This window comes from Lissotriton helveticus, chromosome 1_1 (genome assembly GCF_964261635.1).
Source record: "Lissotriton helveticus chromosome 1_1, aLisHel1.1, whole genome shotgun sequence".
In the NCBI taxonomy this organism is placed as follows: domain Eukaryota; kingdom Metazoa; phylum Chordata; class Amphibia; order Caudata; family Salamandridae; genus Lissotriton; species Lissotriton helveticus.
This window is the reverse complement of record NC_136057.1, coordinates 976,042,078-976,330,435: the sequence shown is the minus strand read 5'-3', so window position 1 is coordinate 976,330,435 and position 288,358 is coordinate 976,042,078.

Below are 288,358 nucleotides of genomic sequence, written 5' to 3'. Positions count from 1 at the left end.
TTAGAAGGTTCCCTAATGGTTCCAGATAAAGATTGAACAGAGTGGGAGCAAGGAAAGAACCTTGAGGGACGCCTTGACCAACCACCAGTGGAGACGAGAGACTATTTGCAATCTTGATCATTTGAGATCTGTCTGAGAGGAAAGAGGCAAACCATTTGAGTACTGTGCCTTCCACGCCCATTCTCTGTTGAAGAATGTTAAGGAGGTGTTGTGATTAACAGTGTCAAAAGCTGCAGAGAGGTCAAGAAGAATCAGAAGGCACGATTCCGCCGAATCGAGAATATGTAGCGCATCATCGATCACTTGCAGCAGGGCTGTTTCAGTGCTGCAGTTTTGAATAAAGCCCGACTGGAACATGTCTAGGAGATTATTGTCCATAATGTGTTGGGAGATCATCCTCCTCCACATCAGCCTCTGCACTGGTGGAAGGCTCAAGGCGCTGCTTTTTGGGGGAAGGGGGGCTTTCACGCTCCTTAAATGCTGCAGCCACAGCACCCTGAATAATCTGGATTGCTTGCAAGGAGGATGCCTCCGTGAAGCCTGCACACAAGGGCCGACCTCCAAGTGGGCTCTCCCACTAGGCGCCATCCTGCCACATGCTGAGAAGAAAGATAACTCCCCTCAGCGACCGGACAGGAATAAGAAGCGCATCATGTCATAAAAACAAAACACCACCGAAAAACCGGCCGGTTGCCAAGCAACCCCACACCAACAGTAGCATGCTTACTGACACCGTGGAGCCATGTCCACTTTCCCAGGACTAAACGCCGGTAAGGCTGGAGCGCCTGACACGTCATGTCAGCAGTAGAGCCGGGTTGTCGCAAATAGGCCAACCGCCCTACTGCAGCCCAGCAAACAAAAGCAGCAGGGGCCGGCGGGGACCGGCCCGCAGTATAGCCGGACCAGCAGCGCTCTCCCAGAAGTGACCCCGCGAAAGGGAGGCGGGCATAGGGGCAAAGTCACACTGGACCAGCGGCTGCAACGAACGCCCCGCCACCCTTCTCAGAATGAGCCAGCTGAAGCAGGGCCTCCTCCACCACAAAGAGCCTACTCCGGCGAGCCTCGCATATAAGCCCCACCAGAAAAAGGTGAAGGCGCCAATAAGAGCCGGCTTCGCAGGGCCTCCACCCTGGCATCAGGGCCAACTATGACACGACCTCGCCCCACTTTTTTTTTTTAGGTCTCGCCTGCCAATGCGCTTGTTTTTTTAATGTTTTATATAGTGCGAACAAGACCCAAAGGTATCCAGTATCAGAGCGCTTTACATGAGCACCAGTGGCGTTACATGAGGACAGATTAATTGTTGTTAGGCACAGGGAGATTAAGTGATTTGCCCAGAATCACAGGATGTTAAGCTTGTTGTCGAGACTCGAACCCGGTTCCTCAGGTAGACCTCTATGGCCGTAAGGCTACAACCTCTCCCCAAACTTCACAAACTAGCATCTTCTCTATTCCTACTATTATTCAGCAGAGGTCATGGTTCCAAATGATGGCTCAATACAGAAAAAACTAACATCTCAAACAGCTTGTCTTAGACCCATGAATGGATATGAGAAAACGGCCTCTTTGTTAAGAGCTACAATTGAAATATTCCTACTAGACCGTTAAACAATAAAAGCATACATCATCTGTTTGTCCCTCTTTCTTTGCTGGACCACTAGCGCAAGTCAATAAGGTCTTAAACACAAGGATGATATTCAAATCAAAAATTCCGTTCCAAACCGAAATCAACATAGTTCTCAAATGGGTATGCTTGAAACGTATTCCTTTAGAAGAAATGCCGTTGAACTTTGCAAACCTATCTTCTATTTAATGTCTCAACAGAGCCTTAATCCAACTAGACATCAGGAAAAAGAAGATACTATAACCTGTAGTACTAATACTAAAGGTTTGCATAATGAGTTGATTTTTCTGGTTGTCCCTAAACAAAAAAAGAAATACATATAAATAATTATCGTGCCTACTCTTGTATTGGGTCAAGAGTGAAGGAGGTCGGCCATGTTGGGGAGAGATGGGAGGACTAGAGCTTTAAATTGCTTGGAGGGTCCTGTTAGGGAGCTGAAGCTCACTGTGGAAGACTTACCAGGAGGTAATGTACTTTACGAAATGTGTGATGAATGTACGTCCACATAGGTAGGTAATGTATATGGACACCCAAAACAAGAGTTAATTATGGATTATCTAAGTAGGTTTTACCAGCGTATTCTAAGGTTAGCAAATGAATATTACCATCAGGAGGACATCTATAATCCATTTGAATTCTTGTTGCGAATCCTGTTGTTAAAATGATGCTCACTGAAGAGGTGTGAAACACAAGTGCGCAATTGTGAGAAGCTCATCGAAGTGTGAAAAACTTCTATAAATAGCTCGTACCATCTACGTCGATGCTTTATCAAACAGGCAAACAGTTTGAGTTTTTGATAGTCGGATCACAGACAGTTCTCAATCTACCGGGATGTCTGCCATGTAGAGTATTAACTGTAAATACAAGTATCTCTAAGAGGATTACGAACACATATCGTGCGAAATAAGCATTTTGCTTCCAGTTCCAGCTCTTCTACGTGTTCAAAGTTTATTTACTTTATTATTAAGTTATATTTTATTTTTAACACACTTTTCAAAACATTTCTCTGTTGACGTGAAATGCATTTGCAGAAATTTTTAATAAGCGAGTCATTTAAACATGTAATTTGGTCTGTGTACGTTCACATGTGGTCATTTTTACTGGTTATTCTGTTGCTCTGTAAAATTGTATATAATGTCTAGTGAACTGATGGATGGTCAGCAACCCTTGTTGAAAGCTGACACTTACGTTTTGTGTTTTTTGGCAGGCAGCGGAAATCCACTTCCTTTTGAAGTCTTGTTGAGATGCACTTAAAAATGTTACCACAAGGAGGACCCTCAGACCACACATGCAAAACAGAGCTATTATTACCTACTTCGGGGGATTTTTGCTGCTTTGAAACCCCTAGCAATACAAAACGAAACCAGAATGTTAACATAGAGCAGTTCTGAAAACTGTGACATGGGCATGTAAGTACCATATTGGGACATTTTTATAAATTGATTAACTATTCTCGGTAGTGCATTTCAAAGTTTAATTATATGCAGACCTTGAGGTGTTTGGCGCGTAGTTTACTATTTGGAATCAATGGCAGTAAGGCACCATATAAGAATGACACAGTTAAGTGCTTGTATGTTTCAGTCTGTTTTATTTCTTAGCTTTCTGTGTAATGTATCTCTTAATATTAATAATGTATATGCGTCGGTGGTAACATCTGGAGGTGGGATTATCTATTATGTTCATAGGCAGGATAAAACGTTATATTTGTATTCTGTATATATCTGTGGTACGTAGGTAATGTTTTAACCAGGATATTTCCTTCAATAAAAGCTGTTGAAAATGGAATAGTAATGGTTCAAAACGAAAGGGAAAGGCTTAAAAGGGTCTATTTATCGAAGCTCGGAAGCGTGAGATGTGGTGCTGATGGTGGGTGGTTTGGGTTTGAGTTGCCGCCAATTCCCCCGCTCGCAATTGAGGGCTCGTCAGGATGAATTCATCAAACGGGTATGCCATTATTAACACATTCTTTGTGACCGCAAAGATTATGGTTGCTTTTTATCGGAAAAGCTTTTTTGTTGCCATTGCTTGAGAGAACATCTCATACATTTTGCTTCATATGCGAGTTCAGTCGTATGCTAGGAATACGCATTTTAATCTGATCTGGGCCTCTTCAGTTTCATATGATGGCGAATGTACTCTTTCTTGAAGGCCGTTTGTTTGAAGGTTTTTGGAGTGAGTTTGACGCCCCAGTCCTTTGCCAAAAGCACCGTGCAGCCTTCAAGCGTCAAACTATTAGTACGTTTATGAGCTTGGATATAACCAGTGGTCGAAGTGGGGCAAAAAAAGTAGGGGAACTGTGGGTGGAGACTCAGGGGCGGGAATAACCAAAGATTGGATCAGTGGGCGGAGTCAGGGGTGTGGCTAGAAATAGCAAAACATACCATTTTTGGTACGTTTACATTTCACTGACAAGTTACAGCTTATAACGTTATTTCATTGAAACAATGGATAAACATGTTTATTTGAGGTTTAATTCAGGAAAAAGCAAACAGTCATAGGGAATACAGGTTTATGTAAAGTGTGTGAAATATAAGCACGAACAACATGTTCCCTTAATGCTTTTACTCTCATTGTTCAGAAATCCATGAGTATTTTTTCTCTCAAACGTTGAGGACATGAATACGGGGCTCCTCCTTTACACATGTGTTAAGCAGGGCTCAGAAGAGAAAGGGACTGTCAGGAGAATCTAGACTCACGGAAACCCACAAAGGCTCCTTCATATTCATGTCAGCCAGCTAGCTGCTCAATCATAATATAGCAGAAAGAACAACTGGTGGACAGAATGCAGAACAATATCATACGTTCACCCCAGTACAGAGATCTGGGCCTAAATCTATCTTTTTTTTGCTCACCATGCCATCCAGTTTGGCCCCAGCCATATGCAAATCAGTCTTGATCCTACGCCCAATGGGACCAGTCCAGCCCGAACTGCCAGGCCATATGTATTCAAGTGTCCTTTCATTCGGGAAGTGAACACAAAGCAGTACCCACTGAACTATGCACATAAAATATTGCTCTTTGATATGCATGGTACACGTTCTTTCCAGCAGGCCTCTTACCCCTCTGTGCTACCTTAGGTGAGTAAAACAGCTACTAGACAAAACATGCTCCCATCTCTCTCCAGCAGGTACATTGATCACCAAAGTTATCTTGGCACTTGTATTGTTGACCGAAAGCTGCTGAATATACAAAGAACTTTGCAGTGTTTTTAAAACTCCTGCACTTGTACAAAACCGGCCCCCCCAAACTAAACTGGCCCCCTACCCTGCCAGTCGCCCAGGGAAACGCCTGATGCCTGGAATGGCCAGTCCGGCATTGTTACCTTTTTCAATGCAGTACTGCAGATATGTATGCTTATTAGATATAAATGTCATGGATCACTATGTTTCAAGTTTAGGGTGCACAGTTTGTTAAACTAGTTTGTGTGCCTCCCTGCACCACAGCATCCTCTACACAGATGATTTTACGCTTCTTGTTCTGGAATCCACTGCTAATCAAGAGCCGATATTGCATTGTCAACAATCTGCTCTGCTCTGTTGTGTCACCAGTTAATTCACAGTGGTCTGATGGCCCTTTCAGTGTTGCTTTGCAGGCCCCTAGATAGAAGGGAAGGGGGAGGAGGTCGTGGGCACTGCAGAGTAGGGTGGCCAACTGGCATGGGTGCAAATTTAGAATGGGGAATGTAAAAGTTCAGGACAAGGGGTCAAAATTCACAACAAAAATTAAGGACAGGAGGTCAAATTTCAGGACACAAATTAAAGGGCAACAGGTATGCTTTGCAGACACATCAGTGGATGTTATGCAATAGTATATAAATAAATAGGCAAGGAACATAAGTACTAGTCACTTCTCCTGCCCTGTCACTTTCTCCTGCCCCGTCACTGCTCCTTCCCGTTCACTGCTCCTGTCCAGTCATTGCTCCTGCCCATTCACTACTCCTGCCCGTTCACTGTTCCGGCCCATTATCTGCTCCTACCCGTTATCTGCTCCTGCTCATGCCTAATCACTTCTCCTGCCCGTCACCTCTCCTGCCCCGTCACTTCTCCTGCCCCGTCACTTCTCCTGCCCCGTCACCGCTCCTGCCCCGTCACCGCTCCTGCCCCCTCACCGCTCCTGCCCTGTTCACCGCTCCTGCCCTGTTCACCGCTCCTGCCCTGTTCACCGCTCCTGCCCTGTTCACCGCTCATGCCCTGATCACCGCTCATGCCCTGATCACCGCTCATGCCCTATGACTGCTCCTGCTCATGCCTAATCACTGTTTCAGCCCAGTCACCTCTCCTGCCCGGTTACCTCTCCTGCCCGGTCACCTCTCCTGCCGGTCACTTCTCCTGCCCGGTCACCACTCCCGCCCACTCACATCTCCTTTCCTCTTGCCTCTCCTGCCCCGTTACGTCACCTGTCCGTCACTTCTACTGCCCAGTCGCTTTTCCGGCCCTGTCACCTCTCCTGCCCTGTCGCCTCTCCTGCCGCCTCTCCTGCCCTGTCGCCTCTCCTGCCCCGTCACTGCTCCTGCCCAGTCACTGCTCCTGCCCCCTCGCTTCTCCTGCCCTGTTCACCGTTCCTGCCCCGTTCACTGCTCCTGCCCCATTCACCGCTCCTGCCCGGTCACCACTCCTGCCCGGTCACCACTCCTGCCCTGTCACCACTCCTGCCCTGTCACCACTCCTGCCCTGTCACCACTCCCGCCCTGTCACCACTCCCGCCCTGTCACCACTCCCGCCCGGTCACCACTCGTGCCCAGTCACCACTCATGCCCACTCACCTCTCCTTTCCTGTTGCCTCTCCTGCCCAGTCACTGCTCCTGCCCCGTCACTGCTCCTGCCCCGTCACTGCCCCCGCCCGTCACTGCTCCTGCCCTTTCACTGCTTCTGTCCAGTCAGAACTCCTGCTCATGCACGATCAACGCTCCTGCCTCGTCAATTTCCCTACCCCCTCCTGCCCCGTCACTTCTCCTGCCCTGTTCAACGCTCCTGCCCTGTTCACCGCTCATGCCCTGTTCACTGCTCATGCCCTGATCACCACTCATGCCCTATGACGGCTCCTGCTCATGCCTAATCACTGCTTCTGCCCAGTAACCTCTCCTGCCCGGTCACCACTCCCGCCCGGTCACCACTCCCGCCCGGTCACCACTCCTGCCCGGTCACCACTCCTGCCCGGTCACCACTCGCGCCCGGTCACCACTCGCGCCCGGTCACCTCTCGCGCTGGTGACCACTTGCGCCCGGTCACCACTCCTTCCCACTCACCTCTCCTTTCCTGTTGCCTCTCCTGCCCAGTCACTGCTCCTGCCCCGTCACTGCTCCTGCCCTGTCACTTCTTCTACGCTGTCACTTCTCCTGCCCGTTACTTCTTCTGCCCGGTCACCTTTCCTGCCCCATTACTCTTCTTTCCCGTCGCCTCTTCTGTCCCATCACTGTTCCTGCCCTGTTCACTCTGTGTACAACATGGAGAAATTACACAAGGGGGCAAGTTCCCCAGAGTACTCTTTTTGGGGAAAGCTCCTCTGTCATTACTAACTCTGACCTCATTGCAAACAGGAAAGAAAACGCGTTGTACCACAAATTCCCTGTGTGTGCGTCTTCCACCGGACTGCGTTAACACCTGGCGTGCATCGTGTTAGAGGTTTTTTTGTAAGCTTGAACAATAAGGGCACTTTGTAAACTGGGGTATATTTGGAGGATCTGGACGTGAGGTTTTTACAGAAGACATATTATATCCTGAAAAATGATCTATTTAATTCACTGATGACGCAGTATCCTAAAAGTGAAAAGGTCTTCACACCAGGACACTCAAAGGAAGGGGATTTGTCTCTCAGAACACTGTCCCTCAATCTCCAGATCCACAAAAGATCGGCACACCATCGTCAAAGGCAGACGGCGGGCTCATTGTCATTCGAAAGAGGCTAATCAGCCTCAATCAGAATGACAATGGGCTGCCCACGGTCTGTGGAGCTGAGGGAGGGGCTGCTGCAGCCCTCTGGAGTTCACCAGAGAAGTGCGAGCAGCCCCTGGAAGCTGAATGAAAAAGTTATCGTTAAGTAGGACTATTCTTGCCGTCCCGGGACGATTTTTTAAAAGAAAGAAGTAGGGGAACGGACTGAAATAGTTTGTAAAAGTAGGGGCACGCCGTGCCCTTCCGTCCCCGCCCACTTCTACCGCTGGATATAACCCTCTCGCTTTCCGTAGGTACGTGGGAGTTCTCAAATATGACACGAGGCCACTGCTCAGTTGCTGAGTTTGTCTCTATTGACCCATGAGAAATGCCCCGCGTCATGGGTGATCAATTGGTTGTCGGTGAAACAACCGCACTGCTTGGTTACGAATAAACACATAACATGCAAGCCTTTATGCTTCACAGGGTAACAAATGGGGGGCACACTTAATTTGCTTTTCTTTATAATGTCTAAATCATGTTGCACAGTCCCCTCTTCCTCAGAGTGATGATGTTGGGGCTAAATTACAAAAATGGTGAATCCTGGCTCAAGGTCAGCCAAAGGAGCGAATTACAACGCATTGCCGGCCTATCTGTGGTTCCTCCCCACGAGTCATTCCACAGGCAGTGGGGCCTTGGAGGCTGGCAGTGAAAAGTGATATGAGCCTGTTTAGATTCCTTCCTGGCAGATTCAGGGCCAGTGGCCTTTCCCTGCCCTCACCCCTAGGGGGTGGACTGTAATCCCTTTCAGTGCACTAATCTAACGCGTGGTAGACGGGGTCAACCAGGTTCAGAGGGTTCTCTTTCTCCCCAGTAGAATATGTTATATTGTGAACATTGGTTTTATTGGGTCAGAGGCACATTGCCTAAACACAATGAAAGGAGTTAAATTAAAGGCCTATTGGAACGGAGTATGCTTTGCATTAGATGCGACCAAGCCTTAATAGGGGAGAATGCTTATTTATATATGTTTGCACAGATCACTTGTTTAGTACACCCGAGCATATCCTGGTCTTCTCTGTCTGTGTAGCCTTCTGTTGTTTTCTAGATTAATTTAGTGCAAAGAGATGAAATTATGCAGGCCGGCCATAACACAGGAGGAAGAAAATGCATTCCATTTTAAACATTGACTATACTTATTTAACATTTTAACACAGCTCTCTTTCCACAAGATTAGCTTATGGTGCCTTATGGAGCATATTGAGAAATACATATATAAGTATATTGCTGAAACAACCCATATATTATTGCTTTACCAGACGCTATGAAGATCAAATAATGGCAGTTTAGGGATGCAACTGGAGTCCGGGGAGAGAAAGGTGGCAGGGAAGAGGAGAAATCGGGGTTGGGGGGGGGGGGGGGTAAGAGGGCTTGAGGAAGAGGGTATAGGAAGAGGTGAAACATATTGTTAAACACCATAAACACATGGAGAGCTTGTAAAAAGTCCTACAGTTAGTCACCTATAGAAAATTTCCTCGACCAAACTAGGAATTTATAAACAATTCGTATAATGGAAGAGTGAACCAAGCCAGAGGTATTTGGGGGGATCATTGGGCTTAGAGTTTCAAGGTCAAATCTAAATAGGTGAGTGTTTAGTCTTTTAACAAAAGTCAGGATGTTCCGTGATTTTGTCAGTTTCTGAGGCAGAGAGGTGCAGGACCTAGCAACAGAGCCCAAGAAGATTAATTTCAGAGCAAGAGAGGATTTGAATTTCCGCTTTTCCAGGATGAGCAAACTCTTATTCGATTGTCTTGAGCCTCATAAATTGGTCTGGGGGTCCACTAGGTAACTGGATATTCCATGGTGTAGACAATACATTTTGAGCTTGACGTTTGCTTCTCGCAGGAGCCAGGGATGTTCTTTCAGTATCGGACAAACATTATACTCTGTGATGAAATGCGCTGTTGAGTGAAAAACCACTTTCAACAGGACCAATGTTGAAGCCATTAGGCCTGCTAGTGTGGCGTTTCCAGATTCTATTGTGAATATTACAAGAGTGTACACAGCAGTTCTCAGCTGGTTATAGGAGCGTAGGTGTTGTATTTTCTTTAGCAGGTGTAGATGGAAGTTAGCAGAATGCTCTAATTTCTTTACGTGATGAGACATAGTAAGTCAGGAGTCGAGAGTATTTCCTAGGGATTTGCCGCCTGCAGTCTGTGCTAGGACAAATCTAAATTCAGCTAGTTTGAGGGAAGCGTCATTTTTTTGTTTTATGGTTTGTGAGAAATAAGCATTTTTTTGGGGTACAGTTCATTATCCAGAATGTGATAAATGCTCTCCATTACATATAGTGTTGCTGTTTTGGTGCTATGGCCGTTTTTGAAGCCTGATTGGGAAGTAGATAGTAGACCACCGGAAATAACATAATTGTTTAATTGCATGCCTATGCGTTTCTTGATGGTGTCTCCGAGCCAAGGGAGGTTGGTGATAAGTCGAGAATGCTCAATTACTCCAGTGTTAGCATTATGTTTTCTTTTTAGAATGGGAGACATTTGGTCCACTTTTAGCTTGTCATGCGAGGGACCTATGTGCCAGTTAGGCATTTATTTAGACAAGCCAGTTTGGAGAGAAATGTTGAAAGTTTTCTTTGATTATTTTTGTAGAGACGATGTATCTGAAATAGGGAGGGGGTTTCATTTGACTGATTAGTATTTTGGGGTCATTGGGCTTACTTTCGTGGAAAGTGACCAGATTCTTTGACTTTTTTGTGTGGGGGCTAGATAATGTGCTAGTTCATTGTTAAAGTCAGTTTTTATCTTAAGTATTTTGTTGTAGAAAAATGATAAGAATTTGTAGCATTTTTCCATTGATAGGTGGATGATTAAATAATGGGTGATCTGGTATTTTCTTTTATGCCATTGACTAGAGCTCTGGGTGGAGTCTGAGACTGGATTATTTGTTGCTTGGAGCGACCCTTTACCTTGCCAGGTAGGTCGCTCCCCCACTACACAGCTCCGCCTGTGTTTCCTGCCCGCTGCTGCTGGTAAACTTGCACTCTGCCCCTTTGTCTCTGTGCCCCGCTTTTGCTTCTGTACCCCTTGTCTTTTGTGCCCCATTTTCTGCTTCTGTACCCCTTGTCTTTTGTGCCCTGTTTTTTCTCTTCTGTACCTCGCTGTCTTCTGTGCCCCGTTTTTTCTTCTCTGCCCCTTGTCTTGTGCTTCGTTTCTCTCCTCTATGCCTCATTGTCTTTTCTGCCCCGTTTTTGCTCTTCTGCCCCTTGTATTTTGTGCCCTGTGTTTTTTCTTTTTTTTCCCTCTGTGCCCTGTCGTCAAGATTCCTGCCGCTGCCGTCCGCCTCCCTCCCGCCTTCCAGCGGCTCCTCCCTCCCACCTCCCCATATATGGCGGTAGTGGACGCGCACAGTGGGTGTGCCTAAGGCAAGCCCGTCTGCGCCCGTCCGTGCCTGGACCGCGCCCAAGGCCAGAACCCATGGTCCTTGCGCTCCCGCGCCAACCCCGACCGCCACCGCTACGAGACCAGCACGCTCCATGCACTCAACCCCGAACGGACCCACACCTGCTTCAAGGCCACCCCGAAACGCACACATGGTCCCTTCACCTACCGGAGCAGCAGCTACACCAGCCTCAGAGCCGCCGTAGCACCCGCCAAGAAGGACCTCAACCACCTCTGATGCATCCTACTGAACACTCGCTCCGCACGCAAACGGGCCATTGAGCTCTGGGACCTGCTCGACACATCATCACCGGACATCGCCTTCCTAACAGAGACCTTGATGAACGACTCCTCCGCACCCGAAATTGCCATAGCTATCCCAGACAGCTATAAGATCACCCGCAGAGACCGCACCAAGGGAGGAGGAGGAGGAATCGCCATCGTTCACAAGAACACCATCAGGGTCTGGACCAGCACCGACGACACTCTCTGCTCTGCCCAACACATGCCTTTCCAGATCCATACGGACTCCAACACCACCCTCAGAGGCACCCTCGTCTACAGACCCCCCGGATCCCCACCCCACTCAAGCTCCACATCTCCTTCAGCCACACCACCGAACTCCTCTGGACCGACCACCGCTAGGTCCACTTCACCTTTCAGAAATGCACCGCACACCACCGCAGCCAACAAATCCCACGCCGCTGCTGGAATAAAGTCACTGAAGACCAACTACAGACAAACCTCGCTCTCATCCCATCCACCGACCCCAACAACACCAATGCTGACCCCAACCTCAGACGATGGATAGGCGACTGCGCCAATACCCTAGCCCCCTTGAAAAAACCCACCTACAGAGACACCAGCAAGAGAGCCAGCTGGTTCACCTTGGAACTCCCAGCATCCAAGCGTACCTGCCGGAAACTAGAGAAGAGTGGCACAGCAAAAAGACCGTACAGCTACGCAGCACACAAAGACACCACCCGCAACCCCCATCACCTCATCAGGTCCGCCAAGAGGATCTCCTTTAAAGACCACCTCGACAACAACGCACACAACAGCAAGGAGCTCTTCAACATTGTGAAGGAACTCTCCAACCCCAGCTCCAACACCAACGACATCCCGCCGCCGCAAGCCCTGTGCGACTCCCTCGCCACCTTCTTTCACCGCAAGATCTCCGACATCCACGATAGCTTCGACACCCCAAACAGACACCGACACTCCAGACTCGCTGCACAACGTCGACCACGACCCCCTGACAGCGTGGACCAACGTGAACATCGATGACACCATCAAGACCATGAGCACAATCCACTCCGACTCTTTCAGACCCTTTCCCGCACCACATCTTCAACAAAGCCAGCAGCTCCATCGCACCCCAACTGCGCAACGTCATCAATCTCTCCTTCGAGACCGCAACCTTCCCTGAGAGCTGGAAGCATGCAGAGATCAACGCCCTACTCAAAAAACCCAAAGCGGACCCGAGGGACCTCAAGAACTTCCGGCCCATCTCCCTGCTTCCGATCTGAAGCCTCCAAGATCATCTGCAGCGTACCCCAGGGTTCATCCCTCAGACCGACACTGTTCAACATTTACATGGCCCCACTCGCACGCATCGCCTGACAGCACAACCTCAACATAATCTCCTACGCCGACGACACTCAACTGATCCTCTCCCTCACCAGGGACCCCCTCACCGCCAAACCCAACCTCCACGAAGGCATGAAGGCCATAGCCGATTGGATGAAGAGCAGCCATCTAAAGCTTAACATGGACAAGACAGAGGTCCTCATCTTCGGCTCCCACCCATCAGCCTGGGACGACTCTTGGTGGCCGACAGCACAGGGGGCGGCCCGACACCCACGACCACGCACGCAACCTGGGAGCCATCCTCGACTCAACGCTCTCCATGACCAAGCAAGTCAACGCCGTCTCCTCCTCCTGCTTCAACACCCTCCGCATGCTCCGCAGTATCTTCAGGTGGATCCCGACAGATACAAGAAGAACAGTCACCCAGACCCTCGTCAGCAGTAGACTCGACTACGGAAACGCCCTCTACGCAGGAGCCTCGGCCAAGCTCATCAAACGACTGCAACGCATTCAAAATGCCTCTGCACGCCTCATCCTCGACGTACCACGCCACAGCCACATCACTCCCCACCTGAGAAGCCTGCACTAGCTCCCAGTCGACAGGAGAATCTCCTTCAAACTCCTCATCCTCACACACAAGGCACTCCACAAGACCAGCCCAGCCTACCTCAACAGACGACTCCTCTTCTACATCCCCAACCGCCAGCTCCGCTCCGCCGACCTCTCCCTTGCCACTGTCCCGTACATCCGAAGAATAACCACCGGCGGCAGATCCTTCTCCCACCTCGCCTCCAAGACCTGGAACACCCACTCAGCCTACGACAGACCCAAGACCTAATGACCTTCAGGAGGCTAATCATGACCTGGCTGTTCGACCAGTAGCGGCACCCCCCTCCCCTTTTTCTCCCCCAATCGCCTTGAGACCCTCGCGGGTAAGTAGTGCGCTCTACAAATTCTGTGATTGATTGATTGATTGAACTATTGTTTACCATTTTGATTTCTTGTCTGTTAAGATTTCGTGTTTTCTTTCCCTTCTGCCATTGTCTTTCAAAGGCACTGGTTTCCATTTTAATTCTGTGAAGCTCGTTGGGGACCCATTATTAGTTGGGGCAGGGTTGGGAATTGTAATTTTTTGTGTGCTACTTGCAGTTTCTCAAGTCTTTGCTGAATTTAGAGTATTGTGTCTACATGGTCTCCATTTTAGAGATCAGGTTTGGAACTACAGGGTTATTTTAAGGTATGATTCTGTAAATTGGGTCTAAGCACAGCTTCATTTCAGAAGAAGTATTCTGGTTGTGGTTAGTTCATTCTTGTCTGGGATGTGGAATAAAAACAGGAAGTAGTCCAAGCAGTCTACTTCTGATGGCAGGAGACACTTGATTCCATTTATTGAGTTGAAGATTGGGTCTAATGTTTTTCTTTTGATGTGGGTAGATAAGGAGATAAGTTGCTTTAAATGATGAAGTTCTAGGATGTTATCTTCTCTGAGCATTTTTGAATTCACGGTGCCACAGTCTATGTTAAAGGCTCCCATGTAGCTGTTCTTGGGGAACAGCATCGGATTGATCGAGATATATTCTGCAATATGCTCAGGAAGGTTTTGTGTGGATTTAGGGGGCCTAGATTATATGGCTGTAAATGGTTAGAATGGGTAAGACAATGTTCATTTTTTCAATGTACAAGTATGCCTTAGAGTTCAGTCAGGAACAGCCTAATGGTTCCTTAAAGATTATTGCTACCTCACCTCTGGTTTTCCCTTGCCAGTCTTATAATTTTGTAGCCAGGTAGGACAAGTGAGTCCAGAATATGTGTGAATTCGTTTAGCCAGGCTTCATTAATGCAAATAGATCTGCTTCTTGTTGTAACATAAGGGCATCTATTTGGGAATGGTGCACATTTGCAGACCTGAAAGTGTGTAAGGCAGTAGCGGTCGGTGGTGGGAGTAGCTGCCGGGCGGTGACGTGAGGAGGGGGAGGGGTGGGGGGTAGTAATCTATGGATTACGGAGGATTACACGTAAATAAACATATAAATAAATAAAACAAATTTTGTTGCGTGCACTGCATCGCATTTGGGGATGCAGTGCGCGCAACGAAATTCGTTTTATTTATTTATATGTTTATTTACCTGTAATACTTCGTAATCCATAGATTACTATCCCCCCTAGCCCGCCCCTCCCCACGTCACTGCCCGGCAGCTACTCCCACCTCCGACCGCTACTGGCGTATGGTGTATGTTATGTGAGATCTGTGGGCAGTTTCTTGGTGGGTTGTTGTGGTATCTACATCAGCTGTCACAAGGGATTGGTCTACGACTTAAGAGTCCTGACTCCTCCAGGTTCTACAATGATCGGTTGGGTGGAGCTGTGCCAGAGCTGGTTACAGTTGAACAGGGCTGTGGCTGAGGTGTTAACAATAAATTTCCTCTTCAGCTTTACTTGAGTTGATATTCCTTTTTTGGGCTGCGGGCCATTTGACAGTTGTCTTAGCGTTCGGAGGGGGCCCCTCCACGTACCTGGCAGGGGGGCCCCCTCAATTATCGTTACGCCACTGGTCTTAGCAAGGTTGATTTTTACTGGATTGCATATTTTAGGAGGAAGGTCTTGGGTTGAAGGCCCTTTCCTAAGGATTGGTATCCATTGGGACTTAGCTTGTAGGCACATACACCCAGGATACCGGGATGCAGGCTGAGAGTTTTGCAAATGATTCAGTTAGTCACTGTTGGAAGCTACATTTCCACATAATATTCACGTATTATGGTAATGTACAATTGATGATCAAATCAAAGAATCCAGATAGACTCGCCAGGGTAGTGGATTTCCAACAGGTGCCACTGGTACAATTGTCTATAAGTATTTGTTTCTCAGTACCTAGCTTATGCTCTCCTGCAATGGCAGTTTTTTCACACCCCCATTCTCTTGTTTACAAGGCCATTTTTTCTTGTCCATAAGTCAACCTAGGAGCTCAAGACCCTAACTCGTAATGTGGCTATGCATACTATCTCTTTTGAAGACCAGGAGGATGTCTTCTGTCTGATCACTTGGCTCTGTGGCTTGCACTAATGCCTTTTGTGTTTACTGGCACCTGGATTCCTTTAGTTCTTTGGCTCAATTTTGTGTTGGGAATCCTGAGCCCCCTGCCCCCATTACTTTGGTCACAAGGATGTTTCATTACAAAGTGTTCCAGCTTTTTTTGTCATCTGGTTTCAGTTATTCAGAAAGTGGATTTGCAGTAAATGTGACCATGGCTTCAGGATATAATTACCAGCTACAAAAGTTTCCCTATTGTTCATGAGTACGTGATTGAGGTCCACAACCAGCAATCTTCTTCAGTAGTGTGGTGGGCGGCGGTTACCCATTTGTGGGCCCATTAACATCTGTACATCTCTAAGGGTTTTAGGTTCTTCTCTCTATCTTTTTTAGACGAGGGGCCCTAGGAGATATTCTGCTCTTTTTCTAGGGGGGTTTCAGGCTTCCCTTGTAGTTTGGAGAGCATATGAGACTTCAATTTCTCCTACCTGTGCTTTGGGGTCAAGGCCCTGTTTTCCCCTGCTTTCGGACCTTGTGGGCTCCACTTTCGACAGCTAAGGACTTCTCCCAGGGACTGCATCTTTACATCTTGACCTTCATTTGACCTTTTTTTTGTTTCCATCTAAGAGGTTCTTAAAGACTTCTCTGCTGCTAGAAGGACTTATTATGATACCCTCTTTGAACCTACTTCAGACATGTCAGCTAACTAAATTGCCATATGACTCTGATTGCAGGTGCAGCCTTTCTGTAAGTTGATGGCCTGCTTTCATTGGCAGAAGATGGCACTGCATGTCTCAATGCTGCTTGACTTCACGGTTTCTTAGGACACAGTCATCTATGGGAATCAGTGTTGGAGCCGTCCTTTACCAGTTTTCTTTATTTGTGCAACAACACTTGAAATTAGTTATATTTAAGTACTCCAAAAACCTCAACCCCCCCCCCCCACTCCTGTCCCGATTCAAAACCACATGCTCCAGGGGTCACTCTTCTGCTATTTCCAGTTTCACCTTTACATGAAACCCATGGAAATCCAATAAATTGACAGAGAGGCTGTAACCTGGTCAGGCTGCTCAGGACTGCCCTGCCTAGGGTTTTGTGGATGTGGATCAGGACCAACTGAAGCAACAGGTTGCAAACCAGGAAGGAGAGTGACACCAGGTCTTGCAGGTAAAGCGGGTTTTATTGGGATAACACGTTTGGTGTTTAGCACCAAAGTTCTCCGTGTCCTAAACGTGAGTCTCTCCCTGGCGAATTGGCTGGGATCCGTCTTTGCAGCGCGAGAGTCCTCTCCAGGGTCTTCGGGTCTTCCTCGCTTGTCCTTAAGGGATGATCACGGAGGCAGCTCACCGCTCCGGAGCCCATGCAAAGGAAGCCAACAGAAGGGCACCGTTAGTTCAATGGCCTCTAGGGGGGGGTTGTGCACCTTGGGGCCGGGTGAGGTGAGGCTGGGGGGAGTCCACCCGTGTATATCGTGCAATATGAATCTGTCAGTGACGTGTTGGAAGGGCAGACACAAGGTGAGGGTTAAACGCGGGGTAAAGAGCACAGAAGGAAGGGGGGAGACGCGGGAGACAAACGTGGGTCTATGTACAGTAATTACACACTCTTCCTTCCCGCCCACACTGCCATACGCTGCCGTACCTGGGTCAGCCACGCTCCTCCCCTGGGAGAGTGGCACGGCGGCTCGTGGGGTCGTTGGCCTCCAGGCACTCCGTATCTCTCTCCTTCTCCTCCGGGATGTTCTTCGGGGTTTCCTCGCTGTTCTGGGTATTCTCCTTCTCCTCCGCTCCGTTCTAACCGCTCTCCGACGCCGCTCCTCGCCTGCTCTTCCTCCGGGGTGATGTCACACCCCCGGTATCTTACTTCCGTGGGTTTATCCAATCCAGGCGTCGTGACGTATGTAGGGGGAGTGGTCTCCTCCTCCTCCGAGAACGCCCACTTAAAGGCGCCGGGACCCTCGTCCAGTTCGTCGAGTCCGGTCTCCCATGGGTCCGTCTGCAAGGAAGGAGGCACAACAGAGTCATTGTTGGGAGTCCACCACTCTTCATTAGCGCTCCGCCTCGCCTTGTTACATTCCACCCCCCCTGGTTTCTCACGATCGGGGAGAACCGGCATGCGGGAGAGGAAATCGGCGTTCCCGTTGTCCTTCCCTTTCCTGTGGATCACTGTGAATGCAAAGGGCTGTAGGAAGAGAAACCATCGAAGCACCCGGGCATTCTGAGACCTGTTCCTCTGCATCCACTGCAGAGGGGCATGGTCAGAGTACAACGTGAATGCCCTGCCTTCCAGGTAATAGCGTAGCTTACCAACAGCCCACCGAATGGCCAAACACTCTTTCACGACGGTGGGATATTTCCGTTCCCGGGGGTGGAGTTTACGGCTGATGTACAGTACAGGATGTTCAGCATTGTCCACCCCGATCTGAGATAGAACAGCCCCGATGCCTGTCTCTGAGGCGTCCGTAGCGAGGGAAAAGGGCCGTCCGAAATCAGGGGGCATAAGCACCGGACTGGTGGTGATGGCATTCTTTAGGCTAAGGAAGGCGTCCATGGCTTCCTTCGTAGGGGGTAGTGGCAGCGCGTTACGGACGTTCTTTTGTAGTAGGTTCGTCAGGGGGCCGGCTATTTCTGCAAAATTCTGGATGAACCGTCTATAATACCCCACCAGGCCCAGGAAGGCTCTTGGCTCTCTTTTTGTGGAGGGGAACGCTGTTTCGGTGATAGCCTTTATCTTCTCCTCTTGGGGTGCTATGACCCCGTCTCCCAGCATGAACCCCAGGTACTTCACCTTCGGGAAGGCGGCTCGGGATTTCTTGGCGTTGACGTGTAGACGTGCCTCTCCCAGGAAGGACAGCACAGCGGCCAGGTGTTCTAGGTGCTCCCCCCATGACTGACTAAAGATGACGATGTCATCCAGATACACAGAACTGTACTTGGCATGAGGGGCCAACACTCGGTTCATTAGCCTCTGGAATGTGGCGGGTGCCCCGTGGAGTCCGAAAGGGAGGACGTTGAATTCATACAACCCTTCCTCAGTGGCAAAGGCGGTTTTGTGTCGGTCCCCCTCCCTTAGGGGCACCTGCCAGTACCCTTTTGTCAGGTCCAGGGTTGTTATGTATCTTGCGTCCCCTATTCGCTCGATGAGTTCGTCGACCCTGGGTATGGGGAACGCATCAAATGTGGACACTGCATTCAAAGCCCTAAAGTCCATGCAAAAACGGGTAGACCCGTCGGGTTTCGGCACCATGACTATGGGGGATGACCAACTGCTCTTAGAGGGTCTGATGACCCCCAGACCCAACATGCTTGCGACTTCCTTTCGTACGTCTGCTCTTTTCGCAGCAGGGATGCGGTAAGCTCTTTGTTTGACTATACTCCCTGGAGTTGTGTGTATCTCGTGTTCAGCTAGGTGAGTGCACCCAGGAGTGTCTGAGAACAAGTGTGAAAAAGGCTGGAGACCATCCCATAAGGCCTGTTTCTCCCCTTCAGTAAGGTCAGGATTGATGGGTAGGCTTCCTAGGGTGGACTCTGATCTCTCTTCGGGTAATACGAGATGGGACGGCTGGGGGCTCGGTCCTAACCACTTCTTCAGGAGGTTTATGTGGAAGGATTGCGTGCGGCTGGGCGACATACGCAATTTATAAGTCGTACCACCGTATTTCTCCAGAACCCTGAACGGGCCCTTCCATTCACTCCGGAACTTCTGTGTGGACGTAGGCAGTAACACCAGAGTCCAGTCTCCTACGTTCAGTTCCCTCCTCCTTTTCCCCTTGTCATAGTATCGCTTTTGGCGGCTCTGGGCCGACTGTAGGTTTGAGTATGCCAGATCTCTTAATTTACCCAATCTGGACCGCAACTGCTGGGTGTAGTCAAGCAGGGAGAGCTGCTCCTGTGCCTCTTCCCTTTCCCAGGCTTCTCTGGTTATTTCTAGGAGTGATCTCGGTTGTCGGCCATACAAAAGCTCGAACGGGGAACATCCTAAGCTGCTCTGGACTTGGGACCGTACTACATACAGTGCTAAGGGGAGCATTTTGTCCCAGTCTTTGCTCTCTGAGCCCAACAGCTTTTTCAACGTGGATTTTAGGGTCCTGTTATAGCGTTCCACTAAACCATCCGTTTGGGGATGGTAAGCGGAAGTGCGGATGTGGGTCAGGTTCAGGGTCTTGCACACCTCTCCCATCATTCGGGACACAAAGGGAGTCCCCTGGTCAGTTAATATTTCGCGGGGGAACCCTACTCTGGAAAACAGTTCCACCAGTTTCTCCGCTACGTTCTTGGTGGTCGGGGCGGTTAGGGGGAAGGCCTCAGGGAACCTGGTGGAATAGTCCACTATCACCAAGGCGTAGGTGTGGCCCCTAGTGGTGCGTGGCAGTGGCCCTATGATGTCCATCCCTACGCGTTCCCAGGGATTACCTATGATGGGCAGGGGTTGTAAGGGGACTGCCGGGGGTTTGGACAGGTTTTTTCTCTGGCACACCTCGCACCGCTGACAGTAGGCCTCTGTCTCTTTATAAATGCCGGGCCAATAGAAAAGACGCAGGATATTCCTAGTGGTCTTTTCGGCCCCGCTGTGACCTGCGGTTAGATGTGTATGCGCAAAGAACAAGATCTGTTTGCGGAAGTCTTTCGGCACCACTAGTTGTCCCTGGTCTCCTTCCTCCCCTTCTCGATATAGCAGATCGTCTCTGATACTGAAGCGGGGGTATCGTTGCTCCGTAGCCGTGGTTTGTGCCACGTGAGCCGCTTCCCACGCGTTTAAGAGGGCGGGGTCGTTGGCTTGGGCGAACTTGAACCCCTTGTCTATGACCCAGGGCTCGGTAGACAGGAAGGCACCCACTGGATGAATGTCTAACTCCCTTTTAAACAGGGCCAGGAAATGAGGATTGTCCACCCCTAGAATCAATTCTTCGGGCAGAGAAGCCACCACCCCCACCCTCACCGTGCATGGCTCCCCCTCAGCTGGTTTGATGGAGATGCGTGCGATGGGATAAGTCTTAACGTCCCCGTGGACGCACCGAATGTGTACCTTACCCCCCCCCTTTATCTGGGAAGGGACCAGTAGGGACTCCCGTATAACCGATTGCCTGCACCCGGAATCCAAGAGCGCCTTAACTGGGGCTTGGTTCACCAGTACTCTTACGTAATATGATGGTCCCATTTCGGCGGTGTACAGTACTGCCTTGGGGATGTACCCGACTTCCATGGGTTCCTCGACGGGCTTCTTTCGGGGGCACATCCGGGCTATGTGACCCCATTCCCCACATTCAAAGCACTGGGGTCCCCTCATCGGTGCGACCTCCGGTCTGAAGGGTCGTGGCTTTGGGGGTTCGTAGACTGATTTCTTCTTCTCTGTCTTAGGGGGGGGCACAGGCGTCTTAGTGGTTTTCTCACTCTCCCAGGGAAATGTTCTGGGTGCCGCTCTTGTATAGTTGGCTGCCATCTCTATGGCCTGGGCCGCGGTTAGTCCTGGATGTTGTCTTAGCCATCTTTGGGTCCCGTAGGGGAGGGCCTCCATGAATTGCTCAAGGACTATGCTGGTCATGACTTCCTCTTTGCTCCGGTCGTCGGGGCGCAACCATTTCTCTGCGGCCATCTTCAGGCGTAAGTACAACGTTTTGGGGTTTTCCCCTGTAACCCCCTTTTCCTTCCGGAACCTGATGCGGTATGCTTCAGCGTCCATTCCAAGGTGATCCAGTATCACCTCCTTGATGGCGGTATAGGAGGAAGTACCGGCATGGTTTGCAACCTGGTAGGCCGTCTGCGCTTCACCCGTCAACAAGGGGGCGAGAAAGAAAGGCCACTTTTCTTCCGGCCACCCACACGCACGGGCGGCTCTCTCGAAATTAACCAGGAAGGCATCCGGGTCTTCCCCCGTGACGTATTTTTGTAAGGCTACCCCGGCTGGGTGAGGACCCGCCGGTCTACGGTCCCCCAAGACAGCGGGCCCTGGAGTCTGTACCGCTTTCTGTAAGCTGTCCATCTGCTGAGTCATGGTGCTGCGGAACAAAGCCCTATCCGCGTCTGCTGTGCTAATCTGTTGGCTGATGGCCCACTCCAACTTCTGTTGTCCGTCGATGAGGGTCTGGATGACCTGATCCACCATTATCTCACTGTCCGAGGGGGTAGATCCCACTTCTGACACCAGTGTAACCTGGTCAGGCTGCTCAGGACTGCCCTGACTAGGGTTTTGTGGATGTGGATCAGGACCAACTGAAGCAACAGGTTGCAAACCAGGAAGGAGAGTGACACCAGGTCTTGCAGGTAAAGCGGGTTTTATTGGGATAACACGTTTGGTGTTTAGCACCAAAGTTCTCCGTGTCCTAAACGTGAGTCTCTCCCTGGCGAATTGGCTGGGATCCGTCTTTGCAGCGCGAGAGTCCTCTCCAGGGTCTTCGGGTCTTCCTCGCTTGTCCTTAAGGGATGAGCACGGAGGCAGCTCACCGCTCCGGAGCCCATGCAAAGGAAGCCAACAGAAGGGCACCGTTAGTTCAATGGCCTCTAGGGGGGGGTTGTGCACCTTGGGGCCGGGTGAGGTGAGGCTGGGGGGAGTCCACCCGTGTATATCGTGCAATATGAATCTGTCAGTGACGTGTTGGAAGGGCAGACACAAGGTGAGGGTTAAACGCGGGGTAAAGAACACAGAAGGAAGGGGGGAGACGCGGGAGACAAACGCGGGTCTATGTACAGTAATTACACACTCTTCCTTCCCGCCCACACTGCCATACGCTGCCGTACCTGGGTCAGCCACGCTCCTCCCCTGGGAGAGTGGCACGGCGGCTCGTGGGGTCGTTGGCCTCCAGGCACTCCGTATCTCTCTCCTTCTCCTCCGGGATGTTCTTCGGGGTTTCCTCGCTGTTCTGGGTATTCTCCTTCTCCTCCGCTCCGTTCTAACCGCTCTCCGACGCCCCTCCTCGCCTGCTCTTCCTCCGGGGTGATGTCACACCCCCGGTATCTTACTTCCGTGGGTTTATCCAATCCAGGCGTCGTGACGTATGTAGGGGGAGTGGTCTCCTCCTCCTCCGAGAACGCCCACTTAAAGGCGCCGGGACCCTCGTCCAGTTCGTCGAGTCCGGTCTCCCATGGGTCCGTCTGCAAGGAAGGAGGCACAACAGAGTCATTGTTGGGAGTCCACCACTCTTCGTTAGCGCTCCGCCTCGCCTTGTTACAGAGGCACAGGCACACACAAAATATCTAATCTGTGCCCCGTACACCTACATTAAATGTGAAAATGAAAACCAGGGCTCCCACATACGCTTTCCAACAGCCATGCTTGAAGATCTGGTCCTTTCAGAAACACTGTCAAGCCAATTCACTAAATACTCTGACACAAACACTGGAATGGACTTCTCGAGAGGGACCAAATGGGAAGCACTCAATGTAGTAGTTCGAAGGTACTGTATTCAAAGAGTAGTTGAGGCCTACAAGACTCTGGAGTGATACTTGGCCTGAGTTGAACGAGTTTACATCAACACTGAGGTCCTAATTACAATGTCATCGGAGTTGCCTCTGACCAACACTGTTTCGTGGAAGGAACCCAGCGACTATAGGTCGGTGGTTCCGACCGTGCATGTGGTGCAGTCGCAAGCCTCCATTATTCAATGGAACGGATGTATGACGTTACAACGCATGCTTTTACATCGCATGCCTTTACAACGCGTTTTTTACATCGCATACCATTACAATGCATTGCGCTTTTGGGTGTTGGATAGTGAATAGTTTAGTTTACTATTCCAACTCCAGTCCCCGTGGACACTAGGGAAGGTTATTGGATAGTAAATTAACCTATTCCCTATCCTAGAGCGCCCCAGCGCAATGCGTTGTAATGGTTTGCGTTGTAATGACCACGTTGTAATGGTAGTGCGTTGTAAAATTTTCGTTGTAAGTGATGTTTCCCAATGGAACCCCCCCTTTTTCTCGACCCCGGCTTCACTCTCAAACTTTCCAGGAAAGTTTTTCCCCCCACTAAAAACCAAACCTTAAAGTGACATTATAGTCGGATATCTTAGATTACGTTAAAAAAATCACTAGCATTTCACTGCAAAATACAAAGGTTAAAGTGACGTTACAGTGAGGTACTGAAATAAGAAAAAAAAACAGTGATAGGGCCAGATGTATGGCACTGGCAATTTGCGAGTCACAAATTTAGTTGTTTTGCGACTCGCAAATTGTAATTTACAATAGTGTCTCAGACATTGGTTGCGATTCCTAATGGGGTTGCAAATTGTACGCCTCATTAATATTTATGAGGCAGGGGCAATTTGCTACCCCATTGGGAAAGGCTAGCACTCCTTTTTAAATGCAGTCCATTTTCCCTAACCTTTTCGATGCATCATGGTGGGCCCGTCCGATCTGCGCACGTGTAAGATTCAGGCCGCCCCGGTGTAATGTCCGCCGCGGCGAAGAGGTTAAAGGAAAACAGGATGCATTTAAACAAGAAAAATGAAACATTTCTATTTCATTTTTTCAGAGTAAGCAGTTATCCGTGGGAAATATTTTCGCATCCATTCACAAAGGGGATGGGGTCCCCTGGGGACCCCTTTCCGTTTGCGAGTGGCTTACCACCTACTTGAAATAGGTGATAAACTGCGAGTGTTTTGCAACTGCAATTGCGGTTGCAAAACAATTGTACTTTGAAGTGTGAGTCGCTATTAGGAAGGAACGCCCTTGGCACGCCCCTTCCTAATAGCGAGTCGAAAACCCTATTTTGCGAGTCGGTAATAGGGTACTGATTCTTAAAATAGGGTTTGTACATGGGTCAGACCAATTTTGCAGTCGCAAACAGGAAAACGGCCCGTTTGCGACCACAAAATTGGCCTGCTCCATGTACAAACCCTAAAACGGTCATACATCTGGCCCATAGTTTACAGAGCTAACCATAACGTATGCCACCTCTGTACGCTGTTCATGACCGCGCAAATTACTTCACTCATGACATGTTACATGACCTGCAGATTACTCACCAATCCAGATGGTTATACAGATAACGTTTAATAAGGTCTCAATTAGCTTTACACCCTGCACTGCACCTGGTTGATGTCACTCCATCTTTTCGCCTTGAAGGCATGGAAAAAAGTAGATGGAAACTTACATTGTTGCACTGAGGTGGCCGCTGTATGACTTCAGTTACGTAACTTGTATCACTTTCGGTGCACACACAGAGCCAGTGCATCCTATAGGCATCAAAAAGCTGTGAAGGTTCTGGATCCATTTTGGTTTCTGGGATCATTCAAAAAATGAAGAATCTACAGGTAGATAGAATATCCTCCAGGAAGATTGTTACCGAAAGTAAGTAACTTTTTCATCTTGATTTTTACTTTTAAGTCTAGCCTGCATGCTAATGGACATGTATTTAGACTAAAGCATACAGTAATTGCCTTTGTCATTAATACATTTTACATGTTTTGTCACGAAAATCGACTCGCAAAATATTTGAATGATCGAGATGAGATTATAAAAGTAATTAATCGCCCTTTCAAAGGCAGTGCCTAGAATAGCAGACATATTTCTGACACCATAAAGGTATAGTCCTCCGCAAATGCTGAGCCGAAACCAGTAGGAAAAAGAAAGAAATGTAACCGACAAATACGTACAATGTTTTGCTGAATCTCTTAATTATAGTTCATCATTTGGATGCCCAAATATATTTTTCCTAACCTTGAGATTTATTTGCATGTTTTATAGAAAAATAACTTTAGGTGCCATTTTTGAGTAAATGCTCAGTTTGTACCAGCTGCTATTCGCCAGCTTTCCACTTGAAAATTGGCGTTCTTTCATCGCATTGTCCATCTGCTGCTGGTAATCTATTACGAGAGAAAGGAACAAGAAACAAATGAAACCGTGAAATGTGCCAACGTAACTCGAATAGTTCACAGGCCTCTTCCCATTATTCACCCACTCTCTTGTCATTGGATCAGAATTGTGTATATGTATCCATTTCCAGCAACGGAACAATGCGAGAAATATGCCAATAAGCCCACAACTGCAGAAGAGGTTAGTATAGTATCACAGTGTTGAGATGCAGATGCTTACAAAGCCGGCTTGGTATGCCTTTTTTGTTTTTATCACCTTTTTTGAAGACACTTTAGTACCAATATTTTGGAGTGTATTCAAATATTACTCCTAGCATCGTAAAATATATATGATTCCTTTAAGTACAAAACTAGCAGAAATAGATCCAACCCAGTTTGCTAGACCATTATTGTTATCTCTGTTAAGTACTGAATTTGAAAAATGTTTTAAGAAAAGACGACGATGTTACAACTCATTCTATGCAGCCCGAACTGCCATAATGACAACCCAGCAAAATTGCCTTCATATTATGCGTAATGCAACTGAATTAATACACCAGCTAGCACTGGAAACTAAGCAAGTGTTCTACTTAGTGGACTGACAATTATTATGAACCAGGATAAAGTATTGAAATTTAGTGGAGAGTGCGACATTTAATCCTAGAGCTAATACTTTTGTTAAAGGAAATCCACAGCTTTTATGTTGGGCTCCCCTTTCCCCATATTTACCTCCCATGAATACTCGTTTGGCCTTTGGGTGGGGCAATGTAATTGCTTTACAAGCTGAGCTGATGATTACCGGGATTCAAATTGAGAAACTACCCACCCTTGGGCAAAGAATAAAAAAAGGCCCTGGAGATTGAGGGACTAGCAGGGTTTCAGAAGGAACGTCCCTGGATGGTCCGGTTGGGTATGTCCTTTGTTTGTTTGTCAAGCAGTTTTCAGTATGTTAGCAAGTGGAATTAAAAACACATATACATTTGTGTTATTATCTTCACATCTCTAAAATAAATTGATAAATATTTTGAACTTTCCAATCATATCCCAATAAAAAATAATCATCAGTCCCAAACAAGGATTTGGGTAAGGAAAAACTATGAAACAACAACCATTTACCTGCTGATTAACATTGACAGTATAAGTTAAGTTATTAATCAACTATGAAAAGGCCTGGTAAGGCCATGCTCCATAGTACACTAGCCATCCTTGACTGACAGTAGACTGTCTGCTGTAGTTAGAGATGCCTGCAGTGCTCAATTTCAACCAGTAGCTAAAGGTGGGACCCACTGGCACTTAGATTTGGGGACTGGCACTTATTTCTTCTCATTAGGCTTTGAACCAAAATGAGAGAGATAGATAACCTTGAAAGGCGGAAAAGAATGAGGAGGAGAAAGATCGAAAAACAGTGTCAAAGAAAGAATGTAGAGATGAAAAAGAACCTGCTTGAGTGAAATAAAGGGCCAAGGGGTGTCTCGTGGTGAATAAAAGAGGCAGGCTTGATATTCCGCACCCTGAACATTCGATAGCACCATTCTCTGTAGTCTGAGCAAACGTTTGAGCCCCATCACTTATTCATTTACAAATTAAGCACTGGATGCCTACCTTCCTGCCAGTTTTGCAGAGCAGGCGCAATGTTTAAGTGCCCATTCAGCATTCCGTTTAGAGAAAATAAACCCCCAAAGCAAGAGTGTGCTTTCTCTAAACAAAAACAAATGGCCCAAATGTGATGTGAGTTCTTCCTGTGCGGATGGTCCATTTTACATTTTCCCTGTCCTTGTGACCTTTGGTGGGTATGAAAAAAGAGTGCTGGATGTCTCGCCCTCAGTACGGCGCAATGACAGTCACTGGCGTGGCAGCTCTTGGTGGATAGGTTGCCAGTTCAGAAGTTTGAACTGGCAGAACTTCTGTTGGCTCTGTCAGTGCAAACACAGCTCTTCACCCGAATCGAAGTAGAGCGGGGGAACCACAAGCTTGGCGTGACAGGATCAACACCGATTTACACCACTGCTCTTGTTCAACTAAACTCTAAGTGAAGCCCTATCTGTGTTGATTTTTGGTTGCAAATTGACCAGATGATTTCTGGATCCGAGGAGAGACAAGAGAGGGAGAGAGAGGTCACTTGTTAGTATGACACAAAACGCAAGGACCTTTGAATTTAACCTACTATGTATGAATAGAATCTTGGCAAAGCGAAAAAGGTGAATTGCACTTGGAGCTATGCCATGTCTTTGGGAAATACATTTACATACAATAAATCTTCATGGTAATCCTTTACCAAGTCAGTGGTTGTCCATACTTTAGAAATACTCCAGTCTTAAGAGCTGAAGAACACTCCTAGCATATGCCTTTACTAAATTAGTTTTGTTATCTGTTCCCAGCTGTAAATATAAGGGCTGTGAATGGTGGAATAAGACAGTTACTAGCAATTGCAATGCTCTGTAACTTCATCTCTTTTACCAATGCCCAAACTCATTCTCAAGCTCTGCATCTTATCCCCTCTTGTCAAATAATTGTTTAGGTTTAAATCTTTTTATTGGGTTTTATCACGTTAAGAAATAGAATGCTGTTTAAGAATACAGTAGCAACAGGGTCTGTAAAATGTACAAAAAGGAAGGCCTTGGGATCCACCGGGTGAGTAGTGCGCTTACAATTCCCCTGATTGATTGTTAATTAAGGTGCACCATACAGAGCCTAACATAGTTCTACCGCCCTTCTGTAGACATATTAAAGGTAACTAGGATCTCAAACTGAAACCTTGTTTGTATAGGTGCCATATCTGATACATTCAAAAAGTACATGAACCATAGTCCTTCTTATGGTTAGTTGATAGCTCCCTTTAAGTAGTCATGTTAGATGGAGTCAGTGAACATAGAAACCCCAAATCTACTCGCATATTTGCAGCTGGTCATTCATTTTATAAATCCTACGTTTGTGCGATGCCATTGTTCATGCAGTGTTATTATCATGGCCACTGTCCATTCATCAGTCTTCAGTGGTGGGTGGGGAAGGAGGATTTACTTTTATTTTCTCAGAATGCAGATCGCTTTTACTGCTAGAGCAATGTCCAACCACTTTTTTCTACGATAGTCCAGTCTATCATTGTCCTGTATGTCATGAAATAATGCTGGTTACAATGACGGGATTATAAATAACATACTTGACTCTGACAATTAGCCCTTAATCGACATCCAATAGACCTGCTGGGCTGGACAGGACAACAGAATGCGCACCATATCTCCTCCCATATTATTACATCTCCAACTTTTCAAATGCTGTAGTTGTTTTGTTCTGTGGAGCTTGCATGGCTAGTGCCAATCATGCACAAGGAGATGATGGATGGAGCGCTGAAACTTTTCAGACACTCACCCCCAGTCACAGATCTGGGTTGAATAGATCATCATTCTTTACCTCACTTCACCAGTTCCGACCCAGCTGTATGCAAATCAGTCTTGACCCTGTACCTCATGGGAACAGTCCAGCCCGAACTGTTAAGCCAGGTCTTTCTTGAACCTGAAACAAGCATCCTGGGACCTGTTTCTGGGTAACACCCTTCATCAGCCAGGCTAGTATGAATCCAGTGGCAAAGTGAGCAAGAGATCCAATGTCTGGGCATACCCTGCCAACTTAGGGTGAACAAAGCAAACACAAGGAGATGATGGACGGAGCGCTGAAAGTTTTTAGAGACTCACCCCCAGTCACAGATCTGGGTTGAATCCATCATCATTCTTTAGCTCACTTCACCACCTCAGTTCAGACCCAGCTATATGCAAATCAATCTTGACCCTGTGCCTCATGGGAACAGTCCAGCCCGAACTGCCAAGCCAGGTCTTTCCTGAACCGGAAACAACATAGTGGGACTGGTTCCCGGGTAACACCCTTCATCAGCCAGGCGAGATTGAATCCAGTGGCAAAGTGAGCAAGGGACCCTCATCTGGGCATACCCGTGCTCTCCATGCCACTGGAGTCAAGCTATCCTGGCTGATGAGGAGTGAAACCCCGAAACCGGTCCTAGGATGCTTGTTTCCATTCCAGGGAGGACCTGGCGTGGTAGTTCGGGCTGGACTGCTACAATTGGGCGCAGGGTCAAGACTGATTTGCATATGGCTGGGTCCAAACTTGAATGGCACGGCGAGCAAAAAAATTATGGATTTAGGCCCAGATCTCTTTACTGGTGTGAATGTGTGACATTGTTCTACATTCTGTCCATCAGTTGTTCTTTTTGCATAGTGCCAATCATGGATAATTTTTAAAATAACTAACTTTCATTTGTGCTTCACCAAGAACTTTTGTCGTGAGCCAGACTTCTTTTTCATGGATTTAAAGGTGAAGGCAGCAAGTGGGGCATACAGTGAGACCATAATCACAAAGGAGAATGCATGTGATCAGATATTATTGATCCACACATTACACATACTTTTACTTGAGATAAACTAACCACCATAGTGAACTGGACTTCCAAATCTGCAGGCTATTTGCTGAAACTGGCTTATGACATGAGATTAATACATTAGGATGCTTAGTTTGAGGCAGATTTTATATCATCTGCAAAAACCACAAAACATAATGTTTGTAGCATGTGTAGATGTTGATCACATGCTTTGCACACTCCTGCCTTTTAGTGTTGGCTGTTGGTGTTGCAAGTTGTTTTTGTTTAGCGTATACATTTCATTTCAAGGTGACTCATATACCATCTCTGAAAACCATAGTCCATGGGCTAAAGGCACCATCTCAAACTGTTTTCTGTCATAAGTATGACTCATGTGTTGGTGTGTTATGGAGAACAAGTCTTTTCAGTTTTGCCCCAAGTGCAGCACTAACTTTCTGTGGTCAGATCCTCATAGGATTTGTAACATCTGCTTACGCCGATACCATGAGGAATCGAGCTGCTCTGCCTGCTACACAATCTATACTACTATTATAAAGGAAGAACTTTGAACCTTTGAGGCGGGTAAACTCGGGAACCACAGCGCCAATCCACACACCCGATACATCGTTGTAATCGTCAGGGTGTGCAGATGGACATAGGCTATATAAACTTAATAAATATACGTTATTTAAGAAATTTACCGGAAAAAAAGTAGTCCCTTGGAAGAAGCGCCGGCCGCGACGTGCGTGCTGACGCGAGGAGCGCCAGGAGGTGCGGCGTCCAGGAGCGCCAGGAGGACCGGCGGACATGGCACAGTGAGGAGCGGCGGTCAGGCGGTGAGGAGCGGCGGACAGGCGGTGAGCGGCGGATGAGGTAGGTTATTTATTTAAAAATGAAGCAAAAATGACAATCGTGAGCAAGAGGAAGCAAACGGAGCATTGCAAAAGTGAGCCAAACGGTGCGTTACAGGAGGAAAAAGTTACGTGTGCAGGTTACAAAAGCGTACATCGTGAGCAAGAGGAAGCAAACAGAGCATTACAAAAGTGAGCCAAACGGTGCATTACATGAGGAAAAAGTTACGTGTGCAGGTTACAAAAGCGTACAAAGGAAACATAGAGGTATAATACTGCATTACAGGAGGAAAAAGTGACGTGTGCAGGTTACAAAAGCGTACAAAGTAAACATAGAGGTATAATACTGCAATATATGGAGGAAGGCTCCGGGGGACCCACGGACAACGTTGGGGCGGGCGGGGACCCTGAAGCCTAATTGCTCCCGGACAACGTCGGGACGGGCTGCTAGTTAAAAATAAAAAGACTATTAGGTATTGAAGGAAGCTTTAGTGAGCGCATTATAGAATGCAGGGCCAGGGTCCAATTGAACCTGCAGTTCCAAAGATATCAAAGGAACCTACAATGTTGAGGAAGGTCCATCTGGTATTTTGGTAGGTTAAAGTTATAGGAGAACAGAAACCTTGTCCTCCATGGTTTTCGATTATGAAGAAGAGCAGTCTTCAGGGGCCTAGGTGGAAGCTGCTCTAAAAGACACTGGAGATTTTTAAACCTTTGACACCATCTGAGAATCATCTCTCTGTGACTTGACCTCAGCACGAACCTCGTGTCTGGCTAAGCACTGGTTTGAGAGGGCGAGGCTTCAAGCCCAAAGTCTCTGCAGAGACTGCTTGACAGCTGGCATCAACCACTGTCGCAGAGCCCACTCGCCAGCTACACCCTATATTGGCTCTGCAAAACCTAGTCAGAGGGCACCTAACTTCGAAGCCAGACTACTCCTTCTTGCCCCCAAAGTGCTAAAGTCAGCTCTGAAGTATTTGCGTCACCTGCAGAGCAAACCAACCCCAAACATTGAGTTGGCTGAGCAGCCCCATGGAGGTCAAGTAACGATTTACATTGGCCCTCTATCAGAAAAATTACTTGTTTGTATACCATAGGAAGACACAGATCCAGCACCTCTTAATGGGAAGTTAATTTTTGAAAAGGCAATCTACCGGAGTTGAGCAGGTTTTCCATTTCTCTGTCTCCCAGAAGACCCAAATGCAACAAAGACCAACTTCCGCAACTGCATGAAGAACATTGCCATCTGGTTGAAGACAAATTATCTAAATCTCAACTCTGACAAGATAGAAGTACTGATCTTTGGCAACAACACTTCCACTTGGAACGACATCAGGTGGCCCGCCAAATTTGGGCCCACTCCCACATTGACAGACCATTCATGTACTCTCTGCATCATCATGGACAGCAAGCTCCCCATGAAGCAGCAGATCAACACCGTCTCCTCTGCCTGCTTTCACACTCTCTGCATACTCTGAAAAATATTCAAATGGCCCCCGTCAGCACAAGTAAAACTGTCACTCAAGCCCTTGTCACCAGCCAGCTGGACCACAGCAATGCACTGTACGCAGGAACCACCACCTAACTCATGAAGAGACTATAGACAAAACAGAACTCATCGGCAAGACTCTTCTTCAACCTGCCCAAATGGATCTACATCTCCCGACACCTCAGGAACCTCCAAAGGCTCCCCGTCCAGAATAGATGTCAGTTCAAGATATTGACTTACGGCTTCAAAGCCCTAGGTGACCTAGGACCAGCATTCATGAACCACCGACTCAATTTCCAACAACCATACAGAAACCTTCAATCTGCCTCCCTCGCACATACATCGCACATCCGCCAAAGCCACAGAGGAGGCCGTTCCTTCTCCTACCTCGCCACCCAGCCCTGGAAAGGCCTCCCACTCCACCTCCATACATCACCCTCTTTGGCGGACTTCAGGAAGAGACTCAAGACCTAGCTTTTCGACTGAGCCTTCCCAGCACCTTCATACCCTCATGGGTGATTAGACGTGCTTTACAAGGACTGATTGATTGATGATCCCTGGCTTGGTTATAGTGTGAACCCTCAGGAAGATTCCCCGTTTGAACCCTCACATGCAGTAATCCAAAAGACAACAGATCACCACAAAGTGGAACTGCAGGTAATTTAGGACAATTATTTTGTGGGGGAGACCTTTTGAAAGACAGAACAGTCAGTTCTGTTTCTGCTTATGTTAACAAGCATGACCAAGTGTGTGGAGAAAAACTTCAAAGACTAGGGTTGTAATTCCAAGGGATGGAGAAGAGGTATAAGCGGGCACCTTATGGACCCGCTCTACATCAGAAGCCATGTACCCCCTGACACCCAAATAGTACACATGGCTAGGAAGAGGGCCTTTGTTCAGGCAACCAGAGAGGCTCTGCCAACAGACAAAGAGAGCCGCAAGATAGACGTGCCAGGGAAAACAATAGCAATAGGACCTGCAACACAGTGGCACATCACAACTCAGTGGGCCTCCTCTCCAGACACAACACTTATCACTGGAAGGTGATGGAGCAGTTTATGACATTTCTGCTAGAAGCCTATCACATGCAAGGTAAATTGTCGGTTAAAGAAGATAAAATGGTATCACACGCTAATATACATTGCTACTTAGATGCATCAAGCACACCGTTATAGGAAATGAATACCAGAATCATCTTGAGGAGACACACATGGCAAAGGTATCAGGATTTTGCCCGGAGGTACAGAAACTTCTTAATGATGCCCCTTTGAATGGGGAACACTTGTTTGGCCCACAAGCGAACACCATGCTTGAGAAAAGGAATAAAAGAACACAATCAAGGCTATTTATGCACTCCAGATGCAAATTAGCAGGCTTGTGTTTTGGGCCAGTATGCAAGAGGGAGTGCAGAAGTTGCAGTAACCCCAGAGCACCCTGGATTTCAGCAGCAGTCACCCTTTTAGGAGGGAGTGGCTCTGGAAACCTACTCCAGACGAAGCTTCAGAGGTAATAGCAGACAAAATGAAGGTGACCAGGGAAAGGGTGCCTGGGCCTTCAAGCAGTGACTTGCTTACCATTCCGTCTGATCACATAACACTTGTTGGGGAGAGGGTATGGTTACTCCTTCCAGAATGGAAGGACATGGCCTCACAGAAGCAGGTCCTGTCAGTTGTCTAATAAGGTTACTGCTTGGAACTGCACACACGACCACCAAATATTCCACATGGTTGTCATGTAACTAGTGACGGGCACCAAAACTTCTGCAAGAAGAGGTGTAAGCACTTCTCGTCGAGTGTGCTAATGAATTAATCTGTGCCTCTGCATTAAATGGATTAAGGCGTTTACTCCCTGGACTTCCTCAGATGAGACATTATGCCTATATTAGACCGCAGGCCACTAAACTGTTACAAAGTGTGTCAGTGCGTTTCAACATGGCCACCTTGTAGAATGTCATGTTGCTCTGCACATGACCACCCACAGCCTTGAAAACACATACTTCCACATGTCCCTTTTTTCTGGCCTATCATCACTACCTCAGATTTGTGGCAAGTGGCAACACAACCAATTCAAAGCACTACAATTCGGGGTCACAACTGCCCTGACAAATTCTTGGTGGCTGCAACTCATCGATGCTGCAGCTCCATTCATGTATTTACAAACCTGGATAGTTGGCTGATAAAGAGCAGCGCCCATGAGCACACACTAAGCAAGTTTTTTCACTTGTCACGTTGGGCTTCACTGAATATCAACAAACCACAAGTCTGCACTCATCAGCTGCAACTCTTTTGGGGTCTGTACTGAACAAGGTAATAAGCAAAGCCTCTCCCAATCTACAGAGAGATGCCATTTCATAGGCTGCTTCCTTTTAACCTGATGTGTCGCCCTCTGACTGTAAAAATGATCATGACATTTTTGGGGATCATGGCATTGTGCATTTGTAGTAGTTCCAAGTTCTCAAATTCACATGTGGTAATGACCATAATGTTTGTTAAGGCAATGGTCATTAGCAGTGGGTCAGTTGTAATATCTATTACTGGTAGAGCTCAGAGTTCAGCACAGTCTCAAATGGTGTCACAACAAAAACGTGTTGCTCGCTAGGTCATTAATCGACCCTCAAACCAAGGGCACCACTGCCACAGACAAATCTTTGGAAGAGTGAAGGCACAACTAGACAACATGACAGTTTAGCAAACCTGAACACAACAGCAACAATAGCTGCACTTCAGTTTCTGGGAATCGCATCAGTCCATTTGGCACGCGGAGAGTTTCACAAGCTTGTGTGTAACAAGGTAGTTGTTGTGGGAACTGGAGATATTTGTATCCAGAGGTAGGGGGGGCATGCACTCCCCCAGCTGTCAGCATTGGCACACTCAACATGGCACTGGGCCATTCATTACCAAGCTTTGCTTCTAGCAGAGTATCTACTGGGAGAGGACAAACACTCTGTGGACTTGTTTAGCAGAATGCATCAACAAATACACAAGTGGGAAATAAATCTCCAAGTACTTCAGTAACTTCAGAAACAGAGAACGACCATGCCAAATCTGTTTGCCACTGCGAACATGCATATTGCCTAAGCTGTGCCTCCAGGTATCGACATCCGCAGTCCATGGACAGTGCTCTATGGAAGATATGGTAATGGATATTTGCCTATTGTGAGAGCAAAACAAGAACATCACTTACATGTCCCAGGCAGTATGTGGTGGGCCAGTCTCTCCATACACACCATCAGCAGCAGTCCTAGAAAGAGCACACGAACATCAGGATGGGAAAAGGAGAAAGAATATAGAAGACACTGTTGAGAGAGCTAGACCATGGAGGCAAAGGAGGAGGGCTAAAAAACAATGAGCCGAGGTAAGGAGATAAGGATGCAGAGGAGAAGGAAGAGGAGGCTGTATGGCATAAGGATTGGTAGTCCACTTGGGTGGAGGCTATTTAGTGCACCACAGTTTAGGAGGGCTGTGGTTGGCCAGGTGAGCACCTGCACCTGTTAAATGGAGTATTGGAAGGAAGGTGGGTGAGGTGAAGGATTTTCTTCCCTCTGCAACACACTTTGGGTGACACATCACAGTACAAACAAGCATTTGCAATGCAATAGGTCTCACATTTACGCGGGTTTAAGCTATTGGCATTGTAAATGACAATACATTTTATTTATGTTTTAAAAACAAAAATAAAAGGCATTGTTATTTGCAATGTCAATAGCTCAAACTCGCGCAAATGCGAGACCTATTGCACACCTCGCTGTCGAATAGTTAATGAGCCGCCCTGCCACCTGGGAGGTCAGCCAACCCCGGCACATTCTAAAGTTTCCAGGCATTTGTGTTACCTGAGATCTGGCATTGGTGCCAAAGAAGTATCTACAACCCAACAACTATTAATACTAGTGACCTAACGAAGCCAGCACGTCGGTGTCGTCCATGTGGGGGCCCGCTGCAAACCCGAAATACTAAGTGTCTCTGCCACCTGCACATATTATAAGGCTCAAGGTCTGTAATCTGTTTAACTCGCAGGCAGTAACTCCCTTAGCCTCGCGAGACAGCACCTAAAAGCCCGACACACTTTGGTCCCATGGAGTAAAAGCTGCTGAAGCAGTTGCTTCTTGCTCTCGCTCTGCAGGGCGCCACTGTAATTAATACCAATACAAAATTTAAACACGTCTCAAGCGGCCCACGTTTGCACATTGTAAATAGGGGGACATGGATCCCCTAAACCAAGCACACACACAGGAACCCCTGCCCCCAAAAACACTCCAGATCAACAAATGGTAAAAATAAATACTACATGTGCAAAACCTCACCGGATTTCAACCTGCTATGCTCTCTGTCTGGGTCGGGCCTTCCTTTTTTCGTCCCTGTAGAGTCCCCGGGAAACACGGACAACTTCCTCCTCCTCCTGCCCCTCAAACAACAAACACAGCCCACGTCCGGTCCGGCGCGGCTGCTTCCGCACGTTTAAAATAGATATTGCAACAAAAGTGTGCACATTTAAAATACATAATTCAACAAAGCAGAGCATCTAAAAGAAAAACGCAGTTGCTCTACTACATAGCAGTGTGTATTTTAAACATGCACACTTTTAATGCGGTATGTATTTCAAACACAAGCACACTTTTTATTTTATATGAATGCATGAGTGCCGATGCGGCTCTGCATGGTGTCGTCCTGCCGCTGGCGCTTGGGTTCTGCCGGTGCTCTGAGAGCAGCTAAGCATGTGGAAGCAAGAGGGTGAGTGCCAGATACCCCTCATTAAGAAAAAAGCGACGCGCTGCAAATAAAAAAGGTGCTCATCGATTAATTGAAGGAAACAGTGTAACGCCGCAAGTAAAAGATCCAGTCCTGATGGGCGGTCCTAAAAGTAGACAGGGCGGTAACAAGGAGGGACTAAGAAGCCTCATTATCAATCGAAAGCCAGCGTTTACCATAGGCGATGATGCCAGCCACTGAAAAATAGGGGCGAGGCTTTCTCCCCACTTCTAAAATATACTCTAATACAGCATGCCTCACAAAGCGAAGCAGCGCGTTGCGCTGCAACACTACGCAAGACCTAAAAAGGATTCAGTCCAGGATTAGCTATACTAAAGGCACTTAACAGCACTGTTGTTTTTGTTAGTTTCCAATATTTTGTGGCAATCCAGCACATGGTGGCAGGTGTAATTAAAGAGCCCTTAAGTCACTCTCCTCTCCCAGCTCTGTTTGTGATGGTATAGAATTTGAAGAGAAATTATGTCCCTTGGTCGAGGACCTGACCTTGAACTTTGAATGGAAAAAGTAAATCCCACTATAAGCCCCTATATTTTTAAACTTCCTGCTGGTTACTTACCTGGATGTAACCTCTTTCTCCAAGGTACACCAAAGGGGATCCCTGAAAGAGACACCTGTAAAGAGAAAGAAGATAATTGCAATTAAAACCAGAAGAAGCACATGCATTGCTGGAATTGGTTTTGTTCATTTCTTTGAAACCCCAAAGAGAATCACAAGGACGCTGTAATTTAGTTTTCTTTCTTTACCCCATCCAAATATTGGCTTATTTAATAAACAACCATTGCTAAACAACTGCTTATATTCCAACCTACCCTCCCACACCAGTGCTTTTCCTCCACTAGCTCCGATGTCAAAAGTAGTGATAAAGATGAGACAAATGTCCATGACACTTATTTAAACACATTACAGCTGATAGGAAGAATTATTGCAGTTTCTCTAACCACTGGCAACTGCTTGGGGTAGCATTCCAAACCATCTTTCTTTTGCCCACAATGCCATTTTAGATTAAACCCAGTCATACGCAATTCCGCTTTGGTCCCACACAAGTCACCCAAAACCTCTTTCATCCTTGTTAGGCCTCTTCAGTCAGGTGCAGCATGCAAAATCAAAGGTTTGGAATGATACCCAGAGTGATTGCTGGTAGTTAGACAAATTGCAAGCATTTCTCCATCACCTTTTGTATTTGATGTATTGACCTAAGCGGCCGAGGGTATGCCCAGGCGTGGGTCCCATGCTTACGCTGCCACTGGAACCAGGCTACAACCTACTGAAGAGGCCCAAATACCTATATAGCCTGATATAGTTCTTGGATTGATAGTGTTCCAATTCAGCGACCTTGCTTGGTAATTTGTGCTTGACTGTCACTGTTGGAGCAGGACCAAGGCTGATTTGCATATGGCGTGTCTAACCGGAGGTGGCATGGTAAGCTGAAAAAGGATTGGCTGGAATACTATCCTGGGCTGTTGCCAGTGGTTAGACAAATGTCAAGCATTCCTTCCATCACTTTCTGTGTGTTTGACTTATTCTAACAACCACTGCCCCATGGGCAAGACAACCATGGTACTCATACTGCTGGAAATGTTAATCCACCAACATGAGAAGTTATCCAAGAGCGTACATCAGAACTACGCATCGGAAGCAACTTAGAAATCAATATCTCAAGGACCTGAGCCTTGCAGTTTGTCAAATGAGGACTTATTTGGTTACCTGCAGCTTCTTGGAGAATTTACTCTCATTTCACGGGAAATTTGTAGACCTACCACACAAGCTTATTATGCCACAAAATGGAAACAGTTGTTTAATTACTGTAGCAGTAGACATACTTAACCTCGCCAGGCCTCAGTTCAAGACATCATCCGCTCTCTTTTACGCTTACAGAAATCAGGACTGGCATATACACCTACTGAGTTTCATTTACCAGGGGCAACTGTTAGATGCACAGCAGATAACATCCATCTTTATTTAAGATACCAGTTGTTAAAGCATTTATGGAGAGTCTTGAAAGTGTTATCTCTCCAAAGACACCACCTTTCCCTGCTTGGGACCTTAATGTAGATCTCCTGCGAATCATGGAGCCTCCATTTAAGTCCTTACATTCGTGTCAGATGCAATATCTTTCATGGAGCTTGTCCTGTCTAGTGGCAATTTACGTCCTTAACGTAAAAAAGATAACCGTAAGCCTTAATGTGCAGGAATCCTTTGTTCATGTTCCTAACTATCGGGTTGACCTTTAGACTAACCTGCTTTTGGTTAGGTATGTTCTGTTAAAGCAAAATGTACACTTCACAGTGCGCCAAGAGCACATTCCACTTGCAAGAAAGGAGCAACTGTGACCTTCTTTGGAAATGTACTGGTTGCAGACATCTGCACGGCAGCGATATGGTCCACATCTTACACTTTAACCTCTTCGGTGCGTCGGACGGCCCCCGCCGTCTGACGTCACGGTGGGCATGTGCGGAGGGCGGCCGGGGGTGGTCTGAATTCCTCAGCACCGCGGGAGAATTCCAGCCGCAGCGAAGCGGTTAACAAAGCATTGTTGTGTAAACATTCATGCCCAGCAAGAGGCACAAGTTGGGCAAACAATACTTAAAACATTGTTCCAAACATCTGATTACAAACCACTGCTCTAGAGAGAAAGCACTGATTTTCCGTCTACGTAAAGCATGTGATTAAATGTTAATTACCTATCAGGGTGCGCTGTTTGTAGCTTTTAGCGCTAGTGTATTGAGTCATGCCTCTTCGCATATAGATCTCCTATTTAGATCTGTGGGAATCCCATGAGTTCATACCACAATGAATATCGCCTCAGCGGTGTGCAGTATTCCTTCCTCACTCCTAGTTGTTGGACCTACCCCTTTCTGCAGGGTTATTCCCAAGCTTTTTGCACGAACCCTCTTTTTGTTGGCTTTAGGATTCTGGGCACTTTACCAGTGCTAACCAGTGCTAAAAGTGCATATGCTCTGTACTCAAAACATGGTAACATTTTATCCACAATTGGCATATTCAATTTATTTATAAGTCCCTGGTAAAGTGCACTATATGTGCCCAGCGCCTGTAAATTAAAAGCTACTAGTGGGCCTGCAGCGCAGATTGTGCCATCACTCAGTAGCTCTTTAAACATAGTTCACGCCTGCCGTTGCAGAGCCTGTGTGCGCAGTTTTAAACTGCCATTTTGACCTGGCAAGTTAACCTACTTGTCTGGCCCAAACCTTCCCTTTTATTACTCATACGTCACACCTAAGGTAGGCCCCAGGTAGCTCCAGTGGCAGGGTGCAGTGTATTTAAAAAGTAGGATCCTGCTAGTGAAAAACTGCTAAATTTGTTTTTCACTACTGCAAGGCCTATCTCATCCATAGGTTAACATGGGGATTGCCTTACAACATCTTTTAAGTGTAACTTCCCATTGGGAGCAGATTGAAACTTGGAGTTTGGTGTCTCTGGACTCACAATTTAAGAACATATATTTTAGTAATGTTGGTTTTTAAGTTGCAGGTCTGAAAATGCCACTTTTCTTACTTTAACAATTCTGTGCCTCTGTCTGTCTGTAAATACACGTCTGGGTTGGGGTGACAGCTGGTCTTTGTGCATTCCCCCTTGACAGTCACACAAAGGGAGCTGGGGTGTGACATTTTCCTCCTGATGGCCCATCACCAGGCTGATGTGCCTTACTGCAGTATATTAGGAGGGAGGGACTGACACCTGCAGCTGAACAGGGCTCTGCCTGTCCCCACACAAAGAGCTGCATACTCCCCTGTAATGCATCTGGGGCAAGGGAAGGAAGGACAGGTACCTGTCCTTCCTTCCCTGAGGATAAAAGGCTTCTTTTGTTGTCTTCCCCACTTAAAAGACACATTTTGGTATAAGTACTGGACCTCTGACACCGTCAAAACTAGTTCACTTTGGGTCCTGATGAGACTCTGCAACTACAAGGAGCTGTGCTGCCAGGAGGGGCTGCCTCTTTGCACCATGCTCTGCTGTGTTGTCCTGCTACCTCTGCAACGAGGGAGGGCTGAACGGGGCCTCTACATCCAGTTTACCCAGGAACTTCAAGGGCCTGTCGGCTTGCTCATCGTTGTGGAAGACTGAGGGCCATCAAAGTCTTCTGTGTGCTCAGACCGATCACTGCCTGCAAACTGACATCTACTGTGGGGCCTTCATAAAAACTCTATTGGGCCACCAGATGCGCTTCCTGCCGTCCAGCGCCTGCTGTGTTGACCCCGATCAACTATTGTACCTCGGCGAGCCCCGCCGCTCAAGATCACACACTGGTGTGCCCTAAAGCATTGCTGCATCGAGAGAAGCCGGAGGTTGTTGCCCAGGTGATCCTGCCGTGTAGCGGTCAGCTCGCGCCACATGACCCTGTCGCTGACAACTAGGAATACCTCTGCACTGTGAGTTCCTTGGGTACTCCCACCACAGCCTACAAGACGCAGACGCAGCAGGATCTCCCCAGCTCAGGGAGACTGTGCGCTACGGAGCGTGTCCCTGGGCCACATCAGCTGCACCCAGATGACCTGCCACAACTCCAGTGAGGAGATCACACCCGACAGCCTGTCTCTAACACGCTAAATCCAGATACTGTGGCCGATAGGACCCAAGCCTTTAACTATAACTGTGCTTGCAAGCAGCAAAACGTACGAGTGCCGGTCTGGGTAAAAATGCTCACACCGGCTCCCTTGGGGCACAGAGACTATGCTCTTTCTTCATTTTGCCCCCAAAACGTTTTGGAGCATTCCTCTTACACTCCTGCTTGTAAATTGCTCCATTGTTGATCCCTGGCAATGATCAGAGTGGGCACGAACAGACTACTGTAAAACCCTGCATAGAAGTGCACAGGTGCTCCGGACAATGCATTAATTGGTGAACCGACTGTTGACACATATCTTAGAGAAATAGTATTAGATATTTGTTGTTTTGTTCATAATGTACTAATATAAAAAGATTCTTTAGTTTTCCAAACTGTTGTGGGGTACTGTCTGTGGTGTTTTTACTGTATTACTGTATTTAATGTATGGCACCAATACTTTACACATTGTCTTCTGCTCTGCGACAAGCTACAATAGGGCCAGCACAGGTTATCTTATATGTGTATCTGACTTACCCTGACTAGAGTGATGTGTTCTGCCTGGCTTAAGTGTACACCCTAGCCAGCCAGAAACCCCATTTCTAACACTCGTCCTGAACCTCTTAGTTGGCGATAGCATAGCAATGCCTTCACCCATCCCCTTTCTGGGTGGAGAGCTCAGAATATTTGTGATCTGCTGGTGAACATAGCGGCAGGCTGGCGGCGATCGCAGGAGCTCTCAAACTGCGGAAGGGTTCTGGCAGTTCAGGCCACATTAATGTGAGGAGTTCGCTCCCCTCATGAGGTGCACAACATAGGATCGAGTGAGTCCTTATGGCTCTGTGGTGGTTTCGGGGGTGGTCTTCTCAGCAGGGTTCCCTAGGCTCGGCTAATGGGGTCCACCACCAGGCGACCTCGAGACTCCTGGTGGGGCTGGGTGTTGGCTCTTATGAGATGCTCTCGTGCTGCTGTGACCCAAGCTGGTTTCTGGGTTCCCTCCTGCAGAGTCAGCACAGTTGCGTGCGAAGCAGGCTGTTGTCTGCTCCAGGGAGCAGTGGAGCCAAGGAGGAGTTGCGTGGAGGAGCGTGAGCACTGTTTGGTCCCAGGGGGGATCGACAGGAAGATGGATGAGAAGAGCGCAGGCAGTAGAAAAGAGCAACAAATGTCGATGGAAAAGGATGCTTCCTCGAAGGTACTGTTAGTTTCTCTTGGGCGCTCATTGGGGGCTGGAGGGGAAAGCAGGAATAGTGGTGGAGGTGTCTTTCAACAAAGCCCTGAAAGTACAGCAGAAAAGGTCTCCCCTACAGATGCACGTTCCCCCAACACCAATAAAAAACAGGTCTCATTAAGGTCTGCACCTGAGAGTCCAAGGCTTAAAGAGCTGCTTGCGAAGGAAGCGTTAACAGTGGTGTGTATAAGAAAAAGGCATTAAAAAGCTCCGAAAGACCAAAATACTGCGGGCTAAGGGAAGGTTCTGCTTTTCTTAAACCCCCACCCTCGCTTAATTCCTATTTTTAAATCATGGAGCAGAACAAAACGGTTGCATGGAAGCAGAGAGGCAATGAGGCAGGGAGCCAAGACCAGGATATTTTGATCGGGACTAAGGTGTCCTCCATTGCCATCAGTAATCGCTTTGCCCCACTGGTGAATTTAGATGAAGGGGGACAGGAGGTAGGAGGCCAAAGGGAGGGGCCTTGTACCTCGGAGACGAGCCCACGAGCCGCGGAGGCCAGCTCTTACACTGGAGAAGGAGCGCAAGTCCCTTTAGAAAAAAGAATTCAGAATTTAAGGTCAGATATCCTTAAGAAATTTTAGATTTCAGAAGTAAACCAGAAAAGCATACTGGATAAATGTGTAGTGTTAGAGGAAAAACTTGATAGTCTGGTCGAAAGTACCGCAACCCTAGAGAAGCATGTGAAAGAACTGTCACCGATGGTGAGTGATAAGTCTTGTGACATCGAAGCCTTGAAAACGGAGAATAAGCCCTTGCAATCTAAAGATTGGAAAACCACTCAAGGCGAAACAACTTGAGATTACTAAATATCCCGGAGGGACAGAGAAAGGGGATATAAAGGATTTCGTCTGTAAATTATTAAGAGAGGGGCTCCAGCTGGACAGACCGGATGTGAACCTCGATAAAGAGATCCAAATTGTGCACAGAGATCCGTTTAAATTAACGGCCAACAGGAAGTTCCACCAGGAAAATTCTTATTAACTTTCTTACTTATGCGGTTAAACAACGAATTTTAGGCCGTAGGCCGTGCACTGAAAGAGAAAACCCTGAAGTATGAGGATTTCACCTATCAAGTGAGGTCTGACATTGATAAGTTGATGACGCAATGGGAGCTAGGCACTAGGATAAACGACCTACAGAGAAAGGGAGCTAAGGTGCAGATAAAATTCCCTCAATGCTAAAGATTATGTGGAGGAATAAGAAGTACAACATGCGAGATGTGGAAGAGGTGGATGCTCTTTTAGCTCAGATTGAGGGGATCACAGCCGCCGCCCAATGTATTTAGGTGTCCCTTTTGGAAATAGATGAGAAGTAAAATTGATCTGAAGTGTTATATATAGGGCTAGTTTGGTTTAAGCATATGGGATGGAGTTCTGCACATCCTTCCGGTTAGGGGAGTTCATGAATGGCAGACTATATAGCGCCTAAGGATAGGAGAGAGGGTTCCCCAAAGGGAAGGCAGGAGCACGGGGTGTTGGGAGCATAGGAGGGGGATTGAAAAATGTATCCTCAGCTTGCGAGTCAGTAGCAACAGCATCAATGTTTTCGGGAAGTCCCCACTATCTAAGGTTAAGCAAGGTAGCTCACAGAGAGGTGTTATGTGGATACAAGGCAATGAATAAGGATAGAATGGTGAAAATAATAACCTGGAATGTTAATGGGTTGAGATCTAAGAGAAAGCAGGCAATGATTGTAGAGTATCTCATCGATAGTGGAGCACACATTATAATGCTTCAGGAGACCCACCTGGAGAGGAAAAAGAGTAGATCCTTTTGTAGTAAGTTACGGTGGGTGCAGGAAGTAGTGTGTTCGGATCAAAGGGGCAGCACTGGATGGGTGACCTTAGTCATCAGGAACAACTCAGGAATAAAACTATTGAAGTATGACTCGGATTGTTCATGTAGATTGCTGGTGGCAAGCCCGGGGATTCGAGACAGCCATATTGCGTGTGCAACTTATTTGGTCCAAATAGTGGTATTCGAGAGGTGTTGGAGAAGTTGCAATCCGATTCTCTTAGAGGCAACGATCCCCATCAACCTTGGAGGCGATTTTAAACAAGGGCCTGGATAGAACGTCAAGGGCTAAATATATAAGCTCCCCTAAGACATCGGGTAAGCTAAAAGATATGGTGGAGTTGAATTTATAGGACCTTTGGTGCAGGAAGATGGGTGCAGCCAGAGACTTCACTTTTTATAGTAAAAAGTAGGGCCATCATTCACGTTTAGATTATGTTTTGGTTGACCAGTCTCTATGCAATGAAGTTGGGCCAGTAGCTCATGTCCCAACGTTACTTTCAGATCATTCACCCGTGGCCCTATCTTTAAGGGATCCCAAACAGCAGGGACAGAGAATGTGGACAGGTGATAAAACTATATTGTTGGATGAGGGGGTGGCTGTAGGCCTGGCAGATAAGAGAAGAAAAAAAAAGAACATTTGTGAATTTCCTCTGCACAAACTTATCTAGTTGAATTTGTCCAGAAAAAAAGTACTGAGCGTGGTGGTCTCGCACACGCTCGAATTCAGGCACAAACTCCTGTTAGGACCCGAATCGTTGGTTTCATAATGACTCATAATGAGCCCCAGAGAGCCATGAATCCCTGATGTCCATCACACTGACAGTAAATCTTAATGATGACACATCTATTTTGGTTTATGACTCCATAGTGTCTGCTATTGTTGTGGTCCATCTAAAAGTAGAAGTGGTAAAAAAGAAGTTATGAATTCCAAACTATAAGAAGAATTATCATTATTTATATTTTGCACTGTATCATCAAAATATGTTTTTTGGGTCTTTGTGTTGTATATTGCAACACTGTTGTGAATGAGTTACATTGATAGGATTATTTATTTATTTTATTTTATTTTACTGGCTTGTATAGCGCTGGTCTCGACTCCCTAGGGAGCATCTCCGCGCTTTTGACATCCGCCACATTTGGAAAGGGAGCACGTATGCTGTCTATTGGCTGAAAAGAAAGGTCTTTAGCATTTTCCTGAATGGAAGATATTCTGTACACAGCCTTAGGGTGATGGGCAGGCTATTCCAAAGAGACGGTCCAGCTATAGAGAGAGCTTTGCTGCCCTGCCTTGCCTTTCTTGCTCTGGGCACTACTAGAAGGCCTTGTTCGCTAGAACGAAGTGGGCGTGGGGGTTTGTAAGGAACAAATTTGGTGGCCAGGTATGCCGGACCCATACCGTTGAGACTCTTGTGTATGGTACAGCCTACCTTGAATTTAGCCCTTTGTCTGATAGGCAGCCAATGAAGCTTTTCTAGAAGGGGTTTGGAAGGTGAACGGGGGGGTGCGTTTAAGACCAGACGGGCAGCCGTGTTCTGGACCACCTGTAGTCTTGCCATGACTCCCTCATTGGCAGCCAGAAACAGGGCGTTGCAGTAGTCTAAACGACTCATGACTAATGCCTGTACCAAAGTTCTTCTGCTGTCATCTGGCAGGAGGGGGAAGATCTTCCGTAGCATACTGATTATGTGGAAGCAGGATCCCACCACCTGGTTGGCATGTTGCTTGAGGGAGAGTTCCTGGTCCAGCCGGACCCCCAGATTTTTTACAGATGGTTTAGGCTCCGGTACTGGGCCAAGGTCTTGTGGCCACCAGTCCGGAGACCAAAGTTGTCTTGCCCCCCCAAACAACATGACTTCCGTCTTTCCAACATTGCATTGCAAGTAGTTGGAAGACATCCAGTGTGCTACCGCTTTCATTCCGAGGGAGAAGGAGTTCCTAACTTCGGGTGTCAAGGTTTTGAAGGGAAAGAGGAGTTGAGTGTCATCCGCATAGGATATTGGAACAAATCCATATGCTCTCAAGATGTTTGCCAGGGGTGCCACATATATGTTGAAGAGAGTTGGGCTCAAACATGAGCCCTGTGGCACCCCTTTAGTGATCTCAACTTCCTCTGACCGAAAATTGCCCATGGTTACTTGTTGGGTCCGATTAGTCAGGAAACTTCGACTTAGATAAAGGCCCTACATTTTATCAGGCTTCCTTTTTAGAGCTGCTTTAAAACTGCTATGAAAATTTGGCAATCTGAATATTCAAACTTAACAGTTGCAAAATTAATGTATTTTCGCTATTAAATATTACTGAAATTAATCGGAGCCTACCATTGTATAATTTATAGTAACGACACAGGATGTACGAGGTTGAAGATAATAGATAGTGTAGCTACCAAAGCTGGAAAACAATATGCCTGCAGCGTGACAATTGTGACTGGTAATGAGTCGTCATGAAATTCTGATCTGAAATGTTCAGTCCAGTGATGGGTGAATGCTTTCATTTACTGAATCATTCGTGTCCCTTTAAATTTCTAGGACCTTATTCTTACTTGCGGTGACTCATCCCATGAACTATAAGCAATATGATGGCTGCATAGTGGAGGAGGAAGAGGAGAATGAGCTTATCCTCATGTGCCATCCACCACACAACAGTTACCAAGGAAACTATGTGTGGATTAATAAAGTGAAAAGCTTGCGTGCTAAGCTTCAGAGAGGAAAATGGTCACAGCCGTGGAAAGGGAAGAGTGAGCTGAATTTGCCCATAAAATAAAAGGTATTACTTTGAAATTGATTTACATGTGTTGCTTGCATCCTGAATATTTCAGCAGTTGTGATGTATATAAATATCAAGATATGATTTTGTTCTTATAATTTTCAGATCCCAAAGTACTATAATTGCTTGTCTTGTTGCATTATTCATTAGAATTGACTGCCGTTTTAATTTGGGGGATTAAATAGTCAAGTTTCGTTTTGATGTTTCATTACCTCATTATATGCCATTTTTTGTTATTTTTATGTGAGTTATGTTTATCACTACAAGTCCCTTAGACCACTTTAAAGCACAGAGAGTACCATTGCTTCTTTCGCATGGTTTATGTGAACAGTTAAATAGGAAATGCTTCAGTGATGCATCCACTCTCAATGTTTTGCTCTGATCTACTGCCTAAATGGGCTGGTACTGCCTGGTATGGAGTACCCGCACTTTTTTATTTTGAGAGGGAGAATACCTGCACTTTTCAAGAGAGACGTAATACTTTTTATTGGAGAGTACCCGCACCTCTCAGAAACAAGCAGGTACTTTTATTTTTCCATTTCAAGCACTGGTTTAGAGCAATGAAGATATCTGAGCAGCCATGGAAAAAAGAGCCTTTTTAATAGCTTCTTGTGTCATGTTATTTTCCTCAAAGAGGGTGATAAAAATAACCAGTATTTAATTTTCATCTGCAGCATCTTGCCGTCATGCTTGATCCTCTTCAGATTTCAATCTGCCTACCTTATGAATCTCAAGCATGCCCCCCTGTATTCAATTACCTGCAGTTCTTTTCTCCTTTTGCTTGTGCTCCACTGGTATCCCCTTTCGTTCTGTTCAGATATTTTTCCACCTTTTCTCACCATTCCAGTTTTTTGTTCTTCTCCATTTTTTATTTCACGTTCTTAGATATCTCTTAATGCTTCTCCTTCTCTTTCACTGTTCTATTTCAAGCAAACATAGTCTGACATAAATATTGTATCCTAAATATCATGTACAAAAATATTGTCCCATTGAGTTAACAACTTAGTTGGAGCAGAATTTTTGAGGGCGATGTTAGAACACAATACCTATGTCAGTCGACATTTTGACAATATTCTGTTGCCCTACCATTACTTCTCTTGCTTCTCGATTGATTCATACGTCCCTACCCCTTTTTCCCTCTTTGCATACAAATTCCAACTTGAACTCTCCCCAACACAAAGTCTGATGTATCTTGAAGCTCAAGTAAAGAATTAATTGGGTTCGCCCAAGTTTTCATTTGTGTTTTTGAAATATATAGTTTATTTCTAAATTCCTCCCAAAAAGTTCATTCTGGAGTATTAATCTATTTATCTTTCTCGTGTTCACAGTATTTTCCTTAAGAATGTAATCCCTTGCGTTGTTTCTAGTCAACCATTCCTGAAACTCCTTATTTCAACTTGTAATTTTTTTATGCTAGCTATCACCATACTGCACATGCACATTATGCATTTTCAGATACTTTGCCTAACTATTTCAAATACTAACTCTTTAGCAAAGTTTTATTGCAACAAATGGCAGATTTCAGAAGGATATTTTCAACCATAGATACTTCATTTTTAGAATGTTTCCAGGCTTCAAACTGGATCCGCAGATTTATTTCACACTACTACCCACCCACTGGTATGTGGCCATGTATGGATTTGCCATGACGTGATACCACCCTGGAAGTGACGGAGCAGAGGTACCTATATTTGCCCCCTTTGCACGCTGACATCATCATCTTTCTTCTGTGCCCTGTGATGCAGATCTGGAGCTCCACTCCCAACATTGTTGGTTTTCCGAAGACTCTGTATATTTATCTCGGTACCGTGTGTCGGGAAAGATGTCTCCACTTGAACCAACAAGCCATACCATGACTTCCAAAAACAGATTTCGGGCATATGATGTTTGGACTCCTGTCTTGACTCAAACCATGCAGTAAGAGCACCCTCATGGCACCTGAAGGAAATCGGGGAGTGAGAGGCACATTTTCTCTTTGGAGAACGAAAGTTTCAGCTCCAAGTCACAGGGCCATTCCCATTTGCAGTCACAGGGTTGGTATCATGCAAGGGCACGCCCAAAGTCTTCCAGTAGGTTGAAATAAAAAATGCACCAAAAGCACAAGAAAGTTAAGCGGGACTTGCCCCCATCCAACCACTGAAAGTCTGAGAAGTGGCAAGCCCCCAACAGTTTGTGGTACTGCATTTGGTCCCAGTGCGTCCTAAATAAATGTTGACCCTGCAGTAAATAGCAGCCTTCAAGGAGGCATCCTGTAAGTTTCCAGACGTTACTGGCTCCCTTTAGCGCACCTTTGAACCCCACTGATTGCCATTTGGACTTCTGCCAGCAGGCCCACCCCTGGCAGTTCCCTCTAGGTGTGTGCACTGTGAGATAACTAAGGCACAACTAGGGGTTGTACAGCCAGTCTTTTGGCTTTGGCCTTTCTGTCAGCACATTTCAGAGTTTAGAGTTCCTCTTTTACTCTCACGGTGATGTGCTCCAGGGCATAACTAATGTCCCTTGCAACACTGACGAGGATGTAGACAACTTGCACCTCCATACTACACCTGTGGAGGGCTGTACTTAGACTTGTAAAATACTAATGGGATAGATATCTCACCAGAGACCGAGATGGACACCCCACCTGTTACAACAACAGGTGCCTTTTTATTGCTGCAGTAATGCAAAGAGCAGCTTACTGCTAGACTTGCGGTTAACTACTTTGGAACTAGGCTGTCCAGTATTCAGTGTTTATAAGTTGTGAATTTTAGTGGTGTTTTCTCAGTGTTTTCCAAACATTTTGAAATCAGTACATAACAGTGAGTTTGCGACGTGTGTGCTGTAGATACACATGCTTTCCATACTCCTGCCATCTAGTGTTGGATCCATATGCTTGCAAGTTGTTTTTCTTCGAAGAAGTCTTTTCTAGTCACGAGGCAGGGTGACTCCTCCTTTCGGTGATAGTGCACATGAGCATTGACTCCATTGTTAGATTATTTTCTTTCTGCCATAGGGTTCGGACATGGTTTGCGGCGCTACGGTTTGAAACCGTTCTTCGGGATACCCTAGGTGCGCAATCCACTGTACCCTCGTCTGTATTGTTTTCGTATGTGCTTCATTATTCTCTGCTTGTCCAAATATGGAAAAACTAGCCAAGAATCGAATTTGGAACAGGAAATCGAGTTAGAATCCAAAGATGTTCCTGCGGGACAGGGTACCATGAGTAACAAAGCCCCTTTGCCCCTCAAACTTAATTCCACCAAACACAAGGCTGCTGGGCCACCACTGCCTCCTGGCCATGGTCGGCACTGAGACACTGCTTCTAAAGCCCCATTCTTGGTCTCAGCACCGAAACAGACAGGCAAGCCTTTCAGCTTGGGACCGAGTTGGGAAAAACTACCTTCGGCACCTAAACCTACGGCTCCAAAGGATAAAAAGCACAGGTCCAGTTCAGCACTGAACATTTTGGCACTGAAAACAAAGGATGTTCTCTGGAACCGATTTGGGAGATTATGCAGGAAAAACTGGATCCTAAGCATAAGAAAATCTACATTAATCCAGATACTGGACTCATACTAGCTAAACATGTCACACCTTCCAAAAGGACTACTCCTTCTGAGGATATAAGTTACAAAATTCCCCTAAAGAAGAAAAAAGACAAGGCTACAAGCCGTAACCACCCTGTTCCTCAAACCCCACCACCATCTTCACCGCCACCAGGCCCAAACACTTTAGACACTATACCACAGAGTTCGCCACACACACAGCATGATAACGATTATATGGGTGATGATAGTCATCACCAATAGATTCATGGTTTACAACATTGACCCTCCAATGGATAATGGTCTTGACCTATACCTTACAAAACCTTCACCTCCTGATGACAACACAGCTTACCAGGAGGTAATTTCCAGAGCAGCTTCATTCCACAGGGTCACACTACATAAGGAATCCTTAGAAGAGGATTTTTTATTTGAAACTTTAGGAACATCACATAGGACGGCACAATCTTTACCTATGTTAAAAAGCAGGATGCGACATGCTGGCGATATTTTTAGAGACCCTGTACGGGCTTGTGTTCTAACACCCAGGTTTGACAAGAAATACAAACCTCCTCCAACTTATCCAATTTTTATTAGAGGACAGTTGCCTTTAAATTCCTTAGTTGTATCTAATGCTCGGAAAAGGGAAAATTCCCAAACGTCAGCAAATGCACTGCCTCCAGACAACAAAATGTAAGTTCATATATCAGGTAAATGGGTGGCTGCACAATTCGCTAACCACTAGCGTATAGCTAACACACAAGGCCTATTACCAGCAGAACTAGAATAGCTATGTCTTCGAGTAAAGCAGCAGATCTTGCCTCCTCATACGACACCCCATCTACCGCCACCCCTCTATCCAAAATCCAGGGGCTCACCGGATTCATAAGGAATCAATCCCCTCCTAAACCCCCTAGACCCCCAGCCTCCCTTACCAACATCCTCAGGGCCCCCTTAAGAAGAATCCCAATAAAGAGGCACACACCACCAACTGCATGCTCATAAACTGCAGACCAGCCACTAAACATGCAACAGAGCTAGCAGAATCCATTCTCACCCAAGACATAGACATAGCCTTCATCCCTGAGACGTGGCTAAACGAATGCTCGACACCACTCATGGACACTCTTGTGCCACACGGCTTTGTAATCATCAACAAAGATTGAATAGACCAAAAAGGCGGAGGTTTAGCAATCATTCATAACAACAATGTATCTGTGACAGAAATCGACACCTTTAACTATATAACACCTGTTAATGCCTTTCCGCCAACATCAACACGAGCTTCAACAAGACTTTCCAGTGCCATCTCCTATACCATCCCCCAGGAAACACCACCGCATTCACCGAACATCTGTCCGACCTGATTGCTCATTGCTCACTCCGAGACGCCAACATCCTAATTCTGGGAGACCTGAACCTACACTGGAACGAAAAAACAACTCGGTAATCCAGAACCTATATGAGCTGCTACACAGCAACAACCTTACCCAGCACTGTTCAGAAGTTACCCATAACAAAGGAGCGATCCTTGATGCCTTCATCACCCAACGTGACACTATCACAATCGATCATATCCTACCCGTTGACTGGTCTGACCACCACCTTATCCTATTCCACATCACTCAACCAATCACATATCAACCCCCCACCCAAGACCCCTCACCAAATGGATGAGAAATCTTACACAGATCTCCATGGCCGACTTTGAAGAAAGGGTATGCTCACTCCTGCCTGCCTCCACTGATGATTTCTCCATAACGGAATTCACCACTCACTATAACTCTACTATGACTTCCATCCTAGATCAATTAGCCCCCCTGAAACTAAAAAAAAACAGGAACATTCCATCCAGATCTTGTTCAACTTCGACATCAACGCTGAAAGAAGACAACTAAGAGCCGCAAAACAACTATGGAGGAACAACCCTTCTACAAGCCTCCACGAGCAGCTCAAAGCAACCCGAAGGAAATACAAAAAACACATTAACAATGAAAAAACCTCCTTCTTCTACACCGCCCTGGACAACGCGAAAAACAGACCCAAAGAACTATTCAGCATCATCAGACAACAAACATCCAAGCCCTCCGCTACCCCAGGTCAGGCCTCCAAAGACCTGTGCTACAACTTCGCCAACTTCTTTAAAGACAAAATCACCAAGATTGAGCTCTCACTGGACATCAACCACAACCCCTAATGCACAAACCTACCCCCAGAAACTAAAGCCAACACACGCAAGCACACCATGAAATCCTGGAAATCCTTCAAACCCATACCCGAAACCGAGATTCTCAAACTGATCGCCACCTTCAAACCCGCATCTCACACACTAGATCCTATACCCACCCAATTGACAAAAAAGCTGAAAGTCTCCATTGCTCCATTCTGGTGCAAGATCATCAACAGCTCCTTGAGAACCGGCGTCATACCTGACTGCCTCAAAGTCGGCCAAGTCACACCACTCCTGAAAAAACTAGGCTTTGACAGAAACGATCTGAACAACTTCAGACCCGTTTCCAATCTCCCTCTCCTTACCAAAATCCTTGAAAAGTGCGTTCTTCTACAACTGACTCAGCACATGGACAGCATCAACCTTCTAGATCCCCACCAATCGGGATTCAGAAAAGGCTGTAGCACTGAGACCACGATCCTTAACATCGTGGATGACATTCACAAGTCTCTAGATACTGACAAATGCTGCCTACTCATCCTCCTGGATTTATCGCAGCCTTTGACATGGTGGGTCACAATCTACTCATCAAGGCTTTTCAAGACAGGGTAGGTGCTGACGAAGTGGTCATATAATAGTTCTCCTCCTTCTTACACAACCATTCTCAAAGGATAAAAATCAAAACCTTCACGTCCGACTCACACCCCGTCAACAGAGGCGTCCCCCAAGGATCATTGCTCTCTCCCCAACTGTTCAACATATATATGGAACCCTTCCCCTCCCTACTCTAAAAAGCCAACATCACTGTTCACCTCTATGCAGACGACACCCAGATCTATCTGGAAACCTCCTCCATTGAAGCTATTCAGAGATTAAATAACACTCTCAAAGAAGTCCAACATTGGCTATCCATAAACCACCTCAAACTCAACCAAGACAAAACCGAAATCATCCTCATCTCCAACAAAGAAGAAAACCCCCAAATCATGGAATGGCTTAAAGCAAGCAATGCTCTCAATGGTAATCTCACTCTGGCCAACTCCATAAAATCATTAGGAATCACCCTATACCCCAAACTTGACATGGTCAAACACATCAAGAACTCCGCAAAGAGGGCTTTCCTCAATCTGAAGCTTTGTAACAAAATAAAACCCTTCATCCTGCCCAAAGACCTTAAACAAGCCACCCAATCCCTGGTGATATCTAGACTCGACTTTGGAAAAGCTATCCTCACCGGTACAGTGAAATCCCACCTAGCCCCCCCTCAAAACAACTCTAAATGCAGCAGCCAGAATGGTCACCGAAGTCAGGAAATTTGAGCACATTGCATCCGCGCTCAAAGAACTAAAATGGCTCCCAGTAGAGAAGCGTGCCAGCTTCAGAACTGCCTGCCTCACGCACAAAGCCCTCCACACAGGAAAACCTGAATACCTGGCATCCAAACTCAAAAAGGCAAGGAACCTCAGGAGCTCCAACTCCTTACTGCTCATCCCTATGAAAACATGCAAACAAAAAAAACACAATCCTTCGCTGGAAACGCACCCAAAATCTAGAGTTCCATCCCAGCAGACATTAGGACTATCCCGTTCCTTTGTAAAATTAAAAAAACTCCTACAAGACCTCTTTCTCAACCGCGCCGTCCCAAACAGTTAACCATCGCTGAAGGGCACATGCCTGCATTCCACAGCACCATGACACTTTGTCACCAAATTCTACCTCCTCCAAGCGTCCCAACGCCCCTCCCCTGTCCCCTCAAGCCCCCCTGAAAATTGTTCCACCCAAGACAAGGTGCCTTCTGCGAGGTTCTCAGGACTTTCATACAAATAAACAACAGAGGGTCCCTGAAATTTCTATAGGGAGGAAGAGAGCAGGGTAGAGGCACAAACTAAGTAACAACATCTTCCTCCTATGGCAATAACATTATGGGCGATTCATCCACACTATGTAAATAGTTGTCCCGCAGATTTAGAACCTCAAAACATTTTATTTATTCATATTTTATTGATATAAAAAAAGTGAAATAATCACATATATACACATTTAAAAATAGTCTTCTTATCGCAAACATGTGCTGTCAGTTAATAGGCAGAGGCCCATGGTTAAAAAATAAGGTTTGATTAGGAACACTACATACAAAACAACAACAATTTAAAGGTAGCAATAATTCAAACACAAGAACAACACGTACTACAATGGTACAATTACATGACAATACAAATAAGACTAAACAGTAAAAACGCCGATGCGTGTTTCGGAACACAAAAGCACATACACGGTTTTTCCTTCAGGGCGAAAGCATATGTTTGAGGTATATGAGCTGCAGATTGCACACTATTCATAGATGGCCACCTAGTGTTGCGCCCATATGTTTGCAGTTTATTTTTATTGTAGAAAGTCTTTGGAAGTCACGGGATAGGTGACTCCTCCTTTGGGTGATACTGCGCATGGGCATCAGCTCCATCCCCAGATTGTTTTTTTCCGCCACCTGGCTCGGATGTGGTTCCAGCGCTCCGTGTTGGAACCGATTACTGTCTGCACGCAATCCTCATCGGCTTCAAGAAACTACTCTAGAAAGCGTTTACCTGTCGACACTACTCTTCGAGACCAAGAACGTCCATTCCGGTCGTCGACTACGGCCTTCGGGCCCAACTAGGCCTCGACTCCAGCTAATGGAAAGCACCCCATTTAAAAGTTGTCCTCAATGTGGGTAGAAGTTCCCCACACTGACCTCCACGAGGTCTGTAACCTCTGCCTCTCTCTGGAGCACGAGGCCAAGTTGAGCCTGTGCCTCCTTCCGCTCCAAAAAATACTATCCGGGACCGGAGAGCCAGACGAACAATGGCTCAAAGATCTTCAGCTTCGATTCCGGACGACATTTTCCAGGAAGGCGTCGACGTCCCAGAAGAACACGACGTCGACAGCAATTAGGAGGAAGAAGTTTCGGATGTCGAGGATGTAACTCCAGCGCAGCGGGTCGTAAGTAAGACCGTCGACCCCAGCCCTCCCTCGACACACACAAAAAAGGCTACGGTCACACGCTCGGGTGCACACCGAGACTCTACTTCCACGACCCCACCTTCGGGCTCGGCCAAGAAGTCAATAAGGCCTTTGGGCGACTCGGGCTCGAGTCGACCCCCACTCGGTGCCGACACACACTCTCCGGCACCGAAAAAAACGCCTGGTACCCCTCCGAAGCCATCGGCGCCGAAGCACTCTGTCCCCTCGGCACCCAAACCAATTTCGGAGCCGACAAAACCTTCCGGCACCAAAAAAGCACCGGAGCCGAGAAAAGTTTCGGACCCGAAAAAAACACCCGGAACCGAAAAAGACTTGGGAACCGAAAAAAACCCCGGCTTCCCCCGTTAAAGATAAAAAGTCGAAAGAAGCCGCTGCGGCGCCGAAACAAACTTCCACGCCGAAAGGTCATACTCCTGAAAGAGACTTGTTTGCTCCAGACCCAAAGCAAAAGACTCTCATAAAGGATCCCAAAACTGGTCGATTGACATTATCAAAGAAGCGACCAGCAGAGGCACCAGCACCAGTACCAGCCCCAAAGAAGAAAAAGGACATTGCTACCTCACCTATGCATGTACCTTCCCCGCCTCCTGTACCCAATCCCCCCCACATATTTCACCACCTCTCTCCCCTACACCATCTAGCACACATGATGATAATGGGGACGACATATCAGATACAGGGGCTGATCCACAGGACCCATATTATCCTCCAGCCTCACCAGACCCAAGGGAAGACTATACCACACCAGATGTCCCAAATGTACCACAGGATGATATATACCCCTCTATGCCTTCACCACCAGAAGACACAATGGGGTTCAACCAATTACTACTAGAGCAGCACAATAGTATGGGGTAGACATGCACTCTGATGCAATAGAGGAGGACTTCCTGCTAGACACATTTGACACAGCACAAAGGTCTTCAGCAATTTTGCCCATACTCAAAGGTGTGGTTAAACATGCCTCTCAAGTCTTTAAAGACCCAGTCAGGACACGGGTTATAAACCCAAGGGTGGAGAAAAAGTATAAAGCTGCGCCATCTGACTCAGCATATATAAAGGGACCAGTTCCCCTGGACTCTCTAGTCGTATCTAACACACGTAAGAGAGCTAACTCTCAAGCATCAGGAGAAGCTCCCCCACCAGACAAGGAATCTAAACTCCTTGATGCGTCGGGGGGAAAAGAACGGCCCTACAAGCAGCAAACATGTGGCACATTGCTAACACGCAAGCCTTACTAGCACGCTATGATAGGGCACATTAGGATGAGCTCGAGGAAATAATGCAACATCTTCCTGACAAATTTAAAGATAGAGCTAGTGAGCTAATTCAAGAGGGTAAAGTTATTACTAACACATATATCCGCTGCGCGCTAGATGCAGCAGACACAGCCTCCAGAGCCGTCAACACTAACGTCCTGCTACGCAGGCATGCTTGGCTACGTATATCTGGATTCAAGCCAGAGGTCCAAAGTGCTATACTCAATCACCCATTCAATGAGCAACACTTATTTGGACCAGAGGTTGATGTCTCCCTCGAAAGAATGAAGAAAGACACAGACACGGCAAAATCTATGGGAGCCCTGCAGTCGCAGGCTCCCAGACGTTCATTTCGTCGCTCCACATATAGAGGTGCAAACAGAGATATTCATCCGATACACTTTCCACAACATACAAAAGCCCCACTCAGTCTACCTACAGTAAGGGCTACCAAAGGGTAGGTTACCGCGGTAACAATAACAAGGGCAGAGGCAAAAACAACAACACACGATCTGCCTCCACCCCTACCCAATGACTTCCCTCCCCTCCCCCCGCCCCATTCCACTCCTGTCGGGGGAAGGATACAGCAATACCTGTCAGCTTGGAAAAACATCACATCAGACAGGTGGGTGCTTCAAATAATTCAGTCAGGTTACTGTCTAGAACTAACATCTACACCCCAAACATATCACCCAAACAGCGCCCAATGTCACAAGATCATTTAACGCTGCTCAAACAAGAAGTACTTTCTCTCCTGCAGAAAAATGCAATAGAGATAGTTCCAAAGCATTTCTATTTCTATTTAGGGGGTTTTGTAGAGCGCTTGGTGACGCACAGCGGCGTGTCCCCGCGCTAATGAGCTAATGTCTACCAGACTGATAAATGCAGAAAATTATTGTGAAAATAGAGCAGTCTTCAGCTTGGCTCTGAAGAGTGTTTCTGAGGGTTCTAGTCGCAGTGCCATTGGTAGCTTATTCCATCTGGATGCTGCAAGGAGCCTAAAAGATCTTCCACCCATCCGGGCTCTGGACACCTTGGGAATTGACAGGAGTCCTGAACCGGAAGATCTCAGAGAGCGAGATGGCTCATAGGGTGTCAGCAATCCTTTCAAAGGGAGCGGAGCTCTCCCGTTGATGATCCGGTGGCACGTGCACAGGGCTTTGAATTCCACCCTGCTGCGAATCGGGAGCCGCGAATCAAAGGAACATCAAAGGAACCGCGCATCAAAGGAACAAAGGAGTATATTCCCTGTACTTCTTAATTCCAAAGAAGGACAGATCTCTGAGACCTATTCTAGACCTCAGACCTCTAAACTCTTACATACAATCAGATCATTTCCATATGGTCACACTTCAGCAGGTCGTTCCACTCCTGTTACAGAACGACTTTCTTGTCACACTAGACCTCAAAGACGCCTACTTCCACATTCCAATTCACCAGGCGCACAGTAAGTATCTAAGATTTGTGCTAGAAGGACAGCACTACCAATTCAAAGTACTCCCATTCGGAGTAACAACTGCGCCAAGAGTGTTCACCAAATGCGTAGCAGTGGTAGCAGCACACTTAAGAAGACAACACATCCACGTCTTCCCATATCTAGACGACTGGCTCATAAAAGCACAATCGTACAACCACTGTGTACAACACACTCACAACACAATGCTGTTACTCCACGACTTAGGCTTCACAGTATATTACACCAAGTCACATCTGCTACCATCGCACACACAACAGTATCTAGGACCCACAATCAATACTCAACTAGCACAAGCTTATCCCTCTCCAGCAAGTGTGCAAACACTCCTAACAAAATTCAAATCACAATACTCGCTTCCAGCTCGGGTGTTTATGCAACTCATAGGGATGATGGCATCTTGCATATTCATAGTGCCTCACGCAAGACTGCAAATGCGTCCACTTCAGGAATGTCTAGCACGCGAATGGAACCAGGCTCAAGGTCAGTTAACAGACCTAGTGTTGGTAGACAGTCGGACTCATCGCTCTCTGCAATGGTGGACCACAAAAAACATGTCAAAAGGCCGACTATTCCTAGAGCCAGTTCCACAAATCATACAAACAGCAGACGCATCGCTCTCCGGCTGGGGAGCCCACCTACTGCACTACACCACGCAAGGAAGGTGGACACCAATGCAAAAACTACTCCACATCAACCATCTGGAGCTGTTAGCTGTGTTCCTAGCTCTGAAAGCATTCCAAACACAAGTGGCAAACAAGACTGTCTTAATCCGCACAGACAATATGACAGCCATGTATTACGTAAACAAACAGGGAGGGACACACTCTCTGCAGCTCTCTCAACTAGCTCAGCAGATATGGAGGTGGGCTATACCCCAGAACATCTTCTTAATAGCCCAGCACGTCCCAGGAGTTCAAAACACCATGGCAGATCTGCTAAGTCGGCAGACTCAGCAGATGCACGAGTGGGAACCTCACCCACAAGTTCTTCACCCGTTCTTTCAAATGTGGGGTCAACCTTAGATACACCTCTTCGCCACCCACAAAAAAGCAAAATGCCCACACTTCGCCACCAGATATCCACACCCATTGGCCAAAGGCAATGCGATATGGATGAACTGGTCAGGAATATTTGCGTACGCTTTTCCTCCTCTACCAATGATTCCTTTACTAGTACGCAAAAAGCAATAACACTCGCTGACGCTTATACTAGTAGCTCCAACGTGCGCCAGTCAAGTGTGGTACACCACACTGCTACAGCTATCTGTGGTACCACGTCAAAAACTAAACATATCTCCACATCTTTTGACTCAGAACCATGGAGAGATCAGACACCCGGACCCAGCTCAGCTCAACCTTGCGATCTGGTTCCTGAAGTCATAGAGTTTGGTTATCTTTAAACTCCCTCAAGAATGCATGAATGTTATCAAGTAAGCAAGGCGTCCCACCACTAGAGCATGCTACGCTGCTAAGTGGAAAGGTTTTGTAATATACTGTCAAAACAACAATATAAATCCCTTAGATGTATCCATCCAACACATTATAGGCTACTTACTGCACCTTCAAAAGTGTAATTTAGCCTACACATCTATCAGGCTGCACCTAGCTGCCATTGCAGCTTTCTTACAAAACAGGCAGCATCTGTCTCTTTTTAGAGTGCCAGCCATTAAAGCTTTTATGGAGTGTCTCAAAAGAATAATACCTCAATGGCTACCACCTTCACCTGTGTGGAATTTAAACGTAGTGCTCACACGTCTCATGGGACCTCCATTTAAACCTTTACATAATGAGAATTGCGATTTCTCACATGGAAAGTGGCTTTCCTAATAGCCATTACTTCATTAAGAAGAGTTAGTGAAATGCAAGCATTTACCATTCAAGAACCTTTTCTGCAAATGCACCACAATAAAGTTTTTCTTCGTACAAACCCTAAATTCCGGCCAAAGGTAGTCTCTCCTTTCCATCTAAACCAGTCTGTGGAACTGCCAGTTTTCTTCTTGCAGCCACAAACAGTAGCAGAAAGAGCTCTGCACACCCTAGATGTCAAAAGAGCATTACTATATTCCATAGAGAGAACGCAAAGCTTTAGGAAAACAAAACAGCTTTTTGTATCCTTTTCACCACCGCATAAAGGCAACCCAATATCAAAATCTGGTATTGCCAGGTGGATTGTTAAGTGTATCCAGATATGTTACCAGAAAGCTAAGCGTACACTAACAATTCCTCCAAAAGCCCATTCTACAAGGAAAATAGGGGCTTCCATGGCATTCTTAGGGAACATTCCCTTGGAAGACATCTGCAAAGCAGCTACATGGTCTACACCACACACATTCACAAAACACTATTGGGTAGATGTGCAAACAAAGCAACAAGCCACAGTAGGCCAGGCTGTACTTAAAACACTATTTCAAACAACTACAACAGATACGGGTGGTCGCCGCTAGTGTGGGTACTGCTATATAATCTATGCATAGTGTGCAATCTGCAGCTCATATGCCTCGAACGGAAAATGCTACTTACCAGTACGCATCTGTTCTTGGCATGTAGAGCTGCAGAGTTGCACACGCCCACCCGCCTCCCCGGCTACCTTTATCTGTTCCAGTATTATTCTCGTTAGATACAAACACACATGGTCATCACTATATCTTAGCTCCATCACTTCCCTAATGGCGAAAAACAATCTGGGGATGGAGCCGATGCCCATGCGCAGTATCACCCAAAGGAGGAGTCACATATCCCGTGACTTCCAAAGACTTTCTACAACAAAAACAAACTGCAAACATCCGTGCCCAACACTAGGTGGCCATCTATGCATAGTGTGCAACTCTGTAGCTATACATGCCAAGAACAGATGCGTACTGGTAAGTAGCATTTTCCTTTCAGATATTTGGGGAGCCATCTGTATACAACAGAGCGGCCACCTGATATGTGGTGTAACAGCTCACAAAAAGTAAAACTGCGGGGAACAACAAGGACAGATATGAGCACTATATAACATTTAAAAACAACAACCCAGTAAGAGATTGAAGGCTAATGCATGCTACTATACTAATACACAGCAATATTAAAACCAGTTTGTCAAAAGAGACTTAATAGTACAGTTACCACCACCAAGGGAAAGACAAACAAGTGTAACCAGATTTCTAATGACCAACAGTGCACAAAAGCATAACAGGAAGATCAAAGTTAAGAGAATATATATATATATATATTGAATTGAAAACCTACTTGGTAGGTTAGAAGGAAAGAAAAATATTCCTGTTCTTAATAACAGCAATGTTGCTCAAATGGAGGCTTCAAAGTAATCTGGAGAGGACATACATGATAAAATAATATTGATACAATGGCTCCATAAAGAAGTTGCAAAGGCAGACAACCTCCGTTAGTGAAGAAGGGACAACAATTACCATAGTTTGTAGCGGTCCCAAGGCTGTAAAGTAGATCCTGATAGTCCACTTACGGCCATAAATAGTAGGATACCTTCCAAGGTCCGCACTTAAAAGAAGGGTGCTAAAGGACAGATAACATATAGCCCATGAGTATTAGGGACTGCAATTTGTGTGAAAGCAATAAAGCAAACTGAACAATAATATAGCCTTCCATACTTACAAGAACTATAGATATCGCGCACTCCAATCTGAAAAATTATGCGGTAGCCGCCGTCGAGGGGAAATGACAGGATCGTAATATAAGGTAAGGTAGGCTCCTCGCAGAGTAGCTCTGAAAAAATTAGAGGCCGATGAAACCGACATAGGCTAAAGTGCCCAGTTGGAGCGACATAAGCGAGGCAAAGAAACTGGTACACTGACAGTATATATCTAATAACACTGTGGGTACAAAAATCGCCTCCTTAACAAAGCGCGAACTAGTAAAAAAAAACGCAATATTAGCAGGAGGACTTAAAGAGCTACAGATTCACACTAGTTGCACTGGGAAAGAAATGCACGTTCTATACGTCTGCTTACCTTAGTCAAAAGACGCTTAAGACCTCAGGCATGTATCGGGCAGAGTGGCTCCCCAGCCGCTACTGGTGGCGAGTTTAAAATTTAGAAGCTATTATATGGTGGCTCGCAGGAAGAAGGGCGGAACAGCCGGGCGCGCTCGTCAACGCCAACGTCTAGACTGTTGAAGCGGTTTCCGGTGTCCGATTACGTGAGCAAAATCGGGCGCTATATTGGATGCTTACTGGTAGCGCCGATCAGGATAAAAAGTGAGTTGAAAAAAGCTCCCGATTTAAAGGATAAACACTAGGAAGGATATGAACGGGAATTATACATTCAGGCAGCCTGCTGATAGAACGTTGCTACTACCAGTAGATACCACACGCTGGGACTTCTGAACCAGCATGTATACCTAAGCCTTATTTTGGGATTCCTGCATTAAAACTGTTGCAAAGTGCTCTGATAGCCTCGGGTCTGGCCAGCGCTATAAAAAAGTACTTAATAATAATAATACTACTACTAATAATAATAATTAGCAAGATCTGACAGGGCCGACTTGGACACAATGGAGCAGTTACTCCAATATATCACAGAAGAACACAAGAAAAAAAGACAAGAATTAGTACAGGAAGTGACATTAATATCTAATTCCTCTATCAGATGTGTTCTATATGCTGCTGATACTGAAGCAAAGGGGTATTAACACCATCGTTCTTTTTAGAAGGCAGACATGGCTGAGAATCTCCGGGTATAAACCGTAGGTTCATCAAACTATTCTTAATGCCTCCTTTGACAAACAAAATCTTTTTGGACCTCAAGAGATGAGTCACTTGATAAAATGAAAAAAGACACAGAAGTAGCAAAATCAATGGAACCCCTTCAGTAACCATCCAATAGAGGCTGCTTTCGCTCCTCGTTTTATAGAGGAGGATCCAAAGGTAATTCCTCAGATCCCAATGTGTCCTCATACAGGTCAAATACACAACCTTCACCATCAAGATGTTTCTATAAAGGTGGGAACAATTTCAAAGGGAGGGGTAAAGGCACACCAATAAGTACCTTTCCATCTCCCAACAAACAGTGACTTGCCTATAATTCTCCTGCCATTTTACACCTGTCGGGGAAAGACTGCAACAATTCTTTCCCATTTAACAATCAGTAATATCAGACAAGTAAGTATTAAACATTATCCAACATGGTTATTGCCTGCAGCTTACCAGCAATACTCCCAATATTCCGCCTCGCACTCACAAACTCTCGCCTGCAACACCAACAGCTCCTCAAACAAGAAGTACAAGCTCTTTTAGCAAAAGGAGCTATAGAACCCAGTTCCATTACAACACCAAGGATTAGGAGTATACTCATTTTACTTCCTAATCCCCAAGAAGGACTGGTCTCTACGACTATTCTTAGATCTCAGACCGTTAAACCTATATATACTGTCAGAACACTTCCATATGGTTACCCTTCAACCTGTACTTCCAATTCTACAACAAGGCAACTTTTTGTCCACACTAGACTTAAAGGATGCAAACTTCCATATTCCTGTCCACCCAGCACATCACAAATATCTCTTGATTTGTAAGTGCAGGAAATACCTATCAATTCAAAGTACTCCCATTCGAAGTGACTACTGCACCCAGAGTAGTATCAAAATGTCTAGCATTAGCAGCAGCTCATCTAAGAAGATACCAAATTCATGTCTTCCCATATCTGGACGATTGGCTCGTCAAAGCCAACACTCAGCAAAAGTGTTTACAACACACTCAAGCTGCCATAAACCTTCTCCATCAATTGGGATTTACAGTCAATGCACAAAAGTCTCATCTTCAACCCTCACAACTACAACTATATCTGGGAGCAACGCTAAACACTCACACAGCTCTAGCCTCTCCCAATGCTGCCAGAATTCAAAACTTTCAAACTTTAATACTACAGTTTTAAAACGATCAATACCCAAAAGTCTAAACTTTCATGCAACTATTAGGAATTATGGCATCATGCATTGTAATAGTGCCTCACGCAAGATTACACACACATCCTCTACAGGAATGCTTAGCACATCAGTGGAATCAATCACAGGGTCAATCAGCAGATCTAGTATTGGTAGACAGCTGCACTCATCGCTCTCTGCAGTGGTGGAACACATAAAACCTATCAAAAGGTTGACTCTTCATCGACCCAATTCCACAATTCGTACTAACAGCAGATGCATCTCTCACAGTTTAGGGTGCCCATTTCTAGCACCAAACCCAAGAGTCTCCACATCAATTACTGGGACTTCTAGCTGTTTATCTAGCACTAAAAGCTTTTCAGCCTCACCTCATAGGGAAAGTTGTCCTAGTCCAGAAGGTCAATATGACAGCTATGCACTAAGTACAAAAACAGGGGAGGTGGAGACACACTCTCTACAGTTGTCATGCCTCTATCAGACCATTTGGCATTGGGCAATACATCATAAAATTCATCTTCTGACAGAACACCTTCCAGGCATGCACAACCAATTTGCCAACCTCCTCAGCAGGATGTAGCAACAAGTACAAGAATGGGAACTTCACCGCCAGGTTCTCCTTCCATACTTCCAAAAATGGGGATTTCCATAGATAGACCTCTTTGCCACAGCAGAGAACTGTAAATGCCCAAACTTCGCATCTAGATTTCACACCCTCTATCCAAAGGCAATGCCCTACGATAGAGGGCTTTTCTGCCTTTCCCTCTCCTTCCATTTCTGGTTCGGAAACTCAAGCAGACATCACTCACACTGATTCTAGTGGCTCTCACTAGGGCTCATCAACCATGGTTCACCACACTAGTAGAACTATCAGTGGTTCCTCACCAAAAGCTGTACCTCACTTCCAACCTCCTTACACAGAGCCATGCAGAAATCAGACATCCAAACCCCAAGGAGCTCAACCTAGCGATCTGGCTCCTGAAGTCATAGAGTTTGGATACCTAAATCTAGCAACAGATAGTATGACAATTCTTAAACCTTAAAGAAGCAAGAAAGCCTACTACTAGAACATGTTATGCAGCAAAGTGGAAAAGGGTTGTTATATATTGTAATAATGCAATTGATCCGCTAGATGCATCTATACAAAATATTTGCATCTATAGTGAATCGGCCTAGCCTACACATTTATTCAATTACATCTTGAAGCAGTAGCTGCATATCTGCAAAACAGACGTTTATCCTTATTCAAAGTTCCATTAATTAAAGCCTTTATGGAAGGCCTTAAAAGAATAATATCATCCAGGGTACCACCTGCCCCTGTCGGGAACCTTAACATTGTTCTCACAAGGCTTATGGGTCCAGCTTTTGAGCCATTACACAATTGTTCATTACAATTTCTTTCATGGAAGGTTGCCTTTCTAATTGCTATCACTTCATTAAGACATGTTGGTGAGCTGCAGGCATTAACCTTAGAAGAACCTTTCTTTCAGCTTCATAAGGACAGAGTGGTTCTTTGTACAATCCCAAAAGTAGTTTCTTCTTTTCTTATTAACCAATCAGTTGAGTTACCTGTGTTTTTCCCTCCACCTTATTCAGTAGCAGAAACGGCTCTACACACACTTGATGTAAAAAGAGCACTATTATACTATATTGATAGAATAAAAAAGATTTTCGCAAAACAAAACAAGTTTTTGTTGCATTTGCTCCATGTTGGAAACCGGTTATTTCTGGTAGGCTAAGGCTTATGCCAAAGCCAGGCAGAAACCACCATTCCCGTCAGGGCAAGGAAGTCACACGCCAAGATAACCCCTGCTCACCCTCTAGGTAGCATGGCGCGAGCAGTCTAGGCTAAACTCGGAGGCGATGTGTAAAGCATTTGCGTCAGCGCACGACAGCAACAACATATTAGGTACACCACAAAAGAGACTCCACACAAGGTTATATTAAAATAACTTTTGTATTGCAAAAACATATCAGATAGAAATTACACATGTACATTGTGCCAACTGGCACGGCAATATTCACAAGGGATTATGTACACAGGACAGGGCCACATAGGCCACTGTCATAATCAGCACTTCTAAAATAGAAATAGTACTTATAGAACTTAGAATAAAAGTGTATAAAATCACTGTACCACAAAGGAACAGTTATAGATCACCCCCAGTAACTACTGGGGACAGGTAAGTACCACCTACGCAACCCTACACTCCTTGGGAGACTGTCACGCAGGGGACCAGGACCTCACTAGGACCACCTGTCTAAGAAAGAACAACCACCTAAGGATGAAATCCACTTAGGGGTATAGCTCAAAACGCACTACCCATGATGCATGAATATACATTCAGAGGAGTAGTAAAGAAAGAAAACACATGATGTATAGACCTACACATTCAGCGGTGTTCAGGACAGAGCACATGATGCAATTAAAATACAGTCAGGGGTGCAGCGCCAGAAGACACATGATGACTAAACATTCAGAGGTGTAGCGCAAGAAGAGAAAGACACATAATGCATGAAACATTCAGAGGTGTCAAGAGTAAAGCAATAGCGCAAGAACCACATGATGTCTAAAAACATTCAGAGGTGTAAGATCAAGGTGCGTAATCATACTAAAAGCATTACATTTCCTAGCACCACATCACAATGCGCGAAACTCACATTAGGCAGATACTATCACATGAGCCACTACCTGTGGCAGTCCCTAGGCCAACGGCCTTGTTGGGGCTCAGACGCCCTGAGTCTCAGTGTCAGGGTGCGCTGCCATGCAGCGCCAGTCTCAAAGTACCAAAAAGCCTAAACGTAGCAGGTGCCCACAAAGTGCTGGGCACCTGGAGAACAACAGAACTGAGCCAGGGCCCTCACTGGCCCTTAGGCGCCAACTGCGCCACTGCTGGAGCCACACAGGCTCTGGGCATAGCACATGCCCCAGACGTTGGAGCCACAGAGGCCCTAAAGCAATGATGCCAACCGTTGGAGCCACACAGGCTCTTAAAACACCGATGCCCCCATGAGCCTCACCGGACTCTAGCCCTCACACTCAGGGGCAGGAGGGGTCGAGCACCGACAATATGCCCCGAAGCCCCCCCCCTCTCGGATATGGCCCTCTCGGGAGCCAAACGGGCTCGTACACATAATGTGGCCCCTCTGAGCCTCTCTAGGCTCATGCGCGTTGGGGCGACCCACTGCCAACTGGGGCCGCCCTTGAAGGCTTTACAATGCGTTGGGGCGACCCACTGCCAACGGGGCCGCCCAGGAAGCCTTCACGGCTTCCTACTGGCACTAGGCGCGAAGCAATGCGGGCCCTCAAGAGCCCCTCGCGGGCTCTGTGCTCACGGTGGGGCGACCCACTGCCATTCGGGGCCGCCCTTCCTTGGTGCCTCGACCGGCACCACGAGAACCCATCTGCTCCCTCACGGAGCAGCAGCATCACGGAGCCCCCCCAGCCCTCTTGACTCACCGGGCTGTTTTCGGCGGGGGCTCCTCTTCGCCCGGTCTCCCTCCCTGGGACCGGGTCTCTTCACCGGCAGCGGGCGGGGCTCTCCTTCGTTCGCGGTGGGGCAGGCACCGCCAATGTGCCTCGCGCCCCCGCCGCAAGTCTCCGCCTGCCGCTCCTCCTTCACTCGGGGCTCCCTCTGCACACGGGAGCCCCAGAAGCCGACCACACGCCTCTTCAGAGGCCGCCGGGTTCCCTCAGATCACGGGAGCCCGGCCGACCCGCCGCCATGCTTCTCCTCCGCCTCATTCCTCGTGCACCGGCCTCACGGCGGCCCAGCCAATCCCGTCGCGGCTCCTGCGACGAGCCCCTCATGACGCGAGGCCGCCAACCAATGGCAGCGCGGCCTCGCCGATGACACGACGCTCCACGGGCCAATCCCGTCGCGGCCCCTTCGTGGGGGTTTTTCTCCGCGGCAAATCGAGGTGGGCACTCGTAGATAATTTAATCAATGCAGGCAGGAATCCTCAGCGCATCCAGCGCTATAAACAAGCAGAAAAAGCGCTCCTAAGCGCTAGAAAGTCCAGAAAAGGCGCTCTCAAGCGCGTGGGGGAGATTAAGCGCCCCAGAGCTCTAGACAGCAGGCAGAGCGCTCCCAGGCGCTCAGGGGGGAAGCCCAGCGCCTCCAGGCGCTAGAAATCAACTCCAGCGCTCTCCCCAGGAAAAGGCAGCTTCTCCATGCTGCCAGGGTCCCAGAACGTCCCCAGGGGCAAAGCCAAGTCCCCCCCTTCAGCCCAGGCAGGCAGAAGGGTCCCCCAGGAGTCCAGGAATCCAGGTATCCAGGGGCTGGGCAGCGCCCACCCCTGGTAGATCCGAGTCAGCCACAAGAGCCAGGACAAGAACATTTTGGAAGGGGCAGAGCCCCTTCTTATCCACAGAAAAAGCTTTGAAGCCTTTGAAGCTTTCGTGCAAGGCGAGCCCTAAGCTCTGGGAGTATCTGGTTTCCCTCCCCTGTCAGCCTCAGGTCAGAGGTGACAGGGGGCCATCGGGAGGGAGAGTCATCCAGGGTGGGCCGACAGACACAGCCTGGCACCACCAGAGCTCTCTCCACTCCTCCCTAACAGCAGATGGGGGGCCTTTCATCTACGCCCTCCTCCGGGGCCTTGCGGACCCTGCAGACCCTGTTCTACTCAAACCAGACAGTCCATCTACCAACAGGCCCAGGCATGCCTGGGCAGACTCACCAGCCAATCACACGCTAGCACCAACTTACACAATTATGCCAACTTCCAAAAGTGGTACTTCTGGACTAGACACAGTCATGCTGCATACATCATTTTGCAGCATTCATTCTCACGAGTTCATACATATCAAACTCGACCCTGCACTCCCCATGCATCAGGAATCTACCATGGGCATACATATTCCCCATTCATTCCTATGGGAGGGCAGGTCACTCACCATCCATACACAGAAAGCACACACACTTTACACTGTACCACAGTGAAAAAGTGCGCAGAGGCCTACAATCACCAATCCAGGTTCCAAAAACAGGCTAGGAAAAAGCAAAAAAGTCACGGGGTAGACCTGCCCAAAGGACCGGGTCCAACACATCCCCCTTCCAGCCAAAACGCAGGGTAGACCAATCAATACACTGATGGTCTTCAATGCTTTGGGCGACAAAACCACGGAGACGGGCCTGCAGGGCAGGGCCACCTTACAGTTTTTCGCCACTCGGAACCCACAGGGATTTCCCTCAACAAAAGCTCTCTGACACAACTAGGATACCCCACTGGTACACACTAGTCATCCACAGCCAGGACCAGGCCCTAGGCCATCCACAGATCATAGGTCCTAACCAATCCACAGAGTGGGGGCAGAAGCCCCTGGCACACAATAGCCAATCTCCACTCTCTCCCTCAGGGTAGCTACACCACCACTGATCCTACAACCTAGGGACCACACCCCAGGCTGACTAGAGGTCACGGGCAAGCATGCCCCACCCTACCTCTACTCCATCAATGTTAGAACTGGGGGTCTCTAGTTGGCAGAGGTAAGTACCTTAAACCAAGTAGGGACCCTTGCTTCCAGTCAAGGTGAAGGAATAACCCTCACAGCGAAGCACTCACCAGAACACAACTCTCCTACCAGATCAGGTCCTCACTCCGTCACTGGTCTATCACCTGGAAACGATTCCACTTCTGAGGTACAAAGCACACAGCACCAGTCCCTCTTCAAGCAGGTGGGGGGACACAGCACACAGCAAAGCCCCCTTTCCTCTACCTTAGTGGAAACAACAAACTGCAGGTGGGCCCCAGAACACACAGCAAGGGCCGCCTCCTCAGTCTCTTCAGTTGATCCACCTTAGTAGAGACTCCTCTTGACCTAGAAGTTTCCTAATCTCCCAACCTAGGATTTACACCCTTAAGTTGCACCGGGGTCAGAAGTACACCGTCCTTCTGCACCCCCTTCCAGTTCCACTATCACAGGCACAGTATGTCTCAGGCTAGACAGAGCACACGCCAGCGGCGTAGCAGCGACACACTCTCCTCCAGTACTCCCTATCACAGGGTGATTCTCAGTATGTTCCAGGCTAGACAGAGCACACGCCAGCAGCGTATCAGCAACACACTTTCCTCCAGTACTCCCTATCACAGAGTGATTCTCAGTATGTTCCAGGCTAGACAGAGCACACGCCAGCGGCGTATCAGCAACACACTTTCCTCCCACCGGGGTCAGAAGTAAGGACACCGTCCCTCTGCACCCCCCTCCAGAGTTCTGCACCCTCCCACCTGGGAGCGGTACCCCTGGAAGCCAACAACCGGTCAGGACACTGACTACAGATGCCCTTCCCTCCAGGTCAGGCTAAACCTGAACCTGGCCTCCCCCCTCCTCGGGGAACAACCTCCAGAGGCCCCACAAATGGTCAAGCACTCTAGACGGTTAAATGCTCAGCGAACCAGGACTTCTGCACCCTCCACTTAGGAGCGGTACTGCCCAACACTAGGACCGCCGGAGTTCTGGTTACAGACACTCCCCGTCCTCTAGACACAGGAAGATCCTCTTCAAATGACTTATAAGTACAGCCTAGGCCCCTGACCTGGCGCTCCCTTAGGGAACCCTCCAGGCCCCGAGACAGGGTTTCGGGCCAACGTGGGACACACCGTCCCACACTCACTCCGCCTCCACTGAGACAGGACGTGAGCCCCTACACCCCTACCATCCTAATGGGACATAGCTGGGCTACACATGAACCTCTTCACCTACACAGGATCATCAGATACACAAGCCACTACTTTTAGAATCACTTTCTAATGTCTCTGCACGACATCCAGCACAACGCCAGACATCCACCTTCTTGTCCAATGCCTCGGCAGGATCTCCTGCACACCACCAGAGGTACACCTCACGTGCAAGCTCCTTAAAAAAAACTCACACGAACTCCTCCAGTTCAAGACACCACTCATCCACACACTCCCCCTCCAGACTGGTGAGACAGTTCCTCACTGCCTCTGACTCTCAACCTGTCACTCTCTTACTGAGCACCAGGCACCATACTCTGGGAACTGGGAATGGGAATTCACGCACTGGACACATTTAAGCTGCCACCACTGGATCCTACCATACTGGGGAATCCAGACACACACACACTACACTCAGGGAATAACCACCCTCCTGAGCAAGAAATTTCTCCTCCACCCTCCCTCTCTTCCATCTACCCACACAGGGACAGGAACGGGAATTGGACACTGGACCCAGCAAGGGATTCCTAACCTATGGGAACCTCCCCTCTCTACTGGCGTCCCGCCCTGTCATTTTCTCTCATCTGCCACTAAACATAAAGCGCAGGAACACCATCTGAAAATGACACTTTTGAGGAAAAATAAAATCAAAAACAATAATCCCAAATATGTGACTATCTGAAAAACGCAGAGTTTTTGTAATGTAGCCAGTTGTCGCTATGGCACTGGGCAAATGCAAGTCCAAATCCGCACCGCTGACCCACCAATGTTGGAAACCGGTTATTTCTGGTAGGCTAAGGCTTATGCCAAAGCCAGGCAGAAACCACCATTCCCGTCAGGGCAAGGAAGTCACACGCCAAGATAACCCCTGCTCACCCTCTAGGTAGCATGGCGCGAGCAGTCTAGGCTAAACTCGGAGGCGATGTGTAAAGCATTTGCGTCAGCGCACGACAGCAACAACATATTAGGTACACCACAAAAGAGACTCCACACAAGGTTATATTAAAATAACTTTTGTATTGTAAAAACATATCAGATAGAAATTACACATGTACATTGTGCCAACTGGCACGGCAATATTCACAAGGGATTATGTACACAGGACAGGGCCACATAGGCCACTGTCATAATCAGCACTTCTAAAATAGAAATAGTACTTATAGAACTTAGAATAAAAGTGTATAAAATCACTGTACCACAAAGGAACAGTTATAGATCACCCCCAGTAACTACTGGGGACAGGTAAGTACCACCTACGCAACCCTACACTCCTTGGGAGACTGTCACGCAGGGGACCAGGACCTCACTAGGACCACCTGTCTAAGAAAGAACAACCACCTAAGGATGAAATCCACTTAGGGGTATAGCTCAAAACGCACTACCCATGATGCATGAATATACATTCAGAGGAGTAGTAAAGAAAGAAAACACATGATGTATAGACCTACACATTCAGCGGTGTTCAGGACAGAGCACATGATGCAATTAAAATACAGTCAGGGGTGCAGCGCCAGAAGACACATGATGACTAAACATTCAGAGGTGTAGCGCAAGAAGAGAAAGACACATAATGCATGAAACATTCAGAGGTGTCAAGAGTAAAGCAATAGCGCAAGAACCACATGATGTCTAAAAACATTCAGAGGTGTAAGATCAAGGTGCGTAATCATACTAAAAGCATTACATTTCCTAGCACCACATCACAATGCGCGAAACTCACATTAGGCAGATACTATCACATGAGCCACTACCTGTGGCAGTCCCTAGGCCAACGGCCTTGTTGGGGCTCAGACGCCCTGAGTCTCAGTGTCAGGGTGCGCTGCCATGCAGCGCCAGTCTCAAAGTACCAAAAAGCCTAAACGTAGCAGGTGCCCACAAAGTGCTGGGCACCTGGAGAACAACAGAACTGAGCCAGGGCCCTCACTGGCCCTTAGGCGCCAACTGCGCCACTGCTGGAGCCACACAGGCTCTGGGCATAGCACATGCCCCAGACGTTGGAGCCACAGAGGCCCTAAAGCAATGATGCCAACCGTTGGAGCCACACAGGCTCTTAAAACACCGATGCCCCCATGAGCCTCACCGGACTCTAGCCCTCACACTCAGGGGCAGGAGGGGTCGAGCACCGACAATATGCCCCGAAGCCCCCCCCCTCTCGGATATGGCCCTCTCGGGAGCCAAACGGGCTCGTACACATAATGTGGCCCCTCTGAGCCTCTCTAGGCTCATGCGCGTTGGGGCGACCCACTGCCAACTGGGGCCGCCCTTGAAGGCTTTACAATGCGTTGGGGCGACCCACTGCCAACGGGGCCGCCCAGGAAGCCTTCACGGCTTCCTACTGGCACTAGGCGCGAAGCAATGCGGGCCCTCAAGAGCCCCTCGCGGGCTCTGTGCTCACGGTGGGGCGACCCACTGCCATTCGGGGCCGCCCTTCCTTGGTGCCTCGACCGGCACCACGAGAACCCATCTGCTCCCTCACGGAGCAGCAGCATCACGGAGCCCCCCCAGCCCTCTTGACTCACCGGGCTGTTTTCGGCGGGGGCTCCTCTTCGCCCGGTCTCCCTCCCTGGGACCGGGTCTCTTCACCGGCAGCGGGCGGGGCTCTCCTTCGTTCGCGGTGGGGCAGGCACCGCCAATGTGCCTCGCGCCCCCGCCGCAAGTCTCCGCCTGCCGCTCCTCCTTCACTCGGGGCTCCCTCTGCACACGGGAGCCCCAGAAGCCGACCACACGCCTCTTCAGAGGCCGCCGGGTTCCCTCAGATCACGGGAGCCCGGCCGACCCGCCGCCATGCTTCTCCTCCGCCTCATTCCTCGTGCACCGGCCTCACGGCGGCCCAGCCAATCCCGTCGCGGCTCCTGCGACGAGCCCCTCATGACGCGAGGCCGCCAACCAATGGCAGCGCGGCCTCGCCGATGACACGACGCTCCACGGGCCAATCCCGTCGCGGCCCCTTCGTGGGGGTTTTTCTCCGCGGCAAATCGAGGTGGGCACTCGTAGATAATTTAATCAATGCAGGCAGGAATCCTCAGCGCATCCAGCGCTATAAACAAGCAGAAAAAGCGCTCCTAAGCGCTAGAAAGTCCAGAAAAGGCGCTCTCAAGCGCGTGGGGGAGATTAAGCGCCCCAGAGCTCTAGACAGCAGGCAGAGCGCTCCCAGGCGCTCAGGGGGGAAGCCCAGCGCCTCCAGGCGCTAGAAATCAACTCCAGCGCTCTCCCCAGGAAAAGGCAGCTTCTCCATGCTGCCAGGGTCCCAGAACGTCCCCAGGGGCAAAGCCAAGTCCCCCCCTTCAGCCCAGGCAGGCAGAAGGGTCCCCCAGGAGTCCAGGAATCCAGGTATCCAGGGGCTGGGCAGCGCCCACCCCTGGTAGATCCGAGTCAGCCACAAGAGCCAGGACAAGAACATTTTGGAAGGGGCAGAGCCCCTTCTTATCCACAGAAAAAGCTTTGAAGCCTTTGAAGCTTTCGTGCAAGGCGAGCCCTAAGCTCTGGGAGTATCTGGTTTCCCTCCCCTGTCAGCCTCAGGTCAGAGGTGACAGGGGGCCATCGGGAGGGAGAGTCATCCAGGGTGGGCCGACAGACACAGCCTGGCACCACCAGAGCTCTCTCCACTCCTCCCTAACAGCAGATGGGGGGCCTTTCATCTACGCCCTCCTCCGGGGCCTTGCGGACCCTGCAGACCCTGTTCTACTCAAACCAGACAGTCCATCTACCAACAGGCCCAGGCATGCCTGGGCAGACTCACCAGCCAATCACACGCTAGCACCAACTTACACAATTATGCCAACTTCCAAAAGTGGTACTTCTGGACTAGACACAGTCATGCTGCATACATCATTTTGCAGCATTCATTCTCACGAGTTCATACATATCAAACTCGACCCTGCACTCCCCATGCATCAGGAATCTACCATGGGCATACATATTCCCCATTCATTCCTATGGGAGGGCAGGTCACTCACCATCCATACACAGAAAGCACACGCACTTTACACTGTACCACAGTGAAAAAGTGCGCAGAGGCCTACAATCACCAATCCAGGTTCCAAAAACAGGCTAGGAAAAAGCAAAAAAAGTCACGGGGTAGACCTGCCCAAAGGACCGGGTCCAACACTCCACATCATAAATCAAATCCTATTTCTAAATCCAGTATTTCTAGATGGCTTGTTATATGTCTTCAAACTTGTTAAGTTACAGCTAAAGGAACTTGAACTATACCTCCTAGAGCACATTCTACTCTCAAAATAGGAGCATCTATGGTCTTTTTAGGTAACATTCCCTTAGCTGACCAATGTAAGGCAGCTACATGGTTACGCCACACAGATTTACCAAACATCATTGTGTGGATGTAGGACAAGCAGTGCCAAAAACACTTGTTCAGACAACTGCAACAGACACTGGTTAGCCACCGTTTTGGGAAGATACTGCTATACAATCCATGCAAAGTGTGTGCATCTACGCCACACATGCCTCAAACGGATTATGTTACTTACCCTGTAACCATCTGTTCTTGGCATGTAGAGCTGTCGATTCACATGCACCCTCCCTCCTCCTTGAACACCTGTGGTTGTTGCAGTCTTATTCACATCACATACGCTTGCACATCTCTGTACTACACTTACTTACTCATTCTCACACTCTTGTGGGAAAACAATCTAACAATGGAGTCGATGCCCATGTGCACTAGCACCGAAAGGAGGAGTCACCTTGCCTCGTGACCAATGTTCCCTCGAAGGTGCGCGCCTGCGTGCGCGCGCACCTTAGTGCCCCCGAGCGCCCACTGCTGTGTGTGTGGCGCGCACACACATCCCCAAGAGCATTAGCGCTGCGCTGCTGCGCGATAAAAGGGCATTTCAAACTTGCATTTAGCAAGTGTTCCCTCTTGCTTAGTTTTTTTTGTTTTCTAGAGTGCGGCGGTTGGGCTCATTGTGTGCTTTTGTTTAAATATTTGTTTCAATTGCAGAGTCCGTCAGGAGCTGCGATTAACATTAATGCTTTAAACAAAAGCACACAATCTGCCCGCAGCCACACTCTAGAAAACAAAAGAAACGCAGCACCAAACACAGTGTGTGCTTTTAGAATCACTTAAAAGTACAGCTGTGTTTATAGACTTGCTGCATTTCTTCTCTTAATAGAGCTGGGTTGCGGGGTGATAGTGTGCCTTTTTTAAAGTTTTAATGTTAATTGCAGCCCATGAAGCGCGCTGCCATTAACATAAAAGCTTAACAAAGGCACACAATCACCCCGCAGCTGCGATCTATTATGAGAAGAAATGCAGAAAGTCTACAAACGCGGCATTTGCTTCCAGGTCACAAGCTACAGCAGTGACAATTTTAGGAGGAGTGGTGAATTCCAATGCCATGGATAAGGTTGCTTCTGGGGTGCACGCACAGTGGCCCTGGGTAGAGTTAACAAAACTCCATTCATTTAAATGGTGAGGGAGTAGAGGACGAAGAGCACAATGAGGTAGTGGGTGGCAACAGATTGTTGCGCATCAGGAGAGGAGTTGGCTGAAGGAGGGGCTTCTGATAAATTTGCAGTACACGTGTTTAGTGGGGCATGGTTTCACTCTGAAAGCATTATGAAGCAGATGAGCCGTCGATTCAGAGGATGTCTCATCTCGTTTCTTGCAGCGTTGTCCCAAGAGAAGGAAGGAATTAGCTGCAGACAATAATAAATGTTGTTATTCACTGATCATCTGGAGGCCCTGTGACTGGTTTAATCTGCCTGCACCAGATTAGTTACACTGCATTTAAACCCGCAGCACACACCAGGTCAGCAGCATCACACTATTTCTAACTATTGTTTTTAACGTGGGGGGAAATCATTCACAAAATACCAGGTTAGAATTTGAAAAGGTATCTTCAAAATTCAAAAAAACGCACAAAAGTGTGTCACTTTAATACATTGCATTTTGTAAACTGCATTTATTATAAGTGAGAGTTTTAACATAAACAGAGTAACTTTCCTGCGCCAGACTCCTGCCCTGATGACAATGGAACCAGTGCTTAACATTATGCTATTGTTTGCCAGTGGTGGCCCCACCTGCACTTCAGGTGACATAAGCTTAAAAGTTGAAGCACAAACCATTTGTCTCCGAGCCATGCAGCTTCTGTTATCAGCGCTTCTCCTCCCCTTTTCAACAAGAGCAGTTCAAGCATGAATGGCAAATTATCCTAGTTTGCAAATGTTTTCTATATAATTCTGGTTCTGCAATATTTACTGTATAGTGCATCATCTGTTGCATAATTTGACGATTTTAACAAAAAAATTGTTTGTAGCTCAAACGGATCAAATGTTACAAACAAAATGTGACTAGTGTTTCTGCGAAGTGGACAGCCCTTTGCAATGGTTGACTGATCACCTTTGTCACTGCTGCATTTGTATTTTACACTGGTACTAATAAGGCAACATGTTTGCCCCAGTATTGGAACTTTCATAGATTCCCATGCTTTTGTATCATTCCCCGTCGTTGGAATGGGAGTCTCGGTAACAAAAATAACATAGCAGTAGTTACAAAAGAGAAAGAAAAAGGCCCAGGCCTCATTCCCTTTTGTAGCATACATTTGTAAAAGAGACCAAACTTAGGCATCAGCCAGTAAGAAGAGCCTCACCCCATAGAACCCTCCTGAAGGAACCTCAAAGCCTCAGATTTTCTACCGTACGTTGTGCTTAGGGAGTCTCCTTTGAGCTCTGCTCATTTAATCTCTTTTCAAAAGTTTTCTACAGGATTTCTCTTCAGGATTGTACAAGGATGGCTGACAAGGAGAAGAAGAAGGCCCTTTTCAAACCATGTTCCACCTGTGGCAAGAAAAGGTTGTTTGTGGAGGATAAACATAAGGATTGTATTTATTGCCTCTATCCGGATCACAAGGCAGAGGACTGCAAGATCTGCCGCACTTTTTCTACTAAGACCCTACGGGATCGTGCTGGTAGACTTCTGACCTGGCTACAAAAACAGAAGGAAAGGAAACACGCAGTTTCCAGTGACAGTGAGGAATCATCGTCAGCTGTGTCATCTAGAAGGTCAGTCAAAAGGGGTAGGGGTTCCCCTTCTACTTCTATGGAACATCCTTCTAAGGCCTCAAAAAAGACCCCCACAGAGTCTGAGAGCCACGGTCCAGGCGAATCTCCTCACCATAGTGAAAAGGAGAGGGTAGGACCATCTACGCATTCTATGGGTTTGAAGACTGATCCAGCCTTCAAGAAACCCTCTTCCCAATCTTTGACAGAAGTTTCAAGTCATCGTCGATGAAGGCGTCGTCGACGGAGGCTCCGTCGACGAAGAAATTGAAGCCAACACTGAGACTGGTTCCGTCAACGGAACACTCGACGACGAAGGGATCGTCGACGAGGATGGACGCGTTAAGGACAGCTACAACAGCGTCTACGAGAAGGTCACCGTCGACGGCATCGTCGACGAAAGGGTCGACGACGACAGCAACGTCGACGAAAGGGTCGACGACAACAGCAACGTCGACGACGAGGGTAACGACGTCGGCGACGATGGCGATGACGTCGATATCGACGACGACAGTGTTGTCGACGAGGGCCTCGGCGACGACAACATTACCGACGACGATGGCTGGAATGTCGACAGTCTCATCGTCGACGACATCGACGACGCCTATCTCGTCGTCGAGTGTTCAAGCGTCGACGAGGCATGTTCCGTGGACGGAGTCGACGACGACTGCATTCACAGTACCATCGTCGACGGAACCGTCGACGATCTTGACATCGGAGAAAAGAATCACTATTTCTTTGACAAGAATTACACCGGAGATGACATCTCCTAGGAGAGTAACCCCCTTGCCACCAGCTCTGCTAATTGATGAGGAGGAGTCAGATGAGGATGATCAGGACTCATATGCCTACACTAACAGTCCCTTTTAACTTCTGGTCAAGTGTTAGGAGACGGACTCTGAAGGAGGGTATGACCAAGAAGATGGTTATCGTCACCAGGCTGCCCAATCACAGCATTATTCAGGTCAAGACATGGTTTCGGTACCATCTTCTTTCCTGCAGGACCTGCCTAAGATGCTGCAGGATTACAAATCTAAGGCTGCAGGGACTGTTCCGGCTCCAGTTGCGCAAGCCGCGCCTGTCTCGGCTCCTGCCTCAGCGGCTGTTCCTGAATTACCTGCTCAGGTGTCCCCTCAGCCACAGGCATCAATTCCACAAGAGCCTTCCAGACCAGCAGACAGCCATGATTATTCCTCGGATGAGGATCATGATTCGGATAATGTAACTGGTCAAGCTACTGAATGGGATGAATACATCATTCCGGACCCTCCATCTCCATGTCCGGATCCGGTGGATTCCCCGCCAGTGGATGTAGGAGGTTTTCATCAGCTGATGGAAAGAGCGGCTGGCAAGTTCAAGTTGGCAATGCCTTGCGGTGGCAACCGAATGTTTCTTGTATGATTTCAAGGAACCGTATAGGAAGACGACAAGGTCCATACCAATAGTGCAACATCTGTGAGAGGAAGGCCTTAAGGCTATGAAAAACCCAGCTACGGTGGTCCCTGTACTACCGCGTCTGGATAAAAAGTACAAAGCACCTGAGGATGGTCCAGCTGCCTTAACGGGCCACCCAAGACCGGACTCGGTCATTTCTCAAGCGGCACAGAGAAAACCCGCAACCCTTTTGCTCCTTTAACAACTCCTCCAGACAAGGAAGGAAGGAGATTGGACAATGCTGAGAAGAGAGTCTCTTCAATGGTGAGTCTCCTGGTGCGGGCAGCTAATGCCCTGGCAATATTGGGTAGATATGACCGCCAGCTTTGGTGTGATGTCGCACCGTTCCTTGATCAGATTCCTCCAGAATCGAAAGCAGAGGCAAAAAAGGTCTTACAAGAAGGAGAGGCGACTTCAATGGAGATCATTGACTATGCCATGGACATTGCCACGACGGCGTTTCGTTCGTTGGCTGGAGCTGCGGTCCTCCGTCGCCAGGGGTGGCTGAAGGCGACCTGGTTTCGACCCGAGATCCAAAATGGAGAAGCACTATTCGGGAGATTGATTGACGACACTCTCCAAGACATCAAAAAAGACACTGAGACCGCCAAATCTTTGGGTACGCTTTAGTACCGCAAAACTCCTTTTAAAGGGTCCAGAGGCAGAGTTACAAACTACAGAGGATCTTATCAACAACAGAGATACTCATCCTACGGCTCAGGTTCCCAACAATACCGCCAGCCTTATCAACAACAAAGGGGGGCTATAGAGCCGGTTTCCTCCGACCAAAGAGGACAGGGATTCTATTCCAGGTTCTTCCTGGTAAAGAAGACGCTAGAGAAATGGCGCCCCATTTTAGATCTCACGGAGCTCAACACCTATCTCATCTCCCTGTCTTTCCGGATGGTCTCTCTTCAAGACATCTTGCGGCTGATCAATCCGGGGGATTTCATGGCCACGCTCGATCTCGAAGATGCGTACTTTCATGTACTGATTCACCCAGCACACAGAAGGTTTCTACAATTCACAGTAGCCAAGAGCCACTTTCAATTCAGGGTTTTACCCTTGGGTCTTCGCTCAGTACAGAGGATCTTCACAAAGGTGCTCGCACCAGTAGCGGCATTCCTGCGAAGGAATAATTTTCAAGTCTTCCCCTACTTGGTCGACTGGTTGCTGAAGGCCCCGTCCAGGGAAGCAGCGCAGGACGCTGTTCAGGCTTGTACTAACCTGTTTCGAAATCTAGGACTCACTTTAAACAAAGACAAATCATCTCTGGTTCCGTCCAGAAAGGTACGTTTCCTGGGAGCCATCCTGGACTCAAAACTCTCAAAGGCTTTCCCAACCCTAGAGAGGCGGGAAAAACTGCAGACCTTGGCTCGGGACTTACGAAAAAGAAGGTGTCTTTCAGTACGCCGCTACACATCTCTGCTGGGGGTAATTTCATCATGCATACCTCTGATTCCTCACTGCAGACTGCGAATGCGTCCTCTGCAGGAACAACTCGACATCCAATGGCAACAGATTCACAGATCATTTGACGACAGGGTGACCGTCACTCCGGCGATGAGAAGAGCGGCCCTATGGTGGACAGACCAGAGAAACTTGTCCCAAGGTCTATCCTTCGTAAGCGATCCGTCTCCTCAAGTAGTGACAACGAACAAGTCATTGGAGGGTTGGGGAGCAGTGATGCAAGACCTACATGTCAGTGGCCTTTGGTCTCCTCACGATCGACGGCTCCACATCAATCTCTTGGAACTAAGAGCAATAAAACTGGCTCTACAAGCCTTTCTCATGCGCCTAAGAGGTTCACAAGTGCTCATCAGGACGGACAACACCACGGCCATGCATTACGTGAACAAGGAAGGAGGAACCAGGTCTTTTCCGTTGTCGCAGGAAGCTCAAGAGATCTGGGAATGGGCGATCCTTCACGGGATGTCGCTAAAGGCAGAACACTTGCCAGGAGTTCTAAACGAGAACGCCGACAGGCTGAGCAGGTTATCCTCAGTCAGTCACGAGTGGGAGTTGAACCAGCGAATTCTAGAAGAGGTCTTCAGCCAGTGGGGCAGACCAGCAATAGATCTCTTTGCCACACCGTCCAACAAGAAATGCCGGTCTTATGCAAGCAGGCTTCACCACCGAGGATCATTGGGGAATGCGCTTTCGATAGCCTGGTCAAGGACATTTGTCTACGCCTTTCCCCCATCCCACTGATCCAGAGACTTATCAGGAAGATCAAAGTGGAACCATGCAGGATGATCTTGATAGCCCCTGCTTGGCCGAGACAGTTCTGGTACACGGAGCTCCATCTGTTGTCGCTAGCTCCTCCTCTTCCCTTGAGGACTATTCCAGATCTCCTCACAATGTCCGAAGGACAGGTTTGGCATCCAGATCCACAGTCATTACACTTGACAGCATGGCTCCTGAGCAGCGAGAATTTATTAATCTCCCCTTCTCAAACGAAATTAAAGAAGTCCTCTCCCAGGCGAGAGCTCCTTCCACGAACAGGACTTACCGCTTCAAATGGAAGAGATTTTGTATTTGGTGCAGGAGAGAGGAAGTTGACCCCTTTACTTCAAAGCCTCTTCAGCTTCTGCCTTATCTCTTGTCCCTGGCTAAGTCGGGGCTGGCCCATTTTTCTACAAAGGTTCATTTGGCAGCCATTTCAAGATACAGACCGTCTGAGTCTGGACCTTCGTTGTGGTCTTTCAGGATTGTTAAACAGTTTCTAAAAGGCTTGTTCCGGGTCTATCCACCAGTGAGGCCTCCACCTCCTACTTGGCACCTGAATCTAGTCCTCACTCAACTCATGAAAAGCCCATTTGAACCAATTCATCGTTCAGACATGAAGTTCCTTTCATGGAAATTGGCTCTCCTTCTTGACCTCACATCGGCAAGACGTATTGGAGAATTGCAGGCTCTCACAATCCAGGAGCCTTTCCTGCAATTTAAAAGGAACACAGTTATCTTGAGAACTAACCCAAGGTTCATACACAAAGTACCCTCGGACTTCCACTTGAACGAGCCGGTTATTTTAAAGGCGTGCTTTCCTCACCCGGCTACACCAGCGGAGAAGCCGCTGCATTCTCTGGATGTACAATGATCTTTAAAATTCTATTTGGATCGTACCAAAGGATTTCGGAAATCCTCCCAATTGTTTGTTGCTTTTGGTGGTCCGAGCAAAGGTCTCCCGCTGTCAAAACAGGGGATTGCAAGATGGATTACGAGTGCCATTCTACATTGCCATAATGCTGCAGGTAAACCACTGACTGGCAAGGTTCGGGCACATTCCACAAGATCAATGGCTTCTTTAACAGCCCTCTTCGCGGGGGTGCAGAATAAGGATATTTGCAGAGCTGCTACCTGGAGCAGCGTCCACACCTTTACTAAGCATTACTGCTTGGAATCCTTACAGCAAGAGGATGCGGCAGTGGGCCAGGCTGTCCTGAGGAACCTCTTCCAATAATTGGTGAGTTTTCCTTTCTATCCCACCTTCCGTTATTTTGCACATTTTGTATCTTTATGTCATGTTGGCTATTGCTATGTATTTATGACACAAAATGTGTTTTTTATTGCTAACTGCTTGCTACTATGATACAAAAGCATGGGAATCTATGAAAGTTCCAATACTGGGGCAAGAAAACAAGTTACTTACCTGTAACTTTAGTTCCCCATTATTGGTAACTTTCATAGATTCCCATGCGCCTACCCACCTCCCCAGGGAAAGCTCAGCCTACAGCAGATATGGTGACTGTTACACAACGGCTATGAAAACCTGAGGCTCTGAGGTTTCTTTAGGAGGGCTCTATGTGGTGAGGCTCTTCTGATTGGCTGATGCCTAAGTTTGGTCTCTTTTACAAAAAGAGGGTGATATGCTGCAAAAGGGAATGAGGCCTAGGCCTTTTTCTTTCTCTTTTGTACCTACTGCTATGTTATTTTTGTTACCGAGACTCCCATTCCGACGACGGGGAATGATACAAAAGCATGGGAATCTATGAAAGTTACCAATACTGGGGAACTAAAGTTACAGGTAAGTAACTTGTTTTCTTCCAGAGACTGTTAGCATCTGTAAAAATAATAAAATATCAGAAAATATACTGCATTACTCTGCAGTCTTTTTTTTTTTTGCTGCATAATTTAGTCAACACTGTGGCATAATTTCTTCCTCCATAATTTAAGTGGCCTCAAAACAGGCAGCACATGTTAAAAGTGCTTGTGCATGAAGCAGAGACTGTGAAGTTTGGTGTGCTTGCAAATCCTGCATTGCCGGCCCCTGGTGAGTTACAGCTACTACTGCTGAAATAAGGGCAACTGAGGGACCAATTGGTGAGGCGGTCTGGCCTCAAGGGCAGGGCCGGCTTTAGCGCTGGAGGAGCTCTGTGCGACAATGTTTGTTGGTGCCCCCCAATGACTCCTTCCACCACTGATTCCCTCACTACCACCCTTTAACAGTGCCTCTCAAGTCTCCATAACAATGCTCTTGCTCAAATACATTTAACTTGATTTACAGCACCACTGATACCAGTGTAGGGTGTCAGAGCACTTTACATCACACTCATTACACAGAGACAATTAATCATATGTGTGTAAATCTCTGTTTAGGAAATGTTACATAAAACAAAGGACTACAAGGTGTAGGCGTGACATGACAGCCATACTAGTAGGCAGTATAGTTTAATAGTGATTGGTCTGGAGAAACACACTGAATTTAGAATGTAATACCATGATTGGGGGTTCGCTTTAATAACCAGAATTGATTTCTATTCAAATGAACCCTTTGTGCAACATTAGGATAATCAGACTGGGGGAAAACATGCAGCTCTTAGATGACAGTTAATAGCTCACTGTTCTAAGTTAGAATTATGACTTATAAACTGCAAGTACCAAAAGGATCTCACTGACAAAAGCAGTAACCCACTGACTCATTTACATTATATGCACTTTGTGATCTGGATGGTACATTTTCTTTGAAGCAGGCAAATTAGGCCTCTAATCTCAAAACTTCCACTTGACAAAACTCCATCTCTCTCTAGGATGAACATTAATCACCGGAGTTAACATGACATTTTTATTGTTGCCTAAAATTGCTGGAGGCTAGGAAGGAGGCAGCAAGTGCTTTTAGAAACATAATATACTTGCAAGCATGTCACCCCACCCTAGAGCCACCTTGCTCAAGGGTCCTGTGACCTCAGTGACTGTTGCACTAGGGTGTGCTCCTTCATAGGCCTGCCCGCAAGACTGGAGGTAAACTTCATAATGGATTGTGGTTGACAGGCCTTTAAGGTTAACCCACAATTGCCACCCTTAGGGTACACATGCTAGTGCTAAGACACCAGGGCTTCTAAGGTCTAGCAAGGGAATGTGCTCCCTGAGGAGAGTGGTCTGGAGGACTGGTCATGAAGGTTGAACCTGGTTCCCCGGGTTCCAAATTCGGCAGCTCTGACCATAGTGCCACATCCTCTCCTCCACTGAACACCATACTGCCCCATTGATAGAAACTTGCACTGCCTTTGGCTACAACCCAATTGTGGCCCGCTATAAACTCCTGGATGCGACACAATTCAAATTATGCATTAGACAAGAGTAATATGCTGCCTAAAAAAAATAGAAACAAAATCATGGAAAAAGCAAACACTCACAGGGAATGCAAGTTTAGGTAAAGCATATCAAATGTAAGCAGGAACAACATGGTTACCTTGACGATATTACATTGATTATTCACAAATCAGTGCATGCTTTTGCAAGCGGCAGAGCAGAAGTGGACACTGTTCTTGTCTTCTCTGGACAAGAAGGAAGAGACAGAGTCCTTTTTCTTCTCTACCCACCCGCCTGAACTGCCATGAACACCGAGCCTTATCTGTGGGCCTTGGCTATTTCTGCCATCCTGGGACGCATGTTTAAAATGAAAAAAAGCAGGGGAATGGAATCTATCAAATTAATAAGTAGGGGCACGCCGTGCCCTGCCGATCCCACCCACTTTGACCACTGCATGTGCGGTGCTTTTAGGAAGCAAGCAGACCACTTCGAGGGTTAATGATCATCTTGCTACTAGAATGGCTAAGCTAGAGTGCATGCGGTGAATCAACATGATAGGACAGAGTCACGACAAATAAATGTTTGTGCTTGGAGTTGGAAAAGAAAGGGAATCTGATGGACATAGTTTGTTTGGCAGTGAGAGGAGAAAACCCTGGCAGAGCTGCATTTTCATTCTATTGCTGAAAGATGTTTAATTCCCTTCTCTGTCCAGCATGCAGAGTATTCTAATAAAAACTAAATTTTTTACTCTTGGGTTCCTGAATCACGTACTCTTGGAATTACCAATCCCATTCCCTTTCCCTGAAAACCTAATTCTTGACCCTTGAAATGATGTGCCCTCAGCAGCAGCTACCGTGTGACAAAGCAGTAAGACTGTGGCGCCCCATCCTTGTGGAGAAGGTGGTAGCTGAGGTAAGGTTTTGGTAATGACCTGAATCTCCCGAAGTCCATTTTCAAAAAATTTATTTTGTCTTTTTGAGAGGTAAAACAAGGTTCATTGACGGTGAGACTAGTTAAACGATGATTATTCGAAAACTGTGGCAAAGCAGATTATTTCCAAAACAAAGTGTTTTGAAGTATATAAGCGATTATTGCTTTAAACCCAGATCATACAAACAGAATACCTGAAAATATGGATTATAAGCTTGTTTTTTAAAACGCCTCCTACCTCTGCCGGTCGCACTTAAATACTTGTGTGCCGCTCTGTCGACAATCAAGTCCCGGGATCAAGTTACAAGCCCATTACTGTGCCTCCGGTTCAGGAAAGGACACATGTTCAGAGGGCACGGCAGGGGCTGAGAAGTTCACTGTTTTGTCAGCAATCTCTGTCCTGGCTGATGTGTGGACCTAGGAAGGAATGGGCCCAGCAGGCTGTAAAACTAGAACATCCTGCGCAAGAGGCTCAGGTAACGTGACTTCTCAGCTGGGGGGGTGCGAAAAGGAAAAACAAAGCTACCACCCGCTGGTGTGTCCAATCTTCGAAGCATGTGTGTGCTTCTGGTCACCAAAAGGGGGGTGTGATTGTGGGAAAACAGCAGGCAGGCAAGACCCGCTCCATGGATTAGATGGCTGGTACCCCCAGAGTAGGCTCACAGGAAGGCTGGTTGGGGCACGGCTAATTGATCTGTAAATTTTGGCCTGCCTGCCTGCTCAGCGATGTTCATGAATATTCTATCACTGACGCATAGCATTTTAATTTGAAGGCGCAGTTGCATGCTCATATTTGTTAGACAATTTTACCGTGCTGGTGCTGCCTCATTGGCAGTGTGCCTCAAGTGTAGTATTGTCAGAGGGGCGCTAGAATACGTGACTAATGCATTTTAATGCGATGATGCGGACACTAGCATTAAAATGCGTTTGTCGAAAGCCTGAGGCGGCCCTACCATAACCCAGCCCTGAAACTGCAAAAAGGAAAATTATAATAATATTATTATAATTTTATTTTTCCTGCTCAAAGAGAGCATTTGTTAAAGTTTTCATGTTAATCACAGCGCTCTTCATGAGCTGAAATTAACATGAAAACTTGCACAAATGCACACAATCACCCTGCAGCCCACGTCTTTTAAGAAAAGAAATGCAGCAACATAGCTGCCAAGGTTTAAAATTGCTATGTGGGACAGTTTTAAACCTGCCTTAACACCGTTCACGTGGATCTCTATGTGAGGAGATGCACCGTCGTTTCACTTTTTTAAGCAAAAGTTTGGAGTGATATTTGGAGCTGCACCCACACGTGCGTCTGGTTACTGGCGCACATGGCCTTGGTTGCAGCGCACATACACCTTACACTGCTGCACACAGAGGAAAAAAATTAGAGGGAACATTGCTCGTGACTGGAAAAAACGTATTTTGAAGAAAAACAACTTGCAAACATCCGGACCCAACATTAGATGGCAGGAGAATGCAAAGCATGTAAATCTACAGCTCTGCATGCCAAGAACAGATGCTTACAGGATAAGTAACATAATCCTTATTCAGCTGCCTAATCCACAAAATAGACAAAAGGTGCTTTTCCAGTACTGTTTTTGAAGTGAGTGTTATTAAGCACAAATTTAATTTGAAGGAGAAGTAATGCAGGTAATGTAGTGTCTTTCCATTGGAAACCCTATATACACTACATACCATGAATTACCTCTCCTTCAAATTAAATATGTGCTTAATAATAATCTTGTTAGTCTGTTTTAAGCATAGAAAGCATGTATTGCACTCTCACTCACATTCACATCTCATTTCTTTCTCAAATTGCATTCATATTTATGGGTTAAAAAGGTTAGAGTGCCATTTACCCCCAAATAATTTCACAACAAATTTTATTGGGTTTTAACAATATATTCAGGCCACAGTAGCCTACATACAAATATAGAAATGTATAGGGTAAATCCCCATGAACAAAAGTACAAGAACATGCACAGTCCATCCTGACCACATCCCTGCACCCCAAATAGCGCCAATAAAGCCTTCAGTTAAATACATCATTGGAACCCATCCCATATCCTCATGTCCTGGCACCATGAAGTTGTATTTCAGCATCCAGCTAGGACTCCACATTGTGGACTCGGTTTAACATTATACCTCTGCAGTTGGCCCAGTGCTGCCTTATCTTTAGGTGTTTTTATAGGCATCCCCTAGCCTGAAACACTGAAACCTCCAGCCTCATACAATGGTCCATCCCTCTGTTCCAGGCCCCTATTGATGGCAATGTATCAGATTTTCATAATCTGGCTATATCTCTCTTCATCAGTATGAAACCTAGAAACAGCAAATGCTTTTATACCTATTGCGGATCACTGAAATATTATCGACGGTCACATTATCGACTTGCTAAAATATCGTTGAAAAATTATCGACGACAAAAATATCGACTTTGTATACTTATTACACCAACTACAAAAATATTGAGTCAAAAATATCGACTCTTTAGAATATCGAGTACATAAATATCGCCTTAATAAATATCGACTACAAATATATTGTTTTTCATGAAATTACCCCTAACACTACAAAAATATCGACTACTAAAATATAGAGTACAAAAATATAGAAAAAATATCGTAGTACAAAAATTTCGATTTAAAAAATATCGTATTTTTAAAAGTATTATTAATAATGTAAAAATAATTGTAAAATACATAAAATTTTACAAATATTAAATAAAAACATTAAAACATATTTAAAAAATTATAACTAATACATATACATTTAAAATAAAATAAAAACGTAATAATTTAATGTATTTTTTTTTTAATTTCATTTCATTGATTTAATATACATTTATTTTATATTTACCCTGTACGCCTGTACCCCAAAAACCCAATACTGACCCTGAACCCTAAAAATACCCCTTTATCCAAAAACCCAAAACTGACCCTGAACCCTAAAAATACCCCTTTATCCAAAAACCCAAAACTGACCCTGAACCCTAAAAATACCCCTTTACCCAAAAACACAAAACTGACCCTCAACCCTAAAAAGACCCCTTTACCCAAAAACTGAAAACTGACCCTGAACCCAAAAAATACCCCTTTACCCAAGAACTAAAACTGACCCTGAACCCTAAAAATACCCCTTTACCCAAAAACTGAAAACTGACCCTGAACCTAAAAATATACCCCTTTACCCAAGAACTGAAAACTGACCCTGAACCCTAAAAATACCCCTTTACCCAAGAACTTAAAACTGACCCTGAACCCTAAAAAATACCCCTTTACCCAAAAACCCAAAACTGACCCTGAACCCAAAAAATACCCCTTTACCCAGAAACTGAAAACTGACCCTGAACCCTAAAAATACCCCTTTACCCAAAAACTGAAAACTGACCCTGAACCCAAAAATATACCCCTTTACCCAAGAACTGAAAACTGACCCTGAACCCTAAAAATACTCCTTTACCCAAAATTAAATAATATTATTTAATTACCAATTAATTATTAATTAACAATAACAAAGAAGTTAATATATTAGCACATTAGCTGTAATTAATTTAATGTAATAATTAATAATATTTTTTCCCAATTAATTAATGAACAATAACAAAATATTATATATATATAAATTACTCTATTTAATGTAATTAACTAATTAATAATAATTAATTACCAATTAATTACTAATAAAAAATATGTACAAAATTATAATAATTAATTAACTAATTAATATTAATTATTTACCAATTAATTAATAATTAAAAATATTTACAAACATATATGAATTAATTATTTATTTTAAATTACTCCCCAACCGTATCCCCTATTAACCCAACATCCCGCTCCTAAACATTAACTACAATTTATAACAATAACAAAGAAGTTAATATATTAGCACATTAGCTGTAATTAATTTAATGTAATAATTAATATAATTTTTTCCCAATTAATTAATTAACAATAACAAAATATTATATATAAAAGAATTACTCTAATTAATGTAATTAACTAATTAATATTAATTAATGACCAATTAATTACTAATAAAAAATATGTTCAAAATTATATTAATTAATTTACTAATTAATATTAATTATTTACCAATTAATTAATTATTAAAACTCACCTTGGGGAGCATTTTGACCAGCGACGCCTAAATCGACCGGCTGCCTGTTTGTGTGGTTCCCCGTCGCCGCAGACCAACGCGGCAGCCTGAGTGGGAACTACACTGCCCAGCAGCCTCTGGGGCGCCGCCTTCTCCCCCACCGGACTTCCGCGCCTGGAGGCGCTTAAAGCACAGCTGCCCCTCCGGCAGAGCGGGGTAAAACTCACCTTGGGGAGCATTTTGACCAGCGACGCCTAAATCGACCGGCTGCCTGTTTGTGTGGTTCCCCGTCGCCGCAGACCAACGCGGCAGCCTGAGTGGGAACTACACTGCCCAGCAGCCTCTGGGGCGCCGCCTTCTCCCCCACCGGACTTCCGCGCCTGGAGGCGCTTAAAGCACAGCTGCCCCTCCGGCAGAGCGGGGCCGCGCCGGGCTAAGCCCGGGCAAAGGGCGGGCCCTCTGAGGCCAACAGAGGTCAACAGTGGTCGGGCGGGCCACCCCTCTAACATCTCACTATAAGGTTAGTCCCCTAACAGGTTTATACAAGGGCTGAGTGTACCGCTACAAGTAACAATGTTGATATCCTCACTCAGGATGCAGAGTCTTCCGTATCACTGCTAACGTCGTTTGAGGCACTGATAGATACCGCATTTAATGAGATTGTCGAGACCGAAAGGAGATACTCTATGGGTCCCATGAGCACCAATCAATCACATGTCATGAGCAGTCTCAACGGCAACACCCATATAAATCCTGAAGTAATTGTGGTAAAACCCTCACATCCTGCTGTTGATGTACCAATTGTCTTAGATGACGATGACACTGTTATGTACATAGCACCAGATGTAGCTCTTGACCCTGCCTCGGTACCAACATCTACAGAGGCTACCAATAAGGTACCTGATAAAGTTGTAGCCAAGAGAAAGAGGGGCCCTGCTAAATTAACCCACAACAAAAGGAAGCAGCCACCAAGGATTATAAACCAACCAACTCCACAAAGTATGTGGAACAAGGGGAAGAGACAGAAGCTGGTTCGACATATAGTACCTACACAGGAACAACCGCATCTGGGTGACGTCGTCGTTATAAATAACGACGGGTTAAATTTTATATCTATTTCCACCCAGACTGAATCCCCCAACGAAATTAACAAACTCAGTCACTACTCCAAATCTGAGGGGAACCTTATTGAGACTATTGCGGATACTATTTTTAAAAACTTGGAAGGTCAAATGATCAAACAATTTAATAATATTTTTAAAAGACTTGACAAATTGGAAAACCTAATTAAAAACGAGGATGCCAAGAGAAAAGGCACAGCGAACCTGGACAAAATGAGAGTAGAACGTCTGCTAAAGGACCTTGAATCCACTACCCGTGTCCTCACTAGTAGTGACCATGATATCAACAGGGTTGTGGAACAACAAACTATTACTAATTTAACGCCGTCTGTTACACCCACGGCGATTAAAAGTAAAGGCACAAGAGGCAGTAACCCGCCTGACTCTTTAATTAACACCCCCTTATCATTATGCAACGTTACACGCGGACCTGTCACCTCGTCCAAACCCTCTGTTTCTGTCATCACTGTAAACGGACTATCAACTAATAATAACAATAAGAGTAATACAGCGATGCAGACCACTATAGCACAGAAGGCCTCTGCCAATTCCAGCCAACGCGACAAGAAGACCTCACATGAAGACACTAGGCCTACAAAACATCAAGGCCCAGCCTTACACCTTCCACCTGAGGCATGTCCATATGTTTTAGTTCTGGCTGGTATTCCACCGCTTAGGGAAGGTCAAGGTGAATCGTGGGTTCAATTGCACAACAAGTGTTTAGATTGGTTAACAAAACACAAGGGGGTGGGTTATGATATTTCTAAAGAGATCATAACCACACGGCGAGTAACCTGGGTTGGTCCTCTTTTTAAAAATATCAACGGGGACTGTATTGTAATTAATTTCAGAAACCCAGGCACTGCAAAATTTTTGTTGAACAACAACTCTGCTCGACACGGTCCATCTACTGTGGTGACCCCCCTACCGCTAAACTATTTTTATCGTCCTCCCCACAAGATGATGCAACCCCCACCAGTTTTTCCGTTATATAACAGGTTTGGAATATTTCAGGACCTGGACACATTGGACTGACTGCCCTCCAAAAGCACCGAACTGCCTTCTGTGTGCTTTGACACATCCCAGCTAGTGGAAACACCTCTAGAGGCAGCCCCGTTAACATTGGAGATCTCTCCACCCAGTATACCATGTGAACAACAGGGGCACATTATAGCTAAATTTGCCTCAGGAACTAACCAGGGTCCTTGTCTGAGGAATGATAATAACTTAAAAATTCTCAGTTGGAACATCGCGGGTCTGAAGACCAAGATGGAAATTCCTTCCTGGAGGGATTGTGTCAATTGTTATGACATATTAATGTTTCAAGAAACTTGGTGTGTTGAGGACCTGTTGCTTGAGGGGTACAGCTGCCATAAACAGGACTGTTTTAGCCCCCGTGTTTGGCCGTCCTAGTGGCGGACTGTCTATTTGGATAAAAATCTCTGCAGAAGTAAAAGTTGACAATCTACTAACTAATTGTCCTAGCTTCATGGCACTCTCATATACTCAGAGGACAAGACTTTGTCTAATCAACTTCTATAACAATGATTTTTCGTCCCAACCTAACCCAAATTTTATTCTTTTATTTGATTTTATCAATGAAATTATGGATGGACAGGTACATGGGAAATTTGATGGCATTTGTTTAGGGGGGGATTTTAATGCACGTGTACATTCAAGAAATCCCCCGTGTAAAAGAGGTATAGAACTGTTAAATTTTCTCGCTACCAGTGAACTTGTCAACTGTATGGAATATGTAGGTATGGAGAACAGCGCCTACCCATTTCCCACTTTTATTGGTCATGGGGGAGGCACCACAATTGATTATGTCTTCGTTTCACCTCTTGTTGCCAAGGCTTTAACAAAGGCTGAAGTAGTGTGTAAAATTTACAGTGATCATTATCCGATTGCCATTTACTTATCATTGCCGAGGGGTAAGCGTCCAAGATATGAAATAGGTGCAAGGGATTTGGAAGTCTCAACAGATAAATTGAGGGTAATCTGGAAGGGAGCAGACAATAAGGGAATCCTAGCAGGAATTTGTAAAAAACACCCAATCTTGATCGAAAATTGTCTCTCTACTGATGACTATGGGGCTAACGTGATTAAATCATTTTCTGAACTCTGTTCTGTAATTAAAGGTGAGATTTCCAGACCAGCTTCTAGTAAGGCTGAGGAAACGCCTAGATGGTTTGATGCCCCATGTTCCAAAGCAAACAGGATGCTTAGAGCTGCCCTAAAAGCTGAACCTAGGGATATACCACGAGTAAGGTTGCTTAGAGCAGAATACAAGCGTGCCCTACGCACCAGATTAAATGAATTACTTAAAACCCACTGGGATTCCTTGGCACGATCTGCTGACCTGAAAGATACCACTGGGTTCTGGAAGGAGGCAAAGGTGATAAGATCTATTGGTTCCAACTTGACCGAAATTAATTGCAATATCACTGGTCCTATCTGGGTTGAACACTTTGGAAAAATCTATGCAACACCAGATAATTCTCCTTTGTCGTTACCCTCCCTATACCCACTGAATATCTCTGTATCCGAGGTAGCTGATGCTATATTAGAAAGCGCTGGGAATAAAGCGCCCGGCTCTGATGGGCTCTCTATTGACCAGCTAAAATGTGAGCCCGATTTTTGGGCCCCATTGCTTTGCAATGTTTTCAACAATCTAACAGACGGGCAAATCCCAGAAACATGGTCTCGTAGCATCATTGTTCCCATTTTTAAGAAGGGCGATAGGCTGGATCCTGGGTGTTACCGCCCAATTTCATTAATTGATAATACCTTGAAAGTTTTGGGACGGATTATATTTAAAAGGATTAGAACTTGGACTGATGAGAATAACATCCTACACCCTAGCCAGCTTGGTTTCCGTAGTAGTGTCGGAACGGTGGAACAATGTCTGAACTTGAACCTGATCATGGCAAAATATAATATTGCTAAGAAATCCCCTTTATATTTTGGTTTTATGGATTTGAGCTCGGCTTTTGATTTTGTTAATCGTTCCCGCCTTTGGTCTACCCTCCTTGAATATGGTTTAGACGACCACCTGGTACATTTTTTAGCCTTTTTACATTGTGATTTAAAAGCATGTGTGCGTGTAAATCAAATGGGTGAAGTCTCTGACGATATTAGCATTGGCAGGGGGGTCAGACAAGGGTGCGTGCTGGCCCCCCTTCTGTTTATTCTGTACATCAACAAGTTAAGTGGCTCTTTGAGCACTCTAACTAGTGATGTCCCTCACGTAAATGTAGTCCCTATACCCACCCTTCTCTATGCGGATGATGCGGTCTTGATGGGCCGCACTCCAAAGGCACTCCGCATTTTAATTTCAGGTTTTGTCCTTTTTATGGCCGATTTAGGCCTGACAACTAATTTTAAAAAATCCCTGCTCATGAGTTGTGGTCCTAAAAATCACAAAATCGCCCAGATCAAATCAGGGTCAAATGTTTTAAAAAGTACCAGCACCTTCCCCTACCTAGGGCTGCTATTCTCAAACAGCGGTACGTGGCATGCACATGTATCTTATGCCAGGAACAAGTTGGGTAAAGCTATCAACTGTGTAACCTCCTTGAGACAACCCAACCACGCTGATGTAATAACACCCCTGGTCAAGATCTATCAAACCCAATGTATGCCAACCGGCACTTATGGAGCCGAAGTTTGGGGTTATACCAACTGTTCTCATATCCAAAGAGAAGAAAATAGATTCTGCCGAAAGGTGTTGGGGGGGGTTATTTGTTCCCCCAACTATGTATGTCATAACGAATTAAATATTCCATACATAGAGGATTTCGTGAGATCTAGACCAGCACTATTCTGGATAAAGATATGGAACAATACAGCTGCTACTTTGACCCGTGAAATCATTTTGGATTGTATAAAATGTGATAGGGGACACCATATACCGTGGTTGAAAGCGGTAAAAGAGTGCCTTGTAAGTGTGGGGTTGGGCTCTCTGTTTACATCACCTAACTTAATAAATCGCTCCCATAAGACCATCACTCTAAGGGCATTGTATGATTTGTACAGCGAAGAGCGTGAAAGAAAGAACTTGACTAAATGCACTGTTGTAAAATATTTGGCTTATTCTGAACCACATATCAAAAAACCTGGCCCATCATACAGATATTTACGTCTGCATCTCAGCAGATGGGTTAGGGGTTTACTGTTTCGTTTCCGAGATGGGAGTATAGTTAATCTACTGAACTTCCCTCTGGGATACAATAAATACCTTGATACCTTAAACTGTCCATGCAATCCTAACATGAAGCAAAATCTTATGCATTTCTTGTTCTTCTGTGGTTTTTACAAAAAGCTCACTGGACATTATCTAATGCCTTATTGTAGAAAAAATGGTTTGACTAATTTTAAATCAGCCTTGAGGTCTTTCCTATTATTGGGATCAGATGAAGTTATTTTTAGGGTGAGCAATTTTCTCAAAGCTGCTGTCAGATTAAGAACCACTCTTAACACTGAGGTATAATCATTGCACACTGCACTTTTTATTATGCATTTTTAAAGAATTTTTATCTGCTCGTTTTACCTTTGTGTAACAGTTTTTTTTTTTTTTTTTTTTTTATGTGTGTGTAGATATAATTATGATATCGTCCTAGCCATCCTTTTTAACTATGGTCGTTAAACTGTGATTTTAAATTGTGTTTTTTAAACTGTGCTCTCATTTTGGATTATGAAGGGACACATTTTGTTTAGAAATGGAATTTGATTATGCTTGATTGTTCTCTTATTCATTTTTCAGATGTCATTATTGAATTGAATGTTTTAATTGTATTTTGTCTGTGCTTTTATGGATGTTTTTATTCCGAATAAAGATCTTTTGACTTGACTGAAATAATATTATTTAATTACCAATTAATTATTAATTAACAATAACAAAGAAGTTAATATATTAGCACATTAGCTGTAATTAATTTAATGTAATAATTAATAATATTTTTTCCCAATTAATTAATGAACAATAACAAAATATTATATATATAAAAATTACTCTATTTAATGTAATTAACTAATTAATAATAATTAATTACCAATTAATTACTAATAAAAAATATGTACAAAATTATAATAATTAATTAACTAATTAATATTAATTATTTACCAATTAATTAATAATTAAAAATATTTACAAACATATATGAATTAATTATTTATTTTAAATTACTCCCCAACCGTATCCCCTATTAACCCAACATCCCGCTCCTAAACATTAACTACAATTTATAACAATAACAAAGAAGTTAATATATTAGCACATTAGCTGTAATTAATTTAATGTAATAATTAATATAATTTTTTCCCAATTAATTAACAATAACAAAATATTATATATAAAAGAATTACTCTAATTAATGTAATTAACTAATTAATATTAATTAATGACCAATTAATTACTAATAAAAAATATGTTCAAAATTATATTAATTAATTTACTAATTAATATTAATTATTTACCAATTAATTAATTATTAAAAATATTTACAAACATATATTAATTAATTATTTATGTTAAATTACTCCCCACCCTTATCCCCTATTAACCCAACATCCCGCTCCTAAACATTAACTACAATTTATAACAATAACAAAGAAGTTACTATATTAGCACATTAGCTGTAATTAATTTAATGTAATAATTAATATTATTTTTCCCAATTAATTAACAATAACAAAATATTATATATATAAAAATTACTCTATTTAATGTAATTAACTAATTAATATTAATTAATTACCAATTAATTACTAATAAAAAATATGTACAAAATTATATTAATTAATTAACTAATTAATATTAATTATTTACCAATTAATTAATAATTAAAAATATTTACAAACATATATTAATTAATTATTTTTTTTTAATTACTCCCCACCCTTATCCCCTATTAACCCAACATCCCGCTCCTAAACATTAACTACAATTTATATTACTATTAATAAATTTTAATTTTTTTTTCACCTTTTTTCTACATATTATCGATATTTTTTACTTTGACTATTTATCAATATTTTGTCTTGTCGATTTTTTTTGTGTCGATATTTTTGTACTTGATATTTTTTTATCATTATTTTAATCGATATTTTTCCCAACTATATTTTTGTTATCGATATTTTATTATTGTCGATATTTTTAACTCGATATTTTGTCCATTCGATATTGTGGAGTCGATATTATGTCTAGTTACCACCTATTGCCTCGTATTCTGTCTGTGCTATGAAGCAGGAGCAATTTAGTGTCCAGTGGGATATCCCAGTAGAGGACCTATCAATGACAGGGCGTCACCCCCCGCCAGAAGAACATCAATGGCACACAGCTTCAGAGAGTGTGAAAGAAGGTGCCCACCTCTACTCCACACTGAAGACCCAGGGGAACTTTTTATGCTCAATCACCGCAACCTGTGCCTTGTGTAATATGCTCTGTGTGATAATTTTAACTGGATTAAGCGAAGTCTAGATGAAATATTGATGCTCTGAAGAAGAGCGAACAGATACTCCCAGCTAACGGAATCAGAGGCTTTGTCTATGCCGGCGAGTAGCTGGGCCCTGAGCCTACATGGAGCAAATGGGCCACTGGGAAATGATCAGATAGCCCTCTCGGCAGTATACCTAAATTCAGACACTGTATGTATCCGGCGGGAACTAACGGGTAGTCCATCCTAGAAAAAAGAACCATGAATTGCTGAATAGTATGTATATACAGCTTCGGCTGGACAATATGCCCTCCATATGTTCAAATATTTTAATAAACAAGTTCATGACAGTTCAGGGTCAGTAACCTACTCCTGACTGTATATAATGACATTGTGGGGGCAGTCAACCCTGCCATTAACAAAATACCTTCTGAAACTTTAAAAGTTGGAATTATATCAGATTTAACTTGTCACCCTGAATTCTAGGGACCCGAAACATGATACTTTAAGCATGATCTCCACTGATTTTCTGCACTCTTTGTTGGACTACATTAAGGTGCTGCTGCTGTTGTTTAGAAATTGATTACTGCAGTGTGTCCCTATTGCAAATGCCTTACTATTATGCAGTCCTGACCTTTTAACAGACATCACATTGTATTCTGGGACTTGAAATGTTGTTATTAACATTGTAACTATACCCTCAGCAGTAACGTGCAGTTGGATAAAAAGCCAAGATTAACTGGCATAACAAAGGGATATCATGCAGCTAAAATTGTGTTGATGTTGATCTTGCTGCATGTTTTTATCATTATCTCATGTGCAAGGTGATGGCATTCTTTCATAGGTACCGGTCACTACACATTCATTGAATGTTTACAGAATGGGTCAATACTGATTTGTTAGAAAAGGGGGGCTGATTGCACACCCACCTTGCATGGCACGGACATGAAGCCAGCAAGAAGCTGTAGTTTTCTAGAGTCCTTTTAGATGTTGATCCGCTCTATTTTTAACTTTGACGGGTATCAGATATCAAAAATTACATTCGCCTGGGGTATGGACGAGATTGCACAGGAGGGGGGCTCGCTCGGGGGAAAATGGCAGCCCCTAGTTAGTAGCAGTCGCAGGCTCGCATCTCTCTCACAAGCGTATATTAAAGAAACTCGAATGGATGAAGGATAATGCGGATAAATGGTATGTAGGGTGTTACTAACCTCCTTTTTTGCGGTTTTGTGTGGTCTTGTCCTCAAACGCGGTGCAGAGCCTTCATTGCCGGGGAGGGGGCGGCGATCTCGGCATTCAAGGAGCTCGGCGCTCAACACGCAGAGGTGGCCGTCGGAGGAGTGGCGGCGCCTCTTAGAGGGCGATGGTCCGAGGCGGCAGCGCGGCTTGCACAGAGAAGAGGCTTTGCTGCGAGAGTTGGACTGCAGAGGAGCTTGGCGCCCGCCTATTTGTTTCCTAGTTTGTTTGCTAGGCAAGCTATTTATTTCTCTACTACAGAGTCAAATCTTTGAGGCACCTTCTTACTTTCAACTCTTTAAATGTGGTCATTAGGGAATAGCACTCCCATATTGCACCCACATTTAATAGCTGTAGATGCACAAATGCCGTGCCGAAGACAAACCCGTCTGTGCTAGTCCACGACCAGCACCAGCCATTACGCCCATTTTCCTCCTCTCCATTTAAGGTGAGATTGCATTACAGCAGAGAGGCACGCAATCAACGTGAAAAACCCACTGCTTGAAAAGATTTTTTGAAAAAAAGCTGTACGTCAAGGATAGAGTACAAAAACAACAGTGTCACATCCCCCCAGGGATGAAGTACAGTTTCCTAGAGGCTAAGAAGGCAAAACATACTGAAGGGCACTAATGAACTGAGACCATATTTATTGAAACAATTATATCAAATTTATTATAACAGTCTCAAGGTACAAAATACATGATTTCATATACATTTAATAAATATTCTATGATATATATACAATGCGATTAAGAAAACCCAGGCGCAACACTCATACTAAAACCCATTCATACTCTCAAACAAATTTATACTCATTCATTCGCACATACACAGAAATCATACGTGGTCCACTGTCTCAAATCATCCATTGATCTTCCCGAAAGAGTCTTTAACAATGTAATAAATATCCTAGAGCACGGTATGCTATGTGGTTTAAATATGGTACCATACAATCACCCTTTCACTGTATATTTTCATTGGGTGAAAAGGAGTTATTAATAATAATAATAATAATAATCTTTATTCGGTTTTTTAGCAGCGCAAAACCATAAAAGTTATCACAACATACAAAATACGCAAGTATTTATAAAAACAAATATTGTACATAATTTTTTTTTTTTTTAAACATAAGACCAGGTTCTATTTCAAAGGTTGCTCCTATGCCTCATTATACACTTTAGGAAATTAAGTACGTGGTAACAGGTACATTCAGTATCCAACATCTGTAGTGCTAGCATGGCTGGGCGACATTGTCTATGACCCCATCTTTTTAATAGAGGGATTATCCAGATTTTTCGATGGGTGTGGAAAAATTTACAAAACAAAATTGTGTGAATGGTAGACTGTTGGGACAAGTCGTCACATGGACAAGGGGCCAAGTTAGAGTTCCAATTGTTTTTATCAGGAAAAGTCACTAGTCTGTAGAAGAAATTCAGTCTGAACCTTGTTAGGAGCATCTTATCGTATGCTGTAAGTTCCAGGGTCAGATAAAGCTGCATTTTCGGGGAATGCTGTAACGTGTTCGCATGGATCACCGATTTTTTGGTCATCTGCAAAGTCAGTCTCAAGGACTCTAGGTGGCTCAACGCGATTTGTTTCAGATCTTTCTTGGATATTTCATTTAGTTTTTCTGGGGTGAAATAATACTTTTGTAGCCCTAGATCGGAAAAGAAATTTCTGATATAGGAGAGCCATACTATTTTATGTGCATGGTCCAGTTCCATAGAGTCCTGCAAGATGTTTTTGGTCAGCCGGTTATCATCCGACAGCCAGACGCGCCTCCAAAGTAAGAGTGGCTGGATCTTGATTAAATCTTCGATATATGGGATTCCCAATTCCATATGTGAGGCATAGATGGAAGCGCCTTTTGGCGTGGACAAAAGGAATCTCATGAAGATGTTTTCTTCTTTTTGCAGTGAATCAGTAGGTGTGTGTCCCCAAAATCCCTGCCCCGTATAGGGCGATGGCTTGGCATTTTGCAGCATAAATCTGTAATAATTCTACTGATGGTCTTTTTCCAAGTTTATTTGAGGAATTCATCAGTGCTAGAATTGCTCGTTTAAAAAGGTGTCCCATATCTCACTCTTGCCGATGCTTCACCATATAGCTCCCTCAAAAAGTCCAGGAGGGGAGGATCAACCCCTAATGTACTCAGCAGTGACCAGAGCTTCGCATGCGACACGCAGTCAAACGCGGAGGACAAATCCACGTAGACCATGTAGATTGTCCCTTCCTTTGCATAGATGTATTTCGAGACTAGGATGCTTAGATTAAGGGCCTGTTCGACTGTTCCAAAGCCTTCCCTAAATCCAAACTGGAGATCCGAAAGGATATTTTTGTCTCTTGCCCATTGCTGAAGTTTTTCTAGGACAACTCTGCCTACTACTTTGCCTAGGGAGTCAAGCAGCGATATAGGTCGGTAGCATTTCGGATCCTGACGGTCCCCCTTTTTAAAAATAGGGACTATGATGGAACATGACCACGACTCCAGCAGTCCAAGATTTGCTGCTGCTGTGCAAACTCTTGTGAGTATTGGGGCCCAAAGGTCAGGAAGGTGTTTAAATAGATCCACTGGGACCCCATCGGGGCCGGGTGCTTTGCCGCTCTTGCTCATTGAAAGGGCCATTTCGAAGTCTTGTAGTTGAAAGTCTATCGGTATTGGAAATGCTACGGGTGAGAGATTAAAATAATGTTCTTCTCTTATTGGTGTTAGTTCAAAAAATTTTGAAAAATGGTTCACCCAGGTTTCCTCGTCGATGGCAACGTCGATCTGTGGGATGTTAAGGTCCGATAGCAAAGGTGACTTAACAATTCTCCAGAATGACTGACTATCTTTCAAGAGTGCACTTTTATGCAGAGCGTTCCACAAGGACAGTTTCAGCTCCTTTTTCCTTTCCTTTCTGGCGTTATTATAGTTTTGCCGGAGTTGTTGGATCTCTATTTGATCTCTGTTTGCTTTTCCAAGTGCTTTTTTAAGGTTGGTCTGTGCCTTAGTACAATCATGGTTAAACCAGCCAGTGGTACTTGGTTTGTTTTGTTTGGGTACTCTGGTCAGCAGTGTTTTTGCTTGTTCTAATATCATTTGAAAATTTTCCAGGATTTGCTTTGGTTCTGCTTGGGAATCCAGGCATATCAATATATTGTTATGAGCGGTCTTTAATAAAGTGTTAGTGAGCTTGTTAGGATCCACTTTTTCCCATTTTATAGTATATCCGTTGTTTTTGCACAGTTCAAGCCTATTCTGAGATAGGGTGCTTGCTATTGTTGCCATAAGAGATTTTGGTTGTTTTATCTGAAAGTTCAAGCTTAGAGCAGAGTGGTCGCTTAGGATATTATCCAAAATTATAAAGTTACCGGTTAGGTCTCTCAGACCTTCTGTAGTAATTATATAGTCGACTGTGGTCTCGTGCCCCCTTCCTCGATAGGTAGGTTCTAATTGATTATCTGGTGGTAGAGTAGGGTTTATTATTAGAAGTTCCAAGTCTGAGAGGATCTTGTTCATAGCTGACCCCGTTCGTGAGTGGAGGAAATGGACGAGTGGGTTCTCGTGTTCGTCCATCATTCCACAGGTCTGATTGGTTGGGCAGGGGTGTAGGTTAAAGTCCCCTCCCCAAATTATATGAACATTACCCTTTCTCTCATAAAGGTGCCGATGGTGAATAATTTTTTCTTGAATCAAAAGAAGGGTGTTTATAAAATTGTCATCATCTAAATTGTTGTATAGGTTGATTAATATGATGATAAATTTTTTCCCTATGATGAGAGTGAGCAACTGAAAATTTGGAGAAGGATCTGCCTCTAATACGATCAGGTCTGTTATTGTGTTCGCTATGTAGGTTGCCAGCCCCCCCATAGGTCTACCTGAGGTGCTTGGGAGGGCAGGGGATGAATATGTCTTATATCCTACAAGATGTATGGGCGTCGTGACCCATGTCTCCTGTAAGTATATAATTTTGGCATCCTCCAAAAATCGGGCGGCAGAACCATCCTCTATTTTTGATCGGAGACCTGCAATGTTCCAAAAGATCACCAGAAGCTGTAAGATTTCCTTTTCTATATCTGCCTTTTTAGGTTCTGATAAAACAGGGGGATCATTAGATATGACCGGGGTTGCATGTAGGGGGTTCGGGGATTTGACTCGTGGTCAGTCGACCATTTCCAGGCTGTTAAACCGGTTCATGGTCGGTATGCCTGGCCAATTTTGCCCATATGTGATGTCTCTATAGTTGGGTCTGTATGATCGATAGAGCGGTCTGTCCCACTGTTCCCAGTTTCTGACTCTGTTTCGTGGTCCCACAGTCTGCCACGGGCCCTCATGTTGTTGATAGTTCTGGTTTGCTGACCACCAAGAATTGTCACGTTCACTATATCGCTGAGATGTTTTAGGTCCAGCGAAGTCTAATTCCCATGGTTGTGGGATTGCTTTTCGCCAGATGTTATCGGATTCATTCGCATAGTTATTATAATATCTTTTTGGGTAGAAATAGGAGAGGGATCTTGTAGCGATCCCTCCAGTTGTGTTATTATGTTCCCAGGAGCAGATATACTCAACTATACTAGAATCCTCAAAAGTGATCACTATGCAATCTCCCCGGATGCTTTTTTTCCTGTGCCCCACCCAAGGAGTCCTACAGACTGATGTTATGCTGCTTCTCCAGGTTGGCGGAACGGGTCGATTTGTATTCAACCAATACTGTACTTTATTTTTCAAAGACCAATTGGGTTCCAACCCCTCTCCCGTTAATTCGGGGACCCCCGTCATCACTACCACATAAGGACATGCCTCAGGTGGCATGTTTAGAGGGTGCCTGTTATCGATGGTCCCACTCAGAGCTCCTTTGTTATTTGAGGAAATTGTTTTTTTAGTGACGGGAGTTTTGGGTGTGTTTGTAGTTGGCGTATTTACTATAGGTGGATTTAGTATAGTATTGGTCTGCGGGGGAATTGTAAGGGCCTTGGGCGTTGGTTTCTGTGCAGGGGGAGCCTTTGATGCTGTAGGGGCCTTTACTGTGGGTTGCTGTTTGGGCGGCGGGGAAGCTAGTTTCTTATGTGTAGGCAATATAGCCGAGGTGTTTGTCCCTACTTTTGGCGGTCCCTGTAAAGGTGTTGCCATGGGGCAACTAACGATTTTAGTCAATTGAACCTCTATGTTAAGCAATCTAGTCTCTATTGGGCGAATAAAGGAATCCAGGAGGGGGGCTATCTCCTTTATTAGCCTAGATGCTTCTCTTTCCTTGCCCGTTATTAGTGGGGGGGGGGATTCTAAGATGGTGATGTCTTGGAGGTTCTGTGGTGGATGATGGATAGTTATCACATTATAACAGGGTCAGCAGTCTGGTGGAATGGTGCTGCCGAATTTGTGGTGTTGATCAGATCTATGTGATCGACCATTGTTATGTTTAAGGTGTTATCTAGATTTTCCCTATCCTTCCTTTTCTTTATGGCTCCCTCCCTCCTCCCTCTAGCTTGCCTTACTTCTTCCGGGGTGTTGTCAGGGAAAATTTCAGGGGTTTTTTCTAACTCATTTTCTGAGAATGTTACAGAAAGTTGAGAGGCAGAGAGATCTACGTTATTTGGGAGACTAAGTCTATTTGTGGCCGCTATTGTTTGTGTAGGAGCAGACTGTGTATCTGGGGTTCTTGCAGTTGCTAGTAGTCCCATTGAGGATCGCCTTGCGTTTGCGAGTTCAGTTGATACTCTACCCTCAATCAGACTTATACTTTGGTCAATGAATGTATTTGCTTTAGAGATGAAATCATCCATTGGTCCTAACAGTTTTTCTCCTACCCCAATTTTCTGTTTGAGTTTTTTTTGCTTAGTTGATCTCGTGTTCATTTTCTGTAGATGGAATATGCAAAGGTCTCTTATTAGTATTAGTAAATAGTCGCTAACTTCAGGGAGATGGTAAATACCTGTGTTTTGATGTCCGCAGATATAAAGTTTGGAGCAGGGGCCCGGACCGGACTCTCACGTTCTCGAACGGCCTCAAACGTCCCGCTCTTTGCCCGGTCTTCGCCCCGTGCTCCGCCCCGCGCGCGTCCCGCGACGCGGGAGGATTATTGTCAGTTAAATACTTATGGGCGGAGGTCGTGTCCGTGGGCGTGGCCGCCGGGGGAAGAGGAACCAGCTGAGCAGCGTGGAGATTGCTGGTCCTCGCAGTCCCCCGGCTCGCTGATGGTTATTGCCCAAGCCTCTACCCAGGGTGCTCAAGCTGGGAGCGGTATGCTCGCCCTGCCGATTGCAGGGCTCACTCACACCAGCGAGTCCTCGTTGAAGGGAGGCGGCACGCAAAGAGTCAGGTTATGGAACTACACGGAGCTCTACTCCGTTCCTGGATACAGCAAGCAACACAGCAGAGTGAGTGGCACCCGCGAAGCGGGCGTCACGAAAGGTTATGAGCCGGTGGGCGGAGGTCGTGTCCGTGGGCGTGGCCGCCGGGGGAAGAGGAGCCAGCTGAGCAGCGTGGAGATTGCTGGTCCTCGCAGTCCCCCAGCTCGCTGATGGTTATTGCCCAAGCCTCTACCCAGGGGACTCAAGCTGGGAGCGGTATGCTCGCCCTGCCGATTGCAGGGCTCGCTCACACCAGCGAGTCCTCGTTGAAGGGAGGCGGCACGCAAAGAGTCAGGTTATGGGACTACACGGAGCTCTACTCCGTTCCTGGATACAGCAAGCAACACAGCAGAGTGAGTGGCACCCGCGAAGCGCGTGTCACGAAAGGTTATGAGCCGGTGGGCGGAGGTCGTGTCCGTGGGCGTGGCCGCCGGGGGAAGAGGAACCAGCTGAGCAGCGTGGAGATTGCTGGTCCTCGCAGTCCCCCGGCTCGCTGATGGTTATTGCCCAAGCCTCTACCCAGGGGACTCAAGCTGGGAGCGGTATGCTCGCCCTGCCGATTGCAGGGCTCGCTCACACCAGCGAGTCCTCGTTGAAGGGAGGCGGCACGCAAAGAGTCAGGTTATGGGACTACACGGAGCTCTACTCCGTTCCTGGATACAGCAAGCAACACAGCAGAGTGAGTGGCACCCGCGAAGCGGGTGTCACGAAAGGTTATGAGCCGGAGGGCGGAGGTCGTGTCCGTGGGCGTGGCCGCCGGGGGAAGAGGAACCAGCTGAGCAGCGTGGAGATTGCTGGTCCTCGCAGTCCCCCGGCTCGCTGATGGTTATTGCCCAAGCCTCTACCCAGGGGACTCAAGCTGGGAGCGGTATGCTCGCCCTGCCGATTGCAGGGCTCGCTCACACCAGCGAGTCCTCGTTGAAGGGAGGCGGCACGCAAAGAGTCAGGTTATGGGACTACACGGAGCTCTACTCTGTTCCTGGATACAGCAAGCAACACAGCAGAGTTGTCTCGAAACTTAAATAGATGTCACAAATAATAATAATGAGGGAGACATGAAGACCAGGGGATCCCAGCGCCAGCACGCGTTTCGGTGTCCAACACAAACTAGTGAGTCTCACCTTCTTCAGGTCGCAGAAGAAATGGATGGCAGGGTGAAAGAAGGGGGGCGCCTAGGAACCCTTAATATACATCAATTCAGTCCAACATAACAAAAAATCCAGGGATGTCTTGATATAATGTAGGGTAAAGGGTGTCCCTGGGTACGATTCAGATGGAAACCAGCCAGGCTTTTACAATACAGGGACGATCTGAACAGAACAGTAATCAGATTGCTTTAATAAGAGGGAAAGGCCTTCTAATTTCTCCCAGGCTCTCAAGCTTTTTTGTCACACAAGCAAATTTTTTAGATAAACCACTGCCATTAACCACCCAGTTGATTTTCGAAGTTGTCTGCAAGATGGCAGAGCCCTCCGATAGGGTAAAGGCGATATCTGGCACCAAATACAACCATGTCTCAGTAATAAACAAAGTTCTAATAGTCTTGTTCCAGCAAACCCAGATGTCCATTTTATGTTTGTTAAGGCAGCTACCAATTATTAAATAGGCCCTGAATGCACAATTTTTTTGATGCCCATCCTCCTTATATATCGTATCATTCTTACTCCCCCTTGTATTCCTGTTTTGGTTACACAGCCCATTAGTGGGGGTAATGTGCAACCAACAAGTCTGACATATCAATGCTTTGTCATTTTCCCTTCACTTCAATGGACTGCCACCACATTTATCAGTACTTAAGGCAACAAGTTCCTCTCTGCTGTACAGACAGGGGAAGAGCTCTTGCACTCCCCGTTTAAGCATCCCGTGCATCTGTACGGGAACCTCCGGATACTGTGAACCGGTTCCATCAGCGGGGATTCCCCCCCTTATTGGGTCCTACCGGTTTGAAAACCAAGAACGGAGTGTGGAAATCGCACATGAGTTAGATGAGGATGGAGTGAGTTCGTAGGTTGGGTGGTGCATAGAAGTAAAAACCCCTGTGCTGAGGGTTGAAGAATTACGTAGTTAGCGCTGTTTCCCTTGGGAGTAACGTCCCTTCAGTGGACTACCTTTTTTAGAGAGAGGCCGAGGACCCCAGGAAGAACCAGGAGGGGCAGGAATAGGAGCAAAAACAGGACCCTCAATAGAATCGGTTTCCAAAAACACGAGGAGTCACAGAATTTAATAATCAACATATCTAAACACGAAATAACAAGATTCCAAACACAAACACTACAAAAAGGAACATCATTTGTCCCCACGAATCATTCCAATATCCTAGAGACACAAGTTTGCGTTTACAAATTCTTAAGGAGTCTGCACCTCAGTCATTTTTTCACTAACATCATTGAGAAACCAAACCAAGAGGAAACCAAGAAACCTGATATACTCATGGGACTTAGAAATCCGAGCAGATTTCAACCCCCCCGTCAGTCATAAAGTACTCGACGGATTTGAAAAAGTAGTAAGCCAGGATATCATCAAGATCTTCAAATCCCCAAGAAACAAAAACACCAACATGACACAAAAAGAGAGACAGGCAATCCAAACTCTAGTGAACAATAAAAACATCACGATACGCCAAGCAGACAAGGGCGGCGCCCTAATGATCATGGACACCGAATTTTATGAGAAAAATGTCATGGAACACATCAATGACAAGGATACCTACATGCGACTGGAGAACGATCCGACCAAGGAATTCGTTAAAATTCTAACTAAAATCATCGACACCACCATCGACACAGGCATCATTACCAGCAAGGAAAAAGGATTTTTGGTGAAATCAAACCCATCCATCCCGTATATTTACATGATCCCCAAAATCCACAAACATCCAACCACTCCGCCATTCCGTCCGATCGTGTCTACCATCAATTCCATCCATGAACCGGTGGGGAAATTCATAGACAAGCATTTACAACCATTAGTCCAAAAGATACCCACCTACATTAAAGACACCACGCATTTTTTGAATATTCTGGAAGAACACAAAACATCATTCACTACCAACATGATCTTAAGCACCATTGATGTCAAGGCATTATACACCTCCATCCCCCACAATTTGGGTCTAACAGCAATTGAGAATGCACTGCTTAACAGCGACAAGGAAAAAAACTTGAAACTACTACTGATGGAACTAATGCACTTCACGCTGTTTCACAGCTACTTCCAATGGGAAAATCAATTCTACGCTCAATGTTCAGGTACATCCATGGGAAATTGTGCGGCTCCATCTTATGGCAATATTTTCATGCACTAATTCGAAACTGAACACATACTAACCAACACGAAGTGGCAAGACAACCTCATTCTATATAAACGTTACATCGATGACATTTTCATCGTATGGAAGGGATCAACCGTCGAGTTACAAACAGCAATTCAAAATCTCAACAATGTTAATGACCGAATTCAATTCACATCCAACATCAGTAACACACAGCTATCTTTCCTGGATGTCATGGTCACCAACAACCAGGGCGTATTACAAACCAGCGTATACCAGAAACCAACCGACAGAAACAACCTTCTTCATTTCCACAGTTTCCATCCTCCATCACTTAAAAAACATCTACTGTTTTCTCAATTACTTCGAATCAAACGAAACGAACAAAAACATCAAGGAACTATTGAACTGTAGGATTACTGCTCCCGCGAAAGAATTTAGAGGAACGTTACCGTGCCACAAATGTGGGAATTGCAATTCTATCATTAAAGGCAATGAAATTACTCACCCACTACATGGGACCAAAATCAAACTCAAGACAAATGGAACGTGTGATAGCACCAATCTGGTGTATATGTTAAAATGCCCGTGTGGGAAAAAACGCAAGAAAAATAAAAACACGAATAGTTGAACACAAAAGTAACATTCGTTTAAAATCAACAAAATCTACAGTGGCCACCCATTTTAATGAACACAATCCCAATCCCAGTCAATTACGATACTGCATTCTAGAAATGGTACCAATATTACCTGGAAGAGACAATGCCCAGTACCTACTTAGAAGAGAACTTTATTGGATACACCGGTTCTCATCGGTACAGCCTAAAGGACTCAACGAACGTTTGGAATTTAGTTGCCACTTATAAATTAACTCTGAAGTTAGTAGTCATTGAATCGCAGAGCAATTAACTTTTAATTAATTGTGTTTACAACCACGTTTATTGCCTTAATGATGTTCTCTTTTAAATCTTTTTGCCTTCACCATTCTTATCCTTTTTCCCTCTGCTGTATTTCTGCACACATCCTGTTCTAACTTGTGATTTCACATTTCAATTTCTGACCGATAAAGTTTTTCACCTGAAAAAAATGCGGTTACCGTAGTAACTGTCCTTCTGACCGCTTTTCCGCCTATCGGAAAGGATTACACATCTTTCCGGTCACATGACCGCGCACCGATCCAATTAGAACCCACCACACATGTCGGAGTCACTTACATTACGGCGTTGGCCGTTTCACACTCCGTTATCACATTTGTGCGGAGTGGAGTACTCGCCACATCTTCAAGAATACGCGGTAAGCACCAAAGCCGTTCCACGCGCTATAACATCCGACCTCTGCGATCAGGTCATTTTCATTGCATCAGTCTCATCACGTCTTTACATTTTTTACAGACGCTAACTACGATCTTCAGACGGCCTTGACCGTATCCTTACGCTACAGCAACAGGTCAGACACAAGGGAGTAACTTGGTTTACCCCACGCTTTTGTCAACCGCAGCGCATCTCGCTCACACACACTCGGATGCACCTAATCGGGATAACCACGTTGTCATTTTGCACTCTTTTCATTGAACCGGTCACTTCTTCCTTTCTTCAATTGAACATTTCCCCTTTTGTTTCTCGTTCGAGATTCATTTGCTAACCAAAATCCAGCCTTACATTGGTTTTTTGCATGATAAAACCGATAAACATGATTTAATGCATGATGTTAATTTGCAGTTATAAGCATCTGTATTTGTACATATTAAATGTATGCCTTACTTGGTTGCTTTCAGAATCAAGTCCCCTGACGAAGGGCGAACGTCCGAAATGCATTGGGCTGACAAGAGTGAATACATTATGAATGAATAATGTGGAACATGAAAAACATTGAAAAGCATTGAAATGAATAAAAAGATTACAGACAAAATTATCTCAAGAAATCTTCATTAAAGCAAGCAAAGAACGCGTTCTTCTGAGTGCACTGAAGGGACGCTACTCCCAAGGGAAATAGCGCTAACTACGTAGTCCTACCGGTTAGGCCATCTTCATCACCCCAACCCCATCCTCCCCCCAGGTGAGCTGTTGGCAAAGGCAGTGACACTTTAAATATTCATTACGCCAACTTGACAGTTTTAGGGGACTTTGTCTACATGGACCATGTAAACTGCAAAGGGGCAGATCAGTTGAGGGAATCTACGGCCAACCTAAACCTAATGCAAAGAGTCAGTGAGCCCACACATAAAAGGGACATGCCCTCAAATTTGACCACATTCGTCAATATTAATCCTTGCCCTCTAATATGCTCAGGCCATTATTTAGTTCCCTTTTTATGGAGAAGTCAGTTAGGCCTGTCATCAGAACAGTCGTAGAGTCCCGACCTAGGCATAAAATAACAGAAGTAGTTCTAACAAAATTGCCTTCTGGAAAAAGACCTCAAAAGCATCGGACGAGGCTTTTGCCCAGCAAATTAAAACGGGCAATTGCACTAAAACTATATTTGAAATAGTAAAGTCATTTCTTACCCTGAATGGAGGCAAACAAAAGGTGGAGGCCTAGTAAGCCTTGTGTGTCAACGTTTCTAATTGCTTTCAGGAGAAAGTTACCAATATTTATTCCTATCTGGTCTTTGATAATGCCCCTTTTGTTTACCATCTATGTTCTGATAATCAACTGAAAGGAGAGAGAGAAGAACTCTTAGCCTTCAATCAGATTTCCCTTTTAGAATCAGAAATCTCGCTCTTGTTGGCTAGTTCCGGCTCCCCACTGGGCACATGCCCCACTAGAATTCTTAAACATGCTGTAGCTTGTCTAAACAAACAGATAAACCTACTTTTCCGTCAATCTTTGAAATCAAGTATTTTTTCCTGGGACTTGCTTGCAGTCATGAAAAAGTCCAACGTGAATCTGGGCTGATTAAGCAACCTATTTCCCTTCTCCCAGTATTACTGAAAATGCTGGAGAAGTTAGTTAATACTCAGCTATCAAAATTTCTAGAAAATAATGATGTTCTGCACCACTCACGATCTGTCTTTTGAAAAGGCTACAGCACAGAAGTAGCTCTTTAGGAAGTTGCAGAGTTAGTTAAATCAAATTTGGATACTGGGAAAAAAGCTGTGGTCATTATTTATTATATCTCTGCCGCTTTTCACATGTTGTCTCATGAAATCCTCCTAGAGGGGCTAGTAGACGCCGGGCTAACTGGTAGTGCAAACTGGTGGATAAAGTTGTTCCTATCAGAGGGAGCAAGCAGTTCATCTTCCACCTTTAACTTCTGATATCAATAAATTGAGACACCGATGCCTGACTACAGTTGCCTGAAGTTAGATTCAATACATTAGAAATTGTACTTTTTGGACAGTCCTCCTTTCTTAATGTTTGAACTCAGTGGCCAAAATATCTTGTGCCTCCCTACCCCCTATATGCCACAAGGGAAGCTAGAAATGTGGGTATAAAATTTGATAGTGAACTTTCATTTAAACCTTAAATAAGGGTATTCACAGCCACTTGCTTTGCTTCACTTAAATCTTCAGAAAAGACCCTACATTTTCTCCCTGAGCACACACACACAAAACGGTTATGCATATCTTTACTGGGCGGTGGGAATGTGCCGTATTTGGGACTCCCTGTGGTGCTTCTGAATAGACTACAGTTAGTTCAAAATGCAGCTGCTCGCCTGATTCTGAATTGCCCAAAGAGGCACTCTCCAAGAGAGCATCATAAGAAGCTGCATTGGATCCTGATTCAGCAAAGTACTATTTGCAAGGCTCTATTAATCACCTTTAAAACTTAACATAAAAAGGCGAGTGTACCTGCAGGGACCAATTAGGAAATACACCATAAGCAGGCCAGTATGCTTCTCCAATAAATGTCTGATCTTCACATCCTGAAAATTAATAGGGAAAGACTGGCAGACGATCTTTCTCATATTTGCAACTAAGGCATGGAATTTGATTTAAAACACACCTTTTTAGAGATTTCTAATGAATGCTACTTTTGCTAGCAGATGGGTTAGCGCCCGGATACTTCCTTGGAGGTAGCTGTGTACACTACAAGTGGCTTTCATTCATTCATGTATCAGAAGGGTTTCACCCCTTCTGTGGTAGTGAATAAATGTGATAGTTCATATTGGCCAAGATTCATATTTTGCAGTCATTTATCCAGTCAGCCAAAACATTGATTGATTGATTTTATGATTTCTAGAGCACATGAATGTCAATCCTGAATTGTTAGCAAAAGCTGGAGAAAAAAACTACTTCCAGGATAGAGAAAATAGCCAGGATGTCAGTTTTATCCGAAAACTCAACAGGTTGGCCTGGCAATTCAGTTGCATGGGCATTCTATTCCAGAATTGGCACGTGGAGGGGACTGCAGGGCTTACGGTGTCGAAGGATCACCGCAGCCCTCCCTCCATTTTCGAATTTGTCTGTTCTTCTTGGAGACTAAGACTAGAGCACATTCTGTGCCGCGGCTACACCTAAAGCCAAACTGTGCCTTGCCCAAGATCTCGTTACTCTCTAGATGATTTGAGAGAATATTATCTATACCTTAACTACGAAAGGCAGGCGTGAAATCTGTCGATCATTTTTCTCTTCTGTGAGATTGAGTGATGGTGTTTTTCAGCAGGGGAAGACTGGAGGCTTTTTTTCCCCTCCAAGGGAAAGATCCAGCAATGATAATGGTGTTTAGAAAACTAGTTAAAACCAGGGCAATCCTAGGCGCTATATCTTCAAGCACTTTAAGTGGCCAAGGATCTGAAAGGGCTCCCAACTTGGTGCAGCCTATCAAGTCAGACACCAGGTCAATAGATAGTGGGGGGAAATTACAGAGCTCACATTCTTAAGTAACCATAGTATGCAACTCTTTGCCAATAACTGTGAAGGGTCAAGCAACATCAAATCCACCGTATACAGCCTCTGCTTTTTTCTTTTTAAACTTGTCATAAAAGATCTTGGTTGGAAGAAGAACATTTGTAAGGTCCGGACTAGAAAGTAACGGCATTGTTTTTAATATCTCTCTGAGTTTTTGGCCATGTAAGTTTTCTCAGTATAGTAGCAGTTTTGTCCTCAATTATACGTGTCTTATACTCCTGGACACGTACTGTATATCCATCTTCTTCAATCTCACATTAGATCAGACCTCAAAATGCTTCTAAATCTTGCACCTTGAATCCAAGTACACAACACTGGAGGAAACAAAAGGAAGACAAAACAGTATGATAGTTACATCCCTAAACAACAAAGCTCAAGCAGAATAATCTTGGACTGGTCTTTCTTGATACTACCTTGTGTAACAAAGTTGCATTTTGTTGGCCCCATAAGGAAGAAATACAAATTACTTGTTCTCCCTCATTTTCCATTCTTTGAATTACATTTTAGTTTGTGGTTGGGCTAGTGTTTATCAGTGGTCATATGTGTACACTGATTAAGGCTGTTTCTCTTTTGGTGGGATTTTATCTGTTATTATAGGTTTAAACCAAAACCAGGATAACCTATCTGGAACCAAAGCCAGTTTATTGAGTGAAATTGTTCAACTAGGTCCAACAAAATCAGTACCACTATTATTTAAGGAGGACCTTAATGGCACACTTATGGCCACCTGGTCTAAGCTATGCTCCGCTCTTCTGGTCAGCCGACCTATGACTAGACAGCACAGATCAGATGGCGATTCTGATTTTTTGATGAAGCTCCCAACGTCTGAAAGCCTGCTGGTTCTGGCATCCTAAAGTAAAGTCAGTCCAAATGCTATTCCGTCAACCTCGCCTGAATAAGAGTTTTTCTCAGTTTGCCTGGCTCTATGCTCTTTAATAGTGGTTTTCTTTTTGGGGAAGGTTACGTATGGAGCACTGTCAAAAGGATCTCGCCAGCCATTCAAGAGGTCCTCAGGAACTCGCTGGCCTAAATGATCAAGGATGGACAGGTCTCAGCAAAGTATGTGTTGTGTGCAGGCCTGGGCACTGACTGCTGTGTAGACTGAGCTGCTGACACAAGTATAGTGCTTAGAAGGCAGGTCTGTATACGATCAACCGATTTGTTTTTGCATGGAATGTCCAAGCATCCCTCATGAACACTCCCTTCAATGGGTCCAGACTGTTTCGAGTCATGCCACACATCGATCCTTTGGGTTATTGTCCACAACTAGACAATTCCACCAGCGGAATAGAACATTTCGGGGCTATTCCAGATGCCTATCTTACCGACAATGTCAACCTTTCTAGCCTGGGAAACAGCAAACTCAACCTTTTTTGGACAGAGGGTGTAGTGGTGGTTCAGTCCAGCAGGGACAGTAAATCTACACACTCTTCCTCCCTTGCTTCAGCAGTTTGGCAGCTACTTTTATTTGCCCTTTCAGGCCCATGATCAGCTGATGTGGGTGAACAGTTTATGGTATTTCCTCCCCATCTGGAAATCGTCCTCACCGCTTATTCCCTCCACCCCAAAGTAGTTTTCAGCAGATCACACGTCTGTCTCGATGCCAATGTCAATCTCCTGCGACCAAAGGTGCCATTGAGCAGGTCCCGACTCGAAGAAGGGTGCTCTTTCCTTGTGCCAAAGAAGGACTGGGGCTTCATGCCTATAATGAACCTCTGCCCATTGAATGCCTTTCTGTCAAAGGATAAATTCTAAATGTTGCCTCTGCCTAAGATCCACTCTCCTCTGGATCAGGGAAACTGGATGGTGTCCCTGGACTTGCAACAGCTGTATTTTCTAAAACCTGTCCTGCAGTCCCACAAACGCGCCCTGCATTTCACAGTGCGGTGGGACTACTTCCAATTTGTCATGCTGCCCTTCGGTGTAACTCTTGCCCCTTGTGTGTACAAGAGTAGGATAGCGGTGGTTGTGGCTCCTCTTCAAAGGTCGAGGATAATTGTATTCTGGTACCTCAATGATTGGATACTAAAGGCGGGCTTACCATATTCAATCACAGACAACAGCTGTGCTCTTGACCTCATTTGTTTTTTATTTCAAAGAGCAGACATCCCACGGATTCCTCACAGAGGATTCCTTTTGTCAGAAGCTTTCCACACAGTAGCGTTCAAGGCCTTTCCACCTCAGCAGCAAGTTTGAGAAAGTCAGGATGTGGACCTAATATTTCTCGCTTAGTTTGGGGTCTCATTGAGGGTGATTCTGAAGCTTCTTGCGCTACAAGCCTTCTACACCCTTTTTGGTGTATTTCCTCTCACATTCTGTCCAGATCTCAAAAGAGATGGGATGGAACCTCATGTCTTAGCAGACGAGTGCCAACCTTCCAATTGGCTGGCTTCTCTCTTGTCCCCTATTGGATATCACAGTTTATTTATTTATAATTGCATTTATAAGGCGCGCAGCTACCCACAATGGGGTCTCCCGGCGCCGCAAGAGGTAACGCAAAAGTGAGTCCAAAGTTATCATTGAGGGAAGAGCCAGGTCTTCAGGTCTCTGTGAAATTTCGTCAAGGAAGGTTCAAATTTCAATGCAGCTGGAAGAGAATTCCACAGTTTTGGAGCCAGACAGGAGAAGGAGCGTCCGCCCATTCTCATCAATTTAAAACGTGGAATCAGATAATTCCCTTGAGATGAAGATCTGAGAGGACGGGAAGGAACATATTGTTGGACGAGAGACTGGAGATAGGCCGGTGCTGACCCCTGCTTAATCTTATACATAAAGCAAAGGGCCTTAAATTTGACTCGGCTTTCAATGCGGAGCCAGTGTAAGTCTTTGAGATATGGAGAGATGGAGGATCTCCATGGGACCTTGCATAAGAGACTGGCAGCAGAATTTTGAACAAGCTGGAGTTTCCTCTGGATCTCCTGAGTTCCTCCAAGGTAAAGCACATTGCCATAGTCCAGACGAGAGATGACCAGGGCCTGGACTACAGTGTGCTTGGTAGAGTCAGGGAGCATCCAGAGGATTTTCCGAAGCCACCCTAAGATGGTAAAACAGGTGGCTGCCACTCTAACCACTTGTTGCCGCATGGAGAGCTAATCATCCAAAACAAAACCAGTTGTAACAGATGCTTTGTTACTGTTTTGGAGAGGCATTTTGGGGGAGGGAGAGATCAGGTGACTCTTTTCTCCAGTGGAATAACAGCTTCACATCAACCTTTTGGTGCTTCTGTTGAGCTGCCAGACCCTGAAAGCCTTCCTACCGACAATCAAGGTAAGCTTGTAAAAGGTCCTAACAGACAACAGCACATGTGTTACTTCAACAAGAATACAGATCTTTTTGGTAGCTAACTACCTGAACACCAGAGCAGATGATTTAAGCAAATGTCAGCTGGCAGACCATAAGTGGCATCTCTATCTCAAGGTGATATAGAGTATCTTTGGTTAGTGAGGCATGTCCTGTCTAGATCTGTTAGCCACCATTGACAACTAGCAGTGTCAAAGCCTCCACACACTGAAGTGTCCTCAAGATAAGGTCCCTGGTAGAGACATTCTATCGGCAATGGAACATGGGTTTCCTGTGAACCATTCCACCACCACCTTTTGCTGCCTGGAGTTTCGAACATTATCTTGGACCCAATGGCTTAGACCCAAGCCATTTTAATAGCACCAGACTGGCAAAGGGGAGTGTGGTATCCAGAGTGCCTGAGCATTTGCATTCTGATCCGACTACTTCTATGTGAGGACCCCCTGTCTCCGCAATAATGGGGAGTCCTACGTTTGAATCTCCTAAACCTCCCAAGTGTGGAGCTAGAGCAGCGACTGTTGATTTAGTTGGACTTACCGACTGAAGTTATAGACATTATTCTTGCATTCAGGCACCAGTCCACAAAATTCATCTAAGCAGGACGCTGGAAAAAGTGGCCTGGTGTGAGGTTCATCAGCTTGACCCTCTGTTGTACAAACTTTCAGATGTATTGGTTGCAACATGGCCTCTCAGTGGGTACAGTTATCGTTATTTGTTTTCCCTTTTGGCAATCTTATATGTGCTTGAGCAATCCTTCCTTTTTTAATCACCAGCTTAGAATCATTTTCTAAACGACCTAATGCATATGTTCCCACTGAAGCCATCTGTCATACCACAGTTTGGCCTAAACCTAGTACTGATGATCCATAGGTGCATGCTGTATGCTCTATGCTCTTATGCACAGTTGCTCACTACAGCTTCTAACAATTAACACAGTCTTTCTTATCGCCATCACTTCGGCATGCTGTGTGAGTGAACTGCAGGTGCTGTCTGTGCAGCCTCCCTGCACCACTTTGTTCCCTGGATAAATGGGCTGAGGTGGTATCACCCTTCTGTGTCATTCAGTTGATTACCATGTCAACATATTTTGCTCTACCAGATTTCTTGAAAGAGGAGGAAAGACTTAATCGATTTGACCTGAACATAGCTTTGCGTTTGTATATTAACTGTTTGAGCTACCGTCGTGTGCATGATAAATTCTATGTGGCATTAAATGGGACCAAGAAAGACAGGGCTGTACAAGAAATAAATGTGTTGAGGTGAATATGCTTCTGCAATAAAATCTTCTTTGCACTGGCGCCAGACGGAAGACGGAAGCCACAGAAGGCCTGCAGCCTCATTCTGCCAGGGCCAAGGCTTTTATGATGATTTTGGGAAGGGGGTACCTGTTATGTACATTTGCCATTTTGTTAAGTGGGTATTGATGCACACATTCACAAAACAAACTCTGATAAATACTTCTAACTACAGATTCCTCACGTTAGAACACCCCCAGGCGCCAGGCTGGATCTTGAGGTTTTTTGTAGTAGTGTTCCCACTTGCCACTAGGTGGTATTGTGCAGTTCCACGCTAACTCCATATCGCACTGGAAGTGATGGAGTTGCATGTTAGTGCCAACTTTGCATGCTGGTGTCAGTTCCTTTCTTTCCACATCCTCTGATGCATATTCATAGCTCCGCTGTTTTTTGACAGCTCCAAAACCTTTCTAAAAACAAAATTATGCAAGTCGCAACTGAGGGATGCTGATATCGGCCACAGACATGCACTATAAGTCCCTAAATGTCCTGGACTCCCGACACGACTTAAGGTTATGTGATAAGTGCACCCTGAATCATCCAAATGTGATTCAAGATTGGGAGAAAAAGTTTTATGTCACAAAAAGAAGTTGAGGTCTTCGGGTAGGTCCTGCTCCAAGCTGCAGGTCCAGTCTTGGTCCTGGTGCCATTTCCGCAACCGCTCTACTTCCCTCTCTTAAGTACTCTGGCAAGTTAAGTCCAAGTACAGATGTAAGCATAAATAAAGCATAGCTCTGCCCCATCCGGCTACTGTAAAGCGAAATCCCTCAATTGAGCCTGACATGCCCAAGTTTCTAGGGTCATCGTTGATCCCTGTAAGAGATTAAGGCCTTCAAACAGGCCATGCTGCAAATTTCCAGTGCGCTTCAGCTCCCTTTGGGCCTGACAGAACTGCAGTTGCCTCCATTCGGGTTACGGCCAGCGGACCCCCTCCCTCGCACTATCTGACCTCTTTGGCCTATTGCTGGGACGTCACTGACAGACTTCAACCGGGCCAAGATTAAGGTTTCTGCTGTGCTGGTCTTGATGCCACCGATTGATGAACCGGTGCTGATAGCTATGTCTAATCTTGAACCGGCATCGGCTCAAGCTCGACCGATGTCGCATTATGAGATAACCGCATAACCTGTTGTCATGAATCTAACCCTGTGCCACAGCCACGTCACAGCTATCAACAGAGTCTCAATTCACTTTTTAATCCTGATTCTGACCCTGTGTCAAAGCATGGTACACTCCATCATCCTGAGGAGAAGCATCCCCCTCATTACACTGATAATGCCCTATACCTTGATTTACAAAACACCATTGGGGTTGATTCCTCCCTAGAGACAGATTTTGACTTGTCACATTGGCCACCAACGAAAGAAAGTTCCTTGTTTGCAGCGATGGTTAGTAGGACATCTGTAGTACTAGTTACAGCTGGCCTCCATTGAGACTAAAACAAATGTTTTGATGGAAATCCTACAGCCTGGGCCAGCATCATCTGAGCCCTTGTTCCCTATTAATGATGCCATCACATCTTCTCTGATTGCTACGTGGTCAAAACCATTTTCTTGCCCACCTGTGAACAGGCAGATGGCCAGACATCATAGACTGGCACTTGGTGACCTGCATTTTCTCACCAAGCAAACCCACTCCAGTGAGCCTTATTGTACAGCGCTCGACCAGTAAGGAGAACGTTTGCTTTCCAACCAATCCTATGGACAGGGAATCAAAAAGGATTGATACAATTGACAAATGTATGTTTTCCTCTGCAAACATGACACTGTGATCCGTAGACACAGTCTGTTCAGTGCGGACGATACACACATTCCCCTTTCAGATTTTCCTGGTTGTCAAGGAGGATCTTAGGGCATCTCTGGCTCAGAAGGTTACCTGATGGTCAGAACACCGCCAAATATGCTGTCAGTGCCAGTCTGGATACCACAGATGGCATTGGCAGGACAATTGGTACCACTGTTGACCTTTTTAGACATGCCTGGATAAGGTTTGCTAGGTTCTCCAGTGAGATACAGGTTTCCCTAACGGCTATGTCCATTGAAGGGTCTGTCCTTTTTGGAACTCTTTATGGATTGCAGACAGAGTGCACACTTTGGGGATGTTGCAACTGCCAAACAATTTCCACACCTGTTCTGGATATTTAGGGCTATTCCTGAGGTCTCCCAGGCAGCTTTTCCTGTCAGTGATGCAGCAGTTAGCCCAGTCCTTTTGGAGCTGTGGAACTGGATCCGGCAGGCACCTTGTTGGCCAGCAGGAGCACCACTCTTAGCCCTGCCACAAGGGCCAACAAACTGCTTTAGTTTGCCTTTTGCAGCACATGCTCAGCCGATGGTGAACAGGAGTCAACACTTCCTCCTGGGTTGGCGATGCATCACATCTGGCAGATGGCTCTTGCAAATTGATGAACCAGGTTACTACTATCTTTTCTTTCTTCCTCACTAAATATTTGTCCCACATCAGAATAGGCGAACATCTGCTGATCCTGCTACGCTAATGGAGGTATGCTTGTTGCTCGCCAAGGGTGCCATAGAGAGGGCACCAGACTCTGCGAACGCCAGGTGTTACTTGCACTTCTGAACCTTGAACTCCTCCTTGTGGAAAAACAAATTGAAAATGTTCGCATTAGCTGAGCTGGAGTTCAGGGTTTTTACCCTACAGCAACAAGCTCAGGATATTCAGGCTTTGATCACAATGCTTAGGCCCAATCCTTAGGCTTAGTCCAGGTGTGGGTGTCTCTGAGGCCTCTTAGGTTTGTGCATGCTCCTTGTCACCCTTTCCAGGTGGCACATGCGAGCCTGCAGTGGAATCTGAAATCCAAGTGGGCCTAGAATCAAAGCCATCTTTCCTCCAGCATCTAGGTTTCGGATGCTCTGCAGTGGTGGCTGGCCGAAAGCACGTCATCCTGCGAGAGACCACTCTCCCTTTCCCACTGAGGGCTAACAGTGATGATGAATGCATTGCTACTAGGTTGGGGAGGTGGTCACCTAAGGGAGGTGGAGATCGAAGGCCTTGGATCTCAAAGGAGGACCAGCTCCACAGCAAGCTGCTGGGCCTTCAGGCCATTTGCCTGGCCCTGGAGGCCTTCTTTTCATCCATCAAAGGGACGCTGGAGCTGGTTCTCAGACAGCACCTGTGACATGTGGTACTCCAACAAGCAGGGCGGAGTGGGGTCCTGGATCCATGGTCGGGAGGCTTTGTGCCTCAGCAATTGGATAGATTGCTACTGTATATTTCTGGTATCAAACATCTGGTCTCCAAACACCTCTTTCTAGTGGATCTTCCCCAGATTCCTCGCTGTCCTCAAGCCTTCCCATTCTGTCGAGTGGCTTATTTTTTAAAATCTGAAAAGGTCCTGAGTTGGTAGGAAAGGATTAGAAATTGTTGTCAGCATGCCAAGATGGTGCTTATATCACTTCCCGCCGGTATGGATGCTCATTGTGTAGCTTAATAACACCATTTAGTGGCACGTCGGTGGGGTGCTACAAAAAAAATCTCTGGATCCAGTCTGGTGCATAAGGTAAAGAATCTGATGTTAAATAGCGTGTCCACGGGAATAGCATTACTGAAGGTAAGTAACTTGTTTGCCAGGTCCAACAGGATAGCCATTTTACCAGCTCAGTCCTGCAGGGCTTGTTGATCTGAGTCCATGTTTCCGACCCATCAGCATTGGGAAGTACTGCTCTTATCCATTCTGAAAGTGAGGAGTCTTTGGTTAGAAGTATCAATCAGAAGGGCAAGTTTCAGTGATGGTCTTTCTAGTGAATACTTGTATCTAACTGCAGTTTCCTGACTGCTCTACACCACCCTGTTCTGTGGAACGCAGTCGTGCACATTATAATTAGGTTCCAGTTACAATTTGCTACACTATCACCTGCAACCTGTTTCAAGTGCTCCATGTATGATGTTACGGAAAATTAAGAAAAAGATGTAAGCACAAAGGGGTGGTGCTTATATGTGGCTCTGCTTTGTCACTTCTGGGGTAATGTTGAGTCACTGCACAGCCATAGGGCGCCACCTACACCTGCACAGTTAGCATTTGTGAAAAAAATCTCTGGATAAAATTAGCTCCTGGAAAAATTCTAAAGAGGGATACATCTGAGGCTATCCATCAAAAAGAGCACTCCCGAAGAAGACTTGTTCGTTTGCATGTCCTACACACAAAAAACATGTTTAAAACCGAGCATTTATTATCTTTCATGACTTATGTAGCCACTGATGATGTGAGCTGCCTAAGTCTTCTGAGCAGTTTAGAAAAAAATCATGTGTACACCGTTTTCCACCAAAAATACACTTGCCATTTTGAAACACTGCTGTAAGCCTGATCCTCTTCCAGTGTTGATTGTTCCGTTGAGTTAAGCTAGGCAGCGCATGCCCTGTCCGTTGCGGAAAGTATTGTGGGTTTACCAAGAACATACAGGGTCTTGGAGCCCTCCCATGGCTTACTATTAGTTGCCTTTCCTGTCACTCTTATTTGTCTGCTTATTATTAGTGTCCCAGCTTGTCCCTCTTGTGTTTGCCCCACCAATTGAGCATAGTCTCTTTACTATCCCTTTTGAATGACTCTTTCTGTACTTCTGCTGCTTGCCTTTCAAGCACTACCTTTTTCTTTTGGGTTAAGCACTCCCAGGGAGTTCATGCGTTTTTCAGCTGCCCCCCTCATTTACTTCTCTCATCCTATACTCTGTGTTGCTGTCTGTCATTTGTGTGCTTCTTCCCGCCTCCCTCCATTTTGTGCTCACCCTTGTGCACTTCCCTCTGTTGCTTTCTCGTCCAATTGCTTCTCCCCGCCTGCTCTACTTTGCTTTCTGGGCTTTTGCTTCTCTTCCGCAGCCCACCCGCCATTTTGCTTTCCGCCATCTGCGACCTCCTCTCTTGTCCATTGCATCACCTCACCACTTCCGCGCTCTGTTTTCCTTTCCCCACCTGCACCCTTCTCTTTCACCAATTGCTTCACCTGTACAGACCCCCTTCCCCTGTGCAGCTTTTTTTGTGACAGTGCACACAAGCATTGGAAAAGCGAATAGCTGGACAGTGACCTTTAAAATATGAGCCCTGTTGGCTTTCCCAATTGCATGTATAATATTTCATTAGGCGAAACCGCCTTACACCGTCTTTGCGGGGCTTTTAAAAGTAGCATGCTGGTACAGAGTCGGAGATTCCCTGTGAAGTTTTAAAAATAAATGTTTTGAAAACGTTTACTTTTTCCATTACATTACTTATTAAACAATTGCTTTTATGTTGCACACTAAAGCTTGATTCTCAGATTCCTAACCTCCATGCCCATTCCTATGTCCAAATAACCTACCAAATCAGGTGCGCTGAACGTTGACGCTTTTAATACCTACTTCATAAATTATTCTGCCAAAACCATTAGTTCTGTCCTTTCTGCTTGGTTTCATCTTAAGTAATGAAGCACGTGAAGGCTGCCGTTTCTTTGATGTTGTGTTACACAAACAAAGACTATGGAGAAAAGTAAAGAATAAAAACAACCTTTACCCACCCTCACTTTGGAATATGTTATTGGTGCATACTAATTGTTCATAATGGATTTCGTAGTCTGCTTCGGTACTTCCATTCTATATGACTCGAGACAGTGAATGCCATTGATAGGACCTATATCGAGTCCAGTAATTGTGGCACATGAAGAATAACATCTAGTCAAACTGAAGAGTGTGTCACTCCCATTTCAGTGGCTACCTTTGATCAGGAAGGTAATCCTGAAATGTAATCCTATGTAAAATTCACTACTCGCCCGGTTGGTTACTACCCAGTAGCCATAGCATTTTTTAGCAATGAAATCCAGAGTAGATCATTTTCAACCTCTTGAATGCTTCTTTAAGTACTGCATTTACTTGTACCTCTAAAGGCCGATTTACTTCAGAAGAGGACTCCGCCTCAAAGAAGTTTTAAGAAGACACTGTGGATTAGTATCAAGTTGTTTATTAAAATATGAAAATAACTTTACAGTTTATCAGTAAACCTTACAGTACCTCCGATTTAAATTGCTTTCTCATAAAATCACAACACCATAGAAATTCGGATCATCTGTACATCTGACCAAACCTTTGAGAGTGTAAATATCCTCTCAATTAAGGTCGCCATTGAATTCCATTTAAAAATGACACCTTGTCATGATTGGGAGGGAGATGTGATTGTAAGCATTTGTACTGACATGTTTTGTTCATATACCAATAGTAGAATTGGACCTCTCAAAAGATAGGTTATGTTGAGGCCCATGCTCTTGAAAAAATGGCATTATCAAAGTTGCTAAACCACATGTTACACCACATGCTTTAACCACCACATGCCTTCACTATGCATGTGCGTAGTTAAGGCAGTCCGCGCTCTCTTTGCAGAGCAGATGGGCGGGTAGAGGAACAGGAAGGATCGGGACAGGAAGGACCGGGATGCAGCCTGGTAAGTAGGGCTGGGTTTTATGGTTCAGGGCGGGTGGAGGTCGGGTAGTTTTTAGGGCTAGGGCCGGTTTTAGGGCCCAAGGCAGAGGGAAGCGGGAGTTTTCAGGGCTGGGGAGGGTTGGATTGCTGGGCTGAGGGCACGGTTTTAAGGCTCAGGGTGGGGGGGGGCGGGGTCTGATCTTTACCACACTTATGCCTTTTCCAATCATGCCTTTACAACGAAAGGCATGCATGGTAAAGACGCGTTCAGGATTGAGACTGCATTGGTTAGGCATGCGGTGTTAAGGCATGCATTGTTTTGTCATACAACCGTGCTCCTAATTGTAGCAGATTGTAAAAAACACAGTTGATGGACAGAATGTAGAACAATGTCATACATTCATCCCAGTACAAGGATCTGGGCCTAAATCCATCGTTTTTTTGCACTCCACACAACCCTGGGTTAGACACTGGCTATATGCAAATCAGCTCTGACCCTGTGCCTCATGGGAACAGTCCAGTCCGAACTACCAAGCCATGTCTTTCCCAGACCGGAATCAAGCATCCAAGGACCGGTTTCTGGCTATCAGGGTCAGAGCTGATTTGCATATTGCCAGTGTCTAACCCAGGGTGGTGTGGAGTGCAAAAAAACGATGGATTTAGGCCCAGATCCTTGTACTGGGGTGAATGTATGACATTGTTCTACATTCTGTCCATCAACTGTGTTTTTTGCAATTTTCACCCGAGTGGGCTGGGTATGCTCAGACGTGAGTCCCATGCTCTCCACACCACTGGGGTCAAGCTATCCAGGCTGATGAAGGCTGATAGCCAGAAACCGGTCCTTGGATGCTTGATTCCGGTCTGGGAAAGACATGGCTTGGTAGTTCGGACTGGACTGTTCCCATGAGGCACAGGGTCAGAGCTGATTTGCATATAGCCAGTGTCTAACCCAGGGTGGTGTGGAGTGCAAAAAAACTATGGATTTAGGCCCAGATCCTTGTACTGGGGTGAATGTATGACATTGTTCTACATTCTGTCCATCAGCTGTGTTTTTTGCAATTTTCACCCCGAGTGGGCTGGGTATGCTCAGACGTGAGTCCCAGGCTCTCCACACCACTGGAGTCAAGCTATCCAGGCTGATGAAGGCTGATAGCCAGAAACTGGTCCTTGGATGCTTGATTCCGGTCTGGGAAAGACATGGCTTGGTAGTTTGGACTGGACTGTTCCCATGAGGCACAGGGTCAGAGCTGATTTGCATACAGCCAGTGTCTAACCCAGGGTGGTGTGGAGTTCAAAAAAACGATGGATTTAGGCCCAGATCCTTGTACTGGGGTGAATGTATGACATTGTTCTACATTCTGTCCATCAACTGTGTTTTTTGCAATTTTCACCCCGAGTGGGCTGGGTATGCTCAGACGTGAGTCCCAGGCTCTCCACACCACTGGAGTCGAGCTATCCAGGCTGATGAAGGCTGATAGCCAGAAACCGGTCCTTGGATGCTTGATTCCGGTCTGGGAAAGACATGGCTTGGTAGTTCGGACTGGACTGTTCCCATGAGGCACAGGGTCAGAGCTGATTTAGATATAGCCAGTGTCTAACCCTGGGTGGTGTGGAGGGCAAAAAAACAATGGATTTAGGCCCAGATCCTTGTACTGGGGTGAATGTATGACATTGTTCTACATTCTGTCCATCAACTGTGTTTTTTCCTAATTGTAGCAGAGACATGTCAATGTCAGGGTGCGATTTGCAGCATAGGGCTATGATTATAACAGTGATTGTAACAATGAGAAATGGTTTTCCTGAATGCTTTGCTTCTAACTCTTTGTGCAAGATGGTAGAGCTTGTTTTGGGCTTGAGATCCCAAGAGGACCTGACTCAAGCCTGGCTCGAGCTTCTAGTGTCTCGCCCACTACTACTTGTGCTCCAGAGTAAACAAGGATTGGTACATAAGTAAACTACTCTATACATGTAAGTCTAATTATGAGATCATTTAGTCTCGACTATGATATTATTATTTCTATATGTCTCTTCTCTCTGAACGTTTATAAAGCGCTCTGATACCCGCAAAGGTCATGTTGCGCTTTATAAAACTTTTAAATAAAAATACATTTGGAGCAATCTTACGGTATATCAGATTTTTGTTGTTGTTTTGTTTTATATAAATGTGTTCTTGGCTTGTTACAGGAAACATGGAGGACACTTACAAATTTATGGTCCTTCTTGATTTTACTGGAAATACAGGTTTGAGTATGGCTACTAAACTGTGTTCTTTGATTGAATCTGAGGAGTTACTCTTGGCCACGGCCGAAAATCCCCTCTCAATCCTCTTTTGCTTACTAAGGTATATGAGCGTTCAGCATTCTGGTCAACTAAAGAATTATACAAATACTTTAAATTATTTGAAGTCGTACTCCAAAACTTTATTTATACTATCTGGTGACTTTAATTTAAGGCACACCCCTGCAAATCTGATCTAACATTTTACTCACAAGATGAATGACCTTTCGGACTCAATATTCTACTGTGTATAGGCCTGAGAGCACAATTGGCAATGTTTATGATAATAATTCGAAAATAAAGGCTCTGAGCCTTTGTGGATCAAATAATTGTATGTTTACCTATAGCAGCCGTGATAATAAGGCCATTGGAGGGGTTGCTTCCGTCTAAATGGTGTGAATGTATATTACTGCCGATCTTACTGTTAACGCTTTCCTGCCAGACCCTATTGACGGAGGCATTGTGGAACTGACGGCGTGGGTGTAACATACCCCTGTTTCTCGCCAGGACCGGCTCGACTTCTCGCCGCACCCGCTCCGCGGGTGCCGCTTCGAGTTGGTGTGAGGCAGCGGGCTCCAAGGCGGCTCCCAAGGCGGACCGGGTAAGAGGCTCAGCGGGGCTGCGAGCGTGCAGGGACTCCAGTGACCAGGAGTCCCTGCGAGACCGGGTCACAGCTGACGGTCCGCTCTCCCTGCTGGCCCGCCCCCCGCCCCCTGCACCTGGTAAAAGGAGCACTCTACCTGCTATCTTTGGGACGCTTTCCTGCCAGACCCTATTGACGGAGGCATTGTGGAACTGACGGCGTGGGTGTAACATACCCCTGTTTCTCGCCAGGACCGGCTCGACTTCTCGCCGCACCCGCTCCGCGGGTGCCGCTTCGAGTTGGTGTGAGGCAGCGGGCTCCAAGGCGGCTCCCAATGCGGACCGGGTAAGAGGCTCAGCGGGGCTGCGAGCGTGCAGGGACTCCAGTGACCAGGAGTCCCTGCGAGACCGGGTCACAGCTGACGGTCCGCTCTCCCTGCTGGCCCGCCCCCCGCCCCCTGCACCTGGTAAAAGGAGCACTCTACCTGCTATCTTTGGGACGCTTTCCTGCCAGACCCTATTGACGGAGGCATTGTGGAACTGACGGCGTGGGTGTAACATACCCCTGTTTCTCGCCAGGACCGGCTCGACTTCTCGCCGCACCCGCTCCGCGGGTGCCGCTTCGAGTTGGTGTGAGGCAGCGGGCTCCAAGGCGGCTCCCAAGGCGGACCGGGTAAGAGGCTCAGCGGGGCTGCGAGCGTGCAGGGACTCCAGTGACCAGGAGTCCCTGCGAGACCGGGTCACAGCTGACGGTCCGCTCTCCCTGCTGGCCCGCCCCCCGCCCCCTGCACCTGGTAAAAGGAGCACTCTACCTGCTATCTTTGGGACGCTTTCCTGCCAGACCCTATTGACGGAGGCATTGTGGAACTGACGGCGTGGGTGTAACATACCCCTGTTTCTCGCCAGGACCGGCTCGACTTCTCGCCGCACCCGCTCCGCGGGTGCCGCTTCGAGTTGGTGTGAGGCAGCGGGCTCCAAGGCGGCTCCCAAGGCGGACCGGGTAAGAGGCTCAGCGGGGCTGCGAGCGTGCAGGGACTCCAGTGACCAGGAGTCCCTGCGAGACCGGGTCACAGCTGACGGTCCGCTCTCCCTGCTGGCCCGCCCCCCGCCCCCTGCACCTGGTAAAAGGAGCACTCTACCTGCTATCTTTGGGACGCTTTCCTGCCAGACCCTATTGACGGAGGCATTGTGGAACTGACGGCGTGGGTGTAACATACCCCTGTTTCTCGCCAGGACCGGCTCGACTTCTCGCCGCACCCGCTCCGCGGGTGCCGCTTCGAGTTGGTGTGAGGCAGCGGGCTCCAAGGCGGCTCCCAAGGCGGACCGGGTAAGAGGCTCAGCGGGGCTGCGAGCGTGCAGGGACTCCAGTGACCAGGAGTCCCTGCGAGACCGGGTCACAGCTGACGGTCCGCTCTCCCTGCTGGCCCGCCCCCCGCCCCTCACGCCCCCTATATAACAGACGTAATCTCCCGCAGCGCGGGACGCAGCTCGGGGCGAAGAGCGGGCAAAGAGCGGGCCGTTTGAGGCCGTTCGAGGACGGCAGCGGACGGCCCTGGCCCACCCCCCCTGCTATTCCTACCCCGCTTGTTGCTCTTGGGGTAAGCTGGGCCAGTTAAAGAGAGCTAACCCACCTAGTAGTCTGTGAGAGGGCCCCAACACAATACAACACTATAGTAAGTATTATGAGCACCAGGATGACTCGTAGCAAGGCCGCCAATAGGGGTTCACAAGTCAGCGGCCCGATGGATGACTTCATCACCCGCACTAACATAGCCATTGATGAAGAAATATCCAAACTCCAAACCCGGGTATCCCTAGAACTGGCAGCCGCACGTAGGCTGTCTGAGGTAATGGCTCACTCGAAAAAATCCTCTCTAGGCCATATAGCCTTTGCTGTCACCCCTGCTCGCCCTGTTCGCCCAGATACTATTGTTATTCAGGCCGACCTCCACCATCCCCCGACCACTCCTTCTTTCATTCCCCCTTTAGAGCAAACACGCACTGTAGAAGACCCAAGTTTCCCTGTACTTTCCCATCTTCAGCCCTCCACTCTTAACTTTCCTGCCCAAGAAACTTTAACCACCTCTTGTGCTTCCAGCACACATTCTAAAAGGAAGCGCCAATCACGCTCAGCCTACTCCCGCAAAAAGGCTAAAGTGGCAGGCTCCCAACATCTTACAATGGCTAATACCCAGGTATGTACTGCCTTACCCGAGGGCCCTATAATCCCACAGCCAGCATGCCAAATAATGGGTGACGGCTCAGCTACTACCACACCAGAGGTTGAGGGGTTGCAGTTACAGTACCAGGGACCAAATAATAAAGAATTTATAGACCAAGTTTGGGAAACACTAAAAAAACTTCTTTCACCACTCGACTTAAGACTATCTAGAATAGAAAACAATTTACTCGAGATGGAAAAGAGCATTATCGCTCTGGCCACTCTTGGCCTAAGAACTCTTGAAAACCAGGGCGTGTCTTTATCTGACCCACAATTGCCAGCTCCTGCTGTACAAATTGAGCAGTACCCCGTGCCAGCACCTGCTGCTTCCAGGCCTGTTCCCAAGCCAAGGACGGTGGCTGTGGATCAAATTTCTACGACCGCTAAATCCCAGGCTCTACAGCCGCAGGTTCCCGCACGGATTCCGAAGCCACAAAATACAACTTCAAATCTGGCCCCACCTACCGCTAAATCCCAGGCTCTACAGCCGCAGGTTCCCGCACGGATTCCGAAGCCACAAAATACAACTTCAAATCTGGCCCCACCTACTAGACTTCATCATACTGAAACCCAGGGCCACCGTTCAAAAGAAAATTTCAGAGGTGGCTATATTGATCTCCCTCCTGAGGCCAATGAGTATGTAGTTGTGTTGACAGGCGTCCCTGTCCTTGGCACTGACCAACACGAAAATCATTGGTCTTTGAAAAATAAAACAATGCACTGGCTCAACGTCCATAGGCCGGCTTCTAATGGGAGGAGAAGCCGGGTAATGATGGTCCGCAGAATACCTTGGGTGGGACCAACAAAGAAATCCAAACATGGGGACTGTGTAGTTGTAACTTTTGACGACCCACATACAGCACGCCACATCTGGTCTTGGCCAACCAGTGAAGAATCACTTGTTATCCCGAGGCCGCTATCTTATTTTTACCCCCCACGCCAAGAATACACCCAGGCGGTCAATTGGTCCTTGGTGCAGCACCCTCCACGGAACATCCATCCTATGAGGCCAACGGACACCTTTTCACATTGGAATGGCCTCTTAACCTATAATAGTTTTGGAGGCCTGGAGGAGGTCGACTGACTTTTTGTGCCCACTATCACTCCACAAGTAGGAAAAGCTTTGTCCTCCACGGTTCCGGAACCATCTGGAAACCAGACTTACAGCCCTCAAAATAATGTTGGCGTACTTTTGCCTCAATCGCCACGTGTCCTGGATCTGCCCAAAACGGCTACTTCAGACTGTACAGGGATGAAACTACGGCCAGACCCCCACTCTCTAACCGTATCTCCTCCCGTTCAGCTCAATCAACTGGAGAGCGAACAGCCTGGTAGTGCTGGCCCCATCGAATCATATCGGACTAAGATCTCCTTTATACCAACTATTCAGGATGAAGAAAAATCTCTTTTTTCTTTGCACGTTCCTAAAATCCTTCCACCCGGCGATTCCCCATTGAAGATTTTAAACTGGAACGTGGCTGGCCTTGAACGTAACCTTGATAATCCGGAATGGAACACCTTCCTGGCACCCTATGACATCTGTTTGCTTCAGGAAACATGGTGCCAGGAACCTAGACACAGAGTGGGTTTTTCGACCTTTTATGTCCCGGCTGTACACCAACAAGGTTCCAAAGGACGCCCGTCAGGTGGTCTTCATATCTGGATTAATATAGCTCTTGACTTCAGCGTCCTCCAAAGAACTACTGAATCTCCCGACCTCCAATGGCTAACGCTCCAACATAAAGGGGGACGGAAGCTAGAACTGTTTAACATCTATCTAAGGGACAGCAGGAACGGAGGATCTTCAACCTTATCAGGTCTAAACAACATCTTGGCTGGCTGCAACGCTGAGTCTCTCATCCTGCTGGCAGGCGATTTTAATTGTTGTTTTGAGCCTCTAGCTGTAGAAGATATCCTGGACACTAACGAGGAGGACAACAGGAGGGGAATCCCCATCTTGAATCTTGACCCGATCCCGAAATGGTCACAACGGGCGATCGACATAAACGCTCTCTGTATGGAGCATAACCTAAGAGCAACGAATGGGCGTTCCAGATCAGACTCCAAGGGCACCCATACATATAACAGGACGGGTCATTCTTCCAGAATCGATTTTGTCATGCTCAACTATACCCTCTGGTCATACCATCAAGACATGGAGGTTATAGAATCCTGCGATAGTGACCACAACCCTCTTGCGGTAACTATTTCTAATCCTTGGCACCAGGCCTCTCAAGAAAGCACAAATCAGATATGGAAATCGACACGTGAGATCCTTCCCTCGAATTGTGGGAGACGTCTCAAATGGGCAAGAATCGTATCAGATGAGGCACGGATGACGCAAGCTAAAACCATCCTACTCCAGGCTGAATCTAAGTTTAGTTTCACAAACGGTGAAACTAAGAAGTCTTTAACACTATTCTTAGAGACAATAACTGCGCTAAGTGGGCTATTCACCTTTTTTAAACCCAGCGCCAGAAGCGCTGTAAAAAGTGTTCCAAGATCAAATGGAAAGTGGTTTACAGCGAGTTGCCGTAATGCCAAAAGTAAACTCGTGGCTGCTGTCAAAGGGAAGGACCAAACCACTATCAGGTCTGCAAGGAATCTTTACAGGAAATCTGTGTCCGAGGCAAAGCGGACATACGATTTCAATTTCTGGTGTGACCTAACGGAGGCAAGCACAAAGAAAGATGCCAAGGGGTTTTGGGACTTGCTAAGGTCAAGAGAAAAACCCGTAGATCACCAATTGACCTGTAACATTCCTGGTGCTGTTTGGTTTGCCCATTTTTCGAACTTGTACACAGCTAAACCAGGGCTCATCCAACTAGACCCGCCATTAGGGTTTGGTTCTACAGTTCTACCACCTAATGATGATGCATTTACTACCCTAGAAGTGGCGAAGGCAATTAGCTGTATTGTTCCCAATAAAGCGGCAGGCCCGGATGGGATCCCGGGCGATCTGATAAAAATTAATCCCACATTTTGGAGCAGACTTATTGCAGACCTACTCAATGAGGCTACAATGGGGGGATCCTTACCTGATTCCTGGAGGGGCGCTGAAGTCGTCCCTATTTTTAAGAAGGGTATCAGGGAGGACCCAGCAAACTACCGCCCCATTAGCTTGTTGGACTCAACGCAAAAGGTGGCCGGGAAAGTAGTATTGGGCAGGATCCTGGAGTGGGTGGTCGATAACCAGATACTATCTGATTTCCAAGCGGGGTTCAGAGCAGGGACAGGTACCGTCGAGCAGACTTTCCGCCTTCTAATGCTCTATTGGAAGGTAGTGGTGCTAGGAGGAGGCAGTTTATACCTAGTCTTTATAGATTTGAAGACGGCCTTCGACCTAGTCCCACGAGCACTACTGTGGAAGGTCCTTGACGGTTTAGGTCTACCTCCCTATCTTCTGGCCCTATTGGTAAAATTTCATGCAAAAAACTTCGCCCAAATCAGATGGGGTGCCCAGGGAGAAAAAACATCGCGCATCCCAGTAGACAGGGGTGTCCGCCAGGGATGTGTGCTTGCCCCCACTCTGTTTTCGTTATACGTGAACGGAGTGGTGGAGCATCTTTTACAACATCCTGCTGATGCACCATCCCTGGCCGGGAGGAAAATCCCGACACTCCTGTTTGCTGATGACACCCTCCTGATTTCGAAGACACCGACAGGTATACAGGCGCTACTTTCCAGCTTTAAGGCCTTTTGCGATACCAAGGGCCTAGCAATAAATATTGGTAAGACCAAATTCCTTGTTCTGAATCCCCCGAAGAAATCTGTAAAACCCCCCACTCTAGACTCCGTTCCATTAGAGCGGGTCAAAGAATTTGACTATCTGGGCATTCGCCTTTGCGACAGTATGAATTGGAAGGCCCATCACCAGAAAGTGTTTTTAACCCACAAGAGGGTTGTTGGCGCTCTCCTCAAAGAACAACGTGCCTCTTCTACAAAACCGATCGGGGCACTGCTTGACATCTATAGGGCTAGGATTGTGAGTGCAGCGTTGTACGGAGCAGAACTTTGGGGAACCCAGAGAGTGGACACCTTGGCCCACCTAGAAAATAAATTTCATAAAGACTTGATGAGGCTACCCCAAAGCACTCCCACTATTCCACTCTTGCTTGACGCTGGCACTCGCCCTATCTGTGATCAAGCCAAACTACGTCCTTTATTGCTGTGGTCCAGAATTTGGAATGTTCCTGAACTTCATAGTTACGCGGATGCCCTAAAGGATGTCTTGTCCCACCCTGGCTGGCATAAGATCGCCTGGCTTAGAGAGGTGAAGAAGGCGCTTACCTTGCTTGGTTTGGGTTCTGCGTGGGAAAACAAAACTGCACCTTCCAAACAGGAGCTGAAGAAGGCATACTGGACTTGGGTTGACAGCGAGAGACTGTGTAAATCAAACCATCCAAAAACTGTTGCCAACTTCCTGATGGTCAAATGTAACCCCTCCAGAGAAGCTTACTTGGACTTGATACACAGCTCCCATGATAGGGCTCTGTATATTAAATTCAGGGTTGGGGTTTTACCCTTGTGCCAGTTCACTTCTACTTGGAAACCGCCCTTGCAAACTGTTTCCGACTGTCCATTTTGTGAGCTGAAAACTGAATCTGTTGCACACTTTCTATTCGAGTGCCGAGCCTACTTAGCTCCCAGACGGAGGTGGTTGAAGCCTCTTTTCAGGAGCCTAGGAACTCGTTCACATCTGGAAGCCTTGAGAATACTGCTCTCAGACGCAAGACCCTTCTTTTCAATCTGTTTGGCAAAGTTCCTAGGATGGGCCTGGCGTATAAGAACTGCCAAAAAACTGATGATTCAATAATGTCTCCCCTCCTTTTTTAACATATTTTTAGTCCATCGGACAGATCTCTTTTATTGAATAATGAATTGTAAGTTGTTTTCGAATATTGTTATATTTTGATGTTCTGCTTTTATGATATGTTTTTATATATCGAAATAAAGCTTACTACTACTGTTAATACACAAGTAAACTCTAATACCCATTGCCACAAAGGTGAGGTAAAAGTGCTCTTCAATTTAATGCCCAAGGCATGCCAAAGTTCTCTTTCTGTGTGGGGGAAAATTGATAACATCGTAGTGTCCCCTTGTGGAATCTAAGCTTTTTATCGAAGTGGGCAGAACTCTTGATACTCCACCTGATAGTGAAAAGATGCCTGAAATCTGGAAGTATTTGAATACATGTCGATAAGTAATATTTTTATAATCTAGTTGGGCCATCACTAGTCGACTATAATTTTTAAAAAAAATCTTTATTTGTAATTTTCAAAAATAAGCATACAAAAAAAGAGGTGCATAAATGTTGAAAGAATACAATTGTGTCACATTGCGTCACTTTAGGTCCATACAGACATTGCATAATAAGCAGAGCATACTTAAGATTTAAATTAGGCCAAAATAACAGATAATCAAACATACATAGGTATAACTCCGGGCCCTAATGTGGTCGGGTGCATTCCCCAACTTCGTTGAATAATAGGCGGCACATACATGTCCACATTATCTGATGAGAGAGCGGAAAACAAACAGGGAGTTGGTCAGGCAGATTACACAAAGCCGGAGCAGCAAATAGCGACCCCGCAAAGCTTATTAACCGATCCCTAGCAGGGGTAGGGGCGTCTGGACCGCAGCAGGGTTGCCAGCTAGATATGTGCGATACGGGCCCCAGATATCTGTAGGTCTGGATGTAATGGGGACCATGATAGAGTATTCCTCACTATTGGCGTTACAGTGTGCCATACTTCGAAGCCAGGAATTGTGTAACGGGGGTCGACGATCACACCAACGGAGCGCCACCTCGCGTTTGGCCAGCAGGAACCCCAGTGCCGCCAGCCTACGCGTTGCCTTAGGGAAGTCGGCCATGTAACCCAGAAGAGCAATCTCGGGGATGGGGACTAGATTCAGGCTCAGCATGTCACGGTGTACTCCGGACCAGTAGTCGTGAAGCATCGGGCATGTCCACGAAAGGTGTGCGAAATCTGCCTGGGGGCAACTGCACTTGGGGCAGTTGTGCGGCCGTGCCGGGTCTATTTTGTGTAGTCGCGCTGGGGTGAAGTATAGCCTTCGCAAGAACTTAAAAGTGTAGGAGCTTGTGTCTACTGTTCAGTGAGATGTCTTTGGTCGCCCTGCAGCACCACTGCCACTGCTCATCTGTAATGGGGTAGCCCAAATCCGCCTCCCATGCAGCCCGCACTTTCTGGTCTGGAGCAGGGAGAAGGTCTGCGCACATCCGATATAGTTTGGAGACTAAGTGAGTCCCTGATGTGTGCTGGATAAGGAAGGTGAGGGGAGGCAGCTCCTCCGGGGGGAGGGGGAACGAGGCACGCATCAATGATCGCAATCTACTGAGGACAAAGGAGTCCATGAACGTCCGTGTCGTAAAGCGGTAATCTTCTGTGAGGGAGAAAGCATGACCCTCAGGGAATAGGTCTCCTATGGTGGAAATGTGGAATTTGGATAGCGTTTGTTTCACCACAGTTTCCCCAGTGATAGCCAGCCAGGAGGGGTTGGGCAACGGGAGGGCTGGAGAGTATAGTTGGGCAAGCCCAAGCATTCGGCGCAGTCTGTCCCACGCCCAGCAGGTCGATGATACAGTCTGAATATCCCGTGGGTCTCTAGGGAAGCCCGACGGCAGAGTGGTACTCCGTAAACCAGGCAGAACTAAATCTGCCTCAGGCTTCAAGTATATAATCCGGGCATCGGGGTGGTACCAGGGGTGTGCGTAGGAACACTGTGCCACGAGAAAGTAGAGATAGAAATCGGGAACACCCAGACCCCCGCGCTCATAAGGAAGTGTCAATATGCGCCAAGACACGCGGGGGTTTTTATCTCCCCACACGAGTCGTAGCAACAATGAACGTAACTGCGTGAAGAACATTTTGGTGAGGGGTACAGGTATATTGTTGAACAGGTACAGAAAACGTGGCAGCACCATCATTTTAATGATTGCGATACGCCCAGCCATGGACAATGGGAGACGATTCCATCGTTCAATCTGACCTTCCAGAGCAGTAAGCGCGGTGCCATAATTTAGTCTGATGATGGATTCGGTTTCCAGATGTATTTGTATCCCCAAGTATTTCACCGAATCTCGGTTCCAAGTGAGGGGGAAGGGGCAGGGCCATTCCGCAGTGCTAGGCGTGAGTGGAAATATAACAGATTTGTGCCAATTTATGCGCAACCCCGAAAACCCACCAAACCGGGTTATTTCCACGATCAACGGTTCAAAGTTGACCTGTGGTTGCCGGACGTAAAGGATGGTGTCATCCGCATAAAGAGACACCAAGAGTGGTCCAGTGCGGAACTGAAGACCCCGATGTAAATGCCCTTCTTGGAAGTGACGGACCAAAGGGTCCATTGCTAAGATGTACAGAAGCGGCGAGAGGGGGCAGCCCTGTCGCGTGCCGCGCGACAGGGAGAATTGTGCAGTAATAGTGCCATTGAGGCGCAGCCGCGCCACGGGCCGCGTGTAAAGCAATTCCACCGTATTCACCAGGCACTCGGGAATGCCCATCCGGCGCATCACCGACATAAGGAATGGCCATTCTAAAGAGTCGAATGCTTTTTCGGCGTCTAAAAGAATCGCCGCCGCTGGGATGGCGGGATCCACCCGGTGCAGGACGGAGAAGAGTGTGCGGAGGTTAAGCGATGTGGAGCGATGCGGTACGAAGCCGGACTGTGCCGGGGAGATAATAGACTCCATCAGTAGTGACAAGTGGATGGCGATGGCTTTCGCCAAGATCTTGTAGTCTAAGTTTAACAAAGAGAGAGGGCGATAAGGACTGCACTGCGTGAGATCCCTTCCCGGCTTGGGCAAAAGTACTATGACCGCCTCCCGAAGCGTGGGGGGCAAACAGCCAGTCTCCAGGGCCTCAGCGTATACCTCCACTAAACGGGGGACCAGCAGATCTTTATAGGCCTTATAGAAGTCCGCCGAGAAACCATCCAGACCGGGGGCCGAAGACCATTTCATGGAGTCGATAGCTTCGATGATTAAGTCAGGCGTGATGGGATCGGCTAAAAAATCAACCATCCAATTCTCCAAGTACACCATCGCTATCTCGTTAAGATAGTTACCATGGTCTACGGCGTCATCAGTCAACGTGGAAGTGTACAGGGAGGCGTTATAGTGCAAGAAAGCATCGCATATTGCCGGTGTAGTGTGTAGAATGTCTCCCGCGGGGCCAACAAGTTCGGTGATGTAAGCAGACTTGCGTGGGGGTCGCAGTAAATGAGCTAGCAGATTGCCCGGTCGGTCGCCCTCACCATATTGCCTAGCCGTGTGTGCCCTAGTCAGAAATCGAAGCTCTCTACTGCCACCTCACGGAATCGTATCATCAGCTGCAACCGGCTTGTTTCCCTTTCCTCCGTATGCTTTGAGTTGTTCCGCATCTAACGCCGCTATGTCGCGCTCTATCTGGAGCAGGGTGGTACGAATATCGCGCAAAGTTCCTGTGTGCTTAGCAATGCACACTCCCCTGATAGTTGCCTTAAAGCCCTCCCACAGGACCGCCCAGGTGTCTACCGTGCCTGTGTTAAGTTCAAAATATTCATCTATGGCATCCCTGACCTCTTCAGTGAATACAGGGTCTGATAAGGTTTTCCCGGGGAAGCGCCATTGCCTCTCATAGCCACCCGCCCTGGGAACCTTCAGTCGTAGCACAATGGGGGAATGATCTGACAGAGTGCGAGGGAGTGTGAGGAGGTTGTCAACCCAACCAACCACGTCTGGGGAAATCAGCCAGTAGTCAATCCTGGTCCAGGTGTCGTGAAACCCTGAATAGTGTGTGTATGTGGGTGTGTGGGCATGTAAGGAAGCCTCGATGTCAAGGAGGGGAAAATGGGAGCATACATCAAGAAGGACTGGTCGAGAACGGGGTTTCGTGTCTGGGGCCGAAGACGTACTGTCTCTGGCAGGGTTAAGCAGCAGGTTAAAATCGCCACAGAGTATCAGAAGCCCCGGTTCCAAGTTCAACAGGTGCACCTGTAGCTCAGTGTAAAAAGCAGGCGTGTCTGTGTTAGGCCCATAAACCCCAACAAGCGTAATTCTGTGGTCCAACAGAGTACCCGCAAGAATGACATATCTACCCTCGCTGTCAATCACCGTGTGCGATGGAGTAAAAGGTACGTGATTATGGATGCATATAGCGGACCCCCTGGAGTATCGGCTGTAGTGGGAAAAGAAGCGGTGAGGGCCCCAGCTCTTGGCAACCTGGGAGGCAGCGTCAGATGACAAGTGAGTCTCCTGCAGGAAAACCACGTCTATCTTGTGTCCGGCGATGTAGTTGAAAACCTGTCTGCGTTTCCTGGCGTTATTCAACCCCCTAACATTCCACGACATCAGTGCGAGGCCGGAGGGGCCGGACTGTAACCCTATCCTGGCCATGGGTGCTGGACCAAGAATGATGACCTATGACCGAAGCAGCTCAGCACACAATAGGCAATGGTGACAATGTTGTGACACATTCGAGGAGAACAAAACCAAACAAAACCCCACTCCCGCCCCCCGCCCAACCTCTCATAAACCCCAAAGAGGAAAACCCATCCCAACAAAGCGGTGTAATGGAATAGCATGCGTTGAAAAATAGCAATGAAGACTGGGGTCACCGCAAGAAGTAAAACAATAAACCCTAAGAGAGACAAGGCAACCGCCATTGGGGGTGGCAAAATGCCACAACGACCGGGCAGGCCCATCCAGATAGTCACGCAACATACAAGTCTATAATCATGCAGATGAGTGTTAGAAAGGCCGTGACATTAAGGAAGAAGCAAGGGGAAGAGGCAGAGTGTCAGCCATGGCCGGAGCCTGAAAACAGATCCACACTGTGCTGCGAGTCTTCCTGGGCTGGAGAAGGCGTTCTGGAGGTGTCTGCTGCTTGCGTGTCCCTAGATTTATATGTGCGACAAAATTCTTGGACCTCCGCAGGGGGTATCAAAGATGCGCGGTCTACCGGCGACTTCCACTCTGAGGCGTGCGGGGTAAAGCATCCCGTATTTAAGGCCGAGATTGCGGAGCGTGGCCTTCACCCCAGTGTATTTCCGGCGGGCTTCCTGGACCATCAGAGTGAAATCCGGATAGAAGGACAGGGAGTCGCCCTGCCATCGTATCTCTCCCTTCTCTCGAGCCGCTCTAAGTGCCGCGTCGCGGTCCCTGAAGTTCATGATCCTGGCTATGATGGGGCGAGGTGGAAGACCAGGCTTCGGCCGGGGTCCCAGAGATCGGTGGGCCCTCTCCACCACAAAACCTGGAGTGAAGTGATCCCTGCCAAACAGTTCAATTAACAGTTTCTCAACAAAGACATCCATCCTGCCCGTCTGGGTAGATTCCGCCACACCCAAAATTCGGACGTTGTTGCGTCGTCCGCGTGCCTCCAAATCTTCATTTTCAATGGCCACTTCTTTCAGGATTTTTTCAACACGCTCAAGCCTTTTCCGATCTTTCGCGCCCGTGTCTTCAAGGTCCAACACCCGGGCCTCGACCACGTCCAACCGGCGATCATGTACTTATACTTTGGAGCCCATGTCCGCTAGTTTTTGCTCCAAAGTGTCAAATCTGGTGTCCAGCGATTTGAAGCCGGCCCTCATTTCGGACATCATGGTGGTGACCAGCGAGGCGGTGGCATCTTGTGGGGGAGGAGGCATCGCGTCCGTCGAGGACCCCGTCGCGGAGTCCGTGGTAAGTAAGGAGGACTTGTCGAAGCTGAGTTTCCTTTGGTTGGGATCTCTCTTACCCATGGTGGTCAGCCGGGTCCGCGTCGCAGAGATCCAGGGGCAGCGTAGGGAATCTGACGATTCGTATGAGGCAGGGAGGAGGCACAGCGACAGGCACTTAGTCTCAAAAAGAGGCCCCACCGAGGTCGGGCACCCCAAAGCAATCCTCAGGCCAGCACAGGGGGGGGCACGCACTCGGACAGCGATCGCTGCCACTTCGCGGTCAGCAGTCAAATCAGGGTCTGCATCCAGAGGCCAAAGTGCAGCAGGCAATAGCAGGCCTTCCCCTCGGAAAATGGCGGCTCAAAACTGTTGCGCAGATAGTGGAAAAGCGTTCAGAGTCGCTGTATGTAGCGCTTCCGTATGGCAGGCAGGTACAGGGAGAAGTCCCCGATGGAAGGCGGGGCCACCCAGCCTCCCCGCAGTCCCGGCAACAGAGACGCCCCCCCACCACCCTCGATCCCCCCCGCGGCACCGGGACCAGGCAACACAGCCCCCCAGTCAAGGCTAGGGATGGCAGCCACTCGAGTCCCCGGCTCCGGCCCACGCACCGGGCCCGAAGGCCTTCACGCGCCCCGGAGCCCTGAAACCACCGGGCGGCCCCCCCGCAAGACCGAAGGAAGCACAACCAGGCCCCCAACGCCGCAGGCGAGTCAAGGGCAAGCAGCGACGCGCCTCCGGAGCAGGACTCACTGGAAGGCCGGGCGCAGTTAGAGAGGGCGCCGATGGGGTGGTGCTCCGTCTCCTCCGCCGTGTAGTCCTCCCGGGGCACTCCCAGGCCCCAAACAGATGCCGGATGGTGGCGAAACGTCGCAGCTGCAAGATGGATATGCTGGCCAGAGTCAGGTCAAGCTAAATCCGATCGGCCGCCCGGACGGCGGAGCTTCAGTCAGAAGCGGCCATCTTGGTCGCCTCCGTGGCCACGCCCCCACTAGTCGACTATAATTTGAAAATGACATGGCTACTGTAATGTAATAACTTATTAGAGTTGATCTACAATGCTGCCATACCTTCAGCCAGGGCATGCAGACAGCTTGAAGCACAGATCCTGCACTTAGCCTGGGACTGCCCTTTGGTCAGGTGCTTCTGGGTGGGGGTGGTGGAGCGAATAGTCGCAGCTACAGGTCTTCGGATGGCACTCAAACCCCTGCATTGTCTGCTGGCATTAGTCCGGAAACCCAAGAAAAAGAAATTTTTGTATAAATTCCTACAATTAATGTTGGTGCTCGCCAGGCGCAGGGTGGCGATCACATGGATGGGGCAGAGGGCCCCGGAGGTGCCCACTTGGCTCAGAGATGTACGGGAGTGGTCCCTGGCAGAGGAAACTCATATGCAACTCACTTGGAGGGATGAGAAGCTGCAGGGCGACTCAATGGACTGTGTGCGTCGGGGCTGGCGGAAGAGGAACTCTCCGCACACGGCACAACAGACAGTGGGGGCAGTGGGTTAGATATGCCCATTGGGTCTGGATCTGGCGAGGAGTGAGGGGGTGGACCCTGGCGATGTACACCACCTGCAGCAGCGCCAAGCCTGCCTCCTTCCTCACGCTGATTTCATTGTATGCTATTGTATCTCTTCCCCATGTGTACGTTCTCTCCATGATGCCGCCTATGACCCTAAGTGCCGCTAATGAGGCCGTCGATCTGCTTACATACGCTGATTTGATGCAGTTGTGTGTTATTGTTTATGTGGTATAAACTGAAAAATAAAATTTATTTTAAAAAAAACCTGAGATTTCAAATTTCTGTGGGCCAAAGAGAATCCTTGCTGCAGCATTTGGAGTATGCTGATGACTCTGTAAACCATTTGCTGGCAGACCCACAAAGACTGGATTGCAGAAATAGATGTGTGGGTGGATAGATGCACCAATCACCTCAATGGTATGCATAAAATATATTTAAAAACAGCCCTTCGAGGCGAGCCGCCACAGCATGTCCCACAGGTCAGAGATGTTCTTGCATGAGACTCATTAAATAGAGCATGAAGCATGCATACATTATCTTTACAAGGTCACACAAGCCATAACCCTCCCAGTAGGGCTATAAATGGTTTGTGCTCTTGCTTCTTATTATGAAACACATATTGTGGTTACAGGTAAGTATTAAAAAATGAACTCAGTGGTATGAAAACATGCCAATGTGTTCTTTGTAGTCTGCTTCAAACAAACAAGAAGTTTATTAGAAGTTGATTCCACTTGAGGTCAAAATATGTGTTAAACTGCAGATAGATCCCTGTACTCTTGAAGTAAGATTTAGCATTTCAGAATGAAAATGATACTTACCAGTATTCATCCATTCTTGGCATGTAGAGCTGCAGAGTTACACACAGTTGCATAGATCGCCATCTAGTGTTGGGCCCGGATGTTTGCACTTGTTTTTGTCCTGAAAAGTTCTTTGGATGTCACAAGATAGGTGACTCCTCCTTTGGATCACATTGCACATGGGCATCGGCTCCATCCTCAGATTGTTTTTCGCCATTAGGGAAATGATGGAACTTTGCAGAAAAAAGGAAGAATGTCCATGTAAGCTGTATCTAAATAAGATAATACTGGAACAGATAAAGGTAGCCGGGGATGCGGGTGGGCGTGTGTAACTCTGCAGCTCTACATGCTAAGAACAAATGCATGCTGGTAAGTAGCATTTTCCGTTCGAGGCACATGAGCTGCAGATTACACACTGTTGTATAGATTATATAGCAGTACCCTTCATTAGCGGTGACCACCAGTATCTGTTGCAGTAGTTTGAAATAGTGTTTTGAGTACAGCCTGGCTCACAGTAGCTTGTTGTTTAGTTTGCATGTTTACACAATAGTGTTTTGTTAATGTGTGCGGTGTAGACCATGTAGCTGCTTTGCAGATGTCATCTAAGGAAATGTTACCTAAAAATGCCATTGAAGTCCCTATCTTTCTTGTAGAGTGGGCGTTTTAGGAGGAACAGATAACGTACGTTTAGCTTTGTGGTAGCAAATTTGTATACATTTGACAATCCACCTGGCTATCCCAGATTTTGATATAGGGTTACCTTTGTGTGGTGGTGAGAAAGACACCAAAAGTTGTTTGGTTTTATGAAAGGGTTGTGTTCTCTCAATGTAGCATAGCAATACTCTTTTGAAGTCTAAGGTATGAAGAGCTCTTTCTGCAACTGTTTGTTGCTGCGAGAATAATTCGGGCAGTTCCATAGATTGATTGAGGTGGAAGGGAGAAATGACTTTAGGAAGGAATTTAGGATTAGTTTGGATAACAACCTTATTATGATGCATCTGCAGGAAAGGTTCCTGAATGGTTAGTGCTTGTAGTTCACCAACTCTTCGTAGAGAAGTAATAGCTACTATGAAAGCAACTTTCCATGTTAAAAACTGTAACCCACATTTATGTAGAGGTTCAAAGGGAGGTCCCATTAGCCGTGTGAGAACAATGTTTAAATTCCATACAGGTGAAGGTGGTGCTCTGGGAGGAATTATTATTTTAAGGCCTTCCATAAAGGCTTTAATAGCAGGTACTTTGCAAAGTGATAGATGTTGTCTATTTTGTAGATATGCTGCCATGGCCGCAAGATGCAGCCTAATAGACGTGTAGGCTAAATTACATCTTTGGAGGTGTAGTAAGTAGACTATGATGTGTTGGATAGACACATCTAGGGATTGATATTGTTGTTGTGACAATATATTACAAAGCGTTTCCACTTGGCTGCATAGCACGCTCTAGTTGGCCGTCTAGCTTCTTCAATGACGTTCATGCAGTCAGGAGGAAGGTTAATTTAATCAAATTCTAGGACCTCAGAAGCCAGATCGCAAGGTTGAGCTGAGCTGGGTCCGGTTGTCTCCATGGTTCTGGGTTAAGAGGTGTGGAGATAGGTATAGTCTTTGGTGCAGTACTATGGAAAGATCCAGCATGTGATGTACCACGGTTGTCTGGCCCAAGTTGGAGCAACTAGAATGAGGGTTTGGGAATGTTGGTGTAGTTTGCGCACTACCAATGGCACTACCAATGGACCAGTGGGAGAGGCGGAAAAGCGTACGCAAATCTGCCTGACCAGTTCATCATTATCACATTGCCTTTGGACAGTGGGTGTGGATATCTGGCGGCGAAGCTTGGGCATTTGGCGTTTTCGTGGGTGGCAAAGAGGTATATCTGATGTTGACCCCGCATCTGAAAAATCGGTTGAAAAACGTGTGGATGAAGTTCCCACTCGTGGATCTGTTGTGTCTGGCGGCTTAACAGATCTGCCATGGTGTTTTGTACCCCTGGACCTTCGCAAGGTTTAGAAGCATTCCAGATCCACTGCTCGCAGTATGGCAGTCTGGCCGGCAAGCCTGGGGAAATTCCGCAGGGGTCCCACGGGGGAAGAGCCCAGGTCAGACCACGGTGCGCCGCCTCCACTCCCTTCTGTCTCGTGCACCACAGAGGATGGGTGAACACAGTCCCTGTAGGGCCTCTGCAGCAGGCCACCGGCTCTGTAGCACACGAGGCACCCCCACCAGGAACCCCCGGTCCCGAATGAGGCAGTCTCCTGGGGGCAGTATCACAGACCCCGGCTTTCAGGTGCGCCCTCACCGTGCCCCTAGTACCATATCACAGGCTCCAAAGTCACAGTGCAAAGCAGGAGTCCGTAGGAGTAATGCCCCTTCCGGGGAGCCTCCGATAACAGTGGGCCCCTCACCCCCAGCAACCAATGTCGCAGGAGCTGTTACAGGGTAGGCGCAGGCCACATCCCCTGTCTTGGCTAGTTATGGCCTGGGGTCCCCACTTACCATCCGGCCCGCCTCCAGACCGGGCACCGCTACCACACACACTCCGCCGTACCTCCAGCAGGGCCCCAGGGACTCTCCAGGGGAGGGCCGCCCGCTCCGGCCTTCTGTTGCCTTATTGCTGGCCACCAGATGCCTCGCGGCCCCCTGTACGATCCACCGGATCCTCATGAGGGGTCCCCGATGACAGCGGGCTCCCCCCTCGGCACAGCAAGATGTCCAGGTCAGTTCGTAGGGCGTACGGCAGCCGCCATTGCCGGATCCCGCTCAGTGATGCAGGCCGCATCGCCGGCCTCGCGTGGCCACAGCTCCCGGATCTTCGTTTGGTCGTCGGCCCGCCTCCTGGCAGGTCGCTGCCACCCCCAACACACCGCCTCACCTCCAAAAGGATCTCAGGAGCGGTGAAGGAACAGATTGTTAGCTCTGGTCCGTGTCAGTTCGTAGTGTATACCGCAGCTGCAATTGCCGGATCCCGCTCACGGTGATGCAGGCCGCATCCCCGGCCTTGCGGATTCACAGTTCCCGGGTCCTCGTCGGGTAGTCGGCCCACCTCCAGGCAGGTCGCTGCCACCCCCAATACACCGCCTCACCTCCAAAAGGACCTCAGGAGCGGTCAAGGGGCAGATCGTCAGCTCCGGTCCGTATATGCTCTACTTTTGGTCCCCAGGCTCCTCGCGGCTCGACCTGTGGAGGCCAGAGGCGATGCAGCGGTGCAGTCCCCCACGGGAGGCCCCCGATGACAGTGGGTGCCTCCCCCGCATCCGCAATGCGTTCAGCTCGGTCCACTGGGTACGCGGCAGCCACCTTCACCAGGTTCCCCTCACGCTGGTATAGGCCGCATCCCCGGCCTCGCGTGGTTCTGGCCCGCCTGCTTTAAGGGCTCAGTGCCGCGATCTCCGTTCCCGGACCGCCGGCCCGGCCTGCTTTTCTACCGTGTGTTCCCACCGCCTGTGGGGACCTGGGTGCACCCACAGATCAGGCCCGAGCACCGCAAAAAAGATATTTTCAGGATTTTATGCGGCTGGCTGGTCAGGAGCCGAAGGAGCTCACGTCTTGTCGGCCATGCTAATTGGCCACGCCCCCCTATTGATCTGTGTTTAATGTGCTAATGAATTATTGGAATGAGGTGCATCAGGAAGCTGACAGGAGTGGACAGACAGAAAGGCTAAAGTAGTCTCTAATGCAGTTCTTTGCAGGCACATGAGTGTGAGGTAGGAAGGGGGAGGATCCATCTTAACAGCCAATAGAATTAGGTGAGTAATTATTACTCCACTGGGCTGAGCAAATATGTTACTGACAAAGCGAATAGCTTAAAGAGGCTGGTTGAAGAACTACGGAAACTCCACCAAATAGTGCAGTAGTTTGAAGGAAATGCTCTCATAACACAATCTTAATTCCAGACTTCACAAGTGCATTGTGATAGAGTACTGGAATACTTAAATTGTGGGTAGGAGGTTTACAGTTCTGGAGACAACAGGCACCATCAAGACAGACTTGTTAAATACGGTATGAGTAAAAGGACGCAAAATGTTACTCATACCAAAGAAAAGGTGAAATTGTTTTTAAACGAAGTTTGGCTCATTAAAAAAGTAAATTAGACAAACATTTTTGACAGAGAGAGATAAGAGTGGCACTAAAGAATACCCCACTATGACAAAAAATAATATAAATAAGAAAGAGTAAATAAGTAAGAGATAGAAATTGCTTTTCTTTTCCTTCTACTTTCCACTGCTTACCTGTGTTTTCTTTTATCTCAAGGACAATTCTGGTAAAGGTTAAAAACCACAAAGCCACTCCAGTCTAATGGAAGAACCTAAGAGAAAAGCGGATGCACTTAAAAGGGAAAATCACTAATAATGAATATGAAAATACATAAGAATAAAAAGGATGCCAGGAGGAACACACGTGTATGAGAAGGCAAATCCCATCAATTTTCTTATCCCACGTGATTTATTTCCCAGCAATAATTTCCTGTCCCAAGATTTAAATAACCAAAATTTGGAGCAAGTTCTTTTAGGGCTTATTTACGGAACGACCTAACCTTCTATCTTAAAACTGAACCAAAAATACTTAATTTCAGGAAAGGCTACTATCGTGGTAAGACCCCAGAAGTAATTTGTAGCAGCAACAAACCTCTTTACGTTGAACATTTGAACTTAGTAGATAGCCATATAAAATAGATTATAACAGCAAAACAAGTGAGATTGTTAATTGCAGGATTTAAAATTTGCAATGCTCCGGTTCACATTAAGTAATTACAGTAATGTTTAGGTATAATTAACAATGACAAAATAGTTGTTTATCAACGAGCCTCACTGACTTTTGGAAAAGGTTTTCGTACCTTTATCATTGCAAGTTTATACTACTAACCTGAACCACAAAACGGTTGAGATGAGCACTAAAAATGTATTGAGTGATATTCTTGTTGGAAATACTGGGAACATTTTTAGCTACGATGCTATTGCATAGATTCTCAATTGCGTAGATAAGAGTTTTATTTTGCTAATGACCGAGGTAGGATTTTGACGTGTACTCCATGATAAACTTCAGTGCATGTGTGTAAATGTATGCTTCGAACAACTGTATTTATTCATCTGCCTAAGACATTTAACTAGAATGCATACGTTTCACTGTGGACAAAAGTGACAGTTCTGGGCAGTGTCTGCTTCTGTTGAAGTTCACATAAATATTGGATAATGGTAAACGGAAACCAGAGAGTGGGTTGGAATTCCAGATTTTTAATCGTTTGATTAGTGGTGTGCGTGCAGCTCTGCGTTTAATCCTCTTTGCACAGATAGTTTCAATACAGTGGTAAGTAATGTATGCTGAGGATTTGCTACTTTTAACATTGACTTCTAAAGTCCTCCCATATCAAATGTTTTGATTAGCAGGGTGCACACACTGGCTCAGTACCTGACAGTGAATATGTAAGGTCATTGTGGTGGGCCCTTCAAGTTAAACTACAAACAGCCAACGAATCCAGGGAGTCTGGACATACCTCAGTCTGAGTAAAACAGTCCCTCCTCAGTGGTTCTGAACCATCTTGAATGGTAGGTGCATGGCACTGGCACATAGTGACTGCCATCAGCATTTTGATGCCTCTAATGTGGTCAGTCAGTTACAGCACTGAAATGGGAGCGCACACAAAAAATATGCCTCCTAACCACTTTGGGGGTCGCAGTTGTATGTTGGGGATGAATATGCATCTCAAATAATAATTAAAGGTGAAATGTGGTGCCCATATTTTGGTTTTCTGTACAGTATACCCATAGCAGCAATATTATGGGAAATGATTTGGAGACTTAAAAGTTGAATTTTTTTTTCTAGCTTCTGCTTTCTACCTATCATAATCTCTAGGCTTAATGTTTTCTTTACATATGGACAAAGGGCATGTTTATTTTCAAAACAAAAGCGCTAGACTTCATTCATTGGTTATTACAGTCTAAAAATCTGGAGAAAAGGGGGATGGTTTGTGAGGTTGATTCGATGTTGGGTAGATAGTGGGAAAATAATACTGGCTTTGTGTAACTTGAGATTGCTGAGTTCTTTACAACATATGGCTCTAATTGCATCACTGAGAGCCCTCGGTGTAGCGAGCCAGTTGGCATGCACACACCTGCTTTTGTGGTGGCAGTAGCACCACACGCGTTGTTGTGTGCGTCAGCAAGCAGACGTTTGCAGAGAATGATTCCAGCCCGATTGCCCAATTTCCCAAATTTAAGAAATGGCATTTTACTATTCATAGAAATGTGCAGAGAACTAGGATTCATAGTGTAAAATATGTTTTCAGAGAGTACAAAAAAAGAATCCCTTTATGCCTCTGTAAATTCTAGATATATCTCGTTTCAGTTGTTATATCTTGAGCTAACATTTATGGTGTTTGGTTGAATTATGAGCTGATGAAGAACTCTCAAGTACTTTCATTTCCTTTGTTTGACTGTTTTCACAATATGACTTTGGTTTTGTCTGGATTAGCTCTGTTCTTAAGAATGGGGGTTTCATTTCCAACTTCAGCTTCAACGTAGTTGTCATATAATAAGTATTGTATGGTCGCATTACCAATAAAGAACCCGTTAAATAAGTGTGCATGCAGTTAAAATGCCCTTTAAGTTTTAAGTAGTTTTGTTTTTAAGAGAGGCTGTAACAAACGTATGTCTAGCTACTCTTAAATTTTTGGGGGGGCCCATAGATAACGAAATAAGTTAAAAGTGCATAGAATACTGTGGATGAATTAATGGTTCTTTTGAGGTACTGGGAAGAGTGAGTGCCCCGATGGATAGTTCTCATTTGCACATCTGTTGTGGCTCTCCATATGTGATATTTAAGAATATACCCTCTTGAAAATATTTCACGTTTTTAGAGTAATTTATGCCCTTCTTTTACCTTGATCTCGTAACTTCTGCTCGGCATTTGTCAATGATGTTGCATCTGCTGAAACACGCGAAACACATATTGACTGAAAGCAACATGTTGCAGGAAAAGTCAACTGTCAATCAGGCTGAAAATATCATGTTGTAGGAATTAGTCAATTATAAATCAATTGTGGAAACACTGTGTAATGATATGCAAGTCTATCTTGATTTTATGCCATTTTTCATAATAATGTGGTTTGGATAAATTTGAATAAGAATTAAAAAATTGAATGTTGATGTGTTAATCTGTTATACCACTGTTACAAACCAGCTCTCTACGAAACCTGTAGTTTGTATTCAATATATCAACTTGGTTAAGCACCAGCCTAGCAGGTTGAGCGTGCACCGGGTCAGAAAGATCTTTTGACCTTAAATTGACATGTCTATTCAGGGGAGGTAGTGCGGTACACAACAACACTCAATAAATTATTGTCCAGTCAATGCTTTTTCAATTAAAAAGGAAAAGCACTTTTATTGCACACACATAACTTAATACTACACATGAAATTACAAATATTTGCATTCTTGTAGATGGAAGTACCTTTGGAGATACCGTCATATCACCTTACAACCCACTGGGACTTAAACCCTGTAATCACAATACCCCCTCCCCACCTATATCAGATGCAACATTACAGTAAAAGGATTGCCATTATAAATTAGGCAGACCTTGTCAGGATGTCACCACCTCAGTAAAAAAAGCCACATATCAGGCTATTTCACATTACAACAACATTAGTATCAAAATGAGCAGCACTAATATGTAGTACCTTTCATTATAATGATGAACATTGAATTCTCAATATTATCATTATTAATGAAGCAATTAAATGCAAAACAAACAAGCATATATCAATGAGTCTTTCTTCTATTTTACTTAGGCCATAAAATATAGTCTTAAGACCAACCACTAGGGTGTCCCTGCATTCCAGAGCCCAAGGGCAAAAGCTCCAGCTGAGGGAGTGCTTGAAACAAAGAAACCCTCTCCTGGTGGTATGCCTATAGCTCCTTAGTAGTCGTAAGGCAATGTTTTCCAATCTCTTTTTGGGGGTAGGGCTGCTGTGCTCCTTGCAGCCCCCAAACACTCCTTCATAGCCTTTGGGTTGGTGGTGCCCCTGTGCAATTTGGAGCACCACAGAAGTAAAATAGAATGCAAATTAGCCCCCTCGTGGGGCGACCCTTGCCTGTTTCCTTGAATAGTAAATGAGCGGCCTTTCTCTGGTCGTGAAGCAAGTAAAGCAGTTTCTTGCAGCAATTCTCTTTTTGTTTTTGGCGTGTCCCAGTCACACATGGCACCTTTCATGTTGGGGTCTATCCAACTCCTCAAGCGGCTTGCTCAGGAGCCAGCCACTCTCTTTCTCCCGCCTGCGTAGAGCACATGCGAGGTGCAACCTGTGGAGTGCCCTCTGCCCCCCCATGCCCACCAGAAAAGGACAAGGGTGGAGGAGGCACACCACATCACTTATGGGGCTTTGGCTACACCGAGAGCAGTAGATTGGTTTCAAATTGGCAATGCCGCCACGAAAAGGCATACGGTCCTTGCTTTGGGGGCCCCTTGCGGGCCCCCAGGGTGAAGTGGGGTGTGCACATGGGGGTACCTATGGTACCCCCCTGCGTTTCAAAATTCAACATGGCAGGCACCGCGCGGTGCCTGTCATGTTGTGCTTTGAAACGCACAACGTGCATTTTTAACACTGCGGCGGGCGGTGCTTTCAGCACAGCCCGCCGCAATGTTAAAAATGCGGGATGCACCCGCCACTGTGGCGGGTGCATCCTAATTCCACGGACGGGACCTCTGCCCCTGTGGCGGACGGTCCCGTCCTCAGACAGGATGGCGGACGGACTTTGTATTTATAGTTGCTTACGAGAAGCAAGTCTGACAGAAACTGCGCCTCTTTTACTGCCAGCCTTGCTTCTTCTAAGCAGTGACTATAAGTAGAACGTGCGTGGTTACGCACCACTTGCAGATTTTCAAAACACATAAGTAAAAGGTATTGTCATTTTTCAATGCTAATATAAACTCTTGCAAATGCGAGACCTATTGCATTGCAAATGCTTGTATTGTAATTGTAATTGCATTTATATAGTGCTCACTACACTTGCCGAGGCGTATATGTTGCAAAGGAAGTGTGTGTAGGTAAAATTTCAAAGATACAAACAAAACAATCCAATAAAAATAACAAGCTACCTTCAAACACTAAAACGGTTATAACATACTAATTATAATGTTCAATTATGCAGCATTTCACGCAAAATATCAAATTGGGGGGTATAAGTAGACAAGCGCTATCTTTTAGTTACAATCCCAACAGATTCACTGCTTATTAAATATCCTTCCACACAACCTAGAAAAATGATGTGGAGCAGCACAATGCCTTGCTGCTAAAACGTGAATATTAAAATGCCAATAAATAAACGATTTCAACATCATTCACCATGTTCTTTGACATTTAGGAACATATATGTTAGCAACAGCAGGCGCGGTTTAAAAGCTACTGCTGCAGACTTTAAATCTGGTGAAGCAGTTTCCTGTCGCCATTAACATATGTGAGCAGTTCAAAACCTACAATGAATAAAAGGTAACCTACAGGAGTATGTTTATTTTGCTTGCCATCTCCCTAACACCGCCCATATAGCCACTTAGTGCTAAACGTATTAAAACCTGTAAATGTTAAGCACCCAGAATAATGTGCTGCATGGCTAAAAACGTATAAGATCCCAAAGGCGAGACCTATTGGCTAAGCAATGCTTGTTCTTTCTGCCATTTGACTTTGATATTGGGGCACTTTTGCTGTAGCCTTACCACTTTTTGCTTGTTTCCATCTCCAACTTATAGCACGGGCTACTCGTCTTGAACTTTGTCACAAAATATTTTGAAGCTACTGCCCGAAATATTATCAAGCATTTGCTGATTTTTTTTATTGAGATGAAGAAAACGATGCAAAATAATACATTACCTTCAATGTTATAGGTAGAAATAACAATGAAGAAACCTGCTGAGAGCCTTTGGCCTGGCATCCATATTTACCCAGCCTCCAATACATTCAGACAGCAGCATAAAATCGCGATCGGAAAAGCTTCTTTAATATGAATTATTTGCAGACTCCAAGTCATTTATTTGTTATAGTTTGGTGAGAGGAATGCTCTCCTCCATCGCTCCTCTTTTTTCACACTTTTGAACTGTTGAATTGCCTTTCTGACAGGGATTTGTCTCACATAACTAAAATAACACTGGGGTATTTATAAATGATGGTATGTGTACAGGATGCATTTATTCTAGAAATTATTAGCCAAGGAGATGACACCGAAATGTTGCTGAAGAAAAAAATTAAGGTACTTTATCTGCCAACAGTTAACCTGGTTTGATAAACGTTGCAAACGTTTCTTTGATTGAGTTTGTTTTCCAGATAGTCACTGGTATTGCATTGCACAGAGGCTTCTGGGCGTGTAAGTCCTTACGTTACTCTGTAATATGTACAAAAATATATTTGCATTAACATCTTTCATTTCAGCTAATTTAAGTTTCTGTGCGTGTCTGTGTGTGTGTATATTTATAAAACACATCACGGATAACTGTGTTATATGGACCTATATTGGCATCGAGGGGTTGTAGTGACATTTGGACACCACAAGGCCAAAGGCAAAGTAGTTTCTAAATGTCACCTGAACCCCAAGATGGCAATATAAGACCATATTACTTGTTATATATATTTTAATAATGCATGATTTATTTATTGATTTTAGCACTCATTATAAAGATTTAGGGCATTTTTGGCATCATCCCATTTAGTGTTTGTTATTATCCTTAGACTGCAGATATGTTTGTCAATGTTTTGAGAATGTGTGTCTTTGCTGGTGATAATGTGCTAATATTAAAATGGTGTTATTTGCAACAATGTGTATTATAGATCAAATTTGAAATGCAAATTACATTGTAAGGAAATTAAAAATATGCATTCTAAAATTTGCTTTTCTGTTGTAATATATTGACACTATAGAGTAGGTTTAACAAGATATATGTGTGATGTGTGAGAAGGATTTATATAGCGCACGAATGCCCAAGGGCGTCTAGGCGCTCATAGCGGCAGAAATAGGCCTGAGTTCCTGGAGTGGGTCATTTAGATTGAGTGAGTTTGTTTTGAGTAAAGCCATGTCTTTAACAGCTTTCTGAAACCGAATAACGTTGGACAGCTCTTGATGTTTATTGGAAGTGAGTTCCATAGTTTTGCTGTGCCAAAGATAAAGCTTCTTCCGCCCCAGTTGGCTTTCTTGTATTTTGGGGTCTGAAGGAGTTTGCTCTGTGCTGAGTGAAGGTGTCTTGAGGGATGATGGTACCAGGTAAGATGTTGTTTCAGGAAGGCTGGTCCCAAACCATGTATTGCCTTATAAGCTAGGCAGAGAGCCCTAAAATATATCCTCTTTTTCATGGGGAGCCAATGGAGTTTTTTTTAGGCCTTCTGAGATGGGATGAAATTTAGAGATGTTCAGTATTACTCTGGCAGCTGCATTTTGAGTCCGCTGGACCTTGGCCAAATGCTGTTTTTGGATGCCTAAGTATAGGGCATTTCCGTAGTCCAGTCTGGCCAGTGCTAGAACTGTGACTAGCATCTTCACTGCTTGAGGGGGAATGAAAGTGTGTATTTTTCGTATGGATTTTAACGTCAGGAATGTCATTGATACAACATTTTCTTGACCTGATGTTGAAAGGACAATTTGTCATCAAAGATGACGCCCAGGTCCCTCACTTTTTGAAGTGGGGTGGGGAGCGCACCCATGCTGTGAGGCCATCAGTTCTGAGCCCAAAAAGCAGTGTCTGATCCAAGTAACAGAATCTCTGCTTTAGTGCTGTTTAGCTTCAAACAATTCGACCCCATCCATAGGTTTATGTGGTACATACATTGTCTAAAGTTATCTGCTGTATCTTAAGGGCTACTTGAGATTGATACCACAATTTGGGTGTCATCGGCATAAGATATTAATTTAAATCCGTATTTCCTGATGATATAAGCCAGAGGAGTTACGTAAAGATTAAACAGCGTAGGGCTCAGCGCGGAGCCCTGCAGCACTCCACATGTAAATTCCTCTGAGCGGTATTGGTATCTGTTGTTCAAATAAAATTTGACCAATTTTAAGGCAGAGTTCTTGACTCCTGCTTCTTCGATCCGATTGACAAGTATCTCATGGTTCATGGTGTCAAAGGCTGCTGACAAATCCAATAGGATTAGGGCGGCTCTGGCTCCCTTGTCCAGAATTGCCCGGATTTCCTCTGCTGCCAGGACCAGGGCGGTTTCTGTGCTGTGCCCTTGACGGAAGCCATACTGGGAGGAGTCCAGTATGTCTGCCGAAGAGATGAAGGCTGTTAATTGAGAGTTAAGCATTTTTTTCCAGTACTTTGGCAGGAAAAGGAAATCTGGCTCTAGGCCTAGAGTTACTGGGATCATTGGGATCCGAGTTGGCTTTTTTTTAGTAAAGGCAGGATTGCACCGTTTTCCATGCGTCAGATGCCAGAGGTTATTACTTCTTTATAGAGTGGGCTAAGTTGTTCACTGTAAGTATCTGGTGCCATGTGAAATATCATGGGTGGACATGGGTCTGATGCTGCTCCAGACTTAATGGATTAATAGTTTACGTAGTTAGTTCAAGGCTTGGTGGATCGAAGGAGTCTAGGATGCAATTGGGGCGTGAATTTTTTGATGTGGGGGTGGTTATCATGTCGTCATCCCCATCTGAGAGAGACTTGAAGATGGTGAGCACCTTGTCCTTGAAATATCCTGCAAGTTGATTGCAGAAAGCTACGCTGGTGACTGTTTCTGGCGGTTCTGGGAATTTGACAAGTTCCTTTAATGTTAGGAATAATTCTTTACTGGAATTGCCTGAAGTGTTCAGTGATTAGGCATATAATTCTCTTTCAGCACCAGTGTAGTTGCCTCTCCTGCGCCGCTCGGCTTTCCTACAGATCTGCTCTGTGTGCGCAAGGTATCGCAGAACCAGGGTTCTGATTTCTTTGTGCGCTTACTGGTGACACTCTTTTCCGGTGCCAGCAGGTCTATTGCGGACTTAACCCAGTTGTGAAAAGTTTTTACTGCTAGGTTCGACTCTGGTTTCTGGTTGGGATAAGAGGAAACTAGGGTATGTTGCAACTGATGGGGAATAATGTTCTTTAGATTACGTCTTTTGAATATCTTATGGGGGATGTGTGGGTTGGGAATGTGATGTGAGGTGGTTACCGTAAATAGGATGGCTCTATGATCTGACCATGGCACTGGCAGCACTTCTGTTATTTTAAGGTGGGGGTTAGATGTAAATACCCAATCCAAGGTGTGGCCAGCGTCATGTGTAGGGTGCATTACTTTCTGCTCCAGCGCTGCATTGGCCATTGCCTCTATTAGTGATAGTGTATTATGGTCGTCTAGGTTTTCAAGATGATAATTAAAATCACCTAATATGCAATAGTCCTCAGAATCTGTGCTGGCTTCTAATATTGGGCTTATAATTTCTTCGAATTTGCATTTGTTTGTCGTGCATGGGGGTCTATATAGTAATGTTCCGTTGAAGGTGTAATTATCGCTTAGGGTGATGCGGAAGGAAAGCAGCTTGCAGTCTGAGCTGCTGCCTGCAAGGGAGCCTTTCACATCCAAAGAGTTGATCGCTGTGATTGCTAGGCCGCCTCCCCCCCCCCCCCCCCCCCCCCGTTTTGATGGTCTGTCATTTTTTATGATAGAGAAACCTTGGTGAATAGCTAAGGCCAGATCAGAATCTGAGGTGCTATTTGCCCAAGTTTCTGTGACAAAAGCCATGTCCAGACAGTAGTTCCGCACATTCGACATTATGTTTTATCAGAGAGCGGGTATTCATAAGTTATCCTGTAAAAGCTTTGGGGACCGATATATGTTCACGAGAGACATGTTCAGTTTTAGAGCCGGCTCTCGTCTTCGTGAACAGGTACTTGATATTGCAATGAGGGCATGACTTAGGCTCTTCTAAAGGGTCAGTCCGGTGGCATGGGGATATGAGCTTAGATTTATTGAAGCTCCGAAGAGAGATATGGGTATATGTCAGTCTTGTCTCTGCTTTCGAGGTGTTGCGGCCAGGCGCGGACGGGCGCAGAAGGGCTTGCCTTTGGCACGCCTTCGGCGCGTCCGCTGCGCGTCTGCTGTTGCATCCTGCTTTTATGGAAATGCAGCAGGGAGTTGGCGCGCAGGCAAGAGGCTGCCCCCTCTGACCCAGAAAACAGCTGGAGTGCTTCTGGTTCAATCTGCCCTCCACAACAAACGGCACCAGCCGCGGTGGAACAGGGCTTAGAACCGGCACGAGGAAGGTGAGAGAGTGAATTAGCGGCGCTATATGTGCACAAGTTGTCGTATTTAAAAACAAGTGTAAAAAGAAAAATGTTCCTCAATTTGACTGGTGCTGGCAAGCCTAATCGTTGCTCAGCATTGATGCGGTGTGTGAAGTTATTATTTTTTTAAAGCAATTTACCAAGAAAACGGCAAAAAATCTCACCGCTATAGATATATGTAAAGAAAGTACTATGGGATAGTCTACAATTTTGCTGACAGAGTTCTGCATTTACAGCATTTTCACATACCGTGGAGGATTCATTGGTAGATGCTTGCATCAAAGATAAGGATGGACCTGCAGGGGGCAGCTTATCAGGTGTGCTGGTCAGTAGTTTTAAGGCTGCCACTTTGAAAGCTTTTTTATTTTTACCAACACTGAAAGAAATATGACATGCGGTTTTTATCTTTTTTTAATTTGTTTAGGGAAGGTCAGTATCCTGCAAATGAATCCGCTCTGTGAATTAAAAAAAAATATTCATAATTTTTTTCTGGGAAATCTGATATTTGAAGGCACTGGCAAATATGAAGGCTTATCCTTGATATATGTTTTCACTGAAAACAACAAAGGTTAACATGAAATTATAGTTTGGGTGAAAATGTTATGTAAAAACAATGATATAAAAAAAAAGCACTGAACTACACAGTTATAGGTAACTCAAGAAACTATAAATCGCGCTCACACCATGCACAGTGTTGTTATCATTGATGTCATTTCAGTTGTCATCAGTGAAGTTCTCGAGGATGTCATAGAACATGTTATTAATGTTGTAAAATGTGAGGTCAAAAGCAGTAATCGAGTTACAGTATGCTTTTTACTAACATTTTCACCTCACTGTGTCACTTTAACCTTTGTTTTTTTCAGTGAATTAAAAAAAAAATCCATGTAACATAAGGTATAATTACCATAACTAGCCATAATGTCACTTTAACTATTGGTCTTTTCAGAGAATTTCTATGGTTTTATAAATGCAAAGTAAAATGTTATTACCATACATAACTATGCCAGCCTACCTCTGCCCACAACCTACGACCAGGCCCTGCGCCCAACACCCCATCGTGTGGCCAACCCGTCACACAGCCAGCCAACTCTTCCAAACCTAATAGTCTGCAACCCTGCTCTTTGTTTTTTTTCTAAATTTTCTTGATCCTGCGGTATCCTTGCTAGAACAAGGGTGTTGCATTTATTCCTATGGGACTCTTGCCACACTCCAGTGGCCTGTGCTGCTTTCCGCTGGTTTCCATTGGGATCGCGGTGCGCCAAAAAAGAAAAGTTTTTTTTATTTGACTCCAGGGGGGTGGTCTTCTCACAAGGTCCAGGGGGTCACAGTACCACTACCCTGCCCAGGACACCGAGATGAAGTCCATTAATGGCGCCTGCAACATTTCTCTTCATCTTACAGCTGTCCAATCAGTGCGAGCACCTGCGTGACTCGCAGAAGGCACTTGCACTTGCTCCCGAAGGGACGAGGCGGCCAATGGGAAAATAAAGCCCTCTTGACCAATCAGATTGCTCTATTATTTGAAGTTGTGTGCCCACGAGATTCCCTCGGGACACACACAAACACAACTGTCCATATACATATATATATATAAAATTGGAAGTAATTGGACTTGGTCCCTTCTCCATGTCTATAAAGTTACGTTGTTTTAAATGCCAAACGAACCCATTGATGCAGCTGATGGCATTTGAGGAAGAGTCATTAGACTCGAAACACGTTATGCCTATAATCTTTCTAATAAAACAATTTTATAAGTACTGCTGGTGTGGCCTGGGTTACGCTGCGGAGCTGCGCGTGATTTTTGAGGATATATATATATATATATATATTTGTTGAAACTTACTTGCTCGAAAACTACTGAATGGATTTACACCAAATCACAAAAAGCATGTGTGGTAAATGGAGATGCAGGGTAGCCGGTGGTATAGATGAAACAGCATAAGGTTTGTTCTCAAGTTAGTAGTCTCTGGTTACAGGTAAAAGTTGGTACTAGGGAAGAGGAAGGCCCCACCGGGAGCGGCATACTTACTGCTCAGACCACACACTCTAACTCACATTCACTCAACCTGGCACACATCAGCATTCTATTACCTCACACTTACACTGGCGTAGCAGCAGGGGACATAAAACTAAGGAGCTAGGAAATGAAGCACGTGTTCTGGGTAAAGATACTTCAAAAAGGGGGTGGTGATGGACAGAGTATCTGAGTTAATCAGAACACTCCTACCCAGTCAACAGATCAGGGCTTGACCCATCACCGTTTTTTAGCTCACTGCACCATCCCAGTTCAGAACCTGGCTATATGCAAATTAGTCTGTCCCTGGCCCAGTGCATCATGGGAACAGGGCAGACCAAACTACCAAGCCAATTCTTCACTGGAAAGGAAACAAGCTTCCGGGGACCGGTTTCTGGCATTACAGCCGTCTTCGGCCCGGCTTGCTTAAATCCTGATGGTGCAGTGAGCAAGGGACTCATGTCTGCGGAACTGAAGACCCCGATGTAAATGCCCTTCTTGGAAGTGACGGACCAAAGGGTCCATTGCTAAGATGTACAGAAGCGGCGAGAGGGGGCAGCCCTGTCGCGTGCCGCGCGACAGGGAGAATTGTGCAGTAATAGTGCCATTGAGGCGCAGCCGCGCCACGGGCCGCGTGTAAAGCAATTCCACCGTATTCACCAGGCACTCGGGAATGCCCATCCGGCGCATCACCGACATAAGGAATGGCCATTCTAAAGAGTCGAATGCTTTTTCGGCGTCTAAAAGAATCGCCGCCGCTGGGATGGCGGGATCCACCCGGTGCAGGACGGAGAAGAGTGTGCGGAGGTTAAGCGATGTGGAGCGATGCGGTACGAAGCCGGACTGTGCCGGGGAGATAATAGACTCCATCAGTAGTGACAAGTGGATGGCGATGGCTTTCGCCAAGATCTTGTAGTCTAAGTTTAACAAAGAGAGAGGGCGATAAGGACTGCACTGCGTGAGATCCCTTCCCGGCTTGGGCAAAAGTACTATGACCGCCTCCCGAAGCGTGGGGGGCAAACAGCCAGTCTCCAGGGCCTCAGCGTATACCTCCACTAAACGGGGGACCAGCAGATCTTTATAGGCCTTATAGAAGTCCGCCGAGAAACCATCCAGACCGGGGGCCGAAGACCATTTCATGGAGTCGATAGCTTCGATGATTAAGTCAGGCGTGATGGGATCGGCTAAAAAATCAACCATCCAATTCTCCAAGTACACCATCGCTATCTCGTTAAGATAGTTACCATGGTCTACGGCGTCATCAGTCAACGTGGAAGTGTACAGGGAGGCGTTATAGTGCAAGAAAGCATCGCATATTGCCGGTGTAGTGTGTAGAATGTCTCCCGCGGGGCCAACAAGTTCGGTGATGTAAGCAGACTTGCGTGGGGGTCGCAGTAAATGAGCTAGCAGATTGCCCGGTCGGTCGCCCTCACCATATTGCCTAGCCGTGTGTGCCCTAGTCAGAAATCGAAGCTCTCTACTGCCACCTCACGGAATCGTATCATCAGCTGCAACCGGCTTGTTTCCCTTTCCTCCGTATGCTTTGAGTTGTTCCGCATCTAACGCCGCTATGTCGCGCTCTATCTGGAGCAGGGTGGTACGAATATCGCGCAAAGTTCCTGTGTGCTTAGCAATGCACACTCCCCTGATAGTTGCCTTAAAGCCCTCCCACAGGACCGCCCAGGTGTCTACCGTGCCTGTGTTAAGTTCAAAATATTCATCTATGGCATCCCTGACCTCTTCAGTGAATACAGGGTCTGATAAGGTTTTCCCGGGGAAGCGCCATTGCCTCTCATAGCCACCCGCCCTGGGAACCTTCAGTCGTAGCACAATGGGGGAATGATCTGACAGAGTGCGAGGGAGTGTGAGGAGGTTGTCAACCCAACCAACCACGTCTGGGGAAATCAGCCAGTAGTCAATCCTGGTCCAGGTGTCGTGAAACCCTGAATAGTGTGTGTATGTGGGTGTGTGGGCATGTAAGGAAGCCTCGATGTCAAGGAGGGGAAAATGGGAGCATACATCAAGAAGGACTGGTCGAGAACGGGGTTTCGTGTCTGGGGCCGAAGACGTACTGTCTCTGGCAGGGTTAAGCAGCAGGTTAAAATCGCCACAGAGTATCAGAAGCCCCGGTTCCAAGTTCAACAGGTGCACCTGTAGCTCAGTGTAAAAAGCAGGCGTGTCTGTGTTAGGCCCATAAACCCCAACAAGCGTAATTCTGTGGTCCAACAGAGTACCCGCAAGAATGACATATCTACCCTCGCTGTCAATCACCGTGTGCGATGGAGTAAAAGGTACGTGATTATGGATGCATATAGCGGACCCCCTGGAGTATCGGCTGTAGTGGGAAAAGAAGCGGTGAGGGCCCCAGCTCTTGGCAACCTGGGAGGCAGCGTCAGATGACAAGTGAGTCTCCTGCAGGAAAACCACGTCTATCTTGTGTCCGGCGATGTAGTTGAAAACCTGTCTGCGTTTCCTGGCGTTATTCAACCCCCTAACATTCCACGACATCAGTGCGAGGCCGGAGGGGCCGGACTGTAACCCTATCCTGGCCATGGGTGCTGGACCAAGAATGATGACCTATGACCGAAGCAGCTCAGCACACAATAGGCAATGGTGACAATGTTGTGACACATTCGAGGAGAACAAAACCAAACAAAACCCCACTCCCGCCCCCCGCCCAACCTCTCATAAACCCCAAAGAGGAAAACCCATCCCAACAAAGCGGTGTAATGGAATAGCATGCGTTGAAAAATAGCAATGAAGACTGGGGTCACCGCAAGAAGTAAAACAATAAACCCTAAGAGAGACAAGGCAACCGCCATTGGGGGTGGCAAAATGCCACAACGACCGGGCAGGCCCATCCAGATAGTCACGCAACATACAAGTCTATAATCATGCAGATGAGTGTTAGAAAGGCCGTGACATTAAGGAAGAAGCAAGGGGAAGAGGCAGAGTGTCAGCCATGGCCGGAGCCTGAAAACAGATCCACACTGTGCTGCGAGTCTTCCTGGGCTGGAGAAGGCGTTCTGGAGGTGTCTGCTGCTTGCGTGTCCCTAGATTTATATGTGCGACAAAATTCTTGGACCTCCGCAGGGGGTATCAAAGATGCGCGGTCTACCGGCGACTTCCACTCTGAGGCGTGCGGGGTAAAGCATCCCGTATTTAAGGCCGAGATTGCGGAGCGTGGCCTTCACCCCAGTGTATTTCCGGCGGGCTTCCTGGACCATCAGAGTGAAATCCGGATAGAAGGACAGGGAGTCGCCCTGCCATCGTATCTCTCCCTTCTCTCGAGCCGCTCTAAGTGCCGCGTCGCGGTCCCTGAAGTTCATGATCCTGGCTATGATGGGGCGAGGTGGAAGACCAGGCTTCGGCCGGGGTCCCAGAGATCGGTGGGCCCTCTCCACCACAAAACCTGGAGTGAAGTGATCCCTGCCAAACAGTTCAATTAACAGTTTCTCAACAAAGACATCCATCCTGCCCGTCTGGGTAGATTCCGCCACACCCAAAATTCGGACGTTGTTGCGTCGTCCGCGTGCCTCCAAATCTTCATTTTCAATGGCCACTTCTTTCAGGATTTTTTCAACACGCTCAAGCCTTTTCCGATCTTTCGCGCCCGTGTCTTCAAGGTCCAACACCCGGGCCTCGACCACGTCCAACCGGCGATCATGTACTTATACTTTGGAGCCCATGTCCGCTAGTTTTTGCTCCAAAGTGTCAAATCTGGTGTCCAGCGATTTGAAGCCGGCCCTCATTTCGGACATCATGGTGGTGACCAGCGAGGCGGTGGCATCTTGTGGGGGAGGAGGCATCGCGTCCGTCGAGGACCCCGTCGCGGAGTCCGTGGTAAGTAAGGAGGACTTGTCGAAGCTGAGTTTCCTTTGGTTGGGATCTCTCTTACCCATGGTGGTCAGCCGGGTCCGCGTCGCAGAGATCCAGGGGCAGCGTAGGGAATCTGACGATTCGTATGAGGCAGGGAGGAGGCACAGCGACAGGCACTTAGTCTCAAAAAGAGGCCCCACCGAGGTCGGGCACCCCAAAGCAATCCTCAGGCCAGCACAGGGGGGGGCACGCACTCGGACAGCGATCGCTGCCACTTCGCGGTCAGCAGTCAAATCAGGGTCTGCATCCAGAGGCCAAAGTGCAGCAGGCAATAGCAGGCCTTCCCCTCGGAAAATGGCGGCTCAAAACTGTTGCGCAGATAGTGGAAAAGCGTTCAGAGTCGCTGTATGTAGCGCTTCCGTATGGCAGGCAGGTACAGGGAGAAGTCCCCGATGGAAGGCGGGGCCACCCAGCCCCCCCGCAGTCCCGGCAACAGAGACGCCCCCCCACCACCCTCGATCCCCCCCGCGGCACCGGGACCAGGCAACACAGCCCCCCAGTCAAGGCTAGGGATGGCAGCCACTCGAGTCCCCGGCTCCGGCCCACGCACCGGGCCCGAAGGCCTTCGCGCGCCCCGGAGCCCTGAAACCACCGGGCGGCCCCCCCGCAAGACCGAAGGAAGCACAACCAGGCCCCCAACGCCGCAGGCGAGTCAAGGGCAAGCAGCGACGCGCCTCCGGAGCAGGACTCACTGGAAGGCCGGGCGCAGTTAGAGAGGGCGCCGATGGGGTGGTGCTCCGTCTCCTCCGCCGTGTAGCCCTCCCGGGGCACTCCCAGGCCCCAAACAGATGCCGGATGGTGGCGAAACGTCGCAGCTGCAAGATGGATATGCTGGCCAGAGTCAGGTCAAGCTAAATCCGATCGGCCGCCCGGACGGCGGAGCTTCAGTCAGAAGCGGCCATCTTGGTCGCCTCCGTGGCCACGCCCCCACTAGTCGACTATAATTTGAAAATGACATGGCTACTGTAATGTAATAACTTATTAGAGTTGATCTACAATGCTGCCATACCTTCAGCCAGGGCATGCAGACAGCTTGAAGCACAGATCCTGCACTTAGCCTGGGACTGCCCTTTGGTCAGGTGCTTCTGGGTGGGGGTGGTGGAGCGAATAGTCGCAGCTACAGGTCTTCGGATGGCACTCAAACCCCTGCATTGTCTGCTGGCATTAGTCCGGAAACCCAAGAAAAAGAAATTTTTGTATAAATTCCTACAATTAATGTTGGTGCTCGCCAGGCGCAGGGTGGCGATCACATGGATGGGGCAGAGGGCCCCGGAGGTGCCCACTTGGCTCAGAGATGTACGGGAGTGGTCCCTGGCAGAGGAAACTCATATGCAACTCACTTGGAGGGATGAGAAGCTGCAGGGCGACTCAATGGACTGTGTGCGTCGGGGCTGGCGGAAGAGGAACTCTCCGCACACGGCACAACAGACAGTGGGGGCAGTGGGTTAGATATGCCCATTGGGTCTGGATCTGGCGAGGAGTGAGGGGGTGGACCCTGGCGATGTACACCACCTGCAGCAGCGCCAAGCCTGCCTCCTTCCTCACGCTGATTTCATTGTATGCTATTGTATCTCTTCCCCATGTGTACGTTCTCTCCATGATGCCGCCTATGACCCTAAGTGCCGCTAATGAGGCCGTCGATCTGCTTACATACGCTGATTTGATGCAGTTGTGTGTTATTGTTTATGTGGTATAAACTGAAAAATAAAATTTATTTAAAAAAAAACCTGAGATTTCAAATTTCTGTGGGCCAAAGAGAATCCTTGCTGCAGCATTTGGAGTATGCTGATGACTCTGTAAACCATTTGCTGGCAGACCCACAAAGACTGGATTGCAGAAATAGATGTGTGGGTGGATAGATGCACCAATCACCTCAATGGTATGCATAAAATATATTTAAAAACAGCCCTTCGAGGCGAGCCGCCACAGCATGTCCCACAGGTCAGAGATGTTCTTGCATGAGACTCATTAAATAGAGCATGAAGCATGCATACATTATCTTTACAAGGTCACACAAGCCATAACCCTCCCAGTAGGGCTATAAATGGTTTGTGCTCTTGCTTCTTATTATGAAACACATACTGTGGTTACAGGTAAGTATTAAAAAATGAACTCAGTGGTATGAAAACATGCCAATGTGTTCTTTGTAGTCTGCTTCAAACAAACAAGAAGTTTATTAGAAGTTGATTCCACTTGAGGTCAAAATATGTGTTAAACTGCAGATAGATCCCTGTACTCTTGAAGTAAGATTTAGCATTTCAGAATGAAAATGATACTTACCAGTATTCATCCATTCTTGGCATGTAGAGCTGCAGAGTTACACACAGTTGCATAGATCGCCATCTAGTGTTGGGCCCGGATGTTTGCACTTGTTTTTGTCCTGAAAAGTTCTTTGGATGTCACAAGATAGGTGACTCCTCCTTTGGATCACATTGCACATGGGCATCGGCTCCATCCTCAGATTGTTTTTCGCCATTAGGGAAATGATGGAACTTTGCAGAAAAAAGGAAGAATGTCCATGTAAGCTGTATCTAAATAAGATAATACTGGAACAGATAAAGGTAGCCGGGGATGCGGGTGGGCGTGTGTAACTCTGCAGCTCTACATGCTAAGAACAAATGCATGCTGGTAAGTAGCATTTTCCGTTCGAGGCACATGAGCTGCAGATTACACACTGTTGTATAGATTATATAGCAGTACCCTTCATTAGCGGTGACCACCAGTATCTGTTGCAGTAGTTTGAAATAGTGTTTTGAGTACAGCCTGGCTCACAGTAGCTTGTTGTTTAGTTTGCATGTTTACACAATAGTGTTTTGTTAATGTGTGCGGTGTAGACCATGTAGCTGCTTTGCAGATGTCATCTAAGGAAATGTTACCTAAAAATGCCATTGAAGTCCCTATCTTTCTTGTAGAGTGGGCTTTAGGAGGAACAGATAACGTACGTTTAGCTTTGTGGTAGCAAATTTGTATACATTTGACAATCCACCTGGCTATCCCAGATTTTGATATAGGGTTACCTTTGTGTGGTGGTGAGAAAGACACCAAAAGTTGTTTGGTTTTATGAAAGGGTTGTGTTCTCTCAATGTAGCATAGCAATACTCTTTTGAAGTCTAAGGTATGAAGAGCTCTTTCTGCAACTGTTTGTTGCTGCGAGAATAATTCGGGCAGTTCCATAGATTGATTGAGGTGGAAGGGAGAAATGACTTTAGGAAGGAATTTAGGATTAGTTTGGATAACAACCTTATTATGATGCATCTGCAGGAAAGGTTCCTGAATGGTTAGTGCTTGTAGTTCACCAACTCTTCGTAGAGAAGTAATAGCTACTATGAAAGCAACTTTCCATGTTAAAAACTGTAACCCACATTTATGTAGAGGTTCAAAGGGAGGTCCCATTAGCCGTGTGAGAACAATGTTTAAATTCCATACAGGTGAAGGTGGTGCTCTGGGAGGAATTATTATTTTAAGGCCTTCCATAAAGGCTTTAATAGCAGGTACTTTGCAAAGTGATAGATGTTGTCTATTTTGTAGATATGCTGCCATGGCCGCAAGATGCAGCCTAATAGACGTGTAGGCTAAATTACATCTTTGGAGGTGTAGTAAGTAGACTATGATGTGTTGGATAGACACATCTAGGGATTGATATTGTTGTTGTGACAATATATTACAAAGCGTTTCCACTTGGCTGCATAGCACGCTCTAGTTGGCCGTCTAGCTTCTTCAATGACGTTCATGCAGTCAGGAGGAAGGTTAATTTAATCAAATTCTAGGACCTCAGAAGCCAGATCGCAAGGTTGAGCTGAGCTGGGTCCGGTTGTCTCCATGGTTCTGGGTTAAGAGGTGTGGAGATAGGTATAGTCTTTGGTGCAGTACTATGGAAAGATCCAGCATGTGATGTACCACGGTTGTCTGGCCCAAGTTGGAGCAACTAGAATGAGGGTTTGGGAATGTTGGTGTAGTTTGCGCACTACCAATGGCACTACCAATGGACCAGTGGGAGAGGCGGAAAAGCGTACGCAAATCTGCCTGACCAGTTCATCATTATCACATTGCCTTTGGACAGTGGGTGTGGATATCTGGCGGCGAAGCTTGGGCATTTGGCGTTTTCGTGGGTGGCAAAGAGGTATATCTGATGTTGACCCCGCATCTGAAAAATCGGTTGAAAAACGTGTGGATGAAGTTCCCACTCGTGGATCTGTTGTGTCTGGCGGCTTAACAGATCTGCCATGGTGTTTTGTACCCCTGGACCTTCGCAAGGTTTAGAAGCATTCCAGATCCACTGCTCGCAGTATGGCAGTCTGGCCGGCAAGCCTGGGGAAATTCCGCAGGAGTCCCACGGGGGAAGAGCCCAGGTCAGACCACGGTGCGCCGCCTCCACTCCCTTCTGTCTCGTGCACCACAGAGGATGGGTGAACACAGTCCCTGTAGGGCCTCTGCAGCAGGCCACCGGCTCTGTAGCACACGAGGCACCCCCACCAGGAACCCCCGGTCCCGAATGAGGCAGTCTCCTGGGGGCAGTATCACAGACCCCGGCTTTCAGGTGCGCCCCCACCGTGCCCCTAGTACCATATCACAGGCTCCAAAGTCACAGTGCAAAGCAGGAGTCCGTAGGAGTAATGCCCCTTCCGGGGAGCCTCCGATAACAGTGGGCCCCTCACCCCCAGCAACCAATGTCGCAGGAGCTGTTACAGGGTAGGCGCAGGCCACATCCCCTGTCTTGGCTAGTTATGGCCTGGGGTCCCCACTTACCATCCGGCCCGCCTCCAGACCGGGCACCGCTACCACACACACTCCGCCGTACCTCCAGCAGGGCCCCAGGGACTCTCCAGGGGAGGGCCGCCCGCTCCGGCCTTCTGTTGCCTTATTGCTGGCCACCAGATGCCTCGCGGCCCCCTGTACGATCCACCGGATCCTCATGAGGGGTCCCCGATGACAGCGGGCTCCCCCCTCGGCACAGCAAGATGTCCAGGTCAGTTCGTAGGGCGTACGGCAGCCGCCATTGCCGGATCCCGCTCAGTGATGCAGGCCGCATCGCCGGCCTCGCGTGGCCACAGCTCCCGGATCTTCGTTTGGTCGTCGGCCCGCCTCCTGGCAGGTCGCTGCCACCCCCAACACACCGCCTCACCTCCAAAAGGATCTCAGGAGCGGTGAAGGAACAGATTGTTAGCTCTGGTCCGTGTCAGTTCGTAGTGTATACCGCAGCTGCAATTGCCGGATCCCGCTCACGGTGATGCAGGCCGCATCCCCGGCCTTGCGGATTCACAGTTCCCGGGTCCTCGTCGGGTAGTCGGCCCACCTCCAGGCAGGTCGCTGCCACCCCCAATACACCGCCTCACCTCCAAAAGGACCTCAGGAGCGGTCAAGGGGCAGATCGTCAGCTCCGGTCCGTATATGCTCTACTTTTGGTCCCCAGGCTCCTCGCGGCTCGACCTGTGGAGGCCAGAGGCGATGCAGCGGTGCAGTCCCCCACGGGAGGCCCCCGATGACAGTGGGTGCCTCCCCCGCATCCGCAATGCGTTCAGCTCGGTCCACTGGGTACGCGGCAGCCACCTTCACCAGGTTCCCCTCACGCTGGTATAGGCCGCATCCCCGGCCTCGCGTGGTTCTGGCCCGCCTGCTTTAAGGGCTCAGTGCCGCGATCTCCGTTCCCGGACCGCCGGCCCGGCCTGCTTTTCTACCGTGTGTTCCCACCGCCTGTGGGGACCTGGGTGCACCCACAGATCAGGCCCGAGCACCGCAAAAAAGATATTTTCAGGATTTTATGCGGCTGGCTGGTCAGGAGCCGAAGGAGCTCACGTCTTGTCGGCCATGCTAATTGGCCACGCCCCCCTATTGATCTGTGTTTAATGTGCTAATGAATTATTGGAATGAGGTGCATCAGGAAGCTGACAGGAGTGGACAGACAGAAAGGCTAAAGTAGTCTCTAATGCAGTTCTTTGCAGGCACATGAGTGTGAGGTAGGAAGGGGGAGGATCCATCTTAACAGCCAATAGAATTAGGTGAGTAATTATTACTCCACTGGGCTGAGCAAATATGTTACTGACAAAGCGAATAGCTTAAAGAGGCTGGTTGAAGAACTACGGAAACTCCACCAAATAGTGCAGTAGTTTGAAGGAAATGCTCTCATAACACAATCTTAATTCCAGACTTCACAAGTGCATTGTGATAGAGTACTGGAATACTTAAATTGTGGGTAGGAGGTTTACAGTTCTGGAGACAACAGGCACCATCAAGACAGACTTGTTAAATACGGTATGAGTAAAAGGACGCAAAATGTTACTCATACCAAAGAAAAGGTGAAATTGTTTTTAAACGAAGTTTGGCTAATTAAAAAAGTAAATTAGACAAACATTTTTGACAGAGAGAGATAAGAGTGGCACTAAAGAATACCCCACTATGACAAAAAATAATATAAATAAGAAAGAGTAAATAAGTAAGAGATAGAAATTGCTTTTCTTTTCCTTCTACTTTCCACTGCTTACCTGTGTTTTCTTTTATCTCAAGGACAATTCTGGTAAAGGTTAAAAACCACAAAGCCACTCCAGTCTAATGGAAGAACCTAAGAGAAAAGCGGATGCACTTAAAAGGGAAAATCACTAATAATGAATATGAAAATACATAAGAATAAAAAGGATGCCAGGAGGAACACACGTGTATGAGAAGGCAAATCCCATCAATTTTCTTATCCCACGTGATTTATTTCCCAGCAATAATTTCCTGTCCCAAGATTTAAATAACCAAAATTTGGAGCAAGTTCTTTTAGGGCTTATTTACGGAACGACCTAACCTTCTATCTTAAAACTGAACCAAAAATACTTAATTTCAGGAAAGGCTACTATCGTGGTAAGACCCCAGAAGTAATTTGTAGCAGCAACAAACCTCTTTACGTTGAACATTTGAACTTAGTAGATAGCCATATAAAATAGATTATAACAGCAAAACAAGTGAGATTGTTAATTGCAGGATTTAAAATTTGCAATGCTCCGGTTCACATTAAGTAATTACAGTAATGTTTAGGTATAATTAACAATGACAAAATAGTTGTTTATCAACGAGCCTCACTGACTTTTGGAAAAGGTTTTCGTACCTTTATCATTGCAAGTTTATACTACTAACCTGAACCACAAAACGGTTGAGATGAGCACTAAAAATGTATTGAGTGATATTCTTGTTGGAAATACTGGGAACATTTTTAGCTACGATGCTATTGCATAGATTCTCAATTGCGTAGATAAGAGTTTTATTTTGCTAATGACCGAGGTAGGATTTTGACGTGTACTCCATGATAAACTTCAGTGCATGTGTGTAAATGTATGCTTCGAACAACTGTATTTATTCATCTGCCTAAGACATTTAACTAGAATGCATACGTTTCACTGTGGACAAAAGTGACAGTTCTGGGCAGTGTCTGCTTCTGTTGAAGTTCACATAAATATTGGATAATGGTAAACGGAAACCAGAGAGTGGGTTGGAATTCCAGATTTTTAATCGTTTGATTAGTGGTGTGCGTGCAGCTCTGCGTTTAATCCTCTTTGCACAGATAGTTTCAATACAGTGGTAAGTAATGTATGCTGAGGATTTGCTACTTTTAACATTGACTTCTAAAGTCCTCCCATATCAAATGTTTTGATTAGCAGGGTGCACACACTGGCTCAGTACCTGACAGTGAATATGTAAGGTCATGTGGTGGGCCCTTCAAGTTAAACTACAAACAGCCAACGAATCCAGGGAGTCTGGACATACCTCAGTCTGAGTAAAACAGTCCCTCCTCAGTGGTTCTGAACCATCTTGAATGGTAGGTGCATGGCACTGGCACATAGTGACTGCCATCAGCATTTTGATGCCTCTAATGTGGTCAGTCAGTTACAGCACTGAAATGGGAGCGCACACAAAAAATATGCCTCCTAACCACTTTGGGGATCGCAGTTGTATGTTGGGGATGAATATGCATCTCAAATAATAATTAAAGGTGAAATGTGGTGCCCATATTTTGGTTTTCTGTACAGTATACCCATAGCAGCAATATTATGGGAAATGATTTGGAGACTTAAAAGTTGAATTTTTTTTTCTAGCTTCTGCTTTCTACCTATCATAATCTCTAGGCTTAATGTTTTCTTTACATATGGACAAAGGGCATGTTTATTTTCAAAACAAAAGCGCTAGACTTCATTCATTGGTTATTACAGTCTAAAAATCTGGAGAAAAGGGGGATGGTTTGTGAGGTTGATTCGATGTTGGGTAGATAGTGGGAAAATAATACTGGCTTTGTGTAACTTGAGATTGCTGAGTTCTTTACAACATATGGCTCTAATTGCATCACTGAGAGCCCTCGGTGTAGCGAGCCAGTTGGCATGCACACACCTGCTTTTGTGGTGGCAGTAGCACCACACGCGTTGTTGTGTGCGTCAGCAAGCAGACGTTTGCAGAGAATGATTCCAGCCCGATTGCCCAATTTCCCAAATTTAAGAAATGGCATTTTACTATTCATAGAAATGTGCAGAGAACTAGGATTCATAGTGTAAAATATGTTTTCAGAGAGTACAAAAAAAGAATCCCTTTATGCCTCTGTAAATTCTAGATATATCTCGTTTCAGTTGTTATATCTTGAGCTAACATTTATGGTGTTTGGTTGAATTATGAGCTGATGAAGAACTCTCAAGTACTTTCATTTCCTTTGTTTGACTGTTTTCACAATATGACTTTGGTTTTGTCTGGATTAGCTCTGTTCTTAAGAATGGGGGTTTCATTTCCAACTTCAGCTTCAACGTAGTTGTCATATAATAAGTATTGTATGGTCGCATTACCAATAAAGAACCCGTTAAATAAGTGTGCATGCAGTTAAAATGCCCTTTAAGTTTTAAGTAGTTTTGTTTTTAAGAGAGGCTGTAACAAACGTATGTCTAGCTACTCTTAAATTTTTGGGGGGGCCCATAGATAACGAAATAAGTTAAAAGTGCATAGAATACTGTGGATGAATTAATGGTTCTTTTGAGGTACTGGGAAGAGTGAGTGCCCCGATGGATAGTTCTCATTTGCACATCTGTTGTGGCTCTCCATATGTGATATTTAAGAATATACCCTCTTGAAAATATTTCAAGTTTTTAGAGTAATTTATGCCCTTCTTTTACCTTGATCTCGTAACTTCTGCTCGGCATTTGTCAATGATGTTGCATCTGCTGAAACACGCGAAACACATATTGACTGAAAGCAACATGTTGCAGGAAAAGTCAACTGTCAATCAGGCTGAAAATATCATGTTGTAGGAATTAGTCAATTATAAATCAATTGTGGAAACACTGTGTAATGATATGCAAGTCTATCTTGATTTTATGCCATTTTTCATAATAATGTGGTTTGGATAAATTTGAATAAGAATTAAAAAATTGAATGTTGATGTGTTAATCTGTTATACCACTGTTACAAACCAGCTCTCTACGAAACCTGTAGTTTGTATTCAATATATCAACTTGGTTAAGCACCAGCCTAGCAGGTTGAGCGTGCACCGGGTCAGAAAGATCTTTTGACCTTAAATTGACATGTCTATTCAGGGGAGGTAGTGCGGTACACAACAACACTCAATAAATTATTGTCCAGTCAATGCTTTTTCAATTAAAAAGGAAAAGCACTTTTATTGCACACACATAACTTAATACTACACATGAAATTACAAATATTTGCATTCTTGTAGATGGAAGTACCTTTGGAGATACCGTCATATCACCTTACAACCCACTGGGACTTAAACCCTGTAATCACAATACCCCCTCCCCACCTATATCAGATGCAACATTACAGTAAAAGGATTGCCATTATAAATTAGGCAGACCTTGTCAGGATGTCACCACCTCAGTAAAAAAAGCCACATATCAGGCTATTTCACATTACAACAACATTAGTATCAAAATGAGCAGCACTAATATGTAGTACCTTTCATTATAATGATGAACATTGAATTCTCAATATTATCATTATTAATAAAGCAATTAAATGCAAAACAAACAAGCATATATCAATGAGTCTTTCTTCTATTTTACTTAGGCCATAAAATATAGTCTTAAGACCAACCACTAGGGTGTCCCTGCATTCCAGAGCCCAAGGGCAAAAGCTCCAGCTGAGGGAGTGCTTGAAACAAAGAAACCCTCTCCTGGTGGTATGCCTATAGCTCCTTAGTAGTCGTAAGGCAATGTTTTCCAATCTCTTTTTGGGGGTAGGGCTGCTGTGCTCCTTGCAGCCCCCAAACACTCCTTCATAGCCTTTGGGTTGGTGGTGCCCCTGTGCAATTTGGAGCACCACAGAAGTAAAATAGAATGCAAATTAGCCCCCTCGTGGGGCGACCCTTGCCTGTTTCCTTGAATAGTAAATGAGCGGCCTTTCTCTGGTCGTGAAGCAAGTAAAGCAGTTTCTTGCAGCAATTCTCTTTTTGTTTTTGGCGTGTCCCAGTCACACATGGCACCTTTCATGTTGGGGTCTATCCAACTCCTCAAGCGGCTTGCTCAGGAGCCAGCCACTCTCTTTCTCCCGCCTGCGTAGAGCACATGCGAGGTGCAACCTGTGGAGTGCCCTCTGCCCCCCCATGCCCACCAGAAAAGGACAAGGGTGGAGGAGGCACACCACATCACTTATGGGGCTTTGGCTACACCGAGAGCAGTAGATTGGTTTCAAATTGGCAATGCCGCCACGAAAAGGCATACGGTCCTTGCTTTGGGGGCCCCTTGCGGGCCCCCAGGGTGAAGTGGGGTGTGCACATGGGGGTACCTATGGTACCCCCCTGCGTTTCAAAATTCAACATGGCAGGCACCGCGCGGTGCCTGTCATGTTGTGCTTTGAAACGCACAACATGCATTTTTAACACTGCGGCGGGCGGTGCTTTCAGCACAGCCCGCCGCAATGTTAAAAATGCGGGATGCACCCGCCACTGTGGCGGGTGCATCCTAATTCCACGGACGGGACCTCTGCCCCTGTGGCGGACGGTCCCGTCCTCAGACAGGATGGCGGACGGACTTTGTATTTATAGTTGCTTACGAGAAGCAAGTCTGACAGAAACTGCGCCTCTTTTACTGCCAGCCTTGCTTCTTCTAAGCAGTGACTATAAGTAGAACGTGCGTGGTTACGCACCACTTGCAGATTTTCAAAACACATAAGTAAAAGGTATTGTCATTTTTCAATGCTAATATAAACTCTTGCAAATGCGAGACCTATTGCATTGCAAATGCTTGTATTGTAATTGTAATTGCATTTATATAGTGCTCACTACACCTGCCGAGGCGTATATGTTGCAAAGGAAGTGTGTGTAGGTAAAATTTCAAAGATACAAACAAAACAATCCAATAAAAATAACAAGCTACCTTCAAACACTAAAACGGTTATAACATACTAATTATAATGTTCAATTATGCAGCATTTCACGCAAAATATCAAATTGGGGGGTATAAGTAGACAAGCGCTATCTTTTAGTTACAATCCCAACAGATTCACTGCTTATTAAATATCCTTCCACACAACCTAGAAAAATGATGTGGAGCAGCACAATGCCTTGCTGCTAAAACGTGAATATTAAAATGCCAATAAATAAACGATTTCAACATCATTCACCATGTTCTTTGACATTTAGGAACATATATGTTAGCAACAGCAGGCGCGGTTTAAAAGCTACTGCTGCAGACTTTAAATCTGGTGAAGCAGTTTCCTGTCGCCATTAACATATGTGAGCAGTTCAAAACCTACAATGAATAAAAGGTAACCTACAGGAGTATGTTTATTTTGCTTGCCATCTCCCTAACACCGCCCATATAGCCACTTAGTGCTAAACGTATTAAAACCTGTAAATGTTAAGCACCCAGAATAATGTGCTGCATGGCTAAAAACGTATAAGATCCCAAAGGCGAGACCTATTGGCTAAGCAATGCTTGTTCTTTCTGCCATTTGACTTTGATATTGGGGCACTTTTGCTGTAGCCTTACCACTTTTTGCTTGTTTCCATCTCCAACTTATAGCACGGGCTACTCGTCTTGAACTTTGTCACAAAATATTTTGAAGCTACTGCCCGAAATATTATCAAGCATTTGCTGATTTTTTTTATTGAGATGAAGAAAACGATGCAAAATAATACATTACCTTCAATGTTATAGGTAGAAATAACAATGAAGAAACCTGCTGAGAGCCTTTGGCCTGGCATCCATATTTACCCAGCCTCCAATACATTCAGACAGCAGCATAAAATCGCGATCGGAAAAGCTTCTTTAATATGAATTATTTGCAGACTCCAAGTCATTTATTTGTTATAGTTTGGTGAGAGGAATGCTCTCCTCCATCGCTCCTCTTTTTTCACACTTTTGAACTGTTGAATTGCCTTTCTGACAGGGATTTGTCTCACATAACTAAAATAAATCTGTGAAAGTTAATTTAAAACCATCCGAATGCATCCTGTGAATTGTCTGGTTTAATTAAACTGGCGTTCTATTTCCTTGCTTTTATTTTTATAGTGAGGTTAACAATGGAAAACGTATTTCTTGCACAATAGCTTAATAAAATAACACTGGGGTATTTATAAATGATGGTATGTGTACAGGATGCATTTATTCTAGAAATTATTAGCCAAGGAGATGACACCGAAATGTTGCTGAAGAAAAAAATTAAGGTACTTTATCTGCCAACAGTTAACCTGGTTTGATAAACGTTGCAAACGTTTCTTTGATTGAGTTTGTTTTCCAGATAGTCACTGGTATTGCATTGCACAGAGGCTTCTGGGCGTGTAAGTCCTTACGTTACTCTGTAATATGTACAAAAATATATTTGCATTAACATCTTTCATTTCAGCTAATTTAAGTTTCTGTGCGTGTCTGTGTGTGTGTATATTTATAAAACACATCACGGATAACTGTGTTATATGGACCTATATTGGCATCGAGGGGTTGTAGTGACATTTGGACACCACAAGGCCAAAGGCAAAGTAGTTTCTAAATGTCACCTGAACCCCAAGATGGCAATATAAGACCATATTACTTGTTATATATATTTTAATAATGCATGATTTATTTATTGATTTTAGCACTCATTATAAAGATTTAGGGCATTTTTGGCATCATCCCATTTAGTGTTTGTTATTATCCTTAGACTGCAGATATGTTTGTCAATGTTTTGAGAATGTGTGTCTTTGCTGGTGATAATGTGCTAATATTAAAATGGTGTTATTTGCAACAATGTGTATTATAGATCAAATTTGAAATGCAAATTACATTGTAAGGAAATTAAAAATATGCATTCTAAAATTTGCTTTTCTGTTGTAATATATTGACACTATAGAGTAGGTTTAACAAGATATATGTGTGATGTGTGAGAAGGATTTATATAGCGCACGAATGCCCAAGGGCGTCTAGGCGCTCATAGCGGCAGAAATAGGCCTGAGTTCCTGGAGTGGGTCATTTAGATTGAGTGAGTTTGTTTTGAGTAAAGCCATGTCTTTAACAGCTTTCTGAAACCGAATAACGTTGGACAGCTCTTGATGTTTATTGGAAGTGAGTTCCATAGTTTTGCTGTGCCAAAGATAAAGCTTCTTCCGCCCCAGTTGGCTTTCTTGTATTTTGGGGTCTGAAGGAGTTTGCTCTGTGCTGAGTGAAGGTGTCTTGAGGGATGATGGTACCAGGTAAGATGTTGTTTCAGGAAGGCTGGTCCCAAACCATGTATTGCCTTATAAGCTAGGCAGAGAGCCCTAAAATATATCCTCTTTTTCATGGGGAGCCAATGGAGTTTTTTTTAGGCCTTCTGAGATGGGATGAAATTTAGAGATGTTCAGTATTACTCTGGCAGCTGCATTTTGAGTCCGCTGGACCTTGGCCAAATGCTGTTTTTGGATGCCTAAGTATAGGGCATTTCCGTAGTCCAGTCTGGCCAGTGCTAGAACTGTGACTAGCATCTTCACTGCTTGAGGGGGAATGAAAGTGTGTATTTTTCGTATGGATTTTAACGTCAGGAATGTCATTGATACAACATTTTCTTGACCTGATGTTGAAAGGACAATTTGTCATCAAAGATGACGCCCAGGTCCCTCACTTTTTGAAGTGGGGTGGGGAGCGCACCCATGCTGTGAGGCCATCAGTTCTGAGCCCAAAAAGCAGTGTCTGATCCAAGTAACAGAATCTCTGCTTTAGTGCTGTTTAGCTTCAAACAATTCGACCCCATCCATAGGTTTATGTGGTACATACATTGTCTAAAGTTATCTGCTGTATCTTAAGGGCTACTTGAGATTGATACCACAATTTGGGTGTCATCGGCATAAGATATTAATTTAAATCCGTATTTCCTGATGATATAAGCCAGAGGAGTTACGTAAAGATTAAACAGCGTAGGGCTCAGCGCGGAGCCCTGCAGCACTCCACATGTAAATTCCTCTGAGCGGTATTGGTATCTGTTGTTCAAATAAAATTTGACCAATTTTAAGGCAGAGTTCTTGACTCCTGCTTCTTCGATCCGATTGACAAGTATCTCATGGTTCATGGTGTCAAAGGCTGCTGACAAATCCAATAGGATTAGGGCGGCTCTGGCTCCCTTGTCCAGAATTGCCCGGATTTCCTCTGCTGCCAGGACCAGGGCGGTTTCTGTGCTGTGCCCTTGACGGAAGCCATACTGGGAGGAGTCCAGTATGTCTGCCGAAGAGATGAAGGCTGTTAATTGAGAGTTAAGCATTTTTTTCCAGTACTTTGGCAGGAAAAGGAAATCTGGCTCTAGGCCTAGAGTTACTGGGATCATTGGGATCCGAGTTGGCTTTTTTTTAGTAAAGGCAGGATTGCACCGTTTTCCATGCGTCAGATGCCAGAGGTTATTACTTCTTTATAGAGTGGGCTAAGTTGTTCACTGTAAGTATCTGGTGCCATGTGAAATATCATGGGTGGACATGGGTCTGATGCTGCTCCAGACTTAATGGATTAATAGTTTACGTAGTTAGTTCAAGGCTTGGTGGATCGAAGGAGTCTAGGATGCAATTGGGGCGTGAATTTTTTGATGTGGGGGTGGTTATCATGTCGTCATCCCCATCTGAGAGAGACTTGAAGATGGTGAGCACCTTGTCCTTGAAATATCCTGCAAGTTGATTGCAGAAAGCTACGCTGGTGACTGTTTCTGGCGGTTCTGGGAATTTGACAAGTTCCTTTAATGTTAGGAATAATTCTTTACTGGAATTGCCTGAAGTGTTCAGTGATTAGGCATATAATTCTCTTTCAGCACCAGTGTAGTTGCCTCTCCTGCGCCGCTCGGCTTTCCTACAGATCTGCTCTGTGTGCGCAAGGTATCGCAGAACCAGGGTTCTGATTTCTTTGTGCGCTTACTGGTGACACTCTTTTCCGGTGCCAGCAGGTCTATTGCCGACTTAACCCAGTTGTGAAAAGTTTTTACTGCTAGGTTCGACTCTGGTTTCTGGTTGGGATAAGAGGAAACTAGGGTATGTTGCAACTGATGGGGAATAATGTTCTTTAGATTACGTCTTTTGAATATCTTATGGGGGATGTGTGGGTTGGGAATGTGATGTGAGGTGGTTACCGTAAATAGGATGGCTCTATGATCTGACCATGGCACTGGCAGCACTTCTGTTATTTTAAGGTGGGGGTTAGATGTAAATACCCAATCCAAGGTGTGGCCAGCGTCATGTGTAGGGTGCATTACTTTCTGCTCCAGCGCTGCATTGGCCATTGCCTCTATTAGTGATAGTGTATTATGGTCGTCTAGGTTTTCAAGATGATAATTAAAATCACCTAATATGCAATAGTCCTCAGAATCTGTGCTGGCTTCTAATATTGGGCTTATAATTTCTTCGAATTTGCATTTGTTTGTCGTGCATGGGGGTCTATATAGTAATGTTCCGTTGAAGGTGTAATTATCGCTTAGGGTGATGCGGAAGGAAAGCAGCTTGCAGTCTGAGCTGCTGCCTGCAAGGGAGCCTTTCACATCCAAAGAGTTGATCGCTGTGATTGCTAGGCCGCCTCCCCCCCCCCCCCCCCCGTTTTGATGGTCTGTCATTTTTTATGATAGAGAAACCTTGGTGAATAGCTAAGGCCAGATCAGAATCTGAGGTGCTATTTGCCCAAGTTTCTGTGACAAAAGCCATGTCCAGACAGTAGTTCCGCACATTCGACATTATGTTTTATCAGAGAGCGGGTATTCATAAGTTATCCTGTAAAAGCTTTGGGGACCGATATATGTTCACGAGAGACATGTTCAGTTTTAGAGCCGGCTCTCGTCTTCGTGAACAGGTACTTGATATTGCAATGAGGGCATGACTTAGGCTCTTCTAAAGGGTCAGTCCGGTGGCATGGGGATATGAGCTTAGATTTATTGAAGCTCCGAAGAGAGATATGGGTATATGTCAGTCTTGTCTCTGCTTTCGAGGTGTTGCGGCCAGGCGCGGACGGGCGCAGAAGGGCTTGCCTTTGGCACGCCTTCGGCGCGTCCGCTGCGCGTCTGCTGTTGCATCCTGCTTTTATGGAAATGCAGCAGGGAGTTGGCGCGCAGGCAAGAGGCTGCCCCCTCTGACCCAGAAAACAGCTGGAGTGCTTCTGGTTCAATCTGCCCTCCACAACAAACGGCACCAGCCGCGGTGGAACAGGGCTTAGAACCGGCACGAGGAAGGTGAGAGAGTGAATTAGCGGCGCTATATGTGCACAAGTTGTCGTATTTAAAAACAAGTGTAAAAAGAAAAATGTTCCTCAATTTGACTGGTGCTGGCAAGCCTAATCGTTGCTCAGCATTGATGCGGTGTGTGAAGTTATTATTTTTTTAAAGCAATTTACCAAGAAAACGGCAAAAAATCTCACCGCTATAGATATATGTAAAGAAAGTACTATGGGATAGTCTACAATTTTGCTGACAGAGTTCTGCATTTACAGCATTTTCACATACCGTGGAGGATTCATTGGTAGATGCTTGCATCAAAGATAAGGATGGACCTGCAGGGGGCAGCTTATCAGGTGTGCTGGTCAGTAGTTTTAAGGCTGCCACTTTGAAAGCTTTTTTATTTTTACCAACACTGAAAGAAATATGACATGCGGTTTTTATCTTTTTTTAATTTGTTTAGGGAAGGTCAGTATCCTGCAAATGAATCCGCTCTGTGAATTAAAAAAAAATATTCATAATTTTTTTCTGGGAAATCTGATATTTGAAGGCACTGGCAAATATGAAGGCTTATCCTTGATATATGTTTTCACTGAAAACAACAAAGGTTAACATGAAATTATAGTTTGGGTGAAAATGTTATGTAAAAACAATGATATAAAAAAAAAGCACTGAACTACACAGTTATAGGTAACTCAAGAAACTATAAATCGCGCTCACACCATGCACAGTGTTGTTATCATTGATGTCATTTCAGTTGTCATCAGTGAAGTTCTCGAGGATGTCATAGAACATGTTATTAATGTTGTAAAATGTGAGGTCAAAAGCAGTAATCGAGTTACAGTATGCTTTTTACTAACATTTTCACCTCACTGTGTCACTTTAACCTTTGTTTTTTTCAGTGAATTAAAAAAAAAATCCATGTAACATAAGGTATAATTACCATAACTAGCCATAATGTCACTTTAACTATTGGTCTTTTCAGAGAATTTCTATGGTTTTATAAATGCAAAGTAAAATGTTATTACCATACATAACTATGCCAGCCTACCTCTGCCCACAACCTACGACCAGGCCCTGCGCCCAACACCCCATCGTGTGGCCAACCCGTCACACAGCCAGCCAACTCTTCCAAACCTAATAGTCTGCAACCCTGCTCTTTGTTTTTTTTCTAAATTTTCTTGATCCTGCGGTATCCTTGCTAGAACAAGGGTGTTGCATTTATTCCTATGGGACTCTTGCCACACTCCAGTGGCCTGTGCTGCTTTCCGCTGGTTTCCATTGGGATCGCGGTGCGCCAAAAAAGAAAAGTTTTTTTTATTTGACTCCAGGGGGGTGGTCTTCTCACAAGGTCCAGGGGGTCACAGTACCACTACCCTGCCCAGGACACCGAGATGAAGTCCATTAATGGCGCCTGCAACATTTCTCTTCATCTTACAGCTGTCCAATCAGTGCGAGCACCTGCGTGACTCGCAGAAGGCACTTGCACTTGCTCCCGAAGGGACGAGGCGGCCAATGGGAAAATAAAGCCCTCTTGACCAATCAGATTGCTCTATTATTTGAAGTTGTGTGCCCACGAGATTCCCTCGGGACACACACAAACACAACTGTCCATATACATATATATATATAAAATTGGAAGTAATTGGACTTGGTCCCTTCTCCATGTCTATAAAGTTACGTTGTTTTAAATGCCAAACGAACCCATTGATGCAGCTGATGGCATTTGAGGAAGAGTCATTAGACTCGAAACACGTTATGCCTATAATCTTTCTAATAAAACAATTTTATAAGTACTGCTGGTGTGGCCTGGGTTACGCTGCGGAGCTGCGCGTGATTTTTGAGGATATATATATATATATATATATATTTGTTGAAACTTACTTGCTCGAAAACTACTGAATGGATTTACACCAAATCACAAAAAGCATGTGTGGTAAATGGAGATGCAGGGTAGCCGGTGGTATAGATGAAACAGCATAAGGTTTGTTCTCAAGTTAGTAGTCTCTGGTTACAGGTAAAAGTTGGTACTAGGGAAGAGGAAGGCCCCACCGGGAGCGGCATACTTACTGCTCAGACCACACACTCTAACTCACATTCACTCAACCTGGCACACATCAGCATTCTATTACCTCACACTTACACTGGCGTAGCAGCAGGGGACATAAAACTAAGGAGCTAGGAAATGAAGCACGCGTTCTGGGTAAAGATACTTCAAAAAGGGGGTGGTGATGGACAGAGTATCTGAGTTAATCAGAACACTCCTACCCAGTCAACAGATCAGGGCTTGACCCATCACCGTTTTTTAGCTCACTGCACCATCCCAGTTCAGAACCTGGCTATATGCAAATTAGTCTGTCCCTGGCCCAGTGCATCATGGGAACAGGGCAGACCAAACTACCAAGCCAATTCTTCACTGGAAAGGAAACAAGCTTCCGGGGACCGGTTTCTGGCATTACAGCCGTCTTCGGCCCGGCTTGCTTAAATCCTGATGGTGCAGTGAGCAAGGGACTCATGTCTGAGCATACCCTGCCACTCCTATAGTGGCCAAAAATTTCAAAAAGGGGGTGGTGATGGACAGAGTATCTGAGTTAATCAGAACACTCATACCCAGTCAACAGATCAGGGCTTGATCCATCACCGTTTTTTAGCTCACTGCACCATCCCAGTTCAGAACCTGGCTATATGCAAATTAGTCTGTCCCTGGCCCAGTGCATCATGGGAACAGGGCAGACCAAACTACCAAGCCAATTCTTCACTGGAAAGGAAACAAGCTTCCGGGGACCGGTTTCTGGCATTACAGCCGTCTTCGGTCCGGCTTGCTTGAATCCTGATGGTGCAGTGAGCAAGGGACTCACATCTGAGTATACCCTTCCACACTTGTGGTGGCCAAAATATTTCAAAAAGGGGGTGGTGATGGACAGAGTATCTGAGTTAATCAGAACACTCCTACCCAGTCAACAGATCAGGGCTTGATCCATCACCGTTTTTTAGCTCACTGCACCATCCCAGTTCAGAACCTGGCTATATGCAAATTAGTCTGTCCCTGGCCCAGTGCATCATGGGAACAGGGCAGACCAAACTACCAAGCCAATTCTTCACTGGAAAGGAAACAAGCTTCCGGGGACCGGTTTCTGGCTTGCTTGAATCCTGATGGTGCAGTGAGCAAGGGACTCATGTCTGAACATACCCTGCCACTCCTATAGTGGCTAAAACGATTCAGAAAAGGGGGTGGTGATGGACAGAGCATCTGAATTAAACAGAACACTCATACCCAGTCAAAAGATCAGGGCTTGATCCATCACTGTTTTTTAGCTCACTGCACCATCCCAGTTCAGAACCTGGCTATATGCAAATTAGTCTGTCCCTGGCCCAGTGCATCATGGGAACAGGGCAGACCAAACTACCAAGCCAATTCTTTACTGGAAAGGAAACAAGCTTCCGGGGACCGGTTTCTGGCATTGCAGCCGTCTTCGGCCCGGCTTGCTTGAATCCTGATGGTGCAGTCCCTTGCTCACTGCTCTTGCTCACTGCACCATCAGGATTCAAGCAAGCCGGGCCGAAGACGGCTGCAATGCCAGAAACCGGTCCCCGGAAGCTTGTTTCCTTTCCAGTAAAGAATTGGCATGGTAGTTTGGTCTGCCCTGTTCCCATGATGCACTGGGCCAGGGACAGACTAATTTGCATATAGCCAGGTTCGGAACTGGGATGGTGCAGTGAGCTAAAAAACGGTGATGGATCAAGCCCTGATCTTTTGACTGGGTATGAGTGTTCTGTTTAATTCAGATGCTCTGTCCATCACCACCCCCTTTTCTGAATCGTTTTGGCCACTATAGGAGTGGCAGGGTATGCTCAGACATGAGTCCCTTGCTCACTGCACCATCAGGATTCAAGCAAGCCGTGCCGAAGACGGCTGCAATGCCAGAAACCGGTCCCCGGAAGCTTGTTTCCTTTCCAGTAAAGAATTGGCTTGGTAGTTTGGTCTGCCCTGTTCCCATGATGCACTGGGCCAGGGACAGACTGATTTGCATATAGCCAGGTTCTGAACTGGGATGGTGCAGTGAGCTAAAAAACGGTGATGGATCAAGCCCTGATCTTTTGACTGGGTATGAGTGTTCTGTTTAATTCAGATGCTCTGTCCATCACCACCCCCTTTTCTGAATCGTTTTGGCCACTATAGGAGTGGCAGGGTATGCTCAGACATGAGTCCCTTGCTCACTGCACCATCAGGATTCAAGCAAGCCGGGCCGAAGACGGCTGCAATGCCAGAAACCGGTCCCCGGAAGCTTGTTTCCTTTCCAGTAAAGAATTGGCTTGGTAGTTTGGTCTGCCCTGTTCCCATGATGCACTGGGCCAGGGACAGACTAATTTGCATATAGCCAGGTTCTGAACTGGGATGGTGCAGTGAGCTAAAAAACGGTGATGGATCAAGCCCTGATCTTTTGACTTGGTATGAGTGTTCTGTTTAATTCAGATGCTCTGTCCATCACCACCCCCTTTTCTGAATCGTTTTGGCCACTATAGGAGTGGCAGGGTATGCTCAGACATGAGTCCCTTGCTCACTGCACCATCAGGATTCAAGCAAGCCGGGCCGAAGACGGCGAGTGTTCTGTTTAATTCAGATGCTCTGTCCATCACCACCCCCTTTTCTGAATCGTTTTGGCAACTATAGGAGTGGCAGGGTATGCTCAGACATGAGTCCCTTGCTCACTGCACCATCAGGATTCAAGCAAGCCGGGCCGAAGACGGCTGCAATGCCAGAAACCGGTCCCCGGAAGCTTGTTTCCTTTCCAGTAAAGAATTGGCTTGGTAGTTTGGTCTGCCCTGTTCCCATGATGCACTGGGCCAGGGACAGACTAATTTGCATATAGCCAGGTTCTGAACTGGGATGGTGCAGTGAGCTAAAAAACGGTGATGGATCAAGCCCTGATCTTTTGACTGGGTATGAGTGTTCTGTTTAATTCAGATGCTCTGTCCATCACCACCCCCTTTTCTGAATCGTTTTGGCCACTATAGGAGTGGCAGGGTATGCTCAGACATGAGTCCCTTGCTCACTGCACCATCAGGATTCAAGCAAGCCGGGCCGAAGACGGCTGCAATGCCAGAAACCGGTCCCCGGAAGCTTGTTTCCTTTCCAGTAAAGAATTGGCTTGGTAGTTTGGTCTGCCCTGTTCCCATGATGCACTGGGCCAGGGACAGACTAATTTGCATATAGCCAGGTTCTGAACTGGGATGGTGCAGTGAGCTAAAAAACGGTGATGGATCAAGCCCTGATCTTTTGACTGGGTATGAGTGTTCTGTTTAATTCAGATGCTCTGTCCATCACCACCCCCTTTTCTGAATCATCTGGGTAAAGATACAGCTTCACCTTTCTGCCAAATTTGGTGCAATTGTGTTAAGCCGTTCTTCTTGTTCAAAAGTCCCTATGGAAATTGCATGAGGAAATTCAGTTTGGGAATCCCTCCTTTTTCTCGGCCCCCGCTTGACAGATCACCCAAGCGCCTTTCCAAGAAGAAGCTGAGTTGGCTGAAATTCTTTTCAAATTCTTTTTTTTTTAAGTTTGGGAAAATTTGTCAAATGGCAACAAAGTTATTAGCAAACCTCAACAATACATTTCTGATGGGGACTAGGTCCAACCATAAGTACAAAGTGGCGACCATTACTAGTGTGTGTGTGTATATATATATTTATATATCGTCCGAACTCCCAAAATGAAGACCGGGCACACACTCCAATTGAATATGTTTGATTTAATTTGTTAGCAGCATGTCCATACGATATGGCGCATTTTGGCCAAACCTGGCCTTGTTCACTCACCCATATATATATTGTGAAGAAGAGCGTCTGCTTGAAACGCGTCGCCACTAATACACCTTTGGAAAAACGAACCCTGGTATGGGAGCATGCACAATCTGATAAACAGCGGAGTCGAGCCAACGCCCAGGGAGGCTCAAATAGTGATTGCTGTACTGCGGATACCATAATGCACTGGCTTAAAGGAAACGCCCATGAAGGGCCGAACTATGATGATTTAATGGGAGCATGCACAATCTGATAAACAGCGAAGTCGAGCCAACGCCCAGGGAGGCTCAAATAGTGATTGCTGTACTGCGGATACCATAATGCACTGGCTTAAAGGAAACACCCATGAAGGGCCGAACTATGATGATTTAAAGCAGGTGGGCAACAATCGTGTTGAATCTTGACTCCTTTGGCTGTTTTTTCTCTGTGAGCAAGGACGTTTGTCCGAAACCGGTCAGAGACACTACTAATTTGAAACGAAGCCGTTTGTTTTGCCACACTGCAGACCTCATTAAAAAGTGGCATACCTACCTGTGTGTGCGTTCTCATATGCAAGGGCAGCCTTTTCTTCTATATATATATATATATATATATATATATATATATATATATATATATATATATATATATATATATATATATATATATATCCATATATTACCTACTGGCGGTCGCCAGTACGTAGTTATAGTTAGGACCTATTTTCCATAGGAAATCCGCAGCATTCTATTTCCAATACTTTGGCACCAGTTGACGAATCTTCGCAAAATTTCCAAAACTCGTGGGGAGCTCCAGTCCGCTCTTATCCTGAAAGTTGTGGGGTGATTCGTCCAACGGGGGCCGAGAAAAAAGGAGGGTCTCAAACATGTTTTCCCCATGCAATTTCCCATAGGAAACTTTAGACACGGTTACAGCCCGAACTGCTGAACGGAAGTACACCAAATTTGGCAAAGAGGTAGCCCTTGGTTCAGAAAGAGGCCTTTTTGTTAAATGGTGTAAATCCATTCACGAGTTGCTGAGAAATTCAAAAGTAAAAACACATATATATCTAGTAACCCTTGTATTCACTAAGATACATTTATTCAGTCAATTATACAATCAATTTTACACAAAAAAACATTTAGACACTTATATACCCATTTATTCTTCCATCGACCTTGAGATATACATATATAAATACTATTTAATTTTCAGAAAACACATTCACTGGATGATGTCATCAGTGATGTAATTTGAGATGTCATCAGTGATGTCACTGACCATGTCATGAGTATTGTAATATGTGACGTCATCAGTAGTGCATTGTGGGCGCGCAAGTTATAGTTAACTGAACTAACTATAACAGGGGAATTTCTATGGTTTTGTACGAGTGAAATGTACAACTAACTATGAAATCCCTGAAACCTATTGTTTTTTCAGTGAATTTCTAAGGTTTTTTAAATGCTAATTCCTAACTATAAAGTGCCTGAAACCAATGGTTTTTTCATTGAATATATATATATATATATATATATATATATATATATATATTACCTACTGGCGGTCGCCAGTAGGTATATATAGTTAGGATTTTTTCTCTATGGGTTTTTTGAAAATTCTATGTCTAATAACTTTGGCGTTTGTGGACGGAATCGGCTGAAATTTTCAGGAAAATGGCACATTTTGTTTCTGAGCAGCCCTTGAAAATTTGGGGGGGGTTCGTCCAGTGGGGGCCGAGAAAAAAGGGGGGTCCCAAAACGTGTTTTTAACATTGAGTTTTCCATAGGGCGGTTGGCCTCACTTTTAGCCCGAACGGCTGAATGGATTTGCACGAAACTTGGCAAAATTGTAGGGACTGGTAGCCCGATGTGCCTTTTGTAGGTCTCAATATATGTGCTCCAGTGGATTTTGAGAAATTAACGTTTAAAAAAAGATATATATCTGTAACAGCGGACCGGTTAGCGCTCTGGTTCGCGGACTTTTCGCGCAACGGAGCTTTGTGAAGCGAAGCTGATTGGTTCTCCGGCATCTGTCAACATTCCAAACAGTCCGTAGCGGCCGCCATCTTGTCTCTCGGTAGGATCGAGAGACAAGAGGAGGTCAAAACAAAGGGGGAAATAACTATAAGGGGGCATAGTAGATCCTCGCTGACCCCCTAGGTTTGATGTGGAGGTTTTAAAAGGGCCCCGCGGGGCAAAAAAAAAACAAAATAATAATAATCGAACGGCTGAATGGATTTGCACGAAACTTGGCAAAATATTAGGGACTGGTAGCCCGATGTGCCTTTGCTAGGTCTCAATATATGTGCTCCAGTGGATTTTGAGAAATTAACGTTGAAAAAAAGATATATATCTGTAACAGCGCTCCGCTTCGCGTACTTTTCGCGTTACGGAGCTTTGCGAAGCTGATTGGTTCTCCGGCGTCTGTCAACATTCCAAACAGTCCGTAGCGGCTGCCATCTTGTCCCTCGGTAGGATTGAGAGACAAGAGGAGGCCAAAGCGAAGGGGGAAATGACCATAAGGGGGCATAGTAGATCCTTCCTGACCTCTTAGGTTTGATGTACCATTTTGCCAAGTTTGGTGTAATTCCGTTCAGCCATTCAGGCTGTAGACGTATGTAAATGTCCTATGGAAAATTGCATGGGGAAAACACATTTGAAAGTGTTGAAATTTAGAACCAATTAAAATGTTACTTTGGTTTTGTATTTGTGTGTGATGAAAGTTAATTGGTTATGTATATATGTCAAATGAGAGGAAACCACAGCCATTTTGTGATACTACTGTCTGAGGTACATTTGTGAGGAATTTTTGGTGGTGAATTTCTGGTGTTTGATTTACACAGTACTAACACTTCTGCTACTTTTAAAAAGGTGAGTTGTTAATTTGTAAGGGGAACTATGTTGTACACTTGAAGATAATTTGAAAAATGTTTTCTGTTATTTATTTGCAGTCCTTCTGTTATACTAAATACTTGATGAAGTTAGTTTTATATTATGTATTACTAAAAACGATAAATGAAAGTGATTATTTTTTTCTGCAATTTACAGCAAGCAATTTCAAAATAAAATGGCTCACAATGAAGAGACCGTGGCAATTTCTTTTGAATTGTCCACTACATTGATTGAAATTGAGAGCACCAATAATGAAATATTGTCACAAGGAGGACATGACTTGTATGATTCCATTAGATTGATTGAAATGGACAGCACCAAGAATGAAATATTGTCACAAGGAGATGACTTGAATGATTCCACTACATTGATTGAAATTGAGAGCACCAATAATGAAATATTGTCACAAGGAGGAGATGGCTTGTATGATTCCATTAGATTGATTGAAATGGACAGCACCAATAATGAAATATTGTCACAAGGAGGAGATGACTTGAATGATTCCACTACATTGATTGAAATTGAGAGCACCAATAATGAAATATTGTCACGAGGAGATGACTTGAATGATTCCACTACATTGATTGAAATGGACAGCACCAATAATGAAATATTGTCAGAAGGAGGAGATGACTTGAATGATTTTTTTGATCAATCTCTTGATGGCGAATTTATCGAGTGTTTGGAGACCATAGAGTTACAAGAATCATCATTGCAGACTTTTAATGAGGAGATTCCAGATGAGATGATTGAAGAGGAAATTACTGATGAGGACATGTTACTAGTTGTTTCAAATTTAGAAAATTCTGAAGAATAAATTTATATTTAGAAATCAAAAATTGTTTGAGACATTATTTATTTTTATTTTTAATTTATGAGGTTGTAGCGAAGTGATTGTAGTATAAAATGAGACTTATAGTATAGAGTGCAACATTTTTATGTTACATGGTAAGTTTACTCATATTTACTTCCCTTCTGCCACTATATTATCTCCAATGTGTATTTGACATGTCTTCTTCATCTCCGGCCTCCTTTCTCTCACTGTGTGTCTCCGATGCATCTTATCGCTGGTATTTTGTGTAATTACAGAAGAGAGTAAAATAAAATAGTTCGGAACGTGAAAAGGGGGCAAAGTAGAGTACTCCTCACCCCCTAGGCCTTTTTAGGCGGTCCTAAAAGGATCAGTTTCTGCTTTCCTGAGAGATTATGGTATGAGTTCCATATACCACAATAACTTGCATTACAACATGCAAGATATCTATCTCCTATTACCAACTTTTGGAGATATTCGCGCTAAGCGCGAATATCTCCAAAAAGTAACACCTGCCCTGAGCAGTTCTTAGCCATGTTATCCAATGGGAGGTGGATAACATGGCTAAGAGTATTAGCTCGGTAATGCATGAATATCGCTGAGTTTTTAGCGATATTCATGCATTGCGGCCGTTTATTATCGCATTTGCGATAAACCTTGATAATAGTAAGGTTTATCTTCGATAATTTCTGACGATGCTTAGTGGTAAAAAATTGGTTGGTAAGCATCGTTAGCGATAAATATCGCTTAACTTTGGTAATATGCCCCAACGTCTGTTAACGTTCGATTCGAAGGAAATGAGGAAGTGTTGAAAAACATTGTCTGCGCCATCTTGCCTTTTTTGAAATGCCACACTTTTGTCGTGCACGGCAGCCATTTTAGATGTCTTGACCAGACCCACTCTCTGCACGCTGTCGATTCGTAGCATGGCTCCTCACCCTCGTAAGCATCTCCCCCAGGCACTGGTCACCACCGCTCTCTGTCTTATGCATGGGCAATAAACCTTCCCCCATCTGCGCTGCTCTTCCCTGAGAATCACACTCTGTGCCCGCCCGACACCTCCCTTTCGCCCTATTCACTACCGCACCCTCTGACACTCCTCTTCCTCTGTGTCCGAATGTCCAGGCCGGTCCTAGGCTATCAGCTAGCCCTGCAGATGTAGTTTATGGCCCCAGCTGTAAAGAATCACCCCTCTTCAAAGGAGTTATAGTAGATCAAGGCCCACACCCGATGTGATCCGTCACAGCACACGCGTTCCTACTATCTGAAAACCATCCTGTATTGTGATTGGGGAGGGGACCGAGCCTGAAGCGGAAGATTCCAGGAATGACTCTTTGTACATCAAAGTTTTTACAATTATGTGTCACATTAGAAATATATAGCACTCCAACAAAGTAGTAGGAATATAAAACTTTAATAACATATAAATATATACAACAAAACAAAAACAGTAAAAACATTTAAACAACGAAGAGACCGTGGCAATTTCTTTTTAATTATCCAATAGATTTATTGAAATTGACAGCACCAATAATGAAATATTCTTGTCAGTAGCGGTCTGTTGTGCGAATAGTTCCAAGGCAGCAGAACGCGCTGAAATCTAGATGGCACGAAAGTGATGTCTAGTAAGTTGCCGCCCAGCAAAAAACGGCGTGGGGCGCCGCGGGGGTGAGTGAGTCCAGTAGGCACCACAGCTATTCTTACCGGCATTGCAGAATTACTGCTGGGGACAATGCCTGTGCTGTAGCAGGGTCACAGCAGAAACAAAAAGGATTCTGTTGAAGATGTTGTTGGTTTTCAATTTGAAAACAGTTCTGGTGTCAACTGCTATGCTAATGTAGTGGTTAATGTTTTGTTTTCTCTAGAAAATGTAAAAGAGGGGGAGGCAGTCCAAAGTTCCGTTAAAAGGGCAAAGGAAAGGATCGGTGGTTTGAACTATCAGTCAAAAAGGGGAGGGGGTGCAATAATTTTTCCTACCGGGTCACACTGTGCTTTCACCGGAAGTAAGGTCTGCAGGATTGTAGTAATTCAAAGTGAGGCTGGCGCCAGCATGGGAGCGCCGACGTCCCGCGGATACAGTTTCGTCACTCCACGGGCGATCATGGCAGTCATTCCCCATCGGGGGTCGGAGACTCCCGCGGCTCCTCTAGAATCTTCAAGGTCGTGGAGGACTACGGTGGTGGAGTCAACCAGTGACCGGGCCATTTCTTTATGTTGGGCCCGCTCTTGCCAGGTCGACCGCCATTTTGAGAGTTCGGCAGCTACCGGCGATCGCGGGGTCACATGAGCGGACGGGCTCCACCCTGCCGGGCGAGACGTTGCAGCATGGCCACAGTGGAAGAACCGTTATCTAGGTCGTTCCGAAACTGTGCAGCACTGTAGTTGTTAGGATGCCACCGCCTGGAGCGCTGAGGGTGCAGCTGGGAAGCCTCCACCTGGGGAGGCGGGAGAGGCCTGTTCGCACCGTCTCTCCCTCCCAGTGCACCCCACGGCGTCTCGCTTGAGATTTGTTATGGCCGGACCAGGCGATGAGGACGAGGGGGGGGTCGGAGGCATGTGCAAGACATCCCCCTCCAGTGTTGTCGCAGCCATTATAAAAGAAAGAAGTGTCCCGTCCGTCTTCGGGCCGGGCTTCCGGTGGATGTCGGCCGGACGCCCCTGGCTCTGGCCCCATGAACGGGTTTCTTGGTTTATCGGCTGCAGCCGGATCCCGTCGGCCTCGGCCCCCCGACCGTTGGTGGTCGGACCGGAAGAGCATGTGGCGGGACTACCTGCAACTCTCAAGGGCCACCGCGGCCGGACTGGGAGAGAGAGGGGAGGGTCGAGGAGACATTCCCCCCCCCCTGCAACTGTTCAGCGTTGTAAAGGCAATCCCCTGGCCGGGTCCCGCTGGTCTCGGCCTCTCCTCCGGCTACACCCTACGTTAGGATCTCCTGGCCGAGGCGTGGCAGCAGGACCTGCCTTATATGGGCTGCTCCCGGCTGGGCGTAGCCGGAACCCTGCCCCACCTTGGAAGTTTCCAGAGTGGGGGTGGATGTTCTACTGACTTGCATTTTCCCTAGTCTATCGATTTTTTTGGCGTGGCAGGCGGTGGGACAGCGAGGGGTGATTTGGTTTCTCTTACTGTTTTTCTGGTCTCTCACCACTGGCATAGTTTTAACGTTTTCTTGTTTCTAGGACATTAATAGGTTTTATCATTACGTTATGTTATCGTTTCTTTGTTCGTTGTTTAATAAAAGTTCATGTTCATCAGTGGCCTACTGATTTTCGTTTTCCTATTTTTTTCTTTCCAGGTTGTTTCATGGTAAAGTTTCTGTTAACAGGATACAGTGATCACTTCGTTATTATTGCATATGTCCTTTTCACTAGGGGTGCTCTCTGGTCGGGCCAGATGACGTATCTCTAGTAAATGGTCCGGGTGAAAAAGGTGCATCAATCAGTGGGGAGTAGATAGGCATGACAGATTACAACGGGGGAGAACGGTCCGCATTACGTACCCTTTCACTACTTGCAAAGATTTTCCTACGTTTATTTGCAAACAGGGAATACCTCCAAAAAGAACTAATTCCCAAACAGTCAATGTTCGGACAATCAATCAATCAATGAGGAATGAAATAGGTACGACGTGTTAAAGGCTTGCGTTACCTACCCTTCACTATCTGCAAAGGGAGATAGAATATTCCTATTCTTCCTCGTTTGCAGGTAGAGAAGATCGTTAAGAGAATTAACTTCGAACAATTCAATGCTCGATTGAAACAATCAACAAGGGGTACTGTGAACACAAATGAACGCCGCTTATATACATACGCATTGCTATTTTCAACAGGTTGTTCCTAATGTTTCTATTTTAGCGAGGTCAAAAGAGATTCCATTAGTGGCCTACTGATTTTGCTCGATTCCTTTTGTTTTTTTACACGATTTTTCGCTATCTGCAAAGACTAAACAGAGTATTGCGACTCTGTGCTTGTTTGTAAATAGAGAATGAACCAAAGAGAACAATCAATCAAATGGAGAGAGAAGCAGGCACGACGGATTACAAAGGGGGAAAGGGCTGCGTTAACTACCCTTCACTATCTGCAAAGAGAGAGTACTCCTAATAGAAATGAGGGGTGGGGGGCAGCAATCAAAGCAGATCAGTGTGCATAAACACGAAAAAAAAAATTCTTACCACGTACTTGACATTCGACAGCTTATGATATTTGCTATTAAAAAACCATTGAAATTCACTGAAAAAACCATAGGTTATAGACCATATATAGTTAGGAATTAGCATTTACAAAACCTTGAAAATTCACTGAAAAAACCATAGGTTATAGACCATATATAGTTAGGAATTAGCATTTACAAAACCTTATTTTACTCACACAAAACCATTGAAATTCCATATATAGTTAGTTGCACTAACTATATATTGCGCACCCGCAATCCACTGCTGATGATGTCACATATTACATCATTCATGACATGGTCAGTGACATCACTGATGACATCACTGATGACATCTCAAATGACATCACTGATGACATCTCACTTGACATCAATGATCACATCACTGATGATATCATTCATGTGACAATACAATGCATCTCCTCACATTTTAATATAACCTCTGTTTCACCCAGTGTTAAAAACAGAGTATAATTTTTGAAACCATTGACACACCAATACTAGTTACTACATACGTACTCACTGATTCCTACGTCTACACACACATTCACTCATTCACCCATACAATCATTCATACATACAATCACTCATGTTTACAACACAATCATATGCACTCATACACCTATACAGACACTCACACTCTGCCACTCATCCATGGAGTTACTCACACACCTAGTCAGTCCTGTAAAGAATCAATCACACTTCCATTTTCTACTCTATACAGTTAAACATAGAGCACCTTACGTTTTCAACCATATACTAACACATACTTACTCTCTTATACAATCATTGATACAAGTACACATTGATCTGTACAGAGTCACACACCTCCCATCCAGCCACACACACACTCAGTCTCCCATGCAAATACTTGGGCAATCAATCAATAACCCATATAGTTACTCATATAGCTACTGATCAACACATGCAGCAGTTTACAGAACAACAGACATAATGATGCACAAATTAAGACAGTTTAGTCACTAACCCATGCACTCAGTGAGACACATTTAATCACTCACTCATACATTCAGTCATGCACCTACTAAATCCTTCGTCCAGACACTTATACATCCACTCATTCTTCAATATGTAAGACATATTTTAACTTTACAGAAACATAGTCACTGGATGTTGTCATCAGTGATGTCATCAGTGATGTCATTTGAGATGTCATCAGTGATGTCATCAGTGATGTCACTGACCATGTCATGAATGATGTAATATGTGACATCATCAGCAGTGGATTGCGGGTGCGCAATATATAGTTAGTGCAACTAACTATATATGGAATTTCAATGGTTTTGTGTGAGTAAAATAAGGTTTTGTAAATGCTAATTCCTAACTATATATGGTCTATAACCTATGGTTTTTTCAGTGAATATATATATATATATAATTCCATTCCACTGTACCTCTCACTTAGAATGCTTGCGAGCCACTTCAGAGTAGGTGGTTTGCTGGTATTATTTCAATGCAGGCAGGAAAACCTGTTTTACCATATAGGTTAACAACAAGACACCATAGAACAACAAAAGAGATAACTGACTTGTAGAATGGTAATGAAGCGACCAAACATGGTGTGAGGTGATTAAAAAATAGACGTTATGAATCATATAAACAAGGCACAATCATTTGCCTACAGTATAATCTGATTAAAATCACAAATGTGTTGAACCTGCAACAGCAATATTATCAATGTAAAATGTTGTACTAAATTGGCTAGTGCTTTCCTTATCAATGTAGAAGTCAGACTATCATCATTAAGGAAAAGCACCACTGCATAGCAATTGAAGCTCCTGTTTGTAAGTTCTAATGAAAAATACAATCTAGTATAGTAAACTGCCTGTTTGGCATATGACATGATCACAGACCAAATGGCGAGACCTTTGTGAACCCTGCATAAAATACTATTGTAGCAAAATGTAGCGGCCGTAGTTGCAGTGTATATAACAACAGGTATGATATCTATATCTCACCAATGGTCCACATACATTGTCTCATAGCAGTAGTCCTTAATACTGCTTATCAAAATAATACGGCAGGATGCTAAATTTATGCAATCATGCTGTAGTAGCTTAATTTAAACCAAAGAGGTACAATGTAATCATCCAATATCAAAAATGTAATAAATAAAGTACAATTATAATGCATATGAATTGTACAGAAAACTTTTAATAACGTATTCTTTGCATAAATATATGTTGATGGACAGCAATATTCTGTGTGATTCATTATTCCTTGACCTTCCTATATGTCGCCCTACAAGTGAATAAAATTAACAACAGTTAAACATTGATAAATTAAACTTATAGCAGTTATGCTTATGTTTACTAATGAAGATAACTCTAAAGTGTGGAATGAAGATTCTAGCTCAAAGCCAAAGGAACACAGAAAGGTCCTCATCTGAATTCATACCCTTAGGGATCATACCGCACAACACAATTATATAATGGGAACTGCTAGAACTCCTGCCGTCCTCTCTTGGGTTTCTGTTGACGGAATCAATTCCAAAATATTTGATTGCTTTCCAATCAATTTTATGTATTTCCATGAAATGTTTAGCCATTCTGATCAATACAACATATTCTTCCTTGCTGCAATAATATGGCTGCCTATATAGCGTTTCTTGCCTGGACATTCAATCACATACACAACAAATACTGTTTTGTATGTTATTCACTTACTGATTTTATGTTTGTAGGTAAACCCTGTGACCTCATATTCCTAAACATTTGTAGTGTAAACTCTGTGACCTCATATTCCTAAACATTTTTAGTGTAAACCCTGTGACCTCATATTCCTAAACATTTGTACTATTTTTTCGAGCTTAACAGTAGCCAACTTTTGTACAATTCTGAGAGTGAAATGAGCTATGATGAAGTCCTATCACTTTGTAATTGTACTCGAACAAATGTATTCTTAAAAGCTGGACTGTTTCAGTATGCAGTGAGTGGTCTCCCTCCTTTTGCTATGCTAAGAGATTCTTAATTTCTCATACTTTGTCAGTATTTGGAAAGTATCTTTATTCCTTAGCCATATTGTGTACTGTGTGTTGCAATGAATCTAAAGTTATCTGCTTTGTCAAAATCAGATGAAATCTCATAAATGATTTTGTTTCTGCAAATAATGTTCTCCCTGGATTGAGGGTCCATTTTTTGAATGCATGTTGTAATGCTGTATTTGAATAGCCATGTTGTTTAAATCTCTTTGTCATAACATCTCAAATAAAGATACAAGTTGATTCTGAGCTTCAATGAGCGTCAGTTCGCTTTTGGTTGTAAAAAATCAATGAAAGGTATGCTCCATTTAATGCTGGGTGGATTACTACTCCGAGCCTTCAATATTTAATTACCAGCGAGTGGCCTTCTTCAAAATTGTTTCTATATAATCAGGGTTGTTATTAATTTTAGACCTAAAAAATCTAAATCCATTTTGCTGATATTAATTGTCAGAATCAAATACAGGTTGTTCTGGTTCAGAAATCCATTCAATGGCAAACCCCTTCCATAAAAGGAACATAAAAAGAAGAGGTCGTCAACAGAGATTTTTTTTTAAATTAAGAAATAAAAGATTGTTTGCTAAACACAATCTCACTTAGCTTTAATAGCTCTGCAGCAGGCCTCAAGGATAGTAATCGAGCCTTCAGATAAGGGCGGGCTTGTAGTGGGTCACGCTAGATCTAGTTATGTAGCAAAAGCAATTAGACAAATCAGTGACACCGAATATTATGAAAAATAACTGAAAAGTTTGGTAGAGTGCTTCATAAAAACATACAGAGATGCTAAATGAGTGGAGAAGTCAGGGGTTAGTTACTCTAATTAAAAGAGTATTTTTTCCTGAAACAAAAAACCCATTACACTAACACTATATCTCTTTCTCGAAATCCATAAGAATCCATGCTAATATCCAGGCTTTAGCTAATGGCAACCTTATTAAGAATACTCAAATTACATAAAACACTTTTTATTGCCCTTTGTATAAAGCCTTCTTTCTTTTGTAAGAGATAACAAAGATGTAATAGCCAGTACACAAAATATACTTTATATAGATAGCTTTTGTTACTATGGACGTCAGCTCGCTCTGTGCCAGCATCAGACACTGATGGTTTATATGCCTGCAAACACTTTTTGAGAGCAAGTGGCATCAATTATCTATAACATACACGGTTGTTATGAGGCATGATGAAGCTCTTTCTACAGGATTTTTTTTTTGAAGATCAAGATTACAAGCAGGTACAAGTGACACCTGCTTCGGCTCCCAGCTATACATATTTATTTATGGGCTGGTAGAAGGAGGAGGTGGTCTCGTTCTCAGATACGGAGCCTTTTACCTATAATATATTAATCTGGCTCAGGTACATTGACAACCTCTTCTTTATATGAAAGTGGTCTGCCATTGAATTGAAAGAGTTTCACAGAATTCGGACCTAGAAGAATATTAATGTGATACTGGCATGAATGTCAGTAAAACGGATGGGTTTATATTCATTATATCTCAAATTAATAATAAAACGCGATCATTAAGAGACGATTTTGCATAGTAAGAAAACGACTGGTATTTCAGTTTTGCAGTAGTCAGCGGCACAGTCTTAAAAGGAGCGTACCTTATAGTGGGTTTTTATGTGCAAGAACAGGAATTTTTGTTCAGAATCGACTTGCTTCTCAATTCGAGATGTTATGATAAAAAAAATTAAACAGCGCTGTAGTTCAAATAAAGCATTTAAACAGACATCCATAAAAGCTGACCAGCAGTCAATGGAGAACATCCTTCGTGGAAATAGAAACAGTAATTAAATCTTATCTAATTCTGATCAATCAAATAACCAGACCTCCAGGATTCTCTGGCTTCTGTTGGCAAATTATTTAGCCGAAAAAGCTCATTATGAAGCCCAAAACCTCAAAATTTGCAGTATTTTTGTGGTAGGCAGAAAATGTGCCTGCCTCAAAAAATACCTCTTGGCATGTGGTCTGTCACTGCTGGAGACTGTGCTGTGCCATAGTTTGTGACCTTGCAGGGTCCCCAGCAGTTCCATGATTGAAATAGGAGGATGACTGGTGCCACAGAGAGCAGACTGCAATAAGAAACCTCTGCTGTCTCTGGCATAAGACAACTTACGTTCCCTGTGGTGCACATGACATTAAGGTATGTAGGAGTGGTGGTTCGTGTCACAAGAAAGGAGGGCAGTAGTCTCTAGGTGGTGGGAGAGCCAGATGAGTCACAGGAGGAGGGGCATAGGAGATGGGAGGTGATTGTTGGGGAGAAGAGGAGTAAAAGGACAGAAGGGGATGAGGGCACAGAGGAGAGACATGGGGCAGGGAGTGTCACAGAGTGTCAGAGAAGACAAATGGCAGCAGAGGGGGGTGGTACTGGGGATACACATTGATATTAAGGAAGGGTAGTGACACAGATCAGTGGGGTGAGTGAGGTTCGTAGATTCTTGTCTGGGAATATGAGCATTTCATAATGTACAGTGTATTAAACAGTTGCTCATAAACAAAGAATAATTGTTTAGCAATAGATGAATATATACATGTGTTATGTACATTACCCATCAGATATAAACAAAACATAAATGAGTAGTTAATTTTTCTAATTTGCTCTTCAGCTGCCTCAAAGGATTCAGTTGTGAAATATGAATATCCACTCAGATGACTAAACTGGCTCTAATGAGATTTCTTTTTTTTTAAAAATATTTGTATTGGTATTTTACAGTACAATACAAAAAAATATATAGCACACATAACATGAACGAACAATTCGAGGAATATTCGACAGGGATTACCATTGCGTTGCAGATTGATGGACAGTTGTCCCTCAGTATGTACATATTTAACACAAGGACAACGGGTGATTGCCATCATTGTCTTTGCTATTCTTACTACACAAAACATGAAACATGCAGATGTTGGTTTGGGTATCGTGGTAGACCCAGTGCGTTTACAAGGCAAGCGACAGATGAAGTTAAAACCTATTCTGCTTGTTCGTCTGTTACTCACCCTGTTTTTATTGGCCCAGCAGCAGTGCAGAGCCAGTAAAACGGGTAGCAGTATGATTTTTTTAATTCTAATTTTTGGTGCTTTTTAGTAAAAAAAAAAAAAAGGAAATTCCAGGATTTTTAGAAAAGTACCCATTTCATTACATTATTGCCCATGAAAATCGCAATATTGATGCATCCCTCATATCATTACAGCGTTCAGTGCAGAATCTGGCTCCGGAAGAAAGGCTAATCTCTAAAGATTGGCAAATTCTGTGAAATTTAGTAAATGTTAAGCGCAGTAAAAGGAGAAACCACTTTGTAAAGCGCTCTGATACATGTTGCGCTATATAAAACGTTAAAATAAATAAATAAAATAAATATAACGAAAAAGTCCATCTATGAAGGATAAATTGGTTCTGAGCCATTTACAAACCATGTCATGGCTTATTTTACAGTCAAGATTCAACAAATGTGGACACCGTAAAACTTGTAAAAATAGTACAAATTTGGAATATGAAGTATTGAAGTTTAATTTCAAACGTGAAATCTGAAGCTGAATGACAGGCAAAACTGAATTTGTTCAAATAGTGCTATATTGGCAGTATTACCTTTCCCGTTAAGAGAATATTTTAACATATTAGGGAAATTTCGAAAAAAGATTCCAACTAAAGTATGGCTGAACATTTCATGGAAATGTATGCTAGTGACAGAACAGCACTGAAAAACTTTGGAAATGATTATGTCAATAAAACACCAAGATGGGAGCGACAGAGTTCTTGCAGTTGGAAAATGGAATTCCCTATCTAATGATTGGTGTTGTCTGTCCCATAAGGGTGTGAATTGAGATGAGGAACTCTTTGTGCTCGCTTGTCTTCAATCTAGAACCTTCATTTCATACTTTAGATATGCCTACATGAGTAGACATAAGGATCAGAATTTTTTATTGTTGTTTATTCATTTGTAGGGTGATATATAGAAAGATAAGAGCGATGAAAGTGTGAATTTTGAATCACACAGACTATTTTTGCCCAGCAGAAGATATTTGTCTATTAATTTTAATCTCCAGCACAAAGGACCTCTGCCGTGAGACAATGTATATGGACGATTGGTGAGACATAACTATCATGCACTTAGTTAAATATGGTGCATTTGGGTTGCTAGATATTACTACTATAGTATTTTCTGTAGGGTTCACAAAGGTTAATAAACCTTTTGGTCTGTAATCCTTTCCCATGTCAAACATATAGAATAAGATACTACACTGTATTTTCCGTTGGAGCGTACAAACATGAACTTCAATTGCTATTTAATGGTGCGTGTCCACAATGACAATAGTCTGTCTTTTATTTCTTTTAAGCGAACAATAACCAATATTACTATAATATTTATAGAGCTCTGGGATTACTTGCAGACCCCGTACCTTAGCATACATAGATGGATGCTCTACATCTCGGCTGATGCAGCACTCTTGCCTCAGGTCCTTTGCTCAGTGTGTTTTTTAGGAACTCCTGTCCTCACTTACATAACAAGATATGTGTGCACACAAACAGCAGCTGCATTCTCTTATGTGTAAGTGCTATGACCAGAGAGAATAACAAGGGACATTGTTATTTGACCTTGTCTAGTGTATTCAGACCAAATCCCAGGAAAAGAACAAAATACATAAACGCGTGGAGGTGTTCTGTGAAAATATAGTGTGGGACAAAGGCACGCATGTTACATAATAACGTGTGTAAAATAAAAGCAGCCTAAACCATGCGCTGCTAGGCTAACATAGAGAAAACGACCATAGGCCATGCAGCAGGATTTAACGCTGCAGTTGTCCAGAGGGAAGAAGTAAGTGGAATTCCTGTCGCACACAAATATATGCCTGGAAGATCTAGAGGTGTGCTGGCCTAATTGGATGGTCAACTACGGAATTCAAAGGAATAATAAAGACCACCAATTTCCACTAATCTCCACCAGACACTCTAAATCCCTCTGAGCTAAGTTTTGATTACCCATAATCCCATGTGGGCTTCTCACCCACCTGGAGGCGAGTTCTTGTTTAGAAGCCTCTTAAGGAGTTGCGGCTATCGTACTATGGAGCAAGATTGGGCCTGTCTGAGCCTAGAGGAGGTGTTTCCTCTTTAAACTAATCCCTTAGGGTCTGCTTGTTTAGAAGTTTCTAGTGTACAGATGGGTAAGCGCAAGATGGTGGGGACAGCCATCCCATCCCACCCTACCAAGGTACAACTATTGACAGCATGCTAGAGAGGGCGGTAGGGGATATGTCCAAGAAATTTACCCTTATAGAGTGTAGACTGTCCATTGAACACAGGCCCTCGCTGGATAGTCCTGTCACTGCCTTGTGGGTAGGTGTTGCTGTTCATTCCCACTTTGGCGCTGGCAATGATGACATAAGTAATACAGATGGGGTCCTTATTGCAGCACCACCAGTGCCGGCAGGAAAGCGAAAAATGGGATATATGGGTGCCAGCTGTGGTGGAGGACACTCGGGAAGTTCACCCCCAACCCCCTCAGCATACAATTGCTCACTGCTGCTTGATCAGTACTGTTGCAGACTCAATCTGATCATACTAACGCAGCTACAACACCTCATTGATTCCCTATGCCATATTGAATTACACTTAGCAGTTCTATTTTTAACTCAGGCACTATTACTATTACCCTTACCCGCCTCACTGAACGTATGGCTGATCAGACCCATATTCATCCCCTCCCATTGCTCCAAACACATTTTTGCACAAAGGTTTGCACTTGATAACATTGGTACCTTTTGCAGCCCCTCGTATGGGTGGGATTTCAGCGGAGGTGGTGCACTGCCAGCCGAATAGTGTTCAGCAATTTGGTTCCCCTCAGCACTGCTATGGATAGGAGGCAAATGGAGCCATCTTTGGAGGTTCACAGACTTTGAAGAACTAGCAGAATAATTTTACAGTGCCCATTAAGGTAGTTTTGGACTTCCCACCATCTGCCAGTCCAGATGTCCAGTGCCCCCACGCTCAGGTGTAACCAGATGGAACAACGTTTTAACAAAGTTATGCATTGCTTATGCAGGAATAAGGGGTTCAGTACGGCAAACTGTAATCAGATTCTAATGACCACAAGAGGTTGCTGGCTGGGACCTACTTGGAAAAAAACTTGTCCAGTGACTGGATTGTTGTGAACTTAAAGGAACTGTTATATATCATGAATTTACTATCATTACCAAAGCAAATAACAGCAATCTGGGGGAAATTTCCATCTTACTCCTTGGCTTATTTTATACACCCCCTTTCTTGGGTGAAAGGAACAGGTTTCCATCCGCGGCGCAGCATAGTCTTTGCCCATCCTCCAGCAAGGGCAATGGCTGCCGGGGTATAGCATTTGAAAGAAAAAGTTAAAAGGCCTAGCCGATCTTGGGTCATTGCCTAACTTACGCTACCTCCCCTATGGAAGCATGGGGGAAATGTGGAGCAGCCTACCCCATACATGTGCACCTTGAATTCAACTTCTGAAGGAAAATTACCTGAATTGCCTGTAAGTGTAATGAGCTGGAATGTCGCTATAATCAGTTCCAAACGGTGTCTGGTCAACTGGATTGGTCTGTGAACAATTATGATATTTTATCATCAGGAAACTTGAGCCACATTTCCCTTCTCTTTTGAGGGATATGAGATTGTCATTTTGTTCCTGCTACCCCCTCTATGCTTTGCCACACCAAGCGAGGACTATCCATTTAAATCAAACTGCCACTGAAAGTTGGGGTTAAAGTTATGGCTACCAATAGTAAGACAATTTAAGCCCTCAGTCTCAAAAGGAGCACATTTATTTTTGTGTACATCTCATTAACGTCTTCAAAGCTAACTCATCAGAATTCATTAAGTGTTTATTTCACCAACCTGTCTGATCTTTTAAGTAATATTAACGTTGTGGGTATGAGTCAGCGCCCTAGGAGTGTAACCTTATTCTTGCAGGGGGTTTTAATGCTAAGCTAAGTATTAACACTGTTCAGATGAGCTACTTTGTTCCTAATGGTTTTCCCATAATTAACAACAAGAAGCATAAAACTTTGTCCCTATATTGCAGCATATGATCTTGTTAATATGGTTGAGTACATGTTGGGCCATGCTAACCCCATACCTGGTTTTTGGGGGAGGGGTTGTACCTAGGTAATTAGTACCTCTGTAATTAGTTACATCTTTCAGTCAAGAGGTCTGACTAAGTGTTCAGTGCATGGTGAGACTTTAGAAACAACCTTTGGAGATCATAACCCTCTTGTTGCCTCATTCATCCTCCTTCTAACAAAGGTCACCTGCCCTTGTAAGCCTTTAGCCCTTCTCCATGTTCATCTAAACAGGCTTAGGCTTTAGTGGAGCCTTTGGAATCCTTTCCAGTTTCTCGCCTTTTAACTTGGAAAAATATATTGACTCCTTTATAGGTTGTCTAGTTCGTGAGGGACGGAGTGAGAGCATAATATAATCTTTTGAGAGTTTGTTGCATTATTGAAGCTGCCCTATTAAAGCCCATTTAGACCCTTTCTGATAATCGTCACAGGTTTGATTTATTTTGCTCTTTAGCTAGTAGACACAAAGAGCCCTTATGTTTCTCCTACGTATCCACAGGAAGTTGCAATATATAAACGTGCTGTGAAAAGGAGGAAACATTAGATAAACCGTAAGAATTGGGATAAAATACTTCTAGCAGCAGTAACTAAGAACAGCAGGGTCTTCTGGGCCATAGTCAAAATGGCGAGGAATAGTGACACATCTGCCTATTTGATTAGCTGTCAAATTCCAGGAAACCAATGGGTGACCCATTTCCCAGAAATCTACTGTTCCCCCTCAGAAAACATAGTTCCTATGAAAACCTCAATTAACAACACCCCTGAAGGGATATTAGTTGTCTCGCTTGATTAAGTAACACAACCATTACAAAGAGCCCAGCAGGTAAAGCTCTAGGTTCTGACAGGCTGGCTGTATACCTCCTAAAATGCAATCTAGATCTATGGGCACCATTCATGAACAGCATTCTTTATAGTTTAGATTATTAACAACTGCCAAGTTCTTGGTCAACCTCGATCACTGTCCTTGTCTTCAGAAAGGGCAGTCACTCTGATGTTACCTGCCCATCCTTCTTATTAACATCACTGGTACAATTACCGGCCAAGTCATTTATAATAGAATGTGTGATTGGGCCAACACAAACAGCATCCTTAATCCCTGTCAAGATGGATTTAGGGAGAGGCTGGGTACTGTGGAGCTCTGCCTTAACCTTAATTTGATAATAGGCACATACATAATTGCCAAGCACTGCCCTTTCTGTACATGGCATTTATGGAGCTGTCAACAGCATTTGACCGTGTAAATCGTTACAAAGTGTTGGTGACCTTATTTGATATGTTGAGCAGGGGCTGCATGTGACGCTAGTGAGCCTTCTGTCCACCCTCCATGAGAATGTGTCTGCAAAGGTTAGATTTGGCACCTATGGAGAACTTGCACGCCTGTGTGCCATCTCACGGGGTGTGAGGCAGGGATGTATTCATGCCCCACTTTTTTTTATTTTTTCATATCCACAAGTTAACCGTGACAGTTTAAGCCTAAATGTCCCAATGATAGATGGTGCCTTTCTGCCTGCATTGCTATATGCCGACGATGTGACCTTGATGGCCCGTACGCTGAAGGCGTTACGCCTTTTAGTTACATTTTTTGCACAGTTTAGAGCTGAGCTTGATTTGGTAATATTATAATATGGCATTTATCCGTAAACGACGGAGTGTCTCCTCTTTAGCTCTTGGTAATAATTGGTTAAAAAAGATAAATATTATGTTTAACTCCTTTGGGGCGTGGTACCCTAATATTCAAAATGATGTTATGAAGCTTTCTTGATCGGTGGGGGGGCTTATCAACGTGCCCAGTATACCTGAGGTAACTCAGTTACACCCATTCTTGAGCTCTGTAAAGCTCAGTGAATTTCCATTCCTGTGCATGGGGTGGGAGTATGCGGGCTTTGCTAACTGCTTAGCTATTCAGAATGAGGAAAATTGCTTTTGCAGGCGGCTTCTTCCTGTACCCCCTTTGTCATCCGATTTTACATACTACACAGAACTAAGGGGTCCATTACGATGTCGGGCGGATCTGGCGGTGGTGATCCGCCCGACATTAATGCTCGCCCGCCACCCATTTCCCCCCGCCATATTACTATGGCGGGGGGACCCCGGCGGACGTAAACACGGTCCGTCGCTTTTCCGCCCCAGTCGCCTTGCGGCCGGGGCGGAAAATGTTTAATATGGTGGCAGTGTCTAATAGACACCGCCAGCCATATTAGGATGGGCCTGCAGACATGCCTTTCCGTGGTGGCAATGCCGCCACGGGAAGGCATGCGGAGACTCCCTGCGGGGACACCGGGGGGTGCACATGGGGGGTACCTATGGTATCCCCCGCATTTCAAAGTGCAACATGGCAGGCACCGCGCGGTGCCTGTCATGTTGTGCTTTGAAATGCACAACGTGCATTTTTACCATTGAGGCGGGCGGTGCTTTCTGCACCGCCCCCCGCAATGGTAAAAATACAGGATGCGCCCGCCAGTGTGGCGGGCGCATCCTAATTGTCAAGGCGGGACCGCCGCTCCTATGGCGGGCGGTCCCGTTTTGCACTGGGATGGCGGGCGGACTAAGTCCGCCCGCCATCCTAATGGACCCCAAAGGCTTTAATTATATTGAGGATCGTAATAAATTGGGCCCTATTGCCTTGTGGCTCTCGATATGGCTTAACACCAAAGCTAGCTTTAACCAAATAGTTATTTAAGATAGTCGTGTAACAAGGGACTTAAAATAACCTGGATTGCCTATGTGCTCAAAACCCTTGCCCAGCACTGTTTGGCAACCCCACACTATGCAGTGTAGAAGACAAGAAAAAGGTTAAACATAGATTCTTAATTAGCCTGTGCCTCTCCTGATGAAGATGTGGCACTTGGAAAATCCTGAGAATCAGCATATGCTTGCTTGAAAGACAGCCTTGGGTTAGCATTTTGTCTTTCCTTACCTAAAGCTCAATAGGAGAGATCATTGTTATTTCTTTTCAGTTTAGGGTGGGGACCATTTTTAATATGCTCTGTTTTCCACCTGGGTTTCACGCCTGCAAGTAACCATCAGATATATTAACACAATTGTTTTACCCCAAAACTAGTACTATGTTTTTTTAATTTTATGTGTTATTTCACTCTTTTGATTGTTGTATAGTTATTCCAATTGATGAGTTTGCATATCTATTTTAATGTCAGCTGTTATGATTGTTTTACCTCTTTCTTGCTTTTATGGAAGTCTCTAACATTTGAATAAAGTTTGATGATAAGTTATACAACACTTTGGGTCAAGTTTTAGGATTTTGACACTAGTCACAGATATCAAAACCAAGTACTATCATACACGAGCTCTAAAAATCATAAAGAAGATGTGGTAATCACCCATCTGGATCAATGAATAAGAAAAAAGTTATGCAAGCAAGAAATCTCTTTAATATGTGTCCTAAGGTATATTGAATGCATTGAACTATGACCCAGTGCAGACCGGTTGATTGGTATGTGAGCTTTGATGTTGAAAATATACCGAAGGATGTCGTTGCCATTTGGAGATTATGAAGCTTGATTACCATGTGCACTTTCACCTTAACTGCTCCCACAGCTTTGACTTCAGTTTAATAAAGTTTTGTGCCTGAGTCAAGCGCCAAAGTTTTCTTACCACCTGCCCATGTGGATGGAGTGCATACATTCCTGCATGTTTGCCTAAACCTACAGGTGCTATGTTGTCCCCGAACAACCAGACTTTTTTGCGAAACAAATAATTTTTGCTACCCAGAAGAATAGTTTGTATCTCAGAGACATTGTTAAAAAGTGTTTTTCTTGAATTGAGAGCCAATAAGCTTGGAAAGAGATGGCACATATTCGGTATCTCTTTTTCAAGTCTGTTTCTGCATTTATTTAGTGCACAATCTTTCCCTGGTATGCCATGACTGTACTTTTGATACAATGTGAGATGTTTGCAAAAGTTTCTGAGTTTTTAGTCGCAGAGTGGAATGTGATTAGTCTTTTCAATGTGTGCTATGCAAAGTTGCAATGGGTATGCAGCTATGTGAGGTGAATGTCTGACCTTCAATGTGACTTTTTTGAATATTCTTGCTGTTTGGTGAGTGAGTCTTGAGAAATATTCCAAATTGTTCGTACATCTTCAAGAATGATAGGCATACCCATTTCCCCGCTTAAGCAAATGTGTGTGTAATGTAGCTGGTGGGACCTAGTTTAGTTGGGTGCTGTAAAAGCCATTTAAAGGTATTTTTAGAATTGTGGTATGCTCCGTTGTTGTATAGTGCATGGTATATCCTGTTGGAGAGTGGTGTTGTGAACATGTTTATACCAAACTGAAAGGCATGGCTCTTGGAAAGTGGGAGTCAAGGCCAACCAAGCAAGTCTTTCAAGAGGGCTCACTTTCATACTGGTGGCCGCAGGCTACAATAAACACTTTCCTCATCCTCACTGCAAAAAATGTACTGCCACTACTACTACTGCCACAATAACATGAGGTCTCCATCCCTAAAATCAATGTTTGTCTGATGTCACATTATTTAGTTGAAAATTGCTTTAGAGTCGAGGTTTTCTGCAGAACCTCTTCAGAAGATGAATGTCATAGGTCATCAAAGAAACTAAAGCTTGTCACAGCACAGTGGAAAATCTATATGCTGCATTGAGTACTATTGACAACATCTTACTATACGTTTGGGTACTATCACAAAGCGAAGGTCCGTTCGGTGTCTATTCTTTGTGGAAATGGACAACAAAGTGTCATGTTTTCATTCTGTAGAGTTCCATTTGCTCTAAAGTGATCTCGACATATCTAGTTTCTGAAATGGCTGGAAAACAAGATTGGGTTGGAGGGTTCATGCTTTTATTGTAAGGGTGGAATGCAAGAGTAGAAGCCTTCACTTTTTTAATCCATGTTGATGAATGGTATAGGACTTAAGGACCAGTTCCAGAACACCAGTTGGCAGTCTTGAGGTCTCTTAAGCATTTAAGTCAGGAGTCAAAAACCAATATCTTTCCTTAACTCTGTTATTGAACCAGGAAATATCTTAATGAACAGGGACTGTTGGCGTGTCTGTAGAGACCCTTCTCCGAATCTATCATTGCTTGCAGCAGTGCCAGTAGAAAAGATTGAAAGATTGGGTTGGATGTTTAATGCTCTTACTGGATAGGTGAAAAACAATCGTAGAAACAGTCACCTTTTTAATCCATGTTGATCAATGGTAAAGTATTTTAGAATGAGTTTGAAAACACAGTTGGAAGTTATGAAAAGTATCTGATGGCTTTAAGACAGGAGTCAAAAATTGCCTTTAGAGACCTGTCGTCCAGTCTATTATCACCTGCAACAGTTTTCTTGGAGGCCTCGTTGGGCTCCTAGTAAATACCAGATATTGATTTACTATTTCGTTTGTAAGCAGTGTCATAATATAGGATTGGTTGGTAATATTATTTCTTTTTTGTGAGCTGTTATTCTCTGATAATACCCCACAATGTAAATAAGATGATATGCAAATGTATTGCTCCCATATGTCACCATCAAACATAACAGCAAGAGACCCTAGGCACCAGCTGACCATCTCCTCCAGCTCCCCACTGTAAATTCCTCCCCAAATAACATTATATATGAAACATTCCAAATGGCATCCTTACATTCCTGGCCACATCACAAGTCCCGCAGCGATAACAGTTGTGCTGTTTAACCCCTTGCGCGCTGGCCCATTTTTCGTGCTGTGTGGGCGAAATAAAGAGTGGACGGGGTTCGGATGGCCTCCGGCTGTCCTCTGCCCATGCCCATCGTAACGTGTGATGGCCGGGGCCGTCCGCAGCACGCAAGAGGTTAAAACTTCTTTCATTCAGGTAGTCTCGCTCGCCAGATGGTGGATGACTGCATACAACAAATGACGCATCTCTGTATTTTTGAAATTAGGAGTTAATGAAGGACTAACACTACAAGCGAAATTTAACCATATATGGTTGAGTCATAACTGGATCATTCAAAGCCTTTAAAGAGGCTTAGCCATATCAAGAGGAAATACAGTTTCATAATTGCAGTTGTAAGTTCATTTTTGGAGAAACCTTTTGAAATGGAATGTGTAATCAGAAAGTTCCCGAAGTAGCTGGGGTTTTAGCATTAAGAATTGGTTTGAATAGACGTGCAAAAATAAATCATAGTCCCATTACAAAATGGGTACATTTTTATTAAGCCTGAATGTATTATTTCTAAAGGATTGAAAGGAAAGATGCCTCAAGAGGTTAGAGATTAAAAAAGACAATCTTTTATGCACAGTTGAGGTTGTGATTTATTTATTTATTTAGTAGCAATTAACTTTCTATTAAAGTATTTAATTAAAAAGAAAAGAGTAGAGGATAACAAAAAGTAAGCATAATAATCATAATGAGTGTCAGTTATTCTAAGAAAAAATATTCATAATGAACTCCCAAAAATAATGTTAATAATTAATAATGACTTAAAAGTGTATTTCAGTTTATTAAAACCATAAACATGAATGCAACCAATACAATATTTTAGCAGTGACAAGTTAATAAAATATAGCTCATAAATCCAGTTAAGAGATAGATAAAGGACTTGAATTATCTAAGCTGCAAGCCTGCATGATCTAATTGCTGTTCTTGAAAGGCAGATATAAAACTGCGCTCCATTTGGCCGTTTATCAACGGTGCATAAGACCTCAATTATCAAGTGGTTAAAACAATAAAAACAGATACAATTCTCCAGACAGGATGGCAAAGAAGGAAATCCCTCAGATTTGTTCATTTCCATGCTAGAAGCCTGCATGCTATTTCTGTGTATTTAAAGAATATAGAAACTACTTGAGGATACTCACCCCACAAATAGAAAATAATGGCTTTGCGGCATCTTCGAATGCCATACTGTATAAAACTTAACAAAGAAAAAGTCCACGCTCTGCAGTTAAACATAGACAGGTACATAAAAGATGCACCAGTGATTCCAAAGAATCGGAACATAGTTGAGAAGCTTGCAGGGCGGCCCTTTCCACCCATTATGGCCGGAAATCAAAGGATGGGTGGGGACCCAAATGAAGTTGCAGTCGTCTAATTTTTTATTAAGCTTTGAAAAGTTTCAGCCAAATAGCCCTGCCCTTGTGACTTATTCACGAATGGATTACAAGCCATTCGTGACTTTATTGAAATTATTTTTATCCATGGCGAAGGAAATGTCTTTTATCACTTTGTTTAACATTTTCTTAAACAGAGTGTATGATTACGTGCTGCTCGGCTCCTTCCAGTTGCAGAATGGCTTTCAAGGTATTAGTCTAGGCATTATTCTTTTTAGGTTGAGCAAGTTTCATTTCCCTCCAGTGACTGACTTCAGTGTTGCACTTTTTGCCATTCTTAGTGTGTGCGCATATTTTAGGAAAGCTGCTTTCTGTGTCAGATGTTGTTCGATTAGGCAGAATTCAGGCTTGATCTGTGCTGAAGGGTGATTTTTGGGGCAAGTTAAACAGAGAGTGGTAGATTTTACTTTGAGTGTTGTTTAAAAAAGGTGCTGAATTTAAACGGTAATTCCTCTGTGCCATATGCAAAATTGGGAATAAGCTTAACTTTAAAATTGGCATAAGTGAACGATTCTTAGTCGATTTAAAAAGTGATTGGGAATCAAATAGTAGGGACGTAATTATTGGTTTTACAGTATTAATATCTTGGAGATGCCCTCTTCGCTCATCTAGCCAAACTCCAAAGTACTTGTAATTATTGTTTTTGGCAAAGCATTGTTTCATCAGTTACAACTCTCATTGCTTTGTTGTTTTCTTTCCAAAGATAAATTTGATTTTTCAAGGTATGTTGTCATTTCATTTACTTTACAGTAGTTGTTGAGAGCATCTATTAATATATGTAGGCTAAATAATTGTACAAAGAATCATCTGTGAAAGTCATGGAAAACAACGTTTTTTATTCTCAGTTACAGGACCAAAGCACAGAACATACAGGTTTATATGATGAGAATAGATGCAGGTAATCCTGAAAAACAACATACCATTGACATATAAAAATACACACAATGCTTACCATTGACCTATATTAATATACACACTGCAATCAATAGAGTTACCTGTGGATAGATCATCTACGCGTTGCAATATAGACAAGGAAGTATTAATGAAGAACTGGCAACAGGTGACAAAATGGAAGGGAAAAATAATAGCTGGAAGAAAGAAAAGGCAAGAAGGGCAGAAATAGCAAAAGAAAAGAACAGGAAAAGAGAAGGAGAAGGAGCATGATGATCTTTGCTATGATACAACAGCAATCAATCTGAACTAGGACCCATAAACACGAAGTGGCAGAGAGGGGTACCAGAAATCAATTCTAAGAAATTGGGTTGTTTGTTAAGTGGGATAAGTACCCACCTCAACTAGTACTCCAATCCTTGTCAGGGTGAGCACTTAAAGTCATTAAATTAACCTGATCTCAACCCCCGTTAGCTATTGCACAGAGCAGAGGCATAACTTAGAGGCAATGTGTAAAGTATTTTTATGCAGTACTAAAACAGTAATAAAGCTAAGATGCAAAACAATAAAAATCCCAAAATGAAGTAGAACACTTATGTAGATTTTAGTAAACAAGATGACTTCAAAATGATAAAAATCCATTATGGGAAACAAGAGATATGAGTTTTTAAAGTTTTAAGTAGAACTAAGAAACACAAAGTGCCAATGCTAGTCAGTGGTCGTGGTAGAAAAGGGCTTATGCGCAATTTGACACTGACCGTGATGGACCGCGGATTGGATACTTTAAACAGGTTCATCCTAGTCAAAGATTTTACCTTCTGACTTAGTCCTTTAGGTCCCAATTCACCACAGGATTGCACTTCTAAAGTCACCCTTTACCTCTCAGGGGCACTTAAAATTCACAGGGTGGTAGGCCACTGCAGGGTACATTCCAGGTCTAGTTGCCAATGGTCAGCTGGGCAGTTGCAGGAATATGTCTGTAGTAGCTCTTTGTGTCCTTATAGTTTTAATAGGAGGTCAGCCTTATGACCCTTAGAGTCCACATCTTTGCCCTGGGTACAAGAGGGAGAGCAGGTCCAGTCTTCATGGATCTTCTCAGTTATGTGACCACAAGTACAGTCCTCTTCTGATCTTCCATAGGTAGAAGAGTGTTCTGAAGTGGGTGCCTGGAGGTGCCACATTTATGCCTGGCACAAGCTAGTGGGTGGGAATGACCCCTGGAGTTGTCCTAGCCAATGTGGTAAATGCTCCAGGGCTAACCCTACCCACTTTAGGTACTTTTAAGATGGCCGATTTATTCAGCCACACTAAACTGGAGCTTTCAGGGATGGGGGTATGTGTGTCAGGAGTGTACTATGGTAATCCCTGTGTCATCCAGCACCAAAATTCAATTTGATGTATTCCTGTTCTCCCATCAAACTCAGAGACAAAAGTGTGCTAAAATCAAAGCTGAGCTTTCAGCAACCAGACAGACAGTGGATGCACATAGATAGTTTTGGTATTCTGTTTCTTTGAACTGCACTGCAAATGTTACATGAAAGAAAACTCATTACACCCATTAAGCAGGATGTGACATTTAAGAAGGGCTTGATGTTCTAATGTCAAAGAAGATATTGACACCCCCACCCCAATGGTCACTCTAAATAACTTTCTTAGGTAGCTCTCTCTCCAACTGGGGTTAATGCCTGGCTGACTAGAAGGGCGAAAGGAAAGGCAGGCCTAGGTGTGAGCTACATCTGCCTGTGACAGGAAAGCCCCTTTGAGGTGCACCACGATTCTGGTCACAGCCCTTAGGATATCCTCTCAAGCGTAAAGCAACTTCTGCTCATACCCAAGGCCCATTAACCCTGTCCTGGGACCAGTACACTCCTCCCCACATGGGAGCTATCCAGCTGCAAGGTGACAGTTGCATACTTACAGAAAGGTCTTCTGAGACTTTTGGCAAGCAAAAGGTAACTTTTCTAATAGACTAAATCCAACTTTACTATTACACTGGATTTAGTTTAACCATTAAAAAGTTCCTTTAAATATTTATCTAGCTGTTTTCTAGGCAAGATAACATTTATTAAAATTAATGTTGTATCCCAATTATTTCCTTTAGAATGGCCAACCCTGCTACAGTGAAAATAGCTTTGTGGTGCTAGTCACTGTAGGAAAATGTTTACCATTAGCCTTTACATTTCCTACTTTTAAATATCATGCACCCTTCCTTTATGGACAATAAGGCCTGCTTAGGGGAGACTTATAAGTATTTAAAAGGAAGGTTTAGGCATGTCAAAAGTAGTTATGTGGCAAGTTGAATTTGTAGTTTAAAACCTGCACAACCAAGCTATTGCTGGCAGGCCCGCAGTCATGTTTACATTGTCACTTTAGTGGATGACACAAAGGGTGTTCTTGTCCACTTTTGACATTTAACTTACTGGCCCAGGGTACACCTTGGTACGATGTACTAGGGACCTAAAGTTGAAAATGCCATTCAGGAGTATACCATTTTACCACGTTGAAAGGAGGAGCGCAAGCACTTTGCCACTGGTTAGCAAGGGTAATATGCACAGAGGTTTATAGCCATCCAATTAAAGAGTTAAGCAAAAATGCCCAAAATTCGGAGTGACTCTGCAGAAAGGACAAATTGCCAACACCAGTCACCAATGATTTTGTTCATAAAAGGTCTTGGCCTGTTTGGGGTTCTTGCAAGTCCAAATCTACATTGTTCCATAATGTACTATCTCTCTTGAAATTTCAGGAAGGGAGCCAAACCTAGTCAAATTTGTAGGTGTGGCCTACAGACGGCTTTAGCTGTTGTAGACTCCTTTTTTAAAATATACACCTAATATATGTGCATAGAGAAAGAGGCCTATGGTCTGTCTTACTTTGCCATTTATTAGTTTGCTTGTAAATCAAAAAGTTGATCAGCTCCTAGGTAGCGTATACTTGAGAAGGAGTGTGCTGGTTCTTCTCATTGACTTTAACCTGATTGCTAGTTGTATTTCCTGTTTCTGTGTGAATAGGCCTTTGGAGTGGCTGTTCTCTTAAGTGACAGCATTTCGACTGCATTTAAAAATGTTAAGAATGCAATCTAGTGAATGTCTTCTTGCGTGTTTCTGGAGGAACGCCTTTTTTTAATAAAGATATTTATCTTGTTTTTGTTGTGGTCGAGATTCTGTGTATTTGGAATAAATGGTATGTTATTGTTAGGTATGTTATGCATCCTTTTTTGAAGAGTGACATGTTTTCTGTACCCGTGTAAGAAATGGTTTTGTGCAAGTTTTACATGTATGTTTTTGTTGCAGTGCTGAAGCTGATTGAGCATGGCACACCCATGCCCGCCAAGAACTGTGCTGTAGTCCCCTTGTGTTTTTAGGTCTCGCGCCTAGCGTTGCAGTGCGCAGCAGTGCTCGCGCAGCGCGAGACCTCTTGAAAGGGCTTTAGAAAGCTAACCATATGCTTGTGTGTGTGGTTTTGCTTTGCTGCTGTAATTGACTTTCGTGTGCTTCTTTTCAATAAATACAGCACTCAATTGGGCAAAGGCGGGACAATGTCCTGCCTTTGCTCTGCCCATTCCCACCAGTGGCCAGCACGCACAGCAGCGCGCTTTCGCCTCCCCCTTGACCCCCGCTCCTCTGTGGTGCGCGCGCACCACTAGATGTTGACAATAGTGATCGCATCGCAATCGCTTTCAGTGCTGCTTGTGGCATAATCGGGCCATTCGCGCTTTACTTTTGATGTTTAAGGTTTTATACTTATAACATCAAAAGTCAAGGGCGGGTGCCACGATTATACCAAAAGTAAGAAATAGAAACAAACATCTATTTCTTTACTTTTGCTATAATCGTGGCACCCGCGCTTTACTTTTAACGGTACAAGTATAGCGCGGGTGCCGCGATTAAAATCCAAATTAGTGTTTATATCCAGAAGTGTGTGTCTCAGAAGTACAGGAATGCTCCAGCGTGCCCAAAAAGGGCAGGCCTTGTGCGAGCAGCGTGTGTTTGCTGGGCTAGAGAACAGAAGCCAAGGTGAAAGGATTCGGCGCCGAGAGGGGAATTTAGGTCAGTAATCAAACGCTGGCACCAGGGGAGCCGGGAGTGGGGAGAGCTGGACCGCAGCCGCCTCTTGCTTCCCATGCTTTCCTCGTTTAGCATCAAAGAAGCTGAGGAATGCTGCACAGCCCAGATATGCACCAGGAACCTATAGAAAGTTTTCTATCTCTCTGCGAGAGTGTAATGAGAGCAGACAGATTGGGGTTAAAGCACCCACGTGCCAGAATTTGGAGGGAGAAGTCAGCAAGGAGACACCAGAGCCCTCCTTTCCCTGTAACAAAGTGCCTAGTCCTGGAGCAAGTACGGGGGAGAAGAGACCGAACTATAGAGAGTGGGGCAAACCTACAGATGGAATGGAGCATGGTTTTCCATCTTGTCCTCAAAGTTAATTTCTTGATGTCGCTCACTGTCACCAACTATTTCTCGGAATCTCTATATTCCTTTGAAGGACATGTCAATTCCTATCCTCTCGTGTCTCTTGATCCTTCACTTTTTATCTAACTTCTCCTTCAGGCCTTCATACTACTCCTAATATTTTCAAATCTCTTCCTTTCTATTTCTCATCTTTGTCTTCTTAACACGTTTCTCATTATATCTCATCTCTATATGTATCCCTCTCTCACGTTTACACTTGTGCCTTCATTCCCTACTCCTCTCTCTTTCTGTCTTATTGTTTGGCTATCCCTCAGTCCATGAGCTCTAGTGTAACTTCAGGGCTTTTAATCAGATACATTTTCCTCATAGTCACACGCATTTCCACTGTATTCATCTATTAATGTACTGATGCTCACGGACTGTATGGAGCACACATGCATGTTTAGCTGATGTCTTGCATATTCATTTATATAACCCAATCCTGGAGGCATTGTCCCACCATATGACCATCTGCAACATCTGCATTATGGATTGCAAAAGCACATTATTTTATATGGTGAAATACAGCAGTATATCTTATAAACAAATCTATCTTTTGTAAGTGTCTTCTCTATTACTGGCTTCTCACATACCCCTTTTTTCTCAATTCCTATCAATTTAGCCACAGAGCTTTGTTCTCCTCTTTCATTTTCAGTTTTATCACTTGTTTCTCTCACGTTCTCTCCATGCCCGTTTTTCCATTCCTCATCTATATTTTTAAACTTTTGACTCTCTTCCTTTCAAATCATCAGATTATCTTAGTCTATTTTTATTGCTCCTCTTTCCGTTCTGACTCCTTTTTCCTTTCTTTTTTCTTCACTCACTCCATCATTCTCTTACATCTTGCTCACACCCCTCAGTTCTGTTTGTCACTCTATTTTTTTCTGCTCTTTACTTATTACTCACTGTTTCTTTTCTTACGTTCACTCTGTTTCAGTGCCCCCATTCATTATTGCAGGTTCTGTCCCCCACTGCCGTGCTTCCACTCTCTGTGTTTAACTCCCTCTACTTTTCTTCACCCTCTTTTTTTCACTTTTGACCTAACACCGCCTGTCTTTCTCAGTATTACTCCATTCGATGCAGTGCCACTACACAAACTTAACATTATGGTTACCCCGAAACACAGATTATCACTCTTTCAGAAAAAGTGGCTCGGAATTTCTCCCTACAACAGATCTGGGTTTAATCCATCACCGTTCTTTAGCCCACTCTGCCACCCCAGTTCAGACATGGCCATCATCGCCGCCACCGATTACATCCGAGCCCTGATGGACAATGGAGAAACAGCGGCCCTCATCCTCCTAGACCTCTCCGCGGCTTTCGACACGGTCTGCCACCGCACCCTAGTGCAGCGCCTCAACAACGCCGGAATCCAGGGGAAGGCACTGGAATGGATCATCTCCTTCCTCGGCGGAAGAACACAGAGAGTCCGCCTACCACCGTACAAGTCAGAGGCCACCGAAGTCATCTGCGGCGTCCCCCAAGGATCCTCTCTGAGCCCCACCCTCTTCAACGTCTACATGAGCCCCCTCGCGGCCATCGTACGCAAACACAACCTCAGCATAATCTCCTACGCCGACGACACCCAGCTGATCCTCTCCCTGACCAACGACCCCGCCGCTGCCAGAGCCAACCTGCACGAAGGGATGAAAGAGGTAGCCGAGTGGATGACGACCAGCCGCCTGAAACTGAACTCGGACAAGACGGAGGTCCTCATCCTGGGCTCCTCACCCTCCGCCTGGGACGACTCCTGGTGGCCTCCCGCCCTGGGCACCGCACCCAAACCGACAGACCATGCACGCAACCTGGGCGTCATCCTGGACTCCTCCCTCTCCATGACCAGGCAAGTCAACAACGTCTCCTCGGCGTGCTTCAACATCCTACGCATGCTACGGAAGATCTTCTGGTGGATCCCCACCGAGACCAGGAAGACCGTCACCCAGGCCCTCGTCACCAGCCGACTGGACTACGGCAACGCCCTCTACGCCGGTACCACCGCCAAGCTCCAGAAGAGACTCCAGCGGATCCAGAACGCCTCAGCCAGACTCATCCTCGACATCCCACGAACCAGCCACATCTCCGGACATCTGAGAGACCTTCACTGGCTCCCCGACAACAAAAGAATCACCTTCCGCCTCCTCACCCACGCACACAAAGCCCTACACGACCAAGGCCCGAGCTACCTCAACAGCCGAGTTAACTTCTACGCTCCCAAACGCCACCTCCGATCAGCCAACCACGCCCTCGCCGCCGTCCCCCGCATCCGAAGAACGACTACAGGAGGAAGGTCCTTCTCCTACCTGGCCGCCAAGACCTGGAACTCCCTCCCGACCGACCTGCGCCTGACCCAAGACCACCTCTCCTTCAGGAAGAAGCTGAAGACCTGGCTGTTCGAGCAGTAGCGGCACCCCCCCCCCCCCCAGCGCCTTGAGACCCTACGGGCATGTAGCGCGCTTTATAAGTGTCACTGATTGATTGATTGATATGCAAATCAGTCTGACACTGTGCCTCATGGGAACTGAAGACGGCTGAAATGCCAGAAACCGGTCCTCGCAAGCTTGTTTCGGTCCAGGGAAGGCATGGCTTGGCAGTTCGGGCTGGACTGTTCCCAAGAGGCACAGGGTCAGACTGATTTGCATATGGCCATGTCTGAACTGGGGTGGCAGAGTGGGCTAAAGAACGGTGATGGATTAAACCCAGATCTGTTGACTGGGTGTGAGTGTTTGATTGGTTCAGATGCTCCGTCCATCACCACCCCCTTTTGTATCACTGGTACACTGACACTCTTCAAGTAGATATAGTGCTTTGGCTACTAACATATTCTGGTGTATATTCATATTATTTGTAGGACATATGGTAGGATTTGAATTCCTCTCTCTTGCTGTCTTATTGTGATAGTGGCAGAAATTATTTCAATCTGTCGGATCAGTGCCCCTTTTTTTTTTAGAAGATGTGACACTTGTTTCATCTTCAGGCAATTGGGGATAGTTCCTTAAATTAATGATACATTACAATTTCGTCCTGATGGGTTGGTCAAGATGATTGATGTATTTTATGATTGTAGCGGGGATTGGATCATTGAAGTGTGATGTTGTTTTTATATATGCTATGATTTTGCAGATCCCATCTTCATTGAGATTTTTGAATGTGTTCCTTGCTTCTTCATTTATGGTTGTAGTGGTAAGTTAGAGTTGTGTTGATTTTTGTAGGTTTTTGTAGCGAGTACTATGTGTAGATTCTCAGGTCAGTAATCTTTTCACTGTTGGTTGCAGTTGATTTTTTTTATTCTTGTTATTTTCTCCTCAAAGAAGGTCGAGAAGACTTCACAGTTCTTTGTGGTGATGTTAGTGATCACGTTGGGAATGTTGGCCCCTGATTGCAGCATGTTAAATCTTTCCCCTGGTCAGTTTTAGTCGCTTTCTAGTTGGGGTCTGAAGAAAGATTGTTTGGCATTCCATATGACCTTTTGTAGGTATTTCTTTACTCCCTTAGCTGATTTAGATGTAAGGAGGAAGGTTTGTGTCTGCAAGAATGAGTTTCCTCTCTTCATTTAAGGTTTGGTTGAACAAAGGTGAGATATTTCATTTTTTTGTCTTTTGAGGTGAAGAGGTGCTACCCTTTCTATAAAGTCTGCTGTATTTTTGTTGTAGTGCTCAATTAACTTTAGTTTGTTCTGCAGGTCCGTTTGGGGTGAGAGGTTTCTCTGACAGGTGGAGGTTAGGTCGACTGTAGATTGATCTGGTGTCTCTACCCCAACGTTTAGGTTTGATCCTCTGGTCTATACCTTTCTGCTCATTTTTTGTGATGTGGAATAAGATTTGATGATGGTCTGGTAGACATTTGGGTTGATAGAGCCAATGCTAACTGCTCTGTTGCACTATATAGTTGAATTAAGGTGTGGCATGTTTGGTGTGAGTTGGTCCTGTGAATGTTTGTACAAGGTTGAGATTGGTTTTTAGAGCAGGTACGTGTAGATCTTCACCATTGTTCCGGTGGAGGTTGAAATATCCTAAGAAGATGGCATTAGAGTGTAGTAGGGAGCGTACTGTGATAATTTTCATTATTTGTTCGATTAATAATTGGTTGTCCCCTGGGTTGTAGTATAGAAGATGAAAATCTCACTAGAGAACGTCCAGCTGCATGTATTTCGACTCCCTTGTTGTATTCATAGGAGGACATTTTCTCCACCTGAAAGAGATTAACGTGCTATGAGTTTTGTCATGTGGTTGTTTGACTGATATGACTCTGGGCTACTGCTTTGTGAGCTCTAATTACATGTGTGCCCAACCTACTGTCACTTGGGTTGGGTTTTCCTATGATGAGGATGTGAGTTTGATGGAGTCAGAGATTCTCCTTGTTAGGGTAGCGAGAATTTCGGGGCTCTGACCCTCCATCTTTACTGGTCGATCTTTTTTCAAGTATGTCCCACTTGTGAGTAGGGCAGAGCCTAATGTACTGCCACCCTGCTGTAGTGAGGATGGAGGGCTGCATGGGGCTAAGTAGTTGTGAGGTATTGAGTTGGGGACCTCTCTTTATGGGTTTTAGGTGAGTCCTGTTACTTTGTGTTGCTAAGTCCATCAGGGGTGTGTAGTTTAGTAAACACAAGGACATGATGGACTGAGGGCTGAAACTTTTCAGACACTCACCCCCAGTCACAGATCTGGGTTGAATCCATCATCGTTCTTTAGCTCACTTCACCATCCCAGTTCAGACCCAGCTATATGCAAATTGTGACCCTGTTCCTTATGGGAACAGTCCAGCCCAAACTGCCAAGCCTGGTCTTCCCTGGACTGGAAAAAAAGCATCCTGGGACCGGTTTTAGGGTAACACCCCATATCAGCCAGGCTAGCTTGAATCCAGTGGCAAAGTGAGCAAGGGACCGATGTCTGGGCATACCCTGCCAACTTAGGGCAAACAAAGCAAACACAAGGAGATGATGGAAGGAGCGCTGAAACTTTTCAGACACTCAAGAATCTGCATATGATCATAAAACTGAATGCGTTCAGAACCTGCACTATGTAGCTGAGCCTCAATTGTGTGTTAACTATGTGCATTGTTGTTAGATTGACATCCTCTACATCTTATAGCCTGTGTGATCTTCAGGCTTCTTGTGATTTATGGTTTTGGTCAGTTATGTCCTGTTCCAATGATGTCTCAGCTAAACTGTTTACTAATCACCTGTTCCTGACCACCTATGAATTAGGGAGAGTACAAGCAGATTCCAGTACAGCTGAACTATTTCCAGTTCATTTACTCTATCAGCGTCTACAGCCGGTATTGGAGAGTGATCCACTGGACGTAGTTGGGCTAATATTGGCCAGCATACTCCTAACCCACCTCTCCTTTTCACAAAAGTTACAAGGTGAAAACCTTCTTCTTTCTATGTGTCTAATGTGCAATGGGCATGGATCTGAGGGAAAAATAAGTCCACTTCCTCTTTCAACTGGCTTAACTGGCTGGAAGCCCTTGTATCAACAGTTTGTTTTTAGTTTCCACTGCTGTTCCGATGGACTTTGGTCTGTCCCTTCAGAGAAGAAAAGAATAGAACATATATTTAGTTTTTCATGAAATCTTGAAGTAGAATAAATACAATTAAGAAGTAAATATAGAAATTTGGGAGCAACTTGATTCCTCCATTGCATTAAAGAAATCTACTAAGAAGAGACCTTAATAACTTTTAAATACATTCCATTGAGCTTAGAAATGAGCAAATCAGCAAAGGCAATATTGAAATTAAACAGAGAGAACCAATAGGCAGAACAATTTACAATCTTAAAGGTCAGAGACCCACTTCATGCCAGAAATAAAGCACCTGAATAACAGGGAAACCGTAAGGAAAATTCAGCAAGGGGAAGAAGAGACTGGCATAAACTGTGTTAAAAGGCAAGTTGGTTCCACAGAGCTCAGGATCTAAATAAAAATCGGGTAATAACAAGCGCCTACTTTATAGGTTATTTAGGCTCATAACCAATGCTCTTTCCCTCAACGACCATTCTTCATGATCTTCTGCAATGTGCCTGTCATCCTCTATCCATGAAACACAACCAGACCAGCCAATGAAAAATTTCCTAGCTAACGTACAGGAAAGTTTCAATTCTATTAAGGAGGCGGAGGCGAGGATTAGGCTGTACTTTCTTCTTTATTTTTCTCCAGCAGCCATTAAAAGGTATCAACAAACTTAACAACACTACATTTCCCATGAGCATCAGGGAAAATGGAAATAGAAAATGTCTCTCTACGACTGTCCAATCCCAGTCCAGGGCTCCCAATATCCTTCCTTGTTGGCGCTCTATCTTCCTCTTTCTTCCTGCGACAGTGTCCCAGTTTCTCAACCGTTATTCCTGCTTGCCCGTCTCAGAACCTATGGCACAAACAGAGTATGTAAGGCACTAGGACATGAACGCCCAAACACCTTAGTGCACAAGATAATCGACATAGGAGCATAACAACATCCCTTAACAGTGAATTGTAGATCATCATAACCTTCAACAATACAGTAAGAAGCAACATCGCAAAGATTTTACTTACTGTCCCAACGCAGAAATTCTGGGCGGGTTCGATTGAAGAACGGGTGGGCTAATCCTCGCCTCCGCCTCCTTAATAGAATTGAAACTTTCCTGTACGTTAGCTAGGAAATTTTTCATTCTATGTCAGGAGCGGAGGCTTCTGATTAGGCTAGTTCAAAGCTTAGAAACCACCAGGGAAGCCAGCGACGCCACTGGCTTAAAGTAAAATCTTTTGAAGGTGGAGTCTGAAGACCAGTCTGCAGCTTTCAGAATGTCTTCCAGGCGAGCTCCCAGGGAATATGCCTTGGACGCCATCGCTCCCCTCACAGAATGGGCCCCAAACCGGGAAATATCTATGCCGGCCTCCTGCATAACCCATCGCACCCATCACGCAATAGTAGGGGATGAAACCGCCTCATATGGTTTAGTGAGAGCAATAAACAATTGTATGACACCCTGTGGGCGTACATCGACCGTTGCCACTTCATAGGCTTTCAGTGCTCTAACCACACAAAATTTCGGGGTATCCGGGAATGCAGGATACGAGATAGACCTTGAGTCCCCTTTGGTGCGCCTAGAGACGTGAAAGGTAACCCCTTCCGGGGTCAAGACGCGGCCGGTAATATCCAAGGCCCTCACGTCCGAAACTCTGCGGCACGAGATCAGACAAAGCAACATCGCCAGCTTCGCCGAAATCTGCTTCCGTGACAAGTATTTATTGGACGGCCATTCTCGAAACAAGTTAAGGACCTTGTTAACATCCCATAAAAAAGAATAGCGGGGTTCCGGAGGAACTGATAATCTTATCCCCCGCAGCAGTTTGCAAACCAGGGGGTGTTCCCCTATTGGGTGGTTCTCCAACAGGAGATGTCCCGCCGATATGGCTGACCTAAAGGTATTGATTGACCTGTACGCTAAGCCTTCCTTTGCCAGGGAGGCTAAGAAATTGAGGACATGGACAACGTCTGCCCTCACTGGATCAATCTGTAGTCGCAGACACCAACCACTCCACCGGTTCCATGCTGACCGGTACCTCTTGTTGGTACTGTCTGCCCAGGATTTTGCCAACAGCGTGGCAGCCTCCTCCGAAAGTCCCGGGACTTGCCAGCGTCGCCTGTAACCCGCCAGGCCATCAGGCACAGGTTGCCTGTGGCTAGGAGGTGGTGAGGATTCCCTTGAGGATCCTTGAGGAGATCTGGAACGCGGGGTAGAGGGATTGGAAAATCCCAGGAAAGTTCCATCAGAACCGGAAACCATGCTTGCGACCTCCAGATCGGGGTAATCACCACCAGGTCCGCTCGGTGTCTCCTTACCTGGGTTGACACCCTCATGATCATCGCAAAAGGCGGGAACGCGTAGCCCTTCTCCAGATTCCAATCTTGTAGAAATGCATCCAGTGCTGCTGCTTCCGGGTCCGGTCTCCAACTGAAATAGCGTTTCAGTTGGGCGTCCAGCCGGGAAGCAAGAGATCCACCGTGAATGGACCCCATTGGTCCTGAATCGCCCTGAACACATCCGGGCGAAGTTGCCATAGACTGGTGTCCCTCCAATGACGAGAGCACCAATCCGCAACCTGATTGGCTGAGCCCGGCAGGTGCTCAGTCGCCAGTGATATCTCGTTGGATAGACAATACTCCCAAAGAGTCCGGGCAAGATCGGACAAGGCCTTGGACCTGATTCCTCCCAGGTGGTTGATGTAGCGCACCGCCGCTACGTTGTCCATCTTGAGAAGGACACAGCACTGAACTCTGTATCTCGTCCAACACTTCACCGCGAACGACCCCGCCATCAACTCCAGACAGTTGATGTGAAGAGCCTTTTCTGCGGAAGACCATACTCCGCCTGTAGAAATAGCGCCGCAGCGCGCTCCCCAGCCCAGGCCGCTGGCGTCCGATTCTATCACCAAGTCTGGCTTTGAACCGAAGATCGCCCGACCATTCCAGGCTTCCATATGTTCTATCCACCATCGAAGCTCCGTCTATCCACCATCGAAGCTCCGTCCTGGCCTCTTCCGTAAGGGGAACGGCCTGGGAGTAGGTCAGACCTTTGCGGAGATGAAACGCTTTGAGGCGTTGAAGGGCCCGGTAATGAAGGGGCCCCGGGAATATCGCCTGAATGGATGACGATAAGAGACCCACCACCCTGGCAAGGTGTCGCAACAGGATCGTTGGACGTGCCAGGGTGCGTCTCAACTCGTGCCTGATCTTGGAAAGTTTCCGAGAAGGCAAGGACAGGGTAGCCTCCACTGAGTCTATTAGAAAACCCAGGAACTGCATTCTCCTGGAAGGGATTAGGTCTGACTTGGCTTGGTTGACTATGAACCCCAAGGATTCCAGAAGGTTGACCGCCCTCTGAAGGTGCGTCAGCAACTTCCGTGGACATTGACTCAGGAGGAGCATGTCGTCCAAGTAGATGATAAGACGAATGCCCTCCGTCCGCAAGCGCTCCACAACCGGCTTCAGCACCTTGGTAAAACACCAGGGAGCGGATGACAGTCCGAAAGGAAGGGAAACAAACTCGTAGATTTGCTGGCCCCACTGGAACTGAAGAAAACGTCTGTGGGGGGCAAAAATGGGGATCGTGAGGTAGGCATCCTTCAAGTCCAACCGGACCATCCAGTCCCCCTCCTGAAGCAGATCCCGCAGGAGGTGAATACCCTCCATCTTGAAATGACGGTAGATGAGCCAGCCATTGAATTCCTTGAGATTTATCACTGGGCGATAGCCCCCGTCCTGCTCGACAATGAAAATATTGCTGAGGAACCCCCGCGGGTGCAGCTCCGTTTGCACAACGGCCCCTTTGCGAAGGAGATCCGCCACCTCTCTGTCTATCAGGGCGCATTGGTCATGCGTGAAGCTGATAGGTCTTAGGCGCACGGGCTGCCTGGGAACACCCGAGTATTCTATTTGGAACCCACTTACGGTCTGTAAGACCCAGGCGTCGGAGGTGAGTGAAGACCATGCATGAAGAAAAAACTGAAGCCTGCCCCCCACTTGTAGGCATGTTACGCTCTGGAGTCTCACCTTTGTGACTGTTGTAGCCGCCATCTCCTCTGCCTCGTCCGCCACGGCGGCGGGGATATCCTCTTGTATTGTAGAAGTTCCCGAACTTCTCGGGGTCCTGGTATTGGCCTCTGTGAGAGTCGCCTTGTTTGAAGGAGCCTCTGTTGTATGGTCTGCCAGACGAGCGGCCTCTTCCACGACTGGCTGCGCCAAAAACACGTGGCGTGAAGATCCGTTTGACGGAAGTCTGAGCCTTGTCCAAAGAATTGAAGGTATTCACGAACTTGCCCAACTCTTTCACGAAGGGATCCCCGCAGAGGTTGCCCTCCGCCATCGGGCCTGCCTCTGATGTGGCCAGTTCCCCCAATTTCGGATCTATTTTTATTAAAATAGATCTCTTTCTCTCCGTCGAAATGGCCACGTTGGCGTTTCCCAGGAAAATGATCGCTCTCTGTGCCCATCCTGAAAGGATCTCCGGGGAGATCAGGGAACCCGAGACCTTGGCGTCCTCTGCCATATCCAAAATTTTTGCCAACGGGCCAGCCGTGTCTAAGAGTTTATCTTGACAGGCCCTCCATGAACGGTCGATGCCCTTCTTGGGGTCCTTTACGAACTTAGTAAGGAAGGTAGACATCTTGGGGTCGATCTCAGGGGTCACCGTAACCTTACCATCCAATGAGGGACGCGGGCACTCCGCCCGAAGGCAACTACGTACCTCCTGGTCTAGAGGTTTACGAAGCCTAGCTGCCATGTAGGCCGCTACTTTAGGTGCTGGCACCCAGTGCGATGAGCGCGGGTGAAGCAGCTCATCAGGATTCAACATGTCCGAACTGGGATCCGCGTTGGACTCCTGTGCAGGCTGGGCGGCGAGCCATGAATTATCCGGTTCCCCGTCACCATCCGATGTTTGGGGTGACTCAAAGCGCCAGACTGTGCCTCCTTTGATGTGGAAGGGGTATCCGCGGTCTTTGCCTCCAAAAAGGCTTTTTTCAACCGCGAAAACGCGTCTGAATCTACTCCTGCGTCCGCAGGGCGCTTCCTATTGGGGTCTGCGTTCTCCGTCGATGATTGACTCTGGGGTATAGGGTCCTTAGGCCCCGAAAGGTCTGCCCCTTGTCCGGGGGTTTGACAATGTACCTGCAGCTGATCAATCTTCTTCTCAAGGGGTGCTACCACCCGCGACACCGCTTTCAGAATGGAGGAGTCCATGACCTGACAGACATGGTCATCTACTGGTAGATACATGACCTGTTGCTCCTCTTCCTCGTAATACTCATCGTACTCCATAGTGCCCCTGCACAACACTCAGGAGCCAAAGTAAGGGGTTAAGGTAGGGCAGAACCCTAATAAGGCACACGTCTTCCCACCGAAGCGGGCTAATAGAAGTTAAGGAGGGACCAACAGCCTCTGCTATGATGCGACCAGTGAGACCTGCCTGGGCCAGTCCCAAACACAAGCAAATTCCTACTCGCCTCGCGGGTGTTCAGGCTCCAGGCAGGGGCTCCGTTTACAGAAAATAGCCGTAGCGCTGCACAATTCCGTTCGGAAAGCTGATTTCCGACGATAGTAGCACAAGTCTTCCCCCGCGGTGCGCGAGACCGTTGAGCCGTTTCTCTCGATCGCGAGCGGAAAGCGGGACTCGACGACTCGCGCCCGCCGGGGGGTAAGCTCCTCAGAGCTGCAGCGAGGCAAGCGCGGTCCTCTAGCGGCCAGAGGCCGCCCGCGCACAGAGCCTGAGGTACTACCACACCGCGAAAGGAGCGGAAAAAACGCTCCCGCGGCTCGTGCACGAAACTTTCTCCCAGACCCCCCCCCCTTGGGAAGGAACACAGTGCGCGAAAGGATTACAATTAGCAATAATCAAGTAGAAATTCCACAAAACAGTAAACCGTTAGGCATAAAGGAAAAACACTCATCTGTATGCTGCTGGAGCAGCGAAGAAAGAGGAAGATAGAGCGCCAACAAGGAAGGATATTGGGAGCCCTGGACTGGGATTGGACAGTCGTAGAGAGACATTTTCTATTTCCATTTTCCCTGATGCTCATGGGAAATGTGGTGTTGTTAAGTTTGTTGATACCTTTTAATGGCTGCTGGAGAAAAATAAAGAAGAAAGTACAGCCTAATCAGAAGCCTCCGCTCCTGACATAGAATTACAGTGCCGATTAATTGACAGCCACTGAACTCCTTGTCTTAAGTGTTGGCATGGGCAGCAACATGCCTCATTGCTTCTGGTTTTAGATAAAATCACTTTGGCTTGCCTACCTGTAGCATTTCCATTTTAAGAAATATGTAGCAGTACTTAAAACAAATTCTATGTAGGCAATAGCAATGTAGGTTTATTTTTTTAAGGAAAACATAAAATGTTTGCTGTCCAAGCCTTCAGGCAGCGAAACAATGTTCCTCTTTGAAAATCATCTCTTATTTCTTTACTTTGATTCACTTCTAAAAGGTAGTCGAATTATTTCCATCAAATAATTTGATCTCATTTCAACATAGGTGGCAGTTGGTGGTCTTCTTTTCTTTAATTGCTCAGCGTGCTGATATTCATTTTAGTCTCCTGTTTATGTGGTGTCAATAAATTAAAAATAAGTGAAAATAACAAAAAGGCCTTTCAGCCTTCAACCAGTTGGATGACCAGACTTTTCTTTTGTCTGCTTTCACTCTTTCATTTCTGTAGTAGAGTAACTTTGTTTTTTATAAGCAGATTTAGTAGTTGGGTCCTCAATTTTCAGGAACAGTGCTGGGGTTTTCATCTTATAATTCTCTTTCTTACTTATCCTTCTTAGTTGGTGATATCTCTGAACTTCTATTACCACATCTCATTTAGATAGAAATAAAGTGTTCACCCACTCAGGGGAAGTACACTGAGAAATAGAGCAGGGGTTTTACTCAGGGGTCTTAACAGGTTTAGAGATGAGTACCAGGCCTCCTGTATTTTAGTTCACGCAAGTAACTGAAATGAGCACAGGAAGTCGTTCAGACCCCAAAGTCAGTACAGCAGCAAACACAATGGTTGTTGGAAGCCAAAAGAGTAAATCCGGAAGGAAGATGTTCTCATGATTATTGAGCCTGCCCATATCTGTCGTGCTTCTGAAGAGTCAATGTTATTTCTGCTCAGCTTTGTACTCGGGTGCCCTTTTTTGTTTCTCCGCTGTGACATCAGCATCCCTCTGCGCTCATCAGTTTTTTGCCTGTTTTCTCTGTATGCAGTGGCGTAACAAAATATGAGCCCCCCCCATGCAAAGTGCATGGAGGGGGCCCCAACCCGAGCACAGTACTGGTGCGGGCCCCCTGGAGGTTGGGGTGTCCCACGCAATGCGGGGGCTATTGTTACGCCACTGTCTGTATGGGTACTTTTGTTTTGTTTTTAATGGTATGTTCACAATGCTTTCCTCTTTTCCTCCCTTTGTAGAATGCATCTTTCTTCTCTCCAGGCTGTTGCAGAACTGCCTTCGGACCTAGTCAGGCTAAACTCCTGACACCCACACAACCACTGCCAGACATGAACCTGTCCTCGTGAAACATTTCAAGCTACTGACTCTTTTGTGAATATTTAAGTTCCTTAGAAAAGTTTACTATCCAGCATTTTCATTTGGCAACATCTAAATATTCCGTTTGCAATTTTTTTATGTTAAGAATATAATTATACTATGCATATAGATGAATGTGTCTTGACAGAAGCAGTTGTACTGAAGAGTGAATGAAATGAAAACCAGATATTTAAATTATGGGCCTGAGAGAGCATAAAGGCAGTGATGATTGGTGTGTGTCCATTGATGAGACATGGTTAGCAATAGAGATGATTGACGTGATAAAAGATTTTTATGTTTTAAAAGACTTTTCGGCTTGACATATTTTGAAGAGTGGGAGTTGAGAATTCGTGTGTGTTCAGGACTGCCGGGAAGGCAGACCATGCGCTGATGCAGTTCTTAAAAAAAAAGACTTCATTTGGTTAAACAATCGAATGCGTTTTCAAGATTACGCCCCTTACTTGCTCTCTTGGAAAACCCCAGTTAAAATAGCTGTTATTCCAGTGGGAAAAAAAACACCATATTGGACGCATAGTTTGTTTCCTGAATGACAATGCATATTTCAAGCCAGCCTTGCCCTTTTTACATGCGCACTACTTTTGTAAACTTCAGCAGGGTAGGGAACGGCTACTTGGAAAATTTCCAGTTTAAGCGAGAGAGCTTTAATCTCCAGAATTCGTTTACTTAATCTAATATGACGACTCCTAATTTTATATTTAAATTCATGATTTCTTTTTTTGATGCAGGAGAAGGTGTTTTTCAGGTGTTGCATTGTTTTTAGTTGAAGAAAATGTTGAGCTATTTGATGGTAATGTTTTTTAGGACGACTCCGGAAATACTTTTTCATAGCTGCCAAGGTTTCAGATTGCTATGTGTGACATTTTCATCATTTCTGTGTAATTATGAGTGACATTTATAGAACTATGAGTGCCACTTTCTCCAGAGCATAATCAAGCAATGAAGACGAGGGAAACATATAATTATAAATTACACCAGCCCTGCCAAGTACCACGCATCAGGGGTTTGACTAACGCACATCGCTGCCAGGATTTTAGCAAGCATATTAATTACATTTTAATGTGTATATTATACTTATGAGTGGCATTTACATTTATCATGTGACACTTTAAATAACATTTTATCAAGAGAAGTTAGGAAGAAAACGTGTATGGGACAAAATTGCAAATCATCCATGTATTATAATACATAGATTAGATCACCAAATCCAACAAAGGACAGTTTAGGATTTCTAAAGTTGGTGTGCATGAGGTCCCAGAGTACTGTGGTTAATCTAATTTTTTTAATAAAATGTAAAATATATTTTGCTTAATTAATTGCAACAGCTAACCGCTCCACCATCATTAACAACCTTAAAAACCCCTAACTGTTCTCTTGATCCCCTCCCTCCTCCTTCAAGGCCTCAAAATAAACAAACCAGGGACAGAGCTGCGACCAGGGGAGGGGGCGATAACAGGGTTTCAGAGGGGGAAATAAAAGGGAGTCACAGGAGGCAATAACAGGTCCTCAGAAAGGGCAATAACTACATCAGAGGGGGCAATACGAATGCATCAGAGGGAGCATTAACAGGGAATAGAGCGGGCAAAAACGCATCAGAGGGGGCAATAATGAGACCTAAGAGGAGACATTAACAGAACAATGGAGAGGGCAACACTGGCATCAAAGTTGGCCGTAATGAGGCATCGGAAGGGGTATTAACAGACAGCTGGAGCAGGCAATAATGGCATAAGGCAGGACAATAATATCACTTGGAATGGGTTAATAACAGGGCAGTAAATAAGGAAATCATACTACTTTAGAGAGAACAATAATACTGCATGTGAGGGGGCCTTAAGAAGGCATCAGGGGGGTTAACATGGCATCAGAAAGGACAATGATAGGGCCTCAGAGGTGTCAATAACAGAACATCAGTGGCAGGAATAATAGCAAATTAGATAAGACAATAACAGGGCGTCTAAGACTGAGTACAAAGGTGGTCCTTCAGATGGGGTAATAATAGGGCATCCGCGAGGGCAGCAGAGCAAATCAGAGGGGTTATATTGTCATCACAGGGGCAATAAGAAGGCATCAAAGAGGACAATAATAAGGCGCCCGTGAGGGTAACCAGACACAACAATATGACACCAGCGAGTGCAAAAACCATGTACCGGACACAATAATGAGGCATCATAGAGGGCAATAATGAAGAATCAAGGAAATGGAGCATCAGGACAAGAAATAACATGATCCATCTTATAGACTTAAAAACAGGCTTTGGACTGGTACCTATTTGGGCCGCGCCCCGGGTGCAGATGAGTCTGAGTGTTCAGAAGCTGCACGGGGGATGACGCTTGCAGGCAGTGACGCTCTCTGGTCTACAAGGGCTGGTTGCAGCACTGCAGGCAGGCTGAGCTCAGACGAGGACGCTATTTCAGGACTGTTTGCCACCCTGCCTGCGGCCGCCACACAGTGATCGGGGTGCTGCTGTACAGACTTCTCATGAGTTCAGTGGGGAAGGCCTGTGATACTTTCCTCGAGGCTGCTTGGCGCTACAATTCCTGGGTAACTTTTCTGAATTGGCTGCATTCCGCGGGGTACAATTAATAGCAGCTGAGGTAGCACGGTGGCCCGGGCCGGTGCGAACTGCCTGCTGGGGTGCTGCGAGAGGTGCCATAATTGAATTTGTGGTACAAAAGGGGGTGGTGATGGATGGAGCATCAGAACCAATCAAACACTCACACCCAGTCAAAAGATCTGGGTTTGATCCATCACCGTTCTTTAGCCCACTCTGCCACCCCAGTTCAGACATGGCTATATGCAAATCAGTCTGACCCTGTGCCTCATGGCAGTTCGGGCTGGACTGTTCCCATGAGGCACAGGGTCAGACTGATTTGCATATAGCCATTTCTGAAATGGGATGGCTGAGTGGGCTAAAGAATGGTGATGGATTAAACCCAGATCAGTTGACTGGGGGTGAGTGTTTGATTTACTCAAACGCTCCGTCCATCATCCCTTTTTGTATCGCTTTGTTCGCCCTAAGTGTGGCAGGGTATGCTCAGACGGGAGTCCCTTGCTCACTTGACCACTGGATTCAAGATAGCCTGGCTGATGAGGATTATGAATCCGAAACCGGTCCCAGGATGCTTGTTTCCGGTCCATGGAAGACATGGCTTGGCAGTTCGGGCTGGACTGTTCCCATGAGGCACAGGGTCAGACTGATTTGCATATAGCCATGTCTGAAATGGGGTGGCTGAGTGGGCTAAAGAATGGTGATGGATTAAACCCAGATCAGTTGACTGGGGGTGAGTGTTTGATTTACTTAAACGCTCCGTCCATCATCCCCTTTTGTATCGCTTTGTTCGCCCTAAGTGTGGCAGGGTATGCTCTGACGTGAGTCCCTTGCTCACTTGGCCACTGGATTCAAGATAGCCTGGCTGATGAGGATTATGAATCCGAAACTGGTCCCAGGATGCTTGTTTCCGGTCCATGGAAGACATGGCTTGGCAGTTCGGGCTGGACTGTTCCCATGAGGCACAGGGTCAGACTGATTTGCATATAGCCAAGTCTGAAATGGGGTGGCTGAGTGGGCTAAAGAATGGTGATGGATTAAACCCAGATCAGTTGACTGGGAGTGAGTGTTTGATTTACTCAAACGCTCCGTCCATCATCCCCTTTTGTATCGCGATATAATTGAATTTGTGGCGCCACCCGCAAACTTTCATACAGCCCGAAATCTCAGCATGAGCCGCACACGGACCAGTGACCACACAGCTGCAGCACACTGCATGATGCCCTCTGCAGTCTTCTCCCAGACTGAGTGACTGACTTATCCCCCGCCGGCCCGCACCACATTGCACCCTCGATCATTATCACCACGATGCTTTACATGCACGGCGCCATGTCGAGTCAGTGTCGACGGTGGGTGACAGAAATGAATCAATCACTGGTCTCGATCTGGCCGCCCGCGGTACGGCAACTCCGGGGGGAGTTATTAATATTTGCGCAGACACTAGCCTCAGCGGCGCATGCCGGGCAGATCTGTTACAATTACATTGTAGCACACTCAGCCACTCCAGAGCTGAGAGCAGAAATGTAACTATTAATTTACTGAGCCCTGCTGCTGGCAGCACGTCTGTGGGAGCAGCTGAGATGGCGCAAAGCACCGGCGGCACGCGCTTTCACCCTGCTTAGCCAGTCTATTTAAAGTGGCGTTAAATGTGTGATAATGCACTTCAGAGCGGTGTTGCGGAACACCACACTGATATGCGTGAACGTCACATCTGATGCGCGATACTTGCACCAAAATGTTATGCTCTTGTAGCATACACCAGTTTTGTTTTAAGTTCCTCACCCAGGATGGTCATGTAAACTAAATATATGGCATATCTTTGTTACTTTAATGTGCGTCAGATATTCACTTGACTTATTCTTCAATGCTTTGTTTTTATTTAACTAATGGCAAAGAGCTCAAGTTGTAGATCATTTCGGTGTCATTGTTTGTCGATAACCAAGCATGGCAGATTACTTTGCTGCAAGCTGCTTTCTGGTGCTGTTGGACCTATCCACGGCGTTCGACACAATCTCGCACAACATCTTGATTAACAGATAGGAAGAGGTTGGGGTGAGGAAAACAGCTCTGCAATGGATGAGGAGTTTTCTATCCGATCGTTTTCAGATCGTTAACCTGGGCCAGTGTCGATCGGCCCCTGCTGGGTTGTCCAAGGGAGTTCCACAGGGCTCATGTTTGAGCCCTACACTTTTTAATATCTATATCACCCCCTTGGCCAATCTTGTAAGAGCCCATGGGTTTATTCCCATCTTATACGCTGATGACGCCCAGCTACTTTTTCCATTCGACAACTTCACTCCTGCAGTACATGCGGCCTTCTCTAGGGGGATGAGAGTGATATCTGACTGGATGCGAAACAACTTCCTCCAGTGTAAAACTGAAATCATGCTCTTCTGAGAGGCACCCCGTCTATGGACTCCTGAATGGTGGCCGACAGATCTAGGCCCCCTCCCAACCCCTAAGGTGTCAGTAAAAAACCTAGGGATTAGGTTGGACCAGGCACTCACGCTGAAGGAGCATGCCACTCAAACAGCTGGGGTCTGTTTCCATACGATAGGCCTACTCCGTCAAGTTTCCCCCTACTACCGGACTCCTCTCGGAAAACACTTGTCCAGGCACTTGTATTAAGTCATCTGGACTATTGTAACGGCCTGCTCATTTCTGCCAATGAGGCTTCATTGGCAAGACTACAGGTGGTTCAGAATACGGCGGCACAATTGGTCCTAAATGTCCCCCCTAGGACTCCCTCCCGCCCTCTCTTGATAAAATTTCACTGGCTCCCTATCCGTCAAAGAGTCAAGTTCAAAATCTGTTGCACTGTTCACAAGGCACTACTTAACTCAGGACCTGTATATCTCTCTGAGAAATTCATACCATATGCTCCTTTAAGATCGCTCCGCTCAAGTATGAAATCTCTGCTTGCGGTGCCACGAGTAAGAAGAGCAAGATTGGGAGGAAAGGCCGTATCCCATCTTGGCCCCCTTACAGTTACGAACTACCACTGCCCTTGAGGCAGTGTTTGGACCATCTTCAATTCCGAAGGCAGCAGAAGACTACCCTCTTCCTCACTTACTAACTCATTGGAATTATTCTGCCACCCATATCTCGCTGAAGCGCAGACAAACCCCTTGGGGGTCGAATCTAGCACTATACAAACAAGAAAGAAATAATAATAATAATAATAGCCTTTGTTCCTTCCTTCTCATAAGAATTGATTAGCACAGTTCTTTGGTAAAGGTTTTCTTCTTGCAGAGATAGATACGTGTTAAGTGGGTTTTTTGTGGCACTAATGCAATTTTTTAACCATCTTTGTATAACAATTTGTATAACCTGATTTTATAATGAAGAAAAAACCCAAATGTAAAGTACCTAATTCATTTAAAAAGAAGGTGATTTAATGTCAGTGCATGTCTGGGTGGTGTTTCTCCTACCTCACACCAGGCAAGAGATACCATCATTTTAAGAAGTGCCAGTTCTAGGAGAGGTAACAATAGGATATCATCTAAGATGCCACCAGAAGAGGTTGCTAGATTACCAGTAGGAAACTCAAGGAAGTTCCATGCAAGGAGGAGAGGGTGGCTAATTATGACATCGCGTAGGTTGTGAAAAACCCTTGCACTGGTCATGTTTGTAATAGCCACGACGAAAGCCCTATTTTCTTCCCACCCTCAATTTTAGCCTGCTATTTACATACAACTGCACTGATGTCTCGCTTGTGGCCGCTATTAAGCTTGTACTCCAATAATGCAGGCAAATTCTTTCACAGTGCGTCGCGCAAAAGGTGCCTGATCTTATTTTGTCATTTGCCGGTCCCAGCAGCATCCGAATCACAACTGATTATATCTACGCGGTGATCGCCGGTGGTTGTAGGAGCTGAGAGCAGAGAGATCGAGTGACTCGAGCGCATGTTGCAGCATAAGGAACCGTGGAAAAATAGAAAGCCAGCTCCTACAACCACCGGCGATCACCGAGTAGATATAATCAGTTGTGATTCGGATGCTGCTGGGACCGGCAAATGACAAAATAAGATCAGGCACCTTTGGCGCTGAGAGCAGAGAGATCCGAGTGACTCGAGCGCATGTTGCAGCATAAGGAGCCCTGCGAAAATAGAAAGCCAGCTCCTACAACCACCGGCGATCACCGCGTAGATATAATCAGTTGTGATTCGGATGCTGCTGGGACCGGCAAATGACAAAATAAGATCAGGCACCTTTGGCGCGACGCACTGTGAAAGAATTTGCCTGCATTATTGGAGTACAACCTTAATAGCGGCCACAAGCGAGACATCGACTTGTATTCTGAGGCTATGAACAAAATGCCTTGAGGTACAATATCAGCCACTATTTCTTAAACAAAGACTGAAATACGTTAAACCTGAGCCTGTTTTTGACACCACGAATGGCCAGGATACCAGATATCAACAGAAGAAGTGACAAAGCCCTGATGAAAGTCCGGGAACTGGTTTCCCTGGACTAGAGACGAGTTGGCAAAACTTAGGGAGCAATTTACATCATTAAGTGTCTCAACTGGCCTCGGCTGGTTGTAAAGTTATCCTCGTTTGAGGGCTGTGCTCCTTCTTATGTTTTTGTCTTTTCTTATTTCATGAATACAGATTAACTCCACTGTAAAATTACTATTTGTGTTGTTTATATATGTGGAATGTATGATAATTGTGTATAGGAAATGTAAATATTTGTTTGTATATAGTAGTATATTGTAATTGAAAAGTATTGAATGTGCAGTATTTTCCTTTTTTGGGAAATTTAGAAAAATAGTTTAAAAAAAATTCAAAATAGGCAGGTATAAATAAAAGTACCAGGTCAAACTAAAGTATTTTGTGTTTGCCCTATTTGCTATAAATAAGTGTTTGAACATTGGTTGGGTGTAGGCATATTTTTGTGTGTTTTGATAGAATAGGGTCCAGCCTACCCCGTACCCTGTAAGGACCTAACTCCTTAACTTCACAAAACCATTCAAGAGCATAATTTTATTTTAAATCAGGTGCTGCAAATACTATAAAGTAGAGGCATGACAGCTGGCAAAGTTTGATTTGGTTAAAGCTATAAAAAAAATCCCCAACTGAAAGAGGAAGATCGTTTGAGATCGTTTTTGGTGTTACACAAGTACAATGCCCACTTTGTGCAGGGTTATGCTTTCCTTGTTGAGCTCCTTATGAAGTTATTACACAAGAGAGAAAGCTTTGTGTGGACAATGGAACAAAATAATGCATCTAATGAAGTTAAAACATGATTTTGAGACCGTTAGCTCTTAAACCATATGATTGCCATATTAGACATGTGGACACTGTGCATGAGAGCGCCATAGGCTTAAGGGCTATACTTAGTCAAATTGTTAATTGCAAGGAGCACACACCTAATTTCATCTATCGTGCATTGAGAAGTTCTGAGGTTGACTACAGTACTATTGAAAAAGAAAGGTTAGCCTGTGTTTGGACTGTGAAAAACCTGAAACCATATTTTAGAGGAAAAAGTTTTGAACTTGCCCCTGATCATAAACTTATGTTGTTCATGATGGATAGGTTTGTCTGCGGCACTGAAAGTATCTACAAGATCGGTGAGGTAAATTTATAAGTTGCAAGAATAAAACTTTATAATAAGTATATTGCCGGTGGCAAAAATACAAAAGCCGATTACTTATGAAGAACACAATGGGACTGTGTGTTTGTGATCATTATCATTTGGATGTGGAACCTCAATATGTGGTGGCATGGTTGATGCCATTCAACTGGGTCATGGGGCGGTTTCTGAAAAAGAATGCATGGATAAATATGCAATGGTTTCGCAGTTGTGGCAAATCATAAAATGCATACTTGATGGGTGGCCACAAATTAGAAATCTTGTTAAGTGATTAAGAAGTTTTTGTAAAGTGTAGGAAAGTTGTCCATTGTGGGAGGTTTATTGGTAAGACAAGGTTTGTTTATACCAACAATTTAGTTATGGAGCAAATTGACTAAATGTGCTCATAAAGGTCATTCCTGATCTACAGCCACTAAAAAATTACTGAGGAATTATTATTGACAGCCATGTCTTGATTCTGTAGTGGATTCGTTTTTTGATCAATTTGTTTTGTACATTAAATCTGACAGCACTGAAAGTCCTCCAAATAATATGTATTATGTTGATGTTCCCAATGGGCCCTGGATCAAGTTATCTATTTATTTTCCATGTCCATAAAATTTATTCAGAGAAAATTCACATTTTATGTTGTTTCTCACAGATTATTACTGTAAATGGATTCATTTTGAGTTAATTTCCAACCCAACTACGTATGTGGTAGAGTTTTTGGAGGAAATATTTTCCTGCGAAGGAATTCCAGACAGTTTCTGGTAAAATGACAGTTCTATATGAGTCTGGTATCAAACACGGAAAAGCTCCACTATAAAAACCACCATCTAATGGTTTAGTGGACCATGTGAACAGGTTAATGAAGGAAGCGGTGCATGACACAAAATAATTAGCACTCCCCCAATCATTTAGGTCTTGTGTCCTGCTTTTAAGCATACCTGTGTCCCAGATTAACTGTGATGACCTAGCTGGCTGACCAGATACACCTCCCATCTCCTAAATCTACCTTCTGTCAAATGCTCTGTGACTTTTACTCATTCTCAACCCCAACCACTAGGGTCATATGATGGAGAAACGTTCTTGTCAAGTGCTTTAATAATGATACCTTGCTTTTAAATAGTGATAAGTACGACAGTCCTAGCATTTCTTACTGTTGTAAATAACAAGTCTTAATTCAACCCAATATAGTGATACTCCGTTTTAAGTAGACAAAGTCTTATGGAAGGCTAAGTCAGCCTTGCCAGATTCGAACTTGTAACCTGCTGATCACTTTGGATCTTACACCCACCCGTGATATCAGTATCATGTTAGGACTGTATCTAGATAGATTTGTTCGGTTTTTTTTTTCTTTCAGGGCCCCGATTCAAATTAATTTTGTGTTTTCTTTGCACTATTCTGGTTGTGTTTCATTTTGTACCTCAACTCTGTTCCTTATCTAAAAAGAGTGCATGGAGGTTTTGTATTACACCACGTTCGGCTAATGTCAGTGCAATTGCATTTGGACAATTGAGGTGGCAGGAATGCACAAACGAAAAAGAAGCATGTCCGACCAAAATACATTCGTTCAAAAACAGTTAATAAGGTAAGATGAAAGCTCAAATGCAGCACTTATAAGGTGAGCTGTATCATCCTTCCGTGGACGGAGGGAAGGCTTTAAAAAATAATTTAAAACTGGCCCAACAAAAACATAATTGGAATAAATAACTTTTACAGCCTATTACATTTTGGGGTGATACTCAGTGACATGAGTTGCTAATAAGACAACTCCATGACCATGAGGCAGAACTTAATTTGATTAAATGAATGCAGCACAATACATTAGCAAACATTTTGTATGCTGCTGTTGTGCAACATGTGTATGTGGTTAGAGTGTCGGTGGCTAATTATGGAAGAAGGAAAACACACATGGAGAATAGTATGTGACTGTGCACAAGAAAATGTATTGCTGATAATTGATAATACTCTTTCTTTGATATGTTTCCCCTAAATGAACCACTGAATATCCCAAATCAAAAATTAAGGAGCAGGTAAGAATACTTTTTGCTTTCTCACCTTGCGCAACATATCCATATTAAGGAATAAAAAGAGTTGTGTGAGATATCTGGGTGGGTCTGAAGAATACCTGTGACCTAACAGTTGCTGCATTAATGCAGAAAAATGTTGACTGACTTGCATAGGCAGTGAGGTCATAATTTTCAAAGCCTATCCACGTTGTTTTTAATCTTGTAGAACTTGGGGAACAAAATAAGGATTGGTGTTCATTTTAGCAAGAAGACCTGCTGATGTCTAACTTGAGATATCCCCCATAAAGTTTACTCATTAAAATAAGTAACGAGCTCATGGAGAGCCTGCCTAGCAACAACGGTGGCTTATGAGGAGCACCTGTATGATGAAACTTGTTGCCTAGTATCTGTGAGCGGTCTGCTTCCTTTTAAGATAAAAACCGAGTGTTAAGGTTTTAAATTCATTTTTCTATTAGGAATAAAGAAATTCTCGATGGTCATCACTAGGGAATGGTCTTAATATCTTGCTTAATATTGCCTTTAGAAGTCATGCCCTAAGATTGATTTATCATTTTGCCAGGGTTCTTAAATTTTGTATATCACCTTATGGAGGAATAGTTGTCTTCAGACCATCAGGGCAGCAGTCTTTACACCATCAGGGCAGCATCGTTAGCTTTAGAATGCCTGTCCTGTCTACACAATCTGGAGGTTAGTTAAGTGACCTATTTCACAGGCATTGTAAGCAAGTATGACTCTCTAAACGCAAGCTCAAAGGGAGCAGTTGCACAAATTGGCGAAACCTCTGCTCTTGTAAAAAAAATTGGCCACAAGTTGTTGCTTGCAAGACATTTGTTTACAGGGGGCTTAGAGCCTGCCCATTACTTACCATTGGTAAGCTTCATTGTCACTTTTATTTTCTTGGTTCTCTTTAAAAAATAAGAGCTGACTCGGCTAGCGCTGACCGCCTCATAGCGTTTTTTTTCTTTCAGCCATGCTTCTGTACAACATAGCCAAAAGACATAAAAAAAGCCAATAGCTCTCTAGTAGGCGAGACTCATTGGCTTTGCCAATGCCTGTTATTTTAAACTTGGCAGGAGTCTCTACTTTTATCACATCTTAGTATCTTGTGCTTGAATTTTTTTTGCACATGTGAATAAGAGAGAACAAAATTAATCAGTGAGCCAAACGTACAAACCAGTAATTCTGCCACTCCTGTTCCAATGTAAAGAAAAAACAAGGTGCTGAATGGAATGTTTGAACTAATCTCAGCCATAACAAGGGCGAAACTGGGCCTGGGTTGCTTGTGTTGCAGTTCAGGGAGGACCTGGCCTGGCAGTTTGTACTAAACTCCTCCTATTATGAGTAAGTTCAAGACTAATTTGCATACAGCTGGGTCCAAACTGAGGTGGTATGGTGGGCAGCAAAAATATGGACTGTGATGCGGCCGGAGCGTTTGCCAGTGGCTGAGATTAATTCAAGCATTCCATCCATCACCTTGTTGTTTTGCATTTGACACCCTAAGTGCACCGGTTATGCCCAGACGTGGGCCCCAGGCTCACTGGGGACAAAAGCTATACCTGGCTGAAGAGTACTAATTAGGGTTAAGCTGGTCCTAGGTTGGTGTGCCTGGCAGTTAGGGCTGGACTGTTCCCATGAGGAGCAAGGTCAAGACAGATTTGCATATGGCCCAGTTCAAACTGAGGTGGCATGGAGGGCAAACAACGATGGACTGGGATGCGGCCCGAGCTATTGCCAGTGGCTGAGATTAATTCAGTCATTCCATCCATCACCTTGTTTTTGCATTTGACACCTAGTTATAAGACTCTCTCATATTATCATTGCCTAGCGCCCTCTGTGGCTCATTCTTGGTGCTAGGTTCAATAACCAGACATTTTACACACCCACCCATGCACACACGTATAACTGAGCATGAGGTACGCTGTGCGTTTAAATGGTTGCCCCAATTTGTCATCCATTCCTGGTCACCTGGTGAAGATCTGTTCTCCCTTGTGTGTAGCAGGCCTGCGCCCGATGCACTAAGAGTCAATATATAACGCTTCCTGTTTTTTTGCACAGAACTCTGTGGGAGTCAACATTGTGTAACCAGAATGACTCATATGCCACCAGTACAATAAAAGTGAATTCAAATCACGCTGCACCTTGATGACTCATTGCTTATCCGGAGTGCCTCCCCCGGGACACTGAAAGTGCTCCCATTTTGACTACCTTGCTGCAGGTTACCCTGCCACCAACATTGAAAAACGCGTGTACTTGAAGCAGAACATTCCGGGCGGAGCACTGCGTGTACCTTTCGAGTTGAAGAATCCGGTTACACTGCCTGCGCAGTGAAAGGCTGGTGTCGGAATTCCATTCATACAGGCAATGAGCCTGTTCTGAATCTGCCTTTGGTGACTTGTGGGCACCTGAGTATAGAACGCAAGGAGTATCAGAGGGCTACCAGGCGAATACCAAGTACCAGGTAAGTAAGGGTGTATTATAGTGTTTCATAGGTACTTTCCTAAGCTAAATTAGGAACCATTGTTCGTTTAATTGCAATTCGAGACTCTCTTAAATGTTCCCCAATCCCTATCTCTGTAGTGAACTCATTGGTAATACATTTCTTTTGCTCGTCCTTTTTTACCAGTTTATTTAACACCAACTAGACCTTTCTTTTGAGAGATGCGGAATGTTATTGATACCGTGCCGCTATATTTTTCTTGAAAGGTTTACATTTTAAAATGTTAACCCTTTACATTTTGGGGAATAAATCTGTGCAATTCATTGGAAAAACTATATACGTTAAATATTGTTTTGTGTATATACAAATCCATGCAAGAAAATATGAAGTATTGTTTTAGCAGAGGCACAATTGTAACTTTAAAATTAATTGTGTTTGAGGCACATATCTAAAGAATTATGTTGTTCATATATATGTTGTGACTTTTATTTTACAATGCTTACAGTTAGTCCAAATACTGTGCTTTTTTACTTTTAACCTTTTCTTAAAGTAATGAGCTCACCTAGATATTCTCTAATGCATAATTTGGAAAGTGCATACCAAACGCTTAGTCAGCTTTATCACAGACGGACATTTCTTATGCTTTCCCCCGCGTTTCTATCATATCCTTGTGCTGTGATCTAATAGAAAAGTTATCCTCTAATGTACAACCAGAGGACCTTGCCATGTGCGAATGGCATCCTTGTATATCACACTGATTTAAAAAGTTACTTTCGCAGTTGGAAGTTGACAGGATATTGGCATTTACCCTAAGTACAGCCTGTTTTTAATGCGAATCTTTACCGTCTGCCTCCAACCACATAACACTGGTGGATGGCTGTGTTGGTTAAACTGTAAAGGAGTGGCAGTGCTGTAGGTAATTCCTATACTTGAAGGCAGCTGGTGACAGCGTGATTAAGTATATTTAAATGTCAAATGTGATGAAGCTACAGTGGGTTATGAACTCAAAAATCATTCTTTTTTAGTAAATCTGCAGAAGAAGACATCGGAGACTCGTATAAAATCACTCCCATCAGACTCTCATCTGGACATGCCAGGGGCTCATCTGGTCAAAGGTATGTACAGGTGTTCTCTTCCCATCTCCCAAAACGTTGTTAGGATCTTTAGTGCCCTCCATATTGTAAATGACAATTACAGTTGTCTTAAGTAACACAGCTTGGAAGCTACTGCTACTAGAGAGATCTAAAGAGATAGTGTGCCCATATGTGTGTGTGTGTGTGTGTGCGGATGTGTGCATGTGTGTGTGCAAGCAAACGTCAGGGTGTCTTCATCACAGCTTGAATCTGCAACCTGTACGAGTCTTGCACACATTTCTATGACATTTCCTCATATAGAATACAGTGTACTGCTTACAGAGTGCACCAGATTTGATGTTCTCCTTTAGTATTTGCTGTTTTCCATATCAAGGTTGTTTGTATAGCAGCGAGTACTTCAAAGAATCCTTGAAGCAAAATACAATTGTGATCGAATATTAGTCCAGCTTGGTCCTGTTTTGACTAGTGTTGATGGAACTAGAACCAAATATTGGTTACATTATCAGCATATCATGATTGTCTTTGGAGCACGTGGTTACTTATAAGCTTGCAGGTAGTTTTGAGTTCCTATGCCACTTTGTGGCAATTCAGTCTGTCTTACAAGCTGGACATGGGATAGGGACAGCGATACTCACATAGCTTGATTTTGTACTACTTTGATAAGAGGCAGATGTCTTCTTTCACGATATTGGATATCTGCAGCCTTTGGTAGATTAGAACAATGCCTGACCAGAACTGAAGTGAACCCCTTAGAGTGGTCAGAATCTTACCAACAGTACTGGATTTATGGATGTCAAGAGTTTACCAGGTGTCACCTCCTGGGCCGGTACTTTTTGTCATTCCCCATGGGAGCACATTGTTGCTCTACTGTTGAGGCTCTATGTAGGGCTACTAAGAGTGGACGTGTCACTGCAGTAACTTGGATCTAATCATTGCATTTAATCCTTAACCCAAATCTACACTGGCCACCCTAGAGGTTACCTATACAATTCAATTAGATTACATTGTTTTATTGATCTGCGCCACTGGATAGAACTTAGCTTTCCGCTGACTGTTTTGGCACCCCTTATGTACAATACGCATATTCTAGGTCAAGATGGCCTCTTAGCAGAGATTCCATTTAGTGGTATGAAGCAAGGCACTCAGAAGCAGGTTTTGCGTAATCTAGGATCAGTCTTCCACCGTACACGCTCCTATAATCTAAGATCAGTCTTCCACCGTACACGCTCCTATAATCTAGGATCAGTCTTCCACCGTACATGCTCCCGCTACCAGTTAGTTGAGGGGTTGCCGTGCCAGCCTTAGCCTTCCCGATAAATTAGAAGTGACCATTACTTTAAACTAAATTAATGAATATAAATGTAATTAGATGAGAGAGGACTTGAGAAAGTGTCATTGACATTGAAGTTAAGCAATTTAAGTCATGGTTCAGAGAACCTGTATGAGAAAGAACAAAATGTCTTTCTTGTGCTCAACAGTGCATTTGCAGTTTAATGGTTGTTAGTTTAAGAAACGTTCTCACCAGACTATTTTCCAATACATTTTATCACCAACTCAAACCAGTAAAGTGCTGCCAAAGCTCTTTTTATGGTCAGATGATTTTCCTTTTCTGTAGAACAGCCTTTGATGTAGGTTTTGATCTATTGCACTTGCTCCTCTTCCATTTCCAGTAAACGGGGAGCAGTATGGCAGTGCTACCCAGATCCACATAGAGCAAACTGGGCTACGAAGAAACCTCTTATGGGAAATTAGTGAAACAAGCGGAAAAGCCTAAATCTCATTGGGATCTGTGTAAAGTAGTTCCCAGCGGAGCCAAAGAGAGCAGAATTGTACAGTAAGGATCTGAGTGCTCTTGTTATGCACATATGAAGTAGCTTATACCTGTGGATAGATTCATAAGTGGGTGGCACGTTTTCCCTTGAAAAGGATTACAGGGTATCTGGAGATTGTAATAAAGTTTCCATGCATCAAGGCTTTTTCCTTGTTGGTCTTGTTCGGAGTATGCTAGAACATTAAATTAAAATCGCTGAATAAGACCAGCAGTTTATAACAATTTATTCAACGTGTTCCAAAATATTAGCCACGCGAGATTTCTGTTGGGATTCTCAATTTTAACAGATGCTGTACTTTCTGTAAAGACACTTTGAGTATCCTGTTGCATGCATGTTTTTGATGATAGTATGTCAGCTGCCTTTCCCTGCATGATATCTCTGCCTGTAATTTTCCATAATTGGAATAGCAGCTGCCACAGTAATAACAAGCATTTACAATGCAACGGTTTCGCCTTTGGAAAGTTGGAGCTATTGGTTTTTGTAAATGACATTTTATATTTATATATCGTTATTGGCATTGTCAATAACAATATATAAATATAAAATGTCATTTACAAAACCAATAGCTCCAACTTTCCAAATGCGAAACCTATTGGCAACGCCAGTGCTTGTTTTTTTAGTGTTGTGCATGCATGCTACGCTAGCCTATAAATTGATGCTGCATTATGCATAAACGTTTTTTTAAATGTTTACTTTAGCCATGCTGTGCACCATTGGGAATACTTTGCAGCATGGCTAAAAACCATTGGCAAAATTCAATTGGTCACAAAGGTGAGAACTATTGGTTTTGCTAATGCTTGTTTGGAGTTAGGCGTCGCTGAATAGTCATGAAACTAGCTTAAGTGAATGCAAAGGTTATGTCCACTGAAATGCACACCTCAAGCCTTCAAATACTGTGTAGTGGTTCAAACCATGTGTGTGGAGGGAGACAGTGGACCGAGTTTTTTACAGGAAAATCAAAGTGTAATGATCTAAATAAAGAAGCAGGGGATAATGTATCTGTAGAGTAATGAATCTATTTGGTCCTAAAAAACAGTGAACAGTTCACTTATACTGACGACACATTAAGGCCCCACCCTGACAGGACTTCCGGCTGGTCACGACGTCTCCTAATTGCCCCAATGCCCCCTGCCTCTGGCCATACTTTATCAAGGACGCCTAGGGCCCGGATGTTAGCAAGGAAAATTACCCTTTAAATGTTGTCAGGTTAGGAATTACAGCGATTATCAGGGTTCCACGGCCCCTCTGAGCCCCGGTGCCACTGCACCTGCTGCACCAGTGATAGCTACGCCCCTGGCCACAGAATGCAGATCGCCTATAAAGAAAATCAGTGGGGCTCTGAAGAGGGCGAGTAGGAGAACGACGACAAGGCTTTTAGCGTCCAAATGGAGCACCTTCACGGTCGAGAGATGCTCATGGGGGTGAAATGAAGCAAATCAAAACAGGCCGTGCAACGGCCCCATATCCCACATGCGCCAGACATCTCGCGGGCAACTGCCCATAAAATTGGCCGCACTGTTGGAGTATTCACGTGGTATGGTCGTAATGGACCCTCATGCACTACCGTAATTACCCAACACACAGGATACCTAAGCCCACCACGGTGATAATTGCAGTACCCCCGACCAGCTCCGCGTCTTCCCGGGCAAAACCCAAGTGCACTGATGCCCTCGCGCACGAACGCGATCCCCGGAAGAGCCTCAGCCCGCAGGAAAATCCACCAGAAGGTGCGCTGCCCCGGAGCCGCAGGGGCCAAAGCTGGAGCTACTCGTGAGCTCCGACATGGAGGGCCGGCACTGTCCATACCAGAGCGTAGGACACCCAGAACCATGTGCCAACCCGCGAAGCCGATGTGAACGGGAGAACGGGGCAGGCTGCAGCGCGACACGCGCGCAAGGGCTAACAGCAGGACAAGTGCATCAGTATGCCTCGTGACTGCCCGGCCATAAGGGGAACGAGACAACACTGTGCCGAGTCTATCTACCTGCGCACCACTGCCTTAACTGAAGGAAAGCAATCAACCAAAGAAGGAATGCTAATGTTTACGTTCCATATGTAATTGTCGGAATCCTGTGGAAGGGGACAAGACGCTTAACTGCTGAAAAGCTATTATAGCGTGAGCGCTACTGGTCCGAAATCCGACATCGATAAGCTAAATAAGACTCGACCTACACCGCTGTCGAGCAAGCCGCCACGCCCCTGCAGTTGGAAAGCCAGAGGTGGAGGTGTCCAAAATGGCCGCTCCCACCGCCCCTCCCCCTTGTCCGAGCAGGTCGAGACCCCCAAAAATGGCCGCACCACCAATGACCCTCGTGGCCAGCAATGGCGGCCCCACACAATGGCCCCTATCCCCTGATAAAGGACCGGGGCACCCCACGCGGACCACTCGAGCAGCCTGAGAAGCACAGGGTCCCCGGCAAGGACCGGCAGGCGCCTACCTGGCACAACTGTCCATTCCCTGAAAGGGTAGAGGAGGGGATAGGGGGACCGCCCTCTGAAACGGGTGCCGGTCGAGCAACATGAAAGTCCCCGCAGAAATCTTATCCGCCAGGACTTGCCAGCCAGCCTACTTGCCCCCCGCAATCTGTAGGATTTGCAGCGCGGCAGCCCTCACTACACCGGAGCCCGAAATGTCCGTTAGCAAAAAACATGGTTGGCGAGAATGCCGAGAATTTTTAACAGGATAGTTGAAGTCCTTTTTTCCCCACAGGACTGACTACCTACTGTCATAATAATTGCACTCCTTAACAAAGAAGCACTTTGCAGCGTCGAGCCAGGAAACTCGAACCTGCAATCTTCTGGTCTGTGGGCAGCGCGTTTTTCTCTGCGCCACTGGGCCGATGATATGACACTGAACGGCAAATCGAGATAACACATACGGTAAACCGCAGCAGCGCCCGCGCCCCCTCCCCAACTCAGGGCCAACTACCGATAAAGCAGAAGAACTTCCGCGGTAAAGGATTAATAAAAAATAAAAAAAACACAACACAACCACAATGGAGTTGAATAAACATTCCTACTATCCCCTGAGAGACCCGCCAGGAGCGGTAGCGACGGTGCTATCATACTCGGGCCTAAAGCGCATAGAGATGCTTCCGTCCATCGCCTGCTCACTCGAGAGGGAAGCGAACTGCCCGCAATCAGAGAAAACAAAACTGCCTTATAATTATAGAAATACCGCACTGCCGATCCCGAAGGGGAGATAAAAGCGCGAAATGCTAAAGCAGAAGACTACACAAGTATACTGCGTGACACACCGCCCGATCTACACCTTAATTTCCATCCTAACACACTAAAAACCGCATGGAGATGAAACAATGCCCAAGCGTTACAAGCCAGGCAGCCTTCCCGAGACCGCCCGGACTTCGAACCGAGGATGCATAACAGACCCCCAGAGGGTGAAATGCATTACCTTATGATTAGTGAGAAGCAAGCCTGCAAGAGAACACACCAACCGCAAACCAATAACAAGTCAAGTCCCGGGCCGTGCTGTGATTGGCTGATGTCACGGGGGTGTCCCGGGCCGGCAGCCAATCACAGCGCGGCCCGGGAAATGGCGTCACGGGGGTGTCCCGGGCCGGCAGCCAATCACAGCGCGGCCCAGGACAAAGGGGCGGGGCTTAAAAAAAGAACGAGAAATGCCCCCGAATCGCGTTTTCGCAAGAAAGCGTGATTGACAGCCTCTGTCTCCCAATGGCTAGTCTCCATTTATGGAGCTAGCCAATTGGAAACAGAAGCGGTCCAAACATCCCTACTGAAGACAAAAGTTTTCGACCTAAAAAAGGTATCAGAATTGAAGATTTGCTGCTTCATCTAGCCATACTTGAGCAACTGCGGGGTCAGAGGGGAGACGTGATTGATTGGCTCTTAATTTTGGCCACGCCCTCAGAAAGGATTTCTCTGTTGCTGAATGCTTTGGAATCACTTTTTACATTTGTGTATCCTGTCTCGTCTTTTTGCTGTTCAAAATCAGTATTCACCCTTCCTGGCCTGTTAAAATACAGAGAGCTTTGTGGAAGAGTTTCATTTTATTGTATTCTGGATTATATAACTTTTATGGTTTCTAAAAATGTAAACCGAATAAAGTATTTTGAAATGAAATTGTGAAAGAGTATTGGTCTGTCCTGTGGCATCGTCTTTGAATACTGCTTTAGGCTGTGTCACAGAGGCCTCCATCATACTTACACACTTTGCTTAGCAAATAAACACAGTCCCATTGACAGACATAGAAGGGTGTGAGTAGAGACCTCTTGTGCTTAGAGTCTCCAAAGTTTGCAAAGCCCCCACTTGGCCTCAAACATTTTTCAGGCTGCCTCAGAACTACCACGGAGCAACTTACCTTTTGATTAAAGAAGTATTTCAGTATTTCTACAGTTTAAGATACGACTCTAGAGCGTCTTTTTATATTTTCACTTCAATTAATTCAATATAATTTTATGGTGCTTGCCCAAAGATATGTAAATAAATTTAAGATAATTGCTATTGTCGTTCATCTCATCTTTTTAAAAAACAATTTGTATTCACTTTTTCATACTGCTTTACATGAATGCAGATATAACAGTTGGCCTGAGCGATACAATTGTTCATTACATTTCCACTGACCTTTCAAGGGTGAGGGAATATATTGAGGTAACAGGTTGCGCATTTCGAAATGTGTAGTGCACATTTTCAATTATCCATTGTTTGTGAATTTATGCAACAAATAAGAAACACGACTTGCGGATAGCAGGGTATGGAAAGATTTGGGCCCTTCACACTGCTGCTTCCAAACTTATGTTTAAAGGGTCATGGCTGTACTGGGAAGGAACATAGCTGCCAAGTTTCCCTGGTCCATGCATGATGCGCTACCCAGTGCAGGTTTTTTCTTGGAATTCTGGGACATGTAGTTCCGTTTTATGATAGAACAAACAAGTCTGTGAGTCCCAGAATCCAAAAAGAGAACCTGGACGGAAGCAGCACATCCCACATGGAAATGGGAAACAAGGCAGGGCAGAAGGAGCATGTGCGTTGAAGTACCAACCAACGAAAATAGCAGTGTCTCCATTACTGCTCAAATAGCTGCAGTTAGGCAATTGTATCAAGTTCAGGATAGAGCGTTCCGAAAACAATAGACATTGTTTCATTTTGTTGTAATATCTGCCAACATTCTAAAACACATAATGACAACATTTGTATACAGTAAACAAAAGTGCCCAACCAGCAGCTACAAATCACTAAAATAGGTCATTGCAGATACCGTTGAGGGTCATTACATCACTTGAATAATTTGAACTTGAGATGCAGCATTCTTATCCGTTGTTAAATGCCTTTAATTGAAACTAGTAAGCAGCAGTAGAGACCATCACTTCTTCTCTCGTTATGAGGAATGCAAAAATCACATCCACAAGTTTTAGTGGAATCATCAAAATGAAACTTGGTGTCCGTTCCTTCAGGCCTGGCTCCAGTCCTTGTGGCACTGGTACGAGTTGGTTAGCGAGTGAACCGAGTTCTAGTCCTCCTAGCACAGCACTGTGACTCCTTTCTCACAGCTCTTGCCCTGGTACCCACTCCATTCCCTCTGACAGATTCTTTTTATACTTTGGAATGAACGACCTGATTAAGCCTCCAAGCTCTCTCTGTATGAGAAACAGAGGTAAGCAAGTTCAGATACTAAGCCGTATACTGGTAGGCACAAGAACATCCATTCAGCAAAGAGATACTTCCATGTCTTGGTCAAAGCCCTCTGGGCAGTCTTTAATAAGACCTAAAACCCCATCAAGGAGAATGAGGACACGTACTTGTTAGTGGCTAAAAAGGCTTTCTTAACAAGAATCCTCCTCCCCATTGGCTCACCCCGCTCCCTATCCACCCAGCCGGATGACAGGCAGTGCACCTTTTATGCAATGTGCAATATTCCCCTGTTGTTGGGCTCTTCCACCTGGCTGTTCTTGTCTGTCTGCCTGATATCCATATTTTTCCCCTAAGAGGCTTGCTGCTGTGAGATTCTTTATCTCCCTTTTGTTGATAATTTTCTGTTCAACCCTTTTAATGACAAACTATTCATGATCTACCACCAAGTGACTAATACAGCCAATGTTCTTAACAGTTCCTCGTTGGAGGCTACGGCTCCTTCCCTGTTTTCTTTTGTATTGATGGTGCCTTCGGCTTCTTGCATGGACAGAAAAATAAAGAATTTGTACCTAGTGCATGGCCCTGCTGCATAGTGTCTTTGCCACCTTGGAACTAGCCTAGCTGAATGTGTTTTTGCTGAATGGTTCATATGTTCTTTAACTTTCTCTTCTGCTGTCACATTGCCTGGTTATGTCAGCTCTTGTTTTTTGTTGTACCCCACTAGGGTCTTAAAGTAGTTTAATTGCACATTCCCTGCCCTTCTGGGTTGAGATTTTGTTTTCCTCTAGAGTTTGTGACTTTCTCCTTCGAGTGTCCCTTTGCGGAACCCCTACTTGGTGCTCCGAATTACACCTCCTGTGCTTGTTGTCGTAGTCCAAGGAATTGCTTTTCTCGGTTAACCTTGGTTCTTCCACCTATAATCATTGTTCAGGTAGTTTCCTTCATTATGCCCACTGTCTATTGGGTTATCAAGAATACGGTGGAAATTTCTCCCTGGTTTTTCTCAATGCTTTTTTAATCTGTCCGTGGGTTCCCTTGGTCTTTCAGGATAAAAATTATTATGGATTTGCATGATGTGCATTATCTTTCTAGCTAGGGTTTTGGCTCTCATTAGCATCTTGTGTACTGAAAATGACGTGTTAGGGCTGTCTCGTGATTTTTTATAGTCATGTTTAAAAAATGTGTAACTATGTCGCCATGTTGTACTATTTATCCCACAGGTGTCTCCAACCAGTTGATCACGACTTACCAGGAGCTCCCAGACACCTTCCAAGTAGCTTTCAGCTTGAGTTAATTTTTTAATAAGCACAGGGTCACATTTTTTGTTTAATGTTAAGGGAAGTCAGTATTTACATTACATTATTATCATCAGGCTGCAGATAACAGAGCCTGATAATGAGCAGTGCTCAGCCAGATTTATGGGCCAGGCTGGGTCACTGAGGGGAAGAAATTGAACCACTGAAGAATTCACCTCTTAAATAAAGGTCCTTGGCCACTCAGTATTGGAGCTTGAGAACATAATTATGTTTCTGAATGCTTTTAAATGGGTAAAAATTCAAATGAAAACTTACCTTAGTGATTAACTCTTCATTTAAATTGTCTCCCGTTTCAAAGTGTCGATTTTACAAGTAGTGGGCCTTTTGCTCCCAGTGGCCAGTAGACATTGCCATATTTATAACTGAAAAGTAGTCCGTTTTTCAAATGGGAGAAATTTAAAGTGAAGAAAACGTTTTCTATGAAACATTGAGTATTAGTGTCTTTCTCCACTTTCGGTTAAGCCTAATACATCTTGAGCATGTTTATTCACCTTAAATTCCTCCCATTTAAACAAATGTATTTTTCTATTATAAATATGGCATCATGTCTGCAGGCCACTGGGAGCAAGATGCTTGGTGTTTGTAAATGTGACACTTGGAAATGAGAGAACATTTTAATGATGAGTTTTTATGGAATCCATATAAACAAATTTAACTCTTTAGTTTACTTTTCTCAATACAGTGCCATACTTATGAGTGGAAATACAGCCATCATTCTGAGTCTGAGAATTTTAAAGTGCAGAAAAATGTTGCACTTTACATTTTTCCCGTTTTAGTTATAGATGTAACAGTGCCACATATGGCCATCAGTTACTCATACACATATTTCCATTGATATGCCCACATGTTCATACATCCCCCAAAGACCACACTCTCACTGACACACATGGCAGCCCTGTCAGAGTGCCTCTATTCAAAGTATTTTGTTAAAACCATAGCACCTGGCTCTGTGGAGATTAGGCTTAAAGCCAACAAGATGGGTGTGGGGTCGTCTAGTAACAAAGCGCAAGATGCTTAGCCTTCAGTAGCCCACAATAATTTTCACCGACCATAAGTAGAACTCACTGTAGAGAAGGTTGGAGACCCCATTTTATCGTAATGTAATCGACACCACAACAGTCTCTGTATACAAAAAGACAAAAATGTTTAATACATCTACGACACATTTAGCAGTGCCTAGATTTTACTTCGTCCTAACGTTTAGGTTAAATTGAAACAATAGAAAAAATAAACAGAACTGAAATATGACAGCAAAATGTAAAGAAGTGCAACACATTGCAAACAAACAAGACAAATTCATCACATTCACCCCACATCCCTTTAGCAGGGGAGTAAATTGAACTCTGAAACTGCAGCATACCTACCGACCCCTGATGAGAAACGTCCGCTCAATAATGGTATTTAATTTTAAAGTAACTCCAGATTCTTTATGGTTAAAATATCAGTAGTTTTCATTCTGTTTAAATGCATTCAAGAGGCTAATATTAATCAGTGCTGTAGCCAGTAAATCATAATATGTTGTTTATCTGTTGCAGGTTCCTGTTTTAGCCCGAGCGTCATTTAACTTAGATCAGGCCCAGCACCATACCAACACAAAAATCAAGGGAAAATTTGAAGTTCCTCATTAGCAATTCATTTATGAAATGATTTCCACATCGGAATGGGTTTTTCTGTCACTTTGAGTAGTTTATGTTGTATCTCCTTTTCAGTTGCTGCCTGTTCTACGTTTTCCCAGCACAAAATAGACCAGCATTGGCAAAGCCTGCAGCTGTGGTCATGGCAGGCTGGTGTGATGGGTACGCAGTTTTCACGTCACAGTATTCAATTTTTATTAGTTTTAATATTTGTTTCATATAAAAACATACAAAACGTATGATGCAGTGACAATATGAGATTAAGAACCATTTCTAAATGTACTCATTTCATTAAACCTGAAAACGTTTTAAACACATTACCAGTAAGACATTGACTTAATTGGTTGAGGAGTTAGTTTAGACTCAGTGCCTCAGAAGCAGTTTTAACAAACGCGAAACGGTGCAGGATAAATTTAAATCAAATGCATTATATCTTGAATCCCACTGCATTTTGAATTCAGATATAGTTTTTACTGTTTCAAGAGTAAATTCTGAAGGACAGTAGGATACACTGTTTCTAAAATACCTTCCTTTAGACACAGCTCTTAAAACTTTCTTTAGATCAATCCTTGCTTGGGCTTTTAAGTATTGCGGCTTTACTCTTGGCTAGAGCTTTCAACGCAATATATAGCATGGTTTTAAATGTGCTTTTTTTTTAAAACTGTACTTTCACAGTGCTGTGTATAATTAGGAATGCTATACATCCTTGGCATTCTTGAGACAATATGTGCATTGTTTTATTACAGTGTTGCCCGAACGTTCTGTCCCATAGAGGACAATGTAGAGAATTTGGGCCAGATAGGCTCGTTTTTGTGACTGTACCAATCTCTTCCCTGTGCTCAAAAAGAATCAATTTAAACCAGTTCCTCATGTGGTGCTCTTTGGTAATGGTAGTGATTAGTGCATCTCAATAATTGTTATAAAACCACTCTAAGATAAGTGAACTCCGTTACTCTCTCACTTTCTCACTTCAGAGTCGCAACTACAGCCAAATTTCGGGGGGGAGGGGCTACTAAAAATTTCGGGCGGGGGGGGGCTGATTCTTCCAGCAAAAGGCAGAGTGGAAATGCAGGGGCTTTAAGAAGAGGTGAAAACAACCAAGCCTCGTTAACAAGTAAATGGTCTTTTAAAGACCTGTGAAGTACTCGGGTGCGGCTGTTTGTGTGCCCGGGAAGCTGTCTCAGCCCGGGCTGACAAACGACGGGGGGCTCAAGCTCTTTGAGCCCAATGGGGATTGCGCGCCTGTCTCACTTTGTTTATTGCTCAAATTCCAGGTATACTTAAGGGGCTTCAGGTGACCTGCTAGGAGCATTGTTGTGATTTTACGACAATTTATTATCATTCCATTTGAATTTTAATATTTGTTTAAACAATTTATATTTTTTTGAGACCTACTGGAGTTAAGTCGTTCAGGTCTACATTTTCTGCAAATATTAGCAATGACCTGTTTGATTTCATGAGATTGTCGAGGAAGCTAATGCTTCCTCTAGGTCAGTCATAATTTAACCAGTTCTGATTTTTAAAAAAAGAATAGTTCTGCATCTTCTCATCGTGGCCATACCATAGGTCAGGGGAAGGGGCACTTTGGACTGTTTTCTGTCGCTGTGCATGGGTATCCTTCTCCAGCCCTCCTACGCCCTGCGTTGTCCAGGTTGACTTTAGTTCCTGCTGGATAGACTTCTTCTCTTTACCCCTATGTATCTTAGATTCATAAGAATATCCGCTTCTTTTTTTCTGGGTTTCCTTACCCAACCACACCAACGGGTCCATACATCCAGTTAAATTGTAACTCCAGCACTAAAATAGGCATCTCTTGGTTTCACCAGGTTCCATACCCTTCCTCCTCCTGATTAGCCCCACCTCACTTGCCTCATTATTTTCTGTGTGTTTAGCTCTGCACTAGATTGATACCATGTTCTTGCTTGTGTTTTCTTGTTCCTACATGTTCAATCTTGTACCATCTACTTTCCTTGTTATAACCTTTGTTGTATGCCTGTTTTATTGCATACGACCAATATAAATATTTACATAAAAAGCAATGCTCCCCAGTACCTCTTTTTAAGTCGGCTGTGACAGGTGCAGTTGTTGCTAGACTTAATGGTATCAACCTAAAGTACAGCTTTCCGGATTATTACGTAGAGGGGCTTTAGCTCCGCCCACATGTTTGTAACCAGGAGTACATGTTTGATTGAGCAGAAGTTGTGTACTTCCACAGAAAAAAGTGCCTTCTCTCCACTCAGTGATCATTTTTTTATCCATCTGCATGAGCCAAAGCAGTATGGCTGCCAGAACTTGAACTTTTCAGTAGAACACACACTGGATTTTAATGCTGTCTTGAATAACTTGATCATTTACAGTGTTTGTTTTTCTCTGGTAGCAGCAAAGACGGGAGGAGGGCAGTCAGAAGGAATGTATTGCAGTCCCAGCACCCTTCCCATCCATTGTTAACTTTAGATTTCAAAGTGCAATGGTATATTTGAGAACAGTATGGGATGCCCTGGGCTACACTATCTACGTGGATTTTTAGGTCTAGTTTGACAGCGCAGATATCTCATACCTCCTGTGATCAACACAAAAGAGCTTTCCCTGTACTACTGAGAGGGGAGCTTAGGCTGCAGCCCCTCATGTTGGCTCCCCAGAGTGCAGATTTGTTTGGGCTGAATTTGTGTGCTTCCAATAAAAAGACTGTCTATATTGCACTTTTTTGGTTTGTGGCAAAGCTTATACTCAAGACAGCGGGCCTGATTTTAGTTATGGTGGCAAGCCAGTGATCGTGATCTAATTTGTTTATAACCAAATGCTACGATAAAGGAACAAGGCCAGACATACTTATTGTGAAAATTATATGTTAAAGTCAACAGGCATGGATTATTATAACTCTATTTTAAAACCTACAGATAGGTATTTTGTTACATAGAATCTTATTAGGAAGTTAGTAGGAAGTTTTTTAGTGGTGGTTACCCCATGTGATAAACCATGGATATAGACGGTTTGCTCTGGGAGACTCATTGCTAAGTTCTTTTAGGAGAGATAGTATTTTGCTTAACCATCAGTAATATTGTATACCTTTCTAATTGTATGACTGTGTGCCTGATGGTTGCCTTATGGAAAAGTTAAAGTTTAATACTGTAGGCCTGAGTTGGTTATGGTGACAAGCCAGCAATAATAGTTGTTGGTTTCGTTGGTACGCAGGGAAATATGTCAAATGCCACAGGTCTGGTCTGCTTATTAGGAAAAGGTATTAGAAAGGCAGTAGGTCTGGCTTGTTTATTGTGGAAAGCATATACTGAAGCCAAAGGCCTCTACCTGTGGATTGTTATCACATTTTGTTACAGGCTGTAAAAAGGTATTTAGATACATGTAATCTCACAGATAACCATAGTAGGCAAGGGTTTTGGTGTTGGCGAACCACCCAGATAAACTATGGGGATAGATGATTAACACTATCGTAATTCGTATTGGGCTCTATTACTGTATTTTGTTCATATTTGTACTTTTACTACAGTATTCTTGATGGTTGCCTTGTGCCAAGACTTAATGACCAACACAGTAGGTCTGAGTTGGTTATGGTGACATGCCAATGAGAAAGGTTATAAGCCTAATTCTTAATAATGAAAAATTACGATAAAAGCAGTGTGCCTGACATATTGATTGTGAAGAGCACGTCAATAGGCATTTAAGGGTAGATTGTAATTCCTTTGCTTTAACCCGTTTCATGCACCCGTGATTTTGCGGAAGTGCGGCACTTCCGCAAAACGGGCAAGGCCGCGTCGGCCATTGGCCGACGGCAGCACTGGGCAGGTAGTGCTGCATGGAAGGGGTTAAAGCCTACAGGTAGGTATTTTGTTACATGGAATCTCACAGGTTACCTTAATAGGCAAGGGTTTTGGTGATGGTTACTCTCTCTGACAAACCTTGTGTACAGAAGATTTGCATCGGGAGACTGTCGAGGATAGCAGCTGTCCAGACTGTGTCATTGTCATTCAAAAATGGTCAACATGCTAGTTCTAAATGTCGCGCTATGCTCAGGGCCGGACTGGGAACCAAAACCGGCCCCGGCAAAGTGCTCGGCCGGCCCCCGGGGGGGAAGTTGGGGGTGCGACCGAGCTCTCCGGTGCGGCCGGTTTGTGCTATGCTGCATAAACGGCCCTGTAACAAAAATGGCCCCCAGGGGCCCGCAACCGGCCCCCACCCTTGCGGCGCACCGGGGGATTGCCCGGTGCCCGCAAAGGCCAGTCCGGCCCTGGCTATGCTCGAACTTTAAAACAATGATCGACTATTTACAATACCTATGAAAGAAGGAGATCCACAGCTATGTCAGCTTTATTATTGCAACCCTATGCCCAGTGTTTAGACAACAGCATGTTTTCTGTTTTTCTACTTGTCTTCTTTTAATTTATCTTGCGTAGTTTGTAGAGTTTGTGTACGTTTTTTGTGGTGTCCAAGTGTGAATGCTGGAATGAGACAGTGGATGAAGGAATGGATGCATGAGTGCAAAGCTGAGTGACAGTGCATGTATGATGACTTACTGAGTGCCTAAGCCCATCAATGAGTAGTATATGTGTCAACAATATACTTGTACTAACATTATCAACATTTCACAAATGCAGTCATGCACCCCTCACAAACTAAAACATCCAAGCCAAGGAAGTGAGAAAATATGTTAAGAATCACGTTGAAACTAATTGCAGGCCCTTGCATTTCAAAGAAGCACACGCGTGAAAAGGTGTTGTTTCTTTTGTTCCTTCCCTTCTACTCTGCTTTTGCATTCCGTGCGGACATTATGAAGGTTCCTGGTGACCCGTCCTGAAAGGCGGCCTCCTTGTGAACGTTTGAGGAAGTATGTGAGCACCTGTTAGTCACTAGTGACTCACAGGAACTTGGAGAGATATAAACAAGTGGGAGCTCGACCTCTGGCACATGCTAACTGCATTCCGGTGGTTTTAAGATCTTCAAAGCCGTGCAAGATAATGTGGCTGTGCGCCGAGCTGTATATCTAACTGAAACAAAAAGCCCTTTCAGACTTTCCGCCACAGAAGAATATTTCTCAGGCATTTCCTGGGGGCGCGTGTTCTTTTGTTGTTGGCGTGACTCAGCTTCACGAAAAATATGACTAACCGTAATTCATCACTTTTGATCCAAAATGCTATATACATTACGTCCAAATCTCTGGATTTATACCACCTGCTGCCCTGTGGCATTAGTCAACAGGTCTAAAAACATTAACTACATACATAGTCTAACAAGTATTAGCTTCACAGAGACAAATGCTGTCCTCAAGCAGGTGTGGTGTCAAATTCTCTGTCTCCAATTTCCATTTTTTATAAAAGTATTAATTTCGACGTTTTTTTTTTTTTTTTTACAAATAAACGATTTGTATTTATCGTGGGGATCGTCAGCGCTATAACGGTTTATGCAAGTGTTGTGTCTAATGTTAACGTGACTTTGTTTATTGATATTCCACTGAGGACGTTTGTCATGCCGATCGTAATCAGGAGAGCTTGATAGCACCGTGTTGTATGTAACTCACTGACCCATCATTTCGGCTAGATAGTCATTCACATTTTTTCAAAATCTTTAATTCCTCATTGCGTTTACAAAAAAAATGTACGAGTTGTGTAACCTGTTATTGATAGGTGCCTTCTTGCATATAGTAAAATAAATGGCATGAGACGTGAGAATGCCTCAAGCTGTCCCCTTGTGCGTTCTTAGCCAGGTGGTGAGAACATTCTTTGGGTTGAGCTCCAGCTTGATAGCTCATTACCAGCTCCTCTTTGGAGCATTATGTGCATAGATGTGTATGCCAAAGGTGCCTCCGTTTCTCGCTCTGCCGAGGTGTGCAGTTTGTTATTGTATGTAGGCATCATTCCTCATTTTGTGACTTTGATTACATTTTATATGTATGTGGTTATATGTGAATGAATTTACTGAATTGGAGTGACAAACGCTTAAACAATTAGATGGCTTGGAGGCACCTGGTATGCATGAGATATTTCTACTGTGATCTACCTCGCAAACTTTTGAGTCTACAAGGAGCCTGTAATTCAATGGTTTTGGAGGGTGAGTTAATTGAAATCAGTTTCATTTCTTTCTTTTTTTGGATGGTGCAGAAGATTGTCAGGATAGATAAACCCATTGAAATTATGGGATGTATCCCACCAGTTCAGATGGTCCAAGGAGGGTAAAAACCTCCAGATGAGGGTGATTTAAGGGGTATTTTTAGGAAAGTGTGTGATAGTTGCTTGATTTGGGTATGAGTTTGAAATGGCAAAAGCTTATCCACTTGTATGGCTTGAAGCCATGTTTTGTTCTTGATAGTGTTACAAGCAGTCAAAAGTGTATTTGTGTTGTGTGGTGATGTGTGAATACAGCTTTATCTGAATGTGCTGTTGATTTGGTAAACAATTAGCCAGCTGCATGGCTGGCAGATGTGTTGCGCATGTCTTGTTTCTAGGAGTTGTGTCTAAAGTGTTCTCGTGGTGTGATGCAGGTGCAAGGCACAGGAAGATCTGCTGGACGAATGCCCACCCTAGGGAGAGAGCCACTTCATTACCCTGTCTTGGGTTTGTCAACTTGTCAGATCCCTAGTAGCATAGGAGGATTGTGGGAATATAAAGGGTGAGGAGTAGGAGAGCAAATGGGGGCTGCCAGAGGAGAGGCAAGAATATATGGTTAAGTTGTGTTTCATTACAAGGTTAATCCTTGAGAATGAAAGAGCATTGGTAGGGAAAGTAACAAATAGTACCCTACTGAATGGTGCTGCTTTCCCCAGTGATGAGAGATAGAACCAGTTCTACCACATTCCCAACTGCTCATCTCTCTCTCTCTCACTTACACATACGTACAGACACACTCACTCACAAATATGCAACAGAGAATTTGTAACTGAGAAGGCAAGCATCCACTTGTCATATTTAATACTTAAACCATGACATATTCTTGTATTTAAATGGGAAAGAAAGTTGTATGCTGGTAAATGTTGGTTAAGTTCTACATTGTGCTCTGTGTGTGGTCTATATTTAGCGAGACTCTGGCTCATCAAACTAAAGAGTCTCTGGTACCACTTTAATAAGTCGTAAAGTTTGTTAATAGATGAGGAAGGACTAGACGTATTGTTTTTGCAATGCTTTTCAAAACTCCTAATCTTCATCAATGCTTCAAAATGTTATTCATATTACAAATCAAGCCTGGTTAGTGCCACATTATTGGTACATGCTGATTCACTAGGGAACGCCATGCCTGTGTATAATTCCCCCAACTCACATTCTGGAGAACCTTAAATATATGGCTTTACCCTACCTTGAAGAGATCCCTTCTGATTCACCCGGTAATTAAGCATACAATCTCTTTTACCATTACTTAAACACATTCCCGTGGCGTCTGTGCACGCAGCACTCAGCTGCAAGAGCACTTACACACTTGTCACCTCTTCTCCCTACTGCACAGGTTTCCCTAGATTCAGCAGCAACAAATTCACCTTTATGGATCATCCATCTTACCATCTATTGAGTCGGACTTGTTGCATCAACAGGTCCTGAGATCTTTTCAGTGCAGGCACACCATGATCATGGTCAGTTCCAGACTCTAGCAAGATTTATAAGCCTCACTTTTACTGCAAGATATGTTCTTTCACTCAGCAGCAGTTGTTAGACTCACTCCATGCACAATATAAACCTCGTTGCCAATAAATTAAAAAAAAAACTCCTATAGTCTGACATTTACCCACGACCAAAAACACTGTATCAAGCAGAGGAACATTGATCTCATACTCTCCATCATACCTCAAGCATCAAGAATGTGGTAATAAATATAAGCACCTAACAAGCAAGACATTAAACTCTCCTCATATATGCAATTCTCCGTTCATACTCTACAAAAGCCTCCATTGCTGCCCTAGCTTGCAGCCGATTGGTTAACTGCTCTATGAGGCCACACAAGTGGTACTTGCTTTCTGTGCAATTGACAAATAACAAGGAAGCAGGAAGAACATGCTCTTGGTAGAGTAGAGTTATTATGTTGTTAGCCAGGTTGAATCCTCGTTCTCCTCCATGTTAAATTGTAATCCATTATTAATTTTTTAGCACCTTTGTGGGGATGCTGGAGGAGATCAGGATTCCCTTATTTTCGTACGTAAATGTTTAAAGGGGAATAGAAACTGTAATACATTTCACATATGTATACTTAACGGTTGTGTTTTTGTAAATAATCTTTCGCTCTCAGTAGTTGCCCTCATTTTCTCACTAAATTATTTTGGCGGTCGATGATCATCTGTCTGTGCAAGGGTAAAATACTTTGTCTGCTGGCATTCCTCTTTTCACATTAGGTTGTGCTTTGTAGTTGAAGATAGACATGAATTCAACTGTTTGGTGTTATTCTTTTTAGAAGACCGTTTCTCTTGTCGAAGAATAACTACAGTTATCCAAACGTTGCACTAAAAGTGTTTGGTAGTATTGCTCCTCTCTGCGTCAACGGCATATATACACTAATGTATGACTAATTTAGGAAACGTTTCTTAGAATATATGGACATTTTCGAACGGCCTCTTACTGCCATTTCTACAGGTAGAACCAAGCAGTGCCAGAACCATCATAACCAAGCCCATCTCCATGATTTCCCTGTGTGGTACTGGTTGGATTAACAGTCCAAGCAGCTTGAATTACCTATGCACCTCTTGATATGCTTTGCATGCTACGTCGTTGTGGGCACAGTTCTGAGGCTCTAAGAGTGCCCAGAAGGTGGTATTTATTTCTCTTTTACTATTTTGTGCTTTGACCATGGACCCCTCGTACTCGCCTTCTGACCGACAAGTACCCAGGTTATAGTCAGCTGTTTAGACTACTATTGAATGCAAGGGGGCTCAGTTTGTGTCATTGAAGTAGTACGCCATCAGTGCATCCATAATCTCCTTTGGAGAATATAAGAAGCTGTTGTGTTTAATCTGAACAATGTTCTCTGTTTCAAAGAGCATTCAATAGGGGCAGAGAAATCTTCGAAATTATGGATCATCTGAAAACTGTGTGCTTGAGTGCCCATTTTACCCTGCTGCACTTTATTTTGTTCCAGAGATGCACACAAAGGTTTATATCCTCAATGAATAACATTCTTCACTGATTCTCTCCCTATCAAAATTGTATTAAGCACTGGACTGAGCGCATGAATTCATAGTTGCACTCTACGAGGTGTTGTCCAAACACCACAAACCCCTGACAAGCTCCACTTACAGGCGCCACAGCATTCCAACAATGTGTCTCAAACCAGCTCTTCGTGATCACATTTTGTGAGGTTGTGTTTCGGATAGCATGGCAAGTCAGTTATCATTTCTGCCAACGTGTTCAATTTGCTTTACAATTGGGCTGTTTTCTGTGCGACTCCCTAACCCTCCCCAGACTTTCCAGTTGGTGGAGAAGAAGCTTAGGAAGTACCATTGGCAGCTCTTTATAGGACAGTTGATAAACGCGAACTTTTTCCAGGCACAAGAGCGCCTATCTGATTAGTCATGTATTTTTTAGTGAACTCCCTTCAGTTTTGTGTGACTCACAGTCACGCCTCATCATGGCCTTTTTTGCATTGCTTTTCGAATATGGTAATGGTTGTTTGAAAAAACAAGGGCTGTTTGCTCAGCTTCACACTAACTCTAGGCGGCGGTGACGAAGTAGTTTTGAAAATGAGAAAAATATTATTGGTTTGATAGGGTATAAGAAATTGTTGGATGCTTTTCGATCCATTCTCAGTGTGTACTAATCCTATGATCATTTTCAAGTTTTCATTTGAAAAAATATTTATCAATTATTTAATACGAACGAAAGTGAAAGGATCTTCAAAGGTTACTGACCTGCATTATCACAGGCAATGACATCACAATTTAAAAAGCTGGTCAGTAAGTCCATGACGTCTAATATTTCTTAAATTCCTTTGTTCAACAAACTAAAGAAAGTTGGTTGGTTTATCATTCCGCCTTCTAGAAAGTTCTTCTATTGGAATTCCTCATGGACTATTTTACATCCGAAAAGTACATTCAGTCATCATACTGTTTGTCATGTGCTGTTCTTTTTGTCATACATGCATCCAAAACAGAAAGCAATCACTTTTTGTGGTCTGGTTTGACAGTGCAGCCATCGGCAGATAATTAATGTGAGGATCACTATAAGAGGGGCTTTAGCCCCGCCCACATGTTGGGAGCCAGGAGCACATGTTAGATTGGGCAGAAGTTCCACAAAAATAGTGTTTATCCTGGAAAGCAGATTTGATCTTATTATGTATTTAATAAGTTGCCTAAGCTTGAACTTTATAACCTTGTCAAAACTTTGAATTCATTCAAAAGAGTTGGAAACCAAAAGAACGCATGGAATCAAGAAAAGACTTTCTTCAAGAAGTAGCACAAGACTTCTTTCTGGTAGGTTCAGTTTCGTTTGACTTCTGACTTTCTAGTTCCTCACGCCTGCCTGAAATGAGGAAGGCCATGATTCACTCCTAGTTTTAGTGCGATCAATGGCCAGATTCTTGGTAGCTACAAATATTATGGGCTTTTAGGAGGGCAATTTATTGGATTCGTGACACCTTGGGGTACAGTTAAGTACCATCTGCCTGGTGGTGAAAGGTGATACATCATCTGTCATTGCCGGATGCACGGCACCCAGTCTCTGTGTTAATACAGACTACCAAGGTGAACCAAAGGGAGCTTGATGCACCTCAAACAATGGCTCAAACTGTGAGAGGTAATTTGTAAAAGATTGAGTCAAGACCCTTAGCATCCACATTATCCATCTAGACAGTGCTGAGGAGTACCTGGGCTCTGTGGTGATTAGTTCTACTCTGATATTCTACAGCTTCAGTGAGCAGGTCCCAAAATCATCCAGTGTTTCTTGCATATCATGCAGGGTTTGTATCGTAGCTTAGCTTACTCCGGTCTGAACTTTGGTTGCAAGCTAGAGTGATACGTGTCGAGAATCATCTTGTGGGTTATGCATTCGCAGTTTTTTTCTCTACGGGTTTGAAGGCGCTGCTCTTGTATGTGAAAACAGGCGTGGGTTGGAGTTTACTTAGGAGCTATTCCCATATTCAGCTAGAACAATGAAATCATTGTGGTGAAAAAGGAAAGTTCCGTTCACGTCCAAGCTCTCTCTTGCGATCTCCGTTAGTGTACTTTGCACTGTGTACAAAGATGTTGACTTTCCTGCTGCCTGGATAACAAAAATCCAGAACAAACTGCCTTTTGGATGCATAACTTGCGCCAAGCTCCTCTGCTACTGCTAAAAGAATCATAACCTTTTCTCTACATTGTTTTACATATGTCTTTCAGACAAGGTGGAACTTGCTTTCATTACCACCAGACAAAATGGAGAGCTTTTTGTATTCGCTGTAGAGCAATGTAACATTAAGGGTCAAGGCAGAGCTGGAGCAAAATAAAAATCTCTGGTATTGTGGAAGAGGCCAGACAGGCCTTGTTTGTCATCTAAAGCTTTACCATTTATTTTTCACACAAAAAATGAGTTTTTATTTTAGTTCCATTTTTTTATTTACTGGTTTCAAGCTTAAAAATTATATATTTCCACTGATAAATCCCTGCAGTCTTTCCTGCCTAAAAGGCTTGTTTTAGATAAACCTAAGTGAAAGTAGGTTGTTACATTGCTGGTTTGTATTTGGCTTTGGTTTACAGAGCTTAGGGGTCTCAAACATTTTCTGTAGTGAGAGCTACTTCTGGTCAGTGAAAATCATTGTGAGCTACTGAAGGCCAAACCACTTGCATAATGGTACCAGACACCACCACACACACTTTAATATAATTTAAGCCTAAAGTCCATAGAGCCAGAGACTATGATTTGAACAAAATCCTTTGACATGGGGCACTATGGCAGGGCTGCCATGTGTGTCAGTGAGAGCGTGGTTTGTGGGAATGTATGAACATGTGTGCGTATGAATGGGATATATGTGTATGGGTGAATCAGAGTATGTGCCATATTTCCTTTGCCACAAGACATACCTTTTGCCATATGTGGCACTGTTACATGTATACTACTTGAAGAAAAGAACAAGTGCACAGCGGATTATCCTTAAAGTTAACAAGTTTTTAGATTTGTAAGTAGGTGCTCCCATGGTATAGTCTCCTGTCCACATGACGATTAAAGCATATAAGTATTAGAAGTGCATTCAATTGAAAATTGGTTGCATCCCATGGGGCACTCTGAGAGTAATGTTCAGTAAGTTTGTAAATACATTTGTAAGTAAATTCCTTATGTACGATTTCAGGTTGTCAAATTCATTTATTTCTTCTTTTTAGATGATCATTCCATATTCATCAATATCAATGTTAATAGCACATCTGATTAATGTAAGCTCCAATGCATTTCGGGCAATGGCCCTTCATCTGGGAGCATATCTACAAATGAAAACAATAAAGCTCATTCTACATCATGGATTAAAATCGACAGTGGTGAATTGAATGTGAAAGCGTGAAGAAAAACGAGTTAAACGTGCAGAGAGTGCGACGATCGTGCAGTGAAAAAGGTGAAACAAAAACAGGGTTCCGATCAGCAGAACTTACTGGTTCTGTAGATGCGCCGTGTCAGAGTGTCGAAATATCTAAATACTAGGGGAAAAGGCAGCATGAGTCTAATGTCCTACCAAGTTGTGGAATTGTTATGAAGGTGGTCGAAACAATTCCACAACTTGGTAGGACATTAGACTCATGCTGCCTTTTCCCCTTGTATTTAGATATTTCGACACTCTGACACGGCGCATCTACAGAACCAGTAAGTTCTGCTGATCGGAACCCGTTTTTGTTTCACCTTTTTCACTGCACGATCGTCGTACTCTCTGCACGTTTAACTTGTTTTTCTTCACGCTTTCACATTCAATTCACCACTGTCGATTTTATTCCATGATGTAGATAATATGCATTTAATAGACTGAATGAGCTTTATTGTTTTCATTTGTAGATATGCTCCCAGATGAAGGGCCATTGCCCGAAATGCATTGGAGCTTACATTAATCAGATGTGCTATTAACATTGATATTGATGAATATGGAATGATCATCTAAAAAGAAGAAATAAATGAATTTGACAACCTGAAATCGTACATAAGGAATTTACTTACAAATGTATTTACAAACTTACTGAACATTACTCTCAGAGTGCCCCATGGGATGCAACCAATTTTCAATTGAATGCACTTCTAATACTGTTACATGTATAACACAAATATACAACCATTTTTTTAATGGGAGAAATGTAAAGTGCAGAACAATGTTCTGCAAAGATGTTCAAAATATGGACCATTTTTGTTCACTTTACATTTTTCCTACTTAAAAATATGGCTGAAGTTTTCATTTATAATACTACACCGTGTCTACCAGCCACTGTGAGCAAGATGCCTGCTGTGTGTAATTGTGACACTGTGAAATGGGAGGAAGTTACAGAAGAGTTAACTTTATGTTTAAATGGATCCCATAAAACTCATCATTTAAATTCTCCTATTTCAGTGTTCAATTTACAAACAGCAGGCATCTTGCATTCAGTGGCCTGTAGACACAGTGCCGTATTATTAACAGAAATACACAGCCATTAGTTTAAATAAAAGGAATTTAAAGTGAAAAAACATGCTTCATAAAATATTAAGACATAATTGGTTTCATTGAAAGTAGAGAAAACATTGACTCAGTGTTTCATAAAATATTGGTATCCACTTTAAATTCCTCCCATTTGAAAAAAAGAGGTATTTTTCAGTTATAAATATGTCACAATGTCAATTAACGACTGAGAGCAAGAGGCCTGCAGTTTGTAAATGCAACCCTTTGAAATGGGATAATATTAAAGTGAAGAGTTAACTTTGTCCTTGAGTTAACTCTTCATTTTAATGTTCTCCCATTTAAAAGCAAACAGAAACATTGTTTTGTTCTCATGCTTCAATACTGAGTTGACAAGGACTTTTATTTCAGATTTATATACCTTAGTGCTTCAGATCTTCAGCTCTGTGCCCTGGATCATAAATCTGACTCCAGCACTGCTCATTATCCAGCCCTGCTATCTGTAGCCTGAAGATAATTTAGAATAAACACAGTTTTCCCTTAACTTTCAAAATGAAAATCTGAGCCTAATCGTATTTAACAAGCATTGGCAAAGCCAATAGGTCTCGGCAATGTGAGAGCTCTTGGCTTTGTCAATGTCTTTTAGTCATGTGGTATAGCAGCAGGGCTGCTGTTCAGCATGGCGATAAATCATGGAAAATGCGCTATGATGCCACCAGCACTGGCTATGTCATAGCGCTTTTTTGTCTGGCAGGAAAGGCAGGACAAGAAACACTCTGGAGATGCACAGATATTAGTGGGGCGGCAAAGTCTACTGAAAACCCTTATTAATTAACACTAAGCCCGAGCAATTACAAGTAAACACGACTCATTGACCATTCGGAAAAAAACTCTTTGAGACAAACTAAAAATGCCACACTCACTTTGGAAACGCTCTCCTCCCAAAAAATAGTGCATAACCAATACCCAAATGGCTGTACGTATTGTTAAAGAGAAGTTAGGCTGATCGCTGTGGGAGGGCTAAACTTTAGAAAAAGGCATGACGTACGCATACCTTAACAAATGACCAGTGTGTCCCCGCGCTGCGGTGCAAAACTGCCTTTGACCACTACACCCTAACCTAACCAGGAAAACTACCCAGAGGGAAGAGATGGGTTTTCAAATTATTCCGAAAGGTGCCCTTCGAGCCCTCCAGCCAGAGGCTCAGGGGGAGTTTGTTCCATTGCTGTGCGGCGGCAAAACGGGAGGAGCGGCCACCCATCCTTGCTCTCTTAATGGCCGGAACACACACACCTGTCCCGTTCCACATAATCTAAGTTGGCGGGTTGGAGCGTAGGGAGTCAGTAAGTCAAACAAATATGATGGGCCCGTCCTTTGAATGATACGGTGGCAAACGCACAGTGCCTTGAACAAGACTCTTTCCCTTATCGGCAGCCAGTGGAGGGAAACCAACGCCCTCTTAGATGAGGCACTCCTCAGGAGCATAAGAACCAGACGCGCTGCTGCGTTCTGGATACCTTGGAGTCTTTGCATGCATTTAGCCGTGGCACCCAAATACAGTATATTTCCATAAGCAAGGCGTGATGCCACCAGGGCATGCACCATGGTCTTCCTGGCTGCAGTAGGCAGCACATGCAAGGTTTTCCTAAGGCACCGCAGGACACCAAAACAGGCTCCTGCTACCCGCCTGGTATGGTGCTCAAAGGAGAGCTTGGGGTCCAACCAAACCCCCAGGTTCTTAGCCTGAGCGCAGGGAGTGGGGTGGGCCCCAGACTCTGGGGCCACCATGCCGACAACCATACTGACGGGGCTTTCCCTATCACAAGTACTTCGGTCTTATTGCCATTCAGTTTCAGGCAGTTGTCAGCCATCCACAATGCTAGATCTTGCGTGCATGCCACGAAATTGGAGTCCGCCGTGTCCTGTGCCTGTGTAAGGGAAACGGCATAGGACACAACCATGATCCCATATGTATCTGCAATCTCAGCTAGAGGCGTGACATATAGATTGAACATGGTCGGGCTCAGGGTCGATCCCTGAGGCACCCCCTGTTTCAGTTTGATGACTTTTGACTAGTGGGAGCCCTGCCTCGCCTGAAAACTGCGCTCAGATAGGAAAGATTTTATCCAGATCAGTGGACTGCCAGACACACCTCCTTTCCTCAGACGATGCAGCAGAGTATGGTGGGCAACAGTGTCAAAGAAGGCACTTAAATCAAGCAGAATTAAGCCCTCCGTCTGTCCCGCATCCACATATTTCCTAATGGTTTCGGTGGCAAATAGCAGGGCCGATTCCGTCGAATGGAGAGCCCGAAAACCAGACTGAGTGGGATGAAGGAGATTATATTTCCTGATATGCCCAGTAAGTTGTGTGTTTACCACCTTCTCCACAACTTTTGCAAAATAAGGAAGTAGGGAGATTGGGCGCAGATTATCGAGTTGGTCTGGACAAATGTTTCTTAGGTAGTGGAAGGACCACTGCTTCCTTCCATCTAACTGGCACCGTACTTGCCATGAAAGATAACTCCGTCTAGAGTCTGGACCTAAAAATGAACTCAAGGCTGTGAGCTACTCTTATGGTGTCTGTGAGCTACTGGTAACTAGTAATCGACTACTTGGAGACATCAAGATCATCTAACTTGAAATTACCACCACAGAAAACACGACCGTCTTCCATATAAAGGGTAATAGATTAACATGGCACCTCGTGAACAGCTCTTGCCCCATGGCAGACGTGCATCTAACCCCATCTCTCCTACATTAAACTTGTCAGAAACAGCATCCTCAAGTGGCAAACCAGACTGTTCTTAAAAATTTTTACCTTCAAACAGTGCATGGTCAAAATGCTGCATACTCTTTTTTTCTGTGCGGCTCTCTCCTTTATCCTCTCCACCCACTTAAGTACGTTGTCTTATTCTAGTGAGGGCCCGAACTTACTTCCTTGTTACTTATTTTTTTCTTCCTGAGGCCTTGGCACAGTCTCGGGAAGCTCCTATTGTTTCCCTAACATTAGACCTCTTATGCAAATCAAGCCAAACGCACAATTTGCATAATATAAAAGCCTGCATATGCCACGTATCAAGTTTTCAGGAAGGAAATTCTTACTTCTTTAGAAGGGTAGCAACTCCTTTATCGCTGTGGATTTTCAAGCATGTCGTGCCTGTTGTGGAGAGGGATGCGTGGCGAGGGCCGGCCAACTTTTATTAATACTGGACACTGAATGCTAGCCATCATCACTAACTTTTGCATTTTGGTGTCAAATAATTTAGTTCAGAGAACCCACCTTCAACAAATACAAGTATGGAGGGGAAAACAAGTAAGGGGTTAAGGCTTGTTCTGAAAGTATTACCTGAAATCAAGGTGATTACTGTAAGTGTAATACTTTTGGTGGTGTGATCACAATTGTGTGCTTTGTGGTGTATCAAAACTCTATTTCTATTGAGGGGGAATTAGTTGCAATTTCTCATGTTGATAGTGGTTGGATGCCACTAACAGGACAAAACCCTAATCTTCATCTGAATTCTACTTTACCAGGTTTCTGTCCTTGCCGACAATGTGCACGTCACTAGAGCATTTGTTAGTGGCCTTATTTGGTTGGCTGGACCATCACTTTGCCATAGCCCGAACACTCCTTTTATAGCCTCTCTATAATTACTTCTTGTCAACTTCTTCAGTCTTCAGACTTGTATTGGGTAACTTGTCAAAATCATCTTTGTGCTGTCCGCTAGTTTACCATTCAGGGTTGGCCTAGTCTTTAGAGAAATCAGACAGTGCCCGATGGGCTGCTCTGACAGATCAGTGAGTGGGCCAGTTTTTTAACAGCTGTGAGACGGTTTTAAGGCTAGGTGGTCCAGATTTTACTGTTTATTTGCCTAATATTACCACTTTTTTGCTAAATGCTCCGATAATGGAGACCACTTTTATTTTGGTGCGCAATTAGACCCTGTTGCCATTTATTTGCCTAGTGATTTATAGGCCCCTCTGGAGAAAACGGTTTCTAACTTTCTACGGTGCACTTATTGAAATGAGTTTCCCTGCTGTCTGATAGGGTAGTAAAAGAATTCCATAATGCTGAACTAATGACCGCTATAACTTTAGGGATTGTTATCAAATTGCCTTTTGATCAAAAGGTTGACGTCCTGTAGTAGATGTGTAGTTTTTTTCTTAAAGGGGAGTTGCAACTTCGTGTCATGAGAACACTAGAGCTGTGCTGTAGGGAAGGGAGTCCACTCACGTCCACAACCAGGACACGAAACACCAATTCCTGAACCAGGGACTGGACAGAAGGAGTATTTGTCCTCCAGAACCGCCTTGTTTAGGAGTAATAATAGGGAGGAAGCTATTTTGATGGTGGATCAAATACATGGGACAAAACAATGCACTACTCACCAGGACTACAGAAATTATTGTGGCCGCTCTAATGCATCAGTTTCTATAAACTGAATCACTGTGCTATGCCTGCTCCATTAGGCAGAAGGGTATGCTTGCAGTAGCACTCAATGGTAGCAGTATTTTGCAGAGAACAGGAAGTGGTGAATTACAGATATCTAATGTGGTTTGTCACTGCCGTTTGTAGGTCCCACTCTATTTGTAAAATTGTTGCAATAATTTTCTTCTAATGGCTCTAGAAAGCTACCATGTCAAAACTAAAACGGTCTCAAACAGAGTACAGCAGTCTGTGCCCTATGTTTACTAAACATTTTTTTGTGTATTTGAACCTTGCATTTCACCAAATGTTCTCTACCCTTGCATCCACCCATTTCTCCAAACTACTTAGGAAATCAATTGCAGTCAGAGGACTACAGCTTGCAGAAAAAAATCTTTAGAAAGCTAAGGGACTAATGGCCCTCCATTCCATTTGTAGGGTAGGAATGTTATTTTCCATGTCTATGTCTGATAGCAGTTTGTATTAAAATGAGACTTGGCAACAAAATATAAATGGAGCAGTGGAGAAGCATGAAGAGGATGGATAGGGCCAGAAATGGACTTAAATAGTTAATGCCCCACCCCGGGTGCCTTTGTTTTCCTCTACACTTACGTGTCTGTAAAAGTTTACTTATAGGGCCAAACATCAGCATATTTGTTTATTAGTGAATAAAACCCATAAACATTATTAAAATACACAGTTGAAATTACAATAAATGATAACATTCGGAGGAGAATAACCAATCATATACAATCAGTATGCACGAGTGCAATTTAGCTAGTTCTGATATTACCAGCGTGTGCAAAATAGCGCGTAAAGTGCAGCCATGTGGATCTTCTTTCTTGTTTGGTCAATAGCCAGAAAGTGAAAGCCAGTTAACCCTGATTCTATCTTGCATCCCATAGTGACAGTGCACTAATACAAAAAAGACTGGGGCCTTTAAAATGTGCAAAATTACACAAGAAGTGCAAAAATGCTAATACTTGATATATGACGCTTGCAGAAGCCTGTACAGTGTGCAAAATTGTGTAAAATGTGTAGCAATGTTAACATTTGAACATAAGAACAGTTTGGGTAGAATCAGGCTGATGTCCACCCTGTCAGGATAGGGAGCCAACAAGCTTAAATTGTCCATAGCAGCCTTCCATAATATGGATGCATTTCAGGGATTCTTATCAAGGCCCTTCTTGACTGTCCATCTTCACCCCCGCCTGAGTCTGAGGATCCACTTTGGCAAGGGATTTAAAGATTTTCAAGAACTGTATCAATTGAATGTTGAGCTTTGTATTCCTTGGATCTGATGACTCAATTGGAGCTGATCTGAAGGACCTAATCCATAATGCATTAAATTCCTTTTTCAACATGCTTCCTCGCTGTTGGCCTAGAGCAGGCAGATACCGATAACTTGCTGCAATGTAGCACCTGCCTGAAGACATAAACAGCATTTCTGACCCCCACCCCTGTTTGAACATCTTCCCTCCACTTTGGAAAGCAGTCTGTAGTTAGTATATCACCAGATCTCCGTGTCAGTAATTTCTTTTTAATCTTCAAGGGGTAGGTGGCTTCCAGGAAGAGGAGCCCTCTTTAGACATCGTAGGATTTCAGCACCAGCCATCCATGCGACCGCTTGGCCATTTTATCTTTGTCGTCCAGCCAACTTTGCAATTTAATGGATTTGTTTATAGCTATTTTAAAAGCTTGAGCAAATGTATTGAGGTTCCATAAAAGACCCAACTCGAACTTTTCAATGCTTCTTTCGAGGTACTTTTTATATTCACCATTCCCCCTTTGAAGGTTGATTTCAGACGAGTCTAAATTAGCCAGTGAACCCTCGGCGGCTGACTGCAATTTGTGGCAGCTTTTAACGAACCATGCAGGCCTGGCAAGTGGCTGCTTTATCAGTGAGAACTCCAGCCTAACTTGGGAAGGCGATGCAGATCTCGGCCGGAAGATTTGTTTATAGAATCATGTCACAATTTTGTCAAGGAGACTGGCCCCTGCGCCTGTCATTAGTTCTGCTCCCTATGAGAGGGGGGTATCAGTTTAGACTTCATTACTTCTGCCACTAGCTAATGTTTTCCTCCCAAATGGTTTTTGCTAGCATTGTTAAGGCATAGTTGAGAACTTGCACTTTCCCCTTAACCTCCTCTCTTTGAGGTGCAAACGTAGTTCTTGACACCGAACTACACGTATGCAGGGGTTACTTGAATTGTGTCTCCGCTAAGGTACTATTTGTCTTGGTTTGAAATACAGCTATTGAGTAAGTTTACTTTGGTCTTTTTACTATTTATTTCCAGCCCATTGTCCTCTGCATATGATCAAAGACACTCCAGTAATCTTTGCTGGCCTATTCTGATATTAATATACAAGGTAGTGGTGGTCAAAGCAGTAGCACATCAACCCTATGAGTAATCAGTATGGTAATAGTTGACAATATTAGATGAACAGTAAAGGTGCCCCTCAAGGTAACAAATAAAACACCCCACTACCCAGGATGTCACCTAACGGAAGTTCAGCCTCCTAGTTGGTAGTAGATGATGGCAGCCATCATCTGCTGCCAACTAGGAGGCTTTAAGAACAGGACCTCCACATATCAACTACACCTCTGTTGTTCATAAATAACCAACAGGATTGCATCAGCTTCAACGATATTACTGTTCTAGATATTGGTGTCCTAGACATGATTGTCGATTCCTAGTGGAACACGGCTTATTTAAGGTTACTTAATATTAAAACAGATCTCTGTTGAATTTATGCTTCCTGACTAGTGTTTCCTATTCTGGTATTACTAAGCAGTAGCAGATCATCTGCATACAAGATATTTGACAGTGGCTGGCCACCAAGGCGTGAGATACCTGGCTGCCTAATTCCGAGGAGAGGTCTGCAATAAATAAGTTAAAGAGGAGTGCCAGAACGCAACCTTGATTTAGTCCATTTGATGTTTTCACTTCCCTTGACAGGTGGGTACCATCCTTGATATTAATCTTAACCCACATGTCCGACTATAGCAGCCTAATGTCCCTCAAGATGTTGGGTAGGATTCCCCACTGTTGGAATTTTGCCCATAGTTTCTGGCACAGGACACAGTTGAATGCTGCCTTGAAGTCAACAAAACATATATAAAGAGGGGTACCTGTGGCCTTTGCTCTACTGAGGATGAGCCCCACTGCCATATGGTTTGTTAGTGTGCCTTGACTCCTTGTAAACCCAGTTTGGTTGAATGGGAGTCTGCTTGTGGCTGATGCCCATGCTTCTAGGTCTTGGAGCAGCAGAGTAGAAAAATATTTAAGATCTGCATCCAATAGCGTGATTAAGCGATAATTACTTGGTGAGGATGCAGCACCTCCCTTAAAGATGAGGTGTATGATCGAGCCTTTCCATCTTCTGGGGATGACTCCTTCTGCCAAAGTAGAGTTAAACATTGCAGCCAGGAATATGGCCCTTTTTTAGGTCGAGTGGATCAGGGGCACTATCAGACCGTGATTTTTTGATGATCTTGGTTATCTCCACAGGGACTTATGGTGACTGTGCCAAGGAGTTGGTGGCCCAGTTGTCCCCCTGGAGAAGATCTAGAACGGTTGCGTCACAGGTGCTTCCGTTTAAGTGGTTCTTCAAGTGTTCTACCCAATCAACCCCACTTCTATTTTCATTGTGGGCTGCCCTTGGGCCTTTTCCAATGTTATTAATACGTTTCCAGAATTTTTTGTAATCATTTTGCTTTGAAGTACATGGTAATTGAGTCCACAGCACTTCCTGTTTAGATTTTTGGAAGGCTCATATATCCCTTTCCAATAATCTCTAATTTCACAAACCCTTTTGTACAGTGATTCTCGTCTTCCGGGGTTTGTCGTAATTGCCTAAGCAGTCTGCTTACATTGGCTCTCCTCAGGCGAACGGCACGTGACATGACTGTGCTTTTAAGGCGCCAGAGATGCACTCCCTTATTCACTCCACTTGCAGGATTTGTATTGGTCAGTTCCTACTTCTCCCAGAATTCACAGAAATATGCTAAACCTATCCGGGTGTAATTTTGAGACAGTAGAACACTTTCAGCAGCGTCTGCACGTTGTCTGCCTTCAAAACAAAAGCTGGAGTTAAGGGACTATTAGGCCTCTCTTTGTTGGCGTATCCTGGTTGGGAGCTATTGGAGCCTCACACCTAGATGCTATGGAGAGGAAACTAATGCTCGCATCTTATCACTTCACAGGTACTTAGAAATGCATTTGGCTTAGTTCAGTCCCTGTATATAATAGATATGCAAACACTGTTAGAATGTCAGATGTGTTGGTGGCCCCGGTATTTACATAAATAACAATTTAAAAAACACTATTGTGTTTTATTTATTTTATAGCGCTTTAGCAATACTCATCCCAATGCATGTGTCAGAGCACTTTACATCACACGTACAGATTATACATTGACCATCAATCATGTGTGTGTACATCAATGTAAATGATGTGTTACATAAGACAATGTTACAAGGTGTATGGGCCACATTACCTTCATACCTCACTGTACAATATTACATGGATTACAATTTATGAACTGCAAGTAACAAAAGGATATCTGTCTTAAAAGCTGTAACCCACTTATCCATTTACATTAAATAAAAATGTGTCAATTGCATGTTACATAGTGTGCTTTGCAGGAGACATATTAACCATCTATGCTACTTTGATGCAAAACACAGCACTCTCCAGCAAATACGTTATCCTCCAGTTAATTTCCCATTATTAATCCCTGAGATTTAGCTAGCACTCAAAGATCTCTGCAGCAGGTGCCTTAACCCCACAAGATATTTTAAAATACAGACGTAACCAATTAAGCAGAACAGAGTTACTGCCACATTTCTTCTTGTTTCCAATGTCTTTGTGGCAGGGTTTTTTAATTAAAAAAAATTCAGTGAGGCCCAGATTTTGCATCGGGGTTGAGTGACTATTTTGGTACAACCCCAATGCAAACTAGAAATTTGTTAAATATTGTAATGCACTCAAATGTATTCATGATAGACCTGCAAACATATGTGAGATCTTAAGATCTAATATCTTTTCCAGTGAGGTCATGGGTTGTGATCCCACTTCCTGTGATGCCACACACAGTGATGTCACACCCATTCTGCCTACCTTGGTAAGTGAGTCCCCTCACTTCTGTTTTTAAGGACTTGAGGCCTGCAGGCAGGGTTATGTTTCTTAGACAGGGCTGCATGTAGCTGCCAGTGCTAAAATTGCAGGAAGTACAGGGCCGGGTTGATGAAAAATGGTCACCCTAGTTCTGTAATGTTATAAGTTTAAACGCCAAGTTCATTATAATCAGTGCTTTAAATGGGCCGGTACTCACCGGTACTGAGTACCGGCACTTCTCAGATTTATCACTCTGAGTACCGGCACTTTTTTTTCTGCCGAGGAGAGTACCGGTACTCACGAAAAGTAAGGCTCCTTGGCAGAACTGGTGAGCCGAGTGGAAGGTGTCTCTGGCAGCCAAGGCGCCGCTTCTGCAGCCCTGATCTGAGCCCCAGCTGAGCTATTCAGCAGGGCTCTTTTGAATAATGTCCGGTGCTCAACATCACGCTGTGTTTGACAGAGCAGGGTCCGTTCACGCCCTGTGCTGTCAATCACAGTCACATTATCCTGTGCATTTGTGCGAATAAGTGTCAGATGACAGAGGTTTCCGAGGGAGTAGTTAAAAAGAGCATGATAAGAGCACAACTTTCATGGAGAACCTGATGAGGCACTGAACGTTGTTTTGATAGTGTAAATTTTATGGATGGGTGGATGAATGAATAGATGGATGCCTGAAAGCATGGAAGGCTGTGTGAAAGGGGTGGATGATTGGATAAAAGGGTGGATGATGGGTGGGTAAGTGAAAGATTGGATGGATGAATGAAAGGGAGGGAGGATGGATGAAAGGGTGGATGATGGATGAGTGAAAGGAGGGATTGAGTGAAAGGGTGGATGGAATGAAAGGGTGGATGGAATAAAGGAGTGAAAGGGTTGATTGATAAATGAGCGAAAGGATTAATGAATGAGCGAAAGGGTAGATAAAGAGATGGTTGAGTGAAAGGATGAATGGATAGGTTTGGGGATGTATGGATGGATAGGTTTGGATATGAAGGGTGGACAGACGGAATGGTGAAAACTGAATGACGGATGAAAGACTGAATAGACAACACAATGTAAGGGGTAAATGGCGGCCATCAGCAGGTAAATGGTAGGATGAAAGAATGAATGGGTAGATCTATGAAAGAGACAAGAACTATCTTCTGGGGAGGGTCATGATGATTTGCTTCATTTACATTGTACCATAATAGCTTTGGGTCGAAGTGGGGGTATTTTCAGTGGGTGAGTGTGTGGATGGATGAGTGAGCAAGGGTGGATGTATAGATGGATGGATAAGTGAAAGCATGGATTGCTGGGTGAAAGAGGGTGGATGATTGGATACAAGTGCGGATGATGGGTGGATAAGTGAAATATTGGATGAATGAAAGGGAGGGAGGATGGAGGGATGGAGGATGGATGAGTGAAAGGAGGGATTGAGTGAAAGGGTGATGGAATGAAAGGGCGGATGGAATAAAGGAGTGATCAGATGAGCGAAAGGATTGATCAATGAGCGAAAGGGTGGATAAAGAGATGGATGAGTGAAAGGATGAATGGATAGGTTTTGAGATAGATAGATGGCTAGGTGTGTATATGAAGGGTAGGCAGACGGAATGGTGAAAACTGAATGATGGATGAAAGACAGAATAGACGACAGACTGTAAAGGTTAAATGGCGGACATCAGCAGGTAAATGGTAGGATGAATGGATAGATCTATGGAAGAGACAAGAGGTATCTTCTGAGGAGGGTCATGATCATTTGCTTCATTTGCTTGGTGCCATAAGAGCTTTGGTGCGACGTGGGGGTATTTTAAGTTTCTTCTGACTCATGTGCTGAAAAATATATGGTTTTGTGCCAAACAACAGCAATTAACAGTATGGCATTATTTAGGTGCGTCTATTGCAAAAAAAGGAAATGTTAACATAATATAGCATTTCTCTTTCATTTTGTGTAATGAGTTAACTTGCTATGTTTATATAAACACATTTCTCATGTGTTTTGGTGTGTGCTGTAACTAATATAGAAGTCATGAAGTATCATCAAGTCTTGCCTTTAGCCCCGCCCTCTTTAATGAGTACCTGCACTTATTTTTTCCATTTAAAGCACTGATTATAATGTCCTGAAACTGGAAGTGGTGCGTCATTTCTTGAATACTTGGCTACCATTCGTCCCCTATCCTTCAAACTCCCCCCCCCCAACCCCTACCCCCCACCCAACTCCAATCCGCGATGAAAGCACTCTGAGTGGAGACTTATACAATGCGTGTTTAGTCGACGCTAGGGTTTACAAAAAATAACCTGGAACGTCAATTGTATTCAAAACTTACATTGAAAACAGTGTGGACTGGTATACTGTATCTGAACGAATAAAGCACATTGTGCTACACAAACATCTTCTGTGCATTGAAACATCCAGCAGAGGGGGGGGGGGGCATTTGGGATTTGAGCAACTACTGCGGGACTTCTCTTTTCGAGAACTGCACTCTCCTGTGTCCCCTATAAATGATGCCTCTGCCTTCCCATTCAGAAAGAGGCCAAATGAGCGCTCTCCTCTGGTGTGCAACAAGGCTTTAAACGCATCCAAAAATAGATCTGGGCCGCTTTGAGGAATTAGTCAATGAAAGTGGAGCCCAAGCTCTGCCTGACTAACTTCCTCCCAGAGAGCTGAGTGGTGATTCACAGGCAGGCCCCGCCAGTCCGATAAGGCATCTTGAACCGTGTGCGGTGGGCCCGGGGACCGCTGCCAGCGCGAGGATTAGACACTCGCGAGGGCCTGGAATTCCTGCCAGCCCCGGAGGGGCCCTTAGCCCGTGAATCACCCCTCTGCGGTCAGGTGAATCAGGGGTCTGTCGTTTGGCGGTCACCGAGGCACGTGGCCCAGGGCCCCGCAGCCCACCGCGGTCCTTCAGAACGAAATTCGACTCCGTAAATGAAAGCCGCCTGTCGCAATTCTTTAGAAATGATTCATTTCCATAGCGCAATAAACTGCCCCTGTCAGAGTGACTGTTGTGCAACCACTCCCTCCCGCGCCTCACGTGGTATAGAGTTCGCGCGCTCTCTGGTTGGTGACTAATAAATAGTCGCGCAACCTGCGAGTCCAAATCCTATGGAAACTTTTCTACAAGTAACATTTTAAATGAGACTGAAAAAAAAAATCAGCCTGATATTTTGATTGTGCTTGTTGGTTGGAGGGAGAAGCTTTCCGGGCAGGCGAAGTAGTCGCTTCTTGGAAAAAGCTTTCCTTTGGCAGCCTGCAGCTTGTGATTTCCTGCAATTTATCATAGTTCCAAGTATGTCTCATGTTTTGTGCCTGTGTGTAGGTGGCACGCGGGTTAGCGTGTTGCGAAACTGGCTGCTGGTGTTTTTTCGAGGCGAGCTTTTATGTCTAAGGATTAGTAGAAGGACGGAGCTCGTTGGCAGAGGAAGCTTCCAAGACGACGGGGAACATTAGGAGGCCAGCGGTGTTTACCTGCTTCATGTTAACTGGCAGGTTTACCTCGAAGAGAAGGAGCCGATGATTGGGCAGCGCTCTGGTTATATACATAGCAGCCAGTGTCAGGACTCGAAGACAGCGTCATTTCTTCATTCAGCTTGTGTTTGAGCTTCAGTCCCTCTATTGTGGCAGCGGAGGTGCGATTTGTTCTGCGGCTCAGCCCGTCAAGCAGGAAGGAAAAGAGAAAAAAACAATTTGTGGTGTTTAACCTCGTGTCTTCTGTTCGGCATCCACGGAGGGAAGGTGACTGAAGCCCATCCATCGCCCGTGTGACGCTGGATAAAATATTGGTAAGGGGCTGCCCCCTGAGCGCTTCCTGGAGAGGTGGACTTTGGGTTGGGCTGATGGCTAGGCCCCCAGAATTGTAAGGCGGGAGCTCACGACACGTGGCCCAGTTCGTTTTGAACCCCCGCCTTTTTTTAAAGAAGCTGTGAAATTGCTGTCATTCGGAGTATTATGAGAAAGGGCTGAGGAGGAGACGAGAGCTGGCGAAGGGGGGCAAGAACACTGTGGTACCCAGACCTCCGCGTGCCGGATAGCATTTGCTGTTCTCAAAGGAAATTGGCATCTTTTGTACTACGGAGCTTTTGGTCTTGTTACATAATACTAATGGGTAAGTTCAAACCAACTTTTTCCTGCTCTGATCGTAGTACTGTACTTGCATATACATTTTGGTTCTGCCTCAATACTGTGTTCATTGTATCATTCAGGAGCGTCGTGAACCCCTGCTTTACTAGCTACAGTGGGATTGGCGTTCCTTATGGGCCTCTTATCAGCAATTTGGCAGATGCACGCTTACAATTATTGCGAACAGAAAGCAAGATAGTCTGATAGAAAAAGCAAAGGAGAATGGGCGGGTGGATGCATGAGTAAGTGAAAGGATGGTTGATTGGCTGAAAGGATGGGTGGATAAAAGGGTGGATGGGTGTGTGGGTGAAATGATAGGTGGATAAAATGGGATGGATGTGAGGGTCAAAAGGATGGGTGGATGAACAGATGGACGGATGAGTGGGTGAAAGTGTGGGTGGTTGAAAGGACGGATGAGTGTCTAAAAGGATTGGTGGGTAAAAGGATGGATGGATGAATGAATGGTTGGATGCATGAGTGGGTGAAAATATTGAAGGGTGAGTGGGTGAAAGGATGGGTAGATGAGTGGGTGAAAGGATGGTTGGATGAGAGGGCGAGATGATGACTAGATGGATGGATGAAAGAATGGCAGAGTAAATGGAAATCTGACAGGATGGATGGGTGTGTAAAAAGATGGTAAAGTAAATGGAGATCTGAGAGGGATGGATGAATGAAAGAAGGACAACGTAAATTGACATCTGAGAGGATTAGGAAGGATGGATAGTTGGCTGAAAGGATGGAAGAGTAAATGGGAATCTGAGGATGGATGGATGGGTGGGTGAAAGGATGGCAGAGAAAATGGAAATGTGAGAGTATGGACGGCAAAGTAAATGAAAATCGGAGAGAATGGATGATCATAAGGATCAATTGATGGATGAAAGGCTTTATTCATGGATAGGTAAGACAAATGATGGATGTATGTACAAATAGATACAAGCATAGGCGGTGGATGTCTGTATAGATGGATGAATGGAATGACCAATGGATGGAATGGTGAAAGATTAAATGATTGATGAAAGAATCAATGGCTGAGAGAATGTGAAAGTGAAATAGTTGATATGAATGGTTGAATGGAAGGGTCAAACGATGAATAGCTTGATTCTTGGAAGGAAGAGACAAGGGAGCTCTTCTAGAGAGGTGCAGGCTCACGTGCCTCACTTGGTTGGTGCTATCAGAGCTTGGGTTCAAAGTGGGGGGTACTTACGTTTCCTAGCTACTCCTTGGTATTACTGATGATGAAATGACAAAGTGCTTGACACTACATAGGACACAGTCTGCGGCCTGATGAATGGTTTGATATATTTGACATTTTGAAATCTCAGTTTCTTCCTAAGGAGAAGTTACGTAGTTCGAAATTACTTTCTAGGGTAGGGTTTCTGGGTGGCATAAACCTATGTAACTCAATTTACACCTTTAAAATGAAATGTTCACTAACTTGCATTGATTTGATTTGGAATTTGTAAAGCGCAGACATTTACCCAAAGGCATCAATGCGCTGTAGACAGCCATCCGAATGTGGCCTGCTATACCTACAGATGCAAAAAAGGGTCTAGAGAGGATATAGCCAGTTCTTGAGAGCATTCCCAAAGGGCAGGAACTGAGAAGTAGCCCTAAGGCTTTGAGGAAGGGAGTTCTAGAGCCTACTTGCATCCTTTAAGAATGCCCTGTCATCCCATTTCTTCCTTTTAGTTCTCGGCACCATGAGCTGGTATTAATTTGATGTGATGAACACAGGTATGTTCCTGGGGTGTACCAACTAAACAAAGCCTTTATTCTCTCATTGGGGAGAGGAGCTGGTCTAATTGCTAGGGCGGTCAACCTCAAATCTGGAGTCGGGTTCGAGTCTCGGCAAGGACGCACAACATCCTGTGATTCTGGGCAAATCACTTAATCTCCCCGTGTCTAACAAAAATGAATATGTCTTCATGTAACGCAACTGGTGCTCGCGTAAAGCGCTCTGATACCGGATACCTTCGGGTCAAATTTGTACTATATAAAACTCAGTTAAAAAATAAGAAAAATATGGGAGATAGAGCCTTATGCACAATGCAAAAAGATTTAAATATAATGCGCTTTCTGATTGGAAGCCAGTGTAGGGCCTCCAATCCCATGGCGGCCGATTGACGCCTGGGGATATCCAGTATTAGTCTGGCCAGTGCATTTTGTACCACCTGGAGTTTGTACTGCGTGTTCTTATTTCAGCCCAAGTACAATGAATTACAATAGTCCAGTCGAACAAGTTCCTAAAGAATGCTGCCAGCAGTTGCTATTCCAGCTTGGGAATACTGCACCAAAAATCATTACTTCTGACACTGTCGACATGCACTGGTAGACATTCTCTGTTAATGAGCATGAATTCTTGGGAATTGACACAATAATTTGAGTGTCATCAGCATATGAAACTGCCTTCATCCCGAATGGCTGAATTATTGCCACTGGGGGGGGCCACATAAAGATTAAAAAGCGTGGGGCTCGGTGATGAGCCCCGCTGCACTCCACAAGGCAGGGAGAGCACGGGGCAAGACAGCATTACGCGGTTACTAAAGATAATGCCTAACTGCTAGAGATAAAAGAATGATACCTTATAAAAATGCGCAGACCTTGCCTCCAGATAGCTATGAAATTGGAGAAGTGGAAGGGTTGCAATTGCCAGCTGTTGTGCAGATATCTTTCCTGTGATGAGTAATTTCTTAGTAGAATATTTTATGCTGACCATCTAGTTTTAATCTCCCCAAAGAATGTATTTGAGCCCTGTTCCAAGCCAAAGGTAAGATTGAACAGCCATGTAAAGAGTGCGGGAGATAGTTGGGCTAAGCGTCACATTTTATTGGTGGCACAATTGTATTTATGTTTTTAGTCATGCACACCCAAGGTTCATGGTTTACTGCAAACTAATGTGTTGAGCAAATTGGTCAGTGATATAGTACAGGTTGCCGAAGGTGGCTATTGCAGAGATGCAGTCCTGCCAATTATCACGCATCACGTGTGACACTAGCGCATTTCAGTGTGGTACTCCGCATTACCGCATTGAAATGCATTGACACGCATATGCAGGTGTCTCAGTTTCACTGTAACTGCTGCCTAAAACTTTTAAGTGTGGCAGTGCGCTGTCCATGGCGTTCTCGCTGTTCCTGCAGCCGGTGTTGGGCTCCCTGCAGAGTTAAGGCTGCTGGCAGGCTCACACTCACTCCAACTGCTACAATGTAGCCCCATCTATTATTCCGATTCCCCGGGGAGCGGCTCTGTCAGCCTGAAGTCATTGAGGTGGGTGTGTCTAATGACTGTCTGTCACTGGACCCTCCCCTAGGACTCACGGGAGTCCAGACAGCCCTGCCTGGACAATTATCAGAGGAGGTTGGTCAGGCGGCAAACCTGTGAATTCCCGCAGCGGCTCACGGCATGAGCCTGCCTGCTGCAGCCAGCCCTGCAGAGTAGAGTCGCTCCCCGCAATAATGGAAGTCCACCCGCAAGTCTTCTCGTCACTCGTCAGAACTGACTCATCTGCCAATGGCGGCCGAGGCCCAAATAAGTACCAGCCTGTTTATGGTGACTACAAATGCCGACTCCTAGTGTTGACTCCAGCCAGCCTTCATTCCTAAAGCACTAACAATTTAATCTATTGATGTTGGCGTGCACTGCCTGTCCTCCTCATATGTAACATGGAGGTAAATAAACTCACCCGAGGTCCCAGAAGGGAAGCAGCGATGGCAGCGCCTACCTTGTCACCTGAGCCCTCTAGTGCTTCTCTCGCCAGTCGCAGGTCACTGTTCAAGTAAAGTCCGGAGTTTCAACCTCTCTGGTAAATCCGATCGTTAATCCTTTGCTGCGGCGCCATCCATGGGCCCTGAATTTTCTTTGTTGGCGTCCAGGTGCCCGTAATTAGGATGATAAAAACTCGATCACCCGTCAAGTCAAAGGGCGTGGCGAGTGCCCAGGCTCTTAACCTTTAAGGCCCTGGCCCCATTCCAGCCCACACACCTACGCCTAGAGCGCCTGGGAAAATCACATTCTTTTCATGGGAAAGTTGTGATTTTCAAATTCTGCTCCAATAAAAGTTTTACAGGCTGCGAGGCCGCGGGTGGACTTTAGGGGCATCCAGCCCCATAAATTAATATTGAGCCAGGTTCGAGGGCAGGGCCGCAGCTAATCTTATCCTGAATCTTACTGTGTCAGAGGTAGTGTGAAAACACCGAGGCACATGCTGTGAGACCCGCAGGAGGGGACTCTCCCTGCTTTACAGCTGGGCCTGGTGCACTGAAGCATTCAGCAGCTCACTGACAAGGCAGGGGGCATTTACATCTCAAAGGCTCCCATTTAGAATCGTTAACACCTTGATTGGAAACACAGTCAGTCAGCCGCCCATCAGCGCAAGGCAGCACAATCAATCAAGAAATTTGTTTAGCGCGCTACTCACCTAGAGGGTCTCAAGGCGCTTGGGGGGGGAGGAGGGGGGGTCCGCTACTGCTCGAACAGCCAGGTCTTGAGTTGCTTCCTGAAGGAGAGGTGGTCTTGGGTAAGACGGAGGTGGATGGGGAGGGAATTCCAGGTCTTGGCTGCCAGGTAGGAGAAGGATCTTCCTCCCATGGTGGCCCTTCGGATGCGTGGAACGGCGGCGAGGGCGTGACTGGTCGATCGTAGTTGGCAGGTGGGAGTGTAGAAGGTCAGGCGGTTGTTGAGGTACCTGGGGCCTAGGTCATGGAGGGCTTTGTGTGCGTGGGTGAGGAGGGGGAACGTGATTCTTTTGCTGACGGGGAGCCAGTGCAGATCTTTCAGGTGTCCGGAGATGTGGCTGTGGCGGGGGATGTCCAGGATGAGTCGTGCGGAGGCGTTCTGGATGCGTTGGAGTCTTTTCTGTAGTTTGGCTGTGGTTCCGGTGTAGAGGGTGTTTCCGTAATCTAGTCGGCTGGTGACAAGTGCCTTGGTGACCGTCTTCCTGGTTTCGGTGGGGATCCATCGGATGATCTTTCGGAGCATGCATAGGATGTTGAAGCATGAAGATGAGATGGCATTGACTTGTCTGGTCATCGACAAGGAGGAGTCCAGGATGAAGCCCAGGTTGCGTGCGTGGTCCGTTGGTTTGGGTGCGCTGCCGGGGGCCACCAGGAGTCGTCCCAGGCAGATGGTGATGATCCAAGGATGAGGACTTCCGTCTTGTCAGAGTTTAGTTTCAAGCGGCTGTTCTTCATCCACTCGGCGACTTCTTTCATCCCTTCGTGTAGGTTGGTTCTGGCGGTGGCGGGGTCGTTGGTGAGGGAGAGGATAAGCTGGGTGTCGTTGGCGTAGGTGATGATGTTGAGGCTGTGTTGGCGTGCGATGGCTGCGAGGGGCCTCATGTACACATTGAAGAGGGTGGGGCTGAGTGATGATCCTTGTGGTATGCCGCAGATGACTTTGGTTGCCTCAGATCTGAACGGGGGGAGGCGGACTCTCTGGGATCTTCCGGCGAGGAACGAGATGATCCACTCCAGTGCCTTCTCTTGGATTCCGACGTTGCTGAGGCGTTGTACTAGGGTGCGGTGGCAGACAGTATCGAACGCTGCGGAGAGGTCCAGGAGGATGAGGGCCGCTGTTTCCCCGTTGTCGAGCAGGGTTCGGGTGTCGTCCGTGGCTGCGATGAGGGCGGTCTCAGTGCTGTGGTTGGCTCAGAAGCCGGACTGTGAGTGGTCGAGGGATCCGTTCGTCTCGAGGAAGGCGGCCAGCTGCCTGTTGACGGTCTTCTCGATGACTTTGGCAGGGAACGGAAGCAGCGAGATGGGGCGGTAGTTCTTGAGGTCGGTGGGTCTGCCGATGGTTTCTTCAGGAGGGCGCTGAGTTCGGCGTGCTTCCAGCTCTCCGGGAAGGTGGCGGTGTTGAAGGAGCAGTTGATGATGTCCCAGAGTTGGGGTGCGATGACGGAGTCGGCCTTGTTGAAGACGTGGTGAGGGCATGGGTCGGTTGGTGATCCGGAGTGGATGGTGTTCATCGTCAGTATGGTGTCTTCGGTGTTGACTGGGGTCCAGTCGCGGAGGGTGGTGGTGGGGGCGTCGGGTCTGTGGTTGGGTGCGTGGTCTGTTCGCCGAAGCTGTTGTGTATGTCTGCGATCTTGTTGTGGAAGAACGTGGCGAGTGAGTCGCAGAGGTCTTGTGAGGGAGTGATGTCGTTGTTTCCGGCGCTGGGGTTGGAGAGCTCTTTGACGACCTCACTGCTAAAGAAGTGAAGTAGAAAATGTATTTCCTCTACTGAAAGAGTCAGTGAAAAAGAAAAAAATATTCACTTCAATTTAGCACCAAATCAAGAAAGATATCTTAATCAATGCACACTTGGCGAATTACCCGCAGTTTTCGGGTGCATGCAAAATTTGGTTTAAATACGAACAAAATGTGCATCTCACCCGCAGATGCACTGTTAGGTCTGCAAGTCAGTGTAAATTGATGTGAAACTTCTCCTGTGGCTGTGAAAGAACTCTTCATTGTCTTTTTATTTGTAACAGCCCCAATAACCAGCAAGCTACAGGCTGAAACAGTGCCCACACCACAGCGCCCCAGTACAGTGAGTAGGTTTGTATAGCAGTGTTGGCTTGCACTTGCAGGCTTTAGTATTATAGCTCAGTTGACTCACTTCCAGGCACGACATGGTGCTTTGAAGATCAGAGTTTCAAACTGTGGTTGAGGTCCTAGTGTCTTTGCTAAGGTAGCTCAAGGGAAGAATTCAGGGAGGAGAATGTGTTTTCGGGGACATAAAAGACACTAGTTTCTGCACGAATCTCATGCAAACAGAGCATGACTTTCAACGCATTACACGTAGGAACACTGCGTAGTTTGAAGAAAACAAACATGTTTCCCCTAGAGTGCATTGCTGCCACTTCTATATCTGACGTTATCTGGTATGTGTTCATGTTTTTATTGCATATCTCAAGAGTAGTGGCAGTTGTTGCTTGTTGTGCAGGCAGACACTTCATGTCCAATGGCTACCTGTGTTCTTGTTTAAGGAAGTGTATATAATTATGTTAAATCCTGCATTCGTTTAAGTAGTTCCTACACTGTCTTGTGAAGTTTATGCTGCATGGAGACATGCAGCTGGGCTGCTGAGTGTGACGGGCCTGCCTGTTGCCACAGCTCCAGCTTGCCAGGCTTACAAAATCAGTAAGTGACTGAGTCTGCGTGACTGACGGTGTAATCTCCTAGTTGCACTTGCTGTGCTATAAAATTAGCTTTTTAGGCTAGCGAGCAGTCATGAATGATCATATCAATAAGCTCATCTTCTGAGCTGCTACAGTGCCTGCCCTCTATTACTCATAACTGAAGTCATGCAGGCTGCCTCTGATGGGTGCCCTTCCATTTTTGGTGATTTGCAGCAGTTTTTAGACCTTCTTAGAGTTTCTCATTGCTCAAATTGGTCAAATTTCTGATATTTATATGTTTCTCCTGTCTTCATTCCTTCATGTTGCTCGTGAGAAAGTGTCACTCATGGTCGTTCAAATGTCACTCATAATTACACTGAAATTATGGAAATGTCACACATAGCAATCTGAAATCTTGGCAGCTATGGAGATGCCTGATAGTTACAGGTGCAGATTGTGGCATCTCTTCTCAGCCTTTCTGCTTGCAAAGACATACTTTGCAGTAAGAGATGTGTGTAAAAATATTAGCATTGCTGTTATTATTCAATAATTCATTAAATAACGAGCTCGAAGAGGAGGATGAAAGAAGTGTACAGACTATTGGTGTTAATTTGTGTCCTTAGTTTTCTAACTGGTGTTCGTTTTGAAGCTGTTCCAGTGCATTATAAACTAATGTGTAAATGATTGGCTTAACATCCATTAAACTATACACTTTCCAGAATATTTATACACGCACACTTATAGGATTTGGAGGTCGGAGAGAGGTAAAAAATGAATGTTGCTTTAGTAAAAAAAAATGCATAGAGTATTGGATTGCCTTCTTTTTTAAATGCAGGCCACTACTGTTTGTACTGATTACCAAATTAATAACCGCATGTGTACACAATGTTTGCTGTCCGCCATCACGCAGGTTTTAAATACTCCTATTTTCCATTTCAACCTAGTGGTGAATTCACGATTTGGTTAATATCACGAGGTGCATTTGGGCCGGAGCCAGGACAGCTGCTCCTGGGTTCAAACTCGTGGGGTTTATAACAAGAACGTGGTTGCTGTTCTAGTTGCCTTGTTCATGCTGTAGGTATTGCAGCAGATGTCAGTAATGAATACGTGTAACCCTGAGCCATAAGTTGAGTTTTTGGGTGCCTCTGCGTAAAAATCCGTATGGCTGTGTTTCCCTGGATTCAATTGTTTGTATATTATTGTATAATGTTTTGATTTTGTTGTAGGTTTATAGAATTGTTTAATGCCTGTGTGATGAGGACTTCTTAGCCCTATGAAAATGAGCATGCTGTACGAAGCAGACACGTCGGGTTGCGATTGCAAGACGTTGTACAGTGTGCCAAGTGTGAATCATGCAGCACACCCCGAAGCAAAGAACGCCACCCATTCAGTAACTTTATTATTGGTGGTTTCCTTGTAAGTAAGTGTAGGTGGCAAGGTCAAATCGGCGTGGCTGCCTGTGGTTGCTGCGGAAATGTAATTAGCCTATGAAAGTAAAAGGCGTGTCCAATGTTACATAAAAGACCAGCAAAGATTTTGGGCTTCCATATTTATTGCACTTTGTTTCAATGATTGGGGCTGTTCATTGCTATCACCAGAGAGATAGTCTAACC